We start from the raw sequence: 288,186 nt of genomic DNA, 5'->3' as shown, positions 1-288,186 counted from the left end.
TTGAATTGGTGAATCCATGCAGCGCAGGTCTTCACATATTCGCAGTCTTCACATTTTCGTAGTCCCCATATTCTCTCTTTCACTTTTACCACACTTGTAAACTCAGGTAAGCTACCGCATGTACTTAGGCTGCTGTACAAATCTGAAGTTGTAAATTAAGAGATTTTTGTCCCACTTTTCAGGGAATTAGCAGCTGGATCTCTTTAGAACAAAACAGAGCTGCGGGGATCTAGAACAAGCTTCCCTGCCAAATCAAACTCCGGACTCCTGAAGGGAGTGGATGGATGGACATTTTAGCTGCACTTCTACTAAACCACCAAGTGAGCAAGATGGACACAGTGAGGTTGTCCCTGAACCTGAACAGCTGCTTTCCGTGTTGTTGCAGTACAGATGTTGAAGATGCACAGTCTACTCAAATGAAAGTACTTTGAGCTGTGTGCAGTTAAGACTTCTGGTGCCAGATTGTCTTCTCTGTGTTAATCAGTTCTTCTTCAAGTTACCTTTTCCTCCTTGTGTTCCATTCCTGAGTTTATTTTGAGCTGGACAGATGAGAGGGCACACCCAGTAACAAAGTGGTACTGATTACTTGTACGATAAGTTAGGGAAAAGCTGTTTCAGTCAAGCCAGCTGTAGTCATCGGTGTTCTTGGTTATAACTGATTCACAGACAGAGCAGCCGATCGGACCTCGACATCAATCACACTCCTGTGCACATTGCAGCATGGCGTCTGTTAACGTTAGACGAGAAACCATGAGACAAGCCTATCCTTTCAGAAATATTATTTAAGATACGAGGTCAGAAGGACAGCTCCTGTCCAGATAGTTGATTTTGACAGTTTTTGTGCTGAGTCCGGGCTGTATGGTTGTGCACTGGGTAGAATTGCTGGCTCTCAGCCCTGGGGCCGTGGGTTAAATTCTGATCCTGAGGTGCTGTTGGCGTGGAGTTTGGAAGCTCTCCCCATGTTGACGTGGGTTTCCTCTGGGTGCTCCGGTGCAGTCCAAAGACATACTAGTAGGTTTTTTGGCTTCTGGGAAAATTTGGCCCTGAGGTGAGTGAGTGTGCATGTGTGCCCTCTGACGGACTGGCGTCCTGTCCCGGGTACACCCCGCCTTGCGCCTGGTGCTTGCTGGGGTAGGCTCCCCCGCGACCCTGTATTGGATAGAGCCATTAGAATGGGATTGAATCCACCGCGAAGACTAGCACGTTGTGAGCACTTTGGGAAACCGGGCGTCCAATTCGGGCAGGTCCAGTCTAAGGAGCTACTAGATGAAACTGAACCTCTCTCTGTGGGAGAGAGGCATGGCGTCTCTGCTTTGGAACAGATGTGCGGAATGCAATCGATTGACGTTACATCACAGGAAGATGGAATTAATTTTTCGACCTGAACAGGAATGTAATTTCAGCTCCTGGGGTATGGATTTGCTTTCAAAACCACCCTCCCACCCACGCACTCCATGATGCTAAAGTGGTCTCCCACAATGTGCTTCAGATTGCAGTACTCGTTTATAAGTGCGTTACTCTCACTCCGCTGACTAGGCTGGAGGTCATTAACTGCCCATTAGTTACTGTGATGCTGTTGTGCCGGAGGGCCAGTCTAAGGCTATAATCTGGGGCCATCAGTGAGGCCTGTAGTGAGTGTCCTGTGTCAAGGTCACTTATTTATAGTGACCTAAAAAGACTATTACAGTTGCTATGCCAAGGGAAATTCTCTCATGGATCGCCTTGCACAGGAATGTTGTTCCAGAAATATATTGGATTGGACGGAAGTTCTTCTACTGGTGACAGTTCTGATAAAACCGATAAAACACACACACACACACACATCATAGCAATAAATAGCAATATCGGAGATGTGTAAGATTTCGGCACCTGTATCCTGTTTCTTGTGAATAATGAAGTCCCCTTGTTCTGAACTTCAGGCACACCATGACATTTTGACGGACAGAGTAATCAAGAAAGGAAAGAAAAATGTAACTCTTTCCATCCAGATTGTACCAGCAGCTCTGTGCTCTGTGAGTGAGTGACGACATGCCAGGTTTACAGTTAATAGGAAGAGAAGTCAGCTGGCCAGGAAATCGGTTTCTCACAAGCAAAGGTTGTGACATGCTGCAGGATACAGCGAAGGAATTTCTTAACGTTTAAGTAGTTTTGACAACAAATACTAGCCAGGAGCGTAATAAGACAGAAAGCCTTTAAACAAAATGGTTTATGTTCTCGTGGGTTTTGTCCTTAGAAACAGCAGTATTTTTACAGACTTCCAATTTTTTCAGTAGCTAAGAATGTTCTGTACCTCGCAACACTGGAGATAAAATATACGTCAGTTCGAAACATCTCTCCTGGGGTCTGTTTTTCTTAGAACATACTGCCAGAGGAGCCCTTGTGGTTTCATTGGGCAGTTTTTGGAAAATATTCTAATTTTGGTTTGTCGTGTTACATTTGTGTTCTCATCCTATAGACCTAAATCACTTTTCCAGACAAGAATGACTTCTATTTTCTGTCAGCAAACTCAGGAATTTACCATGCACTGATCGTAAAGTATTTTTACTATCTGTGTTTACATAGTGTATACAATGAGCACACATCTTACATTTTGAAAGAAAAGAAGACCAGTTAAGCTATTAAACACAGGGAAAGACAATGCAGATGTTTAAAAATCAGGTGCATTTGATAAGGGGTTTTGAACTTGGTAGCAGACAAATGTTGAGCCCATTGGTGAGTAAACACACCTTTGTTTCGTGAATCTTGCAGTTTTGATGACCTTGAGGACTTACTACAGCTAGTCTGGCAAGGGTTATAAAAGCAAAGACAGATTGGATCAAGCACACTGCCCCAGAATGAGTGTGGGAGCTGTGGGAGGACAGAACGTGGAGCTGTGGCCCATCAGAGGAATTCTGGGAGTAAGCAGCCCTTCTGGTGCCACATGTTTCTCTCAAGGTACGCACAGTCCACCCCGCTTCCGCCAGATATCAAGAAAGTATTATTCCTATGGGGGGGCTGCATGGTGCCGCAGTGGCTTGAATCTCAATGCTGGGGTGCAGTTCCTGGCCTGAGGCGCTGTCTGTGTGGAGTTTTTACGTTCTCCTTGTGTTAGACTGTGTTTCCTCCAGCTTCCTCCCGCTGTGCAAAGACATACTGGTATGTTAATTGACTTCTGGGAAAACGGGCCCTTTTGTGAGTGTGTGCCACGCGTCTGTGTTTGTGCCTGCCCTGCGGTGGACTGGCATCCCATCCAGTGTGTTTCCTTCTCAACCTTGGGGGTGGAAAAAACAAACTTCCAACCATGCCATCTGTTCGCTCAGTGAAGGATTCAAGTCGGCAAACAGCTCAGCTGCAGATGTATGGTATGGTAATGGAGGCACTATACAGTAAAAAGGCGCCGTCCTTCGGATGAGATGTAAAACTGAGGTCCTGACTCTCTGCGGTCATTAAAAATCCCGGGGTGTTTCTTGAAAGAGTAGGGGTGTTACCCCGGCATCCAGGCCAGATTTCCCATTGGCCTACTAATAATCCCCATCAGAGCAGAGTGATGAATCCCCCTTCATCACTCTGCTCTCCTCCCCACTGAGCGCTGGTGTGTGGGGAGAGTACTGGTGCACTCCGGCTGCACACTGCTGGTGTTGGAGGGGATCCCCATTACCTGTAAAGCGCTTTGAGTGGAGTGTCCAGAAAAGTGCTATATAAGTGTAAGGAATAATAATAAAAATAATAATTATTATTATTATTATTACTACCCTGATATTGCATTAGGCTTGCGACTGGATGGGTGATGTTTTGTCCTCCCTCACTGCCTTCATTCTTTATGACAGAGACAAGGCAGGTGATCCTTACTGCCTTCTCCAGAAGTCTGCCTCTGAACAGTTTTCATCCATAAAACATAGTGCCACATTTCTGAAACACCCTGCAAGAATAGAGCTCTTGCTTCAGAATAATGCACTGTAGCCCCACTTCTCACCCCATAATGCAATTACAGTTGATTGCAGGTTGAAGTTTATTCCATTTCGCCAGGAATTCAGTAGGGAATAGCACTTCAGTGAATTAATTTTCATACTTCTACAAGGAAATGTGGATAATGGAGACTTGTAAATGATGGAACTAATGCCTGCCCCTTCTCTTTCATTAACTCAGTGAGAGAGGAGACCAGACGTGGTGATGTTCATGTACAGTATGTGAAAGCTGGGGAAGGGAGCAGGCCTGTGGAACCATAAACTCTTAATAAGCTACAACAGCGCATAGAAACTAGGGGGCATGAATGGTGCCTGGGGTATTGGACCCTGGGAGAGGTCATGACAGGGCCAGGGTGCATTCTGGAGCAGTTTGTGGAGATGTGGTGTTGAGAAGCAGAACACAAGGGAACTGAGTGAGAAACGTTACGGTCCAGGGAGTGAATTCAGACTCACTCCTGCAGGTTAGGCTGGAGTCCTTCTCTGTAGCACTTGAGGGAGAGAATATGCGGCACGGCTGTCTCGTGAAGCGAGATCGGTACGCGTGCTAAGGTAGAGGGGGCTGGGGAAGAGCTAAGGTGGGGGCTGACGTTCAGGTCCAGCAGGGCTTGCTGCCACGTGCTGCTTTTAAACCGCATGTGTCCGACTCACCATTGCATGTCTTCTTACCCGATTTTCTCCATTTTGAAATATATTGACGCCATTTTTAAATATATCAAAGCTTGACATTTAAAATAGCTTAAGAATTATTAGCCACACTGAAAGTCATGTCCACGAAGCTCTTTTACTAGTGTGCTAACTGGTTACTGTTCCCTGTTGTAGTGGCGTTGAGCCTGTTGCACAAGGTGACATCAATTCCCTTTGAACCGAGAACATATTCTCAGTGGCAGAAGACCTGGTCTTTTGCTGTGTCTGGACTCCACTGCTGTCTTGGATAGTACTTCCCAGCTCTGATCCAACCTCTTATTCACAGGCCAATTGATTTCAGTTTTCCATCTGAGAGCCATTACTGAATTTGCTTTCAGCTCTTAAGAGGTCAAATGAGATTTGTAATTGGTTGCAACCCTGTACAAGTTTCAGAAGTGCCCTCATTCAGGTGTTGCTGAAATGTAACTAACCAGACCTTCTAAGAAGAGAACATGTGCACTGTGGTGTGTGTGGGCGCGTTTGGCACAGTGTCATGTCCACTGTGGGCGTGGCTCATCTAGCGTTTCACCTGTGTCTATTCTTCAGCTAATAAAGGCTGTTTGTCAAGGAAAAGCTGTATTTTGAAGTACGATATTTCTGACACTCAGGACTGACAGAAGAAACAAGTTAAATACAAGTAAAAGGGTGCAGATCAAGTCAGTCATGAATTAGCACTGGAGATGGTCGAACTGGAATGCAAACTATCAGACAGCGTTCTGTCAGGATCAGGGATAGGGAAATCTGGTCTAGAAAGTGGAATTGCCTTCTCTGAGCCCATGAGCAATGGTATTTCGAATCCCAGCAGCAGCAGAACACAGATGCACCCATCACACACAGAAGAGCACCTGTGTGGAAAACCGCTGTATGGACCAATGTGGGAAAAAAAGCTAGGGAAGGAAGGGGCTTCAGGTGGTTTTCTCTGCTGGTCTGTGATTGCTCTGAGCTAACGAGGGTACCAGGCCATTGCACAGCAGCTTTTGAGCCTCCGATCTCTGGTTACACCAATAACGCGCTCTGGCGTGAGAGGAAAGAACCCGCACTCATGTAGCTATTGGCAATGGCTGATAATGCATACTGTAGGAAGTTTTGTCTTAGTAAAAAAAAACACTGAAAGCAATTACAATCTGTTTCGACACCATGCCCCCTTTGGTGTGCTTTCAGATGAAATTTAAGATGAATTTCTTTTCCTTTACTGGGATCAAATTGTTTTTTTTTACTGAAATCAAGCACTGTTTTCCCTCTATTATGGGAACTTGCACTTATAAGCAGATTTTAAGCAGAGCCATATGGAATGCCACATCACATTATAGAAGTCTTCCACTGGAAAACCAAGTTTTCAAGACTCAAGCCCGAATCTTAGCTACATGGAATATGCCCAATATGATACATTCCTCAGCATCTGCTTTCCAGTGCATTGTTCCATATTAATTATTTTAAGAATTAATAGAATTAGACCTTGTTTATATATCATATTTCATATTTCGATTGGATATGGAAGTCCTGCAGAGCTGTCAGGTACCTGACTTTAATATGCACAGCTGGATGCTCAAGCTCAGATCCAGAAACCTTTTGTTTTTGTTTCGTTTGAGAAAGGAATTGGATTTGTTTGCTTTAGCAAGTGTAACATGGCACGAGAGAGCAGCAAAGCTGAATCAGAGAGGGAAATGCAGTTTATTAAAGGGGAAGAGAGAGTCGCATAAGGAAATCAGCCCAAGCAGTGTAATAACAGGCTTGCAAGTATGCGGCAGAGAAAGGATTTCCAGGAAGTGGCTGTGTGTTGTAAAAGAATGAGTCACAAGTTTGCCAAGCTTGAGTCTGACTGTGTCTCGGGTAGCTAATGAGCTGAGAACCAGCACCTGCCTGTCGGGCAGTGTTCAGGGCCGACCCCGGGACTGACTGTCGCGCTGTGTTCATGGCCGACCCCGGGACTGACTGTCAGGACTGAGTTAGGAAATTCCACAGATATTGTACTGCACACGAGAAGGCACTGTCTCCCAGTGTGAGGAGCCTGGTCTTCATCAGAGTGAGGAGGCTCTGTCTCCCAGTGTGAGGAGCCTGGTCTTCATCAGAGTGAGGAGGCTCTGTCTCCCAGTATGAGGACCGTAGTCCTCATCAGAGTGAGGGGGCTCTGTCTCCCAGTGTGAGGAGCCTAGTCCTCATCAGAGTGAGGGGGCTCTGTCTCCCAGTGTGAGGAGCCTGGTCATCATCAGAGTGAGGAGGCTCTGTCTCCCAGTGTGAGGAGCCTGGTCTTCATCAGAGTGAGGAGGCTCTGTCTCCCAGTATGAGGAGCCTGGTCCTCATCAGAGTGAGAAAGCTCTGTCTCCCAGTATGAGGAGCCTGGTCCTCATCAGAGTGAGGAGGCTCTGTCTCCCAGTGTGTGGAGCCTGGTCCTCATCAGAGTGAGGAGGCTCTGTCTCCCAGTGTGAGGAGCCTGGTCCTCATCAGAGTGAGGAGGCTCTGTCTCCCAGTATGAGAAGCCTGGTCTTCATCAGAGTGAGGAGGCTGGTCTTCATCAGAGTGAGGAGGCTCTGTCTCCCAGTGTGAGGAGCCTGGTCTTCATCAGTGTGAGGAGGCTCTGTGACTCAGAGTGAGGAGGCTCTGTGACTCAGAGTGAGGAGCCTGGTCTTCATCAGTGTGAGGAGATAAGAATCGGCAAGCCTCAAATTAAGTGCTGGACTATACTAATGCAATTAGTTCTTAAGATAGCCTAAAGCTAGATCATTCAGTGCCTTATGCAGTATTGAAGCTTGTGCTTGTGCTGGATTTTTTACTTTTCTTTGCTTGCAGTTATGTAAACTTTAAAACCACTGATTGACATTTAAAATGCAACAAGAGTATTGGAACCAATACCATATACAGTGTATGTTATGTTTTAGGGACTCTCATTGAAGTATGCAGTATGTGGTATCTTCTATTATTCTACACTGTACTTAATGTTCTTATCTGGGCTTGTATAAACTTTCCCAGACTCCTACCAAGCTATGTTTCTCCTTGGGAAATTATCATAATCTACAATAAATGTTTTTAATGACAATGACAAAAGATATTGTTCTGATAATGTCGTTTTACTGCGTGAGATTTACTGTTCTGTCTTGAAATGGTCTCTGAAGCCCCAGTCAGCACTTGATGGAAAGTTCCGGGGAGTTTTCTCCTGGCTTTCACTGGCATCTTCTGACTCCATGCTCTGAGCCTGTCGAGTCAGCTCTCAGGAGAGCAGTGTGCCCAGGAGATCCTGTTGGAACAGGCAGACAAAGGAAGAAGAAAATGCAGAAACCTGCAAGTGTAATCATGAACACAGGGAAATTACCAACGAGGTCATATTTGGTTTAAGATGTGACAGGAATGAATTACTGTGCAACCTCTTGTGATTGACAGTGAAGACGGAAAATACCTTTCATTTTTGTGGTATGATAATCTCCTTCAAATGGGAGAATAATGTACTTCAGATAGTGAAAAGAGCCCTGCAGAGACTTGGGCAGCTCAGAAGGTTTGGTGTGTCTCATTGTTATATGGTCCATTACCTGTGGTCCATTTTTACAGGTCAACAACTGAAAGCGTTTTAATTTATTCTGTTGTGGTCTGGTTTTGTAATCCAGCCTCTCGCAACAGCTGGATAGCATGGTCCACACATCTTCCGAAATAACTTACTGGGACTTACCATCCGTTGCTTCCAGATATGTTAGCTTTAATTTTAGCCATAAACCAGGCTTCTACTGTATAAATCTCCGGAGATGTTACAAAATGTTTGGGGGGAACATCATTCCAGGTGGCAATTTACTGAGGTCTCATTGGGTTAAATCGGCAGTCTTATCAGTGACCACTCCCATCCAGCTTTTACAGCTTCTTGCCTTGGTTAAGATGTATCAAATCTAGAACAGGAAGGTTATGGAAGAGCACCTATCCTAAGGCTATTCAGTCTTTAACAAAGCACTGATATCAAAGTATATATGTAACTTTGCATAAGGATATCATGATATTCCAGGCAGATGAGGTAGTATTTTGCACTAAAACTAGTTGATTATTATCTTCATTATAATGTAGCATTGCATACTATTTTGTATATGATATGTGTATGGTATTTATGCTTTCGTTTTTTTTTGTATCTTGTTGTTGGTATCTCTGTTGTTTTAGTAAGTCCAACACAAAACAATCCTAATGACCTGAAGGGCTGGTTTGGCAATAAAGTTGACTAATGCTACCAAAAACTTCATTAGCTAAACTTCATTCCCAGTTCCTTTCATCACCTGGGCTACACACAGAGGCCCACCTTCACCCTGAGGTGTTTAATAACTACACACTTGTGTTGGTTTTTGCTCAAGAGCGAGAGGTTACTGGTCCTGGCTGAAATGTGCCAGTCTAGCCATGACCATGATAGTCAGATAATATTAGAGGTTTTCTCCATTGTTTTAAAATGCAACAGTGTAAACTACATACATACTGTGATCCTGTACTGTGTACATGTGTTTGAGTTTATTAATCTGTATGGCCTCACTTCAAGCTCTCCTTTCAGTGTCCCTTAAATGCTTCTTTGAATGTATGGAAAACAGGGACTGGAGTCTTTTTTCCAGGGTTTTCCTGTTCTGCTTGGACGTCTCGTGGTGATGGTCCAAGCAGTTTATATTCATTATCAAGGGGAATGACTAATCGGAGGTAAAGAGAAACCATCCAGTTTTAGAAAATGTGTCCGAATGGGCTGGGCTGTCAGTTCAGTCATCTACAGGTCGCCCGAAGTGCAGCGTGCTCAGTGCTGCTTTTAAGGACTTACTGTATCAATGTGTCTCTGCTTTGGTAATTGTCTGTGTCTCCGGTTGGCCAGGGTACTCGGTGTTCTTGGCTCTTGAGAAACATTGATAATGAAAAAGCAACAGCTTAATGGATCAGGAAGCGGAGGCTAAAAAGTCTCGTAGTACCTCAGAGATGGACCCTGCCTGCCTCTCTAAGTCTGTGCCACTCCTCCTGGGTCTGGTTAATGCGCCGTAAGTGAACACATTCAGATTGAAGAGCTCAGAGCTTTAAGGCCTTGAATCTTCTGATTTAAAAGTGAAGCACCAGCGTATTGGAGAGCCTGCCTAAGTGGGTATTAAAGCAAAGGCAATCAGTGTGCTGTGTGGGAGTAGCAGCCCTAACCTTTCAAAACTAATAAGGTGGGAAAAAGCTGTGTCGATCAAGGTCCTCACCGATACTTCATGGGGCTCCTCAGATATCTGGGCCCTCTCTCCAGGGAGACACGCACAGGAAATTAAAGGATTGGTAAAGACTGACCCTGGCGCTCACCTGTATTTATCTTTGGTTGATAATGGCATCACACTGCTCCTTTTAAAGTCCATTCACATTCGTGTGACCTGTTAAAAATTTTCAAATAGCTTTCAATGATCTGCAGATCGCTTTTTCTATTTGTTGGAGGTCACCGGCGAGAATCAAGTTACTGTTTTATGGATGGCACACACCTTCACATGACTAACAGGAGACGGACCAGATGAGGTGCGAGTGGCCCTCTGGACTTTCTACATTTCTTCCTAATGGACTATGTAAATATGAGACATGTGCGCCTGCTGAACGCTAATTAGCGATAAAATTGACTTTTACAAGCCTCGGTTGTTACAGAAGCTCGAGAGAGTCAAGCATCAAAGCACAATTCCAGTGAGATTAATAAAAGTTCCAGGTATGTATTTAAGTTTCAAAATGATTTGCAGACAGTAGGAGGAATAATTAAAAGGATGGAAAGAGCTTTTCTTCTCATTTAAATATAGACAAAGAAAAAACAACAACAAAGCTCTCTTTCTTATTGGTTTATTGCTTTTCTCATTAGCTGACCTGCTATTGTACTTTCAGCTACCAGTTCCCCCTTCACATTAGCTGTTCTTCCTGCAGAGAAAAGATCTTGATGATTTGATTAACCTTCTGATCTCTAGCCAGTTCTATTGGAAATCACAAGTCATTATTATTGTTTTTGAAGCAGAGGACCTTGTGCCTCTGAATAAGGGAGCTCTTCAGCTTTTTCTAGTGCAGCCCCCAAAAAAAACAAACGCTCATTACATTAAAAACCATTTGAGCCGACATTGCCTGCATCCGTCTGCATGCTGACGATGGCAAATTGTTGCTGAAATGTGTAGGCGTTTTTAATAATAAAGATCATTTTCTTTTACCTTGTGAGTTCTACCTACGCAAGCGCTTCTATATGGCACTGTGGAGCTTGCAGTCTCTCAGTAGATGAGTGACTCAATGAGTGGGCAAGGCTATCCAAGAATCTCTCTTTCCTCTCTCTCTCTCCCTCCCCGTGCAGTACAAGACCTGCTGGTGGGAGAGTGCCAAGATGTCAAGAAGCAATGAGTGAGTCTAAATTGGGTACACAATCAAAAAGACAAAAAAAGATTCTTTAAAACACTTCACAGCGTGTCACAGCAGGGATTTGACTCCATATAGTAGGGAAGTCAACTGGGATCCTGAAGAAGCGCCATCTTGTAGGGTTACAAGAATGTTCCAGTGCCTAGCATGCCCATTACAGTTTCACTTCTAGTGTCATTAAGGGTTAAAACATACATTTTTAAGGTTGCCTTACATCCAGCGATGTGAATGTTTCCAAAAGGCGGTTGTGTCCATTCCAGGCCAGTTTGGGACTCGAGCTCAACATGGTGTACGCACACGGAAACCGTTAACGTCTTATGCTGAGCTAGGGTAAGTGTCCATTGTAATAAAGCATTATATTCGCTTCTTGTGATGCCAGAGTTCAATATTTAAGCAAGAGCAGAAATGTGGTCCATGGAATTTACACAGTATGAGAATGTTCAGGGAGGGGTATGGAATTAATGTATTCCTAAGGAATTCCGCTGTTAAGATGCTCTGGCTTTGACTTGCTCTTAATTGGGGAAAAGGCAGTTTCCAAAGATTTGGATTCCTTCAAGCACGCGTAGTCTCCTGCCAGGCTTTCACAGAGACAGATGCAACTCCTTGGCCTTTCCAAATGGCCATAAAAACACCTGCAATTGCAATTATTATAAGGTTGTTACTAGAAACCAATTTTCTGATTATAGAACAGCGAAAGACTACAAAGTTCAAGATAATATTAATCTAATTCTTCTAAGTTACCAGCACCTTAGTGGCCCTCTAATCATCTTTTCTTGAAGGACCTCAGGTAATCGGCTTTAACAACATGGCTGGAGAGTTTTGGAAACATTCACTCTGATCCCTGTTTGTAAAACCTCATGTTTAGCAAAATTAAACTTCTTTGCAAAATATCCAGGAAACCTCCCTTCACTTAATGCTGGTGTGGTGCTGTTTCCATCTGGATTTTCAAAGGCTTGCAACAAGGAGAGGTCACTGTCCAATCCACTGTTCAGCCAGTGAAATTTAATTGTTTAAGTGATTCTTTAGTACTGAATTCACCTCTGGATCTACTGTCCCACACTGTACAGCCAGCCTGACTGGAGAGACATCCTTTTGGCACTAGACTCCACATCTCTACACCAGGACAGAAACACGTCTAGGCTCTGGCAATCAGTGAAGGATAGGGTTAGCAGTCTCTGTCAGAATAAACACACTTGCACATTCCAATTCAAAGAGCTTTATTGGCATGAGCAAATGAATTACAGTGTTCAGTGTGACTGAATGGCACAGTATGCACCATGTAAATCACTGGGGCTCTGTACATAAACACCACCATTCAAAAATGAGATTTTCTTGTGGGGGGGGGGGGGCAGAGGGGAATGGCTATCTGTACAGAACAGTCAGATATGCTGTTAAAACCCTTTTGCAATTATGAAAATGTCATCTGTGCTCTCCCCCTGACAGGTTTTTGATCATGGACATTTTTGTGTTCCAAGCAGACACAGCGCTGCTCCCTAGACTGGGGTGAACTCCTCTACACTCAAGGGGTGACATCACAACCAGTAACAGGAACAGCACTGCTGAGCCCTGTTCTATAATTACCCTTGGAATTGTTGCCATAGTTTGTACTTGGCACCTTTGAAACAAAGAAAGAATCTGAATGTTCTGCTGCTTGTGTAGAAAGAATACACTGGTGGGCACACATGCCCCATCTGACAGGCACGTCCATGATCTCACACACAAACACACATCTGCACAGACATACCTTGTTAACAGACAAGATCAGCATTATAAAACTAATTGTGGCTTGCTTTTGTTGTGTTTTTAATTAAATTTCAAGTATGCCATAATAAAAAAGGATGTTGTTATTATTAGTATATGCAGCCCGTATCTTAGAGACTGATGCCTTCTGTTTGCACGAGGCTATTATCTTCAGCATCATTTTTGTTATCATTATTAGATATTTCCAAGTATCTGGTGCAATTCACTCTATGTCAATCGAAGGTGGTTGGTTTTCCTAGGACGTTTCAAAGAAAGTGCCACTTTTGACAAAGTACAACTGTCCCGTCTTTTAAAAAACCGAGGGTTCGGTGGAGGTTAGAGAGTGAGCCTCGCTGTGTGACCGCCGGGCAGTCCTATGCCAAGCAGCCCTCGCAGTGACAGACAGCTCTGTGCCGTTACCTCTTCCCACGCTGGGTCAGGCTGCAGTGATGCACTGCAGAGACCGGAGTGCCACAGAAAGTCCTCAGTGACGGGTAAGGAAAGGGCCGACTCCGCGTCCGAGACCCGTTTCCGAGCCTGCTGGTGGCCGGACGGATGTGGCTCTCAGTTCACCCCTCTCGGGGTCTCTCCTACTCTCTCCCCGCACTGCCTTAGGATTGCAGTGCAGGATGCAACATGAGACAGTACATTCGCGTCAGCCACAGTCTCCTTTTTTTTTTAGTGTGTATTGGGCAGAAAGAAAGTATATACAGAGCCACCCCCGGGCGGCGGAGTGTCCGCGGGCGCCTACACGATGCCCTCGCTGCGCTTGCTCCTCCACACGACCAGGGCGGTCATGAGCAGCGTGACCAGGATGGGCACGGCGATGAAGGGGCCCAGGATGTTGTTGGGAGGGTCGCTGGGCAGCCGGCCGGAGAGGGAGCAGTTCTTGAAGTAGAGCCTGTGGATGCCGATGAAGAACTCGTCCACCAGCCGGTTGGGCCAGAAGCAGTTCATCTTCTGCGCGATCAGGTAGGTGCAGTTGGTCAGCTCGCCGTAGGACCTGCAGGAGACGACAGGACAGCATGAGCTTCCTGCTTCTAATGAATGATTCCTTTTCGCGTTTGATTTTTACAGCAATTTGTAGTTAGCCGTTCTGCGAGGAGGACCAGTAGATGATCTTGAAACTTGAAACTTGAACGATTCCAAATACACCTTACTCTGAGACTTCTGTCTTAAGTATTTACTTATTTTCTAATGACATTCCTGCCTTAAAAATGCAATCCACACTTTTCTCTACAGTACATTCAAATTTCAAAACATTAGAAGGTTTACAAACAAGGAGGAGGTCATTCAGTTCAGCAGGCTCATCTGCTAGTAGCCAATTAATCTGAGCATCTCCTCCAGCTGTTTCTTGGAAGAAACCAGGGTTCAAAAATGTTGCTGGATAGCTTGTTCCAGACTCCCACAAATTTGACAAATTTATTCATAACTCTGGAGATGTAGGGTGTTTCATCATTCTTTACGATACTTAGTAGAAGTGTCACAATTGTGATTATTGTGCCCTAAATACATCTCTGTTCTGCTGCCAGGAATTCTGTTAGACATCTCGTTCAGCAATTGACAAGAATAAGTGCGCAACCAAATGAAAAGATATCTGTCAGTAAATTGCAGGACTGGACAGGCCAGTATCACCGTGAACTCTGCTTGAGAGAGTGGTAAAACAGAACGCTCAGCAGCTGTGGTGAGAAGTGATAACCAGGGCTACTGGCTCATAATTAGCAGGGGTTTAGTGTTGCTACAGCCAACTTTAAATGGATCTGGCAAATGTAGACACTACTCTTACTCTATTCTTACCGTTTTAAAGTGAAGGTTAGATTTACTCAGGTTTAGGATTAACATAAACATGAGCAGCTGTTACTGTTCTTCCCCCAGCCAAGAATAAACCAGGAGCTGCTAATTATTTTACCACCACCAACACATGCAGCCACACATTGCTCCTTACATAAACAGCCCAGTTTCAACAAGGATCGTTCTTCTTAAGAAAAAAGACAACAAGGACAGCTTCCCAGGCTTTCCAGAAGATCTCAGGATCTTAAAGCTGTCCCTAAAGCTTTTGATGCAACCATTGAGGCGAAAGGATCGCCCTGTGCTGCTCAGATAAGATTTCTCTCCTGCTGATTGAGCCAGAAGTTGAGTGGCACTTTGGACAGTCTAAATTCCCCAAAGGAAGTGCAGAAAACGAGGATAAGGAAATAAGAAAAACAATTCTTAACAGAAAAGCACAGAACATGGTCAGCTTCCACACTGAAATGTGAAATTCCTAGGAACCATCTGTTTGGCCAAAGAAATATTACAATATCACTGTCAGAGACTGCAAAGTCAACACCTTAACACAGGAATTAGACAAATTAAAAAAAAAAAGATTATAGGACGGCTCCTGTTTCAGAGTATATCACAAAATAAAAACCCCAGAGGTGAGGAAACCTCCTGAGTAGCTCTTACTTTCCTTTGGGTAGAACATCAGATCATATTCCTTATCAGATCCCTGCACTTGTTTAAGAAATAATGAAAAGCTACATGTGCACATGATGGAATGTGGTAAGCATATTTAAATATTAAATACATGTTTAAATATCTCATCATGCATGGCGGTAACTCCCAATACCATTATATGTAGACCACAGTATGTAATTTTGGACATACGGTACGTATACAGTATGTCATTTTCATATCAGGCCAGAGATCATTGTGGTTTCTGTAGCATTTAACACTAGAGAGCACATTACTCCCCCACCCCCTGGATGTGACACCAGTCCATCACAGTAATCACCCCCCCAGCAACACTGGTCTCCACTGCTACAGTAGTGAGGACTGGAGCAGCTGGGGTGAAAAAGCTTACTCAAAGTACAACAGTGTCTGCAGTATGAATATCATTTTCCGGGAATTTGCCCAGTCTTGGTTTTTTGATATTCTGAAAATCTCAGGATAAGACTGAAAAATCCCTCTGAGATGATATTTTTGATATTGTTGGACTGTACTATGTTGTGAATAGTTTCATCAAACACAAAGAGTTGATACTTGACTATCATTTTAAAAGCATTTTTTTTCTCCCAAAAATTTATTTTAATACGTGGGAGATCTCATAAAAAAACGAATCTCATGGACATGCAAATGCTGGTCTGTTTCCTAGTCGGAAATCTCTGTTTTCATACCCCTCGGCAGGCAACCATAAGACTCATTTGCACAAACCCCACTCAAGAGGAAGCAGATCTTTGGATAATGACAGTAACTTCCCATGCTCAGTACATTTCCCCTCAACAAGACAAAACAGACGTTCACATTTTGAAACCAATGAGCGAAAGAGAGAGTCAATGAGAGACAACGTAAAGTGAAACGAGCAGCACGTGTCTTCAGGCCACTGTGGCTAAATTATGCTCCCACAGCTGTACTCTACATTGTCATAAATCCTGTACATCACTAAATCAATCTTATCTCATACTGTATAATGCACATTTGCCCTTTATTTTCTATAAAATCTAATCTTTCAGTCTTAAATCATCATGTTTGTCGATTTGTAAATAACTAATTAGCTCCCATAACAGTAGCAGTCACACTATTGTAAAGAAACACGTGACATTTCTCATCAAATCAAGATCCCACATTATAAAAAGGAGGATAAATATCAAATCTTACATAAAGAATTGCCCACTCATTCCTTTAAAGTAACGACAAATACTAATATTATTTTTAATTTTAATTTCCTTCAGAGCCCCTCTCTTCATTATAACAGTGGTGTAAGTTAGGAAACAGGCTGGCAGGAGAGTCAGGTATCATTCTTCTTCCCCAGCGGGGCTTTGCGCTGAACACAAGGAAACCCCTCGACTGACGGACTAACAGGCGCTGGGGGGGCTTTTTTTCCCCACAGCAGGATGAGCTCTGCGCTGCCTGAGCGGGACTCTCGTCACCTCGCGGGCCGTCGGCGGCTCTGCCAGGCTCTGGCAGGCAGGCGGAGCGAATGACCGAATGGGCTAGACTTCCGATCCGCGGCAGCAGTATTGCCATGAGGCAGCTCAGCTCTAGAATGGGTTTTGTAGAGGCTTGCATGACGTGGTCTAATCAGAGAGATCTGGGGGAAAATGAGTTACAACAAGCATGAAAAGGAATGTAGGCAGCTCGGAGGAGTGGCTGCCTCAGAGCTCCTTGGTCCCGGGTTTGATTCCGGGACTGCAGAGCCTTCTAGGTGGATAAAGGTGAGTCAGACTCAGGTGGTTCTGAAAGCAGGGCACAGGCGTTGTTTTCTTAGTGTTTTCAGGTTTCCCCTTAAGGCATGCTGATTAGGTTAGCGTGTTCGTGTATGCGTGACCGCGCATGTGCATGTGTGTGCACACGTGATCATGTGTGGGCCCTGCCATGGACTGGTCTCCTATCCAGGACGCAGTCCTCACCTTGTGCCTCCTGGGATAGGCTCAACCCTTACCCCTTCCTCATGCTGGATGAGTGCGAAGTAAACTGGTGTATAATCTGCTGGAAGGTTTACTGAAAGTAAGCTATTCATTCACATGTGCGTTTAATTCCTGGGTTAGATCTGGTCACTCAAGGATTTGACTTTCCTGTGTTTTTACACCGACTGAGAACTGTTTCTAGCAGTCTGGAGTTAATGGAGGTGCAGCTGGCTGTGGTTGTGACTCCAGCATCTTTCTCAGGATAGAACAGGTCATCAGGTCACCTGCTACGCCTTGCAAACCCCTGACGTCAATCTGCTACACCCCTCAGCCAGCAGAGGAACAAACTCTCCGCCTTGGATCCACACTTTGAATTCAGGAGGAACAAGTAAAAGTTTATTCAATGCTGAAAGGAGAAGAAAGGCAAAACAACCTTTCAGCTGTGGAGCCTTCTTCTCCATACACACGCTGTGGAAGGCTCCACAGCCAAAACATTGTGTTTACGTTCTTCTCTTTTCAACGTGGAATAAACCTTTACCTGTTCCTTTACAGCCTACGCATGCTAACTCAGCTGCCCACTTGAACTACTTTGAATTCATGCCCACTCTAGGGATTACTGCGCTGTAATCCACTTTGAAAGTGAGTTCTGTCCAAAACCAGCTACACTTGGAATACAGCCTTTTAGCAGCAGATCTGAGCTAACTCCTGGCTGTTTGTTTCCAGAGCTGTTTTCTGGCTTGGAGAGAGGAATCCTGCAGCCTCCCCGACTCTCAGGGCCCGGGGTCCTCTTCGGTGTTCACTGACTGTCGTGGGGGGGGCGTCAATTTGAAGGCTCATGGGAGAGAGGCGCTGGCAGCTCTGGGTGGCACATGTCTACAGGGTGAAAGGAGTCCTTAGCCATACACTCGAAATTTCCACCAAGTCTCTTCTCATGCATATTAATGGGAGACTTAAAATAGAGCTGAACACCAGGCTCTGCCCAGAACCTGTGTAGGAGACGGGACTTGGCGCTGACAGCATGGTCACAGAGCAGCAGGGAATTATTCCCTGTGCACACATCCCCTCGGGGCTTCATAGTTTTTCTGCAATCTTTTAAATCTCCTGCCAGGAAATCTGAGTTTAGCAATCTAATAACTTTAAAAACACACTTCAGAAAGAATGAGAAAGTCATGTAGTCTCTGAGCCTGTGTCACTGTGTCATTCTTATTCTGATTATTTAAGAGATCTGGGGCAGATTTTATGTTATTAGCGGTCTTCTAAATGAACGTAATGATACGCATACATGCAAAGGGCATTTGATGATGTTTTGTGAACTTCCAACAGTTTATATCAATGGATTTTCAATTCTCTTTTTTTTTTTTTAAATAACCTCACACGTCCACACACCTTTATGAATCCACGGATTATAAAATCTGGGGAAAACGGGCTCTTTCTTATGTCTGTATAGCAGGTTAGTTAACTCATGGGCTGTGCAAGCACCGCTACCAGTGTAGGTCTGGGTCTGGTCTGGTCCGTACTGGCACAGGAGTTGCTGTGATAAGTAGTGGTCCAGTAGGTGGCGATCGTCCCTCTGGGCCACTATATTTCCAAGGCTGTCGAAATGAGTCAAGCTGGTGCCCGAAGTTGGTCAGGGCGTGGTCGTTCTGCCCCTGAGGGGCGAGGGTGGAGCAGAAACAGGATCTGGCAGGGGGAGAACGGAGTCGGGGCAGAAGAAGTCCGGTGAAAGAGGGGGACCGGAGAGGGTGAGTGGATAAATATAGAGAAAGGGAGGAAGAGGAAAGACACTGCGGATTTCTAGGCGAGCCGGAGTTCTAGGTGAACTGGCGCAGGTCCCCCCATGTGGCTTAGCACAGGCAGGGCAGAAGAGGAAGTAGTGAGAGCACTGCTCGCCCTGATCTCCCATTACAGACGCAAGCTTGGCCAGTGCTAACCAGAGAGCAAATTACGCAATGCATCTAAGTGATATGGATGTCCGGACCAGCCAAGCGGTCCAAATACCACCGATGACAAGAATGGCCACGGCCGTTCACATGCGTTCGTGAATCGGCAATCGCACACACTCACCCCTGGTCAGGGCTGGGGTGGCTCCACTCCCACTTGCATGGAGCCGCCACCATGTACTGATCAAGCGATCAGTTCTAAAGAGAAATCGATGCCCAGCAGTTTGTTCAGTCCTCCAGCCTCTCCGAGTCACGATTCTTGTTGAGCCACTTTCTGTTTTTTGTTTTGCTGCATAGCAAGAAGAGTCTCTCCAGTGCAGTGGGCTAGGATGACAAGGACCTCTTGTTGCATAAATACAGAAAACCCATTCTGTCACAGCTACAGGATCATCAAAGCCAAAACGTCTAACGTCAGACTAGCTGAAAAGACGCCAGTGAACCTGAGATCCGAGAGGTGCACGTGTATCATGCTGGAATCCGGTAAGGAACGGGGCCTGTGTCCTCTGTCACCAATGACTCACTGAATCTGATGGTGTGTCAGTAAGCGCTGGCAAATAAGACTTCAGAGAGAGTGCCATCCCCTGACAGGACTGACAGCCAGTCAGGATAAATAGGTTTCCTCTGTGCTTGGAGTTCACTTAGCCCAGAGCTTGTAATTTCTTTAAAGGGAGAAAATGCTCAACTATACCACATACAGTACAGTAGATCTCTCTTACTCTACACCGATGCATTTGGGGGAAAATGTATTATTGTCCAGGCTTTAAAACCCAAATCTTCTTCCCCTGATTAATGTAAGACTGGTGCACGTCAGTACAACATCCAGCCGAGGGCCATACCCTTACAAAAAGTCAAACATCCACAGTGTTTGAAGCATCAAGCTTTCAAATCTGAACTTTCAGAAATGCCCCAAAAAAGTTTTAATTGCAGAGGGGATCAGAAAGAGGAAGAGTTTTCCAAGTGGCACTGCTCTGTACCATTCCAAGTCTACCTTGAAGCTTATCTGAATGAGCCTGTTGACTTTAACACTTTGTTTGCTGAAAAAAGGCTCTTCGAAAGCAAACCATCCCCATTCCTGTACCTACAGGACACTAGGAAGAGTGAATTTCCTAGGCAGACTGCATGGAATTGTCGCATGTGCCAGCATGCCTCTGCGGGTCACAGCTCTGCTACACCGTGCCGTGAGACCCTGTGGAGATGAGGTGTGGTGGGAAGAAAGGCAACCCAGCCAGTCAGCTCTGCTCTGGATGTTTTCTTAAGATCCCTGCCAGTCTGGGAATCGGGGCTTGATCCCAGCCTCTCCCCTGCAGTTAGCTGGAAAAGGGAATGTGCTGGAATGTGAGAACAAGCCTCTCCTGCCCCCTGAGAACAGATAATCAGGGCTTTTTACAGAGCACTACACATACCGGAGAAAGAGCCAGAAAGGCAGCATTTCCAGAGACGTAGATGATGCAAACTCTTGGATGTACCTAAGCAGAACGTAGGAGGACCATAGCAACGGCTATAAACATTTTTCAGTGAAAGATCACCAGGCAACAACAGGTTTCCAGCGCCAAGCCTAACCCTCACCTGCAGCAGTCACCTGTATGGCCGGGAGTGGGGAGAAACCGAAGAGGCAGTGCACTCGCAGAGGAGCAGACCCTGCAGAGTACAGGACATGAAGGCTGGTCCTATGCTAGTGACACCCAGGAAAGCCACAATACCCCCTCCACCAAGGGTTTATTAGGGAAAACAGGTTTGTGAAAAATGATGGAAAAAGCCAAGCCAATTAGTGTTGCCTATAATTATATAAATTCAGTGTCCTACTTCAGCCTCATTGAAAATGCTGTGCACAATTTTGGTCAGTTTGTTCCAAAGAATGTTCCTGCAGTGGAATCCAGCAGAGAAGAGCATCCAGATACATTCTGGGACTGCAGGGAAATCCCTGATTGGGGACCTTATTAATAATTATTAATTATTATTATTATGAAAATGTCACCGAGGGAATGCAAAACACTTATCACACATAACATATCGTGTATGGTCCCTGTAACCTTTAAGCAGTGAGTCACCCTAATTAATTCCATCAGCAAATGATACACTTGGTGTCTTCATCTTGGCCACAAATATTCCTTCTTTCATCCTGTTTTTCTTTGCTTACTTAGTGAATGCTTCTTTCCGAGACAGCCCCGTGTCTGAAACTTCTGAATCACATTCAATTATAGTCCCAAGCAGCAACAACATTATGTATTTTATATATATAAATCCCATTGTGATAACAACAAGAACATACAACGATTCAATATGGGGAAAAAAATAAAAAAAAAAAAATGTGCTATTTTGAAATGCACAGATGTAAGTCAGGTGCAAGCTGGCCGCTTGATGAGAGCAATTAATGTTTCTGGTACATTCTGACGGCTCTTGATTGTTATGAAGCACTCAGTTGCTCGTTTATCACAATGGTAACATGAAACAGCAGACTGTGGACATTTGTAATGTCAGATTCAAAATAAATCATAATCACATTCTGCTAGCTCTGCTTTACCAGGTGGTCTTATTTTGTCCAAGAGCTGCAGGCATGCTCTGCAACAGTTAGTTATTGCACCCAATTAGCTTATACTAATCAGGAGAGATTTTCTCAGAACGTTCTCTTGTACTATCTGAGAAGACGTACCTCTGCTGTACCTTGCTTTTACAGCATGCATTGAGTCAAGAAAAGTAAAAGCACAAAGCTGAAGGCAACACTAAATAATAAAAAATAATTTAGCTGTGTAACTTAGTTGTACAGTGCTACATTACTCAGACTGTTAGTGCGTTAGCAAAGTATTCTTCGAAATCTCCAGCTTACAATGGAACAGTCCCCAAACTTGTTAAAGAATGAAGGCAAGGGACAGGCGGCATTCCTTGCGCTCACAGAGGTGGAAACCATCATAAGCCTCAGAGATGACCTCTGTGCCATTGCTGCAATGCAATCAATTTGAATATCCAAACCAAGCAGACTGCGGTTTGATGGCAGGGCTTCGGTGCAGACCAGAGTGCTCCCGGCTGTCACACGCACTTCACAGAAATGTGTTGGGGTTTTTTTTTTTGCCCCGATTATGGTTTTTTTCAGCCATTATTCAAATGTGCTGGACTGCCAGCCCACACAAACTGCATAGCAAGTGTTGGAAATGCGCTGCCCTAATGTACATGATAAACAGCATGGAGAGGGCACCATGGTGTCTGGGCCTATTAGTGTGGCAGCCCACTGTGAAAATGTACTGTGATCGGTTGAGCTTGCTCCTACTGCTCCACCTCAGTCCCGATACAACACCATCACATCGTGACCATGCTGCTCAGGGGGGTGTCATAAAAGTGGGGGCTCTGGAAACGGGGACCCCAATCTGTCTTACTCCCCGCTGCATCAGTACAAGCTGCACAGAGCTTCAGGAAGCCCTTTGTTGTTTTGCTATTAATCAAGTTATCATGGCGAAAACAAAGAGCTCAGAGAAGATTAATTGCAAACTCACTGGCCCATTATTCCTATTTTAGTTTACATCTTTCCTAGAGGTCAGAAAAATGAAAAATAACTTCCTCAGCATCGCAACATCAAAAATTCAACATTTAAGTATGTCTTAAAAACTCATACATCAGAGCCCCGAATGATTTATATGACATTCTGGGATTTATTGCTATGTTTTCTATTCAAGAGGAAGAAAAACTACATAAACAGAATGTGGTGCCAAAAATTCAAAGAAAAATAAGGACCGTAATTATTCCATCTATCAAACGCATAATATTTCCACTGATTGAGTGCTAAGGCAGCTATAGTCTCCCAGCTCAGTATCATCGGAATGACAGTTTTTAGTGTTGTAGTGTTAGCCAGCTGTGTTTCCCCAGCGACTGGGAGGACAGTGACATGCTGTGTGCACAGCATGACGATGCTGCCCATCACCAGAGCAGTAGAGAGGACAGATCTGGTCCTGAATGAAAAGGCAATCCGGCCCCTTTGCTAATGCACCAACATCAGCAGTGCAGAGACAACCTGTCAAATTGACTGATTGACTGAATATCCCCACCATCACCACCACCACAGGCTCCTGCACAGTCACTGGTGAAGCAGACAAGACAAATGCTATCAGGCTCTCTGTCCCATGAACCTCCTGTGAGGCATGCAGCACTGGGCCGAGCGGTGGCTCTGTGGCTCAGGATCTGTGCCTGTGACTGGGAGGTTGCCGGTTCGAATCCTGCAGTTGGCAGAGGAATCCTACTCTGTTGGGCCCCTGAGCAAGGCCCTTAACCCCAACTGCTCCAGGGGCGCTGTACAATGGCTGACCTTGTGCACTGACCCCAAGCTTCTCTCCGTGTCTGTGTCTCATAGAGAGCAAGCTGGGGTCTGCGAAAAGATGAATTCTTAATGCAAGAAATTAAAGCAACATTATCAACATTATTTTTATTTATCACTGACAGATACAGGGAAATTCCTGGCAAATAAGATGTGCTGTTATATACTTGGAAGTTGCAGATCACTAAACCGCTTCCTTCTGAGCAACCCAGTGTCGTCACCTTGGGGATTTGTCTTGACTGACACCATGTACAGCTCCAGCAGATCAGCTGAGTGCACAGAGAAATCAAGACATGGAGACATCGGGGACAGTCTCGTGCTCACTCACTCTCCCCTTTGCAAAAAGAGTTGTGCACTCGTTACTACAACTATAAGTGGCACTTAATCGCACGCTTTTCCAAGGCTAATAATCTTGAGCAGTATGCTACCACAGTATTAGAACTATGCTTTAATATAATTGTAAGATGAGCAAGGAATTCACAAAAGAGATCTGCCTTCCATTACATGTTTAATAGCGGCTGCCTTCTGCTGGGTATTCTGACAGCCTGTGTAATTATTTATTGATCCCTACGAGAGCGATAATGATAAATGTAATAAATAATGATGGTAAAATGATATAACATGATAAAACACAAAGGAGTGGCTTACAGTAGTCTTATCCTAAGACACTAAGCTTTAAAATAAACTAAACAAAATGAAGCACATATTTCCCACACTAATTTACTGTATTTACACAGATGTTAGGCTAGACACGTACCAGCATTCCAAGAGGCAATTTAAAGCAGCCTTATAAAATCACTGAGGAATCTTATTTGGTAATATCGAATTTCAGCAGCATGCAAATGTTTAAATAAAGGAAAATGATCATCGTTAAGCAGTTTCAATCACAACAGGGTAGGGTACCCTGTACGTTTTATTTTCAAGCCACACCCTAGAAACATTTTAAAGAAGAATTTAAAAGGCCCTAGTGATGAACCAAATAAATTGGTCTCAATTCGATTACAATGCTACAGTAGCTTTGGTAATCCCCCCAAATGCAGTTCAGCATTCAATTGAATTTGGCACAATTTCATTGCTTTCTTACACAGTGTCTTTTGTACACCGCAGTGCAGTGTGATGAAACACAAACCACACAACTGAAGCAAAGTACTGTACCTCCTGCAGGTAGGAAACAACTGTGACTCAAGACTTGAGTCAAAGATGCTGCTCCACACTGCTCTAACAGGCAAAGGAGTTATGTATCAGAATTGGCTTCTCCTGCTTTTTGTACTGTGCTGTGACAGAGGAGCTGATGTTTGACTGATAAACCCCTTTCAACCGAAGTATTTAAATCATCCTGCAGCACAGCCAGTCAGGTACTTGTTGATGCACAGAGGAACTCCTAATTACTTTAAGGCACTCTGAAATACTTCAATTATCTTCCTATATCCTGAGTATATTTTACTATTAAAATACTGGTGAATGTGAACAGTTCACACACCAATCACTTAAAATCGAATGACATGGAAACACTATCAGCTGCCTGACCTGTGCAAAATATCCACATCAGATGTCCTGTCACTTTGCACCATAGAAAAAAAATTTGAATGCACTTCTGCTGACTGAGGGTCTATCTGTGAAAAAAGCCCTTTGTCCCAATCCTAAATAATCATTCCTTTCCTGTTCCGAGTCAAATCCTGGTTTCCAGATTCCGGTTTTGCGGCTACAGTAGTTTCACTCCCATCGAGGGGCGCCCCACATAAGTGAGTAAAAAGCAATCTAGTTTTTTCAGAACACATAAGGGAAACGTTCGCTTTCCCGTGAAAAACGGCAGTAATTAGTCAGATCATTAAACAGAACCCTGCCTGGGGACTCTGGAGAAAGAGAGAGATGAGCGAGTAACTTGAAGACCCGGGGTCTTTAGCTCAGGCTGACTCAAACATCGATACGTACGCTGTCTCACTTCAGGCCTCCTGTGAACACAAAGCCGTGTCAAACTTCATTGCGTGTGCCGGACCGTCTGAAACGGCAGCTGGTACTCAGCTGGCTTGCAGTTATAATCTGGTCGTGATAGTATGCATACCATGCCTTTCTTTTTCTCAGTTCCCAGCTAAGGGTTTCAAGGGCGTGCTAATGCAGTCAGGGCAATGAAAGATGAAATAGAATTCAAACGCCCCGAGGTTTCACAATTTGATCAATCCTTCGAAAGAAAAAGAAGAGGAGGGCTTCTGTTCCGAAGAGGCTGTACCGTGTAATCCAGCTGTCTCCCCGCGTGGAGGAGTGTGCACGTGTCTTTGAATGTATATCAAGTAACAACACTCCTTCTGTTTCTTCAGAAGCCCGTGGAGCTCCCATGCAGTCAGCAGTAATGGGATTAAAGTCATTGTGTCTGTGTTTCGCAGTCATTAAGCATCCTTCAGGTGCGTAAAAACCAGAGATGAGATTATACCCTAGGGCCATACTGGCACCAGATCACACAACGTCCAGCCACTGGGAGATCCAGTGATCCAACGCCACTCCAGCGGGTTCTCTACTGCAGAGACACGAACCAGAACTCTCACACGACACACGCGAGAATGATCAGGCGGAGAAACTCCAGCGCCTCAATGCTCAGGTTCTCTGAATTCAAGCACAAACGAGTCCGGGATAGCAAATATTACAGGACCAGTGACTTAAAATAACGGGCTTCGGAATTTTTCTGCATAGCAGAATATCAAGTTAAATGTGATCAAAGGGATCAGCATTCCATCGCAGGCCTCGGACATCGACACCCACATGAACAAAAATCATTCGGAGCCATAGCTGACATTTTTTTTTTTTAAAGTATTTTCCCGCGGACAAAGCATCCCGGAGCTGCGCTAAGAGGTGGGTGACCCCGGGGTCCCCTCTCTGTGCGTTTCCACTTTCCTTCACGTCACACATGTACAAGAAAACACAGACGTTTTTTCATTGTTCTTAGAACCAGCAAATAGCCCGAGAAATCTCCAACCAAGCACACTTCTGCCTCCTGCTTCCGTGTACAGACAGCTTGCTGACCGCTGATCACCATCATCATCATCATCATCATCATCATCATTATTATTATTATTATTATGCAGACAATTCTGAGAACATGCAGCCCACTGTACCTGCACACTCCCTACACTTGACACTACCAGTCTGTTTCTTTAATGTTCGCTTCAGAGCATGAAGAGAACCCCTGGTGACAGCAGCCTGAGACCCCACAGCTACAATCGGAACCATTTTACACAGCCGCGGCCATCGTGTGAACCCTGCACACTGACTGCCAGGCCCCAGAGCGCAGCGCCCCTGTTAGTTCCACCAAATAGCGTTCCGGCTTATTTCGCAGACTCCTGGAGCGTCACAGAAGGCCTCACGGCACAGCCCGGCACCCCGCAGCTGGGCATCTTGAGCTGTGGGGTTTTTCCTTAAAACTCCGACACATCAGTGAAACCGGCAACGTGAAAGACATTTTGTACTGTCTCGTCTCTCTGCCCCGGGTGGCGGAGATGGTGGGGGTGGGGGTGTCCGATCACAGGGCATAAAAACTTGATCTAAAAATGGCAAAGCGGGTAAAGACGGTCATGGCTCCAGACACTCGTTAGACAAGACCTCCTTCTGGCCACAGACTGGAAGTGACCAGCGAGGTGGACAGAGCTGAACCGCTGTCCAGGGAAAGGGCTCATCCAGGCAGTGGGAACGGCCAGAAAAACGTCTCTTACCAGTGTGAAAACCCCACTTTCCACTCCAGGCACACCCTCACTCCGAGTCAGAGAAAGAAAGGACAAAAAGGAAAAAGATTTCCCGGTTTGTTAGTGACAGGCCCTGGGGATGCCAACCCTTCCCAATTCAAGCGCTTCTTGTCAATACAGAACACCAACCAGCAGGCAGGCCCACATTCAACGCCTACTAAATTTGCTCCTAAATTTTGTGTTTTATAAGACAAAAAACGCAATTACCTGTTAGATAATTCCTTCAGGATGCTAAATGAACCGCCCTTGTAGACAATTTTAATGTTTGTTATTGATTTTTGAACACGTTTCCCTTTTCAACAAAGTGTCAGAGCATTGTAGCAGAGGGTAACACTTCATGACAACAGTCCAGAGTGAGTGAGACACATAGTACAGTCTCACTGGAGAAAGTGCCATTTAAACAATGCGCTCCATGGATTAAGTCACCAAAATAAAAAACTGCCTGTGTGCACTCAACTACTTATTATCTTTCCACAACACTATGCATTATTAAAGGGGCTGACAGGATTACTTGATTCAGGGACTCTCAATGCTCAGCATAAATATTTTAATCACTGTTTTCACGCTTCAGCACAGGGGACCTGAGACACCTTGTTCTTCATGAGCTGTTGAGCACAAGCACTAAAAACACATAGGTGTGTTCACTGCAAAGAAACGCATGCTGATTCCACAGCAGACCCTGCCCGTCTGAACACTACTTAAGGACAGTGGCAATTGTCCAGCTACAATCCCGGGCTTGAAGGCATGACATACACCAACAGGCTAAAATACCTGAATCGGGGCTCCTTCATAGTCTGCACTGTTCAAGACTAAAAAGATTCAGGTCCTTTATTAAAATCACTGACAAAGTAAACCCAGCAGGCTTGTTGAGGACCAACAACCAAGCACAAACCAAGGGGCACAAGGGGAATCTATGTGGAAGTGCATTACAGTATTTTACAGCACGGTACTTTGTTACACAAATTGGAGTGGGAGTGTGGAGCAATCTACCCAGCCGTGTTGTCAAAGCCAACACCCCGCTTTCCTTCAAGAAACAGCCCGATGAGCCAAGAAAAGGGCTGCATGGGCTGGACAGCCGCCTCTCATTTAGAAACTCTCTTGTGTTCCAACGCCCTGTTATCACTTCACAGCTCACAGTCTGCAGCACAGCCTGTTTAAAACGAAACCAACACTCAATCGCATCTTCCTGTTTTTGAGAGATAGGAACTGGTTAGAAATGGAGACAAGGTGTGTCCCCCTGCCCCATTTAATGGCTGCATGCAGCAGGGATAGCAGTTGCCAAACCGCAAAAGTGAGACGACTTGAGGGAGGAATCTGGATTGGTCAGGCAAGCAAGCAGGAGTGCCCAGAAGATGTGAGGAAAAGCCATCTTGGACACCTGCTGCTGTACATTCACAGCTTTCAGCAGCTGATCGTCTTCCCAGGATCTGTGCTCTGGAGGTGCCCCACTGCTGGGTCCCTATCTACAGAGCAGCAATGCCATTAGAGCAAGGAAAGCTTTTTTGCGCACCTTTGCTGCAGACAGTGAAAAGAAGCCCCACAACAGCCAAGGACTCACACACACACACACTTCTACCTTGGATTTCCAAGATCTCTAAACACAATCCCTTCAGTTGATTTCTACATGCATGTGGCAGGATGGAAAGATGGGCATTGTGCGTAGGGATATTAATTAGCACTTGCCATTTCATAGAACTTGGGCGGAGGAAACATCTTATGATTTTCCCCTCTGCCTTTTGTCCAGCCAAAGTCAATGTCTGCAGCCTTGGGCAGTGGAACTGTCTTGCAAGGCGCAGGCTTGTAGGCAGCTATATGCCTTTATGACAGAGAATATGTACTGTGCAATACTCTATCTGTGCAACTCCTAACTGTGGCGGGCTGGCCCACACAAACCACATGGGGGCAACAACACTTCCACACGCAACTGGAGTGCCAGGTAGCCCCGCGGTATTTCATGAACTTAATCAAAGATGAACTGCGTGGAATTAGCCCCAGGAGTGAAGTTAATAGGGGATCATGAAGAAGCTGCTCCAGAAATGAAAGAAGCAGTCTGATTTGGCTTCGACAGAGATCCCTCCATGCCTTAAGCCACCACTGCCCAGCCTAAAAAACACAGAGCAGGAGGCGCATCTTTACACAAAGGGTGGTGAGAGTGGGGAACAAGCAGCCAAGTTGTGTAGTTGAAGCCAATTGGCCGGCTTTCATCAAGAGACAGCTGGATCGGATTCACAGATCAATTTGCTACAAATGACCAGACAGGTAAGATGGGTCAAATGGCCTCTCGTTTGTAACTACTGTAGTCCTTACGTGCAGTGCTGAGGGAGGCACTACAAAGAATAGGAGCAACCTTTCTCCCAACACCAAACAGAGGCTGCAGGGAAGATCTCTTGTCCCCAAGGGAGGATCTTGGAGATGGGCTGGGTCAGAGGTGGCGACTGCACTGGGGACAAGACAGGTGGGGGGCAGGTGAGCTCTGCAAGACAGCAGCTGGGCGGGTGGCACGAGAAACCCACAGGTATGGGCACAGGCAGGGCACAGGGCGAAAACACAGGGCATCTCAAGGCGTGTCCTGTCAGACTCTGTAGGCAACATGACCCCGCGATGATGATGTGTTGTGTATGTGTGTACTATGAGAAGGAGGTCAGATAGCAGTGACACACACAGATGAAAGCAAAATCAACTCTATTATTGCCATTATTACACTCAGAATGCACCTCAGATTGCACGACCTCTTTTGTCCCAGTGCTCCTGTGGGCACTGACTCACATTCTCATAAATGTACGAGATCAGTCAAGGCCACAGCAAGATAAAGTCTCAATAACCGAGGGTTGAACTTCTTGCACTGTGTTTCTGCAGTTGCTGGGAGATATGAGCTGAAGCTGAGTTTAAGGCACAGCTATGTTGTGGTGGTTTCTTTCAATTACACTGATGACACGTTACGTTACGAGACATCATCACACATCCAGGCGTTCCCAGCCGATTATCCCAGACAAATTCTGCGAAAACTGAATCTTGGAATCACAGAGCACCAGGCAGGATTAAGAGAATACTGCTGCCCTCCCTGTACTTGAGGCCGATCTGTGATAGAACCACAGGGAAGCAGAATCTCACCGACATCTCTTAGGTAAAACCTGCAATTGCAGAACAACATGCAAACTCCACACAGACAGACAATTCCAAACCATCGTGGAGATCTGAGGCCTCGGCAGGTCACTCAACACCGCCACCTCACCATGCCACTCAGAGGTCGTCGGATTAGGCGTGAAAACATTTTTAACCTGTCTGTAATGGAAATTTGAGCTACTTTTTCATCCATCCATTCAATTTCTAACTCTAACGGCTTTATTCAATACAGGGTTGCACAGCGCCGCACAGACATGCACACACTATCACCAGGCCTCGTTTTCTCAGAAGCCAATTCACCTACTGGAAGGCCTTTAATCTATGGAAGGAAAGCAGAGCACCCGGAAGAAACGCAAGGTAAGCATGGCAAAGCCGAACAAAATCTTTGATTCCTCCAATTTCATCCTATAAGACCTGAAATGTGAAACATCTTTGGGTTAATATTCTTGCTGGCACAAATAATCATGGTTTGTGAAAGTAGTTCTAAGGTTTCGTTGGAAACTGAGATTAACAGTGGCATTTCTTTTTATTTCCTTGGAACTGACATTTCCCGGCACAATATTTTCCATCAAGAGCAAAAGTGAGAATTCGAGTTCGGTGCCCAGCCGGTGTTATGAAAGAGTGTTTACTCATACGCTGGAGGGCAAGACCCAGGCAGAAAGTTAGAACATGAAGTTAATAAAATGAGAACCTGTGGGGTTTTTAGCAGCTCTAAAAATCGTATACAGCTCCTTACAGAAAGGAACTAGCGAGTCAGTTTTCGATAACGTGACTGGATAGCTTGTTCCAGGCTCCCACAACCCTGCTCAGAGTGTAAAGCTCTCCTGCAATTGTAGTAAAACCATTAGCCTTACGCATGAGCTGCTCCATACCATCGTATGCATACTGAAGATACGCAAACTACCGGATAGGACTGTGTTTGTGCCTGCTGGGTGCTGTATTGCAAAACAGCTCTGGATATCCCTGTCACCAGAATTGATCAAGGCAGATAAAAGGTGACTCTGAGTGCTGAGAGCCTGATACCTTGTCCGCCTCTCTGCAATCAGAGACAGATGGCCCCCCGTGTCTGCCCTGGCCAGCGTCAGCGGTGTCTGCTTACAGAACAGTGTCATGACACAGGGCTGCTTTCCCTGCGCACTCTGGAGTCCAGACATAAGGAGTGCCCTCCTGCACCAACAAGAAAGGACAGAGACTTAGGATATTTGCACAAGGCCGGACATGAAATGGATCAAACTGCTATGCAAGAGGAGTTTTAGATCGACCCTGTTGGGAGTTTTTATGTTTTTTGTTTTATTTTGGGGGAAAACAAACAGGTTTTTATCCAAATACTGCTCAGAATGATTGCCAAGATAAAATGCTACATATAAACAACAGTATTCAAAAAGATTAAATAAAATTCACAACTTCGCCAACATCCCGACAGATGACCTTTAATGTAGACAAGTGCCGGGTTTTGCACGCAGGTAGTAAAAACAAAGTATAAATACCAAATTGGAAAAGCTGAGCTCAAAGGGGCTACTCATGAAAAAGACTGAGGTGTTTAGATTGACATATTTCCATATTCTACACAATACAGGGAAACGATTAAAAAGGCAAACAAAATGCTGGTATACAGTATATACTGTAGCTAAGGTAAGCAGAGAATTTAAAAAGTGGATGTTCTGTTAAAAATGAACAGCTAATATACTAGCCAGGCTTCATTTAGTGTCCTGTGTGCAATTGTGGTCAGCATGTTATCACCATGAAAAGACACCGCTCTGCTATCAGTTCACAGTCCATCCACCAGACACTGTACATTTCAGGGCTTAAGTCCCACACTGATAAGAAACTGAATCTTTCTAGTCTTGAGCAGAGAAGGGTAACCTGAAACAACTATTCAAAATCCTCAAAGACACTAACAAATTCAACCCAGCAGATTTCATCTGAATGAGCAGTGAAACATGAACCAGAGGGCACAAGTGGGAACTACGCTAGAAGCTAAGAACAGGAGACGCTTCTTTACCCAAAGGGTTGTCGGGGTCTGGAACAAGCCGCCCAGCCATGTTGTTAAAGTCAGTAACCTGGCTACATTAATGGCTGGATGCATTAACTACTAACTACCAAATGCAAAAGGCCTCCTCTCATCTGTAACGTCTTTTATTTCTTGCAGCATGAATTCAGACGGGTTGTTCAGAGTCTGTGGGAGTTCTGGAGGTCAAAGACTGCAGAAGGCCTCTTTGTCTTGGGCAGCAGCACCAGCAAACCCAGGGGCCAGGGCCCCAGGAATGAGGAAGTGACCAGGCGTCCTCTCTGCAGCACAGGCTCTGAGGTGGGGAGGCCTGTTGGTTCCCGGAATAAACAGATGGGACTGTACTGTATGTTCATGGGGAGGGGGAGGAGAACAGTTTCGGAGTGCAACACGGTACCTCACAGAAACACAAAGTCGCCACGCGGGTCAGGCTGCTGCTGTCACTGCACGCCCCTGAGGCTGCTCGGCCTGCTGGGTAACACAGCACTGGCCTGTTCAAACCACCGCCCTCCACGCCAAGCATGTTCCATTCGAACACGAACAGTGCTGACGTCTTGGAAACAGGGAAAAACCCCGACATATCTGTACTTCCAAAAACCCCTAGGCCACACGTCTGACACAGAGCACAGACCCGACAAGAAGCTGACGGGGGTCTCTCTGCACAAGCTGCTTCTTACTTCTGAGCACACTGCTCCAACGTGTTTCAGCTTGCGCTCTTTTCCCTGTCAAATTTCAAGTTCGGGTTTCAAGCTCAAACTGGCGCCTACATCAGAAGACACTCTCAGCCCCTAGCAGCCTCTTCATTATACTGTATCTCAAGAGAGCTGCCAAAAAAAAAAAACACAGACTAAGCAAAAGCCAGTTTTTAAAAAAGCAGTCAAGCACTTATTCTCTCAAATTGTCAAATAGAATTCTCACAAATATTCTCTTGCCTGCCGCGCCTCTTGACAAATTGTGACGTTTGGCAGAAGCCAAGCCATCACGAGCCATGTGTCCGCCATCATTCAGAGTCACAGAAAGGGCAGCAAATGGGCGAAACCTAGTGGCACCTCTTTACCTAGTGGAGGAGCGCAGTGGGGGGCAGATTCAGGGAGCACATGCCGCAGGATGTTGTCTGGGTGTTGTGTCAGTGGGGGGGACAGCCCTTCCTGTACAAAAATAGAACTTTGCATGTCAAAACAGGCAGGCGGTTTCTGTGGAAAAACAGAGCTCTGTATTAAGGTGCATTAAGTATCAGGTGCATTTGTTCCAGCCCAGTAAAATTGCCTGTAGAGGTCAGAAGTCGGGTTTCGGTACACCGAAACAAAGCTGCAGGTAAAAGGAGGGTGCTGTGCTAAAAACAGGTTCCTGTTCGTTCAGGCTGCTCTGAGATTGTTGCTGCCTATGTCAGCACTGTTCCATGTTCGCCCCCCTTGAGGAAGACACAGCGGACAACTACAGCTCGGAATGGGAATTCTTTCAAATAATCGGAATGGTCTAAAATTACTTTCTCTCCTGGGAGAACAACTGCGCCGAAAAAGTTTTCTGCTCTCTCCATTACTCCTGAGATGTAATCAGAACACTGCAGATGAGAACCGAAAAGCAGTCCACTGGCCTCTCTCTTTGCCCTGCCGTACTTACTGTATATGTGCAATAGCACACAGACAGACGTGCAATTATGCTTCATGACGCACAGCGTGCTTTTGGCGACAGCCCATGAGGTTGTAGACCAGATCCGCGCTTTCTTTTATTGGCGTGAAAGGTTGAAAAGGTGGAGGTTTCAAAGGGAAAAGGACAAGAATCCGGAAGGGCAGTGTGTGTGGGGAGGAAACAGCCCAGGGAAAATTGCTTTTGCTTTTTCACTTGTCCCCTCTGGAATGAGCTCAAGAACCCTGTGCTATTATTGCTATCATCTTTTCCAAAGAAACAATAAGGACTTGTTTGTCCAGTCCCCTGCCCAGCCCAGAGCTGAAAGAATCCAGGATGCACGGGTTTAGTGCGTTTAATGTTTTACTAGCCAGGTCTCTGAGTAACAACCTGTACCTAAGCATTAAATCTCTTTAGCATTGGTCTCTACTCAATGTCACGGCAGGGACACTAAAAACACAACAGCCACATCAACTAATGCGCACAGTCGATTAACCATCACATTTTGTAATTCCAGTCTTCCTCTGGTTCACTGGCCATCCACCGTTTCCTGCTGATCTCCTCTGTTACCCAGCTGGCCAGACACGCAGTGCTCACCCAGCAGGTTCACCCAGCGCAGCTGGTTTGAAGGGTGGTGATAAAAACATTAAAGAACCGCAGCCTCAATAATGCAAAGTCACCTATCGACCTTAGCCTCTGCAAGACAGAAAGGGACCTTAGAGAAGAAAGCTAGAGAGCAAAGACAGCCCACAATGCTCCCATCATTTGCATCCAATTAACAACAAATGCAGCTGGGCAAACCATAGACGTAGGCTCATTTCCTAAACCCAAACCAGTACAAAGGAAAACAAATGGTCCACACTATAGGGAAGTTCCTGAAATTTATAATCACCTCCAGTTAAAGAAGTATGAAAATTAAATAAATACGAGAAGATCAAGAGAGATGCCCGTGACAGTCCTGCAAAGCTTATTCTGAAAGTGCCCCCGGTAGGCGGCCAGTGCAGGTCTCTTACTCCACAGTGTCCTCCCAGTTGCACCAGTAGCCCGGGTCCAGGGCCTCCATGTCGAACGTGAACTTGGCCAGGCAGTGCTCCTCGATGGCGTGCACGTAGAAGGCCTCGTCGCACGCCGTCACCGAGATGAAGTGATGAGCTGCAAAAGGACAAGAAGTTACGTCAGGAGCTTTGACAGCACGGGGTGGAGGAGGGGGAGACACTGCCCCTTCACCGTGCTGTTGCATATCAGTATTTTGAAGGATAAGGAAGACAATTTCACAAGTGCCAGCACAGCCAACGAGAAGGGTGATTTTCAGGCAGCGAGTGATTTTTGAAACCACATAAAAACCATGTCGATCGGGACCATCTAGCTTGATGGTTGCCAGTAGCTGATTGATCCAGCTGTTGCCTTAAGGAAGCCAGGGTGTCATGACTGGGTAGCTTGTTCCTGGCTCCCACAAGCCTTGGTGTAAAGGCTTGTGTCCTATAGTATTAACAGTCACAGGCGGTATTTAAAATAAATCTCTGCATATCCAGCTCTTATGTTTTAATAATTCTCTATTGGGGGAAAAATTGTAATATCCGTATGCCATCCATGTTGTGCTAGTTCAGAGATGAAAGACCTCTGCACTGTCTCTCCAAATCCAAAAAGCACACCTCCTCAGCCCGCCTGAGTCCCCCAGGGCCTCTGGGTTTAGAACAGCAACTGGTAAATCTCCCAACCACTTTCCTGCAGACAGGGTTATCTCTTTTGATTGACTTCAGCTTTAAGTACAGTCCGCACCCCCCCTCCCCCCTGCCCTGAGCTCAAACCTAAATGCCGTATGATCAGTCAGGCACATATAGAAGGCTGATCTTCACAGATACCAGCTTTCACTTCAAAATACTCCTGTTCGGGAGAGTATCCACACGTCATCCTAAAAATAAAGCGTTATCACCAAAGTGGAGGTGTGCATGTTAAAATGACGACTCTGGGTCACTGCTTTGCAAAGCTCTGGGGTAAAAAAACAGGTGGGTTGTGCAGCCTCCGATCAATTCCTAAAGGTCCAGTCTAAGTGCAGCTAAAGTACAGATGCTCTTTTACTGTGCGTTTTTCGTGCACGTTTTTAAAATCATCCAGAGTTTGTGCCAGAGCAATAAGCACTACATGAGGAAATACCCCCATTAAAAGAGTACAAAAGCCATCTGGCAGAAATGCCGTCGCTGTCCTGCAAAAGCATTTAACAAAATCGTCCTTGACTCTTCTCAAAGTCGTGGGTCTTACTCATCTACTCCCCAGGAGAAGGCTGCTTCCCTTTTCTACTTTTTATCTTCTACTTACAAGGGCTTCATTCAGCCAAATGGGAATGAGCACTGCTGCAAAGCATGCAGGTTACTGCATTAGATTCAAGGATGAAGACGGCAGACAATATCTCCAGCATGTAGCTGTAAGACAGGGTCCACTGCATCTCAACACTACAGAAGAAGAGATCCATCACTGTGGCAAACAAGGGATGCTACCTTGCACAGCTTAATTGCTAAGAACAGGTAGAGTACCTAAAGCAACAATCCTCTGATCATCCTACAATATACAGAAGAGAAAGTGTTTATCTCTCACTTGCGAACCTACAGTATTTGTATCTGATTCCGGAGAGTGTGCTAGTGGTGCTGGTGCAGACGTATCATCTGCGCAGGGAGTAATAAAGGAAGGATCAGTCTCTCCTCCCGACAGCTTTGCTCTGGCACTGGGGGCTGGGCTATTGGTTAGCAGCCGGAGAGATCCGCAGGGAGACCCGGCTGTTTCCCCCTGATCTTTAATATCAGGCCGGCAGCCACAGGGGTCAGACCGCTGTTGAGCCGCCGCCATGAATCACTAAACTGTGACATTCAAGTTCTGACGGCAGTGCTCTGCTCACCTGGAACGTGTTCCCGTGAGTGGAGACAAAGGCACAAACAAGCGATCCGGGGGGGAGCCAAAAAGAGAACAACTCAGCACAGGCCCACATGTTGTTTATCTGCCAATGTCATGAAACTGGGATTCCAATAAATAATTAAACACTTATGTAACACTAAAATAGTTAAGACTGTTGCTGCCAGCAGAACCTTGAGAAGGTTACAGTTGCAGCAATACATTTCCTATTTAAAACGCAGGACATTTCCTGGCCCCATTAAACTAGAGCACTGTTTCCTGTAATGTGAACACAGGGACCTGTGACAATGCACCTGGTCTCTTCTGGAGCAGGGCAAAGTAAAGATCCCTTTCACACAGACGGACACAGAGAAACCAATTTGTGCTTCGGAAGCACGAGATCAATCTCACAGCGTCTGTTAAATTCCAGCTCGACGCCCTTCTTTTCTGCATTTACTGTATGTCGCTGTTGAGTGCTTTTGCACCACAACAATAACGTTGCAAATCTTACAGAACTTGAAATAGACCCTGCGCAACTCACAAAGGCAAGGGTTCCCTTAAAATTCTTCTCCTCTCCTGGCTTTCAGACAATCTGACCAATCGCCTCCGTCAAAACGCTTTTTTTCCCCTGACTGTCTCTCTCCGACTGGACTGCTCTGCTCCTCCCAGGCCCGGTTGTCTGTAAATCATGAGCATCTGGCAACTTTTAAAAAACGGTCCATTTGGATCCATTTAAGAAAATGAATTCCACAAGACAATAAACAAAATGGAGCAAATCAGAAAATCATTTGTGCTGGCTGATAATTGATTTTCTGTCTTCTGCTCCTGTTTTTATATCTTAATTGCTGCTTTTTTCACTTCCAGGTCTATTTTATATGTCAGGAAAAGTCCAGGTTCAGAGAGAATAGCCCAGCTCTTTTTTCACTGAAACAGCTGAGATGTTTTTGTCCCGTTTCATGGTAAAGATGACAACTACCATCCTCTTCCCTCTCCAACAGGGCTTGTTTCTGTTCCACTCGAGTTCTCCAGGTACATATTGGGTTTAATTATTTAATAAACCGCTTAATGGTAATACTTCTTACTTGGCTCCACGGTGGATTATACATACTTGAACCTTTAATGAAGCAAATGTTTCAAGGAATCAAAGTGAAAGGCCTGACGGTAATCAACTCTAACAGCTGTTCGTCCCCGATTCTCGGGCTTTTATTAATTAAAGTCTCTCGTTAGGATGAGATCATGTTAAGCATGTTAAGAGGCGCACCCGGAGAAAAAAAAGATAAAAAGTTCATTTCTGTCACCTCTGGCCCCTTAAACACAGAGAGCAGCTTTCATCAGGATGAGAGGAGGAAGGATCTTACAGAGAAGCAAGCACAGCCTCTAGCAAAGTCAGGTATTCAAAGCAGAAGTTTAGGTTAAAAGATGAATACAAATAAAACAATGTCTAGTTTCTTCTGCAGGACACGTGGCTGTGCTAGGATCAGATCCCGGGCCTGGAGGGCCCAGACACGGAGAGGTTCTGAGGACAGCTGGGCGTCCAGACCGATCTGCCGAGACAGCTCTGCTGGCAGTGACGCCGAGAGGGGTTAACGCACGCGGCAAAAATAAATCCGGAGTGGAGGAGTGGAGGAGGCACTTACAATTCAGAGAGACACGCCACGCTTGGGCGATGACAGAGCTGACAAGAAAGAAAGAGGGAAAAAAGAATCCAGTGATGGGAAAAAAAAAGCTGAGGCACCCACAGTCGGGGGAAGTGCTTTCAGAAAGCCAATAAACCACACTGTGTTGAAGGACTGCAAACAGATGGAGTGCACAGCAGCTCAGAACCCGCAAGCTTCACTGCCACACCTTCCTGCATTTCAGGGGCAAACAAATGTTGTTTTTTATTCCAAGAGGAATGAGTCTAATCCAATTTCTGTTTTTCCACAGAACAGTTTTTCTTTTTAATTAAGCTTGGCACGGAATAATTGAGATATTGTAAAATACCATATACTTTTTTTTAACAGTAGTTAAACCATTCAAATTTTTTTTGACTAATTTGATCAGAAATATCTAGAGCATGAAAGCTTACGTTTGCACTAATATGAAATATGATCTAGCAATTCAAAAATCCAACAGGAAGAACAGTGCCTCGCATACAAGGTCACGTGATATTTTGCTATTTGATCGACGTCTCTTGGACTTGAATGCATTTTATAATGCTATTCTGCCTTTTCCTATGTAAGTACAAATACCATAGAAATCGCTACTTGTATCTGCAACAGATGAGAGCAATTGTAATTTCTGCAAGGTTGTTTTGCTTTAACACAGATTTACAACCAACTTTCAAAAGTGATCATTTAATCATCCTGAGGACACGCTGCTAACGTTTTTCAAATAAATAATTTGAGACATTGATTGACCTATCTAGTGCTTCATATGATCTTTAAAAATCTTAACGCTACATGTACTGAATTGAAAAAGACAACATGCATGCATATGATTTGGTAAGTTTTCTTTCTTTTTGCATTAAATCTGATTTTTTTTTAAATCGTAAGGTGAAAAGTCGATATCTTCACATTTGATCAAACAAGCACATTTCCAGATGGGAGATTGGAACCTGGCATGAGGAAATCATGTGAATTAGCAGAGGAAGGGGCTTTTTCCATCACATAACACCCCTTCCCATTGTTTGTAATCTCTTTAGAATTTAACAGGAACCTTTACAATATCCCTAATTAATAAGGAAGACCAGCCCTGCCTCTCCAAACAGCTTCCCAGTCAATCAAGGATAACCGCTGGCCACTCTCACTGTGAGGTACATCAGCAGCTGAATGTGCAGCTTTCACTCTTCATGGGTACTCAGGACAGCAGGCCCTGTCTCTTGGGGAGGGGTACATTGAGACAGAAACAGTTTAGCACAGTGTCTTCTAACATCGCCTTGTACCCGAGGGTATGCACAGATTGGAGGAGAGGTATGTCAATCACAGGCAGCACCACCCCATGCCAGAGGTCAAACATTGATTGGAGGAGAGATACGTCAATCACAGGCAGCACTGCCTGTAATTGACAACATATTCAGACAATTATATTCCACCTCATGCCAACAAGAATAACTCCGAAATAGAAAGAATGAACTGGATACATGGAAATAGTTGTATTTGTTGTGTTCCTGTTCTGTAATCAGATCTATGTGTAAGAGAAGCCAGAGAGAAAGTGAATTGAGTAGCTCTGTGCTGTGCAGGCCTAAGGACGAGTGAAAACCCTGCTTCATAACCCCCAATCTCTACCCCTGACACCCAGACTAACAAGACTGGGACCTGCTGTGAAATATCAGGAAAAAGTAAGGGTTGCTGGTCCATTTCTTTACAAAAACACTCGATAAACAAAGCTTCTAGGAAACAAGGAAACGGCTTTGTGCTTCAGACTTGTTGTTTTTCGCATGCCTGATCCTGTGAGAGCAGTATTCATTGTGGAAAATCCCTGCCCGGCAGCTAGGAATGGAAAAATACAAGGATTTACTGGGAAAGGCAGGACATGGTTCTGCATTTCCGGTCGGCACAGGAGCAGGTGTTGGAAGGAGCTGGAGAGGGATCCAGCTTCCCTGACTACTTCCTCTCAGGCGCCCCCCCCTTCCAGGAAAAGCCAGTTCCCAGCAGACCGTGCTGCTCCAATCCGAGATGCGTCCTGCAGAAGCTCTTGGAGTAGCCCACTGGGAACTCCAGTCTGCGGAGCATTAGCACGAACCTGGCTGCCTCCAACAAAAACAGACCACTCACTGGGGGGCTCCCGCCCCTCACTGGGGGCAGACCACACCCGCATCGAGGCCAGGAGGTAACATCTCCTGTACTTAGCCATCACTCTGCTCTCCCCCTCACTGAGAGCTGGTGTGTGGGGAGCGGACTGGAGCATCATCCAGGTGGGGCTGCACACTGGTGGGGGTGGAGGAGAGTCCCATTACCTGTAAAGTGCTTTGAATGGGGTACAGAAAAGTCCTATATAATAATACAGCATCCTTACATTAATAAAGTGTTTGAATACTCAAAGACATGCACTTGCAATATTCAACTTCAGGTCAGGGACTGAAACTTCAGGCCCAAAGACTGCAAACCAGGACACATTTGGATTTGGCATTATCAGGCATTATCATACCTGTAAAGCACTTTGAGTGGAGTGTCCAAAAAAAGCGCTATATAAATGTAAGAAATTATTATTATTATTTATTATTATTACTTGGATTCAAGAATCCAAGGTTTCTAACTCGCCATTGCACCCCTGGTAAAATTAGAAGAAAACGCTTATAGAGCAACGCTCCTGCAGTCCCTCAGAGACATGTGAGGCTCTAGGAAAGTGGCAGTCTAGGTATGACTAATCAATTGGTTGCAGCCACAATGTACCTATTAAGTATGACCAGAACCATGGACGTTGTGCTTATCACAGAGGACATGGGAGCTACAGGTCACCCTTTCTTCCCATTTCATCAATTTCTTTTTCAATTTCTGCTGTCAGGATCTAAGGAAAAATATTGCAATATTGTTAATAATTATTTAAGAAGCCATGGTAATATCACCCTTAACCCCAATAAAAAATAATACTTCTGGCAATATTTCTGAGGTAATCATTCAGATTGGCCCTATAGAACATTTTATAACCATCATTTACCTGTTTGATACCAGGAAAGAAATGATGATTTTACACAAGGTGCAGACTGACCAGTCACACAGTCACAGTGTGACTGGTCAGGTGGTCTCTAACCTCTTTGCAGGTTTTACATACTGCCCATGAATACTGCCTGGAAACTTGTACTGTATGTAGCTGGTCGGGGATCTGCTCCTTGTGGGTTGAGGGTGGGATACAGCTCTGTTTGGGGAAGCAGATAACAGCACCTGCTCCCCATTTGTACTGCATTATAATCTAGTGTCATGGAGTTATAAACATGCCTCACTGCCAACGCTCGTCTGCTTGTTACAGCATGTAGTCAGCTCCTTAAATCCAAGTTTATGGCCCAGCAGAGCAGCTCAGCCTCAAACTCCCTAGCCTCAGGCTATTTCGCCCTAGCCTCAAACTCCCCTTTAAAAAAAATCTTCTCTGTAAGTATATCATGCTGTCTAGCCTAGTGGAAAGGTAAAGTTAGAGCTGAACTGGATTCTGAAATTTGTAGTTGTGCATTAGATTCAAGTTCAGCTTAAAAAAACGAATGCATGCTTGGACTGGGCAGGCTACTCAATACAAAGTAAATGCTCAGACATTCGCATGTACAGTATCGAATATATATCGATTTGCCACTTCAGCACCGATCCTGGATCTACCATGGTGGAGCCTTGTTAGTGCCCTCCTACAGCGTCAGTCCAGTTTTGGGAACACCTGACTTCACTCTGCCCCCGACACCACCTTACCACCCCAGCCAATCACCAGAGAGCTTCGAATGTGATGTCACAAGAAAGGGGAAGTAGAGCAGTCTGAAAGCACCTACTCACTCGCAGTGCCTCTCTCCCGCTGTGTGCTCTCTTAATAACTCCAGGAGCACTGTTTTTCCACAGACAAGAGACTGATACAGGAAAAAACAGTATGTATCAAGTATTATTTGCTTTTATTGGACAAAACGATCTGCAGGTGCATGTGGGAAAAGGACACACAGGTAGCAACAGGTCTGCAAATTGTGAACACAAAAGAGTTTGGTAGCAAATTCATTTTACAAATGAGAAGAATTAGCACATGCTATGGGTGCTTTCTATGGCCACTGCTGATTACCAGACACTTCATTTCAACAGATGCTGAATCTCATCACTCCTTCTTCACTGTTTTGGGGATCTGACTCCTTTATTTCACAAAATCCAGAGAAATGAAAGCTTTGTAGTACTTTTACTTGACGATTTTACTTGGATAAAAAGCTGTGTACCACCATTACATTTTTATAAAATAATAGAAAATAGGAATAAGGGTTTTCAAACATATGATGCAAATAGCCCCCAAAAAGTTATTGTACATTGGTTTATGGCAGTTTGGAAAACCAATGACAGTGTTATTTCAGTCAATTTCAAAGTTTTCCCATCAATATATTAGAGCAGGGCATAAACCTTCAGACGGAGATATACAAATTTTATGTAAAGCTAACACTGTGTCAGCTACTGGAGTATTCCTACAGGACTCAGAAAGAGTTCCCAGGAACTGCAGTGAAAATGGTTGAAGGATTTCCGAGCAGATAGCAAAATGTTCAGAACCTTCATTTTGTGTGCACATCTTTCAACATCCTCCAGCCACACTTTGCATTATCCTCTGAGTGCAGGTAGATTATGGTTGTTGATGGTTTTATTCTCCAGGGACAAAATTAATGTCCAGTCGAAACACCTTGACCATTCCCACTCAATCACTGCGACTGTGAAGAGGGAGCACCTTGTTCAATCAATACCATCACAATATTTTGCTACACTGAATCCCCTTGATCTGCTGATTAAATTCATAAAATATTTGCACGCTTGTTAGCTTTCTGATATAAGGGGTATTAGTATCTTTGCTTGCCAGGATAAACTCCAGCTCCCTGCAAGCCTGGATTGGAAAATGGATGCACTAGTATCAGTAGAAAGAGCTACTTTAAACAACATCCACAACCCTGGATAGCTGTAAGATGTCTTAATACTCTTGTGTGATAACTTACCCAATGGGGGGACATTGAAGATGTGATACTCATATTAAATAAACAAAAATGGAATCACTTACTTGGTATGTCCTTCAATTGAACTCAAATTTAAAACCAGAGGAAATGTGCTTAAGCTCAAGTTTCAAACACTACATATCAGTTACATGAGAACAGTCAACTATACTGTAGAATCAGATTATCTTTAATTGACAATATTGATGATCAGGCTGCAAAAAGCTTTGGGCTGTGTAATGAAATTCTGTAGTATGGTCTAAATTCTCCTTGATCCAAGAGGATTATAGTCTGAAGTGAATGAATATGGAATTAAATTCATAAAGTAATATGAAACTGTGAGAAACCACAGTAACTAGACTGAATCAGAAAAGCATTAAGAAATATTCTTCAATAGTAATTTTGTTTTTAGACAGGTTTCTCAAGGTGCGAACTGTGCTGTTTTCAGACCCCTCACTCATTCCTTCTTACCAGCGTGGTACAGAATGTGTTGGTTTGGCACAGACTCCCTGCCACAATCTGGCGCTCCTGACAAACCCTCCGGTGATCAAAATCATTGATCTCCCTCTGGGCTGCCTCTTCCTCAGCTCACTCCGAGAGCCACACGACTCCACGGTGGGATGCCAGCCCCCCTGCCGAAACCCGAGAGCGAGGGACTAGTGCACCAGCACATCCAAGACCGGGCCGGTGCCATCCTGCTCCTGGCCGGCTGCTGGTCTCAAGGTCTGTGCCCACGTTCCACAACGTGGCGACTCCACAGTACTTTAACTTTTAAGCTTTACATGGCTTGGCACCTCAATACCTGTCTGAACTTTTATCGCCCTACTCCCCACCTCGCAACCTCCGCTCTTCAAATTCTGCCCTCCTTACTGTCCCCCAAGCCCGTCTACATTGTATGGGCGACAGGGCCTTCTCCTGCTATGCCCCCAAGCTCTGGAACTCTTTGCCCAAGGATATTAGAGAGTCACCTTCTCTAAACTCCTTCAAATCCAGACTCAAAACCTTCTTCTTCAGAAGAGCCTTTACTGAACTGGTTCCATTCTTCACCCCTCTGCTCTTCTTAATACCACCTTCCACGGTCTCCTCTATTGTTATTGTTGTATTGATGTAATTATAATTGTGTCCTATCTTGTGAAATCTTCTTATTTATTGTTGTAGTCTTCTTATTTATTGTTATTGTCATCCTGTAAAGCGCTTTGAGAAGCCACCTTTAAAGGCGCTATATAAAATAAAGTTTATTATTATTAACAAAGTTCAGAAATGTGTGAAGTTCTGCAATACGTCAATTAATTTATTTTGTTGCCAACATTTAGTAACCGATCTGAGAAACTAGGTCTGCAGATGGAATGAAAACGTGCAGACAGTCCTACAGAATACGGTACTACAAAAAGTCCAGGTAGTCAACTTGACCAGAATATGAGATCCGTTTTTATAAAATTTTTCAGTCTTCAAAACAAAGCTGTTCATTACTAAATCCTAGACCTCTGTGGCCACCATTAACTGTAGCTGACCCTCACAGAACTTCTCTCCAGGCAAGCTCTGATCTGCTGACCCAGCAATGAAAGAGATGGCCAGGGTACAGCAAGAAGAAAGCTCTCTCTCTCCCTGCCATATAGCAGCGTAATTAGCACAAGATCTGATATCCTTTTCAATCTTTCATCTTATACGGAAAATAGAAAATACCAATCCTTTTGTATTTCCAATCACCAAGGAGGGAAGCAATTTTGAAATGTCAATGAATTTCTGCACAGAACACTGACTTAATTCACAAACCAAGGCCTGCTGTGTCAAAGTCAGTCGGCTCTCCATTAACCTTGTGGAGCCCTGCTCTTGTTTAATCGGATAAGGAGCTCGGGACCATTGACATGTAGTGAAAAACAATTCAATTCAACTTACGATCTGTATGGACCTAACATACATTCAAGATTTAATTTTCATTTTATCTTCAGGCCTGTGCTGCTTGTATTTCTGACACCCGCAATATATATTGACTTTGAGGGACCATCAGGAAATATAATAATTATCTCTGATGATTCTCAGGCTTGTCTCCTGCTCATCTCCCAGACCAGAAAGCATCTACTCAGAGCTCCAAAGAACCTGAATCCTTCCTATTATCCCTTTACTCACAGTGCGTCTCATGGACCAGATATTACATTTATTACAGGGAAGACTGCACTTGCCTTTAGAAAGCAGAAGGAATCCTACATAAAAAAACACCAGCTATTGTTTTGCTGTTCAGTGCACATTGCCTGTTACTCGACTTGAACGATTGAAAAAAGATGTTCAGTCCCCCGCGCAAGACGAAGGAACAAGCATGCCTCAGTGCACAGCATTCTTGTCCAGCCCCCATTTCAAAATCCAGCGCATCTGAGCTGCGATTGAGGAGCAAATCTCACAGAACAAGATGCTCTGACGGTGCTGCTCAGCAAGGCGTTCTAGAAGTGGCGACACAGCAACATCACAGTTTAGACTGGAGAGAAACACTGAATGTGGCAGCTCGTACGGAACAGTCAGGTTAGGATTCGAGCTTCTTACATAAGTAACTCCCACTACCATCCCCCAGTGCACAGAATGATCCCCGATAGAATTACACCAGTGGCAATTACTCTGGCCATTGCGTAACCGATATAATGTACACTACCGCTGGGCTGACAGTGGTCATTCAGGCAGAGCCACTGTCAGCCAGTGGCTGCCCTGCAGTACGTCAGTGTGCTCCTACTACTCTCCCAGGCAGCTTTCACGTCCCGTCACTGTGAGGGAGACAATATGGAACTACTTTTTAACTAATGGGAAGCCCCGTAAATTCCCCCCATTTACGTTACACAATAGAAATGCTCGTCCCTTACGTGAACAAGTGGGTTTTTTTCCCCCAACAGTTTCTCAAACCCTCCTTTTTTTTTAGAATGCCAGGTCACTGCCGTGTGCCCAGCGCTGCCCGTTACCGCACGGCTCTCTGTGCGTGTCGGGAGCCCGGCTGGCTTTTCCTGTTCCGAGACCTCCGCTGCTACAGTAGTTCTGCCCGGCTCGCTGGACTGAGCCGTCAACATCTCGCTTGCGGCTCCGCTGTTTCCACAGACGGAACAGAGCTCATAAAAGTTTAGGGTGGCCCCCCTCCACCCCCGATGACCTCACAGGCCACACTGCACATCACCGATCACAGCCGTGCCCCTCCCCCGAGTCGGCACTCAGTATCCGGACGCTAGCGCTCCTCTTCATCTTTTATTGAACTTAACCTGCCAGCCCTATTTACATTTTTAATCAGGTGATTCCTCCCGCACGCTGGGCGCGCCTTGGCAGCGGGCAGAAAATAATTGATAAAATACTGACAATGCAGACCCGGGGCACTGCTGTCCTCACTATTTTATTCTCCTTAACATTATCATCATCTCCACGGTAGAGAGAACTTCCATTTTAAAATGTGCTCAGCCAATTAGCACCGAATTGTCTAATTTACCCAGAGCACAGTAGATTTGGTCACAGTATCAGCCTTACAGCACGGCCGTCCACATCAAGCCCTGCAGACGCACACAGTCTCAAGGACACAAGAAGGCACACGTGCATGACTGCTTTATTTTATGTAGTTAGGGTGCTATTTTTGTATTTGTTAGTTTTGCACATTTGGGGGTCAAGGTTGTATCCCCCACATCTGTAAACTGCTCCATAAGTGCTAGAAAGAACAAACAGAGACAAATCTTCCCTCCTGATGTAGCGCAGCCCTGCTGGTGTGCACCGATGACCAAACTTTGTGTTTGTTGCACAGCTGAACCTCATCGCTCCGACTCTGGCGTTCCCGGGAAAGGGCTGGGAAACAGGGAGACGGATCGCCCCACGCAGGCCTTATTTCCTGTGGGGTCGGTCGTGCGACTGCAGACAAGGACCCCGGACCCCCGGGAAGCCCCTGCAACAAGAGGTGAAGGTAGGCCTCCTGAATGGAGGAAACAGAGCCTGGAAAGAGGCTGGGAAAAGGAAAGGAAAGACCAGAATGTCACACTGACCGAGTGTGGGAAACATTCCGCTGAAAGCAGCCCTGGACCAGCAGCTTCTTTGTACACTGGGATGTGGCACAATGCTGGGTTTACTGGGCAGGAAAGATAATTTCTTTGACCGAAACGTAGCTACCTGCCATTGTGAACTCTTCATTTTACCTCAGCAGTGTGGAAAAGTGGATGGCTTGAGAGATGGAGAAAAGGACTGTTCTGAGGCCGGCTGAACCACTGTGAGTCTTAACGCAGAAACCTGCTGCAAACTAAAATCACACCGCACTGCCATGAGGCCTGGGACACAAGACACAGGACACAAGAGGATACCAGACCGTTGTGAAAGTGCTCTCTAGCTTGAAAAACTCTGGAGACTGCACAAGTTTAGCATCCATTACAGTCCTGTAGCAGAAGGGAAAACAACAGGGACACAACAAACAATGGGGATGTGGTTGTTGTACACTGTGGACAACACACCGACAACAGCAATGTCTCTTGTGTCTATATAAAAGGTGGCCTTTAAACTGTCCAATGTTCTCATTTCTATATGAAGTTGCGAAAAATGATCACTTTCCACAATATATGTTATTTTCTTTATTTTCTCAAACCAAACTTCACCCCATCCTTCACCCTGGGGGCTTCTGCGGCCCACTTCCATCACAGTAACGAAGCCACATCTGGAGTGCACATCTGCTCACAGGACTCGCTCAGACTCCTTTGATGTGCAAAGGACAATACCGAGAAACCCCACCGCAGAAGAGAGCGTTCCGGAAAGGGACAACAGTTAAAGTCGCCACCTGTACTGCAGGCAGGACCTTTCCGACGGACCGAGAAGGAGAAAAAAAACCCAGAAGAGAACAGATGAAGTAAACAAAGACATGAAAGCTAGCTCTTGACAAAGCATACTGGGGTAGAGGCACAGGGCTCGGCCTAGAAGGAACAGATGGGGCAGGCCGCAGTAATTTGAACATGGGATAACTGCACCAGGAGATTAACATCTGAACTGCTGAGCACTATCATCCTTACAGCGGTGCTCCCTGGACATTAAGCTAGTGGCCTTGTGTTTTTCTAAAAAAAAAACTGAATAAAAAGCACAGACTGTTCTTCTGATACTATGGAAGCAAAAGCGTTTACCTGTCACGTGTAGAAAGCATTACAGTACGGGGTAGCTGCACTGCACACTTAAACACCACCACACAGTCACAATGGCCCTCGTTTTACAACTGAAATGCCCGCTGACTCACTCACTCCAGCGTACGAGGATCTTAACACAGTGGCCCGGGATTCAGAGCTGCTCTTGCCTAGAGCCGGCTGCATTGTTTGTTGTGTAGAACTGGGCCTTTAATAAATAAAAATATGCAAGAGAAACCCGTAGGTGTGGGTCACGGAGATAAGGACTCTACAATTATGATTAAAGCTTCTTTTAAAAATAACTAAAAGCCTCCCACCTACGCCAGAAATGACATTTGCTAAAGGACGTGTGCGGTTGTGAAGGGCATTCGGTTTACGTAACTAAAAACGCAAGGCGCGAGAAGAACTTCTGCAGCAGCCTCTCCTCTTGCTTGATCATGAAGCGGCCAGCCAGCACTGTACTGGGAAACTGGGAAACGAAATGATTGAAAACCCCTCCCGCAGAGAGCCAGGCCAGTCTGACTGCCACCACACTCTCCAGGCAGTGCGTTCAATCACGGGTTTTATACTGCGGAGGACGAGAAGTGTTTGGCGACAAAAATAGCAATTAACCCACCTTGCTTTTCTTCACAACTGGTGTGAAGGAATTGGTACAGGACTAAAAAACACTGGATTGTGATCCCCGCTTCGTCTCTGCTTCCAATTTCGCGGCGTGTAATTCTGTCTTTGCACAGAACCATTGTCGTAATTATGTGATTTAAAACATAACTTGGAATTTCAATATGATAAAGACGCTAGGCTGGTCTGTATTGTGTGAATTGATCTACAAAATTCTTTGCCTACGTTGCAGCTTCTGATTATTAGGAATACCTACAGCTATGTTCGTTTTTTTTTAACGCATTGTCTTGCATTTCACTACCTTGTATCACAACGGGTTACCATCACCACGCTAGCGCCGTGGTTCTCAGCTGTAGTCCTAGGCAGCCACGGCTCTTTTGTACTTTTTTGCTCCAAACAAGTTCTTAATTGAAGACAATGCAATGATCATTTTCTTTCTGTTTCATATGCATTTTTAAATTTGAGAATAAGGTTTTAAGGAGTTGTATGGGGAGCGGAATTAGTCTCAGCCCCATACCGCACCGCCCTCACTCAGGTGGACGAGCTGGTGGGGCTAATGGGACACTCTGAGGGCGTGTCTGATACACTGGCATTCCTACCCGTGTCGGTTTATCGCAAACTGTTCGCCCATGAAGAGGTTTTAGCAAGATATATGGAGCATGTTTTAATTAGCACGTAGAGGAGAGGAGAGGCTGTGCAATGGTCTGTATGCTGAAACTTGCTCATCATAAACGTTAAAGAATTTCTGAAACCAAGAATGAGTGCACAAAGAAGTCTTAAGCAATCAGCTCATTTACATATTAATTAGCAGCGGTGATTAGAACGAAAACGCATAATTTACCGTTATCTGCGATGCTGAGATAATCGCAATTTATGCAGTAGAGCAATTTATGTAAATTATCAGCTAAATAAATGTTATCATTTATACTGCTACCAGCGATATTATTGATAGGTTAATTATCTGGTCTGAAAATGCTATCGTCATGCTGGTAATAAAACATAATTAATTATACGGGTTGAAATAATCTCCATCAGCAGGGATGAAAATAAAACGCGGATGAAAATCCTGGCAGACACAGACCTGGGCGACACTTAAGGACTTTTTTCCTTTACTATGTACCTCGTCTTTCTGTGTCCATTGCCCAGACTTCGCGCTGTGGCCCTAGGGTATATAATAACGTGAAATAAAATACCTGATCGGATTTTAATGAGACTCACAATGTAACTTATTTTACAGATGAACTAGTTGAGAACGCTGGCCCTGCTCTCCTTACGTATTATTACCGTTAAAGCGGAGCGCCTGTCCTAAAAGGCTAACCTGATGATGCTAGTCCCAGAATGATGTTTTACTGTCTTTTTACCATTAGGGCAAATCGTGAAACCGGAGCGGATACCTGAGCAAATAATCGCTTCATTTCCACAACACGCACCTGAGTGAAACGCAGGTGTGTATCTCTAGAAAGGGCGCCCCAGCGTGCTCAGACACCGCGACTCTTGTTCGGAGCAGTTTTGCTTCGTTGCATTTCAGACACTTAAGTTTGCGCTCCTTAAATGTGCGGAGCTCTTTAGGAGACCCAAGTTCTAGCAAGATCCAGCAAACTCAAACGGCATATCAATTTTTTTTTTTGCTTTGAATTACAATGCTGTACATCTGCACCGCGCAAGTTGGATGTAGCTGTTTGGATCATATAGGATAGCCATTGAGAATCATAAAAACAAAACGCATCACTCCGAAGTCCAGTACTCTTTTTAAAGTGATGTATTTATATCCCTGGCGTTTACGATGTGGACTTACCTATCACAAACCAAACAAGCACTGGTCTCGACGTCACCGGCGCGTAATCCAATGCCATGATCTTCTTCGTGAAACGAACAATCTTTTTTTTTTTGTTTATGTCTGGAGTCCGAGAGGTGTAGCCGAGATCACCGATAATTGCGATCGCATCAGAAACTGGCGGCGCTCGGTGCAATCACACGGTGTACTCCGGCGGCTCAGGAATTCGTATCCATCGTTGGGCAGGGATAGGAGGAGAGCGATTACCGAACAGACGCTGACCCTTTTTCCTCGGTCCCCCCCCCCCCACAACACCACCACCACGACCGCCCCCCAACCCTAGACAAAAACAGCGGCTCACGTGTAAGGCGACATCTCGGGGGCACCTGGGTTCACAACTTCACTGGGGCAAAACAAGTCCTCTGAAGAAGGACCTCTTCTCCAGCGTGACAATTCCCTTCAGTTCCCCGACCCGCTGTCCAAACTTATCAAGTCCCGATTTCGTGCTGGTTTGATCGGGGTCCTGAACCCGGGGGCGCTTTAACTTCGAGGCACGCGCGTGTGCCTGCGAGCCGTCCTGAGCGCCGGACAGATACTGTGACTGACTGGGCGCCCGGATCGGAGTCAAATACGCCTGGTGGGGGGTGGTGTTCTTTGGAGGAGGGATCTCGGTTTATAAAATCAAGCCCTGGAACCTGAAAGCAAGCGCAAAAAAAAAAAAACAACTTAAAAAAAATATCAGCGGTGTCTTTGAACCTCTTCTACCTTAGCAGGAAAAAGCACCAACAGTGGCAAAATCACCGATATCATACAGTATACAGTTTTCTACATACAATACCGTATAGTAGCCGATGTTTACACTATCGCCCTGCCACGTCGCGCAATATTAACATCTTTCATTTTCAATAAATTAAACTGTAGTTTGTGTACTCTAATTGTCAAATAGGTGGAGAGAAACGTCCACCGCCTTCTTTCAAAGTTGCTTCTCTGTGAATTTAAAAGCAGCCTCGGAGATAACAGCATCTGCGGCATAAGCCGGCGCAATGTACTACATTGTGCACAAAGTGCTGCGAAACAGATGCGAATCCTTTTCTGAAATAATTTGATGACCTACAGCACGTTGCTCGTTTCCCTGTGTTGCTATTGTGGGCTACAGTTTGAAGAGAGCGCATTTCGAAAGGCTGCAAATTCCGCTTTCTATAAAATACAGAACACGTCCCTACGTTTTCGTGCCTGGATACTCGCGTCTGTGTTCCGCAAAGGCTAGGCTTCATATGAAAAAGCGACAGAACTCTGTCCCTGTCCCAAAGACCCAACTTCAGCAGTCTCACATCCCTAACCAGTACAGACAGCTCTCTGGCCTTAACGATGGGTAACCAGTATGGGCGTTGGAGGCGTTTCTTAAAAAGGAGACCGAGGAGACAGACTCCCTATATTGTCCTGTATGGTATTTTTTGTTTTTACTGAAAGTTAATTTCAATGCTGCTCTTTGTTTCACGGTAATACAAGCGTTCGTTTTCACGCTGGTTTATAATGTTAAGCGCCACGGAAAATTGGAGCGTATCCTTAAACGCAGGAGATTGCCAGGTTTAAACCCACATCTCCACCCCTGCCTTTACCGCTGAAAGGTGAAGTTCACCATGATTTCCCGTTTCTCCAGAGCCCGGTCGCGGGTTACCTCCTTTCGAGAGACTGTTGTTCGCACCCCCAGTCACAGGGCTTCGAGCTACTGGCGGAGACGCCAACAGGTTTAACAGCTTTTTCTGGGTTAATGAGCCTGGACTGTTTTGACACGGCTGCCGGAGGAACCTAGCCTGTTTGAATAGGAGTATAGGACTTCTGTAGGTTTTGTATCTCAACCCTCATTGTATCTCATTAATTGGTTGTGATTTTGGACGCTATGTACTTCGCTCTAAACACGTTTCTACAGAGATACGGACCGCGCACAAACGCGAGCTAAAAGCTAGCCCCTTCTTAGAGAACTGGTTTATTTTAATTATGACTTCTGTTTTCTAAAGCCCTGTGGCTGTTGAAGTGCTTTATAGTGTGTGCTACTTTATTTTGAGGTTGGTCCGCATACCTGAGTCCTGGCTTTTGAACAGCCCACAGAAATCCATCTCGTTGCAGTTCCGAATTAAAACAAGGACAGCAAACAGCTCTTTGCCGAAGGCTCATCTAGCTGTTAGGGTTCGCACGGCTCCTTCAACACTCACTATTCGTGTGATTCGATTTTTAAAACAGTACAAAAAAGTGATAATCTCGTGGAAACGTTTACTGTAGCATATTTCCACTTTCATATAATTTGCCGCATCCGTAAGCTGCATGCCCCGTTCACTTCACTATTTCGAGATTTTGCGTAGTACTTGCTATCAATCTCAAGGAGCAGTTGTTGAAAGATTGTCCTTGAGAAGAGGATGTTAACCTACTTTTACTGGCCTACCACATTGTTGGAGTAGGCTGTGGTGGTACCGGGATGATGAACGTGACATCTGAGTTTTCAGTTCAAATAGTGTAACCGATGGCCTCTCTCAAAAAAGAGTATTTTTGGATATTTGTTCTTTTTTTTTAAAAAAAAAACAATAAACTCCCGCGATGAACAAAGGACATCGCGCTCGTCATCCGTGTCTGACGCAGTGGTCTAATTTATGACAAGAGGGACCGGAGCACCACCCCGCCAAAAAAACCCGAAAACCTTCGCCTATTTTTTGAAAGCTGACAAGAGTACAAATACGGTTTTTTTTTTAAACGAGGGTGGGTTTGTTTTAAATTAGGAATGGGCATTACAAAACCATCTTCTGTGATGAAAGGCACCGTCCGATAATTGCACAATTAGCCAAAGAATGCCTCTGATGCTGCTGTCTCTGAATGAGAAACATCTGCTCCTTCCCAGGGAGGGGGAACACTTCAGACTGTCCGAAACTGGAGGATGTTGGCAGCAACGAATGATCCGAACGGAAACATGGATCAGCGTTCAAGTCTCGCCCGGCAGCGCCTCCACGTTTCCGTTTTTACCTACATAAAATAAATAAGGCCTTATCTGAAATCGTTCCCTTCCAAACTCCCAGGGAGGGGAGAGGGACGGGGGCACATGCTAAATAATCTCTAACACAGTTCGACGCAACCGAGCAGTGCTATAAATATATATTCTTAACGTATGGTCGCCCCGTACGACTGCTGTTACCAAGGACATAAATATGTACCCGACAGACCTAATATTATGAATGCGAATGTCAGGTGTGTAATACAGTAGATTTAAGGCAAGTCAATAAGAAAGCTTTATTTAGTAGCTCTCCCAGAGTATTCATCGCAGACTGTATCGTTACTGACATCTAGTGTCCTCTCCCCGAATACTGCAGTGTAATACTGACACACTCAGCCCTGCGTGTGCGGGTATGTCCAGGTACTCCCGTAATGGCTTCTTCATAGGACTAATTACCTTAAGAAACTGTCCACCTGGATAGAATAACTTCAGCAATTAACCCCCCAACGAACAGATCCTTGAATATACAGGTGATGCACAAAATAATTTAATATTTACATCAATACCCCTAAGGAAATAGAAATCAAGATTTGCCTTTAATAAAACACTTAATAATCAAGAGTCCTGTGGGTAGCCATTCCACATTGGGCAAATGTGAGGTGCAAATTTTAACATCTGGTTCTGTTAAGAGGGTTTTGATCTGAAATTAGTTTTTCTCTTCCCTTTATCTACCTGTCACAGCACGAAGACCTTCTCCCACGTTTTACCCAGTGATATTGGGCACTGTGTGACAAGCGCGTCCTTTCAGTCTGCGAGGGGAAAAAAAACACGGAGTTTCTTCCACAAACTTGCCTTCCTCGCGAGAGCTGAACTGCGTTGTGAACGTGCACGGTGGACGATACGGCCCACTGGCGGTTTGCAAGCTCGCACACGGGTGACGGCTGATTGCGCATCCATCTCAGTATCACTGAACGTCACTTACATATTTGTCAACGACCTACAGGAACGAGAAACCTCCAGTGCAAACTAGGCAGCGTCAATATGGTGAGTGCGAAGTTCCAATACATCACATTCGCGTCACAGACCCAGTACCCTGGCTTTCCAATTAAAAATCGGCATTGTCCTTTGCCGAGTGCAGCAAACTAGTTTCGGTTGTATTTGTCTTCTCTTTTTTTTTTAAGCATGGAACAAACCTTTACTTGTCCCTTTGCTGTATTTCACGGATCTTTGAAAGACCTTTATTAAAAACAGTTCGTTCGGCATATTTCACTGGTGTTTCAAAGACCCAACTGACCACAATAAACGAGAAAGATAGTTCGCAGAGCTCTGCATCCGACAAGCAGAGGGAGTTCTGAGAGAACCTGCTTAATTCCATCTTATGGCATCTAATGACATCCAGGTGGGGCTGCACATTGGTGGTGGAGGGGATCCCCATTACCTGTAAAGTGCTTTGAGTGGAGTTTTTCAGAAAAGCACTGTATAAGTGTAAGGATTATTATTAATTATTATCATCATCTTAGGTTATTGCACTGAAGAAAAAGGTGTTTTGGTGTTTCCCATTAGAGGTTCCGTTACTATATTGTTACTGACACCTAGCGTCGCACGCCGGTACCGCACCGCTGTACGGACGAGCCCAGCCCTGCGGGTGCGAATATACCCGGTAACTCAAGGAACGGCTTTCCATCTGATTTCATTTCAACGTGTCCGCTTCCCCCCATACCTTCAGCGGTTACAGGCCGTCCGCAAAGAGCTTCTTGAATTAACAGGTGATGCTCAAAGTATTTTAACACATTTAGCACAATATGTGTGCCCGCTCGAAGTTGCAACCTACTACGGCAGCACTGCACTTGAGTTAATGTCTTGCTTTCCCCTCGTGTATTAACAGACTATATCGACATGTAATCATGTGAAAGCTGTGCGGAACTTATGTTTATTTACCATGTTTAATCTTTGTTCATAAAGTGTAATGGCATTACAGTATGTACAGTACCTGACGATGTTTCTGATATGTTATACTGTATGTACTTTTTGTATTGTATAAATGGTGTTTTTTTAATATTGACCCAAAAACATCTTTACTCAATATAACAGTTACACGTATTTCCTGCTTAAGTTTTATATTTGCAGAAACAACGGGTTTTGGTTTGGTCTTCTTCCGAGCTGGAGAGGTTTGTCGGGGCTGATGATAGTTTGAGCGCTGTGATCTGTGCGCAGGTTTGGAGGCGGTGCAAAGGAGAACAGTGCCTCAGCGTGCTGCGGGGCAGCGGAAGACCACCTTTCCCGATTTCTGTCAAAAACCTAGAAGAGTCAAACGTCGCAAATGTCTTGTTTAAAAACAAAGTACCTGAATTACATTTTTTTAAATAAAAAAAAAACAGCAAGAGGGGAAGATGGCTAGGTGAGATTTGAACCCCAGCCTTCACAGTGCTAACCATGTAGTATGGAGTTTATCTCAAGGAGCCACATCGTACTGATAGGGAGCACGGCTGCTCTCCGGACTCTTAACTGTGACGCGGAGCAGGAAGAGAGAGACAACACGACAGAGTCAACTCCAGGAAACTTTATTCTCCGCCAACACGGAGCTAGAGCGACTGAAATTCAAACAGCAGCTGCAGACGCAGAACTACCCCTCAGGAAAACCTACAGCTGACGAACAGAAAGGATCACGCCCCGCAGTTCCCAAATCAAACTTTTTTTTACTTTTTTTTTTAAATCAAGGCTTTACTAGCTTGACGACTGCCACAACGTTAAACGTCGCTCAGAACTTCGTAGTTATTTTTTGTTTAAGCCGTCTGTTCTATTTGTAGTTTATATTTCTCCCTCCTCGGTGTTCTGGGATACGTGCAACTGTGTGGCCTCACCTCAGAAATTGGTTTTATTAAAATAAACGCACAATACAGAGTAGCATCAACACCTCATGGACTGTCCATTTTTTTTTGGGGGGGACCAAAAAATAGCGCTTAATTAAATAAATTGCATATTGAATTTTATATTGACCATCTCCCTGGCACGTAAGAACGTACAATTGCCTGCGTCATTCATTCTCGCACCCTGCGGGGTCGTCAGCAGGTCGGAGGTCACCTGCACGATGGTCTTGAGGGGCAGGCCGCTGAGCTCTGCGTGCCCTCCCCCCTCCCGAGAAGCAGACAGAGTTCTCATCAGATACAACGCTTTGAGAAACTGCTTAGTAGCGCCTGATCTTAAAGGTTTACAGCGCAGACCATTACACTGGGGGGGACCCGAAAAAACTCTCAGAGAAGCTGACTGGCTTGCCTAAATATTCCGTAAACATTTCTCTCTGCAATGACATAGGTGTGCGATTCTATCTTCAGCAAAGAATTCTGCCCTCATTAGAGAGGAAGGCTTCACCTACAGCAGGACATTACACTTAAATCATTTTTACCCACATCTACTGTCGCACCGCTGTACGGACGAGCCCAGCCCTGCGGGTGCGAATATAATAATGTTAATGTAATAATGTAATGTAATGTTTATATACCCGGTAACTCAAGGAACGGCTTTCCATCTGATTTCATTTCAACGTGTCCGCTTCCCCCCATACCTTCAGCGGTTACGGGCCGTCCGCAAAGAGCTTCTTGAATTAACAGGTGATGCTCAAAGTATTTTAACACATTTAGCACAATATGTGTGCCCGCTCGAAGTTGCAACCTACTACGGCAGCACTGCACTTGAGTTAATGTCTTGCTTTCCACTCGTGTATTAACAGACTATATCGACATGTAATCATGTGAAAGCCGTGCGGAACTTATCTTTATTTACTTTTTCATGAAGTGTAATGGCATTACATGTTACTGATACGTTATACAGTATGTACTTTTTGTAAAGTATGAATATTTGTTTCAATAAAAAAGTTTAAAACGTGTATACTAAGGGCACCGTTTCCGTTTTCACACACAGTATAATATTAGCACGACTGACCGGAGAACCTGAGGTGTTTTGAAATGCTGAAAATATTTTTTTTTAGTATCGACACAAAGACATCTCTACCCATAATAACAGTTACACGTATTTCCTGCATAATGTTTTGTATTTGCAGAAACGGGTTTTGGTTTGGTCTTCTTCCGAGCTGGAGAGGTTTGTCGGGGCTGATAGTTTGAGCGCTGTGATCTGTGCGCAGGTTTGGAGGCGGTGCAAAGGAGAACAGTGCCTCAGCGTGCTGCGGGGCAGCGGAAGACCACTTTTCCCGATTTCTGTCAAAAACCTAGAAGAGTCAAACGTCGCAAATGTCTTGTTTAAAAACAAGTACCTGAATTACATTTTTTTAAATAAAAAAAACAGCAAGAGGGGAAGATGGCTAGGTGAGATTTGAACCCCAGCCTTCACAGTGCTAACCATGTAGTATGGAGTTTATCTCAAGGAGCCACATCGTACTGATAGGGAGCACGGCTGCTCTCCGGACTCTTAACTGTGACGCGGAGCAGGAAGAGAGAGACAACACGACAGAGTCAACTCCAGGAAACTTTATTCTCCGCCAACACGGAGCTAGAGCGACTGAAATTCAAACAGCAACTGCAGACGCAGAACTAACCCTCAGGAAAACCTACAGCTGACGAACAGAAAGGATCACGCCCCGCAGTTCCCAAATCAAAATTTTCTTAAATCAAGGCTTTACTAGCTTTTTGCTTGCAAATGACTTTTTTTTCCCCTCGGTTTCCGGCAACAAAAGTAGGCCGAGTGCCTCTCTCTTTACTGCTTGACGTTAAACGTCACTCGTTGCTTTGTTATTTTAATCCTTTTCAAGCGGTCTTTTCAATTTACTATTCCCCCTCCTTGGTTTTCTGCTAAACATGAAACTGTGTTGCAGCAGCTCAGAAACTGTTTTTTTTTTATATCAAAATGAAACAAATCCACAACGCAGAGCAACATCAACACCTCATGGATTGTCAATTTTGTAGTGGGGGACCTAAAAAGAAAGAAAGAGAAAAAAAAGAGGGTTTTGTCATTTCAGAATTGCATTTTGAATTTGATAGTCAATATAAAAGTACAGCCCCACGCCATGTAACAACTTCAGAACCCGCACTTGCCTGCGTCATTCATTCTCGCACCCTGTGGGTTCCTCAGCAGGTCGGAGGTCATCTGCACGATGGTCTTGAGGGGCAGGCCGCTGAGAAAGCCCCTCTTCTGGGCCCGGAGCTCCAGCAGCGCGCCCACGATCCTCTGCCGGCCGGCCTCCGGGTGCAGCTCGGACAGTTGTGCCATCAGCCTGTCGAAGCTGCCCATCTCCGCGTAGTGCTGGGGGATGAACGTGCCCGAGGAGGTGGGCTTCCTCTCCACGCGCTTCAGCTTGTCCAGGTTCCTGCTGAACGGCTGCCCACAGGACAGATGGACAAAGGACCTCTAAACGGTGGACCTCACCTGCAACTGACCTCTACAGCCTCCTGCGGGACACTTGGCAGTCCTACAGATTGCTACCAAGAGTGTTGAGAGAAGAAAAGCAAGTCTCCTCTTTAATGTTTTCAGGACCGAGATGCCGTCCCGAAAAAGGAAAAAAGCATCGCAACACTTGCCAAGTGAAATAATACTGATGCTCAAGTTGTTTTTAACCTGTCTCATCTCCACTTATAGTAACCGGCTTCAAACCCAGGCAACACGTACAACACTTTTATAAATCTATTTGTAGCCCTATATTGTGAAGAAGAAACTCAGACACTTGGTTCTCGTCAAGGGCTCTTTCACCTTAAAGCAGAGGAGCAAGAGGGCAGGAGCCTGTGAGCTTACAGACCTTTGCAGGGATGAATGGTGCCGGAGGCCTGGTCTCTGGCTGGGTCACACCTCGATCGGAAGTTGGCTTGTTGGCGCAGGCTTCATGCGCCAGGATCCAGTTGCGCTGCGATGATTTGGAGGAATCCCGGCTTACCAGTGGGGGCCTTCGGATCCAATCCACTTTAATGGACTGCCCCTGGATTTTTTTCCCATTCGTTTCTTGAACCGCCAGCTCTGTGGCGCTGGCACTGCCAAGCGTCACAAAAGCCACCCTGAGAGAGCAAGAAGAAGGGAGAAACCAAGCCTTCGCTTTCACAGGTCTGTACACAGAGTGCCAGAATGACATGCAAAATGTCCAACTCCATGACAGAGAAGAACGTTTAATTTCAAGAACAATTAAATACAGTTAAAGCACTGATTCAAAAATACTTTATCTACTTCCTCTATTCAAAGTAAGCATGTTTAAATACGTCTCTCCTGTTGCTCAGTTCTCTGGTGCTTAAAACTTTACCTGTTATGACCCACATTTGTCATCCACACATCTGTAGCACGGTACTTCTCAAACAGTGTCATTATCTCATTCTAAAAGAAAAGCAAGCCCTTATTATATGGTAACACAAAAGTTTGCGGAGACTCAAATTGCTGCTTTTTGGATAGTGCCCAAGGAGTCATGGCACAAGGAGCTGTACCTGCAGTTTCTCATGGTGACTTCCATTAACACATCGCAGAGATCCAGTCACTGAATCATTATTACTTGTCTTTATAGAGGTGTCTGCTACAGCCTAGTCTACTGCCCAGTAACACCAGTACTTAAAGAGGATAGAAAATAACTAAATATAAGTGCCAAGCATTTTTTTTCTGATGCAAAGTATTACAATGATTAAATGCATCACTAATACATTTTTAAGATACTGCTGACTCATTTTATCCAGTGCATAACAATGTGCCCCTCTATACCATTCTTATACAGTAATAGGCACAGCATATTACCAATTACATCTCAGAATGATTTATTACGGTCCATGAGACCCAAAGCCATAGGTAATTAAAGAGCCTGTAGTGGAGTGCTATCATCATGCTGATCTATTGCCTTCAATGTTGAATAAATACTCCAATAATATTACTGATCCCTCTCTTCCCATACCTCAGTCACATTAACAGACAGGCCTCTGACACACAGATAGTGACCCACACAATTCTCCCCTTCAATGGTACTTTCTGGAGATTTGAAAGAAAAAAAAAAGAACACATGAACCTTAATGTACACAAATTCAACAGGGTCTGCTGACAGCTAAAATAAATCGATTCTGGAAACTAGGATATCCTTGCGTCATTTCCACATGGTTATAAGTGCACTTAGGCTGCAATGGGATCTAAAATGCAATTTTCAGTAGAACTCCAAACTGAAATTACTTGTCACAAGCTTATAATTTGGAATCGTAAATATACACAAAGATTTATGTGCACTTATTAATACTGGGGAAAACATCTAACAATAATGCGCTTATTGGAATAACTATAAATAATTAATAGAAGCTCCGGTTATAAATCATAAGAACATCTGAGAAAAGTTTGTGAAATATTTACCTGGCATGCCAAATCGTTTTCTGTAATAGGACAATATAAGAGTGCTCTGCTTGGCTCATCATGCTGGGTATCTGTTGTATGCTATCATTAGTTTGGAAGTAGCCACCAGTGAGTAAGGATTTCATACAGTCTCACACATGAATGCTGGCATGCCTATTACCAACAGGTTAATGATCTAGTAACTGTCCCAGGTTGTCACCATGCACCATAGGCTAAACACATGTAAATTATATATTATTTTCCATTGTGGACTAACTACCCCTCTAAAATAAACTTTTTTCATAACCAATAGTAAAAACTTAGATGCCAGATCTCGTACAAGGAATGGAAGATGAATATCACTGTCTTACACACATCCGTGTTAAATAACCTTTTACATGTGTCCTCCTGTGCTCTTGTCTGCTCGTTTTCCTGGGGCTCTCTGCTCCTGCTCTGTGCTGTGCATCATCCTCCTGGCTGGTGGACACAAAGTCCTCCTCTGCATCATACCAGTTCTCGTTAAGATCCTTTGTCATCGCACCTGACGACAAAAGCATCGGCACTGTCGGTGCAAAATCAGTGCAGGAGACCGGCAGGACAGAGACTGGAAGGAATAACATCCCTGCAGGGTGTGATTATCTGTGCGTTTGGAAATATGGTTGCCCCAGGGTGTTGCAAAGCTCCACGAACAAGTACATGCAGACACTATTCATTTCAAAACGCACGTCCTTGCAGGTAGTGTTCTGAGTTAAAGAAAAAACAGCTGGCGCTCACAGCTATGAATGGACAAGCAGGTAGACACTGCAATAGTGACATCTTCCCGTTTTAAGAACAGCACCCAATACAACAGATTTGGTACTCTTTACTACCAGAGACACCCACATGACTCATGTACTTAAGCCAGCACGCAGCTTATCGGATGGCACATTAGGACTCCAAGAATCACTAACGTAGCAAGGTGGGGAGAAGAGAGTACATGCATCGCTGTCGACCTGTGATTTTCCAAAATTCCACAGTAGCATCCCTGAGGCGGACATAAGGAAGAGAAAGAGCACTCCAGCAGCGTTTCACAGCTTTGGACATTACAGTCCGGAGCTTATCCACTTTAGTATGAAGTCTGATAAGACCAGCGCCACAGACCACCTAAGCTCAAAAAGTATGCTTAGACACACTTCTTGTTTATTGTCTTGTGCATCATGCAGAATCTGACTTGACAGGTGATGAGCTGAGGTCCACACTGCAAGAAATGAAGGATTTTGGAGAAAAAAAACGGTCTGCTCCAAAACATCTAGTATAACCCCCCTAGAAGTACTATTATTCTGGAAGGTGCCACTCTGGGGCAAAAGAGAGACCAGTGAACAGCAGCTGTCTTACTTGGCTCCTCCCCTTTGGCCTGGCCCACCTGCCTGCCGGGGGTCTCGTCTCTCCCGGCCCCGTGACAAGCGGGCTCTTGGGGCTCTTCAGACACCGCTGCACACGCCCCCTCCAGCTACACAGCAACGTCAACAGCATGCAGGGAGAGAAGCAAATGACCATCCTGCACGCATTCATCAGAGCCCTTTCATACAGCGAGCAAGGGATTCAATTCTTCACATTTATATAGCACTCATCATCCCCAAGCATTCCACAAAATTGTTTCAATGGTATTTCAGCAATATAATATGATTCAATATTTTTATTATATTATTGAAAAATGTACATATGATATGAGTTGATCTTTATGAAACATTACTGCACGATTCTGGTCATAGCATCAGAGCGACATCTTCAAAGCCTTTGGTTTTAGGTCAAAATATACTCGTTGAAATTCAAGCAGGTTTCTAAAACCAATTTAAAATGTATTTTTTTTCAGAACGCATTAGAAAGCAGCTCTACAGCAAACGGACAATTTTGGTTCACTGCTCTTTAACAAATGCAAAGCAAACCAGGCATTTAAAGTCTGGTGACCCAGTTGCTGAATACTCACTTGACCAGGAGGGCTGTGAAGGGACAGCACATCACAGTCCGTGGAGACTCCCCCCTGCGTCTCCCTCGCACCTCCCTGAGCAGGCAGCTCACTGTCCTGCTCTTCAGAACTGGAACAAGTAAAGACTCCCATCACACAACAGAACAACGTTCACAGAGTGTTGATTAATTCAGGCTTGATTCCTACTAACTGGCGCAAAACGCAGACTTAGTTAAGGCTCAGCTCACATTTTCAGACATCTGATCTATTGTAGTAATCAAAAAAAAGGTTTTTATATCACTATTTTTAAAATATCAGTTTTTGAAAAATGAGAATACTGAAGGAACATACCTAGATATGACCTCATCATGAGTCTCCACTGGTATTATCTGCAAAACAGAGCAGCTGAAAGACAGCTTTTGAAAGCACATCCAACGAAACAGACTTTACATCACATAACGCAATGGGCATCCTGAAAAGACGGTACTGTACATTCAGCGGAACTGCAAGAGTGTCTTGTGTAATAAAGACCACTGGCACGGAGACTGACACTGCGCACCTGTGCCGGAGTGTACTGCTGGCCAGCGAGGATGCGTTCTGCACTGACGGACAGGGGGGCCAGCTGGTCCAGCGTGCTGCCCGACAGGATGCTGTCCCTCATCGCCCTGTAGCTCGACTGCAGGTCCTGCAGAACGCACACCAGGCTGTCGGGGGGAGCTTCTGCCCTGCCCAGGACAAACATGGACAAAGACAAACCAGGCAACCGCTTAAAACGGAGGTCCCCAAGCTGGGCACTGGCCCACCCGAAACATCTACAAGCCTCCAGCCCAGCTGGGCTCAAAGTGAAATGAATCCGCTTTTTTTTGGCATAATTGGACAAGTTTACCAACTTCTCCAAGCTCTTCAGCCACTGAAATCAGTTGCTGGCACTTTAAAAAGGCCTGGAAGAGATTGAGGACGGCTGGCTTAAAACATCACTTACATCAAAAATATGAAAAATGTAAAACTAGCAGTAAAAACATTCTGCTCACCACTATCAGTTAACAAACAAGCAACTTGACTCCCGTCCTGTAAATGTGCAGGTTTTTTTTAAGTTTTGGTCGGCTGAAGTTTAGCAATTTAACTGAAGCAATTAACTGCCAAAACTGAGTTTACACGAGCCCTCACCAGTTTAGTGAGCTGATCCTTTTGCCGGTTGAAGTATTACTTTACTACATTTAGTGTCTTGCAAAGATACTTGTGCAAAGTTTTCACATTTTGTTTTAATGCTCGTAAGTAGCAATTGATATTTGGGATAAACACAAATCTGAATGGGTTACATTGGAATGTTTAAATACATACTCAGCATACTTCTGAATTAAACACGCCGAGTACCATCTGCAGGTTTTAAACAGGTAGATCTTTGCCTACCGCAGGCCGGAGATGGAGCCCTCGTTTGCGGTGTAATACAGCCTCCAGCAGTGCTCCTGGCACATCTCATAGTGGAGGGCCAGCAGCCGCAGCTCCGCGGACAGGGCTCTCTGGGCACAGCCACAGCTACAGCCTCCCAGCCCGCCCAGCTCGCCGCCCGCACTGCTGACACACACAGACGCACAAGCAGTCCACCAGTCAAAACGCAGAAGGAGAAAACCATCTCCAAGCAAGAATTACAGCCAGGCTGCAGCAAGGAAGAGCAGATGCATACTGTAACCACCCACAAGAGCCTTTCGTGCTGTGTTGATGGATTGACATAGTGGATGGTGGCAGCTGGTTCACAACCAAGACTGATCCACTCTTAAACTGGCTTTACTCCTACAGACCTGGCGCATCATTATTTATTCGTGAGGTCAACTGGAGATATTCCGAAATGAAAACGGGAATCGAGGACCAGAGCTGAAGATTTCAGACTGAAGTGAAATATAGCTTCTTAAATTAATTAAAAATGTGTTTGCTGCAGGCCTTTAAAGACAGATGAATTAAGGGAACCTATACACTACAAGCTATACTATACCTCTCCAGCCCAGGCTTGAACACCAGTGTCCTAAAAATCACATGACATATGGTGATGCAGACTAAGAAGCGCCATCCCAGCTACCCCAGACAGGGCAGATTACTGAGGAAGAGGCCTCACTCCCACTCCTCATGGAACAAGCAAACTTAGCATAGTTAGTATACCCATCAGCATGGCTTTGGGCAGTGGGAACAAAATCCGGAGTACCCGGGGAAAAAACATCTTCCGATGGGTTATTTTTGTCATTTTCACCCCCTCTGTTCCGAACCGTCAGACGTTTTTTCACATCGCGGGCTACAGCAGACTATCCTGTCTACACACGGGGACAACAAGAACAGTCTCCTTCACCCTCCCAAAGCCCCCTGGGAGACAGTCCTTTTAGGAACTTGCTGCACAGGCAAAGTCAGCAACTTGCAGGGGACACAGCACCAGCAGATCAGCACTTTAAACAAGTTCTGCATCAAACGGGCAGCCACACTGCCAGACAATTATATTCGAAGGATCCTACTCCTATTTCCAATGATCATTCCATGTACAGATAGTCCACAGAGCCATAAGAAACCAAGGCCTTTAGGGCTGAAAATATTCACATCTGAATGTGCTGTGGCTGACTGTAGGAGTTCATCCAACTCCTGGTCTTCCCCAGCGTCACATCCCAGTTTCCTCATAAAAAAATGCTAAAAATAAACCCTACCAAAACTAGCCAAGGCTTTGTCAGAGAGGTTGAGGCTGGCGGCAGAAATGACACTCAAGGATATTCTCCCTTCAAATCAAGGGACGTCCAGTTCAAAGTGGAAATTATTAAATGCTGTCCTTCCAATGTTGTGCTGTTGTCAGGGGCAACAGATGAAAGTGCCAGGGGCCAGCTTCGGACTGGCTGAAAAATGACGCGCGCAATTTGCATCAGGCACGATGACTGTGTAGAAAGTAATGCACAGGGAATTCCCCCCCCATACCTTGTGCCTCTGCTTGTGGCGACAAAACCAGTTCATTTGTAACTTATTGCGCAGCAGCACAATAAATTGCTTTTTGCAGGAAAGCTGAGAGTCCTAGCCAGCTTATCTTGTCCCTTCCCTGGGAACCCTAAATTTTGCACTAAGGTAATCCTGGTTAAAACTTTACTCTATCATCTTCTCTAGGAGATCCCTAACATGTACACTTGCTATTGAAAAAGTAATTAAGGAATAACAGAAATGCCAAACACAATGCAGCACAGCCACTCTGAAATGCCTTAAAAGGCTATAGAGGGTCACCACATCTCAGTAGCTGGACATTACCTTGATAGCTTTTCCTTCAGGTCTTTTAATTCTGCTTCCGCACCCCTTAACTTCATGAACTCCTAGAAAGACAATTCAGGAACCCTTTAAAGATGTTTGAACTGCATCTGCAAGTTAAAACTTCACTGAAAATGAGAACAGTCATGTAAACACTACACACCAAATCAGAACAAGTGGGTTACATACATCCAGGTGTCCTCATTCCGATACGACGCACTGCATTTGGTGTAAATAAAGAAAGCCCCATCAACAAAAGGTCAAAGTTACAGTCAGTAGTTTTTGTCATTATATTTTGGCAATTTAATTTGGGACCTGTAGACACTGGTCTACACAGCTGAAGCCCATCAGACAAATGTTTCAGGTCATGAAGGAAACTGGGGGAAAAAAAAACAAATGTTCATAAACATGACACCCTCTCTACTATTCTGAATCCGCCCCCCGAAAAAAAAAATCACTGCAAGTACCTCAGTGAAGTAGTCCAGGTCTTCCATGTACAGCTCGGTAATAACGTGCTTTTCCACGGTCGCAGCCCTCGACGTCTGGGTGCCCCTGTCCAGCCCAGCGGCCTGCAGGCTGCCATCAGTGTTAGTGGAGGTGCTCACCATGCTTGGCTTAGCCTCTGTGGCCCGGCTTGATGTGAAACTGGCCCGGAAATCCCCACCGGCATCCACCATCTGGTTTACCGTGATCTGGGGGCTGCCCATGGCGCCGTGCTCACGCTTTCGCGACGGGATGAGCACTCGGCTTTTCCTGCCACCCAACAGGAGGTCAGCCCCTGGGGTTCCTTCAGCATCGCCACCAGCAAAGGGGTCCTTCGCCACCGCTGGGCTCCTCCCCAAGGCCTCATCCGCAGCGGGGACTGCCGACGTGAAGCACTCCTCGTAAGAGGACATCTCGTGTTCGGCTACATGCGGCTCAGTGCTCGCTTCCTCACCCACGGCTGGCCTGCCCGAGAGGTTCCCGAGAGCCTCCGCCTCCTGCCACCCCTCCTCGTTCTTGCAACCTGCAGCCAGAGCACGCCGCTGTGCCGCTCCTGCGGAGAGACCGCCGTCTCTTGTGCGGACACAGCTTTGAACGACGTGCTGGTGAGAGTGTCCAGGGACGTCCCCCCGAGAGGACGGCTCTGTAAGGACAGGCTTCAGCTTGGTTACGCTGCGATATTCTGGGTTTTCTGGGTCAACGGGTCTTGGATTGTCGCCCGCTAACTGAGCTTCGTCAGACCATCCCTCTAAGGCACCAACGCAGTCCAGGTCAAATTTCTCAGAAACCCAAAGTGCAGCAGATGGAAAGGAGGAGGCATCCCACAGCTCAGCCCAATCCCCAGCAAACAGCTCTGCGGTCCTGTGGTCCCCCTGAACACTCATATAATATTCGGCAGTCACTGCACCCGAGGGCAAAGGGCTTTCACTGGGCTCAGCAGCAGTACGGTCAAACCTGGTGCTGTCCAGACTGCAGTAATCTGGAAGAGATTCCATCTCCAGGTTAAGGCCATCTACAGAATAGTCCACGGTCTCCGTTTCTCCAAGGTAACGCAGCCCTCGCTCAGCAGAGGTACCCTCCACAGTGCCCTCTACAATCTTATGGCTCTCAAGCTTCATGTCCAAGGAATAATTAGCCTCAATTGAGGCTTCTTTGAATATAACATTCACACACTCTTCAAGCAGGTGAGGAGTCAGGCGGGCTCCTTTGGGTTCATCAGCCCTCCCATCTCTGTCAGCCACGAGATTGCTATCACAGGCAGATTCAAATGTTTCAGACAAGTCAGGATCGGCACTGGGCTTCTGTATGGCAAGTTCTTGCTTGACGCAGTCAGGAAGTAAAACCTTTTCTGGCTCTACACAAAAGTGCACAGAAAAGAAACCAAATTACTTCCAATGAAAGACCTATTTTGCCAGCCTTTTTCTTAAGAAGAAAGAAAAGGTTTGCTCAAAACTAAGGGGAACTCAAAACTGGAAGTCTGCTTTCACAGACAATACATGCAAAATTCAGGGAAATTACAGATCAAACATTTATGAAGGGAAAACTTGCTGTTTATTTTTCCTTACCCCCTCCATTAACATCCCTTAACATTCTCGCAGAAACATATGCACACCCAGCACCCACCTGATAAACACTGCACTGATCTTGCCTGGTGTGCACTACAGTTCCTGCACTCTTCTGTATCTGGAGTGCTGCTGGCTCCACACTTCCTGCAGTGAGGCATGCAGTAAAAAGTCGGTCTTCTTGATCTGTGAAATATTAGACGACCAGGTTGTTTAATCACTGATCAGAACTGCATAACCATTTTTGACCGGCTTTGTGCCAAACCCTTGTGGCAAAGCTAACAATAGGTTAAACAAGAAATATTTCTTAATTTCATTTGCATTAACTTCATTTAGCAAACCATCCTCGCGAAAATCACTCCACTTTTTACTTGCTACATCACATGGAACTGCACAGTTGCATCAGAAGTGATAGATTTAATCGAAGAATGAAGAGAAAAAAAGAAATATTCCCCTTACTTATTCAAAGCGGAGGACATTTCTTCCACCTGCCAGTGTTCACCGCCCGGACAGTTCTGCTCTGAAATTGAAGAAACACTCTTCTCAAACATCTTTTTGAAGCACATGCATGAATATTTTACACTTCTGCTTACTGAATATGTACAAAGGAGATAGCAAAGTGAGTGATTACTCTGCCAACTGCACAGTAACAACACACTTGGGCAGCCTTGCCAATATGCCAGGACTTTGGTAAATGGGCAACAATGAACTCGGAAGGAAAAACAGAAAGACATGCAAAACCGCTTACTCTTTGTATACACACAGTTCCTACTAACTTCCAGCGCTGGGTGTCTTTGTAGGAAACGTAACAGCCCCCCTTCTCCTGCAAGGAAATTAAACAACCAGAGCATTACAAGCTACAGCACATATAATGGTAAACTTCTGATTTTCTTACTGAAACCACCAGTGTCCTTTGGGTTTAGCAACTGCAAGTCTGTGACCAGAGCAGTCCTGGGACCATGAGCCTTAACCAGTCAAGGACCAGAATTCCATGAACTTTGCTTAGACTGTAATCGGTCCCTAGGAGCGAAGTCAGAAGCCAGGTTAACAAATACCACATGGTCTTAACTTTATCTTCCCCAGAGTGATATTACTGCAGACTGCATCAACATTAAGGTTTCTCAACGTGTTTGGTGGTAAAGAAAACCATTACAGGTTGTAATGAATACCACTCTAAAGACTGTGCATCGCTTGGTATGGTTTATAACTGCAATTGAATTATTGGTGTTTCAATAAGCACACAGTGCAATTCAATATTTGTTTACTGCATCTTTTTTTACTCATTCGTAAATGGAATGCCAATGTAGTTTCTACTGAACAAAATTTAATCTTGTTAAACTGTTTAAATCATAATGTGAGCATAACACAAGTTATTAACTGTTCTGAATTATCATTTCCCTTCAATTCTTTGAAAACTCCAGGGGTATGAATTTATTTGCTCTACAGAGCAATATAATCCATAAGGTTCAGGAACATTTTTAAATTCCTTCAGGTACCTTTGCAAACATTCTCTTTTAAAATCTCAAATCTACTGTGCCATTAAATAGCATTTTTTGCTCACTGGTGTGGAAATACAGCAAAACTATTTTGCTTTTACACTATGAAGCACTGAAACAATTTAGTCTATCATAGATCTAGTACTCAAGTCGAGGCATTTGATTAATTTCACCGACTGAAATACCATCTTAAAGTGCAGACAGAATCAAATTAAAATGTCAGGTTACATTACTAAAAATCAATCATTTTCCTCAACTTTTAAAAAGTACTGCAAGGTTCTTTCCTGTCACTCTCCTTCAAAATGCAGTATAAAGAATAAACTTTTAAAATAAGATGTACAGTATTTGTGTGCACACAAAAGAGAAGTCTCTTTTTGGGGATCTACTTTTAAAAATACGCACTGTGAATTTTTGGAGGAAAGAAACGTATTCTCCCCTACAAAACGCCTAGTACAATACCTCCGGAAAATCTCCCGCGTGCAAGATGTGTGGATCTAGAGAACTCCATAAAGGACCGATGTGACCTCCATACACACTTCAATCAAAGTTTATTTTATCAAATGCACAACAATACAGTGTGCAGCAGTAGTTGCTGGCAATGAATTGTCTTTTCTACGAGCTCACCAGGGGGGGAATACAAATCACAAAATTGAGGTTACAAAACAGATAATAATGCAATAGAAAAGGAATAAAATAAACTCAGACAAAACTCAATATGAATAGAGCTGGGATGTGTCCAGGGTGTATGCAATATATTATGTCCAAGTAGTGCTGTATGCCCAATACAGTGAAAACTGTACAGAATGTCCATGTGGCCATTACGGGCGATTTGCTGAAGGAGCTGCAGGTTGGCTATTTAGCAGGCTAACTGCCTGGAGGTAGAAGGTGTTCCATAGTCTGTTGGAATTAGACCAAATGCTTTACCTGCAACCTCCCACCCCCCCCAAAAAAAAACCTCTCACCATCACCTTGTATGAACTGTCGGTCTTTGACAGGGAGGGACAGGTACCAGCCCAGCAATTTTGAATCGGTGAGCTCCAAACCCCCTTCAGCGGTCACTAAATCAAACACGGCTCTGAAATCAAAAACGGGCACGCAGAAAGTGGAAAAGAGTGAGCGCACGGGTTTGCAGACTTCATGCACTTATTGCCTCAAAGGGATATGCAACCAAATTCTGAAATTGACTTCCATGCAATGCAGGCAAAACTGGAATCACTGGAACGAACCAGGGAAAACTGCAGGGAGGGGAGCATCACCACCACACCACCCACTGCAACACAGTCCCCTCCACCACCACCCCATGATCTCCTCAGTAAGATAGTGAGCATGCACATTAACGACTTCGTTAGCTGCATAAACATAAATATTATGGACAGCGATAGGCATACATAATTGGAAAAAAAATCAGATTGCAGTAAATAAAAGTGAGATTAAGTGAAAAGCAGGATATGGAGGATACTCCAGTTTTTAGTAGGTAGAGTTATAATTTAGATTATAATTGATGTCAAATGTTTTAAGATACACATATCATGTACTGGTGGGTATTAAAACGAAAAGAAAATGTGTTACTTTTGACGATTGCAGAACCATCATACCCAGAATATTACAGTACAGTGGGGGGAAAATGACCTTCTTCCACAAAGCGCGTGTAGAGACAGATAGGCATACACACTCAGGATTCCTGCTACCTGTTAAGGTGGAAGATGGTGGCTTCCTCGTCAGTCGAAGGCAGGGCTGAAGAGAGACAACACACCACAGAGTTAAAATGATTCAGCAATCCCTCTGGATTTTCAAAGCTAGGCTTCCCATGGGCAAAACAACAGACGATCTCCTACCAGTGACCACCTCAGCAGGAGCACAGTTTAAAGACCTTGTGATCCCCAGCTCCAGATGTCAAAAGTGAAAGTGCACGCCAAGATCAGAGACTGACCATGATGTAGACGTCCTTAAGTACCAACTACTTACACACAAAAATGCACATACAGTAGTACTGCACTAAAAAGTATAAAAATGAAAGACACTGGGCCTTTGAACTTGTCTCACAACTTGAACTTGTCATACAATCGTACATCATCACAAGCGAAGCACACCCGCTCTTCCGAGAGCTGCGTGGGCACGCCGAGCCCCGAGAGCCCGATACAGAAACGCCTCCGCCGGGACGCACGACGCGAGTAAGACTTACCAGCTAGCTCACGGAAACTGTTTCGGCAAAGAGGCGGCGGGTTTCTGTGCGCACTCCCCGGAGCGATTACGACGTCGACCGTCGCGGGGGAGAGAATGATCTGACAGGGGCTGTGCGCCAACGCCGCCACGGGGAGCTGGGGGGCTCTAAAGCTCAGGGGCGGACTGGGGGTCCAGGCCACGGCCGGAGCGCTCCACACACGCTGGTAAAACGCCATGGTAACAGGGCTCAGCGCTCGGGCACACCCGGGGAAGGATTCTGAGGAATTGTGGGCAAATGCTAATACCTCCAGATGCCTACAAACCTAAAAATGCAAAACAAAAAACTGAAAGAAAGCAGTTTACCGTCCAACCGCCCCCATTAAAAGCTGCATTAACCGAGACTTCTGCCAAACTTTAAAATGGAGATTTGAAGAAAAAAAAAAGATTAGGACTAGTTCACGCCATTTATGAGTAGTTATACAAATGAGGATTTCACACACTACTCTGATTGACAATCGAAAAATCTGAAGCACTGCATGATCCAGTGTTTTGTCTGAAAGGCAGGGAGCAAGAACAATCTCTCTGTTCTCCTCCCCACTGAGAGCTGGGGTGTGGTGAGCATACTGGTGCACAGTGGCTGCCGTCACATCATCCAGATAAGTGCTACACATTGGTGGTGGTGGAAGGGAGTCCCCATAATTATTATTACCAAGCCTGGTGAAGACCATTTTCTGTTTGGGTAAGACTTTGATATAATTACTAAAATTTCCCAAAGAGTAACACTGAAATTGCATTCATGAGGATTTTAATGCTGTAGGGTGTATGTACAAAACAGTACAGTATATTACTAAACAACTATTAGTGACAAGATTGCAGGTAAATGTCTTAAAATAATCTTTCCCCAAGGAAGAAACAGACAGCGTGACTCAAGGCGAGCAAAGACAAAAGATAAACGTTATATATTTTGAAACAAGAACATGACAGAGGAAGAAATCTTAGCAGTACTAGAAAACCTTAAGCACCCCCAGGGCTCGATGGTATCTTACAAATTCTAGTTTCTACAGGAAACCGTTCGCCTTATTCAGAGACCTTTGATGCAACCTCTCCCCCATTCACTCAAGACACACTTACAACCACAGACTGGAGAATAACTAATATAAATGCCCATCCAGCCAATACGTGAGAAAACTACCGTTTTGTAATTATAGACCAATAAGTTTGACTTTACTTACCTTAACGCACAACGTTTTGGAAACCCAACTAGATTGTCTGTAAGGAATCAGCACAGATGTAGAAAAGGTAGGAATGACTTAAATGACAAACATACACTGAAAAACAACAACAGTAATGAACACGCACAGAGCATACAATGTGGTGTATTTATATTTACAGTATTATTGCTCCTTAAAGATTGATTTTTTTTTATTCCTCAAACTACAGGTAGCGGGCAATCATGGAAATGTGTGCGTTTGGATTAAGAACTGGTGAAAGAGCATTTCTTACTGAGAACAGGAGGCACTTCACCGTACAAGAAGGTTGTGGGTGTACAGAACACGCTACCCAACCATGCTCTTCATACCAGTGCTCTGGCTTTGCTCAAGACATGTCTGGATGAGATCTACGGATCAGTTAGGATTAAACTACCACATAGGCCAAACGGGCTGAATCACCTCCTCTCTTCTGTAATCTTTTAAAATCAGCCACAGTAGTCAGTCCGTCTAGTTCGTACACCCCCTATAGCTTTTAAACTCTTACTATTTATTTTAACCTGTACCTTTAGGAAACCAAAATAAACGTCTGTCTCTAATCACTGCTTTTTGACAAAAAAAAGCGTACCCTTAACGAAAATGTTATTCGCCTGGCAAAGTAGTTCTCCCTTTAAAAACGATTCGACTGCATCACACCAAACTAATAGTCCGTTTTTAAATAAATTACCGAAAGCCAAAATACCTGACCTACTCCAGCGTGTCCACACCCACGCCCTACACCGAGAGACTAAACACGTGTTCCGCCAGACGCGCCACACGGAGAACTACCGTCCACACCCCATTGGCTACACCAGTGACTGCCAGAGGACGGAAGCCAATAGGATCCAGAATTCAATCACCAAGGCAACTAGCCTGAATACGTCACTAGACCGAACAGCCGTCTAGTACTAGTTTCTTTTTTGAGCTCACCCCCTTATAACAACCGAGACGAACGACATTGGTTCTCAATCATTTGTGCCGTCTTGGTTTATGATATACTGCGCTTTTCTGTTTATATCGCTTTGGGAGTGCATGCTGGTTCCGAAGGAGGCAATTAACGATATTACAGCTCGTTCTGTACATGCAACACGTGAATGAGCTGTTAAGAGCTGTTCTTAATTCCACCATCAAGAGCGTGTCTTCTTATACGCTTTTAGCGTTGCAGTTGTTGGTAAAATTGTTAAATAAGTATGTATTGGACTTGAGGTTAATATCCATATGCTTTAAGTGTATACGTTACCATAATACAGTTTTCCATATAGGTGTAAGTACGAATTAAATCGGTTTAAAAACATACAGCTCCGTGCAATCTCGTTTTTTCCCCCCAAACTCGGGTGAACTGTGACAGGGATTTCCTGGAATGGGTGAAACACATCTTTGGCCTTTCCAAAATCGGGTGTAGATCCAAGAACCCCCCCCCCCCCCCCCACAGACGATCATATTTTTTTTCAAATGCAGAATGCGGTAAACGTTTCATGTCGTCCAGATGCCTCGTGGAGTTTACGAATAAATTGCTTTACATATATGTGAAACATCGTTGTTTCAGAGAATGTGTGTTGAACCCCAAAGAAGTATTTCAGGGTGCAGGGACAGCAGAGATGTTAGGGCTCTGGGCTCTAGTTCAGATCCCATGGTGAGGTCTCTGCTCTTGCTTTACTCCTGCTGCTACAAATTAAGTGCCCAGTAGTGGAGGTAAACTGCTTTAGATAAACGCAACAGCCATAGTGTTTGCCGTTTTCTGCATTTCATTGCATCTGCAAATCCTCCAAGGTACAGAGAGAAAAGTAGTGGCTGTGCAATAGATATCGTATCCCCATTGCACATAATGTGGGCAGCTGCGTCAGCATGCGTAGGCTGTAAAGGAACGTGTAACAGTTTATTCCATGCTGAAAAGAGAAGAAAGAAAACAACGTTTTGGGTGTGGAGCCTTCCACACCTGAAGAAGGCTCCACAGCCGAAACTTTGTGTTTTCTTTCTTCTATTTTCAGCATGGAATAAACCTATTGCTTGTTCCTAGATCTAGACTCTAGTTCTCTTTTAATCTCCGACATTAACTGGTTTTAACTGAACCAGCTTAGTGGCTACGAAATCCACCGGCTGCGTTTTCCAGGTGCTAACTGAAAGGGCATCCAAGTCCAGCACTGGAGGACCAGACTGACCTACAGTACCATGGTATACATCATGCATCTAAAACTACTACACCTGTACTTTTATAAATAAAGAAACAAGATATGCCAATATAATTATCTAATGAAACTAACAATTGCACCCATTTCTGTAGCTGGTTATTTTACTAGAGCTATGCAGGTGAAGTTCCCTGCTCAGGGGTCTGACTAATGGGATTTGAACCCACAACCTTCCAGTTCTGAGGCCTGAGTCCTGTCCACTGCTGGACAGAGATGCTATAGCCAGCACAACAGACTTCAGGTCATACACATACTGTAATACAATCCTAATTTCTGCAACCAATACAAGCACAACAGTATTTTGTACATATAGAACTTATCTAATAACGCTATAGATGCGTTTTGCAATGCCATAGTTTTAACGAATGTATTCCTTCAGTTTCCCAATTATTGTGGGAATGATTCAAACTGTTTTAAATAAAATAGCTATGTTAAATACGATCTAATTTTAAAAAAAGCGAGGAAGTTATTCTCACCAAAAATGTTAGTCAACAATATGACTTATTAAAGATGCATTTTAATTCAGTACTGAATCCCATCGCTAGCAGTTTATATTTACGGTTGTGTAGTCTAGCTGCACACAAAATGCAATCGAATGCAACTCCAAGCAAATTAAACCCCTCTTCTCCTTTTAAAAGTTGAAAAAACACGAAGTAAGCAAAAACGTGCTGATTTCATTTTTTTTTCAGAAAACAGGCGCATTTTCTCACTCCCGCGTTTTTAATGAAAACCCGTTATCTGTCCCACTGTGGAGCAGATAAAAAGATTCGAGACCATTTCAATTTTGAAATTTTAGCAAGACATACACACGCAAAAAAAAATTACCAACAGTCAAGTTTGAATCTGGATGCTCCCGGGTCCTGGGACGAACCGAGAAAGCAAGACTGGTTTAAAGAGACTGGCTTAAATATTGAATGTTTTGTAAAATATGAAAGCCGCACAGTACCGAGTATCATCAAAATAAAGAATAAACAAGTGAAGGGATTAATCATTACTACTACATCCACTACTACTCTGTTAAATAGGAATGCTGCAAATAGAGTACTCCTGATTTTGCAAACCGAAGGGTTGTGAAATGTACAAACCCCGAAATCTGCTCCTGCTCTATTTCAATTTAACGGTAAAAATGGCCATAGCGTGCGGGCTATGCTCCCTCTCTCCAAACTTTATTTTCTCCAAAACCAAAGCCGTTGCACAAACGAGCACAGCAATCATTAGCAGCACAATCTAGTGTCTAATTTTTGAGCCACTGTGCTGCTAAGAGGGCGCAATTTCACGGCCCAGAAAAGGTTCACCATCTCTGTCTAGGGGGGGCCAAGACAAGACCGCATCCAAAACGCGTGCTGAAAATATTCGACAGGGTTTTCGTAGGAAAAAGCAGGCCGGGAAAAGGCAGCGCTTTCACTTTTCAACATGAAGTCGACGTGCAATCCGGTTAAATACATCACCTCCCGAAAATAGCGTGGTACTCCCGTCGATCGTAGTCATGACATACGGCCGGACTACCGATCTATCACCGCGGGACACGTCTAAGGGAAGACTGCGGCCTCTGAACTGCAGAAGCGCCGCTGCTCCGGGGCCTGGAAAACTTGGCCCTCGAGTTACTCATCTTTTCCAGCTAATTAATTCATTGATTAAATTAAGTGTTTAAGACGTCAAGCGCTCTGCTCCCCCGATCTGAAAGCAGGTGCTAATTGATTGGTACCTTTAAAACCCACAAACGCACGCAAGCCGCCAGTGGTGGCCAAGAGGTCGTCTGGAATACAGCTTCGCGACAATATTGTTGTCGGCCTTGTTGTCTGGGACTCCGGCAATTAAGGCAAATTTTATACTAAATTTAAAATAGACGAAAAAGTACACGAAAGCCTCCGCGCTTTAGCCTAATAAGGTTTAGCCGCTCTTTTTTTAAGTCACAAGGCAAGGCAGCGGAAACCATCGCGATTTTCATGTCTTAAGTGGGTTGTCATGACACCGAGGGAGAGCAAACAAGTCGGGGAACCGGGAGAATCGTCGTCTTTAGCGCTTACTGAATTAAGTAGATATTTTTTCTGCCTTGCAGATAAAACCGTCAGTCTGAAACAGTGCATCGCATGGTATAGGATGAGACATAGAAAAAGACACGGATCTGTATCTGTATCTGTATCTGTATCTGTATCTGTATCTGTACAAAGCAAAGTGCGACGCCTGAAGATCAAAACTTGTGAGGTTAATATAACAAAATGAGAAAACTCCTCTAACCGAGAGTACTGGCAAAATGTACATTGTAATCAAGAAACGTGAAATAGGGCGAATATAGAAAGATGGTGAAATATTTAATTGGGGTCGCTACGCGAAGGTCTGAATGTCTGACCCTGCGCTCTGACCCCCAGCTTCTCTCCCTGTCTGTGTGCCTCATGGAGAGCAAGCTGGGGTATGCGAAAAAAGACGAATTCCTAATGCAAGAACTTGTATATGGCTAATAAAGTGATCTTATTTCTCTTCTCTTCTGCGTTCCCATAAAAACATCTGGTAGGCTATGTAACCTTCCATTACAGGGGTGGAAAGACCATTCGATTTCTCAGGCTGTAGTATTATACAAAGATCAAACTAAAGTAAATCAATAAGAATATAAAAAACATGAAAAAATGCAGTAGTACAAGCCAGGGGCGTAGCCAGCAATTGATGTTTGGGTGGGCCTGTGTAAAAGTGGGTGGCACGGGCTCTAACTGGCCGTCCTGACAACATAGGGGCACCCCTCCAATTTACAATGTAATCCTCGAGCGGTATAATCAAACAGCAGAATTAGAGGAACCTTATGGGGACAATTTGTTTTCCCAGTCTGTCTGCTCGGGTGGGGTGGATGTTTCAATATATTTCAATAAAGCGCCTTCTTTTCCTGACTGTGACGTCGCTCTGTGACGTACACAGCAGCAAAGTCACGACCTCCAGATCTTTCAGTTGTGATCTTTTGATCAGTTGACCCCAGACTTTGCAGCCTTTACGCGAATAAACAGTCTTACATTTAAGGAGTTGTTATTATGTTAGTTCATTGGGTGAGGTGTTTTCTTTTAATTTTTAACCATGTTCTCGAAAATGTATTGCTTGTGTACTCCTTTCATTGGTGAAGAGACAACAGTTTCCAAATTACCGCTGGTACAACACGAGAGCCCGTATTCACATTTTTAGGTATTAGTTTCAAGATCGATATAATTTAACAATAAAAAACAAAATTGAAAGCACGAGCATAATAATATAATGATCATAGACATTTCTATTCATTTTTGAAGTACAAAGCAGAAGGTGTTTCCCCTACCTTAAATGTACGATTAAAAATGTTAAAATACCATGTATTCATTACAGAAAGCAGCGGATGCCGTTATATTGCAAATAAAAAATGTATTTATTTCGAAGAGTATGGGACACTGTGAATCAATAAATACGTTAAAAAATAAGCCGATTTAGTTTTTTTTGCAAGTAAGCAAAGCATTTTAAAAATAGATTCTCATTGACAGTAAACAAGCCGATCCACCTGGCGCTGCTCGCTTGAACAGCTCTCAGACCCGTGATTGGCTAAACCCCCGAACAGCTCGGGTCGCGATTGGGTGAAGAGTGAGAATCGACACTCTGATTGGGTACAGCGCCACAGCGGAAGTTCCGAGAACATGTAGATACACAGGTGAGGATGTTCTTCTTGGTCCAAATACTGTAGCCCCGGTTAACCGTGTGTGCTGTATGAGCACGCTGGATATACAGTAATACATCCATTGGTTTCCAATTGCTGATCAATCAAAGTCGCACTGAGGTCAAAACTGAATAGCAAAGAGCGCGTTCACGAATCCGATAGCATGTCACGATAGGAGTGCGCGCATCACGATCACATTGTGATACCCATTGCGACTGGTGCATCACTGTCATAGCTCCACTGTCCCGACATTAAGTCCATATATCGCGATATGGCGTACACCTCCGACAAAACCCCACCCCCATGTCGCGACACGGAATCCACATATGCCATATGACAAATGCCCCCGCGTTCATGTCGCGACATAAAGCCCGCATATCGCGATATGACACACCCCGGCAACAATTTTTCGCCCCATGTCGCGACATAAAAGGTCCTATATCGCGATATGACAAAAATCGGCCACAACCATGTCGCGACATGAAGCCCATATATCGCGATATGACATACCCCCGGCAAAAATGCCCCGCCCCATGTCGCGACATAAAACGCCCTATATCGCGATATGAAAAAAACCGTCACACCCATGTCGCGACATGAAGCCGGTATATCACGATATGACATACCCCCCCCCCCACCCCCGACAACATGCCCCGCCCCTATGTCGCGAGATGGAGTACATATGTTGCGATACTCTGACAGGATATATCGCGACACGTCCTATCTGGTTATATCATGTCGGGAAGGTATCCCACAGTTATGTGTTTGGCAACAGCGTGTCATGATAGGGAAAGTAAAGGAAAACGTGCCTTAGAAAATAAAAACCATAGATCTTACAATCACGGTGATTTTACATACATTACAACCACAGGTTTATGTCATAGATGGTTAACTTGTTGGCATGCGTCCTGTCTTATTATTATTCACATCTAAGGAGACTCATATGTTTATGGATATTGATTGTCTTTAAAATGTTAAGGGTACGAGCTAAACTGTAACAGAGCGCTTGAACTCGGCAGACGGGGTCATTGGAGATCAAACTCACCGTGCATGGTCATATGATCACCGGAAACACAAGGCGCTGTATCTCGGGAACGAAAGCAGCACAAACGCTACTTTCAACGGCACAAACGTAGCACTGACGAATGAGATGGGTTTAATCGTTTGTAGAGGGGGGGGCAACTTCACGGAGCTTTTACCTTGCCTTTAAATATTAAGCGGACTTGAGCGTAACATACCAGAAGAACGTGCACGTATAGGTTTCAGAGGTTTCATGGTCGAGTGAGGCACCATGAAAATAAAAACTGAGTTCTGAAGATCTTGATTGATCCTTCATGATGCTTTTAAATTTGTATGAAACCCACGAAATTAGTATTCTCTTTTCGATGCCTAAAGACACCTAATGTGGGAATTCGTGACTTCCACAAGACTTAACACTGAATTGTTATAGTCGCATTACAATGCTCAACAATTAATCGTACCTTTAATTGCAAGAATGGTCTGCTAATAAATGCGTCAAATACATACTTTGGATGTATTTTAACTCTGTAAACGTCGTTCACTTAAAATACTGCGGGGCATTTAAAGGCGATCTGAATAGTTATCTGTAAAATGCACACTTGCATCTATCCGTCAATATTATCTTAATGTTATTCATGCATTCCAAAACTTGTAATTTGTTTACAGGAGAAATTGTTGAACCTCTTCGTGCTCAACTCCTACAGGTCGAGCATGTATCGAGCTGCTACACGCAAGACACACTTGTGTTCGGGGAGCCAGGCTGTACTCTTAAAAACCCAAGATGCCTGTAACATCTCACGTGTCTTATTTGTTTTGGGACTGGACTGGTTATGTACAGGCGACTTTTTGAAAAACGTAGATCTATGCATTTGTTTTGCCATGTTGGCTACTAAACCAAAACCTAGCGCTAGACAGCTCCAAGAGCGTCTGACGACAACGATAGCCAATTAGGCTACCGCTACGCCTGCCCCGCCCCACGATATTTACATCATGTTCTTATTGGCCACAAAAGATACAGCGAGCCAATAGCAAATCACATACAATGAAAAAAAAATCAATCATGTAACGCAAACAAGGGGGAAAAAAATCCTAAATTGCTTTGGACTGATTGGGTAGGCCTAGGATCAATCAGGCCCACCCAGGTCCACCCGTGGCTATGCCCCCAGTACAAGCACACTGCAGATTGTGCGACGTTTCAAACGCCAGATCCTTGCCAATATAGAATGTCAATCACAGACAGTACAATACAATACATAGCAGCTGTCTTCCCATCCATCTTGTTTTCCTCTGGAGAAAGGCTACTGAACGTTGGCATATGCGTTCCTTTCCCCAGCATGTTTTTTGCTCCACTAAAGTGGTCTTTAGCACCTGGGTTGATTAAGCCATTCAGTATTCGAAAAAAGGATCAATTCAGTAATAAACGTATTGGAGGGAACAAAGTCCTGTGATGGCATGGAATGGAGATACCAAGGCAGATGGCTCCTGGTTTGGCAGGAGAAGTGAACAGGTGCTTCACCTATAATCACTGAGCTATTAACCTGTGCATGTTAGAAAAGTGGAACAATTTAAGTTTAATTATACGTGAAGAAACAATATACAAAATGATCTTTAAACCGGCCAGTATGAAAGCTGAAACGTTGTGTTTTCTTTCTTCTCTTTTCAGCATCTATTACTTGTTCCTTTGCAGCCTACACCTGCCGATGCAGCTGCCCTCCAGAACTACTAAAAAACTACTAAATTACTCCAACAATCGAACTGGGCAATTCAAGTAAGGAACCTCTGGAAACATAGTACAGACTCCTAAAATCAATTTGGCACCTTGATACATCATAAAATACTCTAACCAGGGGTTCCAGAAACCAGTAGGTCTTTCACGTCTCTTCAATTTCAGCTTCAGAGATAAGAGAATTAAATAATTAATCATCAAAGTTTAACTGCTTAAGGCCACAGAAAAGAGATTAATTGGTGTAATTAACATCTCTGCTATGAAGAGCAGCATCTTTAGGGACATGATAGATTCCAGGCAGAGGTCTCAAACTCAGTTCCTGGAGGGCCTACTATCTTCTGTTTTAACACTCCACCTGTGCAGTTACATAGTTGTTTTAATTATTTAATTAACACTGTGGCATATCACAGGTAACCTGTACTGTCAGTAAAGAGAATGTTTTGAGAAAGGAACTCTAAAATACCATATCTAACAACACAATAATTAAGTCGATCTTTTAATTGGGTAATTCCGATTGCGGAAAAAAGCAGATGACACCAAGCCCTCCAGGAAATGTTTGTGATCCCTGCCTCAAGGATTGGGCCTGGGAAACCCGGATCTACAATTTTCCCAAAGGGTCCTGGGGTAAATCATGCAGTGAACCGGCTATCCAAACCAGACCCAGAGGACTACGGCAGCCATACATTTTCTAAACTTGTTTAAAACACCAGCAGCCGAAGACCTGGGAGAAGATGCTGGCTTAAATGAACTGAGTCAAATCCTTATTGAAACGGTTCATTATGAGTTAGAATGAACACGAGAAAATAAGAAAGGTACAAATGAAAGAAGACTAGCAGTTGGTTGATCTTAAGGTTCTCATCCTGCAGATCAAAAGCCCGTGGACATATTAGTCCTCCAGGACCAGGATGGGACACTCGTGCTGTAAATGATGAGAAGTGCTTCTCGCTTTTCACAAACACAAAAATTACATAAGTTTGAAAACAGCATGAGGATCAAGTAATTCTTTATGCTCAACCATAATGCAGGAGTAGAACTGCAGAAACACAAAGTCATTTAATTTCAATTTAAAGCAATATTTCCTGCAGAAGATTACCATACACGTACAGTATTAGCATCGGATTGTGCAAGTGTAAAAAATACTGTTAACAGAAAGACATACACATGGTGTATACCTCATTCAGCAACTCAGAGCAGAAACAGCTAATATTCCATTTACATCTAAAGTTAAAAAAAATAAGTGGAATCAGACAGGCAACGGTGTATAAACCACTGCTTCATTCTTATGTAAAACAAAATATGTATACACTGAACTGGTTAATACATAACACGCCACACACTTTCAGATTACTTCAGATAATTATGCAAGGTTACTAACCATTCTTCTGTTTTCTAAGATTTCAGCTGCTACACCATCTCATTTTTGTAAAAGTGAATACTGTAATTTGCAGAGGTAACACAAATGTGGCAAAATATTTTTCTTCTAGTGTAGTCTGTGTAAAAAAGGCAATTACTGTAAACATGCTCGCAAGGGAGACAACCTGCGAAGTCAGGGATTTTTTCAGTATTATGTACTGTGTCGGACGGCCTTTGTTTATAAGAACAAATGTACACTCTGGAGTGTGATTTTAAAATTATTCTCCGATCCATCAGGTCCATCAGGATACAATGTGCAGTGTGGTGAAAAATCCAAATCAACAAAACACAAGTTAGACTGTTAAAGCACATTTACCATCTGCAACACAGCACCCTGAGTAGGAGCGGCTGGATTTGGCCATTATTTCCTGCATGATTAAAAATTCAGTTTCTTGAAATGGTTACTTAAATACATGAAAAAGTCAACAATCCCATTTTTTTTAATCTTAAAAATTTAGTTAACACCTTGGTACCAATAAACTAATCACAAGGAGCTCCGGACTTTTCATGGCCATTATAGTCTACATTGAAGCCACACAGCCCTCGATTTAGTGTTTTAGAAACGGTCTGATGTCATTCCAGCACTTTGCCTTCCTACGGAGACCCGACATTACAACACAGGGGCCCGAAAAGTGTAAACACCACCAAGCACAAAGCAGAGCAAACACAAACATCCATGTGTGGCAGTAAGGTCTTGTGCATCATGCAGGGTCTGACGTGGCCCGTTGTGGCGATGGAGATGTAGAAAGTTGACATTTATAACCAGGGTTCAGAGCCAGGGCTGGAGAGCAAAATAATTCCATTTACTCGGGGGGGGGGGGGGGGGGGGGATTGGACATCTGACACTGCAGGGCGCCGCTTATTAGGACAGACACACTATATCAAGGTCCTGTATGAAACGCCTACCTTATTAGAGAATCTCATTTAGACTATTCAGCAATAATACGCTGTTTAATTTTCATGTTAAAATCTGGTGCTGATCTTTCCACAGTTCCAGCGCCCTGAAGGAACGCACTGCATGATTCACTCAGTGAGGACGTACCAGCAGTCAGGTAGACCAAGAGCATTAAATGCTTCTTGTTGGTTTAAAAAGACCTTGGCACAAAAGATGGCCTTCATAGCCATCTGCCGATGAATCTCTGTATACCAATGAAAAAAGGACACTCCTCTCGTCATGTTTTTGCGTCTCCAGCATTGCTGAGGACTTTCAAGTAAAGAGGCGTGGAGATCAGTAGATGATTTTCCAGTGGGTGGGCTGCTCACAGTTTGTCTCGCTGTCACCACAGAAGCGGTTATAGGTGGTTTTGGGGTCAAACCCAAGGATCTCCCTCTCCTCATGGATTCTGAAGGAGAAGGTTGACACGGACGTCCCTATGAAGTACCTGTGGAAGGTAAGAAGGAAAGCAGCTGTAAGTCAAAACCCACATCACCTACGAACAGAAAAGCGACACTACATGCTTCCAGCTGTTTATATCCAAGCCGTTAAATGATGAAATCAGGAAACAGAAAAGGAAAGTGACAAGAAAACCCCCCCCCCACCAATCTCCTATTTCATTCAGGGAGAAACACGTTAATGAAGGAAGAAGAATAAAAGGACTTATTTTTGCAGAACTATACGGGGGTGTAGTCCAGCCTAACGCTGTGTCAGTCGGAGAAACGAGGAGAGGAGGAGGGGACTGAAGGAGGCGGTACCTTGCATGTGCGCAGATCCATTGGTCTATGATGGCCACGCCCCCATCCTTGAAGAGCTCCAGCTCCTCCCACGTTGGCTCAAAACGGACCATTTCCGGCAACATTCTCTTCAGCTCCTCCAGCTCTGGGGGCACACAGAGCAGAAAAGGCCACAGCTCTTTCAAGGGCTCACTGGGATGCAGGCGATGATAAAGCAAATAACGTAAAACTAACTGGGTGGATCCAAACACACTAGGATGGATCCATATGGGCTACTTTTAGTAACCTTCTGAGGCCTTTACAGCAGTATCTCTTCCACAAGAGATTAGTGCAATGGAAACCAAAACTGGAAAAAAAACAAGGGTTGGGTCATATTCCGTCATATCTAGAACCTGAAATGAATGAAGTGTTTTGTGTATTATGTGTACCAATAATTGGAACCTTGCCTTTGTTAAAATTGTTTCAAAGATCACAATTCAATGATTTAAAACTCTACTAAAGAATAAAGAAAAAAAGCAAATGAAAATGAAAAGCTTTCTAGATGTATTAAGAAGTTTGGAGTTTTCAATTTCATTTACAATGTAATAGCATTTTATTTTCCCATCTATTCCAATGAAATCTGGAGGCCTTAATTATTAATTGTTCAAGCCCTACAAGATAATTTAAAGATATAAGCTGGCCCTCACACAGTTAAAGAAAGTACTACGAATAATTGGGGAGGGAGATCAACAGTGTGTATTTAAGGCGAACACTGTGGCAGTACCCTCTTCGTCTGCATCGGTGGCTACAAACACCCTGTCCAGCCGATATTTCTTCATTATACTGCGCATCTTCTTCACAGCCCCCTTCAGGCTGGGCACATCCTCCCTGTGGCCCCAGATGAAGTCCTTGCGCCGGAGGTGAACCCCAAGATACGGGCCGCCTGTCGCAGTGCCCGGCTTCACCTAGGGCAGGGAGAGACAGGACCACGTTCGTGGAGCAACTCTGCCACACTATGCGGAAAAAGAAAATCGCTACAGAAATGAAAGCAATTAACTGCCTGTAAGGACTCTTCAATTAAGATTCCGAAAGCAGTTTTACATGATGATTGAGGATAACGGTCTTGGATCTTTATTAGGGTAAAAACGGGTAATGTCTGGCCTGGAGGAGCTTGGTTTCTGTACCACAACTGGCTCTGATTTCTGAGTTTAATAGACTGAACAGTAGGGCATTCTGCAATGCAGGAAACCAAAATTCCTATGGAACAAGGACCATTAAGGAAAAAAAAAACTAATTCTACAATGTGATAGAATTTGTGCATTATTACTAGGTTCCCAGACTCCTCTGACTGGGATGCCTTGAGCCACTAGAGTACCCAGCAGCCTAGACTCACTCTCATCTGTGTCCAGTCCTCGCCGTGAACCGTCTGATCTTTCTCATCCGTGGAATTGAGGTACCTGGCTCTGAACTCGTCTCCAACCACCCGCAGATGCTTGGCAAAGACCATACTGCGGCGCGTCTAGGGGCAGAGAAGCACCATTAACTTCGCTACTCAGCTGACACGGCAGCACCATTTTCAACGCTGCGTTTCCAAGTGAAACTGGCTCACGATCTTCAGGGTAGGAATGTAACTGGAAGCAGAAGACAACAGTGGAAAAGCAAACAATTTCTTTCTCTCCCATGCCGTCGGTTCATATCGCCTAGAACAGCATACGCTTGATTTTAATTGGAACTGGACAAAAATTGAATATATTTAGTTCTGGAGCCAAATGCTCTTCAGGAAATCTTACAACATTCCTTGCACTCAAGCTGGAAAATGCCTTCCACAACATTAGAAGTATAGCATTATAAATATAGTATTCTATATATTTCCATGGAATGGGAAACCAGCTGTGAAATGCAATTCTGTTTTCCTTGGACTCCGTAGATTTAACCCTTAAATGCTACTAATGCATTGCAAGGATTAATGCATGCAAACAGAACATTATAATGTCCATTATTTCTAATTAATGAAGTCTGTGAACTTCAAAACCTACAGAAAAATTATTCTAGACACACACGGTCTAGAATTATAAATTATTTAAAATGAACAATTTTAAATGAACAATGTTATTAAAAATTATGCTAGATCAAAGAACTTTCCAAACAAACCAAAAACAGCACAGCTAAAGTGAACTAATGTTTCAGAACTTACATCCCAATAATCTTTCCCAGCATAATGGTCATGAAGGACAGTTTCAGCTCTGTCCAGCATCACTGACCTGAAAAAAATAAAACTTTGCTATTTGAAGTTTCTTAGCACTAAAAGCAGAAAAGGTTCATTCAACACCAAGTGGGCTGGTACCCCTTATTGTAGAATTCATGATTCATGTCCTCACAAAGAGGACTAGAGGCAGATCTACTCTGTAGGACTGCTTCTTGCATGACAACCACGTAAACCTGTTTACATTTCACAGAAATAACTGTCAGTAAGACCTGCTTTTAGACAAAAGACACCAAGGTCAACAAGCTTTGTAACATCTCATCCAATCAAAACCAACCTAGTAAATGACAAACTACAGCGCGACTTAAATGTGAAATGTCCCTTACAGGTGGTATGTTCAAATCGGGGTCTACAAAGAACTAATTTAGAGTTTCTATACTATTCAAAATTCAGGTTCAGGCAGAGGAGCGGGACTTTGGAGGGCCACAACTGAACAGGACTTAATCAGTATAAGTAGCATTTAAAGAGCAGGGTAAATTAGTTTAACTGGTCCAGGTTAACCAATAATCAGATCAATTAACTTGTTAGGAATTGAGCTGGATTAAAACCCTAGAGACACAGAGGCCCTCCAGGACTGGTGTTGGGTGTCTTTATTTTCTGCATCTATCTGATAGTGAGAGCAGTCCCCCCAGTGCCACGCTACAGCCACTCACCGGGCTGTGGTGTTCTTCAGAAGGACAGGAGCCAGAATGGAGGCGTGGCCCTGGACTGACAGGCAGGTGACATTCAGACCCCTCGTCTCCTCGTACCCCCAGAACCAGCCTCTGGACAGGAAGGAAAGGCCAATGATTAAATCAGGCTGAACAGCAAAAACTGAAAAAATAAAATACAGCACCCCTGGACCTCTTTAGTGGCTGCTCAACCAGTAAAGGTGCTTGCCCAAGTGTAGCTCGAGCCGGTGATCGTGGCTTCGATCCTGGGTCACGTCACCAGGAGCGCCTACAAACAAGAAGGACATCTGGCCAGCTCGGCCACTAGTATCCAACTGATCTGAGGAGCTTGAAAGAAGCCAAGGTGTAGGCTTCATCCACATCCCTGGGTAGATTGTTCCACACTCCCGCCAACCAGCGGTGACCCGAATTCCCCAAGACGTGGAACATAATTGGCTGTGCGCCCCTGAGGGAAGGGGGGAGTTAGCAGATGGGGGCTCTCTCAGTCCTCGATGAACCAGTGACCCCTGTGACAAAACTAAGTGACGACTACAATCCAAGCAAGATGTGCAAGCACAAACATTTGCAGTGATTCTAGGTCAATAAATTCTCACTTGCATTCTCACATTGATAGATCACGCAAATCAGGATAAACAGAAAACCTGGAAAGGCTTCTCTGGGGTGAATGAAGCCGTAGGATCTGCTGTCACTTTACTTCTAGTACACAAGCAACTGGAAGACAGGAGGTGAACATCCGAACATAAGTTACCCTGACCTGCTCACAGCATGTTTCTAATGATGCAATGAAAAATATTGGCTAAGAACAGTATTTTACATTGTACTTTACTGTTTGTCTGTTTGTGCAGGTGACAGAACCCCAGACACGTACTGTACAATGCTATTTCAAAGTCTAGGTGCCATAAGACTGGTGCTGTGGCTCAAACCATACCTGTAGTACCCCTGTTTGTCTTTGGAGTACATGAGGCGCTCAATGCAGGGCCTCTCGTCCACTTTCTCCTCCCACTTCCCATCCGTCCAGCCCTCCGCGTAGCTCTGCAGGACGTACACCTGCTCGACGAAGGGGCCCCCCGACTCTGCGTCCCGGGGAACAAAGACAGGTGAGAGTGGAGCAGGAGCCATCAGCAGCAGAGACACGAAAATATCGGCTGGCTGTACGAGCACTTCGGCAGAATGAGGACAATTCAAATTTATTTCCCAACGAAACAAGTCCAGTTCAGTTTATTGGTCATAAGCACAAGTGCAATGAAATGCTTACTGGTGTGTATGCTCCAATAGAAAGGCATTAAGGAATCACCAGAACAGAAACACAGAACAACAGAAGCAGCAACAACAAGTTAAATAACATACAACTCAAACAAGCAGTGTGAGAAGAGGAAAAAACCTATCAGTGTGAGCCAGTGGTAGGGGTAGAGTTCAGTAGTCTGACGGCTTGCAGGAAGAAACTCTCTCTGAATCTGGAGGTTCATGGCTTTATACTCCTATAAGGCTTTCCAGAAGGAAGAAAGAAAGAAAGCTAGGATTATCCTTCGCAATACTTCCAACCTTCCCGAGACAGTGAGTTGTAAAAAGTCCACAACAGAGGAGAGCTATACTCCAGTAATGGACTGGGCTGACCTATAAAGGCTAACAGACATCACAGTGGTGCAGTGATTAGCATTGCTGACTTGCAGTGCTGCGGCCCTGGGTTCAATTCCAAGCCTGAGGTGCTGTCTGTGTGGAGTTTGCATGTTCTCCCCAAGTTCATATGGGTTTCCTCCAGGTCTCCTCCCACAGTCCAAAAATACACAGGCAAAATTGGCCCTGGTGTGTGTGTGTGTGTGTGTGTGTGTGTGTGTGTTTGCGTCTGTGTGTGCCCTGTCATAGACTGGCATCCCATCCAGGGCGTAGCCTGCCTTGTGCCTGTGGCTTGCTGGGATAGGCACTGGACGATGGAGCAGTTACCCAACGGATGGATACAAGCTCATCTTAACAGACAGGCAGAAGGAAACCAGAGTCCCTACCGGCGAGAAACTGCTCGTACTCGATGACGGGGACGTTGGCGTCGAGGCTGGGCACGCTGAAGAACTCGGCCCAGAGGATCCGCACCTGGTGGATGTCGGGGCTCTGCCAGTGGTAGAGCCGGCCCCAGGGGGGCAGCACGAGCACCCAGCCCCCGGCCTCCCGCAGCAGCGTCTTGGTCAGGGACGCCATGCGGATGAACACGTCACGGCGCAGGTTGAAGCCCTCGGGGGGGTTGACATCGTACAGCAGATACCTGGGGAAAGCACCCACTTCCGTCAGTACAAAGCCCCGCCGGCAGGGTCCCCACCCACACTCACGTTCTGCACAGTTCCTGGGGCCCAGCAGCCCTCGGAATCCCTGTAAAACTCTTGCGAGAATCTTCCCAGGAATCTCACATCCTTACACTTATACAGCACTTCTCTGGACACTCCACTCAAAGCTCTTTACAGGTAAGGGGGATCCCCTCCATCCCCCACCAGTGTGACCCCACCTGGATGATGCGACAGCAGCCACAGTGCACCAGTCCTCTCCCCACACACCAGCTCTCAGTGGGGAGGAGAGCAGAGTGAGGGAGCCAGTTCAGAGACGGGGATTATTAGGAGGCCATGACTGGTAAAGGCCACAGGGGTATTTGGCCAGGAAACCTGGGGTAACATTCCTACTCTTTTCAAGAAATGCCCTGAGATTTTGTAATGACCACAGAGAACAGGACCTTGGTTTTATGCCTCATCTGAAGGACGGAGCCTTTTTTACAATATAGTGCCCCCATCACTATGCTGGGGCATTAGGATCCACAGACCGCAGGGTGAGCACCCCCTACTGGTCCCACTAACACCTTCTCCAGCAGCAACCTCAGCTTTCCCAGGAGCCTGCTGAGCTTCAGGGCATTGCCAGTTGCGAGTTGCAGCTTGATATACAGTAGCTGCTGGCTATATAATTTCACTGGGAACATAAAGGACTCCTAAAGACTATGTAAAGAATCTGTGAGGACTTTGGACCTCCAGATCTTCCACAATTTCTGCATGTGTACTGAAGTGTTCCTCGTTTCATTCTAAAGCATTTGTATTCCCCAAGTACAGCTGCAATCCCAGTTCTGTTTCAGTTAATCGGAGCTCCAATTCATTTTGGGGTCGAACTAGGTTTTATCATGCAAACAAGTAGCTCGCAGAATTAATCGTAAAAAGACTTTTGGCTTTATAAAACCTAAAACATAACAGAGACGCCTTCATTAAGCCATCAAACACTCATTTACAGGTTTACACAAAATCACATTTTCGTTAAGACTATACGGCTCGGGAAGACCCAATTGTATGTTAAAGCGAGGCTAAAAAATTTTTATATAACTTCTTGGTATGAGTTTCGCAGCGGAGGATCTGCGTGCCCTCGATTTTAAATGACATCGCATGACATTTTTACCCCCTGATAGGGACGATCCAGACACCGAGCCCCCCACCGTAATTCAACTGTACCGTATGTTCCGGGCGACGGTGGCAGCACCTGCAACGCTGTGCGCAGACTGCCCGGCACTGAACGCACCATCTCCGGTCGCAGCTTCAGCCGTCGCCGCTGTGCAGGAAAGCAGAAGAAGCAGTACGAGGAGAAAGTACCCCGGAGAAAGCCAAACTAACATAGCCTCTACGTGCTGCTTTCTCCGGTCCGCCATGACTAGCCTCGGCCACGCACTTCCGGGAACACTCTTGGAATTCCTCCGGCGTCGGTGGTCTCTTAGCAACATTAATTGGCATGCCCAGTCAGTATTAGAATCAGAACTAGGATTTATAGTACTTATTTCTTCTTGCGCCAAAAGTTTATACTAAACCACAAACACGAAATAATTGTTAAAAGAGTAACGCGTTGTCCAAAACCGCCTGAATACATTTTAATTGTAAATGATTGAAGTCAATTTTACCTCAGTGAATTCACGTTCTGTCATTTATTAATATTAATAACCTTTTTTTATTTCAGTGCTTAATAGCAACTTATTTTAGGACTTGATTACACGCTTTTAAATCTTAATAAAAAAACTTCAGGTTCATGTTCGATCCACGTTTTTAGACAAATCACCGATTTCCTCAGTGTCCACTAGATGGCAGCAGATGAAAACTAATTTGGATGTACACTGAAGACGAGGGAGGGCAGACCAAACGTAAAATCACAATTTAAAGATTTCCACTGCCACATTGTGTGAAATTGATCTATTTTTGGTTACAACAGGGCGTTTCGAAGCCAGCTTACGAAGTATCACAAAGGTCAACCTTTCATTAATATCTCGACTCCTGTTGAGAAACTTTCCTGAGCAACAGCTGAGAGAATGGTTTTGCAGCCGGGAGGCTCTAGAAGTAATTACAAGGAGGGAGATTAGCGTGTGAAAAGTGAAGCCAGGGTAAATATTTTGGTTTAATTCACCGTAATACTTTGCGAGAATGGAGTTTAACACCCGCGCTCACAGTCCACGAAATGAATTTTTAAGACGAGCCAAAAGAGTCTTTTTATGTATATTTGAATACGTCACACCAACCCCCCTCAAACATTTTTCAACGTGCGTCACGGAATAAGATCTGTCGTACAATCTGTCCGGGAAACCACCATGAAAAATATAATTTATTTACAAAATAAACACTGGACAGGTATTTAACATGCACATAGGAAACTGCTGATCAGCCATCATTCTGCATTTCTGGCCTTCTGCTACTGTGTGCGCGCATATAACCTTCAGCAGCAAAAGGAGCTGCAGACGTGACACGTTTTCAAAGGAAACGAGTTTAGATTGTGCTGCGAATGGAGAAATGCGACTGGGAATGTCGTTTAGAACTTGCCTTCCCCCAGTCACTTAAAACGATTGAACTATGTATAAAAAAAGTTTCAGAGCACACTTGCAGACAGGCATCCTTTTATGAATTATGGAGCCCAGGGATGTTCAGTATTTTGTTCAGGTTAATGTTCGGTAATTTACCAACACCGGGGAAGCTCTCTCTCCCTTTGGGATATTATTTAAAGGAGCTTAACTAATACAATGTGCAGAAAACACCAGTATGTGGACCCAATTATCCCTTACCTTGAACAGATAGAAACGTTAAAAGTTCTGGCAGCGCAATGACGCCAAATGGCCCTCAAGTGTTTCTCTTCAGGTGCAAAATTGGGTGAACTATGGACAGTGGAGATTTGAATACCTGGAACAAGAATCAGTCCAAAGATACAGTTGGGGGTAAATTGCTGTATGGGAAAACTAGCACTGGTGTGCGTGTGAACATGTTTGTGTGTGTGTGCCCTGCGCCGGACTGGCGCCCTGTCTAGGGTGTACCTAGCCTTGTGCCCGTTGTTCGCTGGGATGGGCTCCGGCTCCCATATGATCCTAAACTGAGCCATTTAGAAAATAACTGGACAGAATAAGAATTGCAAAATAATTCTTTATTTTTTTTCCTCTTTTAAATTCATTTTAAACACTTCCAGTCGATCACCACAGTGCTGGAAAAGGAATTTATAAAATACAATCTGGAGCATCCTGAAGGTGTCTGGAGGGGTTCCTCGCCACACAGGATCGCAGGGAGACGAAGTTGACAGAAGGCAGCCTCGTTGTCTTCACTCACCAGCAGGCACTCCAGGGCCACTGCAATGGGGCCAGTGTGTAGGAGGAAGGGTGGTGAATGGTTCCCTGCTGTCCATCAGCGGAGCAGAGGGGCTGCAACTCCCAGGTGCTGTGAACAGCTGTGTACCGATACCGCACCCCCCTCTTGAGCTGGACATCCTGCTGTCCATAGCACGGCATGGCCCTTCACTGCCCAGACTCTCTGACAGGCAGGGCTGTGCTTTAATGAGAAACCTGGATGTTGATCTAATGTGCATCTGGCACAAAACGGAGCAGAAGCAAACTCACTCAAAAGTGCTTCCTGGGCCATGTGCTTCATGCTTCATGCTGACGTGTACCCTAGGAGCAAGAGGCTTTTCTGATACAGCTGGCACTTCATGGGGCACTGAAGGTGGACTGTGGTTGGAGAGGCAGAAACTCAAGGTAAACACTTCAGTAAGTTTCTGTGTCTGCAAACGAACGAGAGCAGGCAGCTCACGTCCACAAAGACGAACAGTGAATCGTCTCAAGAAAGACTCTCGACATACAAGTTTCATTCTTTTCGCAACAAGGACCACATCACTTGTTTACAAGTCAGTCTTAGTGAGGCACTTACCAAGTCATTACAATTTGTCATTCACACACTTATTTATTCAAAAGCTTGCCTGCTTCTCCCAACTCTTAATTAAATTGAGCCCTGCTATGCTTCTCTGAGCTATAGGGCTGAGAATCAAATAAGAACTCCCCCCTCCCCTCCATAGATAGGCTGCACCCAGGGACCTGGATTGTGTAGTGCTATGTGTCACATGCTTTAGATTAAAATTACAAGGACAATTCCATGAGCCCTTGCAACTTAGTTCAGGCCTTCAGTGATCTCTACAGCAGAACCTCAATCAGGGGAGTGCAGCGAAGCAGCGATCAGCATGCAGTCCCAGCGGAGACTACCACAGCAAAGGCTGAGCGCCTGGGGTCTGCTGGAGGTTCACCCTCTCTTTCCTTTCCCAGCCTGCAGGACGGTGGGAACTCCAGGCAGCCTGTGGAGTAATTGCGCGTTATTTTTAACTGCAGTGTACAATCTGTCAGGGGGTCCCGTCTCCTGGGACGGCCAGCCAGGAGCCCCACACAGCCACGGAATTTAACCCCGGACAGCTCTCCAGATGTGATGGAAAACATCTGGGCAGCTGCAGATCTTACAGACAACCCCCCCCCCCCCAAAAAAAAAAAACCCAACAGATTTTAGAACTAGGCCGCAGGAATGTGCATTTAAGTCTTGATCACAGCTGAATTTGGTGCCAGGACAGTGAAGTCTCACAGCTGAAGTACCAGAACACTGAAATAGCCCATTAGGCTCTTCAGCACAGGGGGTCTCTTCAGTGTTTTGTAAAGTTCATATCTACTGGGCAAAAGTCTCCAAGTACCGATGAATGCCTAAAAGGGAAGTCAAGGAAATGTACTCTCTGTACTAGATCACAGTTCATTTATAACCAAGGGTCCCAAATCTAGCTGTACGTCCGCAACTGTGGTTAAAATAAACCTCTCAAACTAGCTGGGTTTTTGTTCTTTTAATTTATAAAAAGATTAATTGTAGATTTGTTACACTGAATTCTACTGAATCACTTTATCTGTTTTGCAGTACAGGTTACATTAGGCACAAAACAAGAATGCGTACAACATTTGTTGTTGTTTTTTTTTAAATAAGAGACAAGACAGGGCAATGATAGCATACCGCACTGGAATTTCAAACCACGAAGTCCTGAAGCAAAAGATTAAGGTTCAGCACAGCCTTTCTTTTCCCATTCATCTACCAGTAGAAACATTCCCTCTCACCGGGACTGTTAAGAATGAAAGTCAACATGTCAACTAGGCACACCTGCATGAGTAAGGAAGGAATACAAATCTGAGAATCTTTGCAAGAAACTGTCAGAAAAGTTTGAGAAAAATTAATATTACCAGATAATGACCAGGAAAAGACTGCATTTTAAATATTCTTCAGTATAAAATGCACCTTTGATTACTTACACTGGTATACATAAGGTAACTGTGCATTACATTTTAAGTTAAAATTGGCAACAAAAAAAAAAAACTATCTAGAACAGCGTCTTTGAGTTGGTTCATCGACAGTAACCCTGCTCTCTCGGGTACAGTGGATGGGCAGCCATAGAAACATGGATCTGGTCCAGGACAAAGCATTAAAATATTAAGATTTGCAACTCGGCTAAAAATAAACCACTGTTTCATATCCGGTCATTAATACCAAAACCCGGAATTCTGCAGATCACAACACATTGAGCAGTTTACAATGTGAATGGAGAACGAGTAGGCGAGTGTCCTGCTGGGATAGATTGTATTCTGAACCCGCTGGCTTTCGAAGTGTGATCTTCTGCTGACCCTCACGGGTAAAATTCACATCTCAGCCCAGGACTGTGTCCTATTTCTTTTACACAAAGTTACAACGGTTAAGCAGAAGTCCTGAGAAAGACGCCCACTAAGTAGAAGTCATGCAGACATGCAGGGAACAGGCAATCTTGAGGCTGTGTGTTAACCCTCTCTGAACTCTACAAATCTTACCACAACAGTAAAATGGCAAAAAAACAAAGTTAAAGAGCTACAACAAGGATTTTATTAACGCCTCTAAGGTTCTCATTCAAAGCCCTTTCTCTTGTATCGGGATTCCTCAGAACCGGTTTCCGGACACCATTTTTATAGTGAATTCTGATTGGTACAGCTTTGCAAAAAGGGTTAAGAAAGCAACGTTCAAAATATTTAAGGATTACAGCAAAATATAAGAAAAATATGAGAAGCTGAAAACCTTCTAATGGCATGTTTATAGTGCTAGCAGATAATTATCCGCTTAAACAGGGTTTAGGTTTATAAACAGCTCCTACTGTCAGTTTTACACACAACGCGCCAGAATTCTGAATACAAAGGAACCAACTGCGCTCATGTGTAGTTAGATCTGTACTGCCTTCTGCAATATACAGTACACTTTGCTGTAACAATCCAGAAAGCGGGACAAATTTACACAACAGATCACAAATGCTGTACAACCGTGCACGCATGTGCATGCAATATACCCCACATGGGCACAACTAAACACAAAGCCGAGAAAGAGCATGATCCAGGTTCCTTTACACACAAAGATGAGGAACAGGTGCGCGTTTTGAATTCGTAACCTGTGAGCTGAATTCCAGGCAGTCTGACAATTCCTTTCAGTTTCCTCTAATGGCCCCTGACAGTCCAGTCTGGCAATTCTTAACCAGGAGGCTAACTTAAACCACCTGCAGGCTCATCCTCCAGAGCAGGTCTCTGAATCCTCCACGTGCAGCATGAGAGTGTTTCTGGATGTGCTGAATGGTTAAGGGCAGGAAAAGCAGCTTCAGCAGGACCGGGAGCTAATGGATCATTATCATCATTAGAAAAATCACACTCGCCACTAACCACAGTCATCTGTTCCTGCTGAATACCTTTTTTCTTTCTCTTGATTCTCTCTCTCTATATATATATATGCACCTGAACAGCATTCTTGTCTTGTCGCCAAGCAGTGGATTGGTATCTTCTTCATCGTGTGGCAGCGCACATGGAGATAAAAGGATTTTAAAAAGAAGAGGAAAACGGAGAATTGCACAGTAACCACGAGCAGTCCCAGAGAAGCGCCGGCCGCCCCTCCCCCCTCTACGGCGAGGGCACCGCCACCTCCAGCAGGCGGTTGTTCTTCCGCCGGCAGGTGGCGCTGTTTCCGTTCTTGGGCCCGCCCGGGATGAACTTCACGCACACCTTGTCTTGCTTGAACTGCACGAGGAACCTGCAGGGGGAGCGAGCAGACGGCAGCGCGAGGGTGAGGAACCCCAGCACCCCAAAACACAAGGCAGCAAAGAGCGGCAGGACATTTCGCTGGCAGAGAGAATGAAAGCATTCCAAATATGGTAGGATAATTACAATTTGTCAATTGCATTTGCATATGACTTTTATCCTCAATAAAAATGAACACAACTTCCTAACAGCGCTATGGGACCTCATGTGCTTGATGATGATGATGATATTATTAATTAATTATTCAGGGATTATAAAAACTGAACAATGAATGCATGCCTAGCACACATCGGTAATAAAGAGAAATTGCAGATCGGCGAGGAGGAGGAACTGGGCGTACTCATCCACGATGTCGACGCCGATCTGGGGCCTGTCCCCGCCCGCCCCGCTGCGGTGCAGCTTGGTGACGATCTCGATCAGGCGCTCGCTGCTCAGCAGGAAGTCCCCCTTCAGAGCCGCGGCAGAGCCCTGCAGAGAGACGGGGAACGTGATGTTTCCGGGTGAAGTGGGCGTCCTTCAGCAGGAACATCTGGGAATTCGCTGGGGGGATTCCATTTTCAATTGCATCCTAGATAGGTGACACCTGGTCACCAAGGACACCGATTCTGTCAGGCTTGAGGCTGGCAAGCATGTTTCAGGCTGGAATCACAAGATTCCATGCACAATCGGTGTGGAGAGAGCTGACAGCAGTTGGGCCGACGGGGAGGGACAAAAAGACAGCAGGTCGAAGTTTGGGAGAGGCAGCGGGGAGAGTGAGCCTCATTCTGGCTCTGGAACATCAGAGAGGAGTCAAACTGGAGGCCAGGAGGACAGGAGCTATCACTGCTGACCTCCAGCAAAAGGGCATTATGGATAAGAGTCAAAACGCCTGATGGAGGCCGGGTTCCATCTGATGACTTCGATTCCTGGCCAACAACAATAGTCAGTGCAACTACTGACTAAGGAGAGGATCAGTAGATGTACAGTATGCATGAAGTGTTCCAGGTAGATAAAGGTAAACCTGGCAATCAAGGAATCTGTCTTTTCGCAGAATGTCTGCCTTTGTTTTGCTTGACTTACTTACAACAGACATCCCGAGACAGAGCAGGTCTCTGCATTGCCAGATTCCCTTCACCTTACACAATCTACATCCTCGGTATGACAAGATAGCTTTGTGTGCATTTAGTTGCGTGCACTTGAAGTGTACTGCATGCACACACGTGCACAATCATACAGTAATCTTGATCAGCTGTCTAAAATTTGTCCAGCTTTCTGGATTGTTACAGCAAAATGAACTGTGTACTGCAGAAGGCAAGACAGATCAAAATACACATTGAGTGCAGCTGGTTCTTTTGCACTCAGAATTCTGACGTGTTTTGACTACGCTTTTGATTGGAGGTGACAAGACCACCTTCCACCCCCAGCACATGTAGACCTGTTCTCCCTGGACTTGTGGGCTTGGGCGCGAAGCTCTTACCTCCTTGAGGCGGAGTGCAAAGAAGCCGTCGCTCTGCGTGCTGACGGACACACTGGTGATGTCTTCTAGGGGGACACTGGACTTGATCTGACCCGACTTCGGATCCGCCAGGATGAAGTTGCTCTTGGTCAGGAGGAAGATCCGAGGTGCCCCCTGGGGACAGCAGTGACACATTACATGGAGCAGTCCCTAAACACAGCGAATATCTGACTATTCTCACAACACAGCAATGTCCAGGTCCTGCATGGGAGGAATGTTACCACAGATCTGTCATCTCTGTATCTGCAATGTCCATTTGATTAGCGCTTGGGTCTGTATAATAAAGAGGGGCAAATGTACAGACATGCAAGGCTTGGGGAAGCACAGAGCACATACAAGCAACCCACCTAGCCCATTTCGTAACAGCCAATTGATTGGAGACGCTCTTGAATTCAGCATTGCATTGATAAGAGCATGAAAAAGGTTACAAATGAGAGGATGCCATTAGGCCCTCCTAGCCTGTTTGGTAGCTAATATCTAATTGATCCAAGTATCTCAGGCACTTCTTACAATAAGAGAGTATCAGAGATCGCTTCACTATCAGCAACTGTTCAGGACTTATTACATCAGTGGGACTGCTGTGCATCTGCATACAAGTGTTTTCCTGTGCTCTAAATATGAATGGGACTATGCCCCATGCTCCTAGACTCCTCCTTCCACCACCACCCTCCTCACAATATTTCCTCCTCATTTCCACAGAACCAGACACCACTGAGCTGCTGCAGTACAACTAACGCAGGACCACCCCCGATCTGCCAAAGCCAGGCTCGCAGGAGTACGGCGTGAACCCTTTTTCCACAAAGCTGGACGTGCAGGCCCAGCGCACGAGAGGATACGGGCAGTCCCTTGCCTTGCCATTGGCCCGGTTGACTTTGTTAACGGTGTCCGCCAGGATGATCTTCTCCTCCACCGCGCTGCTGAGTTTCTGGTATTTGGGATTCTTGCTGATTTCCAGATAGTCGCCTTTGAACGGCTGGCTGACGCTGCCAGAGACACAAACACTCCAGGTCAGGCCAGGGGACAACAGTGCATTAGGTTCAGAGCGCAGAGTCGTGCTTAAAGGAAATCACTCTCCAGCATGTTTAAACAGAGAGGAGGCCTCGGCTGACTTCATAATCCAAGTAATGACTTACACTGCGTTGTCTACACTAATCACTGCCCTATACTACATACGTATGACATATCAACACATCTTTGACACATTACCTGCATTACTGTACATTACCAGTTGTGACATTTGAGATGAGGTGGTCTGCTGTGCTCCTTACCTGCTGAGGTACAGTGCCTTCTTGTCCTTAAAAAGCTCACTGGCCTCCAGTTTCTCCTCATAGATCACTTTCTTTTGCTCCGTAAACTGGCTTTTGTATTTCTTGCACTGAAAATAATGAATAATGACGCACAAAGAAATTAAAATCTTGAATTCTGTCTTGAAAAGAATGATCGGGGCTGCATTTCATAATCTAATCCCATAAAAAAAGATGACCAGAAATGTATTAAAAGTAGAAAATACCCCCCAGAGATTAATTGTTAAACAGGGTGGTCTATTTACATGTTTTACACTGCTTATTCAACAATATACTTCCATAAAACAATCACACAACAAACAATTGCGATTTAAGACAACTACATACAGTACGGACAGTAACAAACAAGGCATTCAGGGTGACTATTTCAGAGGGGAAATCCAGAATTCAAACTAGACACTATCTCAGAACCCTTGTGAAGTCCCTGTTCTAAACTTTAAGATGATGTAAGCACACACTATTTACAGAGACAAGCTGTTTGGTTAGGGGGAAAGACTAAGCTTTTCACATAATGATCTGTTAAAAACAGACACAATCAACAGTATCGAAAGCTTTACAAATATAGATGACTAAGGTTCTGGCTCCACTCCACAGCTCTTGCACACACTATCCCTTCTTCCTTACGGAATGAGCATTCTGCTCAGTGCTCAGTTTAAAGCACTCCATTCAAAGTGCTTTACAGGTAATGGGGATTCCCCTCCACCAACACCAGTGTGCAGCCCCACCTAAATCATGTGACTGTAGCCAGAGTGCACCAGTACTCTCCCCACACATCAGCTCCCAGTGGGGAGGAGAACAGAGTGATGAAGCCAGATCAGAGATGGGGATTATTAGGAGGCCATGACTCCTATGGCCCTGACATGAGGCCATGGTAAAGGCCAAGGGGGAAATTTGGCCAGGAGACCAGGGATAATGCCCTGGGATTTTTAATGACCACAGAGAGGTAGGACCTCAGTTTTATGTCTCATCCAAAGGATGGCGCCTTTTTTACAGTGTAGTGCGTGCGTGTGTGCGTGCTCAGGGTCTGCATCTGGAGTGTGCTCACTCTCCAGAGGTGGAAGATCCTCCTCAGCTCCTTGTGGGTCCCCTCCAGAAAGATGTAGGGCCTGGCTGGCCAGCTCTTGTCAATCGGCGACATCGAGGGCATCTTGTTCTTCAGCTCCAGGAAGTACTTCTGCATCTAAAATAAGGACCCAACCCAGTAACACCATGAGAAACCATAGCCAGTCTGCCAACATTTGCAAGAGCCCATCTTAACCACTGTGGCTCTCTGGAGGATTCAGCTGCTGAGCTCCTAACATGTGGAATGCTCTCTCTCTCAGAAATTCATACCAGCCTAGATGACTGTTTCCAGCTCAACCTTTTTCTTTTCAAATTTGCAGTTTGCTCTCTGCTCTAAGAATGTTAGGGACTGATTCTCGACTGTGACAAAGGAAAAACAGAACCTAATTAAAGGGCAGGCAGGAGCACAATTTTACTTCATGTATTATTACACATTCCCACCATTGTCCTAAGAAGGCTCCGGCGAAGGAGAAAAAAAGAGTCATCACTCACAATTCTCTGGATAGTGAACTCATAGATCTTTTTGCCAGCATTTGCCCGGAAGAACTTCCTGTATTCCCGACGAACCTGCACACAAAAGAGGAGGAAATGAGGCAATGACAAAAGACAGGGCTCTCGCCTGTGAAAGAGCATGATCCCCACAGAGATGGAAATGATGATGATGATGGCGACGATGACAAGACATTTGCAGGACAACGTGGACTGTGGCACAGGATGGAGGTCTCGACAGATGTTAAAGCACCAGACAGGGTTAGTCACACAATAAAAAATGTTATCTTCTGCAACAACGAAAAAAATTACTACATTTAAGAAGCATTTAAGAACAGCTCTTAGGTACTTTCTGTGGGATTATGTAAAAAAGTCCCTAGTTAAACACCGATGATCCTGCCATTCCCCACACACACGACACTGTAAAAAGGAGTGCATCATGGGTCAGCGCTGGGATCCCCGTTCTAAAAATAATATCAAAGTATTTATACCACGTAGCCAATTGACAGAATTTCATATAGCATGGGCTTAGATCTGCTCTATAAACCAGGTTCTGGAGCGAAAAGAATAGCTTTAAAAATTGTTCGCTCAGGTTGTCCCAGGAGTCCCTGTATAATCTGTTACTTCCCTCAAATGTCCCGAGATGTGCGTTGCTGTATGAGAAAAGGAAATTATCTGAAATGGATGATTCTACCATAAAGTACCCAAGGGCTCTTCCAGCAAAGTATTCGGACATGGATAGATTTACCTCTGCTATAAAAGGAAAAAGAGGAAAATGCAACATGATGTGATGAGTTGTTGGAAACCCACCCACTAGGACGTAATCACACACAGCAAGCCCCGAACACAGTTGTGACGAGCAGGCAGGGACGGTGACTGTCTCCTGCACGGCTGAGTAAGGACTTCTCCGTGTTAGTAGGACACCGTGAGAACAGGGTGCAGTTGTGCGCTTGGTCTGAGATACAGCAGGTGTACCAGACAGATCGACAGACAGACAGGCAGGCACTCAGCCGGTATCAAAAATCAGAGTTTCTCTGGGCGAGCAACCAGCAGCGAGAGAACTACAGTGTAGGTTTTCTAAAAGCAGCTGCCACTCAATTATCGCGGGCCAGATTATCTGAAGCACCGGATTATCCGAGCAGATTTAATTCAGCTTTACACAGCATGAGCATATTCAATGTGACAGCAAAGACGCCAAACGTGCATCACTGGGGGACTGTGGGCAGCTCGGTGTGCACTGCGCCCCTCCATCTGGGCAGGTTCGATGGATGCCTTTGGCTTAGTTCATGTTTTGCTTCACAAATTAAGCTGCTGAAGTGTTGCAGTTGTAAACTCTGGAGGCAGGGGTGGGCCGATCCCCTCGGAGCCCATGAAGGGGACCGTTCGCTCGGGAACAGCTGCTGCCTGCCTGTCCACCCCCCGCCGGCCCAGGCAGGGGGACAGAAGGTACCTTGAGTCCCAACCAGTAAGCCCAAATGACCGCAACAGCGTGTTTGCGCCTGGCCTCCTCCTTCAGGCGCCTCAGCTCTCTGCGTGCCTGGAGAGGTGGCAAAGAACCAAGGGAGAGAGGGATTGAAACACAGGGGAGAGGGCAGAAATGAAGCTGCTCCACTCTCCATCTGAATTGGGTCCATTACAGCACAGGGCATTCAGCAATGTGGGCAGAGCCATGCTTGGCATACTGAGACGGATCAAGGAGCCAAATATAACCTCACATTCTGCGAGACACAAGACAGCCTTTTCAGATATTTTCCTATGGAACTTCCCACACTGCATTGAAGCCCTGTGGAATGGAGAGGCAGCAGGCGCCCCAGTAACCCCACCAACAATCTCCACACTGATGGCATCCTGGGAGCGAGAAACACTGGTCGTCTGAAGAATGGAAACAGGACAGCGTCGGGAGGCTGTACAGAGTCTCACGGGCAAGCCCTTCCACATACAGCACTTGTGAGGACAGGCAGACTGGTCCGACGATCAGGCCAGTCCCTCTGTTTAAGACAGAGCTCTTTATATTAAGCAGAACAACAGCTCCAGAGCCATACATTTATACAGAGGTCGTGGGCCTTTGAGTCTTCTCTTGGAAAGGAAAGGACTCTCCATTGATAAATAAGTGGACATCATCAGACAGAACCCTTGAACTTTCAAACAAATAAATAAGACCTAAGCATTCAAACCTCCTATTTTCAAAGGGATGGGTGCATTACCTATTCTAAATAAAAAAGCTGTTCAACTGCATGATAATTCTCCACTAAAAGGCACCCACGTATTTGCTCTTAGTGCGGTGGTTAGGCAATGAGAAAAGAACAGGATGAGGATGAGAGAGCAATAAAAAGAGGAAGCATGCAAACGAGGAGCCGGGGTTTATTTATATTAAGATGTGTTTATATCTGGAAAGAACAGGAAATCTGCAGAGAAAGAGCGAGATAGGGGAAGTGGAGCCAGAAGGGGGGCGGTCACCCGTGCCAGAGCCCGGTCTGAGATGCCCAGGGTCGGGCCTGTGCTGCAGGACACAGAGGGCGGCACTGAAAAACACTGCGAGATGCACCATTTGCGCATCTCCGCCCGGCGTCCACAGGGAGGCGCTCTGGAGCCCAGCTCAACATAGAGGAATGAGACCCTCAGCTGAGCTGAACCCGTCTGGGTGCTCCGTAATCCAACCGCGGCAGAATTAAGAGGATTGGGTGACGGTTTAAACTATCATCCCCTGTCTAGAGCAAACAGGTCAGTCTTTTAGCGCAGGCATCCGAGTGAGCCCTGCAGGACACCTCACGTGGGACAGAATCAAACAGGAGGCAAATCTCCCTCCTCATTTGCCCAGAATCCTACATGGAGAAGACTAGCAGCAGGAATATGGAAATGCAGCAGGATACTGTGCATTGAAAAGACAAGGAACGTCTTTTTTGACCGAGTGACCGAGTGGTGCTTGAAAACAAAATGAAGCACCGGAAGAAATATCTTTGAAAACTTTCCCAAAAATACACTCTGGGACTCAAGAGCCGGACAGAGAAGGCTTCAAGGGAAAACCTCTGAGCCAGCTACCGGTTACCAGCTGGGGTCCAGCACCATGCGGGGAGACTAGTGGAGCTACCAGCTCTGAGGGGAATGGGGAATGAGGGGAGTTGGTGGGAAGATGAGGGGAGTGAGGGCCAGCAGGCCCCTCTGTACCTTCGTCCCCTGCCAGGAAGCCCAAATGACAGAGACCGCGTGCTTACTCCGCGCTTCCTCCTTCAGGCGCCTCAGCTCCCGCCGGGCCTGGGGGCGGGGTCACGGCACAGCCAGGGGGAGGGGCCAGAGCAAGAGGGGGAGGAGACAAGGAGAGAGGTAGAAACACAGCAGGCTCACTCAAGTCATCAGCCAGTTCACAGAGCTGCTGAAGCAAGCTTAAAGTGGAGCAATATTCCTTACATGATGTAATCCAACAGGCGTATTCTGGATACAGTCCCTTGATTGGATCTCACTGCTGCGTTACAGCAGCTGTTTAGTGCTGAGGAGCACACTTATAGCCAGCACAGGTACAATTCTGAATCTAACACTGCAAAAACTTCAAAAGAGTATTGGGAACTACAGTGGTCACACTGCGGATCCTCAGAAAGATCACTGGAGGTACTCGCAGTATGGTGACCATGTGAACCAACACAGAGTGCTACGCCACTTACTGATGGCAATCTGCTGCTGACAAAGGAGCAGAATAAAGCCATGACCCCTGACTGGAGCAGTGTTGTCCTTGACACCGGGATCAAGGTCTTATTTGTACAAATGTATCACACTAAAAATCCCAGCGCACAGCAGTCTGATCCATTTCAGATTTTGCTGGAGCGGTTTCTTTTATTCTTCTTTAGCATGATTAATACAGTAGCCTGTGAGAGCCGACGTGGACTCAACTGCTAAGTAATCAGGACTTCTAGGTTTTTCCCTGTGGAGGCAAATGTTTGTGTCGAGATACAACGTGCACTCAGAAATTAGTTTGTAGTCTTGTCAGTTTGAACTGCAGAAAAAGGCAGATGAAAGACTGCATTCAGTTTTTAAAAACCATGTGGAAAATTTGGGGCCACAAAAATATTGTTCCTGGAAAAAGAAAACACAAACCCAACATAACACATTCTACACTGGTAAATGTGTGAGGAAAAAATGTATTCAACAACAAAAAGAAAAACATTTTATGAACTGTATCAACATAATTAGTCTATGGAAAAGAGTTAAAGGTTAGTTGGATTATTGAAATGGTTAGTGGAGCCTTTTTTTCCCCCAGTTTGCAATGAATTTCCCCGCAGGACAACTGGAAAAGCAAGAGATGCGCAGTGAACAAGCATTCTGGGTAATGGGTGTTAGAGGATGTCACCGTGACGACAGGGAGGAGAGGTGTGGCCAGGGGGCAGAGTTTATGGATGGGAAAGCGAATCGCTGGGTGATTGGCGGGGGGGGTAACTGATGGTCAGTAGGGAATTTGGAGGATGGTAAATGCTGAATGGCAGGTCCCTCAATACCTTCATCCCCTGCCAGGAAGCCCAAATGACAGAGACCGCGTGCTTACTCCGCACTTCCTCCTTCAGGCGCCGCAGCTCCTGCCGGGCCTGGGGGCGGGGTCACGGCGGTGGGGCGGGGTTAAAGTGAGAGGAGGAGGAGACAGGGAGAGAAGCAGTGAGAACAGGCAGCCCACAGCCGCAGAGACAGGCAGAAGGATGGAGAAAAGGCAGGTTTATCCCAACGCAAAAACAGCACTTCCCCGATTTCTTTTTTTTTTAAACACTCTAGGTTGCATTCTACAGCTAACCCCTCACTTCACTGTAGGGTTCTTGGGAACAGCTTCCTCCTAGGGAGTTTTTCTTCTATTTTAGGCCCGTGGCAGTGCAATGACAGAGAAACCGATTCATCCTTCACCCCCATCCCAGCTCTCCATTAAGCGAAGCTCCTTTTGCTGAGACTTATCACATTTAAGGGTTAGGGTGCCCTGCTACGTATCCTTCCACTGATGAGCTGAAACAGCCTCTGGACCCGTTTTTTCAGCTCCACGCTTGACGGAGGGAAATAAGACTGTGGCAAAACGCTAAGCACAAAATGGAGCAGACAGACGCAGGCGCGCTTTTACCTGAGTCCCGTGCCAGTAGGCCGCGATGGTGGTGACGGCCTCCTGGCACCTCTTCTGGTACTTCAGCTCTCGCAGGATCTTACGAGACTGGAGGAGAGAAGGACAAGAAAGGACACTGAGGCGCCAACTGGGAGGAAACGATGCGGCTTAAACTAGAAACCTCCCCCTCCCCGTCATTTTCCGTCTCTGAATCCCAGAATCATTCGGTTTGCCCCCTGGCTAGAGAAGACAGACTCTGCAGGATGAGCGAAGGCGGTTCTGAACAATTTCCAGAACGTTCTAGCAGGTTTCAGTGAAAAAAACATGTCGAAACCGGATGCGCTTAAAGGCTCTTCACAAAAAAAAAATCAAAACGTCAGTCGTTTTCTGGAGATGTATTCAGCTGCATTTCGATTTATTTTACTATACTGTAAACCTCTCAGAGCAGTCCAGTCTTGGTCTTGTGTATCTTCAGGTTTTCCAAGTCTCTTCAAACCACCTGAAAAGCTAGGAGAAACTGCTCAATTGGCCTGATCAAGACCGTAATTGGTTAAATTGTCTCATTAAAGAGCATAGTTGGAATAAAAACCCTCATCCAAGGTCAGGAATGAACATCCATGCTCTAAAGTGTTTAATAAAACAACAATGAGAACAAATACTAAGGGAATGTAAAACAATCTACCAAAAATCTTCCCCACTTGTGAGATTGAAGTAACATTATACTATGTGTGCTGTTAATGCTGTTGCCCAGCAGGGGTCGCTGTGAGTCAGACGGAGGTGAGTGGGAGAAGAAGAGCCACGTACCTTCCACCCTCTGATGAAGGACTGCATCACAATGGTGGACCTCTTTATCTGCTGGTACTTCTTTTGTTGCTGTGAAATAAAAGCGAATTGTGAATCAGCAAAAGCCACACAAATAACAACTGGGCAGCAATAACACACGAGGGGCCCGAACTCCCCGCACACCGGCGGTACGTCACGGCCGAGAGCGTCAGAGGGGCACGAGGGGCCCGAACTCCCCGCACACCGGCGGTACGTCACGGCCGAGCGCGTCAGAGGGGCACGAACTCCCCGCACACCGGCGGTACGTCACGGCCGAGCGCGTCAGAGGGGCACGAACTCCCCGCACACCGGCGGTACGTCACGGCCGAGCGCGTCAGAGGGGCACGAGGGGCCCGAACTCCCCGCACACCGGCGGTACGTCACGGCCGAGCGCGTCAGAGGGGCACGGCGGGGCCCGAACTCCCCGCACACCGGCGGTACGTCACGGCCGAGCGAGTCAGAGGGGCACGGCGGGGCCCAACTCTCCGCACACCGGCGGTACGTCACGGCCGAGCGCGTCGGAGGGGCACGAGGGGCCCGAACTCACCGCATACCGGCGATACCAGGCAGCCACCGTCACCTGGCTCCTCTTCATCAGCAGGAAGGAGGTGCGGCACTTCCAGCCGCGGTAGATCTTCTGGATGAGCGTGGCCAGGTCCTCCAGGCGCCGCTTCCGCTCGTCCTCCAGGGCGAAGAGCTGCGGGGTCAAGGCATGTCAGCGCAGACACTCGCCACCAGGGGGCGGCCTTGTACCCACCGGCCCTGCCCAGGGGAGTCTGGCTCGCATCCAGTTTCATTTCCCAATTTTGAAGAAAAAAAATGCACTCCTCATTCGAATTCAAATTTCCTTTCTTTTTTCCCCATTTAGACCAGCTCCACTTCCCTTTACAGAAAGGTTTTACGAACACATTTTAGATTGTAACCCCTGGCGGCGTAACATTTTCTGCAAAGACGCAACCCAAAAGACCAGCCAAAATGATTCTGGAGAGAGAGGCAGAACTCCTTGCGGTTTTCTTTTCTGCTAGCTCTAATTCACAGAAATAAGAAAATGATTTTTTTTTTGTCAAAGGCCATGCGTGGGGGCTTTTAACGCCAGAGGTGCTGCAGAGCAGAGGAGCGAAGGCCTTGAGCGTCTCCCTACCGTTCTGGGGTTCCTGATGAAGATCTTGGAGCGGCCATAGGAGAACTCTTCCTTGGGGACCTCCAGGTCTTTCAGCAGCACCTCCACTCCTTCCCTGCAGCAAAGACACCCCCACAGTCACACACTCCCACTCCACACCCCTGACCTCCCACCCACGGCTGCAGTCACGCTGGACTGGGAGAGCACGGAGACAGAAGCCAAAGATGCAGAGAGAGGGAGGAATACCAAATGAGCACAGACACCACACTCAGAAGGCAGCACAGAACTAAAGCCAGTCAGTCTGAATATAAAATTGCAGGCACCTCAGTCTCTCCCTACCTGCCTCTCTCTCACTATCTATGAACCTTCTGCCAGCTGAACCTGAGGCTGGTATACAGACTTGGAGATTCTCAGACGCTAAGCCAGGATGGTCCTTCAGCAGATATAAATCTTTTTTTCGATGGTCCATGAGAATCCTGCTGTGACACTTTATGGCGAGATCAGGGTTTTAATTCCACACCCTGAGTTAGCGCAGAAGCAGCAGCTCATCTTCATGAGGAGTTAAGAGTTTCTCGGTTACAGTACCGAGGTAAACGAGTACAGCACGAGCAAGGAGGTATTGCCAAGTGGGAATATCCCATCACCCCCCCCCGTTGTCCTGACCCTCTGCCCCTGCCCAGCGCCAGTCGCTGGGCTTTTCTCTGCTTTCTCCCCATCCCACTGAGCCCAATCCTCCTCTTCCTCTTCCCCGTCTCCATTCTCCCCGTGCCAGAGCCCGTTCCTGCCCCGCCCTTGCCCCCCAAACTGCCCTCAGGCCTCGACTCGGAGACTCCCCTGTTTCTACAGCACCTGTGGTCTCCCGGCTCTCGGTTACATCCTTCAGTGTCTCCATGACACTGTGACTTGCGTATTGCTCCTCTTCACTGTAGACATACTCCATTGCTGCTTGCTATCCACACTGTTTGCATTCCTATACATCGTATTGCATCTTGCTTGTGTAGCACGTCTTCGCTGAGACATATTTTATATTTTAGCAACTCAGTGGAAGTACACAGTTGTCACCTCATTTCCATTTTTAATAGACCCTAAGGTAAGGAAGGCTAAGTAAATGAATGCTAACTACCAGAAGAGCAGATTGCCATCCGAGGCCAGACACCAGCAGGCTTGTTGACATGATTCAGTCTACACACTGTTCTCCCTGCCTGATAAGACAAGCCACTGCCTGCGGAGCAATCCAGGCCAGAGCCGCCAGCAAAAAGCTCCAGCTGAAGTAAAACAAGATCACTTCGCATGTAGCCGTGATGCCCCGAGACGGGATCTTAAAGAGTGCAGCGAGCGTTCAGACTCTTTCCCACTCTGGTCCGACACGTCCCTGGAAAGACGCGCGTTCAGGAGGGGGAGAACGCTACTTTTATTTTTAAAGGGCTTTGCCGTTTCGGAACAGTATTTAGTGCCAGGATTCCAGAAAGTCCATGTAAAAAACCACTGAATGTGCAGATCCAGCAGAGGTGAGGAATGCAACAAAATGATTTTTCTCGCATAAGCACGGCGACGCAGTTTCAGAAAAGACAAGAAGCTGAGAGGGTATCTAATGCGACACAATTACAATAGTGCTGTGCTAAGGAGACATACGGGCCCAGTGAACTCTGGGAGTGCACCCTCACCTGGCTGGGCCTCTCCAGTGCGGCCAGGTCTGCTTGCAGAGCATCTTGTAGCGCTCCAGGCAGGGCTCGTACGCCTGGCGGAAGGCGTAGCCGGCGCGCCGCACGCGCACGTTCTCCATGAGGCCCAGGTAGCGCACCTGGTGGCACACCAGCGACTCCGTGAAGATGTGGGCCGCCTTCTTGTCATTGGGCTTGATGCACCTGCCGCGCACAAGAGGGAAGCTGTGTCAAACCCCCTCCGCTGGTTTGCTCCCTCGCTGTATTATTTCTGCCGAAGCCCAGGCGCGTTCAGCAGGAGGGTGGGGCACGCACCGGGGCGGCTGCTGGCCCACCTGATATAGTTGGGATTCTTGCTCTGCAGGTTCTTCATCAGCGTGCCCACCGAGGCTCGGAACTGGAAGCCCGCGGTGGGCGGCCTCTTCAGGTTGATCTTGGCCGGGTTGCCGTCGGGGAAGAGGGTCTTGATGAGGCTGTGGTTGGCCTTCCACATGGCCTGGGACAGGTCGCGGTACAGCAGGTCGTTGTTCTTGTCCACGAAGCCCTCCACGTGGTACAGCACCTGCCGGCCGCAGAGAAGCAAACAGGCAGCCGCTGGGTCAAACGAATCACCTGCTCTGGGCTCGGCAAGCTGGCATGACGTCGGTACAGTGCTTCCTCCACTTGATTGGCTTGTTCTACGTAGGGGCAGGCCTTGTAAAAGGTAGCCCCTCCCATTAAAGAAGCTAAAATGCTGCTGGTATCTAGTCGCCTGTCTCTCTATTAAGCTACCTTTATATATAAATCCATTCAATTAATCTTTATCCCGATTTATTAAAATTAACAATCTTCTCAAAGGATTACAAGTGCTGGCAACCTGGGGAGCATTCTCTCTCCCAGCCATTCCCCAGCAACACCTCTGGGGGAAAAATGGGTTCTTCCCGTTCAGAATGAGGAATGAAGCTGGGAGCAGAAAAGAGAGCTCTAAGCCACTCTAAGTGGTCTTAATTTGTGAGGAATCAAAAAAGAGAAAATCAGCTTTGCTAAAATGAGGGATGAAGGCTGAAATGGAAAAAAAAAATCGCAGGGCTGCAGAGCTCAGTGCCAGGTGAGGCTCTGGAAGAGATCACCGCTCTTGTCTGGAGAGACGGTTGTTTGCGCAAATTCGACTTTACTTAAAAACGTGTGGGTGGCTTAGTGAAATGTTTTGAGGTGAGCAGAGTTTACGTTACATTATTATTACGTTAATTATTTGAGTTGGAGGGTTTTAAGACTTCTTTCCATTATTTCGTTTCTCTCCCGCTATATAAACAGGGGAAGGTTCCTTTCTCTCCCCAGCTCACGCACTGTGCGCTGCTGCACCATTCGCTCTCCTGCTCTGTTAAAGAGCAGTAAAAGCCTGTGATTCTGCTCTCCTGCCATCACTCACAGACCCTGCCCTGCCATATTATCGTTCTCCGCCTGTGTCCCCACAACGGCTCAGAAAGGGTCGCCTCCGATTTGCGCGTGAGGAGCCGAACCCCCAAGTAACCTGGGGGAAGTGGGTGAATTTTCGTACCCGCTACCCCAACCGGGAGAGCTTCCTCCCTGAGCAGGGCCAGCAGGGGTACGTTACGTGTGTACGTGTGAATCCGTCAGTGTTTGCAGTTCATGCTCACTGTCGGCAGGGTCTGCTCGTTCGACGGCTCTGCAGATATGCAGTATGCTGTGGTTACGGAGCTGGGGTGGTCGTGCAGGGTCAGGGGCAGTACCTTGCCGGCGTAGTGCTGGATGCGGAAGCAGCTGTGCGGCAGGGTGTGGTCGTTCAGGAACTTGGAGCTCTTGCTCAGGCGGCTCTCGAAGTGCTGGTGCTCGGCGCACACCGTGTTCAGCTTGTCCAGGAAGGTGTCGTCCGTCACCGTGCCGGGGCGCAGACACTCCTCGTCCAGCATCGCCAGGATCCCGTTCGTGTTCTGCCGAGACCGCCAGACGGGGAGGGAGAGATGGGAGAGGAGAGACAGGAGGGTGTCACACTTGTCTGATGAGACGATAATTAAGAGAGTAGGGGGTGTTACTCCCGGTGTCCTGGCCAAACCCTCCTCCCCCAGCCTTTGCCAGTCATGGCCTCCTAATAATCCCCATCTCTGAACTGGCTTCATCACTCTGTTCTCCTCCCAACTGAGAGCTGGTGTGTAGGGAGAGTACTGGTGCACTCTGGCTGCACATTGGTGGTGGCAGTGGGATTCCCCAAAGTGTAAGAAATGTATTAGTATGGTTAAAGCGCCTGCCTGTAATAAAGCAACTACTCTACTGGAATGTGCTACACAAAAAACGAGAAACTTAGTCTAAACTGGTCTCACGAGTCTTTGTGTACAGTGAATCACTGAGAACCTGCACATGTGGAGAGGGTTACTGCTCCAGAGGGAAAGTGCCCGAAGAGCCACACTTACATTCTCTATCAGGTCACAGATGATGGCGTTGTTGAAGTATTCGATGTGAGTCCATTCGATCCCCTGCAACAGAAACAGGGACTTAAGAACAGAAGGCGATCGATCCGACCGAAGTTTCGAATTCAATCCTTTAATCAAGAAGCAGCCACCAAAAATGAATCCCACCCCACCAGACATACCAGGGTGTATTTGCGACTGGTTTAAGAGGTAACGCAGAGCGAAAACTCCATGTTTACTCAAACAATTACAGAAGCGGCCTTTGCCACACTAAGGATTTTTCCCACAATGGGATTTTTTAATGGTTTTATTCCTTGACATTCCAGGTGCATACACAGTCATGGGCACTGTACCACGATGGCCGATATTAAAGTTGGCAACTGCACCCATGCTCGCTGAGATCCAGAATGTTCAAGCCCCGAAGGAAAGATCAGTCACACTCGTACACTGTCTGACTTTCTTTGACAAAGACGCATTCCGCAGTTTCCGAATCAATTTCCTACACTCAAGCCTTAGCCCCAGGCCTGTGCTACATCTCGTGCAGACGTAAAATTGCTAATATATGAGCAGGCAGAATATTGCTATTGCACAGTGCATGAAACAGTTAGTCAGAGTGCATTTTCTGGGAGGGCGTGAGAAAGACAGTGACTGGGGTTACTGAAACATCACATTTACTGTAGGAACAACTGTAAGAATGTGCATCACTGAATCAGCACTGTGGAGGAAGGAAAGAAACCTTTACTCGGCAGGAGAGAACTTTGGAACACACATTCATTGTTGTTCGTCTTAGCCCAAATTTAACATGATTTTCAATTAAAATATTAATTTCTACTGCAGCTTAACTGGAAAAACCTGACCACTGACACACTCGATTTCCAGTTTCTTTCCACAAGCTGTCAGATTACTGAACCCTACCCCTGTAACTGGCTCACGCCGATATTTTTAATTCACACTGCTTGTCTGATTTTTTTTTTTGTAAAGTTATACGTTATCCAACTTGCCGCTGCTGCTGCTGTTCTGTGTTTGTTTCTGGCGATTCCTTTAGTGTTTTTGCATTGGAGCACACACACACAAATAAGCATTTCATCGCCCTTGTGCATATGACAAATAAACTGAACTTCAGAGAGGCTTGCCTGCATACAGGCCTGCAGAACAGCTCTGCGAGTCACTGAACGGCGATTCAGGTTGCTGCAGTCGTGTGAACACCAGGCAGCGCTGGACTCCAGAGGCCCGGACAACACCGGCGATCTGGAGACCGGATTGGTTTTCCTTTTCCATTCTTCTCCCCTCAACCTCCCACCCGCCCCAACCCAAGTCAATTTCCCATGCACTCCGCTGGAAACAGGCCAGGAATGTAACGACAGCGGGGGAAAAAGGTCGGAGCGCTCTGCACATACTTGGGAGATTTAATAGAGAAAACCAAACACAGCGTGACCCCGCCGCAGCGCCACGGGCTGGGAGAGCCACAGGTTTACCCCTGGCGGCCCGGAGCAGGGAGAGAAGGCACAGCAGCAGAGCAGATTGAGGATGGCCGAGGGCAGGGAGAGCAGCGTACTGGAGCAGGGTCAGAGGTCACTCTTACTCCTGGCCCCATTTCAGCTGCCCGTGTGACCTGCGCAGCTCTCACGAATGACACTCCGTCTCGGCACGGCTGTTTTATTTCTCGAATGGCCCCCAACGTATCATTACCCGACAACAATGCCATACGGCCTATTTAAATAACGACACTCCAATTCCTGCATTTTTGTGGACATCTCCGAAATCTTAAATTAGAAAACGCTGGGAACATGCTCGTCCTTAGACACGCTTCGCCGGCAAGCGCAACAGAAGGACGCGGCGACCTCGGAGCGTCATTTTCCCACCTCTCTGATGTACTCCTCCTGCTCCTCTCGCAGGGTCAGCTCGATGAAGATCTGCTGCAGCTTCTCGTTGCAGTAGTTGATGATGAACTGCTCGAAGCTGTTGTCCTGCAGGGAGAGCCAACACTCGGCATCAGCCTCCAGAGGGCCCTAAGACTTCTCAACCCTGTTTTCCCAGCATTCACTGCCAGGGGCTATAGGCTACAGGCAAGCCACCAATCCTCCTGTAGTCCATAACACCGCAGGACACTGATCCAACCCGTGCTTTATCTACCTATTGGACCCTTAATTACTCAATGGATCTAGCTGCGAGATATGAATTAATAACATGTTGGAACACAGAACCTACAACAAAAAATTAGAAATAAGGCTGCCTGCCTCTAGTGTACATACTTCACTCCAGAAATGGTGCTCATTGTAGTTCTCTGCTAACCTGTATAAGAGTTACAGGCTAAACCATCTGAAAGGATCTGTCATTTGTTAATAACTACTGAAAGCCTAATAACTACTGCTAGTTTTAACAGTTTGCAGTGCTCTAAGACAATGCTACACTAAATCAGCCCAGGCTTCTGAGAGACAAAACACACATCCTATACAGTCCTGCTTCCTGCACTGTCTGTCTGCCCCCTCGGGTTCCCAGAGGCTTTCTGGTCACACCGAGCTGAGGAGAAGAATGTGCCGTTGAGCCCACGTGTGATTGATTTCTGTAAGGTTAGTCTCACGCTGCTGACAATCCCTAGAGGAGTCCCACATCAGGCTGGTGTGCATGATGACAAATGGACGCAGGACTTTCACCTGGTCACCGGTCTCCTGGTCTACCAGCACAACTGTGTCCCATCGAGCAGTTGGGCTAATCCCTCCGTCTCTCGCAGTTCCTCCTGAGTCGAGGCGTCATTGATTTTGCAATTAAATCACGCGTTAAGTGTTAAATCCAGGATTACAATTAAACAGTTCCCAGGATTGCCATGTTGAAACCCAGTTGAGTGGAAGTTTTTCACCCCGATCAATTACTTTCCCCCTTGGATCACTGAAAACTCATCAGCTTATGGTGGGAGTGTTAGGATTGCATCTCTACTGGGGGCACAGCGGATGAAGATGAAGGTACCCTATTTGAGGCAGGGAGGAGAGGAGCCGTGGGCAGCTCTAGGCCGGAAGAGAGGAGACCCCGAGCCCCGACGCAGTCCTGCTGCGACCGGCGCCGCGGGCCCTTCCCTCCGGGTCCGCACCCCTAGACTGAGCTGCGACCCCCCTCCGTCACCCACACAGGAAAGGACACTGCACCTCCATTCTCACACAGAAGCCCCTGCACAAAGCCAGGTCTCCCGGGCGGCCAGGCACGAGGGAAGCTCAAAGCTGTCTCTAGAAGAGCCGAAACCCAGGCCTGTCCAGCCTCCTGATGCACCGCCCGGACCAGCGCTAACAGCTTGGGCTGCTGCTGCCAATGGCCAGCCCGAGGGGTGGGATGGAACTGGAATACGAGTCCCAGCTGCCCTGCGGAGTGTGGACGGACGCATTGGGATCAGGAATCGGGCTGCAATAATAATAATAAACGTCCTGGCCTGACGGCAGTGCAGGAGTTAGCAAGACTGGACTGGGCTTTCAGCTGGCAGTCGGAAACACTGCTGCTTTGGCTAACCTGGTTGCATGTAGGCGGTTAGATTAGGATTAGAATTAAGGACTACAATTGCAGCATGCAGCCACACTTTGCCACTGCAAAACCCTTCATACTTACGCCATTCTGTTGCCCCAAAAAAACATTAAGGAGAAAGAGAGATTCGTCAGACACAGATGCAGTAACAGATGAACACATTAAACCTAAACTAAAATAAATTCACATCGAAAACCTTGCAGTTACTGAACGGGTCACTTACCATCTCCTGTCCCCCTGCAAAGACGACACACCAGTACCAAATAAAACATTCCCAACCAGACCCTCAGGTGGAATATTTTTTAAAACTTGATGAAAACCAGTTTCAAACAAGTTTCAAGATTCTACCCTCAAGGACGGAAGAAAATCCTCCCGTGGAACATTTAAAAAATGAAATTTAAGAAATGAAAACGAAACCAGAAACAAAACACTGGAAAGTGCCCTCAAGGGCTGTGAATTAGCAGCACTTGGGTAGTTACCAGTAGTAGGAGTTAGGGAACTTAATAAGCTTTCCTACAGCTCAGGTCCAATGAAATAATATCCATGCTGAAAATCCGAAAGCAAAGTTTCTAGGGTTTACACAGGTACCCCATTTCTTCAAGGGCTCCTGCCTTTCCTGCAGAACTCAACCTTCTTTGCTCTACGGGCCTGGGTTTGAACCCAGACAACCCTGGCTAAAAAAAGGTGAGAAAAAAGAGCCCAATTTGGCGTTGAAGACAGCTGGAGTTTAGGTCTGGGCCTTAACCTCCAGAACTACAACAGAAACGTCTGACCAGGTCCAACACACATCTGCCAATGTCCGATATCTGAGATATAGAGATGAACACCGGTCCCAGAACGGGCTGGCCTACTCCATGAAACCAGCTTTGGGCAAGGAGAACAGCTCCTGCTGCCGCGCCCTTCCGAAACCTGAGAACAGGAGTGTGGTGTGCCTCTGGCCATCAGCCCTCACAGTAAGGCTCAGTAAGGCTCCTGGGCGAGCAGGACGAGAGCCGTTTCTTACGCACATCTCAGAAACTTAACACCCAGAGCCTGCCCTCCCTCACGACCTGCCATTTCACCCTAGCAACCAGGAAAACACATTCCTTCCCAGTCAGCTCTGTTTAAGGAAAAAAAGCACAGTCTGGAGACACTGTAGCCACTGCACAACTGCCTCGAAAAAAATACCTATACTTTGAAGACGATACCTGCATTCTAAATAGAAAAAAACTAGCACCCAGTAACAGGCAGGTCTGAACTGCCGGACCCAAGGGGCAAAATATTCAGGAATGAAGGACAAGCAAAGGCACTCTGTTTTGGTTTCTGCCTCAGTGGTACAGAGTGTTATCGTTGTTATGGCTCCTGCTGTGTCAACTTACACTTCCGAGCTGGAAACAGCACATGACATGTCCTACCCTTTACTTTCTTTTTTTGTTTTCATCAATTCATTGACATAGCGTTTCTAATCCTCATGGAAAAAGGGACAAAGAGAAACAACCCTCATCCAGCACACACACAGCCCCAGCACCTATCACCCAGTCACATGCCGACACACACACAGATTCACATACACACAAGAAAAACAACAGGCACGGCTAAGGCCGAATACGAAGTAGAAACACACAGAGACTAAACAAACTGATCTAGACAAAGATAGCTACAAAACAGGGAAACCCACAAAGAGGCGTCTGTACAAATGTAGGAGCAGTGGTTAAGAATCGTGGCTTGTACCCGGAAGGCTGTGGGTTCAAATCCCAGACGCGGCCCTGTTGCTGTACATCACTCAGAGTGCCCCACGTGTACCCAATATGGGTGCACATAAAACATAAAAGGACGTAAAATATCCAGTCAAAATAAATACAATAATAATGACCTGCTTTGCTAAGAAAGAAAAAGACAAAGCAAAAGAAAAATAATGAATTGTAAGAACCTCAAAGAATGTCCCTCTTCTGACATGTTTACTGGGCCTTGACTTCAAGTGATGTCGGGAACAAGCTATTCAGCTATGTTGTTGAAGGAGCCCCTTGTAAGAAACTGCTAGATGAGAACTTTGGATCAATTAACTACTAACAACCAAACAGGCCAGACCGGCCTAACAGCCTCCTGAGAACAGGTGGCACTTCTCTAACCCACAGGTGTGGCCGAAGCGAACTCCCAGCTGGAGAACACGGACCCTGTATATGAAACGTGAATGGGGTGGCACTCACCTCGAAGATTTCAAACCCATAAATGTCCAGGACACCCATGACCTTCTTCCGTGTTTTGGTTTGGGCCTGAAACGAGAGGGAAACGGGCGTCAGTGCAGCCAGAACCAGAATTATAGTGGGTGCCGATGAGAGGAGGCCGTTTGACCCATCATGTTCATTGTGTTCTGATTCAGTCACATAACCAGTACTGGGCTTACTGGAAGCACCCCTCACGCTCATTCCCAAACTAGGAAACCTGAACCCCCCACCAAATCTGACAGGTAGACCCCCATGCCCCAAGTCAGAAATGGACAACACACAACAACTGTCTGTGGGAGGTGGGAAGAAACTTGAGGGCCCGGCAAAAACCTACACGAGCATGCAGACTCCCCACAGAAGGATCCCTGGTCCCGAGTCGAACCCAGTACCTAAAAACCGTGAGGCACAGACGCTCACTGGCATACCATGCCACCCAACCTTCTGCCTTTTGTTTTAGTTCCTAAGGAGTGATCAACCACCACATTCCCGTTTGGAAAAGGAGCTCTCCAGGGACCCAGGAAAAGGCCGGTACCAGACAGTGGTTAAAGAAAGTACCTTAATGCTTCCGTTGATTCGGTTCACCAGCCAGGTGAAGAGACGGCTGTACAGGTTTTTAGCCAGGGCGTCTCTGGCGTAGTAGGCCTGGAAAACACAAGCAATGCAGTCTTAGTAACGAGGAAGCACACCTTCCCCAGCCTCAGACAACAGACACACACTTCCTCACTCTGGATGATGCAAATCTGCAGACAAAAATAACGTGAAGATGGCTCTTTCCTGTTCAGAAGCCTATTCCACACGACTGTCCTAATTGCACTTATGATGGCGTGTCTGCCTCTGCCACTAATTCTGTTTAAATATTTAACTACAAGCAAAGACATATCTGAATGTGCTTCAAGAAAAATCCTCGTTTGCTGATCTTGAACCATCTTAAAGCACTTTGGCCGTTTGCCAACGGTATAGATCTTCTAAAACGCTGGAATTATATTTCATTCAGTGCGCTCCCCCCATTTTTATATTTAAGTGGCCGGATGTTTACAGAAGGAGTTTCTGGATTGTGTAACAGCTTTGTTAATTTGTGAGTGTGGCATGTTTCCTCTAGAGACAGTCTTAGAAGTACACGGACAACTTTATACTGGAGGGAGACATATAATCCTTAATGTTCCATCTTTTGTAGGAATTCGTCTCAAAGGAAACCTTAAAAACTGTCATTATAATATTGAGAAGGAAAAAAGACTAATAAAGATTATAGACTCTTAAGAAGAGCCAAGTGAAGCAGAAAGGCTGTCTATCTGTGTGTGGTGTGTCTAGAAGCATGCAAGACGCCTACAGGAGACTGTAGTGTTCACATTACAAATGGATAAGGACAGCATGAGGTAAGAAATACAATAACCTGCAACAAACAAAAATCACATTAAGTCACAGTTTAAGAGGCACTGTACAACAGCTTAGCCCTTTTCAATTGTGAACAAACAGGGAATGAAGGGAAAATGCAATCAATGGAGAAGCACATTTTCTAAACGTGTCAGAGCAATAAGATGCAGAAGAAGACTCCCTCTCTCGTTCGCTTTCCTGTAAAGGGGATATGATGGCTTTAGATCGGCCATCCCGAAGAGTGCGTGACCTCACCCCTCAGCTGACCCCACCTGTGCCACGTTGAGTGTGGTGGACACCTTCTCCTGCTTGGCCTCCACGGTGCGGAAGCTGAAAGCTCTCTCCAGGACCCCCTGCTCGATCCCCAGCAGCTCGCACATCTCCTTCAGCTCTGCAACGCAAGCAAACACTTTGGAATCAGAACGTGAGGCAATTTTAGGAATTGAAGCTTCAGGGTGAGGAATAAAACGAACATGCAAACAGTTTAGTGAGCAAAGGAAAAAGCTCTGAGCTTCTGCCCTGCATCCAGCATTCCACCCTTGAGCAGGGGAGACATTCATATAGAACTGGACTGTCTCTGGCTAGATCAGCTGTGGACTTCCCTCCATTTGCTCAGCTAATTTAGTGACCCATATTAAGGGATCTGTCTGGCTCCCCAAGCAGTGTCCTACCCCAGAAGACTGTACTGGACTGGGGCCACCCAACTCCAGTCCTCACTCGGTGGGGATGCAGATCTCCCCTCTGTTACTGCCACCTGCTTGCTGGGCATCACAACCAAGGACGTCCACAGATCACTACAGCAGAGCAGCAAGGCAAGCCGAAGTCTTGGCTGGATTCCACACAGATCTGGGCGGGCTCAGCACACTCGACTGCCCGAAACTACCTCAGCGACAAGCCAAGCCTCTGCGGAACCTGAAGCTGTTTTCTTTCAGAAGGAGAGGGAGAGATGGCCAGATAGCGGAGTGGCGTGTGAGCGAGCCAGGGTGCCTGGCACCTCCGCCACCGATACCCTGGCGCACAAACAGCGCAGGAATTCCAGCAATGTTCAGACAGCCGGGGCCGCCACCAGCTCCTGAAAACAACAAACGCCAAAGAATTCCTCCACACCTCTTCGCAAACACAACACGTGCGCTGGATTGGATCCCACATATCCCAATTAAAGCTGCGTGCTACGCCGTGTCTTTTACGAAATTAGCATCCTGAGGACACAGACTGGGCCCATTCCTACTGACCAGCTCATACACACCTGGGGTCAGGGCAGCGGCCAGTGAGTGGACACATGGGCAGCAACAGGTGTTCTACCACTGGAGCATCTTTTGGTATCCATCCCAGCTCAGACTCTTTATTACTTTATTCACCCATTTACTGGCTAGGAGCAACGCCAGCCAAGATCTGATGACGATGGCTCAATTCACGATGCAACAGCACAACAAGCTGAACAGGTGGGGCACAAACACAAAATTGCTAGTGAAAGACAGACGTCTCTGCGCCCCGGCTTCACACACACACACTGATTTACACAGGACAGCTCTGTGCTGCTGCTGAGACCTGTGCTGCTGTGATCTGAAAACAGATTCAAATCGGGGGAGAACAGGAAACATCAGGCAAGAGCAAACCACAGCACAGTGGAATGTGCTCTTGAGACTAATGCCTTACGTAAGCAAAAACAAATTGTTTTCGCAGTTTAGCCAGACAGAGCCCAGCACATAGTCTAAGCCATTTATGAGATTCTCAGAGGGGATCTGTAATGATTTGTAGGATTTGTAATGTTAGCTGGAGATGCTCCTGGCTGTTCATGTACGATATACGCAAGATATGAGTCTGGATTCAGTGGAAAAATGAGAGCTGTGTATTCTGTATGGCAAGTGGTATTGCCAATGTTCTCCATGAAAAAGTCTACACAGCACATATCAGGAGACAGAGCAAGTGATTCAAGAGGACTTTTAAAATACACAGTCACAGCATAGATCCAGCCTCCCAGGGAGGGAAGGATTGAAAGGGTATACAGAAATTAGAGAGTGAAGATGACCAATATTAGTTGACAGTATCTTTCATCTGGTTTACTACAAGCCCCAATCAATTAGATATTTAAATACCCAGTAGGTGGCAGCAGTGATCAGCCAGGTGAGCTGAGAATTCTCAGTTGAACATCTATAATTAAACTGCCATTTCTGTACCTTACTGATATGTGCCTTTAGATAGTAGGCGTGACACTGTAGGATTGCAAGAGTAAAAAACTACAACCCACAGTTGTATTCCAAGAGAGTACTTTAAAATGCTGAATCCGCTTTTAGCTCTTGCATTAGAATACCGAAGGGCAGCAGAGATGTATTGGTGGTGGTGGAGGGGAGTCCCCATTACCTGTAAAGGGCTTTGAGTGGAGTGTCCAGAAAAGCACCGTATAAGTGTAAGGAATTATTATTATTATTATTCATTTTATAGACAGATCACCAAGTTGTCAGTTCATACCTGATCTTAAAGACCTTTTAAAACCTCCTTTGTCAGGCGTCTCAGTTTCAAATTACTGAATAACGGACATGTGAAACCACATTCTCTAAAAAATACTTTCCCTCTATGGTAACTTCCCAATGGTATTTTTGATCCATTAGAAAATACACATTTTTGACCTTGTGCCACACCATATGCAACACTAACTCAGGAGTCCACACAGGGAACTTACTCATTTTGTTGGTTTTGCAACTTAAAAGAGTTTTTCGTATTTAATAAAAAAAGGGAGGGAGGGATATGGACGCCGGGTGGAAATTGTTTTAGTTATGAGTATCCGGCCCCAGGCGTCTGAGCTCTCTACCGCCCCCTGGAGGCTCTCACCGTTCTTGTCCTTGACCCGGCTCTCGTCCAGCCCGTTGACCCGGGACTCGGGTTTGAACTCGATGTTGCCCAGCTTGAGCACTGCAGCCACCAGTTCCAGCACCGACTGCACCTCATCTTCCATGAAGCCTACAATCTGCATGGCATTCTGCAGGGAGAGAGAGAAAGGGGATAAGGCATGAACAGACATGCCCAGCGACCGGACATGAACGACAAGTATTGCTCAAAGGGCAGTTCACTCATGCACCATCTTATGTAATTATTCCATTGGATTATATTTGATATCAAAGTGATTTCAAGGGACACAGTTTGAGGCCTTTCAAAGTGCAAGGGATGAAGGACTCTGGGGGGGAAAAAAAAGCTATTTTGTTTGTCTGGATAAATTCCAAATTATCTTTGTGCATTTTCTGTTTCCTTTGTGCATTTCTCGGTTCCTGGACGAAGGTGGAAGTGCTGATTACAGAAGGGCAATAATTCCCCATCAGCAGGGCAGGACAATGTGCGTCTGTCTGCCTGCACTGAGTTTCTAGCCCAAGGGCCTCTGACTCTGTGCTTCAGGGGTGTCAGCCCAGGAGGCTTCACTGCTAGACGAGAGCGTCAGGTTAATCCAGTTGTGAGAATAATGAACCCAACCAGATCACGAGGAAGACGAGCCAGAAGGTTCTGCGTTGTGCTCAAGAATTGCTTTTTGCATTAATCTAAGAGCTCCAGGCCTTTCATTTAAAAACCAAATTGGGGAGAAAAAAGAACACCACCTTCAGAGCACAATGTAACATGCGTCCATCTCCAGAGCTACAGAATAAAAAAAAACAAACAGCTATCAGCACCGAAAGAGCAGAGAGCGGTCTGGGACTTGATGTGCTCCCTCACCAGTCTTCATCACTGCCAGCATGAGAGGGCTTGAGCGAGCCGGACGCGCCAATTAGGATAATCACTCTGCCACTTAACGAGCGGCAATCCTGCGCTGCAGCCTCTCACAGGAGCTGCACTATCGCGCAGTAGCTTAACCTTTCCATGTGCGCTGGCTTCGGAGAAAGGCTGCCTGTGCAGAACACAGGTGTGTGGGCTCACAGGGCCGAGCTGCTGCCTCGCTCGCACTGATTAACGCGACCTCGCCACTGCTTGAGCTCCCAAACGAGCCGGTTCCCCAGCCTGAAGTGGCTTTCTGCACCAGAACACTGTCACCTTACATTAGGAAGCTACAGCTAAAACAGACGTGATCATCCGGAATATGTGATATTTTTTTTTCTCTTCCCGAGTCCACTTGCATAATTCATCCCCGCCTGACACTTCAGTGCACCGTTTTGTTTGTTTCACAGAGAAGTTATCTGGCTTTGAAGTGCCGTGTCCTAGTTAGAGAACATTGTTAATTTGCGCCGACGAGGACTTACACAACAGATCTGGAGCTCGGTTCTACTCGCGCTCCTCGTTATATAACAGGGGGAAAACACAGCACATAAGGACGACCATTCAAAGAAGCTTGATCAGAAGAGCAAGCTCAGTCATTGGGTCTGACTTGGACCTCCTGGAGGAGAATGGTGTCCAAACTAGAGGCCATCATGGACAACGTCTCCCAGCCCCTCCATGACACGTTTGTGAGAATGAAGAGCACGTTCAGCAATAGGCTGATCCAACCACGGGGCGACAGGGAGCGCTACAGGAGGTCATTCCTGCCTTCTGCCATAAGACTGTACAACGCATCCACTGTGTGTCTGGGCAGGGGCAACACTGACATTGACCTGTTTTTGGACTAAACAGTAAACTCTCTGCTTACATCTGGCTTTTCCCGTCTAAAACTGTTTTTTGTGCAATATATTTATATTTATAATGTGCACAAAAAACTTTTGTGTACTGTTCTGGTTTGTTCTTTGTATATTCTGGACTGTGATCAACTCTTCTTAGTGCACTTCTCACTGACTGTACTGATTGTATTGTATTGTTGTGTTATTGTATCACTTCGTTACACTGTGCTGTGTTGACGTTGCCAAGCTGCTATTGTAGTGCAATTTCCCTCACGGGATCAATAAAGTATCTACCTATCTAAGCCACACATGTATACATCATAATCATTAACTGATTTTATGAGAGCTAACAGGGTGGCTCAATCTCAGCCAAAGGCACATGTCTGTGTGGAGTTTGCATGGTCTCCCTGGTGACACTGATGCCTCTCTGCCATATGCTCGGAATTGAATTATAGGTCTATATGCAGGAACATAATACGCAGGAACAGAAGAAAGGTTAGAAACAAGAGGAGGCCACTCAGGCCATCCAGCCTGTTGCATAATTAGTAAACAATTGATCCAAGAATCTCATCTAGCTGTTTCTTGAAGGAAACCAGGGTATCGGCTTCAACTGAACATCTGGGTAGTCTGTTCCACACTCCCACAACCCTTTGAGTAAAGGCCGTGTCGCGATTTTACACTCACTTCCAGCTATGTCCTCTGGTTTGTGTTTCATGGTACTGTACAGTGGAAGAGATCCAATTTACTAAATGTGCAAGGAGGTACATCCCAGAAAGTCTCACAATGACACAATGACAGTAAAACATAAGCTTTGCGGGGGGCGTACTGACACAGTAACTGTCTTTTTAGAAATCATCTGGCATCTTTTTTAAATCTAAAACCACTTCCTGCTCTGGGCTGACTCTTTTTTGTTGTGAATCAGTGGCGTGTAGGACAGTAAATAAAAACGGAGTCAGTGGGAGGTCCTCTAAAGGCAGCTGTGTGTGTGTGTATATATCTCTGGCACAGCCTGTCAGGCAGGATCTCGCCTGGTGTGCCTTTCATTGTTTTACTATAATGTGCTCTATTGTCCCTCCTGCACTGTCCTGAGAGCTGTGTTTATTTGTCTGCGTGAGCAGCTGTGCTCCGCTCAGTCAGGCCGGAAGAGTCAGGGAACTCCAGAGCTACTGTATCACACGACATCCAGACTGGAAACAGTTCTGAAAATTAGAAACAGTGGGGGGGGGGGGGGGAGGTGGGGGGTGGAGAAGGTGAGGAGACGGGCAGCTCTGTATTTTCCCCAAATATTTGAATGCCTCCTCCAATCAACAAGTGAGTATTCAGCTACTGTCCAGAGCAGACTGCTTCTGGACCTGACCGTGTTAGCAGCTCAGCTCTGGTTACAGAGGCAGGCTGCAGCTGGCTGTCTGCGAAAGGACATTTATAGGGCTTCCACTTCTCATGTATTCTGTCCTTTCCTGTGTAGGTCCTGGCGAAAACCAGCATCTTAATAAAGCAACTCGGGCAACAATCAGTTAGTTCAAGAGCTGGTTGTTCTAAAGCTGAATCAGAAAGTGGAGGCGATTCAAACACCTTGAGTAAACCTTCAAACAAACCTCAACCTGCACAGTCCACAAAGTGTCCTACGGCCATACGGGACATGTCCCAACGCAATTTACTAAAGGGGTCTCGGGGGTTGTGTGAACCCACACTGGACACAGCACAGGACCTGGATTCTAATCCAGGATCTAATATGTGACACTTGTTCATTAAAACCTTTAGCGTGTGGCAACGTGGAACAAGCCAGCTAGCCAAAATCCTGACAAATTCCAAAAAACGACTGTCCATCCATCCATTTTTTAACCGGTTCTTGCCTATCCCTGCAAGCAACGGGCACAAGGCAGGATATACCTTGGACGGGACACCAGTCCATCGCAGGACAGACGGACACAAATGCGCACACACTCACACCAGGGCCAATTTTCCCAGAAGCCAATTCACACCCCAGCATCGTTTTGGACTGTGGGAGACCCTCAAATCAATTAGCACACAGCTAGCGGATGGGCTCGGTCTGCCGAGGGACCTCCTCTTTTGTCTGAAACCGTCCTTATCCACAGTGCTGTGCCCTTGGGCCCGGAGTCATTCCCTGCGAGCAGCTAACTCACTCGCACAGTCCTGAAGTTAGCAGCGTCGTCCAGCCCGTTGACAGCAGAGGAGTCCAGGCTCAGGTAGTTGTACTTGCTGAAGTCTCTCTCCAGCTTCAGCCGCTCTGTGGGAGACACGGAAGCACAAACAGCAGCTCAGGGCCAGACCTGCATGGAACCCCCATCCGGCCTGCTTTGGCAAAATATTTCACGTCATAGGGGTGCATGGGGGTAAGTACTTAGATTGCAGTAATAGTGTTCACCCTCACGGAATCAATAGTCAATTTCTGTTAACACAGCATAGACGTCTGAGAGACGGAGATCAAAAGGTATAAACGAGACGGATTTTAAAGTGTTGCACAACTGTAGCTCTCTTACGGTTTACACACCATACACAAAGGTGCGTAAAAGTCTTTGCAACCGTTCAATCGCAGGTCCTTAATTAATCTTTCCAATTAAAGACACTGGGCCACTTTGTGACCCTCTGTGCGCTCACATGGTTACCAGAAATAAGAATGAAAACAAGATGTTCACTCACTCAGCGTGTCTTCTGACGCCCCTGATAGAAGCTGGTAGAATATGTGGAAGTTCCTCTCTCCTCTCGGCTGTTTGACCACACGGGACTTCTCCAGGAGATCTGGGGGTGGGGTGGGATAAAATAAACTGAACTAAAACTCCCCAAAGCAGATCAGCCTGAGCTGACAGCAGAGGTACATGACTGACAGTATCAGAGAAAGAGTCATCTGATGAGAGAAGAGCACTTCTCGAGCACTCGAGTATCCTGCAACTTCAAAGGAATTTCGCGACACAGTGTTTTTCTGACACTATCCTGATGCAGATATGTGCCGGAAGGCAAGCTCCAGTTAAATCTGCTCTGAGCTCTGTGAGCGAGTTACAGCGGTTAGTGAGTCCCACAGAGTCAGGGTGTCGTCTTGTTTCAGCTAGAGAAGGGGAATCAGGTGGGTCCAGAGGGAGCTGGACTTCCCTTCATAGTGCACCTCAACTCGGGTCCAAGCCAGTAAGACACGAAGAACAGAGACCAGTACTACAGCGCACAGCAGGACTAATTCCAGTGAAAATGGATGATGTACTACAAATCTAACTGATCTCGGAGCGGTGGCTCTGTGGCTAAGGATCTGCACCTAATGGAGGGTTGCTGGTTCAAATCCCGTGGCCAGCAGGGGAATCCTACTCCGTTGGGCCACTGAGTAAGGCCCATATGAATGGCTGACACTGCGCTCTGACCCCGAGCTTCTCTCTCCCCGCCTGTGTGCCTATGTGTCTCATGGAGAGCAAGCTGGGGTATGCGAAAAGACAAATTCCTAATGCAAGAAATTGTATATGGCCAATAAAGTGATCTCTTAGAGACCTCCACTTGTTGAAAGCCAGCGGTCAGCTAGAAGCAAATAGGCGATCAGGACTCATTGCCTCCTGCCATTGTTCTCTGAGGAGCTTGGCGCTGGAACATTGCTCTGCTCGCTGGAGCCTCATCAATATTGCAGCTCCTCACAGGAGGAGAACAGCTCTGCTCTTTGTTCTGGGTCGTGTTGCGTGCCGTAACTGAGCTGTAATCACAACAAGAAAGCGAGAACAGCCCGGCCTCCTCAAACAGCCAAAAACACCAGCCCAGCTTCTATATCTGTGCATCGCGCCTTTTCATCGCTTTTCCACATCTGGGGAAAATAAAACCCAGCGCGGGAAAAGAAACGATCCTTCTCCTTGTGGAGCAATACAGACAGACCCAATCCTGGATGTCAGGACAGTAAGGTGGATAAAGGGATGGAGGTGTTAAACCAGTGTCCTCGTTTAAATCTAATTTTAAAGTTCCCCTTTCATTTAAGTGGGAACTTCTCTCTTGCCTGCCTGATCTGCTGTGCTGGGGGGGCTGCGGGCAGAGGACAGGGTGGAAATCCCCTCCAACATGTCAAGCACTGTGTGGTCCTCTGGGCTGAAATGTGCTGTGTCAATTCATTAGTGAAGGTAAGGTTCATCCAGGAATAGCCCTCTGTATGAACTGTACCACAGCTTTGTTGCTCTGCCTCATCTGACACTTCGGACATCAGCTTCTCAGGCCAAACCGAAAAACGACACGTCGCACGGAAATAGTCTCGCGCTTGCATACAAATCTGCTCCGTCTCCCTTCAAACGACAGCAGAGGCGAGACCTGCTCCGTGAACTGTAACGTCAGCAGCCATGCCTCGGACCCCCGTATTCATCTCAGCCATCCTGTCTGCAACAAACAGCAACGCTTGTTTCCCACTGCAGGAAAAATGTGAGGCATTTCCTGGCTGCTGGGCCCTTGACTCAGCCGTCTGCGCAGCTCCGCGCTCTCCTCCGCGATGACCGAGAGGACCCGTGTCTCGTCGGTACCTGGTGGCAACACTAGCCGGACCCAGGGCGGTGTTTTATGGCACACCTAGGCCGGCCTACCCACGCGTGCGTGCAATCCCACAGCACGCAGGCAGCCAGAAAGAATACTGAGCACAAATCGAGCACCATTCCTCAGAGCAGAGACTGGATTGCTCCAGCGGATACACAACTCCCTGCTCGAAATGGCAGGGACACAGGAGAGACCAGCTCCGGGACAGCTCGCCCCACCTACAAGCCCAGCTCCACAACAACAGTCCGAACAGTCCTTAAGGCCGGGCTGCAGAGCAATGAGCTGAACCGAGTGAGGAAACGGAGAGGAGGAGAGAGAGGGAGATCACCCATATGGACACATCCCAGCAGGGTCAAGAGCTACAAATGAACATCCTTGCTGTAGAAGAAGACCGCCACCCAAAACACGCACAAATAACTGCTGAGGCACCAGGAATACATGAAGCTTCCCCTCATGGCAACTATTAATACTTGGCTCAGTCTAGTTGAAATTGTTCAATGAAAATTAAAAACTAATTTCCAGTGATGTTCCCCACATCATGACTTCCCTGGGGTCTGTATATAGACAATACAAAAGAAAAGCTGGGAAGGACACAGAGAGGGAGACAGGCTGCTTCCCCGGAACAGCAGGACTGTGCGTGTGTGGTTAACCCTCTCTCTTTATGCCGCAATAGGGAACTGTGGGTTGATGTGCATCAGTCCTCTGGCACTGACTCCACTTTCCACACCCTGGTGGGGTCCCCAGTACCACAAATCCCAGCATCCTTAGCATTTCCAACTTCAACAAATAACGGATATTTTCCCTTCCCTTCTGTCCCCCAAATTATCCCTGTTAAATGAATGAAACGTGGAAGTCTGCCCACTCTCGTCTGGAACTCTGCAGGCGCTTAGAAGTTACATTTTAAACCACGCCTCGTGACCTCCACTTCAGAAAATGGGGGTACTATTAATCAGCCCTTAGCAACTTGAAGATTGTACTTACTTTCTGTGCCCTACAACTCGGTAACAATCAAATTTTATTTTTTGTTTTTCGTACAATTCCTGTGGAGGCTACATTATTTTTTATTATAATAGAACATCAGATGTTGCTGCAGGTTCTACAAACAGCCTCCACTCTAAAGGGTAAGGCAGCTGAAGGTGTTCTTGGAGAAACTTCCCCAGGGAAACTTGGCACGCTGCCTCATAGTTCCACCCACACATTGAATGCAGTATAGAGCACAGCGTCTCAGACATGTTTTTCATACAGTTTCCAGTTTCACAGTATAAAAAAACGGTGTTCACCCACAGCAAGCATTATTTTCCCTCTGAGAAACAAATGCGACCTTTTATGCACACAACCTTTTTTTCTGTCCACAAGAATGTCGGATCAGCAAACAGCCCAGTCAGTCACAAACAAGACAACTTCCTAAAGATTTTGCCCCAGTGCAAAAAGAACTCCACGTTTTTAAATACCAAACTCTCTTCGCCTTGGTACCGATATGGTCTTTTGCAATGTTTGCACGTCACCCATGAGAATGTTGAGCAAAATTCGGGCAACGCTGGAAAAAAGATGCTCCCGTGTGTGAGAGAGCCAAGGTTTGGCTGGTAGCCTTTGAAGAAATATCCTCAAAAAAAATAAACTGCTCGTCCTATTTTATCTACAAAAACAAAAGTTCAGCGGCAGTCTGTTTGCATAAATCAGGCATTCAGGAGAAGTTTCCTATCAGCAGGGCAGAGCAACCACAGGAGTCTCACAATATTTAATAATTCATAGGCACAGACTTGAAAGGAAGAACAATTCTAAACCCACACTGTCAGGTTTGCTTCTAAGCCAATTATGATCTGTAAGAGATGGGCGGGGTGTGTAGAAAATCATAGATAAACCCGTATAACTCATTAATATGCGATTAAGCAAAGAAAAAAGATTATTTCGTTCAAAATCCGCTGCTGGGCCAATGCCACATTGCTGTGGGATCCGCAACCACAGTTTCTACAGGACGTCCCGCCAACTGCATTTGCCAATTAATGTGGGGGGGGGTCCATTTCACTGGCTGGTAAAGTAACCCATGTGCACACTGACAGGCTCGGCAACGTCTGTCCACCCTGCAGCTCAGAGCAGAGTGGAGACCATCTACACCAGTGCAGCAACCCAGCATGCTGTCCACAGTCCACACACTGCTCAGCCAGCTCGAGAGCAGAGTGGGCGGCCAGTACCTTCCAGTCAGTGAACTGGAAGAATTCTGCATGAAATGAACACTGTGATAAAACTAATACAGTGTACGTGTGAAATGAGGAGATGAGTAAACTCTTCTACTTGATGCACGAGAGTTTAGCACGATACGACGAGAGAGCTGGATTCATGCATACGCCCCAGCAAGCAGGTTCCAAGTCTGTGCCACAGATCACGAGCTACATCCGGTGCTCTCTCCTGCTCTCAGAGGGCTGAAGCGCGCTGTGGGCTTGGACTCTGCATCACTGGCCCAGTTCAAAACACCCACGACCTGTATTGAACTGCTCGGAACACAGGCCTATTCAGCTTCCCGTATCTGTAAAACCAGCTAAGATGGGGATGCTGCCTTACTGGCTAATCCAATACAAGTCTCAGAAATTCCTTGCTGGAACATCCTTCCACTACAGCAGCATTAGGAATGAAACTGGTCTTCGGAAAAGTGACAGACTCGTTGGTGCGAGGCGTCAGGGTAATCCCGAGACAGAGAGCAGTGCAGAGTGGTAGTTTAACCCTCACAGGGTGAGACCCTCCCCCAGGACGCCAGCTCATCACACAGCCACATACAGATAACAGGCATTCAACTTCTAAAAACACACCGGCCATTGAAATGGCTGTCTGCAGCCCCTCTTTAACTGAGGCCACACAAGGTCCATGGTTATACTGGGAATACATGGTTATACACCTGCTGGACTTCAACAACAGCAAGTGGGCACAAGGGGAAACTGTTTCCAAACAACATCCAACAAAAGGAGGCACTTTCTTCTTTAAACAAAGGGTTGTGGGAGTATGGGAGAAGCATGAGCGGGCAAGGTGCTGGAGCCGATAAATTTGCTTCTTTCAAGAAGGCGGTAAAGAAATATACCGTGTTTCAAGAAACAGCAGCACAGTTTGTTCCCAAGAGATCCTAGGATCGCTTAGCAACTAGTAACCAAAAGAACTGGATGGGCTGAAAGGCCTCCACCCGTTTGAAACCCTTCCTGCGCTCTAACAACCTTTTCAAGACAAGCTACGCGACCTGCGAACAATAATGGAGACCAAAAAAAAAGCGGAACTTCACAATTTCCTACAGCGATGTTCCGCCCAGCCTATGAAGAATCTACTGTCGCAGCAGACGGTGCCATTTATCGATACGATCATGAGTTATCCTGTTATGTTACCGCTAAAGATAATTAAATTAAAGATAATTAAAGCTACGCCGTGGCGATGACAAACAGCTGCAGACTGTACGATGCCCCGCTGGGGTGAAGACTGGGGCTGCTGTGCAGGATTGCCAGGTGGGCACGAGCTGGCATGCAGAGCTGGTACTCACAGTTGCTGATCACTCCGCCCAGGGGGTCGCCTTTGAAGTCAAACTCTATGTCCATGTACTTCCCCTGCAGAAGCACAAACACAGGTTCTCAGGCAGTTTCAGCAATGCATTTGTCAGAATCTCAAACTCCAGGACTGCAATGCCCTGAATTAACTTGTTTAACAAACCCACCTTTTGATCCGGACAGAACAACAGAGAAAATTCATTAACGTTTCTTCCTGTCCACGTATTAAACACAGACAATGCCAACATACAGAGGACATACACACATACAGTCTGAATGGCTGGCCTGGTTCGTAATCAATATATTCTCCACGTATGCACCCTGATGTGCAATGTGTAACACATGACCAATTGACCAAGCCTCCTCTAGCGCTTTCTATTATAACAAACTTGACTCCTATTAAAACAGCTTTGTGTGAATGAGCAGAAACTTAGATTAAATAAAAATCTTTGACTCACAATGATCAGGTCGTCCACAACAAACCCTCAACTACTCCAAGTAAACTATGCGAAGCGTTGTCTGATCGTCACATTTACTAATCACATTTAATTGACACTGTCAGGTGTTCATTGGCAAAATCTTCTCCTTTAAGCAGCTAGAAAGCTATTTTTTATCTTAGAAAAAATGCCAAATTTACCAGGATTGGGAAAAACAATTAGAATATTGCCGTAGAACTGTGCTTCTGCATCAAGAAAAAAAACTGCAAACGGAAAATGAACAAAAAAGTGCTTCATGGTGCCGTCTCCTGGGGGTGGGTGGGGTGGGGGGAATCCTACAGGCTGCACTGAAGTGTCTGACCATGCAGTTTTCCGAAACACTAGCCTATAATTCTGCTGCTAATCCCATACCCATTAGCAGGCAAAGATCACTTCAAGCATGGCCCCTGCTGCAGAGAAAAGTCAATACGAAGCTGACAGGTACTCTCCAAACAGTTCAGGCAGAGTGCTTTCGGAAAGGCACTCCCACTGAGCGCGCTGTCTGGTGTGCATTAGTTTCCTCTCGGGGCAGGAGCAAGGCAGGCAGCCAGCCAGAGCTGCTTATTAAAGAGCAGGTGAAGCAGAGGCAAACAGAGCCCGGAGAGGGCAACGCAGGGCCGTGTGTCCCCAGCACTGTGCTCGTGCCTGGCCTGCTCCACCAGGTGTAAGTTTAACCCTGAGCCTCACTCGCTCATGAACGCCATGTCGCCTATCATCGTCACACTTTTCATTCTGTTACTGGCCCCCAGCTCAGGGTGTGAATTAGGGCCTAAAGCCAGACCCAGTTCGGCAGGACTCTCAAGAAGGGGAAAGGTGAGCTGGCGAAGAAAGACAGGGTGGACAAGAGGGCATGGCCTGGCAAACAGTTTTTGAAGTCTATTTTTTGTTAGAAACCGTTCCGTTCTAACCGTTGTTAGAAACCGTTAACAGTTCCTTTTTTATTCCCCTCGCCAGAGTCTCAAACGGTGTTTCTCACTTCTGCGGCCGCAGGGGACCCCAGGACCTGCCCACCCTGGACCTCCAGCTCCTCACCCCTGCATGAGCCAGGGAGCCCGCAGAGGGGGCGCTGCGCTGGCCCAGAGTCGGCAGATCCCACCTCACCCCTCCACTCGCTGTGTCGAGACCGCAGGTGACCTGACCCTGGCTCGAACCCACGACGCTGGATTGCAGAACCTGGACAAGTGCCTCCCTCCCCCTTTCCCAGTACAGGGCAGGATCTTCTTGCATGGCTCAGTGCGATTCCCTCAGGCCTCACCGCCACACTGCTATTTATTTTATTACCGTGTGTGTGAACATGCTGGGCGGATGCTGTTTATTATCGGCTTTACGTTGTACATTTTTATTGCCCGTCTTCAATTGTATGAGCTCCCCAAACACAAATTCTACGTAAGTAGTTGTTACGGCAATAAAGTATTGAATGTGAACTACAGCTGCTCGTAGCGCCCTGTTCTGCAGTCCTTCAGTGCAGGACAATGCTCTGGGACACGCCTACCCCAGGCAAACGCAGGCCTCACAGATTCATACTTGTTTCTCGGGGCAACGCGCGCAGTATTTTACTACCAGTCGTTTTCATTCCCTTCTCACCAACTGCGGGACACTGCAGTCGACACACCACGCAGGCCAAAGGTCTCTGCACTGAGTTATCTTCAGCAAACAGCGGCCTGTTCCGAGAGGGCTGGAAAACAAACACAGCCAGGAGATACTTACAAAGCGAGATGAGTTGTCATTCCTCACGGTCTTGGCGTTTCCGAAAGCTAGAGGGAGTGGGGAAACAGAATAACATGTCATTCCACTGAGCTCTGAGAAGAAACACCCCAGAAAACATAAGTGATCGGAGAGTCTCACAATTTTTAAATATCATTTGGAGTATTAACTAGGGATCAGTTTTATCTTTAATTCATGGGGACTATACCCTTACCCAGAAGAATCAGTTTAAACTTGGTGACCAAGACAAAAGAAATAAACAAAGCCCATTGTGAAACCCATTGTGAGAGCCCATTGAGTTCCAACCTTTTAAATTTAAATTGGGTATTTTTGCCAACCCTTGTTCTTAAGTGCCCGGTTCTCTAATGTTTTAGATTTTCAGTTTACACATGATTATGGGCAACGCATTTATTTTACGCACTGCTACCGGCCCCCTGCCCCTCGCTCTGGAGTGAGTGTGTGAATGCCCTGGGCACTGCCCCTCTCTCGCTCTGGAGTGAGTGTGTGAATGCCCTGAACACTACCCCTCGATATCTGGAGTGAGTGGGTGAACGCCCTGGGCACTGCCCCTCTCTCTCTCTGGAGTGAGTGTGTGAACACCCTGGGCACTGCCCCTCTCTCTCTCTCTGGAGTGAGTGTGTGAATGCCCTGGGCACTGCCCCGCTCTCTCTCTGGAGTGAGTGTGTGAATGCCCTGGGCACTGCCCCTCTCTCTCTCTGGAGTGAGTGTGCGAATGCCCTGGGCACTGCCCCTCTCTCTCTCTGGAGTAAGTGTGTGAACACCCTGGGCACTGCCCCGCTCTCTGGAGTGGCTCACTCGTGGAGGGCTACCCTGGGCAGTTTGGGGGCGTGGAGAAGCTCCTCAGCAGCAACGTTCAACGTGTGCTTCAGCCCGTCATGGGTAGATGAGAACTCGCGATGAAAGCCCGAGCACGCAGCTAACGAGAGCTCTGGGGATAGCGCTGCAATGTTCCCAGCTCACTGCAGGAAGTCTGCAGGCCTTCGCGGAGTGTCTCTACCTCATGGGTCATTACTCACAGAAGCTAAACTGTTACAGATGTGACGGAGCGGGAATTGGGGGTGTCTCATGTTACACGCTGCCGCAGTGTTACAGCGTGATGCTGCAGGAAAACACTCATGGCACGCCTGCTCACGACTCAGGATAAACACTGACGGAGGGTTTGCTCCTCAAGGTTGGGCTGCGACGTCGTTGTATCATTTACCAACAATTTATACCCCAGGCTGTGGTCCACTCTGATGTACTGTATCTACTTCAATCTACTTCCACTGGTGCTCAGCTGTGTTAAAAGCTGGTGATACGGCGAGCCAGAAAATGACTGATTCCAGTTCCAAGATGACAGATCCGCAGGACGCCTCATGTCTGGAGATGACGCTGATGCCACATGGCCACTCCAATCATAAGGGATCCCATGTTGGACACCAGCAGTTTCCTAATGACTACGACTTGGTTTATGGGTCTTCTACGATGCGCAATTGTGTTAGCAGCCGTTGTTGTCACTGTATCAGAGTGGTTCCTCCAAATCTTGGAGATGTGCTCTAGGATGACACTGCCAGCTTTCTGGTGGAGTCCGTTTATCGTGGGTGAGAGGAACCTCAACTTCACATGGCAACTTTTATTCCAGGCAATGTGGGAAAAGCACATTGTTTCGCTCTTTCACTCAACCTTTGCAGCGTGGAAGTACAATTAAACCCTGGAGGCCACTGATGCATTCGGACCACCTCCGCACATGTAAACGCGTGCATGTTGATCGCACTCACTTCCTTGGGAAAAGGTAAAGCAAAAAGGGGACATGAACTAAGATGCTTTCTACAGGTGCCCCTCACGGCATCACACTCGAGCAGCTCGTTCAGAAGCTAGGAACTGAATCGCTAGAAGCGAAGGCAGTGGCTGTTTGTAAGTGGCACGGGGCTCCAGGTGTTTGCTCAGTGTGAAAAGGTTTTACAAGACCACAGATGGTCATGTTCTTTCAACACAGACGTGTAATCCAGATGTCCAGATGCAGCAGAGGGGGTGAAAGGAATTAAACAGTTTCATTTGTCAGAGATCTTGCAGTACGAAAGAGTAACACAGCTCAACACTGAATATGGTACAGAACAGGGCTTCCCGGCATTGGTTCTGGGGTCACCCAAAACCGCAGGTTTTTTGTTTCAGCTGAGCTCTCAGTTATGCAATTCAACTTTTACCGAAACTAAGAACTGGATTGATCTGAACTCCGTTTCTAGTTTCTAAACATGCTAGAGGTTGTCTTGTAACATGTATTGAGCTTTATAAGTAACTAAAGGCGTGTTTAGCTTTTGAACCGATAAACACTTACATAAGGGATCCCTTATGATTGGAGTGGCCATGTGGCATCAGATGATGCAGAGATTTAGGTCAGTAATGAGCTGGGGTGGGCTGGAATGGGACCCAGTGGGTATGAGGATCCTGGAGACTAGAACTGGGAACCCGTGTACTATTTAATAGTAATGAAACAGGACTAAGTAAGGTGCAATGGAAAGGTCTGCAATAGGAGAGCATTCAGAAATCATCAGGTAAAACATCTACCAACCAAAAGGACTGGGAACAACCTTTATACAGGTTTCTGTGTGTTATTGCTTAAATGTGTAGACTGTAGCGAACAGGGATAAAGGTTAAAAGCTTGCGAAGGTGGAATAAATAACTTTGAAAAAATAAAGGCAAAGGTAAGAAAGGAAGTGGCGAAACCGGAAAATCAGGAGCAGAAAAACTCTCTCCGATCCTCCAGAGGAGGCAGAGAACTCATGCAGCACAGTGCTTGGGAGTACCTCAGAGATGTACATACTGCATGTATCCACCTGTGGAGTTCCTGTAGCTGTCTGTCCCGCTGTGCCCGCCCTGCTGGCCCCTGCTGGACCGGAGCTGTCCTGTACTCACCCTCCAGCACCGGGTTCGACTGCAGCAGCTGCTCCTTCACCTTGTTCACCTCCTGGCCTTTCCCACACACAGCCGCTACATAGGACATCACCAGCTTGCTGGCCTCTGCAACACACACAGGACAGGCCGGGCTCAGCGCACAGCTCCCCCTCGCTCCCTGCAGCCCTTCCTGGCGGCTCCTGCACGGCCCTTGGGCACAACCAGCACCTTCATTGTTAAACCGATTCCTGATGACGATCCATTCAGTAATGAAGGGACTGGCTGTACCAAAACCGTGGACTGGGGCAGACTGGAGCGGATGCGGGCAGAGCAGCCCTGATTCAGCCAAAGACAGCCACTCCTGCTCCTGCAACGAAACCATTCCCCGTCTGGTTTTCACGCCACCTAAGCTCTTAACGACTTAACTGAATAATCTATTTACTTAACTGGCTTAAACTCCAGGTTACAGGTGCTTATCCATGGGGTGTTTTAAGTTACCTTTATACTGTAGCCTTTAGAAGTCAAACCTTCTTTAGATGCAGAAGTTAAAACCAGAATTCCGAAAGGTAAAATTGAGCAGGGGAATTTGTAAAACTTTAAAAGAAGAATAAAAAAAGGATCAAATAAGCTTGTAGAAGATGGAATGTGGCAGCTTGTTGGGAATGTCTGGTAAGTGAATCGGCTGTGGATGTGCAGACAGTATAATCGCTGCCGCTCCACAAAGTAGCTCTCACGTCATTTCAGGGCTGGACAGGTTTCCAGCCGTCCTGGGTGAAGAAATTAGTTTGCACTAGGTAACAGTGGGAAAACGATAAGCTGAGACAGAATGAAAATGAGCAGAGAGACAGCTGTGATGGCTGCTGGGCAGTGAGCACTCCTTCAGTCTGTAGAGCAAAATGACCGTGACCTTCAGAGAGGGCAGCAGGGCCGGAGCAACACAGACCCACATACTCGACACAGAAAAGCAGCACATTGTGACCAGTGATACTTCCCATGTCATTGACTGAAGAGAAAAGGGCAGGAACACAAGAACAGGAAGAGAGAGAATACCCAGTGGACATCTTCAACATGAACAGTAAAACACCAGCTAGCGGACAAAAGCGGAAACTAAGTGGAAGTGGTTTTAAGACTCAGAACTCTTTACACAAAGAGTTGTGGGAGGATGGAACAAGGTACCTAGCCATGTTGGCGATGGTGACATCCTAATGTCTCAGTCCACAAACAGCTGAAGGGGATCCCCAGACCACCTAACTACTAACAAACAGGCTAGAGGAGCTGAATGGCCTCATTTCTAACCGTTTGATCTTCTAATGACAAGGAGAGATGGGGAGGGGTTGAAAGAAGAGAGAAAGAGGGAAGGAGGAGTGTTGGTGGGGGACGTGATGTAGACACACACACACGTGGTTTCATTCTCGTCTTAAGACAAATCCAGAAAACCAAATGTAAAGGCAAAGAGCCAGTTGAATAGCGAGGAAGGGTTAACAGCGATGCGCCGCTGGAGAGGGGAAGGAGCAGAGCACAGTCTTGTGATGAGAGGCAATCTGAAGTCTCGACATCCTGCCGGGAGAAGGGGGTTGGGTGGCAGCGCTGTGTGGGCGCTTAATCAGATTCAGATCTCCAATGAGGCTTGAAAAAAAAAGTTTCATACCAACTTAATCTAATACACACTGTGAATAGATCTGCAATGTGATTTAGAAAGCTGAGCCACGGCTTTGTTATAGTGTTTATTTAAAATGCCAATTGCCCCATGTGATATGCCCACACCTCCACTTTTCTGAACCTCCTTCTGGCGTCCTGCTGTCCAGGAGCCTGCGTACAATCTGCCCATCTTCAAACTTAACCGGTGCTTAGCTTCATTGCCCTTCAAAACTTCTTTCTTAGGACAAAAGGTATTTTAACACCTACTGCACGCAGTGGCCACTGGCAGTGCAGTGTACCCGTCAGGCGTTTCCAGCTTGCGTGGAACAGTAAAGGTGAAAGAGAGAAAATGTCTACAATAGCACCTCCTGAACAATAAAGCCATGCTTTGCTTTTAAGGCTGCAGGCACCAGATGTCAATTTAGCTGTCAAATCCAGACAATGTTCAAAGAGCAGTTAAAACAGCTAAATGAGTATGATAAAAGGCCAAGAAACAATAGCTAAGACCTGGCATGTACAGTAGGCATCATTTACATAGCCCTCTTATATGGAAGAGACAAGCTAGAATACAGCCGAGACACTTAAATGTGGTGTGCTTTTCAATTCTGATGTCGCTGTGCCAGAAGAGGAAAGTACAGCTTTCAACCCACACGTCTTTCAGTCGAGAGGGACTTTTGTTAAGGTTCTCGTGGTAAAGAGGCACTGGAGATTTGTCCCCGCGGCCCTGAGCCAACGAGCTGTGGAAAACCAGGCTCTCCTGAGAGCGAGTCCGGCAGATCTGTTACCCCGTTCTGTAATTAACACCTCGCAGCAACTCTCTAGCCCTCCCAGGGGAGAAAAGGAGACCTTAAAAACTCCCCCTGCGCTCGGTGTCGCTGCGGTCTGCGCAAGGACAGGGCAGCTTAGGTCAAACCTGAAAGGACGAACACGCTGGAGGAGAAGGGTGACAGGAAGGGCTCAAGACATCTTTACAGGTGACCAATCCGCACAGACACGGATGAGCTTAAGCAATGAAAAAACTAAAAGGCTAAGAACTCAGTTAAAATAAGGCACTACTTCCATGGAAATCATGAAAAATGCGAATTCTGCAAAGAGCTCTTTTATTTCAAGGCTGTCAATGTTGACCACTGCCCCCTACGAGCTTGGGGCAGGCGATCCCCATTGTGTCCGAGCTCGGACGTTTCTGCCTCAAGAATCCACAGGTACACAGGTACACAGAATCCACAGGTACGTCTGGAACATATTAATCGTTGATGGAAAGCAGCGTTGATTATATGCAGGTGCTGTATCAAGCCTTTATACCTGTGGTTATTAATATACTGTACTGCACAATATAACCAACCATGAGACATATTGTTGAGATCTTGCACTTAATTAAAGCTTATTTAAAAAAAACAACAAAGCCCACTGCACAGGGGAATGTTCTTGCTCAGTAAAACAAGGGCATGGGATGACAGCAGGGGACTCATACAGTTCTAATTCACCCAGTTCTACACGATTTCCTCCTGCGCTGGAGACTAACTGTAAAAATAACTGTAATCGTTTGCACTTATCAGTGACCGACATGGCTTTCGAATCTCCGTTAATGTCTTTGCTCCTCGTGCTCATTCCGTGAACATCGAAGAGACCGACAAGGACGAGACAGCCGGAGGAGAACTTAAGCGGTAAGACAGCAGTATGCCAGCAGCCATATCACCCTGCAACTCACAACTGGCAACCCACTGAAGCTAAGCAGGTGTGAGCCTGGTCAGTACCTGGATGGGAGACCTCCTGGGAAAAACTAAGGTTGCTGCTGGAAGAGGTGTTAGTGGGGCCAGCGGGGGGCGCTCACCCTGCGGTCCATGTGGGTCTAAATGCCCCAGTATAGTGACGGGGACACTATACTGTAAACAGGCGCCGTCCTTCGGATGAGACGTAAAACCGAGGTCCTGACTCTCTGTGGTCATTAAAAATCCCAGGGCGCTTCTCGAAAAGAGTAGGGGTGTAACCCCGGTGTCCTGGCCAAATTTCCAATTGGCCCTTACTAATCATGGCCTCCTAATAATCCCCCTCTATGAATTGGCTACATTACTCTGCTCTCCTCCCCACTGATAGCTGATGTGTGGTGAGCGTTCTGGCGCACTATGGCTGCCGTCGCATCATCCAGGTGGATGCTGCACATTGGTGGTGGTGGAGGGGAGTCCCCATTACCTGTAAAGCGCTTTGAGTGGAGTGTCCAGAAAAGCGCTATATAAGTGTAAGCAATTATTATTATTATTATTATTAAGACAGAGGAGCTGAGCGCCAGTGAGACAGACCCAGATAGGGGCACAGCTGAGCCTCCAGGGAAAGCCGCATTCCAGCAGAAAAAAATAACTACTGAGGCAAAACTGTCTCTACAGCCATCCACCTCCATCTTCCCACACAGGCCTCCTGGCAGTCTGGGGGCAGGAGTGCACATCCCGATCTGACAGGCAGGCCGAGCCGCACGCTAACTCACCGATCCGCACCGGATGACTTTGTATCAGCTCGTCACTGCAGTGTGGCCAACTGACCTCTCTTTCCCGGCACCTTTCCCTGCAGGGCCTTCGTTACTACTAAAGGAGATTGCATAATCTGGACCAGTCAGTTTACTACAAAACCATCTTGGGATCAATCCCCTACTGTGCTCAGTAATAACCTGTCAACTAAACCTTTCAATACAAACACCATGCTACGCTGACAGTTGTGATCCTACGGTGAGGAACAGATTTCGGGTGGCTCCCAGCATGCATCAGTTCAGGCTCAAATTAAACAGCCTCGGCCTGGATCACTGAGCACAGAAACTTCTCACTGGAGCGGACGGGCAGTCTGCACAGCAGGAGTGAAGAGCCATGTGCTCATGGGTGTGACATCAGTGTAACTACGGTGCAGCAAAACCTCGACTTATTTGACATCGTCCTTGCCAAACCAAATCATCTTTGATTATTTAGAAGAACATAAGTTTAGAAGGCTCCAGCCTTGCTGAAGGTCAAGACGCTGGCTGGTAGGAGGATCTGGAGGCCCATACCTGCATAACAAAATCGGCAGAGTTTGTTCTGCTGACGTCTTGCACTTGTTTAAAGCTGCAGGTATCTACATGTATTACAGCTGCTTAGAAAGCCTGAGGCACATTTAATGAGCTCATATGGCAGCTCCACTTGTAAATCACATAGTTCAGATATTAAGACGCCTGCTGGAGGACTGGAGCTTCAGCGAATCAGTCTTTGCCTTCTAGGCTCTCTGTGCTAGACAGGGCCGCCCTGGAACTTTAGATTTAGGTACAGGCGGTGTGGCGGAGAGCACGGGGCCAAAGTCCCTGCCCAGACCTGCCATAAAAGCCACTGTCAGCGCGGATGGAGTGAAGTTAAACAGTGAGATCATACAAAAAGTGCATCAGGGTATTTACTCCATACGACACAAGCAGACTGCACAGCGCAGCTCTTAAGTGTCTGACAAAGGGCTTAGCTTTTACTCTTAACTTGTTTTTTTAATAGCCATTGTATATAGAACTCTTCAGGCAGTTTTGTGAGGGTATATGGGGAAAAAATCATTCTAAAAGGGCTTCTACACCATGTATAAGTGAAAGTTGGAGTTGACTGCAATGCTGCTACAGCAGGGCTGTTTCTCATTTCTTTATGGGGTTGAGGAAGAGGACCCGCAGCAGGGCTCCGAGGGCAGCAGGGCCAGCGCTCTGCAGGGAGCTGCGATTCAGAGAGGACCGGCAGGCGGAGCCGTCCAGCAGAGACACAGATATGAGGCCTCCATACCGAGGAAGAAGGCGGACAGCTCTTTAAACCAGGATGGCTCCCAGCAGTCAGTGCATCTCACTCAGGCCCAGACATGTGGCCCTCACCTGCAGTTAACATCACCGGCCAAGTTCTAAAAACGGGAAGCTGGCGGTACGTAAATACCAGTTCTATCTTCATGCACATGTGCGGAGGTGGCTGTATTCTTAGAAACAGCAGGACAGGAGGTAATAAAACACAATGGAATTATTTCAACACACTTTAAAAAAAGTAACTTAACAGAAATGTTAATGGGTTGTTGAAACTCTAGAAGGGATGGGGAAAATCAGGGTAGAGCACTGCAGCACACTGGTGTCAGGACATACAGCAACGATTTCTTATCTGTATCATAAAAGCACATTATTTTTGATGTCTTACTTCCCCTACAAGCCTGGCTGAAGACAAAAAACAAATGAAAAACCAAAAAAAACAGCAGGAAAAAGGGTCAATTCCTGTTCTCATGCCTGTTTGGTTGATTAACATAAACAAATTAAATCAATCTTAAAAATCGATTTCCAGCCCAATTCCAAATCTATTTCCCTTCCTATGAAACAACAGTGAAACACAAACCAGAAAGCTGGACTGGAAGCATGAAGGGCATTTAATACAGCGGGACAACTTCTTTACACAAAGGGTTGTGGGAGTCTGCAACAAGATGGATGAGATCCTCAGATTAATTAGCTATATAAAAAAAATCAAATAAGCCGGATGGATCCAATGGAGTGGTCTTTTAGTAATTGTTCTTATGTTGCTAAATCCATTTAATCGCAGAAGTGAACTGGGACAGAAAGACGGGATTTGAGCTCAGCCCCGACAGAAGAGGAGGAGGCGAGAGTGGCCGGGCGTTTCGGTACCTGTCTTCCCTGCTCCGCTCTCTCCAGTGATCAGGATGCACTGGTCCTTGTCTTGATCTCGCAGGGACCGGTAGGCCTCGTCCGCCAGGGCGTAGCTGAAACACACAGCAGGAATCTCCGTTAAACCTCACCCACTCGTGCTACACTCCCTCCGGCAGGCCGGAGCCCAGAGGATTCCAGCCGAAGCCGGGCCACAGAAAACCCGTTCGATACTTTCTTCTTTTCAAAATAAGCAGCGGGAGTTGAACCTGCAAGGCCCCCCTCACAATAGACGTGCCTCCCATGCATGGCCTGTGTAAAACATATCCGTAAATGACAAATAAGCAAACGAATTATGAGATGTCAGTGAGAAGATTATGTGCGACGTGACGTGCTCCATAATCCTCCTACAAGGGATATAAAGGATCCTAAAATTTTCAGAAAAATCTTATTTAAAAAAGGTCAGTACATGGTACGTGCAAAAACAGAAACGCCAATGAAGTCAAAGCTCAGTTCATGCGAGGACATGACTTCTATTATTACATCTCTAATCACCCCCTGTGCACGAGAGAGCCCTGCAGCGCCAAGCACTTTTTTTAATGAATCGGGACATTTTGTGCGAGTTCGAGGCTGCAGAAAACAGCTGCACACATCAGCCCCGACAACACATGACATCCTCACAGGGCTGGGAAGCCAATAGTCTTGGTTTATTAAAGCCTTTGACAAGTGTCGCTGCGCCTGTGTCACATGGCTCGTGCTACCGAGTCTTCCCTGACGGGGGCAGGACGTACCAGGCCACAGCCTCCGCTGGGCTGAGCAGGGTAGGGTGTGAACTGGGCACCCACTTCGGGCAAGGCTCAGCACCTCACTGGGATACGCCCTTCCTAAAAACAGCCCTCTGTGCACTGCCATCCCTGCTCTTGTTACAGCTCGGAAATCACACCACGGCCATTCAGCTCAGCTCTGCACTTTTCCAGCCCACGAGCACCAAATTAGTGAGAGCTCTGGGCAGAGCTGCAGTACTTCTTCATGCATTTACTTAGGAATTTTCCAGCGCCACAACTAATAATAGATAGGAGTGTGCAGCAGGCATTTTTCTTCTCCACAAGAAATAATGTTAATGCCCTGCTCCCAACGGCGGAGAAACGAGAATGAACAGCAGGTTTATGTAACTCCTAACGACTTTCCTAGCTTCATCAACTGAAGTGGATTTTTTTTTTTCCAGGACAAGGCATTTGAGCTGTGAAATCGGCGGTCGTTTAATTTCAGTTCTCAGCGTCAAAACGGTTCAGGGTCCTGTTCATATTTGAAGTCTGGTTCCATGCATCTATCCCTTAAGGAAAATCTGATTTTCTGGCAAGCAATAAATTAATGAATATTTTTCTCTATAACTAACGCGTAAACCATTCAATGTTTTTGTAAACCATAAATTACACTAGGTTCATATCACTTATGTTGGATTATATGATCAGCATCAGAAGAAAATTATCACTGTGCAGGTATGTTACTAGGAAACAAAACACATGGATTTTGGATATGAAGGAACCTATTTTTATTCATTGTTTGCTGACTGTGATACGAGTTGAGTAATGTTGTTGCATAAGCACTAAAAGCCTACTTTGTAAGAGGACTAGCTGGACACAGGCAATTTTAACTTGTTGAATGCCAAAGAAATCAAGAAAGACAAATACGGAGGAAGAAATATGCCCCACCTCCCAGGAGAACAACATCTTTGTGACATCAGTATGTTTGAGGCTGGACTAAGTCAGCCCTGGTATTCACCATCTGGGTTGCTCAAAGCCAAGAATTTCTATCCTGGTAAGATTATAGCCAAGCAATGCATGAATGACATGGCATGATGTCAGTGAGCATAAGCCATGACCCCTTGACAAGACTGGCAAATCATGTGCCATCTTCATGACCATTTTCACAACCTGGTGCAGCATCAGAAACACCAGGCTGCGACAGCCTCAAGCGTTCAGCCTCTCCATCGTGAGGAGCCAACTAAAAAGTCAGCTTTCTGCAGGTCAGACAGCCCCCCAGGGGTGCAGTGTTCAGCCCTGTTCACGGAGACACCAGAATGAGATGGGGTGACAAACACCTGAGGCGGACTCACCCCGCAGCGGAGCAACCCTAACTGAGCTGCACGTATGCAGAACAATCCATGAGGATCCCCATGTGTGATGGCCTGGGCAGACGTGTTAATTACTACTGAGCTCCACTGGTAAGTGATGGATGCAACCAAACTGCGCATCCCTGAAGAGCTGACTCTATCACCTTCTTGCAGGCTCACCCTGACATGACAACCATGCATGTGACAGTAATGGTATGGACGCCAACTTGTCCCCATTGAACCCTATTGAAAATCTAGGGCTCGCAGATCAGAGAACAGGCAGGCACATGTTGGCGAGAAGCAAGGGACTAAATATGACAGGGCAGCATGTGCAAACTGGTGCCAAGCAGGAGTCGTGGATGTGTGGAATCCATACCTCTTAGTACGGATTGAGAGACGTTTTTGAGGATCCTGTACTTGAAATGTGCTTCAAGCATGCTGACCTGGACTCGTCCTGCATTATCTGACATGATCCTCAACGAAAGAAAGATTTCACTGTGAAGACCAGTGGGACCTCACAGAATAAGAGCGGACCCAGAGCTGGGCTATCGTCCCGTCACTCCGTAGATTCGAAGGGAGCTGGGATCCGAGTGGACCAGGGAAGCAGCAGCAGCCGATCAGAGCAGGCGGAGCAGGACATTACATCACTGCAGAAATGTGTGGAAAGAGCACAGCAGGAGAACAGATGGCGGGGTGTTGTTTGAACAATCTCACCATCAGCCATGAGGGAGACAAAGGACTAAGATCACACAATTAAACTAGTCTGGGAAAGGGGAGAGAGCAGAGGAGGGGCGTCCCGGCCGTGAGATGTAAGTTAGTGGTGAGTTGCCAATTCTCAGGCGTTGTACCCAAATGATATTCACTCTCAGTGATCTCCGAAAAGGGAGGTCATATTGCATGCCAATAATTTTAATAGAAGCAGTATTTACATCTGGACTTGGCGGCTGCCTTCTTAAAGGGGATGGAGGGGGGAGGTGGCTGCATCTCAGACGACCATTTTAGTTTACTGTTGAGTTCTCACAGGAAACACAGTAGCTGCTTCACAAGGGTTTTTCAAGACAGATGTGCCGTCGCAAGATCATTGTGTCGAGGCAAGCTGATACCAAATTCAAAAGAGGAAAATGACAATCCCTCAAACCCCTTAGCTGGTCCAAGCGGCCAGATCACCTCAAATTAGCTCACTTCGGTCATTTCTCAAGCCTTGCAAAGAGGAAAAAAAACAGTTCAGCTCATTACAGACATAAAAAAGTTTCCAAAAACAGCTGGATTACAAAAGCCGTCAGGGTGTGTGATTTCAGTAACAAACATCTCCACTATTTATATCTGCGTGCATTCTGTCATTACCAGCACAGTTAAACCAGCACACAGGACAGACTGGAACATCAAAGGGGGGGTGTGGGAATAGCTTTTGCCTTCCACATCTAAACTGGATCACGCTTTAGCCTTCTCCTTCATTTGCACAGTGGGGCTAAATATAGGAGCGCTACCGTCGGCACTCTCCTTCTGAAATTAAGCAGATTCAGCACTGTAATTTCTGTTTCTTCAGAGCAGTATCCCAAAACCACAGCAGCATGAAGCAAGCTGCAGAAAATAGCCACCACCTCCCTTGAAGAGCTCCGAGACGGGGAAAAGGGTTGTTTGTAAGCATCAGGCTGATGCGCACAAAGACCGAGGCAGGTCTCGCTGACGTCTGCAATCTCAGCTGACAGCAGGATGTGAGGATTTCATTTTCGGCCTCTTTATGCTCCTGCAAGTTGCTGTGCAGAGAAGGAATTTCACATTCTGAGGACATTCTGACAGCCCTCGGGGCTAGACTAATGCCAGTGACCACAACACATCCAAAATGACCAACTGGAAAAAGATGTGCTTCGGCGAAGAGCTAAGATTCAGACCAAAAACTTCAGTCAAAAGTTTTGGGTGGGGTAAAGTTCAGAATCGATCTGGTTATTCTAAAAAAGGAGAAGATCACTAGAAGAATAATAGGAGGAATACACAAACCCAGGTGCCTAATATGCTGGATTTGCAGATTACAGGTGTGAAACAATTGCAGCCTTTAAATCGGAACCTAATTTCTGCAGTCTGTACCCAACTTGAACACAGCCTTGTCAGTCTCATTTTTAATTCATCTTTTTTTCCACGTTGGTTATTTCTATTTCAAGCGCACAGAGAGCTCTGCTTCCCCGCCATGCCGCCGAACAGTGAGCGCGTGGCCGGTCTGAAGCTCTCTGTCGGCCGGGGAGCTCCAGGATGTAGGTCTTTCAGTGTCACTTCCTCACATGGGCTAGCCAGTCCCCGCAGGGGAACTCGGTCTTCCTGAGCCCATGCGGCAGGAGAGGGCCAGATGGCCATGGATGGTGTGGGCTTTGGCAGGGCACAATGTCTCAACCGGACCTGCCACACAGAGACTCTTTATTCCGCAGATCTTGGCAATCGGACAAGTGCTGCATCATTTCTATGACTTCCCACAAGTACACAATCACAGAGAAAAAAAAACCCCCACCATGGACCATATATGCTGAACGAGGAATGGGGTTAGCACGCTTATAGCAAAGGACACGACCGGGTGCAGTTATTCACTTTTCTACTGACATCCAAAGGCACAATCTCTAGAAGGAAATGGGATCTTCCGACACTGTCCCCATCCGAGCCCTGCGATGTTTTCTCTTGAGATCAAACCTGTGCTAGAAAGACTGTCCTGCACGGCCGGGGGGAGGTGCAGCAGACGTGCACCTCGTGCAAAGTGCCACCCTGCGCACTTTGCACGGTGTGAAGCCACCGTGCGCTTCCTGCTCTTCGGGCACGTCTCCAGACCCGATCCCTCCCTCCTGTCAGCTGGAAGGGAAGTCATAGTCCCTGCTCTTCCTGGCTTCCACCACCCTTAGGCTTCTTATCAGACAGGCGGCCTTTTCTCAGTTCTATTTTTGCCCATCCTACCTTCCCTTCAGAGTGTATAATAAGATCGGCAGGATGTGCTCAGGAGCTGACTTGAGTAAAGGAAGGACAACAGGGCTCGACAGAAAAGAAGAAAAAAAGGAGAGCCAAAAAATACACCCCTAACTCTTTTCACAAATGTTCTTTTTTATGAAAATTCGATCAGACAAAGCATGTGAATTTATACCCAATTTTCACGAAAGCCAACTTCAAACTACAAAGAAGCAACACGGAGGAAACGTCTGCCAAATGTACAGAGTGAAGTGGAAGGCGGCATGCGACCCATTTCATGTCGAGTTAAGCAGCACCTTCCACTGACTGGTATGGGTGGTAGGTAGCACAGAGCCCATGGAGTGGAAGGAGAGATGTGCGTGATACAGTTCACCACGCCTTGCCTTGTGCACTGTTTGCTATTGTGCACTTTTTGTGTAAGGAAGTTTGTGGTTTAGCCTTTATCATGGACCCTAAACACGTTGAGAAAATGAAAATTGTGTGCGCGCGTGTAATTATGCAAAAAGCAAATGAAAGTGGTTACTGTACTTTGGTATGATTAATGATATCTAACTAGATAAGCAGTGTTTATTACTAACACAAGCCGCAGTATGAATGCTAGTTATTATTATATGTCACTGTCATTTTGGAGACAAAAGTTAAAGCAGGGATCCAGAACGGATTGCAATCCCCCCCACCTTGAAATAATGGAGGTTTTTCTTTTGACAGATTTTTGCTATACGAAAGGGTTCCTGGGAATGAATTAAGTTCATTAGTACCTTAAAAAGAGGTACAGGGGTACCAAAATTAAAAGGTGTATTTCACCGATTTTTTACTCCCAATGCCCACTTCAAGCACATTTCGAGTAGCTGAATACAGCACCCAAACTTCTATGACACTGCATGGCTGCTGAAGACTGGCAAGGGCAGCTGCACCTGGCTGTCCTGATATTGTCACGGTACACTCCCGTGACAGCTGTGAAGCCCTAGGTGTGCCGCCCTCTGTTCTGTCTAGTCTGGTTGTGCACCTGGTCTCTAAGCTCAACATGAAAATAAGACCATTTGTCCAAGATCTGTCTGGCCTGTTGAAACTATAGTTCAATCAATGGATTAAATCGATCAATACCTTGTTTTACATTGTGTCCTGAGGTGTTCTAAACTAGCACAAGCCGTTTAAAAAAAATTCTGGCCCATGACATGACATACCCATGCCCACTCACTGCCCTGGCTCTGAGCCTGCTCTGGACTTTTTTTCCCAGGAAGAAGCTCAGATTTGCCAGTGATGAGCCAAAATAAGAAAGATGCAACGGATGACATTATGCGTCTTGGCAGAAGGTGTCGCGAGCGACATACAGATGGAAATAAACACTTTCTTGTGTCCGAAACTGCAGGCTCCCTGCAGCTTTCTCCCAGTGTGTTTCTTAGTTTTAATATTCTCAAGTCCTATTTTTACAAAAAAAAACATTCCTTTTTCTTCTGGCTTTGCCAGGTTTAAGGACTGGCCAGTCAAGTGAGCGTGAACCGTGCACTGAACGCAAGCGCCCACCGCAAAACACAAAAACAGGAAAGCCACAAGAAAACATCTAAAAACCAGACGGACAGCGAGCGAGGGCATAAAAAGACTGCACTTAAGGAGGAAAATACAGACGGACAAAGGCAGCACCTCTGACCCCAGAATAACCCAGGCCTGCACTGGGATGTGTAACCTCTGATCAGACGGGACCGTGCAATTGCGTTTGCCGACAGCAGACACACACAGCCATTGTGACCCGAGCTCCGCCGGCACAGCGCAGACAGGGCTGCAGCACAGGAGTCCGACTGTTGACTCAGTCAGACTCCGAGTCGCACAGACAGCAGCTCTGCAAATCACAGGAAATACAGGGGACCTTGGGCGGGCCTGAGCGGGGGAGGCACTGCTAAAAATAACTTACAGTACACGAGACACAGGTCGAAGGCAGAACAGGTCTGGACTCCCCCACCCCTATCCAACAGGCTGCTGGTCCTGCACTCTGCCCCCATTCAACTGTATTAATAACAGGTGAAAGAAATCCACATCACTAAGCTGGCACATGAAAAGCCAAACAGTAGCTACTCTAATGATGTTTAGCAGGCACAGCACTCTTTTGTAGGTCTTATTCACAGTGCGTTAGGGCCAGTGATGATGCCCCAAGGATGCCAAAGGAAAAGACTGAGCATAAAAGTGGAAGTGCTCTTGAAAACCACCACTGGCCTGTAAAGTTATGAACAGGGTGTACTGGTGTACTTGACTGGTGTACAGGGCGTACTGGACTGTGGTGCCCTTTTATATGAGAAGGTCGCAAGGTTTCGGGGTAAGGCTTTGGAAAGCAAGAGTTCAGCCACATTACCACCTCCGTTGTCAGCAAGATTTTCATCGGGCTGTACAGAGAATGCTTAACAGCGGCTGTCAAGGCCTGGAAGTCATGATTAAGAAGAATCATGGTCGACAACCAAGGCTTGGCACGTGCCCAACTGATCTTGCACACCGTGGAGAGAAGAGACCCAAGGATCACCAGCACCAGAGGGGCTGGCATGTGGACAACTGTTTCCTAATGTCCTACAAAACTGTACTGATGAATACCCACTATTTTCTGATGTTAACTGTGGGGGGAAAACAATTTTTCTTCATGCACCATCAAAATCACTTATACAGCATTTTTATTCCCAAAAAGCTTTTGGCAAAGCATGATGCCTCACAGTACGCTGCTCAAGTGAAACAGAAGACATACCAATATATTTTTGTTAGGGGACAAGTAATAGGTTTTTTCCATGCTGAAAAAAAGAAAGAAAATGCAACGTTTCGGCCGTGGAGCCTTCTTCAGGTGTGAGGTATATTTTTGGAAGGTTAGCCACAGAGAGGCGATCAGCAGGGACCTAGTCTGCCGAATGCAGACCGGGCAAAAGCAGGAACAGAGCCTCTACAGCCGAGAGCAAAAACCGAAGAGACGGGCTGAGCTCTGCGTCCGTCTCTTCAAACTGCCACCTCCACTCCGCTCCTAACGAGCGCAGCTGCTCATTATCGTCGGTTACCGGAGGCACATCTAGATTTGCATCTCATTCCACCTACACGGAGGTGGGCGACTGTGATGCTGCTGGAACTGACACACACACACACACACACACACACACACACACACACACACACACACACACACAGGCCCGTAATTACGACTGATTTCCATAAGCGTGCGCCAGATGGACAGGTCTCAACGACCGATATCTAATCAGCCACTTAACAGCATGCACCGATTTCAAGTTGCCATTCAAAAGACAGAAGGGCACCACGACCCCCCTCCTCTCTGCTCCCCACAGCATCTGTGTCCATTCAGATCGTCGGAGCTTAAAAACAGCAGGAAATCCCCCCACCCCACCCACAACACCAGCTGAACAGACCCGTAGACAAACATCGGTGTACAAACAATGCTTCGATTCCCCCGAGAAACCTGCCAAACCACTACTCCAAGAAAAGAATGAGATGAATAAGTACAGTTGGGAAGCACAAACGTGTAACAAAACCACTATCTACACATTCATAGGCCTGTTATGCAGTAAAGAGCAGGTTGGCAGGTGATAATCATATTTTCACACTAATTACAGTAGCTACAGGTTAATGTACGTAATGGACACGCATGTGAGAGAACAACTCATCCCTCACCCCCCCACCTAACCACATTGTAGCCCAGCGCTACTGGAAAACCTAGCAACAGGCCACTGCAAAGCTGAAACTACACATTAGTGGCTGGGTCTACAGCCCTTGGTAAGGGTTTTGCGCTCCTAGTTCTCTGTGCTTCCTCCATCTCGTGGTTTTAATCCCTAGCTGAGCTCTCAAACACTTAATTGAATAAATATTTTGCACCACTAGGATTTTTATTTTCAACACTAAAAAGACAGAAATTACCTGAAGCCATTCACGTCAAGTTAGCTAATAAATAGTCTCAAATCTCTAGCAGTTTTAGAACTGCAGATAGTCTCTATAAAATCAATTATACTTAACACTTCAATTATGGCATCGACAGTGCACCTAGCATGCAAAAGTGAAGACAGAAGGAGGAAACCTTCGGTCTTTAACAGAATGTGAAACCTTCAGTGGGGCTCCGGAAAAAAAAAGTTGGTTTTTAAGTTGAGAAAAAAAATCTAACCTGTGCAATGTCTTTCTGCCCCACACCAGCTACAATCTCATCTCGACCGAATGAACGGACTGATCGAGGAGGGAAAGAGGAGTGCAGGGTGGACAGGGACAGGAGGCCAGCTACCCTTGCTTGGGCACCCAGGTTTACTGGTGTGCGCCACTCTTTCTGGGCCAGATGACACCTGTGCCCACCCTTATCTGCGAGATATCATGGAGGGGAATAAAGCCAGATGGCACCACAACCACTGTATACACCTAAAGCACAACGCAGCAGCGCTGCCTGTTAAAACTAAGTCCGACTTAAGTCTAAGTCGATCAATCAGAGATCTAAGTCGATCAATCAGAGTGCAATGCTCAGACAGACAGACCCTCCCACGGGCACACTGGAACGCCAACTTCACGAAAGGCAACACCAAGACATTTCATTACATTTCTCCATGAAAAGCAACAGCCTACCGTTCTCCCTCTCCGAGTTTAAACCCTATAATACAAATGTGTTACAAGCGTGAGCTTCCTGCTTTGAAATTGGGCGTTTTATCTTTTTTACTGATATCAATAAAGTAGAACTCCGCTATCCCCCCTACCTGGTTCTTCGATTTCCAGTGGGCAGGAGTATATTTTGTGCGGAAGAGGGATGTGATGGGATAGCTTCAATTTTGTTCAGCCAACCAGCTTCAAAGCGCTCTGACCTTCCACGCAGAATTAATGTTCAGATGATGTCGGCCAGTTAGGTGGACTGTTCCTGCTAATGGCAGTAGAGTCAATGCGCACTATTATGGGGATTGGGCATCCTACGGGCACCATCTGTCTGCCAGGACTGAGGCTTCATGCGCCGCGGACACTCTCCAGGACAGACACAAATTTGAAAGCAGCCTGGTCACGGTGGCGCTTATCCTGACTCCAGCCCCTGGACCCCAGCTGTGAACAAGCAGCTTACAGGAGGGAAAGGCCCTGAGGTGACTTTGGAACGCGCCAGCATTTTTAGATTCTGTAAAGGTAATTGTTCCACTCGCTGGCACGGCTTGTGAAAACATCAGGCTAGTTCTCATACATTTTTCTCCTCATGCACCCTTGCAGGCAGCTGCAGGGAATTAACAAATGCTTATCATCATCATCATCATCGTCATCATCTCTGTTACAGGGAGGGACTGCAGTTCTACTGAAGGGTCAGAACGACCCTCAGCCTCAGCCTGGCCACAGAACTTACACACCAGCTGCATTTCAGACACAGAGCTCCAACTCAAAGATTAAAACAACACCAGGGGCAAAACACTGCTTTCACCGAGAACCAACTGAGGTGCTGTACCGACTGGTGCTAAGGACGGTCCTATTATTCTCAGACACCATCCAACAATATCTTCTGTCGCCTCGTGAGGCAGATCACCAGTTACGAAATTACAAAGGTGAGATTTTGTGAGACAAGACAAGAGCTCACATCCTGATCTTAGGTTAGAGACATTGAATGTCTTTTCCTCATGCATTATTTGGGTAAAACTGGACAACATCTGCAAAAGGTCCACATTTGGTCTCCCTGGTGGGGTCCATGTCGGAGACGCATTCCTCAAGGCCACAGTTGCAACCATGGATCACTGCAATTCTGGATTCATTACTCATAGTTACAAGCCGCAAGCTGCTGCAGGCATTTAGACTTGGTTACCTAACTCTGCTGTGACCTCAGTCCCTTCACACCTACCATCGCAATGAAACCGGCAGATTCCCAAGCCTGGAACTAATCTGCACTAAATCCCAGGAGGTGCTTTCAACTCCAGCCAGATGTCAAGCTTCCAGGAAGACAAAAAAACAGCACGAAACCCATAGGAATGGGATCTGGCAAGCTGTTCCACAGGTAACTCAAATCACAGGGGAACGAGCAGATCTCCTTGTGAAGCCTCGAGATAGCCAAGATTGCAGTGCTGTTTTCTACTAGCAGAACGTCATGTACGCACTCATCCCCTTGCACAAGCCTAAACTACAGCAAGACGGCAATTACCTGCAAGCTGACCTCCACATCACTTTGATCTTCACAAGGATATTTGCATGTAATCCTGTGTCTGGCACATTTGTGCAGTCAAAATCACAACAATAGCTTGTTGACTTGGAACAAACACCTGATAACCCGCAAAGCGAAACTGGATAAGACGCCTGCATAGAAATGAGATCATCGCTTTACAGACTAAATACTTGGCAAAACCTGCTGTTGTTGTTTTTTTTAAAAAAAAAAATCTAGAAGGTTGCATGGCCTCCTCTCAATCAGATGCTCTTCAAGGCTGCAACCCTCATCCATACTAGGAGAGAAGGACAGATTTCATGCTCCTGTTTCTTCCGGGCTCCCAGTGAGTCACGTCCTAACGCTTTTGCTCTTGCAAGATCAAGAAGGGCAATGCCAAGGGAAACCCACACAATAAGCTTGCAGGGTGCTCTTTTTTCCTGTACTTTAATTATCATTTTTAGCATTCTTCTCAGAGCTTTCCCTACGTACCCCTAACATTATACTTCCCAAATGCTGGGGTTCTGCTCGAGTAAACATTAGGAAGGGCAGTCCCAGGAGGTACAAAGGGCCTGACCCTGCCATGTGGGGAGAACAGACAGCACTGGGGGTCAAATTTCCTCTGATTGTGCTGTGAAACCCAATCTCAGCAAAGATCCAGCTGCCTGCCTCTTCTGAAGCACCACTCTGCGCTTCGTCAAGTCTCCCAGAAAGAGACGCAGCATTCAATTGAACAGATTCTACAAATCAGAAATACTTCATAAAAGCATAAGGACATCCCAAGCACAACTGATATTTCTGTAGCAGGCTAAAACCTAGATATAGGATTCAGCAAGTGACATCATATGGATATGAAACTTGTTTTGCCTTTCTTTCCAAATAAAATCCTGAATCAGAACTCTTTGAAATTCGAGGGGGATCCAGAGGTGCTTATCATCGCCTGATCCTGCAGATATAGGCCTGTAGTCACTCTGTCCCTCTGTTATACAGGTGACACCAACAGTAGGACTGGAACTTTTCTGAAGATCTAGACAACGCATTGCAGCACCTGACTGAGATGAGATTGGCATCCAAGCACAGGATGTTGGTGACTTAATTGTTCCATCACCCCCACTAATCGCACCGAGGTGGCAGGAGACAAAGAGCCCTTTCCCTTTTCACAAACATGCATCCTTCCCTTTTCCTTCCAAATAGTTTCTGATTCATTTTTAAAAATCATGCCGGAGTGACGTCTTTTCCCACACCTTGGTTGCTCGCTGGAGAAGACGAAGGAGCATGACTGAGCCGAAGAGCCGAAAAGCTCTGTAAAACTCGAAGCAAACGCCTCTCTCGGCCCGAGCGGAGGGGAAGTCTGGTCTCTCATGCCCCCTCCCCTCCATTCCCCCGCCCCAACTTCACTGCGGTCTTGCTGCATGGTCTGAAGAAAAGAAATGCTTTCCAATAATGGCTGCTTATTATTCTTTACCGTAATTCTGGTCAATTACGGCTCATTAGGAGCAGACCAGCTGCAGAGTGCTCAGAGTTTCACACAATAGCTCTGTGAGTCAGTTGCTTTCAGCACTGAGAGCGGGGGCACCCGAGAGGCCAGAGAGGAATCATACCCAACAAAGCTGGCAGTGGGCACTACCTCCACATTGGCAACACACTGAACAGCAGACAGGACACCTGGTCATCTCAGCCCTGTGTCCAGAAGTGGGGTTTTGTTTTGTAGGTATTTCACTAGGACACTAGGTGCTCAGTCCCAGACTGCACTGGTGATGACATCTCCACAATGGATGCCTAAAACCGCCAACTGCACTGAGCTCATACTTTGTAATCTCAAACCCTTGAGCCACAGGTATTCATTCCACAGAAAGCAGTATAAACAGAAAAGATGGGGAACAATTCTAAACCATTCCGCACTTTTAAAACTGTTGTCAAGACAGATTTACTGCTGCAATGCAAACAAGGTTTGGGGATTTGCTCTAATATCGGTGTTTATTTTACTTCTCCCAGACACGATTAAGAAAGAGTAAAAAGGGGGTGAATTGAGCACGAACAACTGCTGCTGCAGAGTCATCTGAAAGTGACAGAGGTCCTGAAACGTTCACATGAAATGACATCGCCGTTCAGATCAACGCCACTGAAGTCAATCCTGGCTTAGGGCCTCACGGTTTAAGGTGATTAGAAAGGAATGTTTAAAAAGCAATTTAACTATTTTTTTCTCCATGGCACCAGCGGTTTCTTTGCTATCCGAAATATCTTTATGCCTTTTTGGAATTGAACCGGTGCCAGTTTTTGCTCTAAATTTATTCCTACCAGTCAACATGATGGAAACAGCATGGTACTGAAAAAGACGTTAATTCAAGGAACTGGTGTCGCTAATGGCCCTTTTACTTAGAAGTCAAAATAAAGAGCTTTGTGTTAAGCACACAATTAGGACCTCGTTTTCATACTTTCGTTGGAATTTTAGTTTTAATCTAAACTCAGTCGCAGCAACTGGTGTTTTAAGGAAAACAATTTTCAATTCAGTTACAAATTTTCACAAGATTTTGGCCTTGACTGAGGAATGAAGCCAGTAATTACAACCACGCCCACATGCTGAAGGTTGAGCCAATGAACAGACAAAAGCACATGTAGGTTGCCCTAAAACAAAAGATTTTTTTCCACAGTGGAAGCAATTGATATAATTACAGGGGACGTACGACAAAATAAATAAATGTATCTAAAAAACATCCCTTGAAACAACCAGAAAGTGGGCAAAATGAAGGCATGGAAAATCATAGAATAAGGAGATTCTGTGAAAAGAAAATCTTACATGAGGTGAAGGTTGTTCCCCATGGCCGATTTATCAGGCTGATACCTTAGCTCAGCCCCTGCATATCAAAGGCAACCAATGTTAGCATGTACAGTAAAGTTAAAGGTGTAGAACATAAGCCAAGTGGTGTTAAAATTATTAATGTACTTGTAAAACCTCATTTAGAATGGCATCTTCAATTTTGGTCACCCACGATACAAGAAAAGTTAGCGCAGCTCTGGAATCAGTCCTACAGGGACAAGGGAAGACTAGCAGAAGACCCCGATTCAAGACTTCACAATCTACCACAGACAAAGCCAACCTAACGGCAAGAAACGTGAAGCAGAGCAGAAAAGTGGAAACCACGGGGAAGTGTGTTTAAAACTGAGCCGGAGCCAAAGTGGCAAATTGCTCGGATGAGGCCCTCACAACAGGTAGCCTGTAAAAAACAAACGGTGCTGATGGGCCAAACAGCCACCTCCTTTGGAACCTTTCTTGTGTTCTTGAGCCCCTGGAGGACTGGCACCCCAGTATAATTCATTGGGGCTCTGTCTTGTTGTGGTTGCTTCAGGCACTGAGAACTGAGAGACTTGCGATGCTGTTACGTCACACTCGTAAATCTAACACGCTGCACAGCTGTGGCTGATGATGTTTGGGTTTATTGCGTAAAAGTGGCGTTGTCCCCATCATCAAAAACAATGATCACCTAGCTAACAACTGCGTAACCTGTGTATATCCTAATAAACAACTCGGGCAAAGCTATCGACTGTTTTGTTGCATAGGCTGTTTAGCAGTGTAACTCAGTAGTGCTGCGTCAAGACTGAACAGCCTACAGCTGTGAACCTCCCTCAGATACATGAGCCTAGAAAGCCTGCAGTGAGCTGTCTTTGCAAAGGGGAGAGAAAGCACACAACATCACCAGCATGCACAACAGAAAAGCTTGCAGGCAAGGCTCAAAAGCTTTCCGTGATAATATTTATGCATTTTGACATTATTAATGGTACACAAGTTTCTGCACAGATCCACGGAAGAACAGGAAAACAAACACTTCAGATATAATACGAAGAGGTTGAAAATTGCCTGTGTACAACGGCAAACCCAGCAGAAATTCTAGGCTACCTGACGGTATAGAATAGAGGTCTCACCTGACTTTTGAGTCCTGTGTATCCAAGACACCACTCCTGGACATACAGTAAAACTGAAGACAATTCAAGTGCGTGTGAACTTCCATGTTCAGGTTGAAATTTAGATTTACAGAAAAAAAAGCAATCTGGCCCTTAGCCCTGAAGTCCCACTGTGCCACAGGTGACAGCCACCTCTTGGGGAGCAGAGGGCTGAGATCTTCAGAGGGGCGCTACGTCTGACACTGCGGCTGTGGCCGTGCCACTGTCCAGCGCCCAGGCCACCAGCCCTCTCCCAGCCTGGTGGTCTCGTCGCGTCATGGGTCACCCCCTCCAGCCTGCCTTGGGCCGATCGCTTCCGCCCCGGATACGAACAAAAAAAAAAAACTCTTCACTGCGAAACAAGGCCTTGGCTGCTTTTCACTTCACAATGAAAGGCCTAACTGCTATTTTTGTCAGCTGACGCACAAGAAATTCGACAGTATTCTTTTCAACAGAACAGTGATGTGTGTGGTTTACAATAGTCACAACTGTGATCTTTTAAATTCTTCTGGGTCAGTAATGACAAAAACATCTCGTACTCGGAGGGCAATGGATGTGCTCAGAGATCCAGTGGAGATGCAGAGCTCTAACTGCTTTTTAATCAGAAGTATGTGGTGGCGCCTCTCTTCTCCTGTAAAGACAGCCATCCTTCTGCTGAGCTCTCTGATCAGAAGACAAATTAGCAAGGTTCAATATTACACCATAAAACAGGGCTACACTGAACACGAATACAAATCAGAAAAATATGTACATCTGCCCACACACTGGGGGGTCAATAGCCCAGAGACTGCTGCTCTTCAGTGCTGTAAAGATGTGTGAGAGACAATGGGTGGCATAATTCCTGCTTCTTTTATAATGGAAATCCTCCAACATTCAGCACCTTTGAAACCGGCACGTTCAGAAAAGAAAAGATTCAAGCTGTTGCTGCCACTATCTCTGCTAACACAATTCAGCGCACTCGTGATTTATGCATTAATGATAGACACTGTGCACTAAAGAAATGGCATGGTTTTGTAAAATATAATGTCATCACCTTTTGCGAGTGTTTCATGCTTCAAAATAAACTTGGCTAAGCCACAACAGAGACACCAGTGAGCCTGAACGTATATCAGGTCTTTGGAGAATTCAAGCTTAGGTCTTAGGGCTGATGTAGGGTTTTAAGTGCTTTTGAAATGACACTACAATGTTAAGCAAGTGAGTCAGTGAAGCAAACTTGTACAATCCTGTTACAAAACCACTGTTTCAATGTTATTTATTGCCCTTATCTTCAACTGCTCTATGGAACATTTACAGCTACCTTTGCATCCCAAGTTAATCTTTGAACACAGAACTGCTTCCTTGAAGGAAATTCAGGAAATTCGTACTATCATAAAAATCCAAACTGTGACATGACAGCACTGCAAATGGTTTACAAATGCAAAATATACTAATATATAGTGGGATAGTCAGTCTGGTAATCTCCTAGATCTCTTTGAAAGATCGCCCTGCATCGTCTCTGAGAAGAGATTAGGAGACGTAGCAATAAATTCCAAATATACTTTAAGAGCAAAGAACCACATCTTATTTGCTTAGGTATTCCACTTAAATTAACATTTTTGTCCCCTGGCACCACCAGACTGCTGCCTTTGCTGGTGTCCCATTTTTTATTTTTTTTAAAAAAGAATAAGAAAGCTTGTGTGGACAAAAAACACTTTGTAATTGTCAAATGAAATTGATTCACCTAATCGTAAAGCACTGATAAGGTTCTTTTCCGTGCTTATGCATTGCATGAATTCCATCAAAGCTGATGAAGGATCAGGTTTTAAGAGAAAAATCTACCCGGAGTACACCTTGGATTATCTATACATTTTCTTACCAAACACTGATCAATGCATTCCATTCATACCAATGGGCACACGGTAGATGTTGAAAGAATTACCAATGGAAAACATGCAGCACAACCACAGACCACATGCAGATTAAAAATCCCACCTGCAGAGACTGAAATGAACAGAGCTCACAGCACTGAAATCCCACTGAAAATCACAGAGGGACAGTAGGTACTGTTTGACTGGTTTAATGAGTTTAAATATGGAGCTTCTTCAGTTAATGAAGTCTAGCTTTAACTTTGCATCAAAAACTCCAACAACGATTTAATGTTTGCAAGCAGGGCTGACCATTGGTTGCGATGCACCATGCCATGTTAACCTTGAATTTCCGCATCCTTAGTAATCTTAGTAAACTTTTATCTATACAATATTGTTTTACTATGATTCCATCCCTCGAGATCAAACTCTAAATATGAAAACGGTCCATCCTAATGTGAAGCCACATGGTGAACCTCCTACTCAAGGCAACTTGAATGCATGGTTACCCTGATCGAGTCCTCAGACCTCACTTGCTGTCCCTCCTGATGAGACAACATGCTATCAGGACAGCACATGTCCTCGTTCTGACTGTAGCTTTCTAGCAAGATGAATGGCGCAGGTATACTGTGGATGTTCTGCTTAGCCAGCCTTGAGGCCCATCGAACATTTGTGGGATGACATGGGGCATCTAGGGCTCAGAGATGAGTGACATAAGGATCGAGGTGACGTATAGGCATCTGCTACCTGGTGCGAACGTGAGCCACAGTCGAAGAACTGTACAACGTCACACTCTTTCAGAGTAGACCCCCCCCCACTAGTGACACATGCCAATCAACAGAATTTTATAAATATTATACTAACATCACGTGTGTTCAATAAAACATCAGTCCACCTGCCAGAAAGAAGTCAGTCATTTTCCTGATCGCTATGGGAATTTGCTGAAAGTGTAAGGGATAGGTTTCTTTTTAGACTTTTTAGCACATGTTTTTTTTAATTAACTTATGTAGATAGATCATACAACAGATAATGTAATCCTGATTACTATGAAAACTCTTGGGCACATCAAGAGAGCCATCATCCACGCTGTAAAGGCTAATGCAGGGCCTAGTCAGCAGAGGAGTCACAGCCTTTCAGAGACTCGCCACTTCAGTACAAACAGTCTTACTCAGGACACATCCTCCTTCCAGATGACACGAGACGCAGATGAAATCAATTTATAGGCCGTTTAACAAATACCAGTCGGAATTGATGTTTACTGTCACCCCAGTGTAATTGAAGGCCCTAATTAAACATGTTTAATCACTCTGCTCTCCTAGCCTATGTTAAACATTTCATTTGCCTTCACTGACCAACACATTCACTGGAAGATGAAACCACCCTGTGATGCCCCTCACAGCAAACGTCTGTGCCAGCCACGAGCCAGCAAGCTGCAAGCTGGCTGACATTGGGCCATTTACAGAAGAAAAAAAACTATAGAACATATAAACATGCATCAGCAGAGGCTACACAAAACTGGGTTCAAATGAGCTACAAAAATGTTGCCCTGACAAAAAATGAGCATGCCTTTCTCCAACTCCCATGAAAACAGACACACCCCTAGTTTTTTTTTTTAAATGATGTAACTTCAGTGTGAACACACTGCCGGTGGATTCCTTCAGCCTCCTCGCTGCTGACCTGCCTGCGATTCCGTCGCGATTGTTTACCGAACAAATGACGTGCTAATGACAATAACGGGTGAGCTGGGCCTTGGAGAACTGGCCTTTCAAAGCCTTGTCTCAGTGTGTCCCCCGTTCCTGCGGCTGATTACAGAAGCAGCTGCTGCAGAAATTCAATAGGAAGCACAGAGGAAAGAAATCCTGCAGCTTTCTTTCAGACTGATGGCAGCATTTGAGATGAGAATTGCATCCCCTGGAACAGGCGACAGGCATTCCCCTCCTAGGCACGACCTCCCTACTAACACACGGACTCACCAATAAAAACATAATAGAGGCAAAACACTAACATCCTCTTCCTCGCAGCCAGCCAAAGCAAACAGCTGGACACATCTGTCCTCCCGGGCCTCCAGGCGTCACGACTGCAGAACTCGCTGTTACACGCGCCTTTTAACAGGGACCGATCCAGCAGAGCTTCGTCTCGGACAGAGGCACCTCTTCCAGAATAAAGGTTGGTCTCTACCGCCTAATCGGAATGCGCGCTTGCTGAAAAGGGTGTTGCATGATAAGTTGAAAAGTAACAAAAGTAAATAAAATCAAAGTAAAAGCTTTGTGCGATTTAAGTGTACAACCATTAAACTAGCAGACAAAGGGAAAGGTGGAAGATAAATTAGCCCCCGGACATAGGCTGCTGGGAGAGACCGAAATATATAAGAATTTGAGAAGCACTGGTTTAGAACACACAGGGCTGTGTTTCGCGGGTTTGTTTTTGAAATATCCTGAAGTCCTTTACAATTTCAACCGGTCAGCTACTGGCAAGAGCTGATCAAGAAGGCATGGATCATTTTTGTTTTTAAAGGCAGCCAATACATGAATGCAGTTCAGTCCTGCGGGATGTTAACAAGTTCGCCTCGGAGATCAGTATGTTCTGTCAGGAGAGCAACGGCATAGCTCATTAGGACACGCCAGCTCCTCATGTGAAAGCCTTCCTGTGTTTCTGCCCTGAGTCAGACTAGCCCTCCTGACTGCAGACCACCAGCTATGTGAAGGGGTGGTCAAACACCGATAACTGCAGCACTCTGCCGGTACCTCAAGGGTGAAACCGATCTAACGTGTAGCACGCTGTCCTGAAAAATGATAAAACAGCTGTGACTGGAGAATATCCCCCCCATTCTCTTTTGTTCTGAAAGCCAAGCCACCTCTATGATCAAAAACAACCCTCCAAATAATATTAAAGATGACTGTTCTAATAAGAAAGAGTGCGCTCCTCACTCACATGTGTGGACTGAGCTCGTAGAAGTTTCTGTTGCGATACTCCTCCACCTTGTCCGCTGTGTAGATGGGCAGAGACCGGTAAGGGTTGAGGGAGATCACCACGCTGCCGATGTAGGTCTGGACAGGAGACAGACACAGAGGACACGGTCAGACAAAGGACATTCAAGAGGCTCAGCACACGGCCTAACATAGGATGGGTACCCGCCTGAACCTAAAGCTTAAGATGGAAATGCTGGCATGTAGCATTTTGACGTGGTTTAAATCGAGGGTTTTACACAAAATACTTAAGTTTTTTTTGGGGGGGGGTTCTCAACAGGTGTGAGACTCTGCAGAGATTTCCTAGCAATGACCTTCAAAACAGTAGCAAGATATTTCCCTGTGAAGAGGTAAGCCATAAATGTCTTCCCACCAGCCTGTAAAACACCGAAATCTGATGAACTGGTATGTATAACATTCTTATCGCTGGTGAGCTATCTCTATTCTCTATTCTTATCTCCACAGAGATAAAGCCTTGGTAAAAGCAGAGTATTGCAAGCTGAGGCAAGGTAGCTTCCATATACTGCTTCATCAGACCAGAGCTCCTCCTGGTTTCTGTGGTGTGAACTGCACTACAGAACATGTGACTTCCCCCTCCCCCCCCCCCCGTCTGGACAGCACACCAGTCCATCACAGAAATCACCCCCCCCATGCTAGTCCTCACTTATAAAACTGGGAGCAGCTTGGTAAAGTACCTCACTCAAGAGGAGAGGGCTGAACCCCCAACCTGTTAGTCACGAGACCCATTATTGTTGCACTAGCCATAGTATGCTAAAGCAAAGCAAAATCCTGGTAAGAGCACTGCAGGGCAGAGCTGGGTTGAGATGACAGTATATGTGGAAACTGCATCAGGAGAACACTGCGGAAGGCAGTTGCAGCTCATGTTATCCAGCTGTTTGCACTGGGACGTGAGTCAAGTGGTTGCAAGAACGAGTCCTCAGTACCCTCTACGAGCACGGGAGCTGCCTGCTCCCAGCACGAACGGCTCCAAAACTTGAATTGTTCTGCTAACCCTATTTCTGCCTTGCACAGAGGGAAACGATGCCACACAGAGCACAATTACACCGCGCTGCCACGCGGCGAAGCTCTCGAGTGCAAGACGCTCGGTAGCAACCTTCACCGACTGATCCCCTGCTGAGACGGGAGGGACGGCTTGCTGCCTCAGCCCTGCAGAAACCCGATCTGAACGAAGCAGGGATCGCCCGGCACCACGTGGGGAAATTCCTGGGCACTGTCCGGGCATGCGAGTCAGAAAGCATTCTGAGATGTCAAACAGAAAGAAAAAGAAAAATGCCGGGAATTCCAAAGCCCTCCTGCGAGAAATGCACCACGATCGGCCGACTCCGGGAGCCAGGCTCCGTCCCCCTCAGGGCTCACAGCGGCTCCGTGCGACGTGCCGGAAGAAGATGAACTCCAGCCGCTCCATGGGACTTGCCAGAGCGCCGGTAAGCCAGTCCACACCGGCTCCTGAGCCGAGGAGTCACCACGTGAGAATGGAGGTAAAAACCGCGGCAGAAATATGAGCTGAACCCAGCCGAGCCCCCCCCAGAGAAACTCCGTCTCTGCTGCTTAATCACGGATGGCCTTGAAGCTTGAGAAAAACAATAAAAAGGTACTTCGTATACAATGATCAGGAAGGGGCCCTATTCCACATTGACCAAAAGACCAAATGTGGTGAAGACCAAAGTGCTTTCTAAGGCTGAGGAACATTACGCACTTCACTTTTTTGCCTTGTCTCTGTGTAAGTGTTGCCATATGCTCACATAAAATCAGCAATTACAAAGAGCAGGCAGAAGAACTTAAAGGTTACAGTCGAGAGTCCATTTGATAGTTAGCCGTTAATTGATCCAAGGATCTCATCCAGCTGTTTCTCGAAAGAAGACCGGGTATCCGTTTCAACAACATGGCTGGGAAGCTTCTTCCACATTCCCCTAACCCTTTTGGTAAAGAAGTGCCTGCTGTGCTCTTTTTAAAGAGGAACTACAGTCCCTAAAGCCATAGTTCAATAAATTCTGGGTACAGCATTTTTTTGGACATTCTATCACAGAACATTTCATAATCCACACTCCACAAATCTACAAGACTCCTTAAAGCACTGGACATCAAGCCTTCGGGACAAGAACAAGGTTTATCAATAATCCTCCAAGCTCCTCAGCATTTGTCTCAGCCTAAGTGTGCTGCTCTCAACAGGCGACAGACTGCTTGAAACACCAGCTCTGCAAAGGCTCAGTGGTTGGCCCAGCCCGACTCTACAGTGAGCAGGCAATGACGGAGCTGCGAGTACTCCAGTGGTGCCAGTCTTTTCAGATGTACAAACTCTATACGGACACAGCTGGGCTGACAGGGCTGAACTTAAACAGAAACGAAAAGGCAGACAGGGAAGCTTTTGCATGCACCATCTATGTGTGCAAGACACTGCTCCCTGTCCACAGAATGGAGACATATCTACGTGTGCAAGATGCTGCTTCCTGTCCACAGAATGGAGACACATGGCCCTGCACGGGGGCTCAGTGTTTTTCATGGGCAATGCAAGCCTTTCAGATTTGAGACAAACGAGGAGAAACGCCACAGCAGCAATGAAACCCAGCACTTCCATCTCATATCGGTGCTACTGGGCATGCAGTCGTGGTCTACAGAGACCAATACATTAACAGCACTTCCAAAAGAGCAGCAGAGCCAGAAAAGGAAAAGGCAGTGCTGGCAGTAAACCACGCGAGTGGCTACACAGTGGTGAGCTGTATTTTTTCCCCAAGGCCATTTTGAAAGGTGCCGATCAGAATTACAAAACAGTCCAAAGTCTGCTTTATTGTATTTAATCAAGCAAAGTTCTCGGAACACTGGGTGCAATGTCTGGTCTTGCAAAAAGAAGCTTCTACATTGAACATAAAACTTTTATGGCATGGATAAAAGTATTTTATGTTACTCAAATATTCCTTTAAACTTCCTTTAGGTAACTTGCATGGCTGGCTGTTTTCAGGGTTACTCACAGTATTAATTTAACACTGATTAAATTGCCATGCAAGTAATTTTTTTCATCCAATGGTTGCTTACAGTTTTTGAAACACTTTCTGTCGACCCCCATTGTAACAATTCCAGCACCAAATCTCCCTTTAGGGTCTGAAGCGAAGATGGATGAGTGGCATTATCCCAGCAGACCTACACAAACACAGAGCCTTTAGACCTGGGTCATATGGGTTTTAATGGCCCCAAATGACAAAAGAAAAGCACCTGAAAATTCCTGAAAAAAAGACAAGGGGAAATCGAAAGGCTCTCACTGTCAAGTTGATTATAAGATCCCTTTATTGGCCATATACAGTTTCTTGTATTAGGAATTTGTCTTTTCGCAAACCCCAGCTTGCTCTCCATGAGACACACAGACAGGGAGAGAAGCTTTGGGATCAGAGCGCAGGGTCAGCCTTTTATACGGCGCCCCTGGAGCAATCGGGGTGAAGGGCCTTGCTCAGGGGCCCAACGGAGTAGGATTCCTCTGCCGGCCGTGGGATACGAACCAGCAACCTTCCAGCCACAGAGCCTCCGCACCTCTACCGGTGCGAAGAGGAGCCCTAGAGATGGAGCACAGCAGCTCTGTACCAGCTGTCCTGACTGGTACGAGTGAATGTTGAATTTGCCACAGTTACTGCGCAGTGTTCGGGTGTAGGGCACGCAAAAGAAGACCGGATCTTAGGTGCTGGCCCGCGAAGAGTTCTGTGTGTAGAATAATAAACCAACCCAGTTCCTGAACTTTAATGTCGTGCCTTTGTCTACACAACATCTGGCAACGAGGATGGCTGAATTTGCCTTACAACACTGACCTCACTTACACACCAGAACGAGTCCATCATAGAATACAGGCCACGCTTATCAACTGATATGTTCCATTTCCATTGGCCTTCTTGCTTACAGGTCCCTGTACTATAATATCTTCAACAACAGAACCCAAAACAAGAAAAATCCTGCTTCACACCAAATGACTGCCGTTCTCTAAATCGCTGCAGCCTAAAGCCACTTCTAATTGGAGCCAGAGGTATAATAGCTACTTGGGGTACAGTGTGCTTGAGGGTATGAGGCCTCCTATTGAAGAATAATGCAGGAATGAAGGCTACTTTACCAAAGACAGAGAAACGGCTCGGTCTCGCATGAGCATGCTAGATTATCTACCACTTCAATCAGTGCAATGCAACACGTCTTGTATAACCTCTCTTATAAGTCGGGCTGAATGTTCCAGGGCTTCCAGAGTGCGGGAAGAGTGTCAACAGGACACCAGAGTGAGGGCGAAAGACAGAGCTGCTTCTCATGGCTTTATTCCCTGTCGCTCCCTTTCCTCTGTGGACAGAGCCAACTTCCCCTCCACCCTGCTGACACCACAAGGAGCACAAGAGCATGTCGCACTCTGGGAGAATCTCTACTGTCGCTGCTGAACAGCAGCTGTGGGGACTGATGGATAGCAGACTGGATAATCTGGACTGATCAGGCCTTGGTGAGGACCTGACATGACAGCATTCCTGCAGGACAGTGCAAGTTCCCCTGCTGGTTCCAACAATGGCTTTCTTGCCAGATGAGAATGTGAAAGTTATGCTGTGGATCCTTGCACTCAAGATTTGAGCCCCACTGAACAATCTGGGGGGGATGAGCTGGGATGATACGCAGCATCAAGGGCTCATAGGCCAGTGAACAGGCTCCAGGAGGAGAACGGGGCGAGACGATCCCACAAGAGACCCCCGTAACCTGGTGTACAGCATGAGTCACATCCTGTAACTGTTCACTAATGATAACAGCTGTTAATAAGCTTAGTGAATTGACCTACAACATCTGTGTTCAATAAAATATTATTTTACATTACAGTACATGAACATAAAATGAACATTTTGATTATAACTAAATTTGTTGCAGTTATTAATTATGTTTTATGATCACCATGTGCAGTTCAGTGGTAGCACTTACTTACTGAAGGGACCCCAAGGTACACTGTGGCTGAACAGAGAGACACTACAGCTTGGTGTGGTATACAATGTAAACAGTCCTTGATGACCTGGTGTGATAACATTCCCCACGGGGATAAGATTCCTGGCTGCGTGTTAAGGGCGAGATCCCCATGAGATTATCTCCCTTTGTGGCTTCCTCTCTGCCTGGGGCCTCATACCTGCCTGAGAGCTTAGATGCTTAGATGTGAGAACAGACCAGTTCAAATTGCTTTCATGTAAATTATAATAATGGCAGCTATCTGTGAAGAGGATGTAGCAATGTGAAAGTTTCCTTTCATCAGCTGTGTTGGGCTGATGTACAGTGGCACTGTGGCTAGTGCAGCTTCCGCTTGCGCGCACTCCACATGTTCACTTGGCTGTTCACTGGGTGCTCTGGTTTCTTCCCACCTTCCAAAGACCAGGTGCACTGGTGTCTCTAAACTGTCTGTGTGCACTGACCATCCTAGGTTGTAGTCCCACAATGCACCCTGTACTTGTAGCATAGCTTTAACAGAAGGATCCATCCCTCTGACGGCTGATGGAGGGAGAAACTGCACTGTGCGAAGAATGAATACATTGAAGTGGTCAGTGTCCATTGGCACGGGGTTTGGTCAGCCAGCAATGCGCCACCTCTCCACCTCTGTGCCCTGCTGTACAGCAGGCATGACCATTACGGACACCTGAAAGTAAGGGTCTGGCAGAACTGCTCTAACTGGCGGCCTTGGGCCTTTCTGCTGCTCATTACATCAGTCAGTGCGTCTCCCCCTATGTTGTCAGCTACGCCTAACTCAGCTCAGTCAGCATATCACTAATCTGCCAGCCATATCATTGTGAATCATGTAGCTGATCATCCCAGAATGCAGAATTACAAGCCAATGACAATACCAGTGTTTTGGCTAGCACTATGTTTGCGCTATGCAGAGAGGCTATCACCATCCTGGACTGCACTGCCAGGCCAGTCCCTTACAGCTCGAGGGCCTGGCTCCTCATTTTCCTTGACACCCCTTGCAAGGACACATGGACCCGCCCAGAACTGGCATCCTCTGCCAGGGATGACACAGTAGCCCACTGCAGGTGTGAACACAGCAGAGGTGAGTCATGGGAACATGACCGCCAGGTGTTCAACCACTAACACGGAGATCCCTGTGGAGAAGCCAGGATGACATCACAATGAACTGACTTTCGTTTAGCCGGCATCTGCATATAGAGAGATGTTCACAAGTAAATTGCTCAGTGTGCAGAAAAATACCGATTTATTAACCTTTAACCTTTACATTGAGTATAAGACCGCCATGGCTGGGAATGCGCTGTGGCAGGTATCCTAGACAAATGTTCCATATTACTCAGAAATAAAATAAATAAAAAGGGTTTACTTACAGAAAACGAAATGTAACTTAGGTAAAACAAAATGCCAGCATTGGGAAAATAAGCAAGGAAGCAGGATATTCATACCCAAATGGGGTCAGTCAGCAAGAATAAGAAAGATACAAGTGGCACACAGAGCAACTGATCATCACCAATTCAGCCTGATCTCCTGATGTCATGTATTAGCTGTACTGAAAAGACATGGATTTACCAAATAGCAACTAATTGACTCCCAAATTAAATGAGACCACATGGTACAAATGCATGACAAGGAGGTGACGCTTTTGGGCGGCATGATTTACACAGCAAAGAATTTTTCAGGCAGAAGAAGCACTGCTTTGTACAAAGCATCATCTCTGTTCTTTGGAGATCTGAACGTCTGATGTTCCACACTGGCAGATCAATAAATAAGGAGGAGAAACTCACATAAATTTCGTTGTGGTCAAAACGCTTCTTCAGGTTCTCGATGAAGGATTCTTCGGTCAGTGGTTCCAGCAGCACCATATCCCCCACTCCTATCATGTTGTCCAGAAGGGATGTCTTCACCTCCATCTTGGACATCTTTGTCCCCTGAAAGAACCAAACACACAATTAAAACTAAATAAAGCAGAAAAGCAATACTCACACCCTGCAGCTACCTTTTTAGACCTTAGACCATCAACTATGGCATTAACCTGCTTATTGCGGCGCAACAGAGACCACCTGTAATTATCTAAACTACTATTCAACAGCAGCAACGGATTTGTAACTGTCTGAGACTGCAATGGCTGTTTTAGTTCTGAACGCAGATGAAAACAGTGTCAACAGCGGGATGTTTGCACAAGTAGGGGTCAGGCACGTTTGAGAACCCTTGGTGTGCGCCTGATGAGACTCTCTGCTGTTCAGAATTGGAAACCGTGGGCACCGTGACGGAGTTATTTATCCCGATCTCCAGCTCTGACAGAGAGACTCCAGCAATGGAGAAGAATTCCATCACCATTTCTCCAAGATATAGCAAAATCATTGAGGTGTTTTTTTTCTAAATTATCTAAACATCTCCGTTTATAGTTACTTAAGAGACCAACATCAATGACCATGCTGTACACTCCACAGAAATACGGGGCAGGCCCAGTGCCGTTTCGCTCCTGTATCAGAGGAGGAGGGAGTGCACCCTGGGCAACCCATGTAGGATGCAGACCAGGACAGCTCCTGTTCCGTCCCAGGTGACGGACAGCAGGCAGAAACGGCAGCCCCTTCCCCACATGACCTCAGAATTCTAACCCTACTGGTTTAGCATCTGGGACTGAGCAAGCCCTCCAGCCCCTTCATTCCAATACACAGTGCTCTGTGCTCGTCTCTCTGTTCTGAACACAGCGGATGATTTCTGAATCAGCGCTCTTCAGTCTCCCCTATAAAAGTGGACACTGTAACAGATAACAGACAGGGATACAGGAAGGAGGAGCCCATCATTACCCAGTAGAGCAGTATTGTGCATTGAAAGGTCCTGGGGGGGGGATAGATTACCTGGGCCAATGGGAGTAACTGAGCCACAGAAATCACAGTGCTTTTGTGTCTCTAACAGGTGTCCTTCTGTTAATGGGAAAACATACTACTACTCAGGGAGGGCTGGACTTCTCATCAAGAGTATTAGCCAGTTAGGCGTCATAAAACTCCCATATCTGGTTAACGAGCACCTATAGAGCTGCAGAAACGCTACTGCAATTAGGAAACCTGATAAAGAGATTCTAGTTCTGACAGAAATTCTTGCCTTATAGCTAGACTATGGGGTGTAATGTCTGTTTTACAAAAGCTTTTCTTTGTGCAGGATTAAAAGCAGAGAGTATTTATTTTCTCTCTCCTTTGGGCAGGGCTTTGCATGATCTCAGCTTGCACTGCGAGAGCTCCTGCAGCTCCTGGAAGCACACCGGTGTTTGCTTTGTCCCTGCTAACCTGCAGCAGGCAGCGCTGGAGCGGGGCTTTATCACAGAGACGCGCGGCGCCCTCTCCCATTCGCGTTCGCCGCAGTTTGACGCCGTTAATCTCAGGGCTGGCCAGCCCCCTGCCTTGTCGTGGAGGCCGAGAGGTGAAACCCCCACACCCCGCACCCCCGCCCAGGGGGGCATCTCCCACACCAGAACAGCAAGAGAACGGATCAGTGACTGATGCCCTTCGCCGCACCTTGAGGTCGCAACAATAACCAAGAACTCCTACCAGCTTTTGGGGGGGAAGGCTTCTCTCCTGCATGGCAGCGGTTGGCTCGTGGTGTGGAGGCAGCATAGCAACTGAATGCTTTCACATAGCAACGCCGCCTGCCATCCTGCCCTGACCTGAAAGGCAGCTAAATCAGCAGCCATATCACCCTGCAACTCACAACTGGCAACCCACTGAAGCTCAGCAGGTGTGAGCCTGGTCAGTACCTGGATGGGAGACCTCCTGGGAAAAACTAAGGTTGCTGCTGGAAGAGGCGTTAGTGGGGCCAGCAGGGGGCGCTCACCCTGCGGCTCATGTGGGTCCTAATGCCCCAGTGACGGGGACACTATACTGTAAACAGGCGCCGTCCTTCGGATGAGACGTAAAACCGAGGTCCTGACTCTCTGTGGTCATTAAAAATCCCAGGGTGCTTCTCGAAAAGAGTAGGGGTGTAACCCCGGCATCCTGGCCAAATTTCCCCATCGGCTGTTATCAATCATGGCCTCCTAACAATCCCCCTCTATGAATTGGCTTCATTACTCTGCTCTCCTCCCCACTGATAGCTGATGTGTGGTGAGCGTTCTGGCGCACTATGGCTGCCTTCGCATCATCCAGGTGGATGCTGCACATTGGTGGTGGTGGAGGGGAGTCCCCATTACCTGTAAAGCGCTTTGAGTGGAGTGTCCAGAAAAAGCGCTATATAAGTGTAAGCAATTATTATTATTATTATTAAATCAGGAGACGGGTAGGAGGTCAGGAGCTTAACCCCCCCGGCTCCGAACCCTCCCCGCTACCTGCACGGCTGGCAACATGGGCCCCGCTTTCGAGAGGAAATCTTCCACAGCAGCTCCAGGAAAGACTTGCACAACACAAGCCTCCCACACTGAAGCTGCGATTTCCGATTCCAGGCCCGAGGTGGGACCGGCCCCAGCTCCTTTCTCCCTCCCTGGAAACTGGACTGGCCAGGTGTGTCGAGCGAGGTATCGGCCTGCTTGCCTTTTCCCCCTTTTAACTGTTGCTCCCAGATAAACGCCGGTGGGTTGAGGAGAGGAAGGTACCGAAGCACAGACAACACACACACACACACACACACACACACACACACACACCAGCCAGAGGGAGGCCCCGGAAACCCTGGCCCATATTTAACCGCCACAATTTCCCACTCAAGGCAGACAAAATCGTTCCTTAGAGAGGAAAACGCAAACTGGAGCGAAAGTACGGAGCAGAGGTTAAACGGTTATGCAGAAGAGGAAAAAAAAAAGACCTGCTGACGCACGTGAAATTGTGCCAAGCAATTTCGAAACTCATTCGTGTGAAATGTGTCGCTAATCACAGGTGTAGAAAACATCTCACGCCCTCCACTTTAACAGCGGGATGGAAGAGTTACAGACAGACCCATACAGCTCCTGTTTCACTCATCACTCATCACCGGGATGTACTGCCACCACAGTGCAAACAAACCTCTTCGATTTCATTTACTTCAAACCAAACTGTAGTCTAGTTTCTATCACAGATATTCCAGAAATATATCCACCCCTAAAAGATCCAAGTCTGGCATTACTGGCAAACCCAAAGCCAGCTCAATCTTCCCAATGTACTGTGATTATCTGCTGTACAACAGGGTTAGCAGACTGGTGCCCTAGATAAGGTAGTTACTCTCTAGGATGTGATATAACCACATAAAGAAGTGCATAGAACGGTCCCACATTAGAACCAATAGAGAAGAGTGCTTTATCATTATCTGGGGATAAAAATATTGTGGATTATATTATAAACAGAAAAGCCATGCTATGAAATTGCATCCATTGCTGCAGAGCAGACGCCAGCAGTTATCCATGTCAGGTATTTAGCATTATACATAAATTTTCATCTTAAATGTAATTTAAATGTGCACCACTTAAAAATATAAATGTTCCATGCAACTAAAGCTGCAAAAACAAATGCACTGAATGCAGAAAACAAAAATGTGTGGTAGGCGTTTAATTAACACTTGGGGGTGGAGAGGTCATGACCCCAGGGCTGCCTAGATTAAAAAAGGTTTGGCTAATCTGTTGAAAAATGAGAATGGGCCATCATCCTGCTTTCCCTTTGTGGGTTCAAGCTAATCAACACCACACGGTCACCTAGCTTTCTCTTTCAGGATCCCCCAGTTGGATTCTGCATTAGTCACAAAAAGTTTGTGTCGATTTGCACTCCCAGAACGGAAAATACAGATTTACTATCATCATTCAGAATCGCCTCCCGACCGTGAGCCAGACAATCCCCATCACTTCCCATCCCACCTAGATCTCAGCACTCTATAGTCCTCCACTTGTCTGCAAACCCCACTGTGAACTGCCATTTACCTACAAAAGCTGGAGGCATAGTCCGGATTTGAACTGGCTGCCTCCAGGTGACATGGCGAGTTCTGCGCTGCGAGCTCACTTCTAGGCTCACAACCCCCCTTACCCTCATGAAAGTGAGGATCTGGAAGTGTGGGCAGGGTCTTTCGCCACTCCCACCTCTGCGCCCCTTTTCTTCGGACACGTCACAGGAAGCCCAGGAAGCACACCGGCTGGGGGAACCCTCACCTGCACTACCACACAACTGCAGGCACTCTGGAAGCTGCCGGAGGTGCCGACAGCCCACAGGGCCCTGTCCGACTAATCCCACCCCAGCTCCGTGGCGATCATCATGCGACATGCCCAGGACTCGAACCTGGGACCACAGAGATCGACGGGCGCCTGTACTGTCTGCGCCTCCTGGGAGCTCCTATTGAGGACACCAGACCAAAGCCCAGAATAAGGACATTCTGCTTCCAGCCCACCTGATGATCACAGCCCAGGAATGGAGGACTCCCCCTTCAATGTCACTTTGATTCTTGACAAAGTGGGTTCCCCTTTACAGGCATTCAGGCATAATCCCACAGATGGTGGCTTCACAGGATTGGCTTCTCAGCCAAGCACAGACACTAAATCTGAACCTGCGGGTCTTCTTATACCGAGCAGGGTTTCACGATGGTCTATACTCTGTTCCCAAGTGTTTTTACGGAGCCTCCCACAAAGATTCAGAAAGTACTTAGAGCTATTTAAACGTAGCATATGAGGAAATTGCCTGGTCATGTTAACTAATATCGTAAGCAGAGTATTACAGCACAATTCCTTGAGATGGAAAACTTGTTTAATGGGATCCGAGTTCTGAGATGTAAAAGATCTGTGGTATCATGACTATCAGATGAATCAAGTGAAGAGTCAGGCTATAAAAATGTTGTTGACCATATGCTGGGAATGTGAATTTGAGAAGATCTTGTAACCAATACCAGTGGTTTTCTAAAACAAGATCAGTGTGCCCTATAAAATGATGTACCATGGGTTACAATAACCCTGTAAATCCGTTCAGAAACCCTGAACACAAAGATAGAATAATCAAGGTGTTCGTGCTTTCCCTGACATGCCAAGACAAAGCACACGCACACGGGAAAAGGGAATCATGCTAGTTTAGCCATGCCAGATGCTAAAACTTGCTCCATACGTTCTTTGACATAGATGAATGCATTAATAACTAAATATATATTGCTACCTTCATTTAAGATATTAACACTTTTCTGTGTATAATACATCATCAAAAAAATTACAAGTTCTAAATTTGATCCTGATACATTTTTAGAAAGTCCGTTGAAAGACAAAGGAGCTTTCTGTGTTAACGAAAATCCAATATTCATAAATTACCCAAAACTGGTCTCAAACAAGCAAATGAAACTGAAACTGGAAAGGCTCCAGAAGGCAGCTTTAGCCTATATTTCCATACTAGAGCAAAAACAAGGTATAAATCCCACTTTTCTTGGATGAGGGCCACATGTTCATTTCCGTTTCCAGCTGCACTTTGGATTTAAACTGAAGTGAAATTATCCCACTGCTGAGAGTTTCCTCCTCCATCACAAATCCGAGAAGAGGCTTGGACCCTTGATCACCACAGTGAGGTCAGAAAACAGAAAGGATAAAACCAGCTATCACTGGTTCCACTATCTCCATTACCGTAACCAGAATATCAACCCTTCACTTTTTCTTTTAAAAACCTGAACTGACCACTGCTAATCGGACCTCTCCTAAAAATAATGCCATTACCAGGCTTTTGCTGGGAGGGACGTCTAAGTGACCTCAGAATTCAATGGATGCTGTATTTCTGTGCAGCAGCTTTCTAGAGCTCAACAGTGCTTTATTACAATGATATACAGTATGTAAGTGTCTGATAATGTTTGTACTGGAAATGGTGTGTTCATCGTTTCTGCTTTGCCCGCACTGTAATTCATCGGTCATGCCAGTGGAGCTCTTTGAACGTGAATTATCTCTTTAAAATATGTAAGAGGCGTGGGCTGTGAGTGGGCTAGTTCTACCTCGCTGTTGTCACGGAGCACACACATGAAAGCGGAGGTCTGGGAGCTCTTCAGCAGCTAACAATTCAGAGGCATGACGGTAAAAAAACAATTCTCATGCTTCTGCTCTAAAGGGACAGCTGAGGTTAGGCTCAGCTATTTTATTCAAATCCGAATAGCGAGTCTATTTGTATAACAAAGCGCGCGTCCTGTGTGTGTGTGTGTGTGGGTCACGGGCGGAGATCTGTATGGGTTGGAGAGCTGGCCAGAGGAAGCTGTAACCCTGGAGGCAACGATCTGGTGTATCTGGTTACCCTGGTATTGAACCCCACCGTCCCTCCCTCACCCCCCTCTGCCTTGAGTCCCCACCCCTTGGTCCGACCGGGTCAGAAGGGAAGAAGTGCTTTATAGAGTCTCCTGCAGCTAAAGGCATGACAGTTCCCCACACACCTGCACCCAAAACCCTCCCGCCTTCAGAACCGCGCCCAGTACTCACACGCCAGCGAGCTCGTTCCAGCCCTCTGCCCATCCGCAATGCTAGAAGACCAATCTCGCAGCAAGGCGCGCTGGCACTTCGGCAAACCTCTTTCCTTTCAGTGCCCTTCCCATTAGCCAAGCAAAGCATTCCATTTTCTGCAAAGTCAGACTGGACCTTAAATTGACTGTTTAAAAAACTGCTATATCATAGTAACTGGACGTATGTCAGCTGTTACAAATACTGCAGGCACGCCCATATGCAGAAGTATACTGCTGTTCCACATGGCAGCTGGATTTGGTTTCTGCGATGATCCTGACGACTTCAGTACAAACTTAGCCGCGGCGTCTCACCGATGCAGATCTCAAACCACCAGTTCCCCGAGAACAATGGCACTCTATATTTATACTCCACAGACACAACAGGACTGCACAGGACACCCCTTTATAGTTTTCAAGGCAGATGAAGGTGGATTTACATGCTTGTGACAGGAACGAGGTGAGACACGCAAGGCAAAAAGAAACGGCACATGCCACCGTGAAACAGTGTAGAAAAGAGATGGGAGGTTTTTCATTGATGCATTTTGAGTTATTGCCACTCACTCACGTCAGGGATATACTACTTCACAACAACAGGCCCGTTGTAGATCGGAGGTCATAGAAGACCTACTGCCCTTATTGCCTTGGGGTAATCTTAGCTTATCTTCATGTGGGGTTTAGCACACCCTGTTCACCCAGGCCCTGCAAGCAGCCTGTGAGCACAGCCCCTGCTGTCTGCTGTGGCTACGCTGGCCCACACAAACAGTCAAGAGCCTGTGCTGCCAATAACAAGAGCAGCTGCTTGATCTTAAATTTGTTAAACAAACACCTGAAGGTTTGATATGCAAACGACTGCTGGCACCAGCTTGCATTCCCAGTCGCTGTGGAAGCCCCAGACTGACACCGGCACAGTTGCTCCTTCTTAACTCCTCACTTATCAAAAAAAAAAAAAACCCCCACACACACACACCCCCCATCACATTCCAGATCTCACATTCCAGAGGCGACAGTGAGAGATTAGGGGGTGGAGGGTTCACAGGCCTGCCTCTACCCCAGGAAAGATCCACTCCGAAAAGCAGGACAGCCTGTGGCTCGGACTAACCGGTTTTATTCTAGGACGAATGTGCGCCCGATCATCTGTAACAGAACATGACATCATAGCAATTGCACAATCGCGACAGGTAGCCTGTCTCTGGCCTGTACTGCGGTACGGCAATGGCTTCACCACGAGATATGAAGAAATCCATCACAACTGGGGGTTAAAACCAAACAAGTCTTTATCAGAAACTCCTACCTCCTCAACACCACGCTGCTCTCAGGAGGACTCTCAGGCACCAAACTAGTTACAGGAGAACAATCTGTGACCCCCAGAGACTGATTTAGCAGAGACGGAACCCCTCCCGCCACCCTTCTACACTCCTCCAGCTACTGTAGAGCGGTACAAGCTGAGCTTATGTCCAGGGTTTATAGTTTCTTTAGATCTCCATACAGTGATTCTCAAGAACAAGGTAAGGATTCAATTCAACAATTAATGGGCTGAATTGGGTAATTACGGGCTCTGCTGAGAAACAAATTCAGAAACATTCTGGCTCCCCTTGACTAGGCTGTGGGTTCACTTGGTAAATAGCTCTATTCCCTGCACAGCTAAGAAGGAAGATTTGAAGGACACAGAGCTCTAATGATAAATCTTCAGTCCACGGCATAATACACACTCAGAAAAGATCAGGCTCCTGACATCAAAGATGCAGCTGTGGGTTCGCTCAGGTCCTGTGCTGTCTGCCAGCCAGCCCAGAGCTCCCCTCCTCCCAGGCCCTGCGTAGCCCGACATCACCTGGCACTGGCCCAGGGGGGTACAGGCAGACGGAAGATGCGCTGGAGTGGAAAATTGTTTCTCTGATCCCATGTCCTGGCAGGAAGCCCGTAATTGAAGACTCTGGTGTTGCACGTGCACATGCCACAAACACACCTCGTCCCCCTGCACGCTACCCCCCTGACAGGCTTGAGCGCCCCAGGCACCGTGTGGCCAGCTGGGCTTGAAAAGCCCTGCTGATTGCACGAATGCAAAGCTGAGAGAGTCAGCTTGCCTCAGGCCCAGTGTCTGCGGTCAGTGACACCATACGGCTTCTGTCCAGCTACATCATGCGCGAAGCACACTGAGGCTCACAGAGTGACCTGGCAGAACCAAGACCGATATTACTTTAATAACATAATTCCACAGCGTTACAGCATCTGAATGGAGATTTGACAGCAAAATAACTACTGTGTGGCAAAATCCCTCCCTCCTCCACTGGCTGATTCATCTTTTAAAAGTAATCCACCACACACAAACATTCCTGCAAAAGGCATCAGATAAACGTTAATACAATAAACAGATGCGAGCAACCCCCTTAGCCACATGGCTCCTCGCAATATGTTTGAGGGTCTTGCACAGTCTCGCTGGAACAATGCTATTGCTGTGTTTACACCAATTACAGCCAATTATTTCAGCAAAGGCATGAATAGAACAGCTGTGGTGATTTTGCAGTGCAGTCAGAGACTGAATCAAAAGGATTAGTCTCCGACTGTGCTTAGATTGGAGGGGGGGGAGAGAATTCAGTCTCACACACACACACACCACAGAGTCATTAGCTCATCTTAATTACATGGCGGAAAAGCACCTAGTGGAATCGCACGTGAATCCCAGGAGCCAATGAGGTGACAACATATGAGCACAAAAGTAATTGATCTAAGCCATGGGATAGGTCATGGGTCATGCCAGCCCGATTTCAGGTTGTGCTATCCTACCACGGTGATCACACCTGTACCCCGCCGCGGGTTCAAGTCTGTGAGGACCTTGTGTGCAAGCGATGCTGCAGGTTTCACCACCTCAGCTTAAAAGCCTCCAACCGACACTGCAGGGGTGCGAGCTGGGAAATACCTGCTTCATGCATGGGAGTCCTCCCAGACCCGGGCTGCCCGTCGCTAGGTCCAGATGCAAGGTTCTGCTATGGCCGCCGCCCCTACACCCCAGCCCCTGCCTGCCCCGTGACGCACAAGCACACTGGAAAGGCACAGGCAGTGGTTTGTGTTCTCAGGAAAATTGCCATGGGAACCACCACAGGCCTAAGGGTGCTACCAACCACTGTGCCAGTGGCCTTCTGACAATGCTAATGGGCACTTTCAAACTCATCACGCTTACCATACTTTCCACATTACAGCATGAGGCACATCTTCCCCTTACATGTCAGATATGTTAACTGGAGGAGTGACTATGACAAAACCTCCACATCCATGAGCTATTAGCTTTTTGAAAAACTAATTTCAGTTCATGTCTGCGACACGAGAGTGAACAGCAGCACTAAGATGTACGGACCCAGTCATTTACTGTCTGCAGAGGCCCCTACAGAAAGAATGACTGGAAGAAAGATCAAGCCCATAGCTTATTCAATAGTCCCTTGTGTGAATCCACACAAAAAAAAATAAACAGTTGATAAAACAATGCATTCGCAAACCTGGCAAGAATTAAAGCATGCAGGCATCCGCTTCTTACATGACATCGCAGAACAGAAGGAACAAAACCAAATCGGTCCCACTTCATCATGCGTATTAGATGGAATTTGACTTGATTTACTGCTTTCATTTTCATCGCCAATAAATTTAAAAGGGGAGCACGAAAAGCTTCGGAAAACGTTCTCATTTTTTTTTTTAAAGCGCGATGCTTGATGTGAAGAAAGCTCCCTGTTTTTGTCTCAGTGTGCAGAGAGAAGCCATTGTCTGTGCGGCAGAGCTCACTTACAACCTCCATTGAAAGTCTGTGAGAAAGTTACCAAAACACAGAAACATGAGAATCTGCCCTGGGAGCTGCCACTTGATCTCGAGCCATCCAGCAGGTTTACCGCGCCGACTGACTGGCAGCGAGAGGAGAGCTCTTGGCACGCGCCCTGTTCCAACAGCAGGAGGACGCTGGGTGCCAAGTGACTTCACACATACCTTCAGACTGGTGCAGGAGCCAGTGCCTGCAGTACAGCACTTACTGTACAGAATACCTGACATGTGAGCAGGGGGCGACAGCAACCTGCTGGCAGAGCACAACGCCAGTCTCATTATGGGACTTCAAAACACTCAAGAGTGCCGCTTTGAGCGCAGAACAGTTAACAGAGCTTGCACAGAGAAATGCAGGGCTATAAGATCTGCAATAGTTTATTCGCAAGCTGAGGAACCTGGAATTCTAAAGACAACAGCCACAGGCTCCTTGAAAGTTAGTCACTATTCTTAATCAAAACTTCAGACTTTTGTGATAATATACCAATGCATTGTAGACAACATGGTGAAGAACCTTTTCTTCCAGGACAATTCTAACGGTAATAACTTTGAACTTCACAAATTTTGTTTAAAAGATCTGGCAACAACCAAAATAGCTTCTGCTTTTCAAAAATCTCCACCGTCCCGCTCTGTAACATCCTGTTTTTTCCAACTGTGTCCACCAAACTGCCTGGAATGGCAGAGAGGAGGTCATTTGACCCATCTGGCTCTATTGCCTGCTAACTGATCTGAGAACCTCACTCAGCTGTTTCTTAACACAACTCAAAGAGCCAGCTTGGACAACATGACCGAGTTACTGGTTCTAGACTCACAGAAGCCTTCGGGTAAAGAAGCACCTCCCGCCCACAGTGCTGCAGTTTCCACCCGAGTCCACCGGTTCGTGTTTCACCGATGATGCTGATGAAGCCTGCGGGTGTGACTTTGTCGATGATTTTGAGTATCCTGAATCTCCTCACCTACTCTGTTAGAGATGAAAAAGATTTAGCCCGTCAGTGCTGGACATTGCTTGAAGGCCCTGAGTCGATCTGGTTGCTCTTCCAAAACAGCAAAATCTTTCCGACCTCGTGACCAAAACTGTCACTATAAAATAGACAGGTCTTACTATTTATCAAAGTTTATTGATCAAACGCACAACAACACAGCGTGCAGCAGTAATTGCTGGCAATGAAACGTCTTTTCTGCAAGTTCCCCCGGGGGAGGGGGGATCACAAAATTAAAGTTACAAAATAAGGTTACACTGCGTATTTTAACACAACATCCCTCGATTTAAAATCGACACTTTTAAATATATATCCTGACTTTGTTTGCTTTCCTTGTCGCTTCCTCACATTGTCTAGAAGCAAATGTGTTAACTTGCACACTTAAGTAGTTGAAAAAAGTTGCTTCCTCATGCTCGGCATTTCCCACTTCATAGACGAAGCACTTTTTGTATTGAACACCACCTGCCAGGCTTTTTCTTGCAATCATAAATTAAGCCTAATAAAATTTCCTTTTTGATTTTCTACAATGTTTGCCAACCCTCTTATTTTGGCGGTATCTGCGCAGTCGACTCGTTTACTTAATGTGTGAGAGTTTGGACATTCGCTTAATAATAATAATAATAATAATAATAATAATAATAATAATAATAATAATAATAATAATAATAATAATAATAACAACAACAACAATTATAATAATTGCTTACACTTATATAGCGCTTTTCTGGACACTCCACTCAAAGCGCTTTACAGGTAATGGGGATCCCCCCCACCTCCACCAATGTGCAGCCCCACCTGGATGATGCGACAGCTGCCAGTGTGCGCCAGAACACTCCCCACACACCAGCTCTCAGTTGGGAGGAGAGCAGAGTGATGAAGCCAGTTCATAGAGGGGGATTATTTGGAGGCCATGATTGGAAAGGGCTAATGGGAAATTTGGCCAGGACGCCGAGGTTACACCCCTACTCTTTTCGAGAAGCGCCCTGGGATTTTTAATGACCACAGAGAGTTAGGACCTCGGTTTTACGTCTCATCCGAAGGACGGCGCCTGTTTACAGTATAGTGTCCCCGTCACTATACTGGGGCATTAGGACCCACTTGGACCGCAGGGTGAGCACCCCCTGCTGGCCCCACACTTCATTAAGGACCAATGAAGAGCCATGGTACCAATACAAAACCCTACAACCTGTGCATTTGCCCCTTTTCTGTACCGTTTCCTCTCAACATTAGCAAGAACCCAGTCAACGTATGTGCACTACCTTGGATACCTTACCTTGAAATAATTAATCATTTTGGAGTTTTCACAAAATATCAGTTCACCACATCATATACTCTGTTTATTTCTTGTTTAATGAGCTCTATTAAGTTAGTTAAGCAAGACCTATTTGTGATAAACCCATGTTGACTTTGTTCACTGAACAAGACTTTTCCAGTCAATGGATATCACCCATATCCTTAGTGAGTGCTGAAAGACTCTTGTTAAATGCTTTTGTTTCCATACGTACAACCTGTTGAATACTGTCAGGTCCTGATGCTTAACTGTTTCTTGTACCTCTAACAGGTCTGCCTTCCTTGCACAAATATACACCTTGGTATCTCCAGGTCAGCCTGAGGAATGCTGTCAGTTTCTTTCTTTGTGAACATCTGGGTAAAACATTCATGTAATACATGAGCCATTTCATCAGCTAAAGGATTCCAGTTATGTTTGAGACGGTTTACTAAATCGTTTGCTGATCCTTCCGCAATCCTGAAAAACCCTTTACATACTTTAACCTCAATTGCAATACTATTTCCCAGTTCTCTTGGCCTCTCCAATATCCGGTACACTGAACTACAGTGCCGTGCTGTAATATCAATAAAGTTTCTACAGACAGGAAGTGTACGTTTCCTTTCTGGGATTGGGATTATAGAAGTAGTCCACAGTGAAGTACTGCTGGAAGTGCCAGGACATTCCCAGAATCATGAATAATGCATACAATGACAAAATCAGCCATGCGTCAAGAGTCCAATGCTGACCAAAAGCTCACAGAAGGCCTGATTAGTGGATCCACAAGCCCATGAATAAACTGCAACATTATAACTAGGGTCCTGTACACCAATCTTTCTTCCCCGTCACTAGGTTTTAGCAGTAACTTCTCGCACACACACACATCTTCAGGATTGGGTTTTGGCCTGCCTTGGGCTTCAATTCAAAGGTCACCTACGAATTAAGATTAATCCTTATCATGAGCACACATTTTAGCAACCTTGGTTCTGTCCTTGTATAGATTTCAGTGCAGACACAGACAGAGAACACTCCAATACGACCCCTGTGACTCTATAGTGGAAAGAGCCAATTCGCAGATTTACCATGATAGGTGGACAAGGCCGTCCAAAGTAGTTTACATTTACTCCCCAAGGATGATGTTCGAACATATGCTGGATGCTGAGCAACACAGCCCAGCTAATCGCTTGGCATTTGTGAAGCAATGATTAAGGGGAAGCACAGCATTTTAGGCAAAATGTGATGATGCCTACGATACAGGATCTTAGGTGCACAAAGGAAAAAAAAGCACTTTATCTAAACTTTCTGAACTATGAATGGGTTCCCAGCAGCTCAAATCTGTTCATTGTCCAAACCACACAGCCTTTGGGGAATGAAAACTGGCTTGAAAATGATTTTTTTTATCCGCACAGTACTGAGCCTGAAATGGAATATTAACATCTAAGCTTTCACCTCAGTCCTTTCTAAAGCTTCCTTTTCCCTGAGGAGTTCAGCTTAAGTGCACATCAAGCCCAAGGCAGAGGGGAACAACTCCCATTACGCACAAACCTGTGTGCGGTTACGACAGTCAGCCCCCCCAGGAGTACTCATTTGGGCAATTAATCACGTAATAATTAGTTATTTGCTCATAAGCCAGTCCTGCAACTCATCTGGGAAATCCACATGAAATATTACTTACATCAAACGTTTCTAACCCTGGTCCTACAGAGCCCTTGTTCAGAGTTTTATATAGGTCATTCTATAGGAATATGGAATATAGGATACAGGACTATAGGACAGGGAACACTTGGAAGATACTTGCAATTAATCAAGTTGCACAATTAAAGGATCTCTTGCCCTTGAAAACTGAAGAATTTTGTTACATGTGACCTATAAATTACTTCATTTAACAAGTCACATGGATCTGTTCACAATTAAATCTCCCCAAGTGTTCTTTAATGGCTTGACACCTATAACACCTGCTGGACTGAGCATGCCATGAAGAGGCCAGTATGGTATCTCTCCAGCAGTAGCTCTCGTCCCTGGTCACCAGGAACTACTGTTGCCGCTGGGTGTTCTTCCTAGCTGGGCCCTAAATCACGGGTGGGTTCATTGATCTGCTTGCTTATTTAGACTCTTTTTCTGCACTGTCTTTGATTTCAAAAGCTAAAGCAAATCATTTCTCACAACTTAAGATGTCTGACTATAAAGCTAGAAAAGGGTGATCAGTTTATGATTATCCCACAGTGGGTATTTGTTTTTTCCTCCTGTTCAGCCTTCATCATATTCCAGCCAAACGAGAAATTCAGAAAGCCAGAAGCCTGGCGCAGGGACGATACCAAACTACAAACCCCCATACAACGTTTTTAAAAACACACCTAAAGGTGGCGGATTGTCTTATCTAAACTCTACACCTCAATACAGGCGACGCGGAAGCAACAGGTCCTAAAACATGCACAGCGAGATATGCGAATGTTTTTTAAAAAAAACCAAAACATCCATCTGCTTTCTTTTTCTGCGAGAGCAGACAGAACAAGAATAACACAAGGGAAGTAGAGAGCAAATGGTCTCATCTGTGATGTATCTCAAGAGGGGCAGCCATGTCCACCAGCTCGCCCTCCTTCTCCAAACCCACACGGCTACCTCAGTGCACACAGAGGCCGGGATCTAATTAGGAGACACGGATTACAGAGCGCAGGGAGCAGAAACAACAGGTTTTCATTTCAACAGGACAGAAGCGGTGGTCAGAACTTGAAAACGACCGCAAGATGTTAACACGCATGTTTTTTTTTAAACTTTCGAAAACGTTTGGTGCTGGCACTGGGGGGAAAAAAAAGAGAGACCAAAACAAAAAGTCCTCGGTAATAAGAAACAACCCCCCTGAATAAACACACCATTCTAAGTCTCCTTTCATCTGTCACCATGTCCTAACTGTACGTACGAGCAAAGTCCCCTTCAGCAAAGTCAGACTGACGTTTAGGAGGTTCATTTCTTCATCGCGGAACGGGACTCGTGGCGATAGGATTTTGCACTTAAGATCTGCGATCAATTAGAAGTCAACAGTGGACAGACCAGCGGTCTGCTGTTGTGCGTCAGCTTTCCTGGGTTCTCATGTTCCAAACAAATGAAACACTGCTATTTAAAGATGACCAAGGAGTTAGAAAAACAACCGTTTCCTTTCATACTGCCCCCAGGGCAGTAGGGGATGGAGGACACACAAAGAAGGCAGTAAAACGCATTCGTTAATCTAAAAACTAAAAACGTTCTCTTCTTCAGCTACCAGCGCACAGAGATAGCCTTGAGCAATTTTCCACTGGTTGTGGCAATCCACACACGGTGTTGAAGTTTAGTGTTTGTATCAAATGCTTAAATATTTAAATGTTCAAATACAATGACGACTATTGTGCTGCCTTTTGCACAGGATTGAAGCTGTCAGCGTCCCCCTCCGTGAACTTGAGCTACACAATAAGCCGCATGTCTTTCGCCGAGCCGCAGCCATAGTTTTCAGCGGGACATTTCGCACAGAACACGACGGAAAACGAAAGAGACTAATATCCGTCCACGGAGGTGCGTTTCTCGAGTGGGGGGCTCTGCGTGTGAAAAGACTCGCGCCCTCCCGTCACATTTTCTGAGGGACTGTTTCCGAAATGACATGCCCTCCACCACTTCTTTTACCAGTGATGGTGGTGGTGGAGGGGAGTCCCCATTACCTGTAAAGCGCTTTGAGTGGAGTGTCCAGAAAAGCGCTATGTAAGTGTAAGCAATTATTATTATCTGCAAATGACACACACCTGGGGCGTCGCACTTGCCTCTTATTAGAGCAATACATCTTGCTGACGTGGGTCTCACTTAAATTTCATTTAAGTGTTGAGAAATCCGTCCCTTCCACCTCCCCATATGAGAACGCTACTTGAACGCTCTCGACTCCTCTCTCTCTCTCCCCAATTCTGCATATGAACATGCAACACACGCGACCTTTCAATACTGTTTCAGGATACTCATGTGAGGCGGCGAGAAATCAAATCAAATCGGGTACCGACGACACTTCGGAACTCACAGATCTCTCTAATAATTCTCTTCCCGACTCACCTCTAGCCTCAAATGGATAATTGGACCAGGATCGCCCTAGTTCAGTGGAAGAGCAGACCGGATCACTCCCCTAGTATATAATCCTACATAATCTGGGAAACACACGCCAAGGGGGAAAAAAAAAATATTTACAGCAACCCTGTGACTGGTTTGCGTTTTAAATCGTGGGGGCAAGTTTCCATGCGGTACGAACTGATTGGTCTCGGGTGTGCACAGCGAGAAGTGTGAACAATGCGCGCCTTGAACCTGGGAGGATGCCGGAGAGAAAAGTTTCATCGAGAACCGCAACACCACGCGAGCTCTCTCCCTCACACACACACACAAGACAAAATCAAGCCGTGCGAAACCAATAGAGAACAATCGAAGCTGGTATCCCATTGTTAACACCCAAAGCCCCAGAATTCAACAACAGAAGTCAATATATATACATACTTCGATTATTGAATTTTGAGTGCCGTTCTCTGTAACACAAAAACGATCCACTGCACTGTGCCTTTGCGCCTTGATAACCCTGAGAAAACTAACACGACCCCTCGCTGCAAGCACGCACAATCGACTTCTTCGGGACTTCTGTTGCGAGTCAACACAATCACTGTGATTGCAGTGGGTCATTGTACTCGCACAGTCCCCTGTGAACGACTTCATGAAACAGGGACGCAAGCAGGGTCATTCTGTCCCGTGAACGGCACCCACGACACAACCGATTGGTTTCATCTCAAATTGAATCCCATCGGCTCGTCTGCCCAGGGTGATTACAATGAAACAAGCGAATCTAAAAGACCTGTACTGGAAGGAGCCCCTACCGAGGTTAATCACGCTGAAACTATCAATGGAAGAACAGACCTACGTTTTTTTTTCTGAACAGGAAAAAAAAAAGTATAAAAACAAACAAAAACTGCAATTGTATAAGCTACAGCAAGCTTTTAGTTCTGTTAAACATCGAAGATTTCAAAATAACGTTTAACCTTGCCTCTTTATAGCCTTCTCTTACTCCTCTTTCCCAGAAAACGTGTTGATTTTTTTTTAAATTCCCGAAATGATGAGCAAGTTTCAGAGCTGTCTGGTCCCCTCTCCCGCTGGTCCGGTGGTGCGTTTCGATGCCTCACTAATCCGGTTCCCGTCCCGTGCGCTCTAGGTTTCCACGGAGCTCGGAAAGATGATGACCCGGCAGAGCGAGTCCACAGTCGCAGGGAGTGGCTCCAACTCACTGTTCCAAACTGCCAGCCGTCCCTCAATGTTAATCACCTTCAGCACAAAACACGCCCATGTTCCCAGCTCCCCTTTTCCAGCTCAATCCCAACTCTCCAGAAACCGGCTAGGAGCAGATGGACAAGGAAGCGGAGCGGAGGACTAGCTCCGCCAAGTGTCCATTTGGAGAATTACAGCTGGACCACGTAAATTTAGTCCATAAATGTTCTAGATGAATATCCTGTTAATGAAATGGGGGCATCTAAAGGAATAAAAAAATGATTAATCTGTTTGTTTTCTTGTTCTTCTTCTTATTATGTAGTTCATAAAAAACAAATCATAAAACTTTGAAAATAAGGATTACTTAATATATTTAAAGAGATGCATACCTTTGTATAGCTGTTGCTAAGGAAGTAAAAAAAAAACAGGGAGATGAGCCAGCAGTGTATTTTGGTAAAAGATACAAGACTGAATCCCGTGCCTTAAAACGCATCCAACAAAATCCTTTCTTCTACAGTAATAAGGAAGCTGCAAGGCTGTGGTTTAGTGACCTGTTGGCAGGCAGTGTGTCAGGGAACACTGGGTTTCCAGGATCATATTCACCTTGATCATGCTGTAGAAGACTGTGCAAAGGTTACACTGGGCTCCAACGCAGCCACATTTCAATTGCAGGCCTGCTAATGGAGCATTGCTGATAATTATGTAAATCTGGGAGATTCCTTCCTTTTATCTCCTGTGTCTATAGGCGGGTGATAGACACCCCCTCTGGGGGGAGGGGAGAGGGCAGTGGGATTGAACTGTTGGGGTGGGGGGCAGAGGGAGAAGTCTCTCCTCCTGAGAGCAATGGGCTACTTCTCTGAGCAACTCCCCTACTGCCCCAGGCTCTGAATCACCAGCATCAGACCAGACAAGGCTGAGACAAAACTGGAAGGCACACACACACACACTGGCTAAAATACAGCAACTGATGTCCGAAAAACAGAAGAACTCAAACTTTTACTTGAAGCTTCTAACGTTTTCTGTTTTTCTTTTTCCGGCAACAACATACAAGAAGCAGGTTTAATAAACTGATCTACTGCAGCAATGCATCACCATGTGGTTTCTTGCATTTCAGCTTTTAGAACTATCCCACTCAGAAAATCGGAACCATGCATTAAATTCTGTACATATTCCAAGTGCTGGGAGTACAAACTGCTTACACTCAGAGACGTGCTGAGACGAGCTGTTAGTATCTCCTCTGATTCCTCACATGTTCTTCATGAAGAATAGCAACTGATGTCTTCACATAGATGTTTCTAGAGTCCCTCGATGCAGACATTACAACATGGAGGAATTGCTTTATCCCACGTTCGGTAATGCTACTCTATAAACGAGCTGGCATTGAAGGAGCCCTGGTTTATGGGCAAGTGCAGTCAGTGGTTATGTGCTCAAATGAAGGGGTGTTGTGCAATTATAGGAGCTGAAGGTGACTGTGGGGGAGTAAAGTCACAGGTTCTGTTAATCTCTTTGGATTCCTGTAGGAGTGGCATGTAATGACTATGCATGGGTGGATGTCTTCTATGTAATGGTCTATTTATTTTTCATGTGATGTTTATTTGTACTGTTGGTATGTTTTTTGTAAGGCTATGTGTAAAACATAGCTGCTTGAATGCAATACAAAATTATTGTATCAGATACTGTATGTTAAAGCATCTCTCGCGGCCTTAATACGTCCGGAGCAAACAAAACCAGATTAAACTAGTGTTAAAGGCTGGGCCTGCTCTGCCCTCTGTAGCTGTTGGTGTTTTCTGGATCGCTGGGGATCATGCCAGGCTGTACTGTCTGGACATCAGAGTGGAGCTGTTGTCTGTGTTTGGCTGCTACCAGGGAATGTCGGAACTTCACAGACTTGCTGACCTCGCAGTGTCTCTGTCTTCCTCGCTGTCTGAACTGCAGTGCTTTCAATGAAAAGCTAACGTTATTTCCTCTGAATTTAACGCTGTTACTCACAGGTGTGGTATACTACCTCAGCCCCACAGATCTACACCTGGGCCTCCAGCCGTAGTTTGAATTGCAAAGCCCAGTTCTCGAGGAATCACAACACTCAAGAATCAAGTGTTTCAGAAACAAAATATGGTCATTGAGTGTGTAGTCATAGTGAATTTGGTTTAAGCCTCTTGGCTGAGGGCCAAGGTCAGGGGGGCCACAGAGGGAGGAGGCTGGGACCCCCATGCAGGGTGAGGAGTGACCAAGGGGCAGCTGCACAGGTGGAGATGGGGCCGAGGAGGGATGCGAAAGACGAATGTGAACTTACAGTATTTTTTGCTGTTTTTTTTTTAATTCAGAAAATGACATCAGGAGTGATATATGAGTCAGGACAGCTATGAATTCAGATTTGCTTTCCTCGTCCATTTTAAGTACTCTGGTCAGTGGCCCTCAGCCAACTAGACTTGAGGACTCCATTACTCTTTACAGTTCCACTATTGGGAGAGTTTTAGATGTCAAGTCTCCATTTCCTGTCACTCCTCTTGGTACGACAACAGACTTAGCTCCATGAACTCTCAGGGGCATCTAATCAAATGGAGATGGAGGGATACTAGTCTGTTTGTTCCTTTACTTGCCTTCAAGCAGCACTAACAGTGCTGTAGTACTGCACGGACAGTCACCAGGTCAGAGATCTAAGGAAGGGAACAGTGATCCTAGAACCCCTTTTCTAGAGCACAAGTCATCATCTCCTAAACCCAGTTAACAGAGTCTACAGTACAGCAAACAGATTTCTGAATCATTTCAATCTAAAATTAACCACATCAGATTGATTCTTGTGATTCTAATTCTGATAATAATTCCTTACTCTCAAGATGAGTGGACTCTCCTTGCAGCTCCACACTGTCTCTAAGCAGCTCTCTGAAATCAGCACTACAGTGAAACCCCTCTCCATAACTTTCCCCTTTCCCACTGCGCTGCTGGGGTTAAACTGCAATTCGCACTTCCATTGTCACTCTCATCATTAGTGAACCATTAAAGTCTGGACTCATTCCCTCTGCCCTTAAACCTGCAGTTATTACCCCCCTGTTAAAACAGCAGAATTTAGACTCCAGTTTGCTCAGTAATTATCAGCTCGTATCTAACAGTTTTTGGCAGAAGTTCTAGAACAGGCTGTTACTGTTTAGATAAAAGCTGTCTTATCTGAACACAAGCTGTATGAGCCTTTTCAGCCTAGGTTTGGATCGATGCACAGCACAGGAACTACTCTAGTTTGGTGTGTAATAATCTGCTGATGACTGCTGGCTCTTGATTTCTATCTATTCTTGTCCTGCTGGACCTCAGTGCTGCTTTTTAGAGCTATTAGAGCTATCAGACTGACATATTGAATAGAGGAAAGATGGTTTCAATTAGATTTAAGTTTTTAAACATTTCTCACTAACATAAAACAGTTTGTTCAAATTGGTCATTGTTCTTTAACAAAGTAGATCACATAAAACATCCTGCAGGGCTCTGCTCTCGGACTCTTTCATATTAGTATCTATGTTACCCATGGGTCCAATTCCTCATGGATATGCCAGTTGTCATTTGTATGCCTCTGACACACAAATGTAGTGTAAAGTGCTTTTGACTTCCTTATTACTTTGCAGCTGAGTTCCATGTAGGGCCCAGGGCCTGATGCGTCCTGATCAAGTGTCCTGATCCCTGTCCAGGCTTGTAGTCAAGGATCTGGCATTGAACACATGAAGAACATTCCCATCATCCTTGGGCAGCTGCCAGACAACCAATTAAACAGCACGAAACCCCACAGGTTTTATCTGTCTTTTCAAGTTTTTACTTGTGTTTTTATCACTCTGTTTCCATTGGCATGCATAAGCACGTGCCTAGACGGGTAGGAAGCCCTGAAAACGATGAAGAGGATGAACAGTACCTGCGTGTCATACATGGCTGTGATAGAATTGCAGCCCCAACCCGTTCTTCACTCCAACAGATGAGCTGCAGCAGGGACTGGAGCACGTGGAACTGAGTATCTTATTCCTCCATGTTCAATAGGATTGAGATCTGAGGATGGTTCTGGCCTAAATAAAATAATTATTACATATTCCAATAATTATTTTATTTAAACCTCCCTTTAATACATAAATATGAGCTCTTAGATTCACTCTCTGGAGGCTTCTCCTTGATCTGACGTATCTTGTAACAGTTTATCCTTCTCTCCTATCAGGTTTCAGGAATTCTCACCCCTTCTTGACTACACATCCACTTCAATTTGGTGACATCTGAGGGTTTCTTTGCATGGACAGCTCATTTCAGGTCCTTCGATAACATTTCATTGGGTTAAGATCAGGACTTTGTCTCGGGCAATCCAAAATGTTTGGGATTATTGTTTTACTCCATGACCCACTATTGGCTTGTCTTCGTGAATGGATCACAGCGGATGCGTGGATGGCCTGACATTCTTCTCCAGCATTTGCTGATACAGCACCGAACCGAATTCATGGTTCATTCAATGATGGCAAGACATCCAAGTCCCGAGGCTTCAAACCAGCCCCTAACCATGATACTGCCACCACCATGCATGATGGTCAGAATGGATTCTTGTTGGAAGGCAGAATTTGATCTTAGCCAAAAGTGTCTCATTCTGACCCGAAAGTTCAACATTGGACACATCTGTCCAGGGAACATTCTTACAGCAGTGTTGTGGGATGTCCAGGTGCTCTTCATCTAACTTGAGATTCTCATTCTTTTTCGAGAGGAAAGGTTTCTTCTTGACTGGCCTCCCTTGAATACCATTCTTGTTCAGTATTTTTCTAACGGCAGAGACATGTTTACCTGTTACTTGACTAATTAACGACCTGATTCTAATGACCCTTTAGCTGGACGAAGTAAAGTACGAGTTCACCTTTTCATTTCAACCTAAACTGACTTTTAATTATTAGTTTAATCACACCATAGCAAGATTAATTGGGGAAAAAAGGTTATCACGGTAAGAATGTGTAACTCCCAGAATTATATTTCTGGTTCATGAACGTCTGTCTCTGCACAGTAACTGGACATCGAGAGTGATTGTATTTAAAGGTTGTGCTCCATGTTACCTGCAGAACACACCCTCTATGTATCACTCACAACAACAACAACAACAACAACAACAACAACAACAACAACAACAACAACAACAACAACAACAACAACATACATACTTTTATTAAAGTGATGAATGGGAAAGGTCTACAGTTGGCTGTTTGTCTTTTTCTTGTTGATGATGCTATTGAAAAAGTCTCTCTTTTATTTAATCTTATTACAAAATTATACATACTGTACTCTCGTTTTCTGCATAGTGTTTGTGCAGCGAAAAGTGTACTCTGGCGCCCCCGGGGGGAACTTTTTGTCTACTGCTAAAAACGTAGGGGATCGTGTGTAAAAGATGAGTAGTGTATTCTTTATTGCATTCCGTGGATTATTAGCAAAAAGCACTTTAACAGCCCATTATTCTTATTAAATTGACAGAAAGGTACTATTTATATTAAAATTCTAACAGTAGTTAGTATTACAGTACTGGATAAAATCTGAAACGCTAGAACGCAGACAACAATCTACTAGTTGTAGACTCTACTAGTCTACTAAAAACAGGAATGATACAAAAGAATCAAAACATTATTCACTATAGATTTGAAAGTTCAAGGGGCTTTGCCCCAGTATTTAAAATCAGTGCCACAAAATAATTCACTTTTTTTCTGAATGGTGCAGGTGCAGTTTAATGGAATATAATAGTTTTGTCAACACAATCACAACTTAAAATCCCCTTTCCTTGTCATTCATTTACTGTATCCTCTACTATTCTCTATCCCGAGGTCTTTGCCCCTAGCAATTTAAATCACTGCCCCAAGACCATTTCACTTTTTCCTTATGTGTATAGGTGTGCGTAACTGAAGTATAATAGTTTTGTCCTGGGGCTCACTTCCAGGGAAAACGACTAGCCTCTCAAAGCAAATGGAAAACAAGACCACAGATCCCGTCTCGTCTGGAAAAGGAGCTTCAGCAGGTGTCTCCTTATTGATCTACAATAAGAGTTTCACTTAAACGTGCGTCACAGATCACAACTTGTACTGCTTACAACAGAATCGTACTACATTAAAAAAAAAATCACTCCGGAAGAAGGCTCTATTAAACATGATTTATTTTCTTCTCTTTTGAGCGTGGAAAAAACCTATACTTTTTACTTTAAATAAATGTCCCTTCTTAGTTACAGTATTTAAGTATTTACGTCAAGAGGAGAGTATCTCTTATTTCTCAAGTTGCACTTTGCCCCCCCAAAAAAGTATCTATATATTTATTTGAGCAATTTGACAAATACTCGTCACCATAATCTCAATACCACGGAGCCTGTAAGGCACAGAGACTTAAAAAACACTATAACGCTACAAATGAGTATTGAAACAAACATATGAGAATAAGCATATTTAGTCATATTAGTTCACGGTGAGAGAAGCCCATTCAGAATGGCTGGACAACTGTCGAATGGTCCATTACAATATGGAAAATACTGACCGTTACATAACAGACACACGCTAGGTACAAAGGCGGTAGTATAAAATACTTGATACTAATATGATAGGGCTTCCAATACATCAGATGGAACTCTGTAGTGTTTTTTAAGACTTCCATTCTTCAGAAATTTCGAACTGCTTCTTGCCCATGATCAGCCCGAGCACAAACGATTAAACCCACCTAATTCGTTAGTGCTGTGTTTGTGCCGGTTTGTGCTGCTTTCATTCCCGAGATACAGAGCCTTGTGTTTCCGGTGATCACGTGACCATGCACGGTGACTTTGACCTCCAGTGACCCCGTCTGCCGAGTTCAAGCGTCTGTTACAGTTTAGCTCGTACCCTTAACATTTTAAAGACAATCAATATCGATAAACATATGAGCCTCCTTAGAAGTGAATAATACTAAGACATGACGGATGCCAACAAGTTAACCATCTATGACAAACCTGTGGTTGTAATGTATGTAAAATCACCGTGATTGTAAGATCTGTGGTTTTTATTGTCTAAGCCAGGCACGTTTCCCTTTTTTCTTTCCCTATCGTGACGCGCTGTTGCCAAATGCGTAACTGTGGGATACCATCGCGAAAAGACCTCTGCAGCATGTCATGGTAGGAACCCCATGTATATCGCATGTACATCGCGGCAGTGTATGTCACGACTGGCGCCTTGCTTCCAAGCCACCGCTGTCGCAACAAAGGCCTCATATGATATACCCTGATAGGACGTGTCGCGATATATGGACTTTGTGTCGCAAGATGGTGTCAGCATGTCCTGTCAGGGTATGTCCTATTGCAACATATGGACTCCATGTTGCGACATGGGGGCGGGGCATTTTGTAGGGGTATGTCATATCACGATATACGGGCTTCATGTCGTGACATGGGCGTGGCAATTTTTCTCATATCGTGATATGTAGTCTCTATGTCGCGACATGGGGGATGGGCGGTTTGGCTGGGCATGTCATATCGCGATACAGGGACCTTCATGTCGCGACATGGGGCGGGGCCGTTTTGTCGGGGTATGTAATATCGCGATATGTGGACTCCTCTCCCGACATGGGGGTGGGCGTTATGTCGGGGGTACGCCATATCGCAATATATGGACTTAATGTCGCAACAATGGCGCCATGACACATGACATGATGTGCAAGTCACAATGGATATCGCGATGTGATCGTGATGCGCGCACTCCTATCGTGACATGCTATCGGAGTCGTGAACGCGCTGTGGATGCCATGACATTTCTTGTCTGCTATGCAGTTTTGACCTTAGTGCGACGTCTCTTAAAATGGATGTGTTATTGTATATCCAGCGTGCTCATACATCACACACGGTTAACCGGGGCTACAGTATTTGGACCAAGAAGAACATCTATCCCCTGTGTATCTACATGTTCTCGGAACTTCCGCTGTGGCGCTGTACCCAATCAGAGTGTCGATTCTCACTCTTCACCCAATCGCGACCCGAGCTGTTCGGGGGTTTAGCCAATCACGGGTCTGAGAGCTGTTCAAGCGAGCAGCGCCAGGTGGATCGGCTTGTTTACTGTCAATGAGAATCTGATTTTACAATGCTTTACTTATTTGCAAAATAACTACATCGGCTTATTTTTTTAACGTCTTTATTGATTCAGTGTCCCGTCCTCTTCGAAATAAATACAGTTTTTATTTGCAATATAACGGCATTCGCTGCTTTCTGTAATGAATACATGGTATTTGAACAATTTTAATCGTATATTTAAGGCTGGGGAAACACCTTTTGGTTTGTACTTCAAAAATGAATAGAAATGTAAAATCGATTATCATTATATTATTATGCTCGTTCTTTTAAAATTGTGTTTTTTATTGTTAAATTATATCGATCTTGAAACTAATACCTAAAAATGTGAATATGAGCTCTCGTGTTGTACCAGCGATAATTTGGAAACTGGTGTCTCTTCACCAATGATAGGAGTACACAAGCAAAACATTTTCGAGAACATGGTTAAAATACCTAACCCATTGAACTAACATAGTAACTCCTCCCTAGACTGTTTATTCGCGTAAAGGCTGCAAAGTCTGGGGTCAACTGATTAAAAGATCACAACTGAAAGATCTGGTGGTCGTGACTTTGCTGCTTTTACTTTTGCTTTTGCGTCACAGTCAGGAAAAGAAGGCGCGAAATTGAAATATATTGAAACATCCACTCCACCTGACCAGACAGACTCGGAAAACATTGCTCCCATTGTTTTCAACACAATCAGGAGTTCAAGTACCGAGTTTGTTGGTACCTGTAAACTTCCTTGTAGATATTCACGTGATTACCCGAAAAACCAAGGCGCTATATCTCGGAAACGAAAGCAGCACAAACGCTACTTTCAACGACACAAACCGGCACAAACGCAGTACTGACGAATGAGACCAATCCGGTTTCCCTACGCACAAACCGGCACGAATCCCGCGGCAGGAATCCTACTCCGTTGGGCCCCTGAGCAAGGCCCTTCACCCCAGCTGCTCCAGGGGCGCCGTATGAATGGCAGACCCTGCGCTCTGACCCCCAGCTTCTCTCCCTGTCTGTGTGTCTGATGGAGAGCAAACTGGGGTATGCGAAAAGACAGATTCCTAATACAAGAAATTGTATATGGCCAATAAAGTGATCTTAAAAAAAAAACCCGAATGAGACCGGTTTGGTTCCCCTACGACCTTGTAGGGGGGCTGAGTGACCCCAAAAAAACAAGGCGCTGTATCTCGGAAACGACGTCGTTACGCATCTCAGCAAAAACGTATTTCGAACAGATGCTTTCAGTATCGTTGTTGAGCTGTTCACCGGTTACGACACATTTAATTTTTGCGAAGGCGTCAGGCTGATTTGATTATTTAACGTTGTCTACTTGAACAGGAGTTTTCATCGTCCTGTCCTGTCCCTTGTGAAGAGGTCCTTGTTAATAGTTCAAATGCGTGTTTAGCTTCACTAGGTAATGTGATGCATTTTGCTGCTACGTAACCGTGCTGTCTTAATCTTAGCGCTTTATTATTGGAGGTGCTAAAAATAAACCAATGTGTAGCTTGTGCCGTTTTTTACTTTTATGTAAAAACGCGGTAAAGCGAACGGAAGATGGACGATGACAGTCTTGTGGGCGATCTGTAATTTTAATAAGGCTGATATTTAATTACTACGATGTTTAATAAAGTTACTGAATCCCATAAGAACCAAATAATCACAACCTAAATGCACGTTCAACGCAGCGGTATCTTTGTGGGAGACGTATTGGTTAAAACGTCCAGAAAACCCTCCCGATGTTTCATCTTCATCCTTAAAAAATCAAACCAAAGTGTAGAAAAGTTAAGTGGTTCTCAGCCTAAGTCTAGTGTCGCCTAGCTTGTGAGTCAATGAAATTGTAACAACACTAATAACATTTTTTAATCAATTAATCGAATGGTCAAATTATCGATTGAGCCCTATAAAGACAAAGTCTGCTGTCCTGTGTTCCGCGAGAATGAATAGACGGGACGGACGCACATATATTTACTGTATATATTTGATCATTATAAGTTTGGGTAATACTTTTATCCTAGAAGATAAAAGTTGGGAGAAGAGACAGTATACTAGATTCCTAAGTTTTTTAGATAATACGAAATATTTTTCAAGAGGAATTTACAACAAACACAAACAAAAAACAACAGAAGAAGAACAACAACCTTCTTAAAATATTAAAATGCACACTTATGGTTTAGAAAACCCTGTACACAGCAGAAATGTACCTTCCTACCGCGAAGGCGAACTGAATTGCATAAGGATGGAACTCGGTCAACAGTTGTCATGTTAACCCGCCTCGGGGCACCATGGAAATCACAACAGCGGTCGTGGATGCGCCTAGCCCGCCATGATGACGGACCTTAATGTTCCTGATTGCATATGCACGCAGATTAGGAAAACTGGACAGACCGGCTGTTCACAGCTCTGTTTCAAGCGAATACTCGTCTAGTTAAGGGCTGCGGGTGTTTGGATAGATACAGACTGTGCCCGAGCTTCTAGGTCATTTCTGAGATTTCAGTTTGGACTGACACATCAGATTACACTAACAATGCATCGTTAATTTGATCGATTTTAATCAATAATACTTGCGTGTATTTCTATATACATATATATGCATATAAATCAATTTCAGTGACAGGCTAATCTCGGGATCCCCGGAGCTGACGTGTAGCAGTACCAAGAAACCCCAGGATATTCTTCGGACAGATCCCTCTCTTCACTATGTTTTCCGAGAGCCGCATCGATTTCTTCCGATATCGATAGCAACTGCTTTGTCATCCCGGGGTGAGTGAACAGTCTAGTCAAGGTAAATAAAACTGAATCATCCTGTGATTTGTTTATTTCATGTGCTGATCTTAACACGAGGGGGCCGCGTTGCAATACATCAATCAATAATCAATATGGAATCAACAGATTTATGAGAGTGTGAACTACTCTACAATTACAGGCAATAGCTTTTTGAAGTCTGCCGTGCTTTAGTATTGAAACGCGGTTTGTGATAAAGCCGGAAAGGTCCAGTATCTTCACTTGTTTGTGTTTGAGAAGGCTGAGAGAATAACGCCCAGGACTGTCTGTAACTTCCTGAAAGTTGAAGTCAACGAATACGACCCCCTGTCTGAGAGTGAATGTAAAAGGTAAACATCAAAAGGCATCAGTGTCGCGATACACTACAGCAAATGAAAATCATAAACTATTCTGAACTTCACAACGCATTCCGTCACCAGTCCGGTGATGGTGCTCGTGGACAGGTTAACAGTCCTGCGGTTTTCTTGATTCAATTACATTGGAACAACACCAGTCATATTTTTAAAACCAAATTAGATTAGTCACTGTTCACTACTTAGCCCCAATTTATGCGTTAGGAGAGATTACAGATCTCAAATATTTTAAATGCAACCGCAGCGGAGGTTTTGGAAAGAAGCCAGAGCAAAAAAAACCCCCATAAAAATAGAGAAGAAAGCGGGCCATCCTCCGTCTATTGTGTAGAAAGGAGCGGCTCTTATGTAAAGTCACACACCTGTGAGGATTTGCACGGACACTGAGCTGAGAGATGGAGTAGGATTAGTTTCCAACCGCCACAGAAAGACGTGAAGTAAGGTAGGTGGAGAATTAATCATATATGGAAACTGCGAATAGTCTTCTTTCGTTTGTCCATTTGTGTTTAATGACATTGGATACAAAGGGCAGTATTTCATGTGAAGATTTCGTTTTTAAAAATTATTTTAGTAAGTCCAGATTGTGTTAACATAATCTCGCATTAGAATGGCATCTAAGAAAAGCGATCAATTTGTATGTATTTAAAGGCCGTTAAAGGCACGTGTTCCTTGGACTTTAGAGTTTTAACGTTTTCTTCCCCTTTAACGTGTAAAAACACCCTACGTCATGAAATGCATTAAACTAAAAAAAAAGCGTTGAAAATGGTCCTTCTCGTGTTCTCACAAGAACTTTCAAGTGGGCATCAGCGACGACCTTAACGGGTGTTTAACGCAAGTTTGTTGAACGCACGTTGTGTACACAAACCTTCATGACACATGAAGTGCTTTTGTGCATTTCACCCCGAAACGGTATGTGTTGTTGTTTGTAAATGAATGAGTGTGCTGAGCAATTTACATTGTAATAATATTTCACGGTAAGAAATCACCTCCCGGAGTGCTATTTATAAAAATAATCGTAGTCACTCCCCATTATCTTCCATTTCGCACTTAAACTAACCCAGGTTGTCTAAGCAGCGTCCTGGAGGATAAAATCGTATTTTCGTGAGAAACGTGTTCCGTGGAGAGTGACATACGGAACACCATTATAACACCATTAAAGCGGTGAAAATGATTAATTTATGAAGGTCAGACTGATTCGAAATCGAATCGTTTGTACTTGTTAAAACAATGATCAGGATGTTTAAATTCATGTTCTTATTCTTCTAGATTGCATTTTAAAAATTGTTTTCACCACCCTGTAGGTTCGATTTGATCACGGATAGTTCTAATCAAATATTGAACTGCGTTTTAAATCTTTAAGCGGCGATTTGATAGTGTTTGGAATTGGACTAGACATTTTTACGGCAAAGTACGCAAAGCTCCACATGGGTTCAGATACTTTTAAATGGTCTTCACAAAAAACACATCTTTGTTCTGTGACTTGTATTACACAACCAGTTCACAAATTCCCGTCGTTCAGGGTGCACAATGTTGCGTTCACAATAATTTGTTTACATGATTTGTGTGCCAAAAAAGTGACAAAATGTGCGTCACAATTGCATTTAAAATAAAATAAAAAAATAATCGGACGGGAATGTATTCCATACGTTTTCAATTCTATGTTTTGCGTATTTACACGTTTGGTTATTTCAGTTTTGCAAGAAGAGGTTGAACAACGGATTATGTTATTTTCAAAGATGAAGAAGAGGGTTTCAGCAGTAACAAAAAATGAATTCGATAACCCATATTTTTTTCGTCACTTTTACTAATGACGTAACTTAAGTCTTTATATTATTTTACATTTAGTCACAGTAAATAGTATTCACCCATTTCAATCTGTCCAGAAAATAAGTAGTCCAGAAAGCAGTTAAGAAAATCAGTTTTGACATTCCAGCTCCATAGTCTTCGGTTAAATGGGCTTGTATAACATTATCTGTGAATGATACAAATTCAGAAATTCGATAATAATGTTGCTGAGGACTAAGTATTCACGCCATTTTTCGCCCATGAACAGTATCCTCCAAGTGCACTCAGTCCCCGAGGAAGTGGAACTAGACGCTGATCGAGTGCGAAAATCTTATATTATTCGTAACTCCTGTTCGTAATTATTTCTAATAATACCTTCAGTATTATTCGGTATAAATAACTAAAAAAAAAGCTAAACACTCGACTTACTTGCCCTTCAGGATTGTAAGTATAGTTTGAAGTTTTTATTTATTTTTTTACTTGCGTGTTGCCTTTTAATCGGGCTATTCCATCACGCCCTCGTCCTGAACCCCCCTGTTCTCCCCCGCTCTCTACGTCCTGGTCCTGGACAGACCCTGTCCGATTCGCCGATTCGACAGTAGGTCGACTCTCCCTTCCACATCCCAGTTTCATGCCTGTTCTTTATATGCCCTTTTTAACATTTGACCATGGTGCTGTTTTAAGATTTTAGACTTAAATATCTCCGGGGTCCAAAGTCAAAACTACAGACAACAGCCGGTTAAATGGTCAACGCTGAATCAAAACAGTTCGCTCGGACTTTATAAATGTGTGTGTGTGTTTTTAAAGATCAGTATTGGGCTCTTTTTCTGTACAATGGCATACTGTATGTTCCCACGGGCACCACTTTCTCCAGGAACACGACTGTTTGTTTTGATTGAGTGCAGGCAGTCTGTGTCTGTTTTCTGTTTCTGTTGCCATGGGTCTCCAGTGCCGACCCCAGACTCACGAGGCTAGCCTCCAGTGGTTGCCGTGGAGATGCTGTATTCTGATGATGTCAGAGCTTACTGAAGATTCCCAATTGTTTCCTCCTGGGCATGAACTATCTTCCAAAACAGCTCTGCTTATTATGTAATTTGGCTAAAGCTTTCTCATGGCCATTTCCCGTTGGGATAATAGCCATCCCACTAGTCTTGATGATGGACACAGATAAAACTGGGAAGTTGAATGGATTTTTCAATAGCAGTGACTACAGCTGTCATGTTCCTGCTTGCTTAAGAATCTTTGTTAAATAAACTTTTACTGTATTTGTTATCAATATAGGGTACAAATAATTAAATGCATGTACAGTGCCCTCCAGAATTATTGGCACCCTTGGTAAAGATGAGAAAAAAAGGCAATTCATTTTTTTTTCTCAAAAACACAGGGTCACATAATTGGTAGCCCTAGAAATTCCTATGAACAAAATCTAATTGACATATATTCCCATTCATATTTTACCTTTTTTAAGCACACCTGAGTCTTTAGGAACTCCTAAGTGGTCATCCATGACTTCCTGTTTCACTGGGGTATAAATATGAGGTAACATGTGAAAACCTGTGAAAACCTGTGGGGTGAGCTGAAGAGGAGAGTCCACAAGCGAGGGCCAAGGACTCTGAAGGATCTAGAGAGATTTTGTATGGAGGAATGGTCTCAGATCCCTTTATATGTGTTCTCCCACCTCATCCAGCATTATAAGAGAAGACTCAGTGCTTCTGGGAGGGTGCACAAAGTACTAAATGCAGGGGTGCCAATAATTGTGACACATGTGTTTTTGAGAAAAATGTTTTTTTTTCTTTGAATAATTTTACCTAGCTGAAACATTAGATTTCTCTCACATTTTCAGTGTAAAATCAAGCTGATAAACAACAAAGACATTTTTTCATAGCGTTTTTGCTCATCTTTAACAAGGGTGCCAATAATTCTGGAGGGCTCTGTATCATACGGTACACAGAAAGTTTTCACTTTTCAGAGACCTCCATGATAAAACCCAATTTCTTTCTTAAAGAGCAAAAGAAAATCTAAAATATTTTTCTTTAAAGTCTCAAAGACCTTTAGATTATTATCTGACTTCTGATTTATGCAATGCAGAACCTATATATGTATTTGCTCACTGTGTAGCAAATTGTACAAACTCTTATAAACATAAAAAGTGAATGTTTTTGTTCTGAAATGCTGCATGTAGTTGCCCATGTATGAAGTGCTGGGACTCTGTCTCCATTAACAACAAAAACACAACAATCTTCCCATGCAATCTTTTTTCTTGAAAGCTCAAGACAGTTTTAAATGCTTGAAATTGTATACAGTAAGCTTATGTCTATCCATTATCAGAAAGCCCCTAGTTCCTGCTAAGAGCTGTGGCAACACTGCACCTATCCAAGAAGCACAGGGCACAAAGCAGGAATACACTCCAGATGAAATTCCAGTCCACTGCAGGAAACAAACACACACTGGCACCCAGAGACAATGTGGAGACACCCTTTAACCCAGCTAGCATGTCTCTGGGAGGTACAGTAGGAGGGAAAAAAGACCAAGATGTCTTGTTAACATGGGGAGAACATCAAAAACTCTGCACAGAAGGTACCCATGTCAAGGACCCATGAGTTGTGAAGCAGCAGTGCCAACCACTGCTGGGATGAAAATTGGCACAAAGCTTTCCTATGGAGCAGAACGTTTTTTCGTATAAGTTATCCTCAATATCGACATGTATTAAAGTTCTGTAATATTTTCTGAATGTATGTAAGATGGTTATGGCTTGACCTCTTGCTGATGTTACCTTTTTTAATTTCCCAGTTTGCAAATGGCAACGTTCCTTCAGCAGTTACGACTTCTGCTCTGGAAAAACTGCCTGAGTGTCGTCAGACAACCAGTAAGTATTGATATATCTGTTGTTTTAGTTTTGCTTGCAGGTGTGGTTCTGCTTCTGTTGCACTATGAAATATATCTATAAGCTCCAGGTTTGTTTGAATTCCTCTGCACATTCAGAAACAATATCAACTAATTCAAAAGGCTTATATCATGTCTTAGAGGAAAAAGACCCAAAAAAGAATGTCATAATGTACTAAATGGTAATAAACCCACCATTTCCCTCATCCTAAAATAAGCCCAACCCTTGTCCTAAATGTAAGTCTAACGTAGGTCTTATTTCAATCCTCATGCTGACTCTTAAGCCTTAAATTAGCACTAAATGTAATTCTGTCTGTACATTGTAACACTAACCCTAACGTCCCTCAATGGAACCCTAAGCTAATGCAGTACCTAAGCCTAACACCAGTCTTAAACTTAAAATAAGTCTTCACGTAAATCCTGACCTTTGATTTCACCCTAAATCTAGTCAGACGTGTCCCTAATTTATTCTCAACCTTTCCTTTAAAATTTATTGGAATTGTGAATGCAAGGATTAGTCTTCATGACTTCATTGCTTTACTTAAATTATGAACTTTGAATATTCAGATCACTTCTCTTTTTCATCCAATGGGTGTGTAATCACTAGAATCTAATTTGAATTGACTTGTGCAGTTTTTTTACATATAAATGTGAAAAGCTAAGAAGCACCCCATTCCTGCACCCATGTGATTGTGTACCCATGACTGGAGATCAGAACAGTTGCAATTGGCGAAGAAGCTTTGTTGTCCCAGATGATAATGTCCCTTCCCTAGAATGTTATGCTGAATTCTCTCATGAACAACCACTGATTAAAATCAGTCTGTCTGAGATGCAATTCACAGTTACAAACATCTGTGACGCTTGAAGATACTGTACATATGAAGTGTTGAATGATGGTGTCACTGCGATGATGAGAAAATAGCTGTCTTGGGTGTTTCACCATATCTGAGAGACAAATGATCTTGATAGTTGACTTGATAGTGTACTTTATTTACAGTAGATAACTCCATTAGCAATCTCTGTTCAACACTCTTTCTTCTTGAGCTCACAACCATAAAAGTTAATGAAAATGTGAAACACTATACATGACCTATTGAAATATTTATACTCAGTTAAATGATAATTTATATGTTTTATATAAAGAAATTACGTATACAGTATGTCCACTTCTATAACATCACGTCCCTTAACCATGAGTTATGCTTTTTGTAGTAGGAAAATAACATGGTGAAGCTTGCTTAACACATTGTTCATAACAGCTTGCTCTCCCAGGATTCTATAGGGATAATTCAATATTTCCTTGTGATTTTGTCATGTATTTCAAATGCAGCAGGAAAAACTTCATTCTTACTGGTAAAGATGACTGTTCTTCATTCCAGGGTATTTCTGCTTTCTCATCCATGACCTTATGTCACTAGGTGTCCTGCCAGTGAGCTACAGTACATAAAAATAATCTTGATCATCACAATGCCATAAAAGACAACACGCTGAATTTTTCAGATATTGGAGTCTAGAACTTTAAAGAATAACTCTTCCTTTCTTTTTAAGGCTCAAGGCCCCTCGTGTCATTGGTCTTCCTGTAAAATGTTTCTGTAATGAGAACACATTTTGTGCCCTAAAATCTCTTTTGTTTTCTCAACATCTCTTTTGTATTCTTTTGTTTTCTCAATTTTAGGTTTGGTCTCTTGTTCTTCTCATCTGGCCTTTGGTGATCTTCATTATCTTGGCTGTCACCCGCTCACAATTCCCTCCTGTCCAGAAATCGACATGTGAGTCTCAGGAATAATCAGCTAGATACAATATCAGCTCCTTGTCATTTGGCGGTACTATATATTTTTGGGTTTTCTTTGCATTCATTTTAGATCTTCTTAATTGAGCAGTAGGCAGAAATGGTGATTAGTGCTAGTGTCTCAGAGACAGGGTCCTGGGTTCGAGTGTGGGCTGGGCCAACTGTATGTGTGGAGTTTGCATGTTCTTGCCATGTGGACACAGGTTTCTGATCAGGTGTTCTTCTTTCCTCCCATGGACATCGGGGTTAATCAGCTGCAGGTGGATTTTTTGGCAGGTTAGGAGGTGGGGGACAGAATTGTGTTCCTGCTGCAGCTAGTACTGGCTGTGGAACTGTACAGATGCAGAACAAGAAGCAGATGATCTCGATGGACTACAGTCTTAATTAATGGGTCTTCTCTCATTGGCAGCCTTACTGATGCTATTCTGATGTTGGGTTCTTTGGATTGCTTGATTGCTGTCGGCAGACATTCAGGGAGGATTAGCTGCAGTCTATGAGTATAATACTACCGGAGTACATGCATGAAGCCAGAAAATTAAGAGGAACGTTAATTAATGATGACTTAGAGACAGGACAGAAAAGAAGCATCAAGGGAAGATGAATGATGACTTGGAGCTCTGTGTTCCCATTTTGCAGACTGGAACATTTTTTTGCAGATTATAAATCTTACAGCATATGCAATACTGCAGTACTATCCTTATACACGTGATGACTCACGGCATTATACATTTTTTGTATACAAAGCGTGACAAAGCAACCAGATTGTTTCCTTTTGCCTTTATTGCCTTTTGTCAACACTGACATTTTTTCTTTTCCACTCCTACGATTCTCGTTTGACATATATTTCACATACATATGCTGCCAAGTGCACATACAGTACACCTGTATGGCTTGTTTGTATTAAGATGTAGTCTGACAAGGTATGTCTGAGGTATGAGCTCACGTGTTCTGTGTGTTAATGCAGGTGTGTCCTTACACAACAAACAATATTTCCACCACGTCACAACAGAAAGAGAAACATTGCTGGAGTATATCCAGCTGGTGTGTTTCACAAACTCCGTTAACAGTGAAGCCATCAACACACACAGTGCAAAGGAACGACATGGACTTTCGAATGGACTTTAAAATGGCAGTCTGGTATAAATGGCGCAACTCTGTTCTTGTCTTGCTTATATTCTTCACTGTCACTGTTAAACAGATTACTCTGCTAAATATCAGACTTCACTATTTGTTACCTCTTTGAAAGAGGTCACCTTTTTAACGGGTATAAAACTTGATCTACGTTCCTTTCTGTTACGAAACAATGCAGCGTTCCAGTACAATAAGTGTATTTTTCATTTAATTATGGTGGTCAAATAATTTTATTTTACATAAAACAATTATAAGACAAGGAGAACTGGAAAACCATCAGTTTCCCCATAACCTTTCCCAGTAATGACTGTGATCTAGAAAAACTGGGGGTAGAGATAACAAAGATTATCCATTAACTTTCTAGTGTTCCAATTTTCCTTCCGGGTTCACAGAACTCGTCAGTCTTTGGTTTTGGTAAAATTGTGAATTGCACAACAAAGCAAGCCTCCTTGGCAAGAAATGTACAATATTGCACATGAATGAAAGATAAACTTTATGAAGAAATGTTATTACACATAATAGTTGTAATAAAAGTGAATCTGTAATATATTTTTTTTAAATTATGAAACTCCTTAAAGTTTTACACCTGTGCATTGTTAAAATGTGATGTGTTGTTTTTTTTTGTCTTGACTTGTGAATCTCACTTTAGAAATGTTTACCCAACACAGTAGTCCATAGTACATACTACAGGCAGGCAGGGCTGTCGATGTGATTCACTGTGTTCAATGTACAGCCCTATGGAGCAGTGAATTTGTGATGCATTATTGGAAGGCTGTGGGTTCCTGGGCAGGACACTGCAGCTGAACCCTTGAGCAAGGTTCTTTACACAGATTGCTCTGGTAAAATGCTCTGCTGTAGGAATGGATAGAAAAGTGACTTGCTGGCCATGAAAGAATCAGCCAAACAAAAAGCAATGGGATTATTAACTTCATGTAATTTGCACTTCATGTATTAACGGTCCAAGGATTCTCTCTGAGAGAGTGTTACGTCAGGCCAGACGCTTGTTGAATTCGCTAGAGAGAAGGGCACTCTCTTTGATAAATGGTGTGTAGCCAGTAAAGTGAGCGATTTTAACTCATTGCGCGAGTTAATGCCCTTAGAAGAATTTAGGAACTCTTTGCCTGAAGGCGTGGTTGTCTATTTAAATGAACAAAAAGTGTCTTCCTTGTCACAAGCCGCTGTTTTGGCAGATGAGTTTGTGCTCACTCACAAGAACGTTTTTCATGTCTGCGCGTGCGGAGAAGACTTTATCTACTCCCAGTTCCCAGTCTCAGTCTAACCCAGTAAAAACGAGTCCCCCACGTCCTAAAGAGGAGCGCGAATGTTTTTACTGTCACAAGAAGGGTCATATAATTGCTGATTGTATGACGCTAAAACGTATACAGCAGCAGCAGCAAGTAAGAGTGTAGGGCTTAGCAATGCTGTTTCCCATGTTCCCGTTCCTTTGACTATTGAAAATACTCCTGACTCTAGTTATGAACCTTTTCTCATGAAAGGGTCAGTTTCGTGAACGGGTGAACCAGGGGATCAGAAGCCAATTCAGATTTTGAGGGATACTGGAGCAGTCCAGTCATTTATTGTTGCAGACACACTGCCTTTTTCTGATCACTCCTCATGTAATTCTAGTATCTTGGTCCAAGGGATTGAAATGGGATATGTGAAAGTGCCTCTACACAAGATACATTTGGATTGTGCCCTAGTTACAGGGTTTGTTAATGTCGGTGTACGACCTTCAATACCTGTTAAAGGCATTAGTCTTATTTTAGGAAATGACCTGGCCGGGGGTAGAGTATAGCCTATTGTTTGATTGGTTTTGTTTTTTGCTTTGTCCAAACCTTAGATGTTTGTTTTTATGGGAGGGGGTGTTACTGTACGTCCCAGTGTGTGTTTGTTGTTATGTTCCACACTGCTGACCTTGATTGTTCTCCCTCCCTCATTGGTCCATCATTACACTATTATTTCATTATGATGTCATAATCAATCAGCTTCTCAGCCAATCAGAACTCATCTTATTCACTATATAACATGGAGGCTTTCAGAAAGAAGAGGCCTTTTGTTTTACTTTGGTTCTGGTTTGGCTTCTGGTTTGGCTTCTGGTTTGGCTTCTGGTTTGGCTTCTGGTTTGGCTTCTGGTTTGGCTTCTGGTTTGATGGTTTGTCAGTTTCTGTTTGTTTCTTTGCACTTTCATTTGTTTGTGTTATCCTTATTTTGCCAGAACCTTGCCCAAACTTGTTATTGTATCAACCTCTGTGTTCTTTTGTACCCCGTTACTTGTCTACTCTCATTTGTTTTCATAGTTCACTTGTGTATTTCTGTGAACTTTTGTGTATAGTTAGTTCAGGTTGTTGGGTACATTTTGCACACACGTAGTTGATTCTAGTTTTAGTCACACTAGTTTAGTACGGGTGAGTGCCGTTTGTCTTGTATAGTTTTGGGTAGCCAGTGGAGGTTAGCTAGGGTGTTGAAGACGCCGAAGAGCGTGTGTTTCGGGTTTTCTTTTGTAGTCAGGTTAGCTTTCCCTCACTTTCTTAGCCAGCACCATTTTGTTTATTTTCTCTTCTTTGGCACCACTCTAGTTCCCTTACCCTGTGTGTTATTGTGTCTTATTTTATACCAGTCACTTATTCAACTTAAAATCATCACTTTTGCACCAGCCCTTGTTATCACGCTTCCTAGTCCCTCACCAGAACCCACCTGCTTCCAAAAATTATCCTAAATGTTACACAAACGACAGGGCAGAACTGCCTTCAGCAGGCTTGAAGGCAATAGATGCTTATGCGTAATCCTCGTTATTCTATAGTGATACTGTGAACCCAGCTGAATTAAATGAATCTTATGTTATCTATTTTCCGAATGATTCAGTCCCAGATTTTCACCATTTCTTTAGTGGGAAGTGCATGAAGAACTAACAAGCTACATTTTTTAAGAACCTTTTTTAAAATCCAGTTTCCGGTTGTATTCCAGGATAATTGTAAAGGAATACCATTTGATTATCCAGTGCAATTTTCTTCATTTCTATTATGTTTTCCACAAAGATAACCTTGCAATGGAAGCCATTCGGAAGACCACAACTACATTATTAATCATTGTGAAGTCATCTGCTAACAGACATGTCCATATAGTCACATCACATATGAATATAATAACATTATTCTGTTACTCCACCAACATTCTGGGTTTAATTAAGAAGCAGCAGGTGTTACTCAGTGTTGCAGATCTGGTTGATTTGCGGTTCACATTCAGTTTTGTAGTGTGCATGGTGTAAACTGATGATGTCTTCCCTTTGCTCTCTCTCTTTAGGCTATGCCGCCCCTCGTAACCTCCCCAGCGCTGGCTTCTTCCCCTTCCTGCAGACGCTGCTGTGCAACTCCGACAGCGTCTGTGCCAACAAGTCCTATCTCCTGGGGAGCCGGTCTGCCGCCCTCCGCAGCCTCAGCTGGAGCTCTGAGGATGCCAGCAGGTACAGCCGGCTCCTTTGCAGTGCACAGCCTTGTGAGCTGGAGGTGAACAGCCCTCTGACACGGGGATCATATCTTCACTGCAAGCAACAAGCAACAGTAGCAGGTCACTCTGCTTTTGCCCAAAACGTAGGGCCTGACACTGATGACCAAGCAGAGGGCTTGGTGTTTATAATGTGGCCGCAGAAGTCTGATGGGACACCTATATTTTTCTGCTACGCTTGGGGGTCCTCATTTTAGTATTACAGAACTTTTAAACGGCATTCAGCTGAATTTCAGAGATGATGATGAATTTTATACCTCTATAATATGAATGAACGTAAATATGGAATTAGTGTTCGTTTTCAAAATAGTGTGTCCATGTTATATGGTGTACTATGCATATTTGCTTGTAGCTTTATGAGTGATATGCACGCTGGAACAGATGTGTCAAAGATGTCGCAATTCTAACTTAGCTGAGTGCATGAGACTCCAGCTCTATGTCTCACGTCAGCAAAGGAGGTCACATGGGCTCTAAAGCTCTCATTTCCCGGGTGGGTCATGACCAGCTCACCCATTGGCACACCTTAGTTTTTGTAGAATGAACAGAGTATGAATGAAGAAAGAAGAGGATGAAAAAATGTTTCTTTTTTTCCAGTGTTCAGTGGAATGTCAATAGAAAGCACACACAGAAAAGAAAAGGCTGTACCGTATATATACAGTACCTGTATAAAGCAATATTTGCCCAATTTTCTGAAGGTTTGTAGCACACAATATAGTAGTTTCGAGAAATGGTATTGTGGGAAGAAAGCTTTGTCTGTATTTTATGTAGTCAATGGGGAATACAGAGTCATTGTTTGGAGCTGTAGAGGCCATGCTACCTGTCACTGTCAATAAAGAAACTAGGAGTCAGCTAGACAAGGGAAAAACACACCCATAGATGACTGAACTGCTAGGGTTACATGCTTTATTGAAAAAAGGAGGATATCAGCTTTCTAGTTTTTACAGGTAACGCAACTATAAACAGCATTGATTCTGAGGCTATTGATTTAATCTTTTCTCATACATTGTCTAAAAAAACCCCAAAGCTTTAGAAACGCGTACGAAGGTACAGTCGTTGGTAAATGTTTTTTCACCAACTTTTTACAAAAATGCAAGACATCAGACAAGAACATAGAGAGCCTTGTGTCAGTTCAAAAGCTGTGAGAAAACCAGAGGCAATAAAACTGCAGGCAAGGTGTGTCTTGGGCCAAACTTTTGCTTTGTGAGCAGTCATACAGGAATGTCGCTCTGAATGTCTTTTTCTGCAGTCACATTTTATTCACCACACCTGTATAGCTGCAACTTTCAAAAGCCTCATCACCATCGCACAGTTGGAATTTTTCCGTTCACTCAGATGAACTGCAGTGACCCTGTAAGTGAAATCCACGTTATAAAAGCAGAATACCATTGTCATTAATAATGGAGTTTTGCCATTAAAAATTGTCTTCAAAAATGGAGTTTTCTGTATTTCTTCAGAGACAAAATGTGTGCACTGACATACATATTAGGACTGTATATAGTGCAGAATCGAGAGGTTATTAACTATTTAACACAGTTTATATTAAATATAGTAAATATTTAGTTTGGTTATTTATGGAACGTCTTTCTCTTGTAATAAGATGATCTCTTTAGAAAAAGACGAATTGGAAAAAGAAATATGTCACGGATGTCGGAAGGGACGAACCGTGGAGAGGCAGGAGAGCGGAAAAAGACCCATATGCGTAGCGGAGGAACGGGGGATTAGCCCAGGTTCAGCAGTTCGGGAGTCGTTTTGAAACCAATGCCCTCAGGCAGCGGACGTGGGGCGACCTGGATGCTAGGCGGGTCTCAGGACATCCAAAAGTCAATGCTTTCGGAAATATATAGACCCAGAGAGAGAGACACCAGAAGGACAGCACAGCACAGAAAACTAGGGACAGGACAGAGTAGGAGCACCCTCTGGCTGCAAAGGGCGTGACAAAATATGAATAAAGTGGTGCCCTTTTAAAAAAAAAAATCTATTGGCAGTGAAATATCGTTTGACTCCCTCTCCACTTAATTAAGTTTTAATGAAATGTAACACTGACAAAAGTGTTCAGATTTCTCTCATTGCTTTTGTATTATTTATTCAATCACTTACTTCCTCATATCACTGCCTGGGGTAGTTTGAACAGTTAAAGCTGCCCTCTCTCTCTAATGACAATCAACAGCATTTCATTCATATCTCTCATTTTGTCTTTTGACATGCTTCATAGATTTCTGGTATCCTTAAATAATAAGCACATGGCCAGTTCTGCGAGGGAAACCTGTTTTGTCATGACCTTTCTAAGGGAGTGGTATTGTATATTTTGTAATCCTTTTGTTATAGACTAGGCTAAAGTAGTTCAGGTGGGTAGAAGTGTCAGCATGCGTAGTCTGCAAAGGAACATGACTAGGCAAATGTAGTTTTCTCTGATAATGAAATTGTGAAATATAGAAGCTGATAATGAATGGATTTGCTTAGAGGCGCAGACTTAAACAAAATCCTTAGCTTGAATTGTCTTAAATACCTCTATCAGTACTTAATAACTCGAAAACACAACTGCTTTTCACAGTGAATAAATGATCAGATGGATATTGACTTTGCAGTGAAGACTAAGCACAAAAGACACATAATGAAGGCCTTCAAAAAGAATCCAGTGACTATGACATCAGCAGTGGTTTGTCACTATGTCCCTAGCAGTTCAGTAATATTTAGCACAGTGCCTGCCACTCATATGACAGGACCTGGAATTTGGTGTAGCTCATGACCCAAATTTGTTTTCTACTAGTATTCTCAAACACTACGTTTGGGGCATAAAAATATCCAGCATCTCCTTGCAAAATTACTTCTGTCAACCACCTATACATTTACTGTGGTGTAGCCCGGAAAAAGCAGAGCAAAGCAAAGAGGAGCTTGTAAAGTAATGACAAAAAGCAAAGTCTGGTAAATAATGATACAAACAATGGGATGTAATAAAGCAAAAAAAATGCGGAATGTAAATATAGAGATCACATGAATACATGCAAATATTCTATTGTGAACGCCTACCAGCGCAGATGAAGTGGAGGATTAGAGATTTGATCTTCCCTTGTGCTTTTTGTTTGCAACATGATATGTGGATTATGGGTGGCATGGTGGAGCAGTGGTTAGTGGTGCCTGGGCCCTGGGGCGCTATCTGTGCAGAGTCTGTATGGTCTCATGTTTGTGTGGGTCTGGGTGCTCGGGGTAGATTGGTTGGATTCTGGGAAAATTGGCCCTGGTGTGAATGTAGGTGTCTGTGTGTGCCCTGTGGTGGACTGGTGTCCTGTCCAGGGTGAATCCTGCCCAGCGCCTGCTGCTTGCTGGGGTAGGCTCCAGATCCTCCCAAACCTTCTACTGTATAAGTGGATTAGAAAATGGATGTGTGGCGTACAACTTCCAGTGATTCAGAGCAATACAGATTAATGAACTCCTGCGTGAATGACGGGTAATTCACTTGGCTCCATTTTATCTACTGGTTTTCCGAACCATGAGACGTCAATCTACACTCCAGTGTTTCTTCTTCCGTGCTCCCTGGTTCCTATGCTTACTATCCCTCTCCTGTCTTGCTCCGATGTAGGCTAGCCAGTATCCCGTTTGGACCATCCTTGCTGGACAAAATGAGTACCGGCTTGCTGCGGTCAGCTATACCGGCGGGGGGCACTGATGACCAGCTGATGCAGAGCGTGCGGAACCTGGTGTTGAGTGAGTCCTTGTTCTGTTTCACAGGAAGTCCTCCGGGGGGCAGCGGTTCACTGACTTGGCCCTGGAGTGGTCTCCATCTCTGCTGGTTCCCCTTCCTGCTGAACTCTTAGCTTCTTAAGTGATGATTATGAAAGATTTTGTTTTTAAAAAAGACGTGTCCATGATTATTTCTCTGATGGGGACAAAATAAAGTAAAAAAAGAACGTTGTTATGATAGTTGCGGTGTAACTGAAGTAAAAGCTCAGCAGCAAGGCTGGAGAGAAGGCACAGTTGCTTTGGGGGCCTCTGGGGTTCAAGGCCGTGCTTTAGAAGGTGGGGGGTGTTTTAGAGTTTACTCCCAGTTGTTAATTGAATTGTTTTGTTGAGGTGTATTGTTTCAGAACGTGGAAGCAAATTGTAATACATACAAAGCCCACAAGCATACTGTGGGATCATTTGTAAATAGCAAATTCTGCTATAATTCTTGGGCACATTACTGTTGATGTTACTTAAATGATTATTTTCTTAGGAATCTCCCCATCATTAAATTACACTGAAGAGTAATACATTAATCCTAATAGTTATTTGCAATGCCTTTCCTTAAAATCACAAATACTTTTAATTCCATATTTTGTGTGATTTAGACACCAAGACTGAAGACCTGTCCAATGTGAGCCTGATCATAAATAAACTGAATGAGACCATCCTCATGCAGCAGGTAAATATTTTACAGAAGTGGAGTTTACCTAACATATCATAATATGTTAACATATACATATGGTCCAAATGGTCTCTCAGGTGTCACCATGGTGAGCCCGGGAAGAGAATTCTGGGTCGTGTCTGCCTGGTCTCAGTATGACAGTGTAAGCTGTAACTGCAGTCCATCAGGTGACTGCCAAGAGCTCAGCAGTTGTTCTCTCTTCTCCGGCAGGCGGTGAGCGAGACCCTCTCGTCTGCGGACTTCCTGAAGAGGCTCATATGCAACCACACCCTGCCACTGCTCTTCCCCTCCGGCGACAGCTCCTCCAGCCCCCTGAGCTACGGCCTCCTCACCTTCTGCCAGTCCAAAGACACCTTGCTCGAAGCTGCCATTGTGACTCTCAACCATGTGGGTTTCAATTTTCTTCAGTCATAATTATTATTATTATTGCGATTGTTGTTCTAGTTCTTTATTAAAGTCCATTTTGTTCACATTTGCTCTTACAAAGATAACCTGTACAGTTACCATTTACACCATAGGGCATTAATTGGAGCAACCTACCTTACAGGGGGTACAGTCAAAGATTTGAACCCCCAACCCTCCTGGTCACTACTCCCCACTTCTGCCCTGACCGTGTTAACAGTTGTGCTTGTATTAGCATAGTGTATTGCTGGATCAAAGATGAATGACTCTGAACGTGCTTTTTGTGCAGTACAGTACTGATAGATCTGCTCTGATAGCAGATATTTTGTGGCTTCACTTCTTTTGTAAGGAACCCAGACCTGTTATTAGACATCACCCACGTGCTGTTGTGTTCATTCTCTTACGAGCATAAAAATGAGGATGTGGATTCTGTTCTGCAGGTTCTCTCAGATCTGGCGCTGAAGAACCCAGGAGAAATGCTCTTGATTGTGGGGGAGGTGCTGGGGGGGTTTGAGACACTGCAAGGGGAGGCGCCTCTGTGGGACTTCCTGCTGGGGCTCCCCCAGCTCTTCCAACCGGAACAGAGTCCGGAACAGAGCCTGAGCAGGGTCGTTGCACTGCTGGGCAGCATCACGAGGTGAGTGGACCGAGTGAAAGGGCTTGTGCCCCTGATCCTCTCAGAAATGAGGTGTGCCACCAAACCATGCCACATGTTGCACATTGCAGTTCTGTTGAGCAGAACACATGCTTGGTGTTCTAAATATTTACAAAGAAGCACTGAGCAGGGAGACGGAAGAACCATCACCCCCTTGGATTCTCCCATGGCAGATAACCCACAGCGCAGAGCAGTTTGCTGCTCTCTAGGGAGTGGACCCGTGTTTGTTTTGAACCCGCAAAAGCCTGTGTTCAAATCCCAGCATGGGGAGACTAGAGCTGTACCCATCAACTCAGCTTATGTTCAAATCAATATGTCTGGTACAAAACAAAATCAAACTTGGCTGGTGGTCAGAGTGTAGGATAATCTTATGCTCTGAAACATCCCTGTAATGCCTCACTGCTGTTCTCAAAAGCAGTTCTCTGAGTGTAACCAGCTCCTAGTACAGTACGGAAAGGGTTTACCATACAAGTTGTGGTGCCAAGTGTTGCTGGTGGACCAGTAGGTGGCACTCTTCCCAACACGAAGGACTAGGGAGACTGTAATGTGTGATGTTTCATCCTTCAGATGAGACTTTAAACCGAAGTCCTGACCACTGGGTCTTTAGAGATCAAATAGCATGTTAAGTGTACTATCCTGGCCAGGGATCCTGGAGAGAAAAGTGTTACACAACCGCAAAGAATGACCATCATAAAAGTCTTCCAGACATTTTAGACTCAACATACAGGGAACCAAGAATAACATGTAATAAACAGCTCTGGTGCGTATTTGTCCTGCTAATTTGCCTTGAAATCAACCTATTAAAATAATTTTCCACCAATCCCTCCATAGTGATCTAAGGGCAACCACTGCTCTAGCTGGGGACCACTGTGTTAGCTAGTCTCTGTATAGACCTGAGCTTTGGACTAAGATGCAGGTGGCTTTCTGTCCCACCCTCTTACACTCTGAGGACATGCTCAACAGAAATCAGGTGCTCAACTTAAAGTCAGTCAGCAGTCTTGTACAAGCACATGGCCGTCTGAGTCTTGTGACACTAGAGTTCACAGAACTCTAGAAAAAACATGAACTTGTATGGCTAGGTCACAGAGGACACAAAACCTTTTTTTCGATCTTACACAACACATACGGTTACATGTCACACACAAAAAACAGAGCAGGAACTTGGCCTGCCCGATCGAGAAGAATGATGTATTTACCACAGGCACAGGAGAGTTCTGGTTGAATCTGAGCCTTTCAACCATGTGGGGCATTCTTATTTTATGCCATTTGAGTAGGGGGCTGCGTCAACATGCGTAGGCTGCAAAGAAACAAGTTAAGGTTCATCCCATACAGAAAGGTAAAGAAAAGAAACGCAACAGTTTTTCAGTGGAGCCTTTTTCAGGTGTCAGGTGATTCATAGGTCAGGTGACATTGTTTTGGCTTTGGAGCTTACTTCATGTGTCTGGCACCCGAAACGTTGTGTTTCTTTTCTTTATCCTTTCAGCATGGAACAACCCTTTACCCATTCTTATTTTACTGTGGCGGGGCTATGTATTTTGCATAGGTGTAGCTGAATTAATTCTAAGAAACAGTGTGCAGACTGAACTGTCAGTTACGTGAGACACAGGATCTCCCATCAGAAGAATGGGGTACTTGGGTTTATATTGTTCTGACTGAAGGAAGATTCAAACTTTTCTGTACCAAGAGACACATTTATTAAGATCAGCGCTTCCTAAGTGAACAGTGCAAGACAGTTTGGTGCAAGGTATAATGGTTTGCTACCCTTGCGACAGTCCGAATTTTCTGGTTGTGACAGCTCCAGTCTCGTACCTGTCTGTCTGTGCTAGCTCCCCACACAAAATAATGGCACTGATAAGATAAAAAGACAAGACAAGAAGAGAAAAAGAGAAAAGCACGACTTTGATCCCTTTAAGCTCTGTACACATTTAGGAAGTAAATGTGTAAAATGTGTGATGTTGCAAGTATTGTTCTCTAAGCGCTGTATTGTTTTGCACATATCGCAGTTAAACTGGATGGAGCAGAATCTAGGAACTGGTTTCTGTGTGTGATTGCATGCCCAGTTAAACAATGTAAGAATTGCTGTGTAGGAGGACGTGTATGTGCACATGATGAGATTTTTGTGTGGATAAGTATGTAGGTGTGTCTGTGTGGCAATCCTAGAATTAATGCAATCTAATTCTGTAATGCTGGGGCCCCTACTACAACTAAGCATTATTTAATCAGTCTTTGAATCAGTGTAAGATCCCCCGCCTGCTTTAATTCTTCCATTATTGTTCCTCCTACCAGAAAAGGACAAAATGGCTTGTCTTAATGACTATATACCAGTTGGTCTTACTTCTGTGATAATGAAGACTTTAGAAAGTATGATACTTCTTTATCTCAAAACTATTACAGATTCTCATCTTGATCCTCTGCAGTTTAACATGGGCCATTGTTACACTACAGAATCCTCAGGCACACATGCAAGAATTCCTTTTGTGGACTTCAGTTCTGCATTTAATACTATCATCCCAGAACTCCTTTACAATAAATTATTGGTGAATATTCCACTTCCCATCAGCCAGGGGATTTTCAAATTTTCTCACAGAGAGAAAGCAACGGGAGTATCTAGGCCCTAATTTGTCAAACTGTTTGTGAATACCGGATGTGTGCTTTTGTGTGTACGCCAACGACTGCACCTCCAGAGACTCTTCCAGCAAACTAATTAAGTATCCTTACATCACTAGTGATCATGAGATCATGCACAGGAGGGAGGTGAGCCGTTCATATCATGGTGTGCTAACAATCACCTGGAGCTTAACAGCCAGGTTGATTTCCTAGAAACTTTCTCCAAAACCTCTGTGTCTGGTAATCCATGATGTGGCTGTGAGTGTGGTGGAGCCCTTTAGGTTTTTGGGAATTAATATTTCTAATACCCTTAAATGGGACATGAATATCACCAGTATCCAGTATCCAGTATCATAAAGAGAGCACAGCAGGGATCATACTTTTTGTGCCAACTGAAAAACTTTGGTGTCTCTCTGCGTATACTGATACAGTTTTACAGCATTCTGAGAGCATTCTGACTGTTTGATCTGCCCACTCCAAAGGCAAACTGCAGAGTGTTTTCCGCTCTGCGGAGAGGGTCATTGGATGTCATCTGCCCTCCATTGATAATTTGTACAATTCCAGAGCAAAGAAGCGGGCAGGAAAGGTTGCTGATAACCCCTCCCACCCAGGTTACCACCGGTTTCATAAACTTCATCAGCAAGACGCAACCAGTCGATTAAAACCAGAACCACCCGGTATTTGAAGAGCCTCTTTCCTAGGGCTGTCTTTTCTCCTAACCGGTATTCCTAGTTATGTGTACACTGTCCTAATGATCTCTGTTGTTTTGTTTATGTATTTGCAGCACCGAGGTTACCAATGGAAAATTCCTTGCATATTGTATTTGGCTAATAAAGGGGATTCTAATTCTGATTTACTTGAACATGTGAAACTGAATAAAACTCCCTTTTCTCTTTTGTTTCAGAGTGTTGGATCGCATACAAAAGGATTTTCCTCAGGCAAATCCTGTTTTGTCCTATGCAAACCACACGCTGGGTCAGACCATATCCATTCTGCAGTATGTTCTCAACTGGCCTGGCAAAGGTAGCCCTATTATAGCATCTCTCACTGTGCCACACTGTGACAGCTGAGAGGCAATGGGAGTGCTTTATCGGGATTTGCGCTTTCTTTACTTCGTTTTAACCCCTACTGTCTTCTAATATCACACTTCCACAGGAACCTCTTCATCTCTTCATGTCCTTTTCTGCCCGGGTCAGGGATAGCAAATCTGTTTTCTTCCCACCCACATTAAGAAAGCAGATGAGTGAACAGTGTTCACCTAGAACATGCGGTGTGATGGCACCACATTCAGAAGCTGTAAGAAAATACAACCTGCTTGCTCTTAGCTGAGAAACATTGGAGGGACCAGACTCCAGAGCTGTGGTCCTCAATAACCATGCTCTTCTCCTGCCAGTCAGTTGCAGCTGGATTAATATTCAGTACTGTATGTTTTTCAAGTCTAGAATCCCCTGCCCTTCTTATTATAGCCCAGGGATATGATTCAGCCTCATTAATTTTAAAACTGGCTCTGCTTTCCACAGTGTATTATTACTGTTAATTTGGCTGATATCCAAAGTGGCTTATACTGTATATATAGCCGGTGGACATTTTACTGAAGCAATCTCAGTGCAGTACCTTGCCGAAGGGTACTACAGCTGCTGCTTCCCAGGATTTGAACCAGTGACCCCCAGTTCCTAAGCCCTGTGCCACTGCTCCACACTGCCTGCCCTTACACTTTTTTTTTACTGTACATTGCTGGGTGTGGGTATTGCACTGGAGCTATTCAGATGATGTATCTTGCTCAGGCAGTGTCTCACCTGGGATTTGAACCAATGACCTTCCTATTACAAACCTGAACCGTGACCACTGCTGCTTAATACATGATCTCATTTACTTTAACAATCTCTGTGCATGCATGTGAAAAAGAATAGGTATCTTAACAGAGGGCACATTTCATGCATATTGTGTTTTTAACTAATTAATTGGTTAATTAATTAGTTCTCGCTGTTTCATTAGACTGTACTGTCTAAAAAAGCTGCATAATGGTTACTTTATATACACAAAAAAACACATTAGAAGTCTCTATACAGAGTTCCACCTTTACAGTGTTGTGAAGTTTCAAAAGCTAATATCAATTCCCATAATTAATAATAACAATGCATGGTTAAAATTAGTTGGGTGGATGGATGAACAGATAGATAGAACCTGTAACACATACTGACTCAACACATGCCCCTGTCCCTGAATAAATATGGTTTACAGCACCGTTCTAACTTGTGCTCTGTAATTTGCATAACTAAAAGCAGTGTTCCACTATGTGTCTGTGTGTATTTGCAGGCGATTCAATTTCTCTAAAAGACGTTGTCACTAAATCATCTGGCTCTGAGGAAACCTTGATAGAAAATGTTAGGGTTCCGTTAGACAAGGTAGGTCTCATTGCTTCTGCCAATCTTTCGAACATGATAATGTTAATGGTTATGTTGCACATATTTGATATACACATATTGAAAAGATGTCCATCTTCACTGTTTTCATGTAGTGATTGCTTTATAGCTGGTGCCCTCCTGTTGACCTTGAGTGTTGTCACATGAGGCATCTTTTCAGACAGAAAAGTGGCCATCAAGCTTTATTCTGTAGTTGATCTTTTGTGCATTCTTGCCAATCGACTTCTCAGTCGTTCCATCAATGGATCTTTTGTACTGTACATCAGGCCTTTCATTTCCATGACATTTGAAAAATATTAATAGTATTGTAAACAAAGTTCCATAAAATTCTGTAAGAAAAGTAAAATTGCTGAAAACAAGACATCCCTTTGACCATCAAGGTGCTTGAAAAATCAAGGCATCCGATGGTTTCTGACTCTTAATAAGAGCACTCTGTTGCCCTGACATCCCTACAGATTAACCACACCTGTATCTGTTAGATGTAGTTTGATTTGACAAGAACGAGAATAACTGAATGAGGAGGTTGTGTTACCTATAGATCACGTTCTCACACAGTATGAGAGCACATATGCAACTTCTCTTCTCCTTCCATTTGAAGGCGCTTGTGTTAGCCGACAACAGCTCATTTAATTCCTACATCTGCGAGACGGTGAACGGGCTGGGCTCTCCCATGGCGGGGCAGTTCGACAGTCTGTGTGCCAGTGGGGGAACGCAGGCAGTGTTCAGCCGGATCGCACAGAGGAAGGTGGCCGAGCAGGTAGAGTTAGCGCTGATCTGGAGCAACATGTGTGGGAGCCGTTGATTTAAAAGTCTAACAAAAGCAAGAGTCTATTGATTTGACTGCTGTGTATATACAGATAGTTAGTAATGCATTAACAATCTACTACGTATGATTGAAATGTTCAATCAAGGGCACTGAAATTGTAAAACCAGATGAGTTACAATCAGTGTTTCCTGTCCACTGTGGTAGTCTGCTAATAAATGTTTAGAGGACTCTTAGCCCACATAGACATTGTAAATGATGCCCAAACAGCAGTAAGAAGCCACCATTTGGAGAAAAGAAGGGGTAAATTTAACCAGCCTCTCTGTACTTTCCTGTGCAGGTGTTTCTGGCATGGACTCGGGCTGCCTCCAGGTCAGATGTGGACTTCACCTTTCAGACCGCAGGCAACCTCCTGAGAGCATACCTGCCAGACAACCAGGAGGTTGTGGGCAACCTCTCCACAGTGGGCCAGCTGCTGAACAGCTGGATCACTGTTGTCAATGACAGCATACTGCTCTCCCTTAACCAGACAACTGGGGAAAATCTGTAAGTGCAGACTGACTCTTTTTGTTCATCTTCACTAGCTTATGCCTTTTTTTTTACATAGATGAAAGTTTATAGATGTGTATATATTACAGTGTATACTTCAAGATTTTTGTTAAAGCAGAAAGCATTAATCCTTGATAAAACAATGATAATAAAACATTAATTACAAATTGATATTTTATAAGTATATCTAAATAATGTAGTGCAGTGGCTTTTCATTTCTTTTTTATTTATTTAGGATTAATTGTACAAAACATTAAAGCTGACTTGGGCAATAGTACGTGATGAGACTGCTTCCTGTTGCATAGAAGCGATGTGTTAAAAATTCTACTTGACAAATTGCAAGTTCTTGTCTTCTACTGAAGTTTTCTCTTGAAGGGTCAATAATTGATTGTGTTTTGAACAAGTCTGCAAATAGCATTGTTAAAATACAGCATAGACTAAACCCCAAGTGCTCATATAAGGAGGACAGGTGGATCAACAGACTGTAAAAGCAGATCAAAAATGAGGAAACAGCAAACGATGCTAAAAGGTCACACTGTTTCCTTCCTGCAGGTTCGTGGACCTGGGCTCTGCAGCGCTGGGCACTGCGAGAGAGCTACCTGGCTGGCCTTCAGTGCACCGAGCCCTCATGGGCAGCCTGGCTACTCTGCAGCTGTCCACTCAGCTACTGGACACCCAGGCAGGTGTGTGAGCTCACAGCTGTCCGTGTGGGGAGGGTCACACAGCAGCTGACTTGTGTTCAGGGTTAAAGCCACAGAGATGGCAGTACATGATATGTCCAGCACAAGTTCAATAACTTGGAACTAAATAACACATGAACGGCCATGTTAGTTACAACAGACCACAGCTGCTTGTTGGCATTTCAATCTTTCACAAACTGGATATGTCTTCCAAAAGTAAACTTTTGTGCCTAAATCCTAAAAAAAGAAAGAGAAATGTTAGATCTCCCTAGAAAAAGAATTTAATAGCTCTATCTGTGAAGCTGAAAACCTAGAGAATTAACCTAAATTATACTATCATGTTTCATGAGCCCTAATTAAAATGCCTAGATGTCACATAGGAAGTATATTTCTTGCCAGTGTATATGATTTTAATACATGTAAATATGTTTATTTGAGTGTGGTTTGAGGGTGGCTATATGTATAATATTTTTAAATACTGGCATAAGATAACTATACAATGTTTTCAGAATATTTAAAAATGCCGCAACTGAAATGCCTCTTCTGCTATTCTGAACTGAGTATCATTTCTAATCCCTCTCGATTAACAGACATATTAGGTCGCACGGAGGCAGTGCTCATTGAACTTCAAAAAATGATTCACTCTTTGATGAGTAATCAGTCATTTTCTGATGTCTGGGTTGGGACCATTCTAAACTCAACCACCGAAAGCATTTTGAAGGTGAGTTTGATTATTAATTCATTTTTTAACCCCATCTGCCTCACTTTTCTCTTCAAACAGATATGTTCAAACATTTGCTACACCTTGAAATGTCTCAGGGGACTCCTTAAGGCCAAGTTATGGTCAAGTTTCAAGTTTTTGAAGGTGATAGCCACAGTTTGATCCAGAGTAAGAGCCTAGAGATATACCTGTAAACTGAGGTTGAAAACTTGACTTTTGTACTATGCATTGTTTTTGTTGCGTTTCAATATATTGTTGATTTTACAAGAGACTTGTTAAGCATCATGTATTTATCTCCCTTTCACTGACTTCTGGGAAGAATTCTGTAGCAGAGTCTTCTCTTGAACTGTTGTTTCAAGGCATCTGTGTTCCAATAGGTTATACTGTCAGGGGAGCAGTGGGCCTGCCAGGACTTTGTGACCTCCTGGTCGTGGTACTTTACCCAGCACCCCTTGGGGCAGCAAGACTGGGCCGCCTCGCTTTGCTCTCTGAATGGGTCTCAGCTGCTCAGCTCTCTCCAGCTGCAAGTGGAGCCTCTCATTGACAGGGTAAGATGGGGTCTTTGCATTACCAAATCTACCATTGAAATGTACTTCCAGTGCAGTTCCGATGATTGAGTTGTTCACATGGCAAGAACCTTGCACTTGTAGCTGACTTGTGCGTTTAGAGTTGGCAGTACTGTATTCCTTCTATATTTTACATAGCAATTGAGCTACACTATATGGCAGTCAGACCGGGTCTGAGTATGAGTATTTTTTTCAGATTTCTTCTAAACAAGTAGTTTCAAAGCTCTGAAACTCTCTTTTGGCCATCCTGCATTTCCTTCAAATGCATCCTTCTAAAACCACTTCTGGGCAATCCTTAACACAATCTGGAGTAGGAGAGCCACAGCTAGAGGATGCAGTGTGGAGCAGTGGTCAGGGATCTGAACTTAGACCTCAAAGGTTATGGGTTCAGGTAAGACCCTGCTGTTGTACTCTTGAGCAGGATAACTTCACCCCTGTTGGTCCAGTGGAATACCCAGCTGTGTAAAGGGCTGCAGTTAAGGTGCTTTGGATAAAAGTATCAGCCAAATTAGGTAGGAAGGAATGCACTCCACAGATGAAGACCAAGGTTGATGATCTCAACCACATAATGTGCATTGATGCCTTGCATCAGGCAAAGAGCCTATCCACACACCAATTAGCTTCACCAGCTGCAGGCCTGATGCCATGAGGAATAAGCTTTCTTATACAAGTCCATTTGTTTACAAGTTAGCCATGCTTTGGGTAAAACAAAGTTTAGAAGCATTAACATAGCATGTCATAGAAAATTGTGCATTAATCTTTGATGCTACATGTAGTCATATCAATCAATACAACTATTAATAATTAATATTAATGCTAGTAAATTTAAAAATTGAATTGAATGTAAGAGAAAATAATCTTCCTGATTGTGCTTGTATAAGGTTCTAGTTCAGAGCTGTCTCTCTTGTCCTGAAGGTCTATCTGCTCCTGTCTGTGATCAATGGAAGCCAATCATTCGAGGTGACCGCTTCCCAGCTGCTTTCCGAGTGGCAGTCCCTGAGACGTTCCTATCTGCACTACGCTGAGGTCGTTGGGAGAGTGTCCCTGACCTTGGGCGCAGACTACTGGGCAGGCTGGAACTTGACCTTCTCCAACAGCTCTGTGGACTGGGCAGGCATCATCACGAACAGGTGAGTCTCGCAGAACCCACAACTGGTCTTTCTCATAACAGACATGTACACTAAACCCAATGGGACTGGAAATGTGCAATATTGCTAAGTTGAGGAAAGGGAGTGAAAAAAGAAAAAGCACACTCGAGTCTCTGAAACACTATCTCCATGTATAGCATACAGTATATAAACCTTTGGAAACACAGTGTTTAGAAAAATGATTGGATTGCAAAACTAGGTCAAATTTGTCCAAGAACAGTCACTCTGTAGATAAATTTCCGATGGGATAAAGAAGCTGAGCGCTGTTGTTTGGGTTGTCTCCCTCTCCAGGAGTCTACAGGTGGTGGCGGAAATGGGCACAGAGCTGGAGCAGAGCCCCGTGTGGCCCACAGTGCTGCCATACTTCCAGGCTGCCTCCTGGATCATGGCGTACCAGCCCAATGGCACAGGAGCACCCAACTGTAAGCGAGGGAAAGTCGAGGCTTTAGACCAACACCGCCCAGTTATTCTGAACACAGTTACTGAGCTCGGCAGCGGCGGCGGGAGACTGATTCATGTTCTTTTGCTGCGGCCAGGCTCTCAGTCTTCCTTCCTGTAAGAGACTGCCTCCCATTCTCCATGAGTACACTTACTGGGTCATGCCGTTCGATCAGCTGGGTGGAATCTCCAGCGCAACACGAGCCAGGCCACACGAGTGGAAACCCAGCGGAAGTGCGTTACAGTGGAGAATGGGAGGCAGGTTCTTACATGAAGGTGGTGGGAGTGAGGAACAAACTACCCAGACACTTTGTTGAAGACAATGTCTCAACGTCTTTGACCTCCTGATTTCTCTGTTTAATTCCTTCATTCTGTTGGTGTAGGACTTTCCCTTTGGCCTTGTGTAGTATCTGGTCATTCCTCTCTGGACTAATTCAATTCAATTTATTTTTATATAGCACCTTTAATTTCAGGGTAGATATATATTTTCTATAATGTGGTAACCATGATTGTACATGATATGCCTTACGGGTGCACTGTACAATTCTAGCATTTGCTTAAACATTTATATACAATATTTGTTTCATAGGAGGGGGGCAGCTTATCATTCAGCTTGCAAGTGAAATCTGTAGAGAATATATGAATCATTTCAAAATAAGAAAGCAAAGCAGGAGAGGAAAGAGGGCGTAGTCGTCAATGTGAGGCTAATGTAACTGAATATGAGCAGAAAGAGTAAGAAATAAGGAAATCATTTTGCATTTTCTACCTAATATTATAAAGGAGTACAACAATAATAATGTGAGAACAAATTCTCATCAGTTTCCAAAAATATTCAGATTAGATTTCTAGTCTTGAGATCCACAAGTCATGTTTAAGACTGTTTTAACCTTTTAACTATAGGCACTTTCAAGAATGCAAGCTTGTCTCTCACCTGCAACGTGGACTTCAGCTGGAAACAGTTTGTTCCAAAAGTTCTGTCACTATCTGAAGAAATTCTCAAAAATTCATCATCGCTCTCCAGGTAAAAAATGATTTTTTTTAAAAGGTAAAATCAAAATATTTTTAAATATTGTTAATGATGGTTGGTCAGTTGCTGATACCACTGCTACAAATATTACTTCTATTATGGATGTTGTTATTCTTCCAGGTTGCTTGAAGGATCTGCAGTCTTTCTGCAGAGCAGCTTCCAGAACTACGCTACGGATCTGTTGAAGGAGTATTTAAGACAACAGTCACTGGGCCAAAACACAACAAGTGAAGTCTATAAAAACCTCTTAGGAAGAGTTCTTCGTCTGTTGGAAATGTATAATCAGGTTCTGGCAAACATCACATCACTTGACCAGATTAACAGCAGCCTGTCGCTGGCTCTCATACATAACCTCCTAGAGACATTCAGTCTTAAACCTTTGGAGGCTATCTGGCTGGAGGGGCATTCCAATATTTCCACCATCATCGGCAGCATTTTACAAGCAGCAGAAAATAACCAACATCTGCTCTCAGGTTTGATGGTTGAATTATTGAATGATAGCATGCAGTCCGTGAAAGAGCTTGATGCATTGATTGAGAAATGGCTGTCAAGAGAGGACAGTCTATTACATTCGCTGTCATTTGGCATGGGAAAAATACTGCTTCGGTACTCCTACATCCTGAATCTAACTGACCTTGCCTCCTTGCACCACCTTCTTCAGCCCTTCATCCAGACAAACCTGAATACATCCAGTACTGGTGAGTTTCTTTTGAACATCTTCCATGTGGTCAAACAAGTGATTGAAGCTCCGTATGACCTCCAGGTACTTGTAGAGGGATACCTCAGACAGCTGCAAAACCTTCTCACCTCAGCTCTGTACATGAACAGTGGGATCCTGATCCTAAGCCCTGATGTGCAGATTGAAAGTAATGTCTCTGTACTGCTCAGCTCTGATCTCAAGAAGCTGGCCCAGCACATTCTCCCTCTCCTCTACGCAGAGTCTTTACAGAACTTCAGCAATTCTGACAGCTTGAAGACCATCTTGCAGCACTTTACAGAACTTCTGCCTGGGACAGTTAAGGAGCAGTATGAGCAGCTGATCAAGGTAGTGACCTCATGCACAGAGAGCCAGCTGAACTGCTCAGTTCTCCTTAATGAAACGTCACACATCCTGGCTGAGGTAGCAAAAGCTTTAGAGGAAGTTAACAATGGAAGCCTGTCCATTCTGCTCAGGCAAGCCATCCATGTCAATAACTCTTTCTTCAGCTTTGATCAACAGGGAAACCTCTCCCTCATCTTCACTGCAGAACTGATTTCCATGCTTCTTCCTTGGGACAACTCTACTAACATGTCATGTGCACAAACGACAATAATCCAGACACTCACCTTTCTTAATCAGATTGCAACCTCATCTAATTTCAGCTTGACGTCTCTACAGCAGACACTAGAGTCATCAAACTTCAACATTACTGAACTCAACACCATTGTTCAACTGCTTGGAGCTTCCAACGTGTCTGAATTGGTATCAAAACTGAACAAGATTGTCAGCATTCAAGAGTGTTATAATCTGACCTCTAACAGCTCCCTGCATTGCACTTTGAAGCTCATTTACAATGTGTTTGATTTCCTTGTAGCAAAACCCATGCCAAAGGAAATAAAAGACACATTCTGGACTGTGAGATACATTCTGGAGATTTGGATAAAAGAACTCGACAGGGAAGGTGTCCTGGCAAAAAAGCTGGAAGCTCTTCACAGCTTTACTTCACTGTTGTTACAGGAAGGACTTGAAGTGAACCGGATCAGGCATACTTCTCAATCAATTGTCAATACATTGAAGATAATAAAAATAAACTTACAGAAGCTGAGCATAGAATATCCAGGGGATTTTGATACTGGAATTAAATTACTGGATGAGTTAAATCAACTGTTCATGAATGGAACCTATCCTTACTATAAGATAAACAGCACAAACCACAGCAATCTGAGCATGAAAAATGTCACACTTTACCTAGAAATAATTGAATGGTATCTTAAAAAAGTGGAGGATATAACTCTCAGTACGAACATCTCTGGGAGCCTGTATCCATTTTTCAAATTGACAGAACTGACCTTATCTGAATCTTTTTCAAATATTCAGTTCACATCCAGTATTATTTCTGCTTTTAATAAGACAAAAGGCTTGGTTGAGTCCATCCAGCTTCCTCTTGATGAATCAGACCTGAGATCGGTCATAAAGGTTGTTGTAGAAGCTGTTTTACCACAGCTGCAGTTATTAACAGATCAGATTGACTCTAACCTGGATTTCCTAGGAAACATAGCACAGTACACGGGACAAGAGACGCTTAATTCTACATTGGTAGACAAGGTTGCTGACTTTGTAAAGATTATCAGGAGCTTTTCTAATGTTACTGACTTGTGGCTAGAAAACAGCCCCTTCACCTCAGCAATCTCTCACCTCTTGTTCAAGAATGAGACATCTTTCAGTCTTCTGTCCCAGCTGACAAACCTGGAAAACACAGTCCGAGCAGTGGAGCCTCTTCTATCTGCTGAACAAAGAGGCCATCTAAATATTATTCTTGAGGTTTCACAGATGGTGAAAAACCTGGCATTGGAGACAGGAAGTGCAGGGAAGTTTAACAGCACAGATATTTCAAGAGCCATATTGGACCTAGCCAATGTCCTTGTGAACATCTCCAGTGTCTTCACAGGCCCCGTGCCTGAGTCTGTTGTCAGGGATGTGATGGATGTGCTGCAGGGCTCCATGCTTCTGGCCTCCCCATCCTCAGAGCTGGACATTGACCAGGCGCGCAACCTCAGCATTGAAGTCATTGGGAAAGTGGAGAACCTGGTCAGAGCTCTGGCCCCACAGCCAGTCTCATCTGTCCTGCTGCACATGGCTCAAGCTGTCAGGATATACCTGGAGACCATTTCTCAGGCTGATCCCTCCGATGTGTGGAATCAGATGTAAGTAACACTTTGTTAGACTTAAATTTTTGTAAATAAGCCTTTATTGTGAACAAGCATGTGGAATTGTTTGGATGAATGAGGGAAAATACAGTATAAAAGATTCTAACTTTTGAAACATATGGCTTAGCATCGGCCCTATTAAGTGAGAAGCAATATAATTTCTGTTGTGGAGGGGGTTTAGAATATTCATCCCTATGAACATCACCTAACCTGTCTGACATGAAAGAGGAGCATAAGACACCTGCTCAAACCTAGTCAACTGCAAGATGCCATTCCCTGCCTTTTCATTCAAACTTGCGTTCGTCTCACTGGTGATGGGACTCCCATTATCTTTCACACTCAGAGAATTTAACACTATATTTTATTAGATAGAGAGTTAGATAGATAAGATAAGACTTTATTGATCCCAAAGGGAAATTAAGGTGGGACTTAATAGGATGCTTTTTCATTGTTGTGCATTGATAGTGTGGTGATAATCACAGTTTGCTTAGAACACTTAGGTCTTGGAATCAACTCCACACTTAGGCACCATTACAGTCCAGCGACATGCTGTCTAGGTTATCTAGTGTATCTAGACTGTGACTCCCGTATTTCTGTATGTTTGAAATACACCCTGATCAGTAATCCAGGTTTTCCTGCCTTGTGCCCATTGCCAGCCAGGTTAGGCTCTGGCTTACTGTGATCCTTGATTGGACTGGGCCATTGAGGAAAATGTTTGGAAGGATTTTTTTAAGGGGGACTTTTTCCTTTACTGTATGTCACTGTGCAATGAGCAGTAAGTTACCAGTCTTTAAGATTGCAATTAAATTTGATCTGCAACTACAAAACAAGCACAGATTAATGGAGGTACCAGTTATATTTCCCTGAAACAAACAATCACAGTTGTTGTTGCAATCAGTACATTAGTCTGATTGCCAGGAACTGCTTGTCTCCATTATTTATGATGAATTCTGAAAAAAATGTTATGTGAATTTAAAGTGAAGCAACAGCAAGGAATGTAATATAGAAATGTTGGGAACTTTGGCAGGCTGTTCACTGCTTAAAGTTGTATCTCAGGATAATATCTGTCCAAAGACGGGACTATTTTGGTAGCTCTGATGTAGTGTGTTTGTCACTATGAGCACAACTGGCAAACTAGAAATCTCTCAATTGCATCCATGAAATACAAATGTCTTAATATGTGCAAAATACGACAAGTTCTTAAAGTTCATTTTCTAGCTACTGTTTGTTAATGTGTTATTTAACCACTTTTCTTGTATGATTTATTTCAGCATTTTTAATGACACTCATCAGAACATATCTGGTTTGGCAAATTTTGTGCTGAAGATCTCAGAGTTTTTCAAAAATGAAGCTCAAAGCAGAAACATTCAGCAGGTTCTTGTAGAAGGATACCTCAGACAGCTACAAACCTTCCTCATCTCTGCTCTAAACATGAAAACTGAGCTCCTGATTCTCGGCCCCTATGTCCAGTTGGAAGGCAATATCTCTGTGCTGCTCAGCTCTGATCTCAAACAACTAGCCCTGCGTGTTCTCCCTCTCCTCTCCCCAGAGAGTCTACAGAAGCTTAACAACTCTTCTGACAGTTTGATGTCCTTCTTTCAAAGTTTTACTGTACTCCTGCCTGGGACAGTTAAGGAGCAGTATGAGGAGCTGATCAAGGTAGTGACCTCATGCACAGAGAGCCAGCTGAACTGCTCAGTTCTCCTTAATGAAACGTCACACATCCTGGCTGAGGTAGCAAAAGTTTTAGAGGAAGTTAACAATGGAAGCCTGTCCATTCTGCTCAGGCAAGCCATCCATGTCAATAACTCTTTCTTCAGCTTTGATCAACAGGGAAACCTGTCCCTCATCTTCACTGCAGAACTGATTTCCATGCTTCTTCCTTGGGACAACTCTACTAACATGTCATGTACACAAACGACAATAATCCAGACACTCACCTTTCTCAATCAAATTGCAACCTCATCTAATTTCAGCTTGACGTCTCTACAGCAGACACTAGAGTCATCAAACTTCAACATAACTGAACTCAACACCATTGTTCAACTGCTTGGAGCTTCCAACGTGTCTGAATTGGTATCAAAACTGAACAAGATTGTCAGCATTCAAGAGTGTTATAATCTGACCTCTAACAGCTCCCTGCATTGCACTTTGAAGCTCATTTACAATGTGTTCGATTTCCTTGTAGCAAAACCCATGCCAAAGGAAATAAAAGACACATTCTGGACTGTGAGATACATTCTGGAGATTTGGATAAAAGAACTCGACAGGGAAGGTGTCCTGGCAAAAAAGCTGGAAGCTCTTCACAGCTTTACTTCACTGTTGTTACAGGAAGGACTTGAAGTGAACCGGATCAGGCATACTTCTCAATCAATTGTCAATACATTGAAGATAATAAAAATAAACTTACAGAAGCTGAGCATAGAATATCCAGGGGATTTTAATACTGGAATTCAATTACTGGATGAGTTAAATCAACTGTTCATGAATGGAACCTATCCTTACTTTGAGATGAACAGCACAAACCACAGCAACCAGAGCATGGAAAATGTCACACTTTACCTAGAAATAATTGAATGGTATCTTAAAAAAGTGGAGGATATAACTCTCAGTAGGAACATCTCTGAGAGACTGTATCCATTTTTCAAAATGACAGAACTGACCTTATCTGAAATTGTTTCCAATATTCAGATCACATCCAGTATTATTTCTGCTTTTAATAAGACAAAAGGCTTGGTTGAGTCCATCCAGCTTCCTCTTGATGAATCAGACCTGAGATCGGTCATAAAGGTTGTTGTAGAAGCTGTTTTACCACAGCTGCAGTTATTAACAGATCAGATTGACTCTAACCTTGATTTCCTAGGAAACATAGCACAGTACATGGGACAAGAGACGCTTAATTCTACATTGGTAGACAAGGTTGCTGACTTTGTAAAGATTATCAGGAGCTTTTCTAATGTTACTGACTTGTGGCTAGAAAACAGCCCCTTCACCTCAGCAATCTCTCACCTCTTGTTCAAGAACGAGACATCTTTCAGTCTTCTGTCCCAGCTGACAAACCTGGAAAACACAGTCCGAGCAATGGAGCCTCTTCTATCTGCTGAACAAAGAGCCCATCTAAATATTATTCTTGAGGTTTCACAGATGGTGAAAAACCTGGCATCTGAGACAGGAAGTGCAGGGAAGTTTAACAGCACAGACATTTCAAGAGCCATATTGGACCTAGCCAATGTCCTTGTGAACATCTCCAGTGTCTTCACAGGCCCCGTGCCTGAGTCTGTTGTCAGGGATGTGATGGATGTGCTGCAGGGCTCCATGCTTCTGGCCTCCCCGTCCTCAGAGCTGGACATTGACCAGGCGCGCAACCTCACCATTGAAGTCATTGGGAAAGTGGAGAACCTGGTCAGAGCTCTGGCCCCACAGCCAGTCTCATCTGTCCTGCTGCACATGACTCAAGCTGTCAGGATATACCTGGAGACCATTTCTCAGGCTGATCCCTCCGATGTGTGGAATCAGATGTAAGTAAGACTATTTTAATCTACGTGCAATGATATAGTACAGAAGCGCATTGCTGCCACCAAGGAAAAAAAATCCTCACCTTTATCTCGGAATTACGAGAAACGTATCTCATACTTACGAGAAAATGATCTCGTAATTATGACTTAGTATTTCTCGTGTACTTTATGCGCTCACGCGATAGCACAACAATTGTCGTATAATACCTATATCAAGTAGGTAGCTACGCCAGCATGCATAGGCTGCAAAGGAACACGTTAAAGGTTTATTCCATGCTGAAAAGAGAAGAAAAGAAACACAACATTTGGGCTGTGAGGGCTTCACAGCTGAAATGTCGTGTTTCTTTTTTTTTCTCTTTATTTATCCCATGCTTTTTTCTCTTTATTTATTCCATGTTTATTCCATGCTGAAAAGAAAAAAAAATGAACACAACATTTCGGCTGTGAAGCCCTCACAGCCCAAACGTTGTTTTCTCTTTTCAGCATGGAATAAACCTTTAATTTATTCCTTTAATACTATAGCGCTTTCGGGTTCTCATGGGTTTGCGCCATCACAGCTCCTGCCTCAGGTTGGTCCTCCACTGCTGGGGCTCAAACCCAGGTCTCCAGTGTCACTATTCACAGTGAAGGGCGGTGACGTCACTGCGCTGGCAAGCGGCTCGCACAACCTGTGGTGTCGGCTGTGTCTGTTACAATACCTAATCACTACGTGCGGACTTACAGTTTTAAGCAGTGGAAATGATTACACGCGTAACTGTTAATAACGGAACCATCAATGCTTTGATCTTTAAATCCCACAAAACTGGTCCTCATGCTTCTGTTCATATGTACTAAAAATGGCCAGATTTCATTATGACTAAACCCCAGTCAAAATCTGTACAAATTCTGCAGCGCTGGACACAATCATTAAACTGAAAGTGCCAGCCAAGTTCACTGTAGCTTCTACATGTGTTCAGTGCACCATGTAATGGGTTGTATATACACTGATGTAAGCATTGCTATCTCGTACTTATGAGATATGTATCTTGTAATTACGAGATAAGGGGGGATTTTTTTCCCTTAGTGACAGCAATGCTCTTTCGTTATATAGAAACATACATCCAAGTTTCTTTTTGTCTACCTAGAATCGTTTGATCGCTAATATGCTAACTGTTTCTTTTGCTGACTTCATTTAGCATCCTTAACGAGTTCTGGCACTTTTTATCTTTTAACAATACTGGAGAACTGGATTTGAGTTTCATTCAGAATATCCCTGGCATTTTCTTGGATCACAGCAAAGGTACGTAGCTCTTGCCACAGGAAAATTATTATCCAGTTATCATTTTTTTCCCATCTATCCATCCTTTATTAGAGAGCCATTAATTCCAGGTAAGCTTATCTCAGAAGGTCATACAGGGCAGGGCTATGCCCTGGATAGTCACAATTCCAAGAGAGGACACACACACAGTGCCAGTTTAGAGACACCTGAGTCAGCCTGACCAGCATGTCCTTTGGAGTTGGGAGAAAACTGGGGCTCCCGGGAAACTTCACATGAACAAGGGCAGAACGTGCAGTGGTACATTGCCATTCTCCATTTGTTTGACATGTTTCAACTTATTTAATTGATGATACCACTCAATGTGAAGTTGAGAGAGATCAGAGCTAAAGTCTCTAAAGAAAAAAATCATTATATACAATGTTTTGAAAGGTTATATATGAGATCAGTACTACAGCTCCTTATACTGATAGGGTGGAAATTATACAGTATCTTCTGAAATTTGTATGACAGAGGTGTCCATGCACCAAGATTGTTCTGTGAGGGGAGTTTGACTCCAGAGTGAAGGAGGTTCCAACTGGCTTGACCTCGGCCATTCAATCTGTCTGAATCCAGGAGTGTTTTCCCTGTGATGGGTCAATTCACACACCATTCAGGATTTAAAGGCAACAGTTTCAAAAATGTATCCTGTTTCCCCTGGCAAACCTCGGTTTTCATCATCAGTTACCATGCTTAATGAGTATAGCCAACTCGAAGGAGGACATATTGAAAACAGGGTACAAATTTGCTCCTTAGTCAAACGCTGTGCGGAACGAAGTGCCCTAACCTGTCTGATAAAATGCTAAAACAAGATCTTCAGTTCTTCATTATTAAAGGTGTCTGTTAGTTAATGTTAACTTTGGTACCCTGCCAAAATTCTGATCTGAGTTTGAATTTTCTTATGTTCCTCCTTAATTCAATTGGTGACACGGTTTCTCACACCTCCACCTGTGTAGCAAGGCTACTGGTGCAGAGCTCACCCAGGTGATGGTGGTGGGTGAACTGAGTCCCCTCTTGTAGATCAAGCACATTGGCATCCTTTGAGAAGAAAAGTGCAATACAGAAACATACAAGTGTTGTTTTTGTTCTTGTCTTTATTAAATTGTTAAAATATTATCACAGTTTATTGGATTTTCTAAGAAATATAAAACAGGTATTTACCTGATCACATTAAACAAAACAATCATGCAGTTAAAAATTCTAATTGTCTTTGAAGCTATACTCTTATGAGCAGATTTGTACAATCCAATAAAATTAAATTTCATATACGTGTATCTGTTCTGTTTGATAATTGTCCTACTGTATGTATTTCATTGTGAATTACATGTTCTCTTCACTAAGCCAAAGTGTAAGCATTTCATAGTGAAAGACTTGGTTATATATATTTAATGGATTGCATGTTTAAAATCTCTTTTCAACAGTAATAATTAGAGAAGAACTGTAAAGCTTTTATACTTCTGTATAATTATTTAATTGTTTTGTTTGTCTTGAACAGGAAACACTGTCTTCAAATGGAGAGGTGATTACATGCTAGACATGAATATGTCCACTGTGATCACGATCATTGAGAGGGTAAGCTGTTCTTTACAGTACGCTGATGTACAGCATGCAAGACACACAACATCAGATTCTGCCTCAGCCTTCACAACTGTATTTGTTCATTTAAAAAATAAAACTTCAGGACCCATAATTTCTAATAGGCCAAAGGCAAAGAAAGTGTCATTCATCAACATTCAAGTGCAGTGACTGCATCTGGGTTGTCATTGGTATTTAATAGGATGGAGGCATGCAAGGCTTCATCTGTTTTTTATTTTGTTTTACTGCTTTGTGTCTCCAGGTGCTCATAAGTCATATCTCCAGTGAGAATGGCAGCAGGCTGCTTCAGGCTGTGTTCCCTGCTTTGTCCTCTCTCTTCCCCCATGGAGAGACCTGGACTAGCAGCCTCAATGAATCACTGCTCCCTGTCCTGCTGGACATCATCACTGGAGCAGACCATCAGGATTCCTGGGAAACGTGAGTTCAAAGTGCTGTGCCAATTGTCTTGCTACATCTTTGCAGAGGGAAAATAACTCTTTTCCTATCCAGGTGGAGATAATGGAGGCCTTACTGATTATTACTAATTAATTTGTCTGAAGTCTCTTACATTTGCACCCATTTATACAACTGGGTATTTCACTGGGACAGCCTTGCTGAAAGATACAACAGCTGTGTGTCATATAGGACTTGAACCCACAACCATCCAGTTACAAGTTCAGATCCCTGACCACTGCTACATCTTTTGGGGCCACTCCATCACCCTGCATTTCCAACACAATATGAGCTGGCATGATGACACATGATTAGACATTTAATTGATCTAAAGTACATATTTATATAAAATAATTTCTTCTAAACAGGTCTCATTTTTAAATGTATTAAGAAGGGCTAGGCACTAACGGAGGATTTTCTGTTGATCTCTCTCATTTGGCTATAACTGACCTAATTCAGGGGTTCTGTTCCCTGGTCCTGGTGACCCCTAAACCCACAGCTGCTGGTTTTTCCTGCAACCCAGCTCTTTACTCAATCGAGTCCTTAACTGACCTAAAGGAGTGCTTGACTAGAGCCTCTGAATTTGTTTTTCATACCCAGATGTTGGGGATCTTAAATTACTTATGAAACCCTTGTAGTTAAAATGCAACATTTAACATTTGAGGGAACTGATTGACAAGTACAGGGATCAATTTAATCCTCTTATCAGGTCAGTTAAGGCTTCCATGATGTAACTGGAAGCCTGTAGGTGGGGGATCCCCAAAACAGGACAGGGACCCCCCTGAACAGCCAGGCTGTCCCAGATCCCACCTGGCCACTTGATATTCTGATTCTAATCCACAGCTGCTGTGTGTGACCCGCCTGTGTTAGAATTGAACCCGAAGACAGCCGTGTGTTTGTCCTGATCTCTGAGCTGTTCTTTCTGTGTCAGGCTGGGGCAGTTTCTGAACTACACCCTGTCCATCCTGAGGGACACTCCCGCCTGGGGCAGAGTGCAGGCCTTCTTCTCAGCGCATATGGACATTGTCAAGCTGCTTATACGCATCTTCTGCGCAGAAACAGGTGATCCCACACATCAGAAAATATTCCAGTAATGCCGTATATGTCATGTGCTAGTATAACAATAATAATAAGTAATAAAGACCTTTTACAAGCCTTATAAGCAATATCTTTAAAACATTACCGCATGCATCAGTTGTTAGAAATATCTGGAAACTATGCATGCTCTATCACTAGTGGAAAATTATGTGCTGGATATGCTTAATAAGAAATAAGAGAGAGCTACCAACACTAGCAGCATCACAACCTCTGAGCCTGGTCAGTCCTGGGACTGGAGATGTCAAAGGGACGTTTGCTACTGTAAGTGGTGTAGCTGGACCAGAATGTTCCATTGGTGGTACCGTTTCCTCTGCACCCGAGTTTCCAAACCCAGCTCCCTACTAAGGTGCGGTCTTTCCGATGTTAGACTGAGGTCCTGACTGCTTGAACATTAAAGATCCCCTGGCACTCTTTGTAACAGAGGGGTGTACTGGTTAAATTCCACCCTGGGCTTACACAATCTGATGTCCCTGGAGGTCTCATTAATTCAGTTGGAATTGGAAACAGTGCCTCACTTATCCGCCTGATCGGCTTGTGTAGCCGGGATACAGGTGCATCAGGGGAGCTGCCCTTCAGTGGCGGTGGATGAAGTGGGTCACCTCCTACATGTAAACTGCAGATATGATTTATTATAGTTCAAGTAGGGAACTGCGTCAAAATAAACAGCAGGTAAAGGTTTTTTCCATGCTGGAAAGAGAAGAAAAGAAACAATGTTTCGGCTGTGGAGCCTTCCTTGGGTGTCTTCTTCAGTTGACACCCGAAGAAGGCTTCACAGACGAAATGTTATTTCTTTTCTTCTCTTTCCAGCATGGAATAAACCTTTTTCTCGTTCCTTATTTTTAATTAGTTAAGATTAATGATTGAATTTTGATCTAAGCATTGAAAATAATAAAAACATTGAAAATAAGTGAAAAATCCCCGATCCCTGTTACCGCTCTCTTCAGAGCTGCATGACAGTTTGAAGGAGGCGCTCGTAAATCTGACATGTGAGGTTCGACAAGCCATGGGCTCTGCTGGAGCGAATGACACAGGCTGGGCAGGCTCGGTCCTTCAGGCAGTGCTGGACACCAGTGACATCATCAGACAGGTAAGGCTCACTGTGCAGGATGCCATTACGTCAAGAAAACCTCAGAAGCCTCAAACAGCCCATTACTGTATTTGGACATGCCAGTTGCAAACTGGAAGAAATTGTCTTCCAGTATCAGGGTCAGCTGTTTCACTGTAAGCCTTATATGTGCTTGCTGGGAAGTGAAATGCATTCCTCTTGAAAGGGGAAAGATAGTTGTGAGCTGCTCTGGAGGGCTGCCACTAGGAATCCTGGCTTTGTTCTTTCTGTAGAGCTCCTTGAGTCGGTCTTGAGTAAAGGGCAGGTGAGATAACTAACTCTTAGAATACCAAACATCTGGAGAAATTCGGAGCCGACCTCTGAATGAAAACAAGGACACAGGAAAACTTTCTTTTCTGTGGGACTTTGAAGTCAGCCCTCCCACTCAGTCCCAGGCACCATTATCTTGATACCTTTATTTTCGATCTAACCTGTTTGTGAATAATATCCCCAGTTCTGGAAACGCCCTGCTTAACAGGGTGAAACAGTGGAGGGAGCAGCGTCTCGTGTGTCAGGCCAGCACGGCGTCTGTGACACCTAGATTTCTCTAGTATTCCGGGAAAGAGAAAATGGGTGAATACAGCTGTTCATCAGTACAACCACAGCTTTGTCAGCAAAGACAGAAGGCTAACCAGGGCTGGAGTTCAATATCTCTGTTACAACCCAGGTCTTGTTCATATATTCAGAATGAATATTTACAATGAATGTATTGAGCAGGATAATGATCAGAGCTGCTGCTTCACAACATTTTGGGTCCTGGGTTCGATTGTACCCTGGGGCACCTTCTGTGTGGAGTTTGTCCTCAGAACTTCCTGTGTCCACTGTGTTTTCACTGTGTCTCCTCCAACCTCCCAATACCAAGTGTTGCTAGGTTAATTGGCGTCTCTAAATTGTCCATTAGTGTGTCCTGCACTGTACTGCTATCCTGTCCAGGGTGTTGTACTGCTTTCCATCATGTGCATCGAGATTGCTGTGACCCTCTTTTGAAATAAATGGCTCTCTGATAATGGAGGGGTATATTGTATTTTAAACGCATAGGTGTGTGCTGGAGGCTGGTGAGGTAGGTGTTCACTATATACTTTTTGTACAATTCCCTAGGCAACACAATTCAATAAATAAGATGTGAAATCTTATATCCCTGATAAAGTATCATCCCTCTGTTTTTATATCCAGTGGCTGAGCCAGTTACACTGGGTATTATACTTTAACCATACACATTTTTTGGCCTGGTTTTGTCAGCAAGCATTGAAGGAAGTTGTCTCCCAATATTAGGGTCATCTATTTCACTGTAAGCTGTCACAAACACGGACTGAAATCTGTGTCAGATCTTGTAGAAGACCCTATGCGATGCGGTAAGAGCTGGAGAAAACAGGAGGTGTGGTAAACAGGAACACACAGGGGTTTAATAGTGAACAAAATAATAGTGACAGTCCGTGAGACAGTGCACATGAAGCGGGAGGTGTCGGGGATGAGGCCTATGCCCTCAGGAGACGGACGTAGGGTTTCCTGGTGCTAGGCGGGCCTCGTGACATCTTACCCTAATGATGAGCCCCGAGGACCGGAGGAGCTGGTCTTTAAATAATAAAACTAAAAGGGTACACCTGGAGAGCTTAATCACACGAACAATAATGGGAGCAGTGGAGCGCCCTCTAGGGAGGGATGTCGGGCGTGACAAAGCTGTCTGTGGTTGGAATTGTATGGCAGGTACTCCTCTCTTGTGTCGTCTTTGCAGGCTGGGCTGACAGCACCAGGGGTGAGCTGTGCAGACATTGCCAGAGGCAATATCAGCAAGGCACTGGGGATCAGCGACAGCAGGGTGGAGCTGTGGTGTAACCGCAGCCTTGGCGTTGTGTCAGAGAAGGTCCTCTCTGTGTCCAGTGGCATCAGCCAGCTCCTGAACCGCACTGTGAGTATGCTCTCTCTCTGCATGACCAAGATGCTCACAGCCCTCTCAGGGGAACATTGAGGCCTGTATTCAGTCTCCAGCTGTGATCAATGTTTCTGCTTCTGTAGTAAAACTGCATTTACCAATACTCTATTGGAGAAAAACATTTAAACTCCATGTAAAGACTGATCGACATCCTAAAAAAATAAAATGACCATTTTCTTCAGTGTACAGTATAGTTTACTTATTAAAATGTATTAAATGTTAACAGGAATGCTAAGGAGCTGTATTAAAGTATTTGTGGAACAGTTTTTTCCAGTAGTTTCTGTAATATTGCACTTCCATGTTAATTCCACTAGATAGCAGTGTAGATCAACAATTTATAAAACACAGCTTCTGCACTGAAACGTGTAGGTACTGAATACAGTCAGTGAATGTGTGTGTCACTAGGTGAATCACGTTCTGTTTCTCTTCCTGCAGAAGGTCGGGATGATCGTAGTAAAAGATGTCAACATCACAGCAGCAGAGCTAGTGAAAACCCTGCAGACCCTGTTCTCCTCAGCCCAGAATTACTCGCTCAGTGTCAGGCAGCTCTACAGGGATCTGACTGAAGACTTGCTGGGCTACGGAGCCACAAACAACGTCAGCAACAAAGAAGAGCTGAAACGTCTTTCAGCCTCCCATGTGTATGATAGACAACACTTCTCTTCTTCCTCCTTCATTCCCCTTAGTCTTCTACCCTTCTGTATGTTCTTTAATTCCCCCCTACTGTACACTTCATCCATCCAAACCTCGGTTGGGGGGGCCTATTGCCTGTCCAGGCAAGCAAGGGGCGCAGGGCAGTCCATCCCCAGGGCAGACAGACACGCACACACTCACTCACAGCAGGGCCTGTTTTCCCAAGCCAGTTTACCTACAAGTATGTCTTTGCACTGTGGGAGGAAGCCGGAGGACCCAGAGGGGAATGTACAAGTCCACACAGATAGCACCCCAGGCCCACAATTGAACCCTGTGACCCAGTACTGTGAAGCAGCAATACTCCCTTACACTCAGTCTTTATATTTCATTTCTGGGTCATTAATATATTTATGAATTCATTTGACTGAACGTCTATCTAAATTGACAAAATATCTCGCTCAGGGGTACAACACAAGTGCTCTAGTCTGGATCTGAACTTGCAAATTTTCAAGTCCAGAGCCATAATTCCTACTCCTTGTTGACTGCCTTATAGGCTTTTACAATGACAATAATAGCCATGTCTGTTAATTTTTGTAGCTTTAATCCAGAGTTCTTTTGGAACCATGATTGCTCACGAAAAATATTTGCACCCATAGAAAAGCCATGCACACACAGATGGAAACTACTGCTCAGATCAATCAGCTACTTCCTTCTTTTCCTTCAGCACTTTGGCTGTGTCATCCATTCTGAAGCCCTTACTGAACAACACTGCAGCTGTCCCGGGGATGAGAGTCTACCTGGACGCATTGGAGTGGATAGTGAATTACATCATCCAGAACAGTAGCACCTGGGAGCAGAACTGCACCTCCCTGCATGGTCAGTCAGCAGCTTGTCTCACTCTGAGACACAGTTCTACACTCCACTGTTTGTTTCAGTCAAACTCAAAGAAACAAACTATTTACAAAGATTATTGTAAATTGAGTGATAATGATGCTCTACTACACAGTTCAGAATTATACCTATGTTTGTTTTATAACTGCACAGCAAATTATTTAAGATAAACTGAATAAACTGAAACAAAATTTTGATATTTAAAATACAATCTGATGGCTCACGGAGAAAAACGAACTTCATAATGTGAATCACTTTCTCAGACAGATTTCATTATGATTTGACAGTAATACCTATGTTTATGGAACATGGTGATGGTATAGATGACATTGTTTTCAGAAAAGACAGTACACTTAAAGTTTCTTTTATCTTTTTTCAGGTAACATGAAGGCGTTTTCCAAGATCTGGAGTTCTAACGGCACACAATTTGAAGACGCGCTTCTTAGAGCTATTGTCACCAATCCAGATTTTACTACAATGTAAGGTTTCCTTCCCTCATTTCATCACTACTGCTCAGTGTGCTGCACACTGTTCTAACCTTAAGCACTGTGAATGAAGCATTCATTGCATAACAGCGATTTAGGACATTTTATTATTTTTCTTTTCATTATTTTTCTCCATTTTAAGGAAACAACCTGACTATGCCCTTTCTGGGGAAATAGTTTTAAAACCTTACCGTATTTTTATTTTACACTTTATGTTTCAGGTTGCTTGAAGGAACTTGGAAATATATTGTACAAAACAACAGTGCGTTCACTGCAGAAGGCCAAGTCGAATTTGGAATCCAGTTTGATGGGAAAGAGGTTGAGCCTTTCGTCACGGCTACCCTGAATCTCCTTCTGGAGGATGACACAGTGTCATCCCAGCTTTTGGCAGAAGTTCTACAGACCCTCCTACACTATGTGGGGACAAAATGGAACATCAGTTTGCTACATCAAGCCTGGGAAGCAGCTGTCGTCAATGCTTCACTTGATGGTCGGTATGCCAATAACTTTCTGAAGGATGCAATAAGGGAAATGATAAGACTGGAAGTTGTAGAGAATGGGTCTCTTGCATTCAGCATCCTTGACAACTTTTTGGATGCAAATGGCACAGAACTGATGTTTGTGAGGATGTTTGAGCTGGCTAGCTGGTGGAAAACCACAGATTCTTCTGGAATGACGTTTGTGGTTCAGGCTCTTCAATGGCTGTGCAGAATAACCAAGGCCATCTTGTCAGCTATCACTGACATGGGCTTCAATCTCCCATCTGGTTATGAACTCTTTGTTGACTTATCCGTGGATGCTCTAGAAAGTTGTACTGGATTTGCACAGTTCAACACATCAGGGTCTTCCAACTTCAGCAAGGTAATATCTACCATAATCTCATACATCAAGGACCATCAGACTTTATGGAGGAGTCAGCAAGGGAAATCGCAGGAGATCATGGAGGAGCTCGTCCTCAATTACCTCTCCTTACTGGGAGGGCTTTCGACGCCATCCAATGTCAATGACGTTATCATGTCAATCCAAAGGCTTCTGAGAGACAACAGCCTAATTTCAGTCCTGGATTATGTTTTTGTGAACATGACTGGAGATCCAAACCAAAATAATCCCATCAAGACTATGCTGAATCTTCTCTTGTACATGACCAGGTCTGGACCATGGGAAAAGTACACTGAGATTTTTAGCCAAGTTTCTCAGCAGGACCCTGCTAAGTTAAAGGAAATCTTAAAGAGCCTCAGCAATTTGACAGACTTGATCAATGCTTTCTTAAAGCAACCACCTGAAGACTATGCACAGAGGCTGGGTCAAACGTTCCAGGAGCTGAGCGCTGTTATTGTCAACATAACTAAGAATAAACTGGAGAACAGCACTGATTTCTTTGTAACAATTCTCTCCACCATGAATGGCCTGCTGCACCAGAACATGAACATCTCCAATGAAATCAAAGTTTACATCCACATGTCTGAAATTCTACAAGAACTCTTAAATTCCCAGGCCTTGCAAAGCTCACAGAATGGTGTGAGTGCCTATCTGAAGGCATTAGACCAAACACTTGCAGTTTTTAGCTCATTCCTGTCCCCTGAGCAGAACACGTATTTAAACCTTTCAGTGCAGATGATCAGAGGCTTTGTACATCTTGTTTATACTCCGAATAACTTGGAGGATGTAGTGAATTCCACCAAAATGATTGCTACCTCACTTGATCTCCTCCTAGTGAATGTAGGTAATGTGACATTTCCAACTGGACAAACTGTTAAAGAAGTGTTAAACCCTCTCATCACAGACCCTGTTGTCATCACACACCTTCTCTGGAATCTCTCAGTCTCCACGCACAATCTGACAAATGCTTCTGACAAGCTAAAATCTGCAGAAAGGCTGGTTAGAGGCTTAGTTTTATATCTTCCCGAGGAGCAAAGGTTCTATATAAATGAAACTCTTCTCCGTGTTTTGTCCACTCCAAATATTTCCAATGCTACTGAAATCACAAAGAATTTCTTCACCATTTTAAGGACAGTTACAGACTCCCTAAAGGCTGTGCTTAACTTTACAGATTTCCCAGTTTCAAAGGAAACATCAGCAGGCAACCTGGTCAAGGGCTTACTCAATGTCTCCGAGCTGCTGTCCAGTAATCTTTGGCGAAGCCTTGAATATAACTCCTCTTTGCAGATAGTCACTTTGCTTAGTCCACTGCAGCAGATGGTGAATATTTTATCACCCTTACTGCCCCCTGAGGAAATCCATTACTTGAATGTCTCTGTCCAGATCCTGGAAATGTTAGCCACTTTCTTGAATAAGACCAGCAACTCAAGCACTATATTGGCCACCAGCTTTGCAATATCAGATTCCTTGCAGAAAATTTTGGGAGTGAAATCGGACCCAGCCTCTCAGTCAGTTGGCAGCACTTTCAATGACTTGAGAGACACCCTTCAAAGGATTTTGCAGGTTTATTCATCTAATGACGACGATTTGTCCAAAACTGCTAACATTACGATGCTCATTGTCGGGGAGCTGCAGAGCATCCTGAGGCTGGCCAACAGCAGTTATGAGATGAATGAAATTAAACAGGTATTGGAAGTCATAAAGGCAAACGCTGACAGTCTTCGGAAAATTAACTCAACAAACTGGGTGGATGAGTAAGTATTCTGACCTATTCTTGGTTATTGCTAAGTCAAGGAAACAGCGAATTTGAGATAATTGATTTTAATCCTAGCTTAATATATTTCTCCAACTTGCAGAAATTGTTAAAAAATGTAGCAAAGTCAATTAAATGTAATCCCCCCCAAAAAATATATTCCAGCAGATTGATGAATTGTAGTCTTCACAGCTGTAATTTACAAGTTCAATTAGCATATAACCCTTCTTCGAGTGAAGGTTTGACACAAAAACTGTGGCTTTTCTTTAAACTCCAGTCTTGCTTGTCCAGCACCTGTGGACTGTAATTGTATAGTACTTGATGATTGGGACAGCTTTTTTATTTACTATAGATTACTGTACCGGGATCTCTAGGAGTTATGTGTGCCTCTGTCAACCTGGCAACACATCTAACAGCTGAATTTCTGATTGCCACTCAACTTCTTCTGTGTTAATTTGCCAAATGGACTTTTCTCCATTATATACGATTAAAAGTCTAAAGAAGCATGCTTTGTGATACAGGCTTCTGCAGGTCTTGGTGGACACTGTGGCTCTGGTACCATCAGAGCTTCCCCATGCACCTCTGATCAAGAACTTGACCAAGAACTTGGCTGAAAACATACAAGGTAAATCTAAATTAATTATGGGTATGAATATTAAGTAGCTCTCGCAGTGCTGTGGGAGAAGCTTTGTGCAACTGTTTTGCCCTAATTAAGACTCATCAGTGTGTCACAGCTAACTTTCACTAGTGATGCAGATATATTTATGCATTTTAGAATGAACACCCATAATAATAAGAACAAGATAAGATATAATAACATAATTTACTCATTTATCTCTGTCTTCCTATAAAATGGTGCTAGCCCATATTAACTTTCACACAACCTGTTTGTTCTGTTTTGCTAATTCTTTTCTTAACATATGTCACAACAAAAACTGTCGCTCCAGAGAACTGAGTACAGAATCTACAGATTTGACAGGGGAGCTGTATTATGTGTGTGAGCTGCAAGGAAAACAAGTTGAAGTTAATTCCAAGCTGAAAAGCAGAAATAAAAAAAAGAAAAACACAACTTCGCACATTTGAAGAAGGGTCAACAACCCACTTTCCTTTTCGTCCTACTTTACAGAGTGGATTGAGTGTGATAAAACTGAGCTCTGTGAAAATAGAGAACTATCTTGGCCAACAGTGTGCACACTGTCAGTGGAACTACATTTGTTTCTATGGGCACCCCAGCAGCCAGAGCAGTTGTGTGTGTCTTCTAGCTTAACTGCTCAATGATAAAACTCAAACTGTTTTATTGAGAGCACACCTAAGCTCTCCTTGAAACCACAGATGTCCAGTCGTGTCTGAAAAATCTTAAAATCATTTTCATTTCCTGCAGCATGTTCAATAAAACAACAGAGTAGCAAAAAAAAAACCCTCTCCAGAGTCTCTGTGTTTCTATGGTTCTGTGCTCAATGTCAAATGATGTTTTTTGAGGAGGTACATTCTGTGCATTGTACAAGTTCAAACCAAATAATGCAGCTTTAGAAATACTCAATTAAGCACAGAGACCTTTAACCAATGTCATAAGAACAATCTAGAAAAATCTCATTATCGGAATAAAACTGAATTTGACACTTTTCTTTTTTGCTATGTGGCCCCTTTTAATGTATTAACTGTATTGATTTAATAATGATAAATACATTTGTGCGAAGGCCCAGCTCCTCTATCATTTTTTTCCATCAAATCTACTGTTAATTTCCTGCCGTGTAGCACATGTGCCCTCTTGTCACAATTGTAGGAATGTTGACTAGTTGACGTGACAGGATTTTCATGTTTGCTTTTTGTTCAAAAAATGAAGTCTTGCAGGTCACTGGAGCTAGCAGCAGCTATTCTCGTGGTATTGTTGCTGTGTGATGCATGATCTTGATTTGAGAGTCTGCCAGTCACATGGAAAAAAGACATGATGTACAATCACATAACAGGATCCTCATTCATTTTAATTTGTCTTGTGACATGTGACCTCATTTATGTGACATGTGACATGTGATTTTTGAATAACTGATGAATGCAATATGAACATTTTTCTTCATTCTTGCTGTATAATTCAACGTGTTTCTCGGTAACACATTCTAGCTTTGGAATCCTCTAGTCGTAGTTGTTATATGATATTTGAAATGTTTTGACCGGCATATCCCTTCATATTGGAGGTGTTGTGAGGAAGCCCATGGAAAAGCATCACTCCCTTCTCACATTCTCGCTCCTGTTTTTTACCCCTTCTCACCCCTCCAGGTAACCTGACTGTGCTGTCAGAGGCACAACAGGCTCTCTCCGCAGTATTGCTGACAAACTGGGAGACACATAACATCTCTGAGGCTCTTAAGAACCTGGAAACAAAGGTGAGGATGTCACTTGGCTAATAAAAAAATAGTACAGCTCAAGTTGCACAACTAAGCAATTGAAGCACCTTCTAAAAATAGTGGATTATATAATTCATTAAACAGACCTACAGATCTGTTGTTATTTCAGGTAAACAAATCTAGGAATATATCTGATCATTGTTTGTGAAACCAACCCATGGAGCTCATAGTGTTTTTCAAGTATTTTGCAACACATTATATGATCCTCAGTTTGCAAAAAGGGAAGATCAGACACTGTGTTTTTGTCCAATGACGAGCCGGACCTTGATTTCATGCCAGGCACTGCATGAGTGAAGTGACAGGTCCAGAGAGTGGTGCTGACACAAGCCCCGCACATCTTTAGGCTTCAGAGTTAGGAGCTGCTGACAGACTTTCCATGACTGCTTAAAAGAGCAGCAGCCATGCAGTTCTGGTGGTTTGCTTATGTTTCCTAAAAGCTCTTGGAGTAGATGGGGTTTGCAGCGCGAGTTTGGAGCAGTAGTGCTGTTGCAGTCAGTGTACAGCACTATTAAACATAATCACTCAGCTTAAAAAACAATCAAGTCTTTGGAAACGTCTGTTTAAATTTAACCAATGTGAAAACGTTTGCGGTTGTGCCCTCACACCTCTTTTTTGAAGAAATGAACCCATCTGTGCAAGCCAGGCTAATTTGACCTCATTCTTAATTGGAGCACAGGGCTTTGATGTAGACAGGTAGTGTGTCATTGATTGGAACTCTGTCTGTCTGCAGACTGTAGCAGTGCAGCGGCTGAGATCCTCAGTGTGTGACCTGGAGAAATTAAGCTCCGGGCAGCTGCTGAACGACCTGAGTCCTTTCTCCCCGGGGTTGCTGTGCCGGACTGGCCTTCCTGTCCTGCACGCTGTCCTCAGCTTGTCTCACAGCCTCCTGAACTCAAGCTTCAACCATCCCACCAACCTGAGCGCCATGCCAGAGAACCTGTACAACATCCTGATCGGGGACCCCAGCACCTATGACGTCAACACCAACTGGTAAGTAACCACTCGTTTCTCTCTCTGTCTTCTTTCTTCTTTTTCGGTCCATGCTGCGGGTGTCCGGTGGTCTCAGTGCTGACGGTGTGCCTGTGTTTCAGGATCTCCTCCATCATCGGTGACCTGGGCATCAACACGAGCAGCCTGGGTTTCCTGAACATCAGCACGGCTCCACTTGGTACAGTATCTACATGCTTCTCAGGGCTGGTGCTGCGCTTAACTGTTTTAGAAGGCAAAATGAAATTAAGGGCATCAACATTAAAGCAGTGCTTGTACATGAATAGTGCAAAGCAATTTACAGAAGAGCTGTTGATTAGACCTTGTAATTTAATTGCATACAGTGCGCAGATACATATACAATCTGTATACAGTATATGATTGTCAACCTGAAAAAGAGAGAATATTATATTTTATACTTATAGTTTAGAACACATAAATACTAACATCTGTGAATGTATGAATATTTTATGTGATCCTTCTCTGATGTTTAATTCCACGCAAAACAGGAGAAAAACTTCGCCTGTAGTTCAATAGCCAGTAATGATTGGTAATGATTAGTAATGATGAGTAATGATTAGTATTGAGTAATGATGAGTTGTGTGATGTTTGCTCCCCAGGTTCGGTCACAGTGTTCAATTTGTTCCGAAACCAGACAGACTTTGCATCTGAACTACACAACCTGACAGGGGTTCCTCTTGAGGTCATCAGCGATATGCTGCTAACAGTGGTCCCTAACAACAGCATACACGTGAGTGACCACGCAGGTCCGACACAGAGCCAGGTCACAGGCAGTTCAGCAAGCAGCACTGAAGACTGTGGAGCAAAGTCTGCCTGTGCGTCTCGATTTCTGGGAAGGCATCAAATAACAGATTTTCCCATGCCATGATGGTCACCAATGGAATTTCCAAAAATGTCATGGTGCTAACATTTTTCTTTTTGCATAAAGAAATAACTATCCCATACAGTTTCTTCCATTTCACAATGGAGTAGTGTTTGTTAGAGTTAATGTCATGTTTCTTATTTTCTGTTTTCTGAAATATCTGTCTGTGACATTTCTTCATATCATATCTGTGTGTCTCTGTGATATTTCTTCAGGTGTGTCTGTATGTCTGTGTAATATTCCTTCAGATCTGTCCATATATCTGTGTAATATTTCTTCAGGTGTGTCCATGTGTCTGTGTGATATTGATTTGTACAGTATATGTCTGTGAGTTGGCACTTTTCTTCAGAAGGTATAGTGCCAGTGGTTTCAGAGCTTTTATTTGTGTTTTGAATGTAGATGCTGGCTTGGCTGACCAATCTTCAGTACTGCAGTGACCCAGCCCAGCTTGGACTGAACCAGTCAGAGGAGCTGGTGTTCAGGACCTTCTGCACTTTCTCCCCAGTCCAGTGGTACAATTTTGCGGTGGTTGTTCTCCACAACCTGGATCTGGAAACGGTCATTTACAGGGTAGCTATTTGTGCTTTGTGTATGTTTGTTGTGTGTTTATACAACAAGTAAATGGGGCAAGGTCTTATAATATAGAGGTTTAAAATGACATTTTAATTTATCAGTTATCGGTTTTTGATATTGAAGTGCTCCTTTTTCCTGCGGATGTTGGGTGCATGCTGACTCTTGTTTCTGGCCAGGTGCTGATGTCCTCTGACATGCAGAACACGGTTGGCGTCATGATGCAGCTTCTGAAAGCGTTCCTGGGCTTGATGAACAAACTGCTCCCGCAGCTTCAAGTACTAATGCAATATCTCAGATCGGTCCAGCAGCTCAATCTAATTGCCAACCCGGAGTTCAGAGCAGTACGTTCCAGCATGCATTTTTCTTTTTGCCTTGCGCGTAAGAGAAACATAAAATAGTGGCAATAGATACAACAATTTGTTCATTTGGCCTTTCTAGATGCTTTCAGACCTGAATGCTTTGACGCAATTACCTATGAACATAATACAATTTTAACTAATTTCAGGAATCTGTTAAATAAGAAGTTAGAAACTGGGTTTGAATGAAAACCAGGTCCCCATGTCCAGATAGAGGAAACTGTACAAAAAATCTGATGTAAGACTGGATGGATAAGATGGAGTGCTCTTTGTGCAGTGTGTGATGGAGTGCTCTTTGTGCAGTGTGTGAGGGAGTGCTCTTTGTGCTGGGTGTGAGGAGTGCTCTTTGTGCAGGGTGTGATGGAGTGCTCTTTGTGCAGTGTGTGAGGGAGTGCTCTTTGTGCTGGGTGTGAGGAGTGCTCTTTGTGCAGGGTGTGATGGAGTGCTCTTTGTGCAGTGTGTGATGGAGTGCTCTTTGTACAGGGTGTGATGGAGTGCTCTTTATGCTGGGTGTGATGGAGTGCTCTTTGTGCAGCGTGTGATGGAGTGCTCTTTGTGCAGTGTGTGAGGGAGTGCTCTTTGTGCAGGGTGTGAGGAGTGCTCTTTGTACAGGGTGTGAGGAGTGCTCTTTGTGCAGTGTGTGATGGAGTGCTCTTTGTGCAGTGTGTGATGGAGTGCTCTTTGTGCAGGGTGTGAGGAGTGCTCTTTGTACAGTGTGTGATGGAGTGCTCTTTGTGCAGTGTGTGATGGAGTGCTCTTTGTGCAGCGTGTGATGGAGTGCTCTCTGTGCAGCGTGTGAGGAGTGCTCTTTGTACAGGGTGTGATGGAGTGCTCTTTGTGCAGTGTGTGATGGAGTGCTCTTTGTGCAGTGTGTGATGGAGTGCTCTTTGTGCAGGGTGTGAGGAGTGCTCTTTGTGCAGGGTGTGAGGAGTGCTCTTTGTGCAGCGTGTGATGGAGTGCTCTTTGTACAGGGTGTGATGGAGTGCTCTTTGTGCAGTGTGTGATGGAGTGCTCTTTGTGCAGGGTGTGAGGAGTGCTCTTTGTGCAGGGTGTGATGGAGTGCTCTTTGTGCAGTGTGTGATGGAGTGCTCTTTGTGCAGGGTGTGAGGAGTGCTCTTTGTGCAGTGTGTGATGGAGTGCTCTTTGTGCAGGGTGTGAGGAGTGCTCTTTGTGCAGGGTGTGAGGAGTGCTCTTTGTGCAGTGTGTGATGGAGTGCTCTTTGTGCAGGGTGTGAGGAGTGCTCTTTGTGCAGTGTGTGATGGAGTGCTCTTTGTACAGGGTGTGATGGAGTGCTCTTTGTACAGGGTGTGATGGAGTGCTCTTTGTGCAGGGTGTGAGGGAGTGCTCTTTGTGCAGTGTGTGATGGAGTGCTCTTTGTACAGGGTGTGAGGAGTGCTCTTTGTACAGGGTGTGATGGAGTGCTCTTTGTGCAGCGTGTGATGGAGTGCTCTTTGTGCAGGGTGTGAGGGAGTGCTCTTTGTGCAGGGTGTGAGGGAGTGCTCTTTGTGCAGGGTGTGAGGAGTGCTCTTTGTGCTGGGTGTGAGGAGTGCTCTTTGTGCAGTGTGTGATGGAGTGCTCTTTGTGCAGTGTGTGATGGAGTGCTCTTTGTACAGGGTGTGAGGAGTGCTCTTTGTACAGGGTGTGATGGAGTGCTCTTTGTGCAGCGTGTGATGGAGTGCTCTTTGTGCAGTGTGTGATGGAGTGCTCTTTGTGCAGGGTGTGATGGAGTGCTCTTTGTGCAGTGTGTGATGGAGTGCTCTTTGTGCAGGGTGTGAGGAGTGCTCTTTATGCTGGGTGTGAGGAGTGCTCTTTGTGCAGCGTGTGATGGAGTGCTCTTTGTACAGGGTGTGAGGAGTGCTCTTTGTACAGGGTGTGAGGAGTGCTCTTTATGCTGGGTGTGAGGGAGTGCTCTTTGTGCAGTGTGTGAGGGAGTGCTCTTTGTGCAGGGTGTGATGGAGTGCTCTTTGTGCAGTGTGTGATGGAGTGCTCTTTGTGCAGGGTGTGATGGAGTGCTCTTTATGCTGGGTGTGAGGAGTGCTCTTTGTGCAGTGTGTGAGGGAGTGCTCTTTGTACAGGGTGTGAGGAGTGCTCTTTGTACAGGGTGTGAGGAGTGCTCTTTGTACAGGGTGTGATGGAGTGCTCTTTGTGCAGCGTGTGATGGAGTGCTCTTTGTGCAGTGTGTGAGGGAGTGCTCTTTGTGCAGGGTGTGAGGGAGTGCTCTTTGTGCAGTGTGTGATGGAGTGCTCTTTGTGCAGGGTGTGAGGAGTGCTCTTTGTGCAGTGTGTGATGGAGTGCTCTTTGTACAGGGTGTGATGGAGTGCTCTTTGTGCAGGGTGTGAGGAGTGCTCTTTGTGCAGTGTGTGATGGAGTGCTCTTTGTGCAGCGTGTGATGGAGTGCTCTTTGTGCAGTGTGTGAGGGAGTGCTCTTTGTGCAGGGTGTGATGGAGTGCTCTTTGTGCAGCGTGTGATGGAGTGCTCTTTGTACAGGGTGTGATGGAGTGCTCTTTGTGCAGTGTGTGATGGAGTGCTCTTTGTGCAGGGTGTGAGGAGTGCTCTTTGTGCAGGGTGTGATGGAGTGCTCTTTGTGCAGCGTGTGATGGAGTGCTCTTTGTGCAGCGTGTGATGGAGTGCTCTTTGTACAGGGTGTGATGGAGTGCTCTTTGTGCAGGGTGTGAGGAGTGCTCTTTGTGCAGGGTGTGATGGAGTGCTCTTTGTACAGGGTGTGATGGAGTGCTCTTTGTACAGGGTGTGATGGAGTTCTCTTTATGCTGGGTGTGAGGAGTGCTCTTTGTGCAGTGTGTGATGGAGAGCTCTTTATGCTGGGTGTGAGGAGTGCTCTTTGTGCAGGGTGTGAGGAGTGCTCTTTGCTTTGTACCGGGTGTGATGGAGTGCTCTTGTTTCTCTTTCCAGCTGTCGTCAGGCACTAGGTCCTTTATCTCCAGCAGGGCCACCTTTGCCACCCTTTCCCAGGCCATGTGCACCAATGGCATGCTGGCTCTATTCGGGATCTCTGAAGTGCCCAATGTTGATGAATCCCAGCCCTCCACTCAGGGCAACCTGAAGAGAGAGCAGCTCATCGACAAATTCAACATTCCACGCAATGCCAGTAAGAGGCTATTAGCAAAGTCACAACACATGATAGCAAAGAAGAACAATCACACATAACCTTTTTTCAATCCACTTGGGTTCCTTTGTCAGGCTTCAGTGGATCGACTGAATCTGCTGGTGTCCTCAAGCTCTTAGCTAGGTTGAGTGGGGTTTTAATATCTCCTCTTCTTCATGTTGTCAGCCTGGAGATGTAATTCTAGATTGGTTAAATTAAAACACAGACATACTGAATTGGAATACTACTAATAATAGATTCATAGGATTTTATAGAACATCAGTCATGGGCCCATTTGACATGGTATGTTACAGACAGCAACAATTAGAAAGCTCTCAGCAGATGTACAATGAGGGCAATCCAGAAACACTCGCAGTACTTGCCTATATCACCTACTCAGCTTTACAAATCAACCATACCACAGGTACATGGTATAACCCTGATTTATTGTCTCAGTTCATGCATCTCTAATTGTTGCCTGTAATTTTCATTGAACATTCACTTAACAAATGACTTTTGAGGAAACAAAGAGATTGGTGTACTCTTGCGACCTTGAAGGAAACCCATGTCACTTCTGTAATTGGTGTCAGTAGACCAGTAGGTGGTGCTCTTCTCTCTGGGTGAGGCTTTCCAAACCAGTGAAGCTCGTGGCCGGGGACACTTTTGTAGGCGCAGATGAGTAAGCAAACCACTTGCTGATTCGGACTGTGCTGTGTCTGCCAACACCACCCCACTCCAAGCTGTGCTGTCTGACAAAGTTTGGCTAGTCTGTGAGCTGTATTTGTATGTAAACTCTCGGTGAGAATGGATCATGTTACTAAGCATGCTATCAGTAAACAGCACAAACTCATCAACCTGCATCAGGGGATGTTATTATTAGTGAAAGTGTTTTCCATCTTTAAACTTCCTGTTCTGCAGAGGTTTGTGGCACTTCTTGCCCGGTCAGGGAGAATAAGGAGTAACCTCCCCTTCTCTTCCTCCTCTCCCCAGCCCCCTTCTGTATGGGCTTGTACCTCGACATGGTGAACACCACAGGGGGCGCTGTGGCCTGGGCCTTCCTGAAGCCCATGCTGCTGGGGAAAATCCTGTACACCCCTGACACCCCGGAGACAGCCGCCATCATGAAGAAGGTACAGTACGCCTCCAATAGCGATGGCCGCATAGACACACAACGAGCGACAGATACACGTATAGGCACAGGGGCGCAGCTGCATACGCCATTTAAAACATCAGCGATGGGCAGTTCTGATACACCTCTGCTCTATACCAGATACCAGGAGCTGTGTTAGAACACAAGAAATGAGTGTTTGAGATGTGATGAGCATGATAAAGCACCATTTTCTAACTGAATGTACTGTGCACCGTCACTTTTCAGTCTAACGCCACGTTACAGCAGTTCGCTGATCTGAAGGTGTACGCTGAAGAGTGGATAAAATCATCATCCTATGTTCAGGACGCTGTACAAGTGCTGGAGAAAACCCTTCCGATTCTTCAGGTAGGAAATCAAGGACACTCTGATATGCTTTGTTGAACAGAAGGAAAACTGATGCTTACTCATTTTTATACATGTGATGCTCTGAAATACGTGCAGCACCACCAATCACACTGAACGCTGGCAGCTCTGATAAGGATTGTTTTCTCCACAGAATTCCCTCAACAACACTTTTGTGCAGAATTTCATTCGCTTACAGGCCAATATTGATGTCAATGAGATGAAACAGACTCTCCAGGGGTTGTGTGAGTAGACCGTGTAATTCAAATTTCTTCTTCATTTGCTATTGCTTAATTTTTCTTTATGGGAAATAATGTCTGAGATCACCGCAGGGAACAAAAAAAAAAGACTTGGATCCCCTCAAGAAAATGTACAAAATGGCAAATATTCATGTTATGTTATGGCTTTTCCTTTCAGTCTCTTTAGTGTCAGTCTGTGATATAACCCTCAACCCTGCTGACCTCGTCCTCCAGGGCAAGGGGCACTTCTCCTCATATTGGAAGCAACTGTTAAACGCTCAACGGTGCAGATCTAGCAGAATGCCAAGCAAGCAGGGAATTGAGCAATTTTTACCATGGTTCTGGCAGTCTCAGTCAGCTGGCGCAATGGCCCGAGAAGGTTTGAAAGGGGATGTGCATGCTCACTTCCTTCCCTTGCTGTTCCCAGCCAACGTGTCTGCCCAGCTGCAGAAGAACAGCAACGTGCTGAAGCAGATGACCACTCTCTCGCAGCTGATGCTCAACCTCTCCTCCTGTGTCAGCTTCGACCGCTTCCAGGCCCTCAACTCCACCGCCGAGCTGAACAGCCTGGCCCTGGACCTCACCCAGACACGCGACCACTATGCCAGTGAGCACTCCATCGGCATGCCGTACAAATCCTGCAGATAGCCACCAGCAGGGAAACGAGACAGTATCTATCCATCTGCCAATTCTGTGGTTCAACTGAACCTGTGCTGCACTTCACCTTAACCATGTTATCTACTGGAAAACCTCAATGCAGAAAAGACATAAATGGCCGTACCTCTCAGCACCTAATTGCTGAGCAGAGAATCCACAAATCTTTGAGCTCCCAGCTGTAAAGTTAGATGAAGAAGCGATGAAGTGTCTGGCTTAAATACGCTTTGAGACAGACAGCTTGGAAGAAAGAAACAAAAAAGGCACCATTTATGTTCAAAGAGTGATATGATCCTGCCGGAGTCATGTTGATGAGCTGACCCAAGCAGCACTGGGCAGGATAAGGTTGTAGGTTAGTTGGCCAGAGCTCCCTAGGTCCTTACTGGCTTTCAGTGCAACCAGTGTTGGATGTGCCTTGACTCCCATTGGCGAAGAATCTCCTTTTGTTGTGACTGTGCCTGTAGCACGTGACAAGATGATTGACTTGATAGGTGGGCAGGTCAAAGGAGGTCTCTGCACCTCCTTCTTCGTCCTTATGTGTGTACAGGGGTCACCACTGTGAACTGAGACATAGAGACACAGCCTCCAATTGCAAGGTGTTTGTACAGTAGTAGATTAGCAAACTTTGGGTTACCTTGACGCTTACTGGGAATAAGATGCTTTTTTAACAGTTAGAATTTATCGAAATCAAAGTGTATTGTGTTTCAAATACTTTTCCAAACTTACTTTCTGGTCATTTGATGATATTGAAACGTGCAGAGAATATGCTTACGAGATAAGTTTGGTAGCATTTTGTTGCCCGGTGAAGGAGAATAAGGAGTTATTACTCTCCCCAGCCCCCTTCTGTGTGGGCTTCTACCTTGTCATGGTGAGCAGCCCAGGGGGCGCTGTGGCCTGGGCCTGTAACTGCAAAAGAGTGAAAGAAGATTCACATGATCTGGGCGAGGATGAAAGCCCGCCACCCTGTCAGATGTTCTGCTAACACACCGAGCCAGTGTGCGTGTGCTGATCAAACTCTGCCCACGATCTAGGCGTCGTCTTCAAGCTCCAGAAGAATCCTGGGCGGCGGAAGCGCTCGTTGGACACTGGCCTGCCCTTGCCCCCGCTGGTGGCCTACACCATCCGCATGAGCATCGAGAACACCATGAGGACAGACCGCACGCGCGACCTCCTGTGGGCGCGCGACTCCTACATCTCTCCCACCAGGAACCAGCGCCACACCCGCGGCTTTGTCTTCCTGCAGGAGAGCATCGACCGCGCCATCATGGAGCTGCAGACCGGCAGGAGCGTGGAGGAGCCCGCAGTGCAACTGCAGCCATTCCCCTACCCCTGTTACAACAAGGACGAGTAAGACTTCCTTTCCAGGGACGAGGACTCCTTCATATTTGCTTTTACAAGTGAACCCTGATGTCTAATGTTGGGTGGGAGAGGTGTTATTGGGGCCAGTAGAGGGTGCTCTTCCTTCAGTCTCAGTGGGCCCTAATGCCCAAGTATAGTAATGGGGACACTATATTGTAAAAAAGCACCATCCTTTGGATGAGACATTAAACCAAGGTCCTCTCAGTGGACGTTAAAAATTCCTAGGACGTTTCTCGAAGAAGTTCCTCCTGGCCTATACCAATCAGGGCCTCCTAATAATCTCCATCTCTTAATTGGCTTCATCACTCTGTCCTCCTCCCCACTGAGAGCTGGTGTGTGGTGAGCGTACTGGCGCACTCTGGCTGCCGTCGCATCGTCCAGGTGGGGCTGCACACTGGTGGTGGTGGAGGGGATCCCCATTACCTGTAAAACGCTTTAAGTGGAGTGTCCAGAGAAGCGCTATAGAAGTGTAAGGAATTATTATGATTAATGTTTCATGGCGGAGTTCAGATGTGACAGTTTTCAGTTGTGCCTGATGTTTAGCCGAGGTTGCCTCACATCTTGCTGACTTCTGCCCGCTAAAAGACGTCTCTCCTCCTCTGCAGCTACCTCCAAAGCATCTCGTACGCTTTCCCGCTCGTCCTCATGATCGCCTGGGTGCTCTTCGTCGCCAACTTCGTTAAGAAGCTCGTCCACGAGCGGGAGCTGCGGCTCCACGAGGTGGGACTTGCCCGTCGTTCGTTATCTGAGACCCCCAGTTACCACTGCAGGCCCACTAGAAACTCCCAGCTCATCCTAATGCTGGGGTGGGGCACGGCCCTCTTGCACAGGCCATGAGTGATGATGAACGCAGTTGCACGAGGAAGGGGCTGCCTGTACCTGCGCGCCTGCCCTGGAACTGACCTGCTGGAAAAGTCCAAGCTGGACACACTGTCATGTACAGTATGTGGTATAACGGAAGCTGCTGGCAGCTGCAGTCAATTACGATCTGTCTACATTTAATTGTGAAGGGGCCGCCTGTGATGCATCTGTTCTCATGGCTTAAACCGTTAGCATGCTATTACTTTGGCACAATTATTATAAATTGTGCCTGCCAGGATTAGAGGAATTAATAAAGCTTTCCCAGGGGTTGAAACATGCACAGAAATTGGACTTCAGAAACAATGTCTGCATAAACAATGTATGAATAAAATAGTATGTTTTATCTGGAAAGTTACTCTGAAAATCCCCGAACACGGAATTGATCCCAGCTCTTCCTTTGCGCAGTACATGAAGATGATGGGGGTGAACCCTGCCAGCCACTTCTTCGCCTGGTTCCTGGAGGGTGCAGCCTTCCTCCTGATCACCATCATCTTCCTCACCATCATCCTCAAGGCTGGTGGAATCCTACCCAGCAGTGACGGCTTCATCCTCTTCCTGTACCTGTGTGACTATGGCCTGTCCATCCTGGCCATCAGCTTCCTGGTCAGCTCGTTCTTCGACCAGACCAACATTGCTGGGCTGAGTGGCAGCCTCATCTATGTCATCTTCTTCTTCCCTTTCATCGTGGTGATGACATTAGAGCAGAACCTCAGCTTCTCCACGAAGACCCTGCTGGTGAGTCCAGGTTTAGCTTCCTTACTTCAGTGGTCAAGCTTCCTGCTTTTATAATGGCACAACACCGCAGAGACCTTCAGCTGCTTTTCCCCATTTACTGTACCAACACATGACATAAAGGCTGGAAATTTAATCAGATCAATTCTAGAAGAAGACCTGACAGCCTTCCCTTGAGATCAGAAGTGGATTTTATTTTATAAAGTTTGTATTAAATATGTTTTAGGGTTAGTGCTCAGACATGTGAAGCTCACCCCAATCCTTCCCTTTTCAGTGTGTTGTAGCTTGTCAAACTTCAGAACATTCAGCCTCACGGCCTTTTCTGGAACTGGAACCGTTAGGTGCAGTTCTGCACTTCCAATAACCATGTAGTTACATTTCATGACTTCAAGGCAAAGGCTCTCTTTGAGAAAAGGATTTGACTATATACAGCAAATGGCTAAAATAAGAGCTGCTGAACACGGCCTATTGGCTCATCTGATTATTTTATCCCGCAGGGCCTGTTTTCACCAACCTGCTTCAGCTACGCCAGTCAATACATTGCTCGCTATGAGGAGCAAGGAGTAGGTAGGTACCATTTTTGTAACGTTTTACTGCAAGCTGCATGCAGGGATGATTAGCACCAGTAATGTATCATCAGCGAGTCAGAGGGCCCACTACGAACAAAGAGCTGCTTCTGCAGTCACTGGCATGCCAGTGGGGGGTGTTGTGAATACTGCTGGTTTCTGCAAGCAGTCACAGTCCGCTGCATCCAGGCCCTCATTGCCAGACTCTTGTTTTCCCTCTTTTAGGGCTCCAGTGGAATAACTCTTACACCTCCCCTCTGTCGGGGGACACATCGTCCTTCGGCTGGATGTGCTGGCTGCTGTTGATCGACTCCCTGCTGTACTTCATCATGGGCTGGTACATCCGTATCGTCTTTCCAGGTATACACACGTCTCTGGGACACTCCTTCTGTGGAATTCTCACCACACCTTCACCATCTCTTTAGTTTCTTGGAGTTGTAGTGATCAAATGTTAGTTTTTCTGAATAGAGGACACGAAAGACGTATTTTGAATTTGCATGTTTTTCTTCAGAACTTGGCTCTGGTGTAAGTGCTTACCCAAGTATCTGTGTTTGAAACTGTCTGCCCTACGATGAACGGGTGTCCCATCCGGGGTGTATCCTGCCTAGCACCTGCTGCTTGCCGAGATAGGCTCTGGCTCTCCCATGACTCTGAATTGGAGACAGTGATTGGACATTGGTCAAATAGCATAGGAAATATCCTTCAGCTTGGATGGTTCGGAAGCATGTTTTTTGTGTGACAACCCTAGTGCAGTATAGAGATGCTAGTAAGAGTTTATTACTTAGAGTCATCGTAAAAATTAAGCCTTTTTATGAATTATGTTTGATGAAATATGAAATTGTGTTCTTTATTTGAACATGCACATCATAGACCAGAATATGGGATGCCTTTGTTTACTTTAACTTATGCTTGAGAAAGCAGGATATAGCAGAAAAGCACACAGCGCTCTCTGCCTGCTGCGTGGCAGGTTTTCTGAACTGCTGTGGGAATGGTGTGAAATATCCATCGCCTACAGTACTGTTGTATAAAACAGCCTCTCATTTGACTCCCAGTACAGCAGCTTTGGGAGGCCCACTAGTCCACGTAATGATCATCTTTCTCCTCTGCCAGGCAAATACGGCATCGCAGCCCCCTGGTATTTTCCACTGCTGCCGTCCTTCTGGGCAGATCGCTGTGGGTGCGGGAGGCGCTCTCCCACGCAGGGGCGTGGCCTGTTTTTCGCCAACGTCATGCGGCAGAACCAGGGCATTTCCCCCAAGGACAAAGGTACTGCTGCTGCTGTACCTGTCCGCCCTGGCACGCCCAGTCCTCAGAGACACCCCCGACGTTTCTGTTTGTCTGGAATGCTTTCACTTCCTGTGGATCTTCAGGATGCCTATTACTTAATTTCCCAATTATTCACTACCTAAATGTAGACAGGTGCAGGGTTTTGCATGCAGGTAGCAATCGCATCAACTATAAATACAAACAATATACAATATAATGTACAATATATAAAAAGGCTACTTATGAAAAATATAAAAGTCTTTATGTTGACTCCTGATTCACAACTTTTAGACAATGTGGGGAAGCAATATAAACTGTAAACCTTTTTTATATATATATACATAAAAATATTGAATTTAAATGCAGCATTAAGTGTATAAAGCATTAGAAAGGTGTTATTTAGAATATTGCATACAATTCCCATCACCTTGCTGCAGCAAGATATTGCTACTGTGGAATGAGTCCAGACAAGAACAGACAGACACACTCCAAGGCTTAATGCCATGCCCTACACTGACAGTCTGCAGTGTGTGTGAAACCAAGAACAGTAGGCATTTCTGCACCAAAGGGAGTGTGGAAAACTACCCAGCCCAGCTGTAGAAGCCCATACCCTGACTTTTTTCAGGGAACAGCTGGATGAGATTCTTGGTTAAATTATGTACTAACTACTGTATTAGCTTAATGGCCTCTTCTCATACAGTATATAATGGTTCTTATATTGCTATTTCCTAAATTGGATGAATTGAACTCTTTGCTCTAGTGCTCAGAGTGTTATCTAGGTGCAGCACATACACATGAAGGCAAGAGCATTGCTTACCTCAGGAGCTGACAGGAGATTGTGCATGGCCAAAGCTCAACTAGCTGAATCATTTAAGTTGTTTGAGAAGATGAAGTACAACACAAAAACACCAGGAGAACAAAGGCAGGCCCCAGGGAGGAACTTGATACCCTGTCCCTATTCTGCTGTCTTTTCTGTGTCCCTGCCGGCCATGTCTTCTCCTCTCTCTGCACTTGCGTGACTTGAGTCTCTCGCTGCAGACGGGGACGTGTACGTCTCGGAGGCGGAGTCCGAGTTTGCGGGGCTGCCTGTGGGCGTGGCACTGCACGGCCTGACCAAGACATACGGGAGCCGAACTGCCATCCGGAACCTCAACCTGCAGTTCTACGAAGGCCAGGTCACCGCGCTTCTGGGACACAACGGAGCAGGGAAGACCACCACCATGTGAGACAGCTGCCCTCTTCTCCCCCAGTCACTAGCCTTTTCAGATGTTAGTGTACTTAACAACCTGCTCATATACAACATAAGAATTGTTCTAAACGTATTTATCCTGAGCGCTGGCTGAACCGCTGTCCGGTCTCATGTCTGTTGATCATCTGTTGGGTGTCTCTGCACGCAGGTCCCTCCTGACTGGACTGTTCGGTCCCTCTTCGGGCTCGATCGTTGTGTACGGCAAAGACATGCAGACCTACATCAAAGAAGTGCGGAGGGATCTGGGAGTGTGCATGCAGTATGATGTTCACTTTGACCACCTCACCGCCAAGGAGCACCTCCTACTGTACGGCAGCATCAAGGCCCCTCACTGGAGCAAAGCGGAACTGTACCAGCAAGTGAAAAAGTGAGTCTCCCCTGACCTGGGCAATGAAATGGAATTTGCTTTTTTTAAATCATTTTTCTCCACTGCAAACATGCTCTGTTGCAGATAAGGTCCAGTTGAAATTCTAGACCTGTTTTAAGCCCTGTTATAAATGTACGTCTTTGGAATTTACAAATCCCTTTCGGAAAATGAGGATCGGATTTTGAAGAGGCAAAGAGTTTGTTTTCTAATCCATGTATCCATTTCTAACACACTGATAAAGTGTATTTGAACACGACCGTAGTGAGCTTAATGGCTCGACGTTTCCCAACATCCAAAGACAGCATTTGTGTAAAGTGTGTGATCGTCTGAATTTGTACACGTTGTATACACATGTACACAAGTGAGAAAATGGTCAAATCTTGGGGAAAAAAGCCAAAAAAGGGGTGAGTGGAGCCCCCTGCTGGACAGCAGACTTCAGCGCTGCTCAATGTCTCTTCAGGACGCTGCAGGAGACGGGGATGTACGCTCACCGGCACAAGCGCGTGGGCACGCTGTCGGGTGGCATGAAGAGGAAGCTGTCCATCTCCATTGCCTTCATCGGGGGCTCGCGACTGGTGGTCCTGGATGAGCCCACGAGTGGAGTGGACCCTTGCTCTCGACGTAGCATCTGGGACATCGTCATTCAGAACAAGACAGGTGGGAGAGGGAGAGGGAAAGAAGAATCTATATGTCGTACAGGGATTCTATTATTTAAGCCCTTTCTTGAGTCATACTGCGCATTACTCCCATCTTGATGGGATGCTGGTCAGTCCCAGGGCAATTCCAGATGGGTAGACTGGAGTAATCTGAGTTTAGTCCCAGTGGAGACCTGAGCCCATTCTGGAGAATTATACATCACCTCTCTCTGCTGCTCAAGTTCATTCCTGCACCCCCAGTTACTGGGGAAGCCTTCCATGCTCTAGCATCAGGTACTGGTTCTGACTGAGATCCCAGTATTAGATTACAGACTTGGGAGTCATTTTTCATTCCTGCTTTCATCGAAAATAAATGCAAAAACGCAATGTACAGTTTTGCACTAGATGTGTTTTCATCTTTTTTTTAGTTGTCTAACATTAAGAGGTTATGTTTCTTCCTTTCTCAAAACGTGTTAGAAAACGCTGCACTGAAATCGCTCCTGGTCCTTCAACAAACCTTACCACAAATATATACTTTTAGAAAATGGAGAATAAGAATAGTTCGTGCCACTGAGAGAGACAAACCAAGAGCAAAAACACCGTTGAACGATTTCTACTCCATATAAAGCAGCAGGGTGGGCAGCTGGTCTTCAGTTTGTGCAGGCCGAGCCTTTGACAAGCGGGGTCTAACCCGTTGTGTGTCTGTCTGTGTGGTCAGAACGCACCATCATCCTGTCCACACACCACCTGGACGAGGCCGAGGTGCTGAGCGACCGCATTGCCTTCCTGGAGCGAGGGAGCCTGAAATGCTGTGGCTCCCCGTTCTTCCTGAAGGACAAGCTGGGGCAGGGCTACAGCCTCACCCTGACCAAGAAGGTGACACTCTCCTCTTCAGCCCCTTTCATTCCTCCGGCTCTCTGCTCCCTCCCTCTCAGTCTGCCCTCCCTGTCTGTCCCTTGCCGCCCTTTCATTTGCACATCCCCTGTTCTCTGGGTGCCCACCTGGCAGGGTGGACATTTCTCAAGGTCTCCCCTGGCTTCCAGAGCTGTTCCCTCCATCCCTGATGCCTTGGCAGGGATGCCAGGAGTCACTACGCAGTTCAGTGAAGGTTTGAAAACAGGTTTACTTTGTAACAGAGAGGGCCCCAAGAGATCACACCGTAAGAGTGCTTTTCTGAATGACACACCAATGTTCACAAGCACCTTGTGTATTCTGAAACCTACCCTTACTCTGATTGGCATTTCAAAGATGAGCTGGAGAAGAAGCCATGGCAGTGAATGGAGAAGCACATCTACTGAAGTTGACCTTTTGATCCTTCATTCAGATTTCCATATATGTGAGACAGGGGTGGGCCTTACTCTGCCGAGCTGTCAGGTTATTTCATGAATGCGGCGGTTGTTTGCACAGCACACCCCGAAATGACAGAAACCTACACCCCCTATCTCAACAGGCGGAGACCCCAGGCTCGGACGCAGGGTTTAACAGTGAGGAAGTGAGCGCCTTCATCAAGTCCCACCTCCCGGAAGCTTGGCTGAAGGAGGGGGAGGTGGGCGATGTGGTTTATTCCCTGCCTCCCTTCAGCTCTCAAAATGCCGAGGACTACCGGTCCCTGCTGACGAGTCTGGACAAGAACCTGGACACCCTCCAGCTGGGCTGCTACGGTATCTCTGACACCACACTGGAGGAGGTGGGTACTTTCAGACCCCCCACCCACACACTCTGAACACTCATTCAGCCTTCAGGACACACAGTTTCAAAACAGAGGGTAACATCCAGTAAAGGAAATACAGGGGCATATCCAGAGTTTTTAAATCAGTTATTTAAAAGCACACATGTCCACCATCTACATGCTTAAAAGTTCATTTAACCTCTGTGTGGTGAGGATGAGTGGGATAAATAATTGCCTTCTGTGCCAGTGGGATGTCCTCAAGGTGGCGCTATGCGTGTGTGTGTTTCGGCAGGTCTTCCTGCAGCTGACGGGCGATGAGGAAGAGGAGAGCCGGGCCTGGTCGCGGACCAAACGGGTGATAGACCTGGCAGCTGAGAGTGATGGGATGCCAGAAGAGACTACATCCAGCAGCTACACCGTCAGCGACAAAGAGGGTGTGTGTTCGCGACATACTGGTCACAAAACGACCAGAAGAACCCTGCCACACACACAGATATCCTTTTCATTTTCCGTACCTGAAGCAACTATGTAAACTATAGAGTCTCACACCTTTGTTGTAATCCATGATAAAGTTAACACACAGAAACCCAAGTTCTTTTGACAGTTCTTTTAGCATCGGTGTAAAAGCTGCAAAATTATTTTAAGCACCTTAAGAAAGCTCCACAGTCGAAACAATGTGTTTCATTTCTTCTCTTTTCAGCATAGAATGAACATTTGCTTGTTCCTTTGCATGCAGACACAGCTGCCTACTTGAAGTACTTCAAAATTATTTTAATGCTGTTATGAAGTGTTTGGCATTTCTGTCTCTTTACATACTATTAAATCAGTTTCCTGCTAGTTTTCTTCTTCTACCTGATGAATATGTAATGTGGAAGGCAGCATAGCACTTGCTGAAAAAAACATTTTTACCAGGAATGAGGATGAAAGGATGAATGGCTTTTGCACTGGGCAGTTCCCAGCTTTACATCTATTTCTCTTTTTGATGCCCCTCCCCCAGCACTCACAGGCTCCGCCTCTGTGGAAGGGCTGGCTCTGATTGGCCAGTGTGTGCTAGCTATGCTGATAAAGCGGCTACACCACTCGCGCCGGAACTGGAAGGGACTCGTTTCTCAAATCCTGCTGCCCGTCCTGTTCGTCATTGCTGCCATGGGCCTGGGTACCATCAAGAGCAACCTGCAGGACTTCCCTGAGCTGAGGCTCTCCCCAGCACTGTACCCTGATGGCCAACAATATGCATTTTTCAGGTCAGACGCCCTGCAGCATTTTCAGAATCCACACCACCACTCTTTAGTATTAGGAAATAGCTGCACAGTCTTCATCCGTAACCTGATGTTATCCGCTCAACAGCAACGACAACCCCAGCTCCAGTCCCCTGGTCAACACCATGATGTCATTCCCTGGAATAGACAACGTGTGCCTCGAGAACCCGGCCAGTCAGTATGTATCCCGCTGTTCCCTCTTAACTATTGCTCTGCCATACCCGGCATGCTTCTAGGATTTATTGAAACAGTGTAAATCCATAACACATACATTTGGTTTCAATGTGTTCTACTGTGTTTGCTGTGATTTCTCCATCAGATACTGTTTGAAAGACAGCCAGTTGGGTGAGTGGACCAGAAGTGGAAACATGTCCCTTCCTAATGGGATCTGTGAATGCACCAGCACTGTACAGGTGAGAGGCCCACTACTCGGTGTAAACACTGCTCAGTGGCAGCGCCCACTGAACCCAGTACTGTATGTCACTGGTAATTTTTTAAAGTTAGTTTTGAGGGCGCTTTGCAGGAAATATAGAAGTTGACAGATGAAGAGCTGAAGATCCGCTGTGCTGGACCTGCTGGAGATTTCTTTACTCAAGATGTCTTCCCTGTGTGACTTTCATATCGTCAGAGCTTGCTGGAATAAAACTGGATCTGGATTAAAAATGATCGCACATCTGTTTGGGCTTTGAGAAGAATGCATGGTCCAGATGACATGGAAGAGGCGTTTTATGAGTCTGCTGAGCTTGCTAGAACTGTCCCGATATTTCTCCAGGGGTTTTGTTCCACACGGGAGGAAACAGAAGTGTGGGAGAGAAGTCTACCAACAGAGAGCAGGCAGTAACATTTCAGTTTAGGGATCTGTAAGAAGCCATTAGAATCTCTGCACAACAGTTTCGTACAGTAACAGCGCTATTAAGGTTAAAGGACCTTTTGAAATAAAAAAGTTGCAATTTCCTTCTTAAATATCACATTTTCATCACTTCAGCAGAGTGTGCAATACCCAGTTCAAACCCCTTTACATAACTTATTAACAATATAATCTTATATAAAGTATATATCTTATATACAGCTATATACTGTATATACTGTAGTAGTTCAGGTGGGTAGCTGCGTCAGCATGCGTAGGCTGCAAAGGAACAAGTAATAGGTTTATTCCATGCTGAAAAAAAAGGAGAAAGAAAACACAACATTTCTCCAAGGCCGAAACGTTGTGTTTTCTTTCTTCTTTTTTTCAGCATGGAATAAACCTATTACTTGTTCCTATATATATACTGTACATCTCATATAGTTTATATTAACTTCTAAGGGATTCGAAATGATATTCCAGCACAGCTTTACCCAAATCCCTTACCCCTCTCAGGGCTGTTGGTTCAGTCTTGCACATCTCAGTACGTTTGCCCATGTATTCTTCCTCAGACTTGCCCCAGGTTCAACTTTGAGCCCCCCAGCAAGAGGAATCCATCATCCCAGATCGTCTACAACCTGACAAATGTCAACATAGAGAAGTACCTCTTGTTAACTGCCAACAATTTTATCCAAGACAGGTCAGTACAGCAGACCCTGTGCCAGCTTGTTTCTCTCCTTGTTTCCTTGCTGCGATTCCACATTTCCTGATTTCTTTTCTTTGGCCTGGGTTAAAAGCTACGTTTTAAAACTATGTGGGAATACGGTGATAACTCGGACAGTGCTGTGTATGTTTATCGGCACTGTTACTGTAGATCAGATGTAGAATTGCTCGCCAGGGAAGATGAATGACTTTTTTTCCCTGGTAATTTGGGTTTTCAGTAAATTAATCTGGGGGGAACTGTTTTGGACAGAAATTAATGAGTTTATGACATTTGAAATGAAAAAAAAAATGTTTTCCAGCCAAAAGTAGGTGATTTCCAATGCTCTATTCACTACTTCTGATTAATTCTATTTTAGCATTCAATACAGTGTTCAATACAATTCAGTACTACACTAATAATGGTTATATTAGCCATTGCTTGTTCAGCGTTACTATAGTATAATACACCTAATTTAGCTTTTTTAACCGAGCAAGGATCTATTCAGGAGTGGCTCTGCTGACCTCCTGTATCTTTTCTGTCTCAGGTATGGGGGCTGGTCCTTTGGGGCATCCCTTCCCACTGACCTCAGGATGGATATGGTGCAAAAGCCCCAAAACCGAACCCTGACCAAGGTAAGGAGATCATCAGTTCTTATGCAGTATCTGTGTCTGTCTCCAGAATTTTCAGATTGTTTGGGTTAGAAAAGTAGATTACAAGTATCTTTTACTTTTGCTTCCCAGGTGTGGTACAATCCAGAAGGTTATCACACGATGCCTGCTTTCCTCAACAGTCTGAACAACTTCATCTTGAGGACTAACCTGCCCTCTGACGTAGATCCAAAGAAATACGGTGAGACCTCCAACTCGTCTTCTTAGCCCGCCAGAAATGCGGTGGTGGCATAATCACTTCTCTGGTACATCCACAATACTTTTACCCTGGACTGTACATGCACACTGATACAGGCTACCTCTAATACTACAGAAAGCATGTGCACTGTGGTCTGTAATAAAAAAAATACGCCAAAGTGCATTCCAAGAACCATACTAGATATACAGTGCCTTGCGAAAGTATTCGGCCCCCTTGAACTTTTCAACCTTTTGCCACATTTCAGGCTTCAAACATAAAGATATAAATTTTTTATTTTATGTGAAGAATCACCAACAAGTGGGACACAATTGTGAAGTGGAACGAAATCTATTGGATTTTTGAAACTTTTTTAACTAATAAAAAAATGAAAAGTGGGGCGTGCAAAATTATTCGGCCCCTTTACTTTCAGTGCAGCAAACTCACTCCAGAAGTTCAGCGAGGATCTCTGAATGATCCAATGTTGTCCTAAATGACTGATGGTGATAAATAGAATCCACCTGTGTGTAATCAAGTCTCTGTATAAATGCACCTGCTCTGTGATAGTCTCAAGGTTCTGTTGAAAGTGCAGAGAGCATCATGAAGACCAAGGAACACACCAGGCAGGTCCGTAATACTGTTGTGGAGAAGTTTAAAGCCGGATTTGGATACAAAAAGATTTCCCAAGCTTCAAACATCCCAAGGAGCACTGTGCAAGCGATCATCTTGAAATGGAAGGAGTATCAGACCACTGCAAATCTACCAAGACCTGGCCGTCCCTCTAAACTTTCAGCTCAGACAAGGAGAAGACTGATCAGAGATGCAGCCAAGAGGCCCATGATCACTCTGGATGAACTGCAGAGAACTACAGCTGAGGTGGGAGAGTCTGTCCATAGGACAACAATCAGTCTTACACTGCACAAATCTGGCCTTTATGGAAGAGTGGCAAGAAGAAAGCCATTTCTCAAAGATATCCATAAAAAGTCTCGTCTAAAGTTTGCCACAAGCCACCTGGGAGACACCCCAAACATGTGGAAGAAGGTGCTCTGGTCAGATGAAACCAAAATCGAACTTTTTGGCCACAATGCAAAACGATATGTTTGGCGTAAAAGCAACACAGCTCATCACCCTCAACACACCATCCCCACTGTCAAACATGGTGGTGGAAGCATCATGGTTTGGGCCTGCTTTTCTTCAGCAGGGACAGGGAAGATGGTTAAAACTGAGGGGAAGATGGATGCAGCCAAATACAGGACCATTCTGGATGAAAACCTGTTGGAGTCTGCAAAAGACCTGAAACTGGGACGGAGATTTATCTTCCAACAAGACAATGATCCCAAACCTACAGCAAAATCTACAAAGGAATGGTTCACAAATAAACGTATCCAGGTGTTTGAATGGCCAAGTCAAAGTCCAGACCTGAATCCAATCGAGAATCTGTGGAAAGAGCTGAAAACTGCTGTTCACAAACGCTCTCCATCCAACCTCACTGAGCTCCAGCTGTTTTGCAAGGAAGAATGGGCAAGAATTTCAGTCTCTCGATGTGCAAAACTGATAGAGACATACCCCAAGCGACTTGCAGCTGTAATCGCAGCAAAAGGTGGCTCTACAAAATATTAACGCAAGGGGGCCGAATAATTTTGCACGCCCCACTTTTCATTTTTTTATTAGTTAAAAAAGTTTCAAAAATCCAATAGATTTCGTTCCACTTCACAATTGTGTCCCACTTGTTGGTGATTCTTCACATAAAATAAAAAATTTATATCTTTATGTTTGAAGCCTGAAATGTGGCAAAAGGTTGAAAAGTTCAAGGGGGCCGAATACTTTCGCAAGGCACTGTATTCACTTCTATCTTACAGGGAGATGAATATAGTTTCCTCACATAAACAAGGAAACAATTATGCTAATGCACATATACATCATGCGCTTTTAAAAGAAATCCACATTTTCTCAGCCACATACAGTACTTTTTTCCAGTTAATTACAGCACTCGTCTGATGATTAAAAATGCAACAGAAGGTCTCTTTGTGAACTTCTGATATTGAAGTGAGTTGTGTTTTCTCTATAGGTATCACAGTGTTCAGCCACCCCTACCCTGGCCAGGTGCAGAATGATGATGTCATGTAAGTATATGGCAGCCCACTGGGCAGGCCCTTTCTGTGTCTCCCACACTACTGAACAGATTTAATCTACTGCAAACGGTGTGATTATTTAAGATCCTTTCATTGATTGCAAACTTTGTTTTCACACTTTCAAGTCATGTCGCTTGAGGGTTTTGGCAGTAGCTGGTGTATTGCTGTAGCAATGAGGTAGCAAAGGCTGCGTTGGGATGTTGTGTTTTTCTTGGTCAAGTCCCTGCAACCAGAAACTCATGAGAATGAGGGCTTTACCAGTCCTAATCTATTTTAATTGTCTTTTAAACAGATGGATAAGCACAGAATTGGCACAGGGATTTGTATTTTCGAATTCTCCTAAGGTCTAATTCTCCTAGATTAGGTCTGTTCCAGTTCGTGATGCTTGTTCAGAATCAACAAAGAACTGTGTAATATTCAGCTTTATAAATATTGGTGGCGTGGGAATTTGTAATCATTGTTTTGTCTTAGATTGCTTTATTTTTCTATCCCCGTGAAAAAACTAATATTGCTTTCTTTCAATACTTTTCCCAATAATAAGTTAACAGCCATTTACAATACTGCCATTGGCTGAATACAAGAAATATTTAAAAGCCTGAAAGACCCTTCCAACATGCAGAGATCGATTCATGATTCTTCTGCTTTTAGAATCTTCGGCGACAGTATTTTACAATTTGTCACCCGACTCAGATACCAGCTGCTCTGAGGAGGCTCATTCCCATAGAGTAACCGTATCACCACTTGGTAATAAGCAGCCCAGAGTCCTGTCTAGTCCGCCTCTCTCCAGTAGATTTTCAGCCTCTCTGAAGAAAAGCAGCATTAATCTGGCCCTGGGGAGCAGAAACGGCAGGATATTCCTGATAGGATTCAGATGTGTCTTCGGAGTTTGGCGAAACATATATCTTCTTCGACAAAACTTTTCTCTGTCCTAATTCTCTCACGGTGCTGCAGTTGATATTCTCTTTCCACCCCTCTTGCCTTCCATTATGCCCCATAAGCCCATCCCTACTCTTTCTTCCCCTGACCCCTTTCCCAGGAATAATCATAATAGGAGTGATATATTGCCTTGATAAGAGGATTCATAGCATGCCAAAGAAGTTTGGGGAAAACTCCATCTTCGTGCATTTTGCTAAAATCCTCCTTCTCCATTTTTCCCCTGGTTAGCTGTAAATTCAAAAAGTTGCCATTAGCATGAGTTGACACAGGGGGAAAGACAACTACAGGTATGTTGAAATTACAAGATCGAAACAGACAAGGTGCAAACATGTCTAAGGTCAAGCCTGGTGCTAGAGGGTGCAAGCACGTCTGGGCCTTCTAGCCTTAAGTGTTATTCTTTTCCTGATGTACAGTACAGTAAAGGCTCAGGATTGATGTCTGTGTTTATGGGACGTGCACTGAGCCTCTTACAGAAGGCAGCATCAGCTTCTTGAAAGCGTTCAGTGAGACTGCAGCTGCCTGTGAGCTGTGAGTGGCCTTGATCAAATCTCGGTGGGGGTCCTTGTCACAGTACCCTTGTTGGAAAACCGGACAATTTCCTTTGTGCTTGCTTGCGGAGGTCTCACTTAAACGCACCAAGTCTGTGTCGCTCCTTCTGTCTCTGACCCTCTGTCCTCGCCCCCGCGGCCCTGTTCCCTCATCAGCCTGCGGAACCTGGTGAACACCCTGGTGGCCCTGTGCATCCTCCTTGGGTACTCCATCATGACCGCCAGCTTCGTCGTCTACGAGGTGCAGGAGCACCACAGCGGGGCCAAGAGGCTGCAGCACATCTCCGGCATCGGGGAGCCCTTCTACTGGATCGTCAACTTCTTCTACGACATGGTACTGCACTCCAGACCCCCGAAATCCTGCCCCCACCCCCGAAATGATAGATCACAATGAGTCACTCTGAGAGCCCGGAGAACAAAAGCACCTTAAATCGGTCAGGAGTTGAAGGAATGCAGCATTGAAAAGCCTCTTTTTTCACTCAGAAGGAAGTGAGAAGTGGGAACCCTCTTGCAGTGTGGGTGGCTGTGTGAGTGTGCCTCTCCCTGTCTCCCTCCAGACCCTGTACCTGTTCCCGGTGGCTGTGTCCGTCGCCGTGATCGCTGCCTTCCAGCTGCCAGCCTTCAACAGCCAGTACAACCTGGGCGCCGTGTCGCTGCTGCTGGTGCTGTTCGGGTGAGTGCCGACCCCACACCTCCATTCCTGCCGCCCTTCCTCGCCTGACCAAAGCCTTCGTCGCGCTAAGTGCTAGAGTGGAACATTCGCAAGTGGTTTTCTTTTCCGCACAGACATTTTGGGGATTTAATTTTAGTTATCAAATGCCGTAGCTAAAAGACGACCTCTGACATGTTTCAGAGCTGAAACAGTCAAACAGTTCCAATGAATCCTGATATAGAGCCAAATAAAGGTTCATTTCTGTAACTGAGAACTCGGCTGGATCAAAAACCAGCAGGATCTCCAGGTCCCGGACTGGGAACCCCTGATACAGAGCACCTCACCTCCACCACGTATTGGTTTTTGTTTGGCGGCCTGTGCCTGTCATGTTCCACAAGGCAAAGGGCTGTTGTGTAAAAAACAGAATCATACACAGTAACGCAAAGAGAACAGGTATCACCCGTTTCCTACTTGCATTAGGAAACACGCACACATAAAGTCTGCCTCAGTTTTCCTTATCCCCCAATCCAAACCAGGAGGTACACCCACTACTTGTGGCAAGTTCCTGTATACTTCAATGTACATTTCATTACACCAGAAACTCACAGAGTTTTGCTTGTCTGACTATTCCCAAGAATCTGATTTCCATGTACTATAGGTGTTTCTCTAATTTAGTTATAATAATTGTTTCCATAATCTCACATATAAGAGAAGTCAGACGTATTAGTCTGTAATGATGTGATTCAGTTTTATCACCCTTGTTATGGATGGGCACCACATTAGACATTCTATTGTTGTTTATTGCCTGGAAATTACCCAGAATCACCCAGAATGGACAGTGCAGGTGTACTATGGATAATTTATGAGTTCCTTTAACACATTTTGTGATGAAGTTGAAATCCACTGTACTGCATCACATCTCAGCTCTTCTTAATATACGGAGATGAAGCCTCCCTGAAAGCAATAATCCATCCTCAGGACATTCCATTAGCAGCCTCATGGTAACAGGACATAATTGTTTTAAAAGGAAAAAGGAAAAAAAGATTCCTGGTTTTTAATCAGTTCAAAAACACTTGGCTTTTAATAATACTGAAACAAATCTCGAGTAGCCCCCAATTTCAGACAACCTCAGCACAGCTCTTACCATTCATCAAACACAAAGTAATTCCCAGGCAATAAATAACAATAGAAGCATACAAGCTGTCTGCACTCACCTGGAAATGTTTAATTGCTCTTGTTCAGAGCCTGGCTCTGAGGCATGATGTCCCATCAGCCTCTCTTACTGGCACTGTTTAACCGCAATGCCTCACCTGACCCCTGTACCTCAATCACCCAGCTTCATGAATAAAACAGTGAGTCTCTGGAACCGGGAGCAGGAGAGAGGTGCTTCATCAAGCCAAAACATATCATCATGCAAGAGGACGGGAAAAAGGCATAAGATAGATAATGGCAATTGTTCAGCCTGAAGATATTTTTTACTCAACTCTGCATCTTTTTTGATTTTCAGTATTCTTTCCTCTTTATTTTTTCCTTGAAGGTTTCCACATATACAGTATATTTGCAACTATTTTCCTCCTCCCTTTCCACTCCCTTATATGGAAAACTCCCTGTACAGTTAGAGAGTGCTAAAAGTAGTGGGATCCCCAGGCTTCTGTCTCCTTTCCTTGTCCCATGTACCCTGGAGAGCAGATCCAGATTCTCTCTGACCTCTGACCCCTCCTACCAGAGCTCTGCAATACCCAGGTCTGCATCAATGAGGATGTGTCATTTCCTCTTCTGCAAAACCATGCATGTCATGACCATATGATCTTCGCCCTACCCCCTTACAGTTTGGCCACTTTCCCATGGATGTACCTGCTGGCTGGGACCTTCAAGGACACAGAGATGGCCTTCATCAGCTACGTGTGCATCAACCTGTTCATCGCCGTCAACACCATCATCTCCACCTCTGTTGTGTACTTCCTCATGCAGATCAACCAGGTGAACGGGCGTGGCGATCCGAAGGTGAGCAGAGTGAGAGAGGAGCAAAGATCAACATTTAGATAGACCCGCATTTAGATGACCTGACAGACTTTGTTCCACTACTCATGCATTTGTTATGTTTCCCAGTCAAAGTTTCTAGAGAAGTAAAAATGTAATGGATTCATTTGTATCATGCATTTCTGTCATCTATCATGCTTTGATCAGACTGTTCAAAGTTGCCAATAATGACAATTTTGGGAAAGTTTGAAGCCAGTCCTGAAAACCAATAACCACCTCCTAATCCTGTGTCTGTCTGCTTGACTGGGTGGTTCAGAGGTGGTCTAACCACCATCTAGCCTGATCTTGTCAGACTCCATAAATTAGGAAAGGCCGAGCCTGGTCAGTACTGGGATGGGAGACTTCTAGGGAAAACCAAGATTCAACAAGATATATCGTGTTGGCAGACCAGGGGGTCCCTCTGGACCAGAATTGTCCAATCAATATCCCAGCATGGTGACTGAGGACACCGTTATAGGTGATGTCATTCTTCAGATGAGTCAAGAGCTTTGTTTAATGTCTATTAGGTCATTACAGAACCCATAGCACAATTAAAAAAAGCAGGGTGTTAGCCCTGGAGTCCAGGCTGAATTCCACTCTGGGCGTGTGCAATCTTACATCCATAAAAGTGCCCCTAAATTGAATTCACGCCTCTCCCCCCAATCTCAGCATGACTAGAACAGCTGCCAGACATCACCCAGGTGGGTGGTACACTTCAGTGGTCCAGTGGGTCATCTTCAATGTGTAACGTCTTCGGGGAATGAAATACACTACATAAATGCAATAAACAATTGTAATTCATGTGAGAGGAAAAAAAAGATTTCTGTATTTTCACAGCCTTTGCTCAATGAAGAGCTGGAAGAATTGGCAGCTTATCTCTTTTTAAATTCGATTTCCTTGAATGACAATGAACCTTTTATCCACATTTTGAATAAATCATAGCAATGCTCCTTTTAAATAAAATAAATACTCTATACAGCAAGCTAAAAACGTAGCCAGGGCATCTTGTATAAACAGAGAGTGTATGTGCAAGGACAGATGTTCAAACTTTGCTCAGAAGCATTCTGAAATCCATTGTAAAAGAGTAACAAAAATGAAGAAAGAATTTGTTTACCATTTAAATAGCGTCGGTGATCTGTTGGAGGGAATGAAGTATGTTTTGCCCTGAAGCACAGCTCTTTGAATGTCTTCCCCATGTGTGACCCCTCTCCTGTGTCTACCTGCCTCCCCTGCAGGATATCCAGCGGGTCTACGACGTGCTGAGCTCCGTGTTCCTGATCTTCCCTCAGTTCAGCTTTGGGAATGGGCTGATGGAGCTCTCCCGGCTGCAGATGGAGGTGGAGATGCTCGCGCTGTACGGGGTGGACGCCTACAAAAACCCCTTCAGGATGGACGTCCTGGGCTGGATTTTTGTCTCCATGGCAATCCAGTTTGTGGTGTTCTCCGCCCTGCGCCTGCTGTTGAACACCTGGCTGCTCCGCAAGATCAGGTGTGCTGGAGTTTTGAGAGACCTGAGACATGCAGCATGGGAGCAATGGAGACGAGCTATTACTGCTTGTCCTACTAAAACAAGCGCTGTTAAGAGAAAGCCACTTTTGGGAGTTTAGTTAAAACCATAAGAAAGCTTAGAAATGAAAAGAGGCCACTCAGCCTGTCTGGCCTGTTTGGTAGTTTCTAGTTAATTGATCCACGCGGTTTCTTGGAAGAAGCCAGCGCACCAGCTTCAACAACATGGCTGGGTAGCTTGTTCCACACTCCCTTATAACTTTGGGTAAATAATTCAGCCCCTGGTCTCAATTTAAATGCACTTCCATGTTGTCTCCACTTGCACTCTTTTGATCGTGTTCCACTATCCGTTTTGAAGAAGTGTGCAGGGTTGACTTTCTCATTTGGAATATATTTGGAATACTTGTGTCAGGTCCCCACATAGTCTTCCCTGCTGTGCACTCAAAACGTTTAGGTTCAGTCTTAGTTTGGCAGGGTAGGAGATTCTCTTAAGCATCGTTAGTCATCTCTGTTCAACAGCAAACGTTCAGACCTCCCAGCCTTTTCTCTTCCTGTAAACCAGATTTCTATTACTATTAAATTTTCAAACGCCGGATTAAAGGAGAGACAAGTATATCACAACAACTTCTCCCCCACCTCCTGGCCTCTGGTATCACTTCTCACCAGAGGATCACTAAACACCCCGAATCAGGCTGCGATGTGAAAAAGCAAAACACAATAGAGATTTTATCTGTGTCAGCAGCAGCATGCCACGTATCCTTTCCAAAACCGTTCAAGCAGGTTTTCAAACAAGGCTCTGTTTCATTTTGTTATATCCTTTTTCTTTGAGATTAAATTCTCAGTGATGATACAGAGCATTTTCTCTCCGCCACCTTCACGCCGCACCTTCTCAGGTCTCAGAGGCTAACCAAGGCCTTGTCAGTTAGCGGAGGGCAGACATCTCAGCAAAACCTGGTTGCTGCTGCACAAGCTCTTGTTGGATCAGTAGGAACAATTTTCCCATTGGGTCGGATGTTCCAAACGAATGACTCAACGAAGTGCACGGAAGCAGACCGCTGTACATAGCGACACTCTCAGGTGACAGCTGAGGGCTGGTCTACACAATGGAGATGGACAGTGTCATGCGTTAAGGGACGAAATGTGAAATTCAAAGATGATATGAAATCTAGCCTACTTGAAGTTCGCCTGCCTTTTCTGCCATCTTCCCGTTCCCAGTCCACGGGGTTCCCTTGAGAAAACATCGTGGCCTACTCAAAGCATTTATTATCTTGACATTCCTGGTTGGGCCTTCCTGATTAGGGTGGTGCAGTGACCCACGTTCTCCTCTCTAACCACACAGGAGCCTGCTGTGCCGGAGAAGTGTTCCTGACCTGTTGGAGAGGGATGAAGATGAAGATGTGGTGGCAGAGCGCCACCGTGTGGAGAGTCAGGGGGCCAGCTCTGATGTGTTGCAGGTCAGCCAGCTCAACAAGGTTTACCAGAACCTGAGCAAGAAGGTCCACGCAGTCAGACGGTTGTCGGTGGGCATTCCCGCTGGAGAGGTGAGGCACAATCAGACCTGACTGGAATTATGTACTTGGAAATGACAGGCTGCCCCTTACATTCATCTAGGACTGTAATGTCCTGCTGTAATAGGAAACAAAATCACTTGGTTACAGCATCAAACATAAGAGCTACCAATTTACTGAATAAAACCCTGGCAGTCTAGCCTTAAAAAAAGTTAACAAAAACTTGTGTAGGGATTTCGAGTATATATTTTCAAGGCAAGATGGAAAAACATTGATTACAGCAGTAAACTGAAGTGATGCTTTTGGGTTTATCAAAAGTTTGTCTTTCTGTGAAGCCTCCCCAGGGTTTTTGAAAGATTCCACTGGACAGGTATTCTATGCAGGTAAGTGGTGTATCTTTAACCCCACGTCTTCTCTGTTTGGCAGTGCTTCGGTCTGCTGGGAGTCAATGGGGCTGGGAAGACCACAACCTTTAAAATACTGACAGGAGAAATCATGCCCACTGACGGGGCAGTGCACATCAGGGACCAGTCTGGGTAAGCCTTTTTTTATTTATAACTGAAGGGTTGTGGGTTCGGGTATCCCCAGCAGACAGAACTGCTATACCCCAGTTGCTCCACTTTGCCATGGACTTTTATTTATCTGTATGATTTATTCACAAAGTGGCTCTGTGGCTCAGGATCTGCACCTGTGGCTGGAAGGGTGCCGGTTCATATCCTGCAGCCGGCAGAGGAATCCTACTCCATTGGGCCCCTGAGCAAGGCCCTTAACCCCAACTGCTCCAGGGGCGCCGTATAAATGGCTGACCCTGCGCTCTGACCCCCAGCTTCTCTCCCTGTCTGTGTGTCTCATGGAGAGCAAGCTGGGGTATGACGAATTCCTAAAACAAGACATTGTATAGGGCCAATAAAGTGATCTTAAAAAAAGAATCAATGTTTTGGTGTTGGGTACGTGCACAGCAAGGAGGACTTTGCTTCACGGAGCTGTGTGCTGTGGTTGCAGGAGACTGGTGAACGTTGCGGATAGTTACAACGAGGGCCTCAAGATCGGCTACTGTCCCCAGGTGGATGCGCTGGATTTCCTACTGACTGCAGAGGAGCACCTGTACTTCTATGCCCGGATACGAGGCATCTCCAGCCATCACATCAGCAGAGTAAGGCATGCCAAGAGCGGGCACGGGCAGTCTTACAGTACAATACAAACCTCTATAGGCCTTTAGACACTCACAGTCAGGGATCTTGCACAGGAGGTTTCCATGAAGTAACTGAAATAATTGAACTACTGGATGAGTCCATTTCTGGGCTGAAAGAGACTTTAAGGTTGCTTCTGACCAGCTCAAAAGTAGATGTAATGGTTGGGAGAAAGGGAGAGAAGGAGAATGTGGCATTAATGACGGCTGCTAACCTTGCAACACAGGAGATGATGGCCCAGGACTGGCATGTCAGTTGTTTTCATGTTTAGGGGAATTTGTCTTCCAATGGGACAAGTTTGTGCAACACAGTCTTAACGTTTAAGTAGACAGACAGAAAAAAAGGTTTATTTCTTGTATTGTAATGTTTGGAGTATCTCTATAATGAGGACATTTCATTAGAATGTATCAGTTCTTCCCATTAAAATCTCTGCAATTAGAATGCCCCAGTGTATGCTCAGCTCGGTAATTTACAAACTCCAAAAACAGACATCAAATTGGTTTTGCATGCTGCCAAAATTTCTAATGTCGATTGATGTTCCTCCGGGGGAATGTGAATCTTTTCTTGAAAAGCAGCAAAGATTTGAGAATGACTAAGAGATTCCCGAGTTACTACACATTGCTCAGAAATTCCAAATGTATGGGACTGTTTTTTTTTTTGCTTTTGAATTATCAGCACTGCTGTCAATAACAATGCTTCTCCCTCTTCTCATCGATTGATCCAGACAGGAGCTGAAGGGACATGTGGAAAGTTTGCTCATTCTTGTCACTGAATCAGAGAATTAAATACACTCTGCAATAGTGGAGTGCATGTTCAATACTGACCTTGTCTGCAACAGCCATTCAAACTGACAACACTTTTCTTTTAGACAAATACGAGCTGCTTGCTTTTCCACTTTTTAATCAGCAGTTCCTTTTAATTAAGAACATCCTGTCCCATTGTCTTCAGAATTCTCTGAAAATGTTGAACATATAAAGCGAGTTCTCAGAAACAATAATTTTCCATCCTGAATTAAAGAAAACACCTCATTCTGAAATCCTTGTGGTAACAGCTAGGGCATTCAATAATAAAGGTAATTTAAACATTTCACAGTGGCAGCATGCAGCATATTCCTGCTTTAATTGAGTCCACCCAGAACAATGAATCCGCAGACTAAGCAGTCAATTCAAATACTCAGCAAAGTTTGCATTGCACTGGCCTTTTTTCAGAAAAAGAAGTTTCCGAATTGGCTTTTTACATGTGTGCTACAGAATTACTCAGGGAACTCCAACAGGAACGCACTGTGTGCGGTCCATTAAACCAAATTGGTGTACAAGGCTGAGAGTTCAGTGGTGCATGGATTTTGTTGAACCTGAAAAATTTGATTTGCTTGGGGCGGAGCTGGAGACGAGAACATAAATATAGGTCACTATATACGGGTATATATTATATATACTATGTAATATGTATACTATATATGGATTTCTGTATGACTATGAGTGTGGTGTGCATATTGGTATCCAATGTAAAAAGCACTACTAGCAGTTTCATATGCCTCAATTAATATGTTTTACCCTTACAGCCTTTAAAAAAGGAAGTAATCAGTTCTTTCTGATTATAGAACATAGTGGCAGGTTGTATTGTACTGTATATGAAGCAGTGTAGGGAAGGGTGAGGGGTATTGTGCTGTTCAGGGAGGGTTGCTGGAGCTCACTGTAGTGTGCAGCTCTGTTACTACCACCTTCTATAACTCCATGTAAAAGGGGGTGGAGGGGTCAAGGAGTGATTGGCTCTGTATAGCTTCCTTGGCCCTGAAATCTCACCAAAATAAGGCGTTCTGGGGGTTTATGTAGAATTCCAGTCCACTCTGGAATCTTGGCCTTCGGGTTTACATTAAGACATCCCTGGAAACGGCCTGGAAGGTCAGAGAATGCACAGCCTCATCTCCAGCCCCTTCTCGGTCTCTCCCTCGTCAGGTGGTGTCTCACCTCCTCCAGAAGCTGGAGCTCGCGCCTCACAAGGACGTCACCTCGGAGCGCTACAGCTGTGGCATGCGCAGGAAGCTGTCCACCGCGATCGCGCTGATTGGACGCCCACAGATACTCCTGCTGGTGAGCCTACCGCCACGGCGCCCTGCCCTTCCCAAACCGCTGGCAGCCTTCTGTCACGCAGAGGAAGGGCAATACTTCAGCTAACAGTCCTGCTGCTGGTGACCCCGGCTTTTTATTGAACTAAGAATGTCATGAATTAGGGCTATTTTAGTGTTTTCAGCACTTACATATGGAGAGATCCTGGGCTACTGAGTTGACCAAATAAATTCAATCAGCAACAGAAATGATGAAAAAAATGTCATCAATCATATTGTTTCAAATTTAAGGCTAGCGTGGCACTGGGGGTCACCATGACTTGGAAACCCTGGTTTAGTGTCTGCAAGCTCCATTTATAAATGCTTTATAAAATGTAATACATGAACAAGACATGAACAGAGTGTTAATTACGTGTTAAGAACGTGACCCCTGCGATGATTGATTTAATGCTTATTATAACACGCGTGGTCACTTTAGTGTTAATATGTTTACTTGCCACATATTTATAAAGCATTATTTGCAGCTCGTAAACTAAAAGTGTGCCGAAACAGGGAATAAACCTAACCAGTGGAGAATTGCATCCTAATTACTCCCGAATTCAATTTCTCAGTCTTTTATTTTTGCATGTGATAACTTTGGTAATTTAATTTAAAAAGAGAATTAACAGGTTTAAAGTCTGAAACATGGAAAGATGTGTCCCTATGCATAGAGCTAATTTGAAAACATTTGCTGCTGAAACATTTTGCACTTCAATTAACTTTGGAAAATTGTCTCAGAATAAAATGTTCTGTGTTCAGTGATATTGCAATTAAAATATTTTGGAATCTGAATGTTTACTCTGAAATGTAATACCTTCAGATTTCATGTGGAGAAAACCAAACTCCGTGCTCCTGAACATTTCCATCATTGCAGAGAGATCTGCTGTGGTTGCTCTTTCTTCACTGTGATTTCCTGTGATCGCTTTAGGATGAGCCCAGCTCGGGGATGGATCCCAAATCCAAACGTCATCTCTGGAAGATCATCTCCGAGGAGGTCAAGGCCAAAACTGCTGTCGTCTTGACCTCACACAGGTACGAAGCGCTCTCCACCCCTGATGGGCATGGACTTCTTCTTGTGCCACATATGGAGACTGACATACCTTTCAGGTTACCGTGGTAATTGTTTCTGCAAGCCTTGACAAATCAGGACAAGACGTTTCAGCCTTACCTTTCTAGTGACAAGTCACAAACCTGCGTCAAGTTTCTGGGTGTAAGAGATCTTTAAAACAAGATTTCAAATACCTATTTCTTTACTGGAGCATTGTTCTTCAGTTTCATAAAATGAAATAATTCACTCCTCTTAATTTAGAAGCACAAAAGCTGTGCCAGATATCAACTAATGAGCCAGATTAGTTAAACAGAGGAACTGCCTTTTGATGGCTGTCTGTCTCCTGGTGTCTTTCAGCATGGAGGAGTGTGAAGCTGTGTGTACCAGACTGGCCATCATGGTGAAAGGACAATTCAAGTGTCTGGGCTCTCTGCAGCACATCAAGAGCAGGTCCGTATTTTCCCACTTCGCACATGCTGAAAATACCACAGTGGTAATCACCTTCTGGTTGCACATGATCTTAAATTACCTGATTGACTCTTAACTCTCTGTGGTGAATCACAGTTCTTCATTCATTTGTTTCTATTTCCTATCCCAGGCATCCCTAAACTTTACAAAATCATTGTGAATGAACACGTGTAATGGTATTTTACTTTTTTAGTGCTATAAAAATTTAAAGAATTAAAAATTCACACAATAAAGAACAGGAATTAAAGGATTACAGTGGTCATTTAAAAAAAATTGCACCAAAGTATTCAGTAGATCAGATCTTTGGCATTGCTGTCCCTAATTTTATTGACATTCTTGACAGAAGCAGTTCTGAAAATATGAAGTATGTAAGGAGTGCATGTTCCTATCTTTTACTGAAGGTTTGGGAGCGGTTTCACTGTGAAAATGTACCTCTCTGTGGGCATGCATGATGTGGACCTCATCACCAACTTCATGCAGATTCACTTCCCCAGCACTTACATGAAGGTGGGTGCAGCATCAGTCACACATGTTTCACAGCTTGTCCTCCACACGGAATGATCATGGTAAAAGCACAGTTCTTCCCCTGCATCTGTGATCTGCAGCTGCAAAGCATGGTCAACACTCTTGTCTCTCTCTAACCTAAGGGCACCTGCCCCTTTAAATTATATTCTTCAAATTTAATGCCTTTGCACTGCACAAGATAGATGAAGTACTATATAATTAATGCCTCATTAACTGTCAGATCCTAATTAATGAATCTTAAACCAAATCAGAACAATGAGGCATGTATCAGTGGGACTGAAAATAGAAGCTATTCTTAACTGCATGTTCATGTAGATAAAGAAGTCCCAATGGGCTAGATATAATTGCCTTGCGATCCTGGCTTCTGAAGACAAAAAGTTTTAACATTAGATCATTTATATCACCAAGCTTTCAAAATGAGTGAGTTCTCTGGCAGGTACCTGTGGCAGAATAGAGACTGATATACAGACTGACTAAGTGACTCCAGAGTTAAGTGGTTTCTCCACCAAATGTATGCTGATGTGTAAATGTCTCAGATACAATCGTGAGCTCTACAATTTATTCAAAGCCCTCACGAGTGTATTCCATGATTAGAGCAACTTGTTTATTAATGCTGCTTAGCCGGGGGGAGTGGAAGAAAACACTCCTATTATTCAGCAATCTTTAATTCAAATTGACTGGGATATATTAATTCTTAAACGACACACTCGCTACTACAAGACTTCTTATTGGCTGCTAATACAGAAAAGCTACTGACTGCTTGACCCCTTGTCAGGTGTTCCTTGCCATCAACAGCATTTGTTCCACACCTAACATCCCTAAAGCTGAAAGCTAACTTTTTGTGATGCAAAATGCAGACCACGGCTTGCAATCTGGGGCACAAAAAAACCATGGTTAAAGCATCAAAAAAAGATGTCAAATCCCAGTAGAAATCCAATAGAATTATCTGTCTATATACCGAACGAAACATGCTGATTGAAAGGATTAAGACAGTACAATATTTCTATGCCAGCAGACATATCACCCTGCAACTCACAACTAGCAGCCCACTGAAGCTAAGCAGGTGTGAGCCTGGTCAGTACCTGGATGGGAGACCTCCTGGGAAACATTAAGGTTGCTGCTGGAAGAGGTGTTAGTGGGGACACTATACTGTAAAAAAGCGCTGTCCTTCGGATGAGACATAAAACCGAGGTCCTCTGTGGTCATTAAAAATCCCAGAGTGTTTCTCGAACAGAGAAGGGGTGTAACCCCGGTGTCCAGGCCAAATTTCCCATTGGCCCTTACTAATCATGGCCTCCTAATAATCCCCAACAACGAACTGGCTGCATTACATTGTTCTCCTTTTCATTGTGGGGAGCATTCTGGTGCACTATGTCGCATCATCCAGGTGGTGAAGGGGAGTCCCCATTACTTGTAAAGCAATTTGAGTGGAGTGTCCAGAAAAGCGCTGTATAAGTGTAAGGAATTATTATTATTATTAATATTTCTTACCCAGTAGAGTCATGTAAGCTCATGGCAGAACGCACGCTCCCAGCAGAAGGAGCCAGGTGCTCAGGTGTGACTGTCCGGCTTTCCTCCCCAGGATCAGCACTTGGGAATGGTGGAGTACCATGTGCCGGTGGTTTCAGGAGGCGTGGCAGACATCTTCGACAAGCTAGAGACCAACAAGGAAGCCTTGCACATCAAACACTTCTCTGTCAGCCAGACCACGCTGGATGAGGTGAGAGGCCTGCTGTAACGAACAGTTCTTTCCGCACCCTATGCGGACGACACAATCCAGAATAATGAGGAAGGAATACACTAGGGAAAAGTCATGCAGGAACAGGGATGAAAACAGGGGGGCGTGTCCATACGGTGCTGGTGATCCGGGGAGGTGTGGCCGAGGCGAACAGTCCAGAATAAATCCAAAAGGGGAAATCCAGAAACGAAAGCAAAAGGTCCAAGGCTGAATCCGTCCAAACAGGAGATTAAAATCAGGTGCCGGGACGGGACCAGCGGGGGGAACAAGGACAGGAGCAGGAAGTTAAAAACATAATGGAGCCAGGCGCAACCAGGTCCCGGGCTCGCATGATGCGGGGATCAGATGCAGAGCGCCGGGTGAAGTGAGTGCCTGGCTTTTAAAGGCGAACAGAAACAGGGAAGAAAGAAGGAACAGGTGGCAGGAATGATACAAACGAGGAAGGGCTGGAGCGCCCTTAAGAGGAGGGGTTACGATCGTGACACCTGCAGCGTGACCTGACCCAGAAGCAGGCACATGAAAAGTAGACCCCTCCCTAGACTCCCTGGCTGTGAATGAAACTAAGAAGGACTAAAAGGAATGCAAAGAATTGGAAGAAATTCCAATATTCAAATTTGAATCAAAGGAAATAGAAACCACCTCTTGGGATGCTGAGAAAGCTGCCCTGTTTACTATAGAAAGTGACATATGTCACAAAGTGAGAAAGTTTTAGAAATATCTGGAGCCCTGGGTATGAAATGACAGTACAGGAAGTGAAAACCTTGAAAAACTGTGACATGGCATTTTCTTCTCTTTCCAATGCCTCATGCTTTAAGATTAAAAAGAAAACACATTCCATAAAGTATGTGGTTATAGCATTTACATTTCTACAAATCCTTTATAGGAATTAGTGACTAATCCATTTCTTTTTCCTGCAGGTCTTCATTAACTTTGCAATGGGCAAGACAAACAAGAGGAGCTCAAACGGGTCAGAGACTGAGACTACAGATCCCACAGTGCTTGTGAACATTTAGAGCAGAAGCAGTGCCTGCAACTGCACACACAGTATGGACAGTCAAAGCTATGCTGCACATGTGAAAATGTCTCTGTGACGTTTCTTTTTATTCTTGCACAATACTTGATAAAGACCTATTTTTGTAATTCAAGATTTTTTAAGAACCTCATTTTATAATTTGAAAGATCAACGGTAATGAAGTAGGCATTTTATCATTTTCAATAGTAGCTGTAGTAAAGGACTTCTTTTGCCCAAAAGAAAGGAGGCTATACTGACTGATCTGTCAACGATTGAGCAGGTTCCATTCCTGAGGTGTAGGAATAGGATACCTCCCAAAATCTCTATTGTCTCAAATGAAAAATGAGAACAATTTCCTTGCCAGGATCATTTTTTAATGAGACAGATGTGGGGAAAAAAAGATCAAACTTTTTAATTTATTTATCTCTTTTTTATTTCTGAGTGTTTTGAACTTTCATTTATAAAAGGCTTTGTTCTGCACTTGTTTGTCACTGTTTGGTGAATGCATTTCAGGTGCAGGTTTAAAATGTGGTTGTTTAAACAATGCTGAGACATTGCCAATTTTCTTTTGCAACATTCTATGTGAAACATGTAACTAAAGGAGATGAAAAGGCACATTTGCTAACAGAATGTGAAAATGGTTTACAGAATATATACAGTATATATACAATGAGAAATTCCTGAAATATTTATTTTCCTTGAAATGTAACTATTGTTGTGTTTTATTTTATAACGGAAAGGACAAAAATAGTAAAAAGGAAGTTTTCATTTCATTAGTGAAAGCAGATAAACCAATACCCAAGGTCAGCTTACTGACCCTCACTGTGAAGTAGCACATATTCTCACACATTCGGGCATTTCCCCAGATTCATTTGTAACATGGCATGATTACTGAGCCAAAACCCAGTGGATTCTATTTAAAACAACAGCAATGGTCAGCATTGTGACCTCTGAGGGTTTGGAAATTTACAGTCCTGAAAAAAAAGCACCGGATAAACTCCATAGACACTTCAAATGAGTGGCATGATGGTCATCACGAAAGCCTTCTTTAGTTTCGAACCTGGGAGGGAGTGTTGTTCCCAGTACAGCCAGTACAGGCAATGAGACTGGAATACAACCAGAAGAGCACAAAGGGTAGAAAGCCTTCTCTCATCAGTCATCTTTCTTATGCTCAGAACAGAATCCTGTAATATCTCGTGGAGCCTGTAATGTCCTGTTTCTACAATAACCCAACCCTGGGGGAAGCGTTTCCTCTGCTATGTCAGGATCAATTAGCCCTTCTCTTACAGGCAGTGGGGGTGGAGTGAACGACCTATGCCCAGCTGTTTTTGGGACTTGGAGGAATTGTGTTGCCATCTGATGAAATCACATCACAAAGCATACGTGTCTTCTGGTTAGGTTTCCTCATGATCATTCTAACCTGCTACTGTAGTCCTATGGGAAGGGAAAAATGTCTTTCTGCATATTTTTATATGCTGTAATGCACAAATGTACTAGGGCGTATGCTTAATTTTACAAGACCGTTGTTTTTTAAACCGAATTATTCACGTCATGGTTTTATAACCGTATCAAGCTCAACGGAGGTGGAGGGAAAATGGGGAAAGGGATTTCAAGGCCCTGTTTAAAATAGCTAAAACAGTTTGGAACAAGCTAAAGAAATAAACAGACACATGTGCAGAGATGACCACTGGCACCTACAGGCTTGCTGGTATGCATACGAGATCAGCAATGCTGGTCTGCAGCAACGTAGCTCATTCCTGGCTCAGTATCTATATGAGGAGATCCCAAGAGGTGGGGCACCTTTGAGAATTTTGCAGGGAGCAGTCAAAGATGCCCTACAAGTATTTATTAGTGAATGCTAGCCTGACCAAGGTCCTAACGTTTACATTGTCACTAATATCCTCCCACTCTACTGTTATAGGCAAAAGAAATCAAGATAGCAGCTTCCCCAGACTCACAGCTCTAAGAAAATGTCAGACATTCCACTGCACACAATGTCATTTGCCCCCGACTTAAATCTAAAATAAAACTGTCTGAACAAAAAGGCGTTGGACTGCATTTATAGGTCGGCTCCATCTGTCAGTTCGAAAAATGTCACTTGCAAAAAAAAAGATTATGCAAAATAAACTTGAGGATGGATGAAATGCAAGCCATATGACTTAGGCATTGATTTTTTTATATAGATCACAGAACTATGTGCGTGCTGAGAGTACGCCAGGCACTGTGCCAGTATGATGTAGTCATCCTCTACAAAAAAGACCCCCTGCATCTTCGCAAACTTGTTTCTGCGTTTCTCAAGGTGTCGAAACTTCTGAGGGGGTGGGAGAGAGAGCTGAATAATGGTTTTAAATCACAGC

The 288,186-nt window shown here is 45.1% G+C and overlaps 5 protein-coding genes across 28 annotated transcripts; 1 reads left to right on the top strand and 4 right to left on the bottom strand.

The window, feature by feature from the left end:
* Window positions 1-12,173: 12,173 nt before the first annotated feature.
* Window positions 12,174-52,168, bottom strand: ramp1 (receptor activity modifying protein 1). 2 transcript variants are annotated; one of them, XM_088605818.1, is made up of 4 exons: window positions 52,058-52,168; window positions 50,856-51,529; window positions 34,840-34,978; window positions 12,174-13,716 (listed from the first exon to the last, which is right to left on the bottom strand). In XM_088605818.1, exons 2-4 carry the CDS (start codon window positions 50,911-50,913, stop codon window positions 13,461-13,463), a joined length of 453 nt encoding a protein of 150 aa, XP_088461944.1. In that variant the 5' UTR covers window positions 50,914-51,529; window positions 52,058-52,168; the 3' UTR covers window positions 12,174-13,460. The 2 variants fall into 2 exon arrangements, with proteins under 2 accessions (XP_088461944.1, XP_088461943.1); XM_088605817.1 differs by lacking the exon at window positions 52,058-52,168 and having other exon boundaries at window positions 50,856-51,903.
* A 6,112-nt stretch (window positions 52,169-58,280) lies between these two features.
* rbm44 (RNA binding motif protein 44) lies at window positions 58,281-77,417 on the bottom strand. Of its 13 annotated transcripts, none has more exons than XM_088605803.1 (21): window positions 73,968-74,068; window positions 73,250-73,286; window positions 72,037-72,340; window positions 71,543-71,588; window positions 70,817-70,929; window positions 69,107-69,181; window positions 68,818-68,878; window positions 68,420-68,544; window positions 66,781-68,150; window positions 66,317-66,378; window positions 64,460-64,624; window positions 63,609-63,774; window positions 63,401-63,438; window positions 63,071-63,179; window positions 62,479-62,593; window positions 61,496-61,645; window positions 60,683-60,756; window positions 60,050-60,120; window positions 59,558-59,810; window positions 58,860-59,142; window positions 58,281-58,738 (listed from the first exon to the last, which is right to left on the bottom strand). In XM_088605803.1, the coding sequence occupies exons 3-21, from the start codon at window positions 72,251-72,253 to the stop codon at window positions 58,719-58,721; spliced, it is 3,513 nt and encodes a 1,170-aa protein (XP_088461929.1). In that variant the 5' UTR covers window positions 72,254-72,340; window positions 73,250-73,286; window positions 73,968-74,068; the 3' UTR covers window positions 58,281-58,718. The 13 variants fall into 13 exon arrangements, 12 of the variants coding, with proteins under 12 accessions (XP_088461929.1, XP_088461928.1, XP_088461930.1 ...); XM_088605802.1 differs by having other exon boundaries at window positions 73,973-74,023; XM_088605804.1 differs by having other exon boundaries at window positions 64,460-64,621; window positions 73,250-74,062.
* Window positions 77,418-81,678: 4,261 nt separating this feature from the next.
* Window positions 81,679-91,561, bottom strand: pofut2 (protein O-fucosyltransferase 2). 2 transcript variants are annotated; one of them, XM_088605800.1, is made up of 9 exons: window positions 91,325-91,561; window positions 89,855-90,108; window positions 88,783-88,927; window positions 87,837-87,947; window positions 87,115-87,181; window positions 86,314-86,439; window positions 85,705-85,885; window positions 84,963-85,086; window positions 81,679-84,652 (listed from the first exon to the last, which is right to left on the bottom strand). In XM_088605800.1, exons 1-9 carry the CDS (start codon window positions 91,516-91,518, stop codon window positions 84,499-84,501), a joined length of 1,356 nt encoding a protein of 451 aa, XP_088461926.1. In that variant the 5' UTR covers window positions 91,519-91,561; the 3' UTR covers window positions 81,679-84,498. The 2 variants fall into 2 exon arrangements, with proteins under 2 accessions (XP_088461926.1, XP_088461927.1); XM_088605801.1 differs by having other exon boundaries at window positions 91,353-91,527.
* Window positions 91,562-94,967: 3,406 nt separating this feature from the next.
* myo1b (myosin IB) lies at window positions 94,968-188,339 on the bottom strand. Of its 8 annotated transcripts, none has more exons than XM_088605792.1 (32): window positions 188,016-188,339; window positions 170,328-170,471; window positions 163,541-163,656; window positions 143,680-143,774; window positions 137,424-137,528; window positions 134,514-134,560; window positions 132,327-132,390; window positions 126,968-127,066; window positions 126,451-126,554; window positions 122,565-122,712; window positions 120,008-120,126; window positions 118,920-119,006; window positions 118,347-118,412; window positions 114,516-114,620; window positions 112,657-112,719; window positions 111,979-112,179; window positions 110,584-110,810; window positions 110,252-110,452; window positions 108,609-108,702; window positions 108,015-108,164; window positions 107,450-107,518; window positions 106,667-106,753; window positions 106,065-106,151; window positions 104,746-104,832; window positions 103,031-103,117; window positions 101,584-101,658; window positions 101,075-101,209; window positions 99,994-100,100; window positions 99,576-99,708; window positions 98,687-98,839; window positions 97,571-97,698; window positions 94,968-97,222 (listed from the first exon to the last, which is right to left on the bottom strand). In XM_088605792.1, the coding sequence occupies exons 2-32, from the start codon at window positions 170,460-170,462 to the stop codon at window positions 97,093-97,095; spliced, it is 3,504 nt and encodes a 1,167-aa protein (XP_088461918.1). In that variant the 5' UTR covers window positions 170,463-170,471; window positions 188,016-188,339; the 3' UTR covers window positions 94,968-97,092. The 8 variants fall into 8 exon arrangements, with proteins under 8 accessions (XP_088461918.1, XP_088461917.1, XP_088461920.1 ...); XM_088605791.1 differs by having other exon boundaries at window positions 188,021-188,338; XM_088605794.1 differs by lacking the exon at window positions 188,016-188,339 and adding an exon at window positions 187,051-187,072.
* Window positions 188,340-198,693: 10,354 nt separating this feature from the next.
* On the top strand, window positions 198,694-287,873 carry abca12 (ATP binding cassette subfamily A member 12). 3 transcript variants are annotated; one of them, XM_088605789.1, is made up of 74 exons: window positions 198,694-199,042; window positions 203,989-204,064; window positions 205,757-205,850; window positions 210,302-210,461; window positions 214,080-214,204; window positions 214,828-214,901; window positions 215,115-215,291; window positions 215,747-215,943; window positions 219,473-219,591; window positions 220,885-220,973; window positions 221,590-221,748; window positions 222,095-222,300; window positions 222,856-222,986; window positions 223,574-223,704; window positions 224,082-224,252; window positions 225,186-225,400; window positions 225,710-225,840; window positions 226,757-226,877; window positions 227,004-229,787; window positions 231,062-233,308; window positions 234,481-234,584; window positions 236,095-236,171; window positions 236,437-236,612; window positions 237,559-237,689; window positions 238,670-238,812; window positions 240,563-240,736; window positions 241,196-241,401; window positions 242,118-242,269; window positions 242,664-242,763; window positions 242,991-245,402; window positions 245,923-246,026; window positions 247,676-247,782; window positions 248,534-248,793; window positions 248,895-248,971; window positions 249,411-249,541; window positions 250,073-250,243; window positions 250,423-250,587; window positions 253,513-253,708; window positions 254,696-254,835; window positions 255,081-255,200; window positions 255,352-255,442; window positions 255,864-256,043; window positions 257,122-257,437; window positions 258,055-258,169; window positions 258,716-259,045; window positions 259,540-259,609; window positions 259,834-259,968; window positions 260,719-260,874; window positions 261,913-262,096; window positions 262,272-262,490; window positions 262,951-263,147; window positions 263,844-264,001; window positions 264,576-264,812; window positions 265,087-265,228; window positions 265,792-266,038; window positions 266,142-266,231; window positions 266,373-266,466; window positions 267,470-267,597; window positions 268,145-268,232; window positions 268,341-268,449; window positions 270,512-270,566; window positions 272,216-272,393; window positions 272,617-272,732; window positions 274,541-274,715; window positions 275,966-276,219; window positions 277,576-277,777; window positions 278,171-278,280; window positions 278,747-278,897; window positions 280,890-281,024; window positions 281,967-282,070; window positions 282,444-282,536; window positions 282,956-283,061; window positions 284,662-284,799; window positions 285,735-287,873. In XM_088605789.1, exons 2-74 carry the CDS (start codon window positions 203,996-203,998, stop codon window positions 285,828-285,830), a joined length of 17,745 nt encoding a protein of 5,914 aa, XP_088461915.1. In that variant the 5' UTR covers window positions 198,694-199,042; window positions 203,989-203,995; the 3' UTR covers window positions 285,831-287,873. The 3 variants fall into 3 exon arrangements, with proteins under 3 accessions (XP_088461915.1, XP_088461914.1, XP_088461913.1); XM_088605788.1 differs by having other exon boundaries at window positions 198,694-199,064; XM_088605787.1 differs by lacking the exon at window positions 198,694-199,042 and adding an exon at window positions 199,697-199,855.
* Window positions 287,874-288,186: the final 313 nt, after the last annotated feature.

This window comes from Lepisosteus platostomus, chromosome 14 (genome assembly GCF_059453375.1).
Source record: "Lepisosteus platostomus isolate fLepPlt1 chromosome 14, fLepPlt1.hap1, whole genome shotgun sequence".
Lineage (NCBI taxonomy): Eukaryota > Metazoa > Chordata > Actinopteri > Semionotiformes > Lepisosteidae > Lepisosteus > Lepisosteus platostomus.
Note: the sequence above shows the minus strand (reverse complement) of the source record. Positions and strands in the feature narration are given on the sequence as shown.

What these genes read in the sequence shown, in the direction of transcription:
- ramp1 (XM_088605818.1), bottom strand. Translation starts at nt 50,913, where the DNA reads ATGGCATTGGATTACGCGCCGGTGACGTCGAGACCAGTGCTTGTTTGG. An exon ending in GCTTGTTTGGTTTGTGATAG is followed by an intron (nt 34,979 to 50,855) that starts GTAAGTCCACAT and finishes GTCCTTTTGCAG; the next exon opens with CTCATCACTTCATCTCGGTG. An exon ending in AACTGGGAGGACACTGTGGA is followed by an intron (nt 13,717 to 34,839) that starts GTAAGAGACCTG and finishes CGTCTCCTGCAG; the next exon opens with GTCCTACGGCGAGCTGACCA.
- rbm44 (XM_088605803.1), bottom strand. Translation starts at nt 72,253, where the DNA reads ATGGCGTTTTACCAGCGTGTGTGGAGCGCTCCGGCCGTGGCCTGGACC. An exon ending in ACAGTTCATACAAGGTGATG is followed by an intron (nt 69,182 to 70,816) that starts GTGAGAGGTTTT and finishes ATTTCCTTGCAG; the next exon opens with GAGAAGGGGGGCTGTTACGT. An exon ending in GGCCAAAGGGGAGGAGCCAA is followed by an intron (nt 61,646 to 62,478) that starts GTAAGACAGCTG and finishes TTTTGTCGTCAG; the next exon opens with GTGCGATGACAAAGGATCTT.
- pofut2 (XM_088605800.1), bottom strand. Translation starts at nt 91,518, where the DNA reads ATGGCGGACCGGAGAAAGCAGCACGTAGAGGCTATGTTAGTTTGGCTT. An exon ending in CTGAAGAACACCACAGCCCG is followed by an intron (nt 87,182 to 87,836) that starts GTGAGTGGCTGT and finishes TATTTTTTTCAG; the next exon opens with GTCAGTGATGCTGGACAGAG. An exon ending in TGGATCTGCGCACATGCAAG is followed by an intron (nt 84,653 to 84,962) that starts GTACCGCCTCCT and finishes TACCTTCCACAG; the next exon opens with GTACTTCATAGGGACGTCCG.
- myo1b (XM_088605792.1), bottom strand. Translation starts at nt 170,462, where the DNA reads ATGTCCAAGATGGAGGTGAAGACATCCCTTCTGGACAACATGATAGGA. An exon ending in AGGAGGAGTACATCAGAGAG is followed by an intron (nt 112,720 to 114,515) that starts GTGGGAAAATGA and finishes TTTCTGTTGCAG; the next exon opens with GGGATCGAATGGACTCACAT. An exon ending in CCTTCATCAGAGGGTGGAAG is followed by an intron (nt 106,754 to 107,449) that starts GTACGTGGCTCT and finishes TCTCTCCTCCAG; the next exon opens with TCTCGTAAGATCCTGCGAGA.
- abca12 (XM_088605789.1), top strand. Translation starts at nt 203,996, where the DNA reads ATGGCAACGTTCCTTCAGCAGTTACGACTTCTGCTCTGGAAAAACTGC. An exon ending in TCTCCACGAAGACCCTGCTG is followed by an intron (nt 259,046 to 259,539) that starts GTGAGTCCAGGT and finishes TTTATCCCGCAG; the next exon opens with GGCCTGTTTTCACCAACCTG. An exon ending in GTCGTCTTGACCTCACACAG is followed by an intron (nt 282,071 to 282,443) that starts GTACGAAGCGCT and finishes GGTGTCTTTCAG; the next exon opens with CATGGAGGAGTGTGAAGCTG.